Consider the following 288,358-nt stretch of genomic DNA (forward strand, 5'->3'; position numbering starts at 1 on the left):
AGGGAAGAAAATGAGATGCCAGTGCCTCCTTTTCTTCCATTTATATACCAAACTTAGCTATTACATGAGGGTCAGAATCACTGTTCAAAATCTTTCTCAGTTAATGTCACTTTGTAAAGCCGAAATTTCTGATAATTTATTGCATAAAATCATAGTTTATATCATAAACTGAGTGATTCCTAGAGCATCTTTTCCTCGAATGACCTACTTAAGAAATAAGTATCTATATTCAATACAATGTCCATTTTTGAAACATTTCCTACATTTCTAGTCAATTTTAAAAGCCTTATTTAGAAATAATACCAATCCATTTCTAATAGCTAAGTAGAACAATTTTTTAATCTGCAGGGTATCTTAAAAACCAATCAACTTGACATAACCTCCTAATTCCAGGAATGTAAACCATAATTCATCCTTCAATTTTCCTCTTAACATATTCTACTTTACTAAAATGAATTCCCATCCTGCAACTATGAAACAAGAAAACTGTACTTAAAATAATATTAAAAAACGAAATCTCATTATTTAGTATTAGATTAATAGTCTATAATTCTAATCTTAAAAATATCTATAGCTATAACCTCTCCAACTTGTTAATTCCCAAAGAGAGTAATAAAAGATGTGATTAACATCTAAACTTAGAGCAGACTGTCATTTGGAAAAAACTATGTTAACAATAACTGTACCACAGTCAAATAGATCAACCCATCACCCTTTATGGTTCTGACTAAGGTTAATGAGCACAATTTGTCATAAATTTTCTAGTAACTCTGAAAAAGTGAACAAAAAGACTACTTCTTTCATAACACTTTATAAAAGTAGAATAAAGGCTTGAGTTGTCTTCCGTGGAACCTAGCATCGTATTTGGCAATGTAAATAAATGTCATTAAATATTTGTGAAATGAATAAACAACAAATGAAAATAAAACCCACTGCACTACTACCATTCAGCTCCTTATTATGTGGCAGGTAATAAGTATTTCAAATTCTACATACTAAAATGGAATACGCTCAAACTGTTATTTCTACTAAATAAAACACTGAATTATTCACTAAGAAACTCCAACTTAACAGAATTTAAAAGTTGGATTTTCACAAACCAATAACTTGGTTAATGATTTTCTGTAACTGTATGACATTTTTCATTTAACTTTTTTCTTTATGAAATTAGAAAATATACAAAAATTCAAGTTATAAGTTCCTTTGTAATAAACAACACATGTATATTACACTTGGTCATAAGAACATTTATTTCTGTCATGAAGAAGTTACTTTTCAAAAAAGCTCAACATTTGAGAGGATGAAGGTGAAAGAAGGAATGAAATAACTATAAATGTTCTTCCACTTCAAAAACTGTCTGACAACTGAGCCAAAAGACTCTGCATCTATCAGTGACTTCCTCTTCATGTGTCATAGAAAGAGTTCAACATGCTTTACAAAATCCATTACATTTTAAGACCGTTTCCAATATCTTATACCATAAATCAAGAAATCCATTTATTCAAGGTTACTTATGGAGAATTAATCACACAGAAAATTTTAACAACTTCTTTTTCAAAAATTAAAGTACTTTACTGTACTTGGCATTCCTATACATAATGATGTGGACTTAAAGACTGAAAGCATTAAGAGCATATAATTAAAGTTCAAGGACTTAGACATTAAAAAAAATTTTAATACATATAATTCTCTGTGACAAATATTCCAGAAAAATAAATCAGGATATAAACACAATATAATCTCTTCTGGATTTCTCTTCCCCTTAAGTGGCATTATATAACATAGGAAGTTGTTTCAAAATACTTGTATGTACTTGATATCACCTCAAAAACATGTAATCCAAAAATCTGAAAAAGTGAGACCAAGAGAACTATGGCCATAATGCAGAAGGAACAAAAACTCATGAATTTATTCCTAATGATTTCTAAAACCTATCTTCCTAATTTCAAGGGCAAATTTATACAAAAGAGAAAAATAAACAGTCAGCTATACAAACTTTACAGCCTTTATTGATAGGATATAGCTATTATGCCAAAATTCAGCCATCAATATACAACCTCATTTCCCATCTGAAGTTAATGAGAATATATTTTACCTTAAATGGGACATAGAGGCAAATTGCCAAGAATAAAAATATAACCTTAAAGTCTTAATTTCACACTTCAAATATCAAAAGAAAATAGTAATTCCCAAAATCATGAAAACATGAAGTAACAACATAGAAAAAAATGGACATTTAAGTCATTTCATTCTCTTAATATTATATAGTGAAAACAGATGTATTTATAACTTCAGCCTTCAGATAGCATACTTCATAAAGTCATTATTCATTTAAAATAGACAAATGTTTACAAAAAACATTTAACTTAAATTTCATAGTTGCTTATAAAATGGTACTTGAAAGATTGACCTGTATCGGGAAATAAGAGTCTTGTCAAGAAAGATGATAAACTATAAATATAAAATATACCACAGTGTTAAAAATCTCATAGTGGTCTATAGGAAAATCAATAAAGATAACAATCTTTCTGGGGAAAAAATATTTAGCATTACAAATTTAAAATGTAAATTTTATATATGAATTCAATAAGGAATACATTTAAACCTTGTATTGCCACATAATCATCTATTTTGTGGAAAACAATAAAAATGATGTACTTTTTCAATAGGTGTACATCAAAACTAAAAGGCTAATTTTTACTTTTTCCTTTATTGGCAACTTTGGATGCATTTTTAGGTTTTGGTTCCCAAAGGGCATTTTTCACAAATCTTGAAGCTGCACCTCTGTCCAGCTTGCCGGCCTTTTTCTTGTCTGTTATTTCCTTGACTCTGTTCATGTATACTCTGATTCTTTCCTTAAAGATTAAAAAAAAAGAAGAAGAAAAGAAAGCAATAGACTTACTAAGCTGTTCACCACCACTAAGTTTTATTATACTATACCTCAGTTAAATTCAACAGATATGTATTTATTGCCTATTGAGTGGTGATAGTAAGTGCAAGTGAATAGGATAAACATGCTCCATGCTCTCCTGGAGTTCATAGTCTGGGGGGAATAGACACTAAAAAGTCATTTCAGAAGTGTTTTGATGTTTCAAAAGAGGGAGAACTAGACTAAGACATCACTACAGAGATAAACATTGAATTGTTTATGTGTGGTTATATATTTAACTTAGCACTAACCTAAATGCACATAATAACTCTTATGTATCTGAAGTCTATAATCTAAAATAGAGCTCTCATATACTTGCAGCATACAAATTAAACTGGAAATTTTTCTAAACAGGAAATGGATGAAGTAGTACTTAACTATTTTTTTATTTTACTTTCTAGTATCACAATTAAAATAAGCAAAATGAAAATACAAAATCTTTTGTTCAATTTCACAGTTTTTGATCAATAAGCACACAATACTTTCTGATGAAAACTAGTTCTAATCAGACTTTACAAGGTGAAAAACAGAATAGGTTGTGCCATATCACTTCGAATCTTCTGAGACCATTAATCAGAATAAAGGGCTATTCTATACTTTGACTGGAAAATTTAAATAAAGGGGATGAGAGCCATAAAATAGCATAGTAAATGAGTGATCACTGATGAAAAGCAAGTTTCATTAAAATAATCAAAATAGTTACAGAAATTTACACAGAAAAATGCAGACCCCTAGAATTTTTTAATTGTGAACGGCTGACCACTCTGCTCAAAATCCTCTCATGGTTTTCTATTTCTCTCAGAGTAAAAGCCCAAGTCTTCCCAACACAGACCCACTCCAGCCTTGCCAGGAGTTATCTTCCTCAAATATCTACATAGCCACTCCCTCTCTCCCTTCCAGTTGGTTCAAACGTTAATCTCGTTAACAGGCGCTGCCTTTACCATTTAAAATGGAATCCTACTCAAGCACTCCAATCCCCCTTACCCTACGCTATTTTTTTTTTCCCATAAGCTATAACTTTCTAACATACTACATACTACATATATTTATTATGTTAAATGCTTGTCTCCCTCCACTAGATAGACTGGTATCTGCTGCAAGGGCAGTGGTATTTATCAGCTTTATTTACAGAGGAATCATCTTACTTGGATATAATGCCTGGCTTCCAGTAAGCACTCAATTATTTGTTGAATAAATAAACTGACTATTTGCAATGCCCTTCCCCATTCATGATATACATGACAAATAGATATCCTCTCACACGCTGACTCTGTGATCAATTAGTGATGTCTGTCACAAGGTCAGAAAAGGGGAATAGGTTTATGTATGCTTTTTTATGTGCCAACTCTCGTCCAGAATATGAATGTACTCCTCCATAAAATGGGTTCTGATGGAGAAAAAAGATAATAATTTTATCCTTTTCCAATGAAAGAATCAAGTATTAAAATACTACAAATAACTTTGTGTTAAGGAAAAATGAGGAACTTTACAAATGTAAAGTCCATATCAGAAAATTGAAAACAGATGATACATACAGTGCACCCTCCTTAAGATTTTAAAGCCAGTACCACTGGTCAAATCAAGATCTGTGCCTCATATAGTTTTACATTTTTGCTGTAAGTATTTTTCACAATTTCTACATTAAAAATAAATTTGTTTTTCCCCCCAAGAACTTTAAAAGAAGAACGTGTCTTACTCCCTATTTTATAAAATTAAGACAAGAGCTCTGGTTTACTCATTTTTTTTGTAAATAAATGACCAAGTACTCTAGCAAGTTGTAAATAACATACATATCAACACCTGAAGACTTAAAAATAATAATACAGTGTCAAGTGTATTTCACATACTTATCTTGTATTTTATAAACACAAAGAATAAATGTATTAATATTCTTACTCATAAAGCCAAGTCAAGAAGGTAACCATAAGTTTGATTTCTAATTTTTTCTTTCATATTGAATGATTTAATTTTTGAAGTCAGCAAAAACTTCAAGATACTAGACCTTATATACTGTACTTATACATCTAAATGGAATACAAAGACAAACCTAGAAGATTTATTACAGGTTGTAAATATGTCACTAATGCAGAATTACTGGACAGTACACATACAACTGGTGCCAAAAAAGCTTTTAGCTTTGTTGCTGAACTGGATTCTTTACTGCTGAGAAAATGAATTAATGGAAGAATTGAAAAGGTGGGGGGGAAACTTTCCCGTCTTTGCTAGTAAATCAACTAGAATATACTTTTAAGAATTGTGTAAGAGTTTAGAAAAAAGGGGGGGGGGGCAGTTGTAGAGATGAACAGGATTTCAAGAATTTATAGAATAAATAATATGGAAGTTATAAATAATTACTTGAATTGTAACGTTCTCCCATCCAGAGATTTATATAATATATGGAACACAAATTCTCTGACAAAGGCAAAGAAAAGAAAAACTAAAGACATGATGAAATCTGGCTCACTTTCATAATTAGGACTCTAAATAATTTTGTTCTCCACAACTAGTGTGATAAAGTACTATGACTCTGACTTCAGGAATACCACAACAAACAGTCAAATAAAAAGAAATCCACTGCAATCTTACCAATTCCTGCTTTACTGGATGTTCCTTAGGATTAACTCCCTGAGTTGCCAAATAAACTACAAGACAAAGATTTCATGGAACAAAATGGCATATATATTAATTGCGAGCATTAGTTAAAGAAACTCTAGTTACTCACAAAAAAGAAATATCACAAAAAAATGATAAATCTTATTTAACCTCTATGTAATATTAAATTTTATGCGGCTCATGGACATCTGATATTCTGATTTAAAAGAAATAAATATCTGACTATAAAAATTGCCATGAAGTATAACAATATATAAATTGTTAGCATTTAAAAAAGAAATCACCTTTGACATAATAATTTGCTTCATAATTAACTCCAAATTAATATACATACCCCAAAACATTGAATTTAACGTGTAAGCAGAAACTAAATCCACTTTTGCTTGTTCAAGGGGGTCCAACTATTTAATAAAAAAAGAGAGAGAGAAAAGAAGTACATACAATGAACACCATCACATATTTTAAACTTTCACCAAATACAATGTATCAAAGAGATGTTTCTTTCACTTCCTATAATCCAATAACCAAATGATCTTGAAATAATTTGCAAAAAAAAAAAAATTGTTAACCAGAGATTTTTGCCCACAAATTTTCACTTCGAGGTATCATCTTTAGTTAGACAAAGAATATGTATAATCCAAGAAAAATTCTTTTCAATTATTTTAATTTCAGGAGTTATGATCTGGGCTTTGTATGTCAAAAGTAATTTATCAATGTAAACACTGTACATGATGCATTTATGTATAAGAGGCAGGCTAAAATGCTTAGGCAATACCAAAGACAGAAGAAACATAATGAGATTTGTTTTAGACTGTCAAAGTCAATTTACTCTTTTTGTCCTATAGGGTTTCCAGAAACTCTGATAACATCATTGTAATACTTAAAAGGTCAAAGACAGAGTCTGTCAAAAAGAACGTTTTGAGTGCTCCTTTTTTTCTCAAAACCACGTCAAAATAAAAATACAGTTAGGAAGTATTTCCTAAAGTTGAAGTTCTGGTTTGTTTTTTCCCCTTAAAAATACCCAAACACTTGAAATAAAGGGGAAAAGGAGCACATCGCTAATCTATGTCTTCTGTATGTTTTCATAACACAGCACTCTGTTTTCTAAATTACATTTTTAAAATACCTTCTGCAACAACTCATTTCTAGAAACAGACATCATGGTCTTCAGCATCTCATCCACAGCACCAATGGAATTTTCAAATGTTGATAAATACTCATGAATTTCTACTGGGTAGTCTTCATTAATTTCTTCACCTGCCATTATGACCAACTGTAAAAAAATTAAATTCTTAGAATTCATGGGAGACAGATTGCTCTTTAGTTTACAAAAACAAAATCAATACGTCGTATCACGTGTTTAAAAAGTGCTACAAGAGGTAAAACCTGAAGATAAGTAAATAAATCTTCTTAGAATATAATACTAGAGCAACTACCTTCAAACTTCCCCTCCTCAAATTGTTTGAGGTGGGCAAGGGGAGAAGAGAACCCACCCAAGTCCACTAATGCTGTACATATTAGAGCCTCAATGTTTGTCAAGAATAAAAGACATGACCACCAAACATGGATTATCATTAATCAAAGTCCTACATTTAAAAAACCTTCTGTTGAAGTTAAAAACCAAGCAAAGCAATGAAAGTATGATGAGTATATCCTATCTCTATGGTTGCTGAAAAATCACAAGTAAAGCAAAAACATATATTTTAGCCCTTTTAAATTAAAAAAAAAATTTTTTTTAATGTTTATTTTTGAGAGAGAGAGACAGACAGACAGAGAGAGAGTGAACAGCCCAGAGGCAGAGAGAGAGAGGCAGACACAGAATTCAAAGCAGGCTCCAGGCTCTGAGCCGTCAGCACAGAACCTGATACATGGGGCTCAAACCCATGAACCACGAGATCATAACCTGAGCTGAAGTCCTACACTCATCTGGATGCTCAACCGCCGGAGCCACTCAGGCGCACCATAAATTTAGATGTTGATCTAGCAGCATGGTATATTAAACTAAAAAATTAGAAAACCTTGGTCTGAATTATCTTATGACTATCACTAAAATCATTTTGAAGCCTATATATATATTCTTTAAGCCTCTTTAAAATATTAATAACAAATTCAAAGAGTCCATTAATCACATAAAGTCTACAAGCAGAAAAGAGGAAACTTCAGAGGAATAAACTATATGGTTTTCATTTAGGCCAGAGTATACCTTGACAGCCCATTCTTTTAAAAGTCACATTTATATCTTAATATATAATATCTATGTGAGAAAAAACAAAATCCACATCAATGCATTTAATATGATATCTAAGACCAAATTTCGGAAGCAATCCCAAGCCATACATATCATCTTTAGATTTAAAAAAAAGTTTATTAGCTGAAAATACCTCTTTCATATTACAAAGCTAAGTAGAACCACCAAGAATGTGTGAAAGAGCAAAACATAGCAGAATTGAAGTAAAGAGACTTGGGCTTTCTGTCTTGCTTGATTACTAACTTTGTCACCTTAGATAAATCACTGAAAAGTCTCTGGGCCTCAAATACTTCATCCATAAAATAAGACAGTTGGTCTAATGATCTGTAAAGTCCCTTATAGTTCTAAATGTTATGATGCCTATGTCACAACTTTAAAAAGTACTATTGGAATATTTAGTGACAATATATCAATATTTCTATTCAACAAGTATATTCTGCTGAGACATCTGGTTTCACTTAAAAAAAAAGAAGGTGAAATCCATCTGATGATCACTACTTGTGCTGTAAAATTACACTCTAACTACTGTGCAACCAGCAATTAAACAAAGAACTCTGATAAAAGAAAACCCCACAGGAAGGAATTGTGACTTCCTATTTCAAAAAGCTAACTGAAAATTTACATTTGCCTCTGATCCCTCCCCAAAACTCTCCAAAATGCCAGAAGAAATATAAAAATAAGTCCATAGTAATATTGAAAACCAAGAAGGGCATGTATCCATGAGCAGACTTCAACAGTACAAATTTTTGTAAGCTAAAGAGCAAATGGGACCAGAGTGATAGGAAAGCAATCCAAGAAGCCAGAAATCCCCTACAGAGAGAGAGAGAGAGAAGGACAATGTAAGAATAACCCCAAGATGAAGGGCAATAAGAGCTGGGCCATGAGGGCTGAAAACAGCTAAACCAATCTCTAGATCTGTGAAAGGCTCCAGCATCTGCTGCCCAAATACAGGTGTAAGTACAAAGGATATATTGCAAATATAAAGAAGACTTATATTTCTTCTCTTTATGTAGAATTTTAAGCCAATGAATTTGAAAATCTGGCTGAAAAGAATGTGGTGCTGAGGGAAAACAAAATCAGTTACCAAAATTAACCTAAAAGGAAGTACATAAACCAAATAGATTATTAAGAAAATGTTTAAGTCAAAGATCTACCCTTCAAAAAGGCTCCAAGCCTAGAAGATCTAGGTATTTTCTTTTAAACCTTTAAGCAACAGTTACTTCTTACAGTATTTAACTGTTTAAGAACACAAAAAAAGATGAAAAACTTAGATACTATTTCATAACACACACAAAAATAAACTCCAGATGAATTAAAAAGGCAAACGTATAAACATATTAAAAGATTATATAAAATATTTACATAATCCAAATGAAACACAAATGCTATGAAAGGAAATGAATGACAGACTTAACTACATAAAAACTGGAAGAAAAAAAAATCCACATGGTAAAAGTATACTGTAAGCAAAGTTAAAAGGCAAGAAAACGCATGGGAGAAAATATTTGCCAGAATATAAAAAAGGATTAGTTCAATTTTATAAAGAATTCCTACAAATTAAAAAAGTATCACCCATTGGACTGGCAATAATTTTAAAGATTAGCAAAGTTCAATGTTGGCAAGGGTATACAATGAAGGTGGAATATAAACTGGTACAGATTTTTTAAACATACATACCCTTTGACTCAGGAAATCCTCTTAAGAATCTAGCTTAGAGAAATTTCTGTATACATACATACAAATTTATTAAAATGCACTCCTTGAACTCTTCTCTCAATCTCTCCCACTTTCTCTTGCATCAATTTTTCCCTCTGCTCCATCATTATCCATAAGCTTACAACATTTTATTTCTCCATCTTTGACAACAAAAGAAATATCTTGATTTCATATCCCCCTCCAGCAAAAGCCTCATTTTCCGATCCTTGAAAGAAGTGCTTATAGTAACAGTTCCAATTGCTTTTAGAACAAACCCGCAAAAACAGGTGCTTACACTAACAGTCCCAATTCCTCTCCTTCCATTCTTTCTTGATCCGGCCACAATCGGGCCCCCTCCTTCTCATTCAAATTGCTCTCGTCAAAGTCATCCACACAGCCACATTGTTAAATTCAATGGTCAATTCCCAGTTCTCATCACTTGACACTGTTCACTCTCTTCATTTCCTTGGCATCATATTTTCTTGATTTCCCTCCTACCTCATGGCTGCTTTCTTGGTCTCCTTTGCAGCATCCTTCTCATATCCTCAGCCTCTTATCCTTGAAATGCCCACAGGCGTCCTTGGTTCTCTTTTCCTCTCTAATTTACTCACTAGGTGAGCTCAGGGCTTTAAATTGCATTAATATACTGATGACTCCCAGGTCTTTATCTCCAACCCTGACCTCCCCACTGAACTCCAAATCATATTTCCAACTGCTTACTCAATACCTCTGGTTGATGTTAATAGATTCTCAAATGTAATGTGCCCAAAGCCAAATCTTGCCTACTGTAGTGTTTCCAACTCCACCTTCCCAATTGTTCAGACCTAAAATTACAGAGTGGTCCTTGACTCTTCTCTTTCACCCTAGCTTTAAGACATATTTAGAATCCAACCACATGCTACCATTTCTATTGAGACCACCCTGATCCAAATCAATTCAAGCCATCACTGTATCTTGCCCAGATTGTTGCAGTAGCCTCCTAAATGACCTCCTTGTTTCCATTCTGATAGTTTAGTATCAAGAAAGCAGGGTGATCATTCCAAATCTAAGTCAGATTATATAATAACTCTGCTTGGAAATTTCCATTCAAAGGCTCACCACACCTCATTCAATAAGACAAAATCTGGGGCACCTGGGTGGCAGTCAGTTGAGGGTCCAACTCGATTTCAGCTCAGGTCATGATCCCAGGGTCATGAGATTGAGCCCCACGTCGGACTCTGCACTGAGTGTGGAACCTGCTTAAAATTCTCTCTCTCTCCCTCTGCCCCTCTCCCCTGCTCATGTGCAGGCTCTCTCTAAAATAAAAAAGAAACAAAATTTTAAGTAAAAATTTTAAAAAATAACAAAAGACAAACTCCTTACTTACAGTGGCCTAAAAATCCCTCTCTGCTACCTCCTCTGTGACCTCATCTCCTCATTCCACTCAGGCCATAACAGCCTCATTGCTCTTTCAGGTCAGGTATGCCCCTACCTCAGGGCCTTTGTGCTGCTTCTTTCCTCCCTAGAATGCTTCTCTCCCACCAGGAGCTTCAGAGCACAATACTTCACCTTCATCAGATCTCTACTCAAAGGTCACCTGCAGGTAATCCTTTCCTGACTACCTATGTTAACAGGCACACACCCCATTCCCAGCACTCTGTATCTCCTCTGCCTCAGAGTCCTCAGTAGCATCTGACTTGTTTATTCGTTTACTGCCTGGCCACCTCCAAAAGAAGGGAACTACATGAGAGCAGAAATTTTTGTGTTTTTTTCACTAGCACTGCCCGACAGTCAATAAACATTTGTTGAATGAAAAATCTCTAACAAAATACTGGAAATACTAATCTAATATTCATCAATAAGGAAACAGTTAAATGAATTACAGCACATCCATCCAAGAGAATATTAAAAACAAAGAAGTAAATCTTTATGTAGTAACACAAATGAGAAATGGTGAAAAAATTCATAGAACATTGTATACAAAACAATATGTATCTAACATATGCCATTTGTTTCTAAAAACCCGTATATATAAAGATATGTAGAAAAAGGTCTGGAAGTGGGAATGCAAGCTGGTGCAGCCACTCTGGAAAACAGTATGGAGGTTCCTCAAAAAACTAAAAATAGAACTACTCTACGACCCAGCAATTGCACTACTAGGCATTTATCTTGCTGTTTCAAGGGACACATGCACCCCCATGTTTATAGCAGCACTATCAACAATAGCAAAAGTATGGAAAGAGCCCAAATGTCCATCGACGGATGAATGGATAAAGAAGTTGCGGTGTATATATAATGGAGCATTACTCAGCAATCAAAAAGAGTGAAATCTTGCCATTTACAACTACGTGGATGGAACTGGAGGGTATTATGCTAAGCGAAATTAGTCAGAGAAAGACAAAAATCATATGACTTCACTCATATGCGGACTTTAAGAGACAAAACAGATGAACATAAGGGAAGGGAAACAAAAATAATATAAAAACAGGGAGGGGGACAAAACAGAAGAGACTCATAAATATGGAGAACAAACTGAGGGTTACAGGAGGGGTTGTGGGAAGGGGGGATGGGCTAAATGGGTAAGGGGCACTAAGGAATCTACTCCTGAAATCATTGTTGCACTATATGCTAACTAATTTGGATGTAAATTTAAAAAAGGAAAAAAGAAAAGAAAAAAAAAGAAAAAGGTCTGGAAGGAGATATACAAAAAAGAGACATTCTCTCTGAAAAGGGTCAGAGATTAGGGAATAGGATCAAAGCTGACTCATTTTTCTAACTCTTCATTCTTCATTGTTTAAATTTTGTTATTTCAAAAAGCATGTATTAAAATCGTAATAAAAATAATCATTAAATTTAAATAAAGGCATATTTTAACAAAGTGTTTTGGCTCTTAACAAATACTGCAAGTATAAAAAACACAAAAAGGCCTTTATTTAAATGTGAATGTTTTCATCCAATTTTTCTATTAGTGAATAACTTCCCTCCCTAGAATCATGATGGGGATTTTTCCTGCAATTATTCCTGGTCCCTAAGCCCCAATAAACAAGTAGTTATTTATTGTTAAAATGGGTGAGGGTGAACACTGAAAGCAAGGCAGTAAGAATAATTACCCTCATTAAATATGAACTGAACCACTTGCTTTTTTCCTAACTAAAAAATAAAGGCAAGGCCAACTACAAAATAATGGTTCTTCTATGATCAGAAATTCCCTCCAATTCATGATTTCTTCTAACATTTTACACAGACAGTTCCTGAATATTTGTTCTTTCCACAGGAAAAGTTACAAGGAGAGAACTGCAGAAACTTCCCTCTGTTACTCAGATCCCAGGATGACGCCATGCATGTATGGTATTAGCAGCAATAGCAAACATTTGAAAATCACTGCCTATGAGCCAGACACTTCTAAGTATACTCACTTACTTCAGATTCAATAACTTGCCCAAAGTTGTACATGGTAAAATGCCCAAAGAAGAGAAAGAAGAAAACAACTCACCCTCCTCTGCTCCTTACTCCTTCCCAAGTTCTAAAGGTATTTCTCACCCTTCCACCTCACCTCCTCCTTCTAAAGTACCAACGGCAAAGGTGGAAGTGGAAGAGGACATGAGAAAATTTGCCTCTTTCCATCTCTAAGGTCTGGTTGGGACTAAAGCACAGAGAGAGGGGGGAACCCTCCCCTAGTAACTCCTATAGGATGTTACTGTCACTTCTTCCTCTCAGTGATAAGGGAAACCACAGTACAGGCAGGAGAAAAGAGGGGTGTACAGCATCACACATAGAACAGAAGCCATCCCCCTATCTGCTACCCTTGATTCTCTTACTTCCGGGAGGTCAGTCCAGCCAGGAACATAGGAATCACCCCTTACCCCTTCCTCAGGCCCCAGATCCCATCAGTTTGGCCTCCTTAATGTCCTTACACCACAAGCTTTCCTCCACTTTCACTGGCTAGATCATTTCAAGAGCCTTTGAGTAATCTCCCTACTGTCAATATTTTCCACTCTCAATTTTGAGATGTTACAAAATATGATTTTTCTATAGATACTCTGATCATTGTACACCCCTACTTAAAATCCTGCAAAAGTTCCCGATCCCCTCAGTATGGATGCCAGGCCTATTATTACATGGCCCTTGCTTGTCTAACCTCATCTTTCATCACCCTCCTCTTCCAATCCTATAGCTGCAGCCACAATGGCAGTTTTCCAGATGTGCCATGCTCATTCACTCTAACCTTTCACCTGTATGGTTCTCTGTACATTAACCGTTCTTCGCACTTAACTTTGTTCAAACCTTGCTTATTTTTGGAGGTAAGATCAGGTTTTACTTCAGCCAGTGAAGATTTCTCTGAGTGCCACCCTCCCATTCTCTCTGGAGAAACACAACTACAAGCTGTCATGTCACCTAAAACACTATTTGGTGATGCCTGTTGATGTACTTGACTTCCCTTTGACTACAAGCTCCTTGAAGGGGCTGTGTCATATTGCTGTTGTATCACCAGTGGCTGACACACAGAATGACTATGTCACGATCTGCCCAGGACAATCCCAGTTTATACCTGTTGTTTCAGTCTGCCATCTGCCCAGCTCTCCATTTCTCTTCCACAAGTGCCAGTTTGAACAATAAGTCATATGGTCACCCTAAAAAAAGTAGGTTCTCTGACCCTTACCACCACTCCTCACCCCATTTTCTTAGAGAACAGGAATCAGGGGAGTTGCTCCTGGTATCAGCCAGAGCTCACCCAGAGCAGTAGAACCAATAGGAGATATATATAAAGAGATTTATTGCAAGTAACAGGTTTGTGCAACTGTGGGAGCTGGCTAACTAATTCCAAACTCTGCAGGGCAGGCCATCAAGGAAGGGCATACTGGAACTCCTGGCTACGAGAGGAAGCTGCTGTCCACAGGTGGAACTTCTGTTTTGTCAGGGAATCCTTAGCTCTGCTCCTAAAGCCTTTTAACTGATTGAATCAAACCCACTCAGCTTATCTAGAATATTCTAACTTAAAGTCAACTGATTTGTGGATTTTAATCACATCTACAAATACCTTTACAGCAACATCTAGGTTGGTATTGGACTGAATATCTGGGGGCTGCAGTCTCACTAAGCTGTCACATCAAAAAGACCATCACACTCCTTCCAGCCTCCAGAACTATAGCAGAAAAGGTACATTCTTAGCATTACAAGCTGTTGTTCTGAGAGAATTTCCCCACAAGTCTTGTTATTCCTGACTGTAGATTCCCAAGTAATAAAACTAGACTTCAAATTCCAGCTAACAAATGTGAAGGAATGACAAATTACAAAAAAATATATCACCATTTTGCAACCCCTAATGAAATTATAGATACAGGCAACAATCACTGACAGATAAAGGGGTGAGGGGCAAGTTTACAATGGAGAGGTGAGACTGTCACTAATTTCTTTTTTAACGTTTATTTATTTTTGAGACAGAGAGAAACAGAGTGCAAGCAGGGGAGAGGCAGAGAGAGAAGAGAGGGAGACATAGAATCTGAAGCAGGCTCCAGGCTCTGATCTGTCAGTACAGAGCCCAACGCAGGGCTCAAACTCACAAACCGTGAGATCGTGACCTGACCCGAAGTTGGACGCCTAACCAACTGAGCCACCCACAGGCCCCGAGACTGTCACTACTTAAACCCAGGGATCAATCTTCACATCACATCACAAACAAATTATGAATCTCCTGATGTTAAGCAATGTGATGTACACAGCACCATCTCTGTAGCATGACCAACATCCCCAAACAAAGTTGAATCTGAACCTAATTGAGCCCTTAAAGCTAACTTCCATTTTACAGGAAATACAGAGGGTAGAGAAACAAGTTAACAACATCACAAGAAAGCAAACAGACAAATCTAGAATAAGAAATACTCTACTGGACAATTGACCTGGTTTCTGTAACAAATAAATGGGATGAAGAAAAACTAAGAAAAGGGAGAGGAGGTAGAGGAAGAAGAGATTAAAGAGATCTGGGAGAGCTAACAACCAAATGGAATATGTAGACCTTGTTTGGATCTTGATTCAAATCATGTGTAAAAAGATTATTTTTGAGACAAAGAAATCTGAACATGGATCAGGTGTTAGATGACACTAACAGATCATTGATAATTTTGCTGTGAAATTAGAAATCAGCTATGAGGTGAATTCAGCCTGGGTGGCTCAGTCGGTTAAGCCTCCGACTCTTGATTTCAGCTCAGGTCATGATCTCACAGTTTGTAGGATCGAGCCCTGCACTGGGCTCTTCACTTGCGGCACAGAGCCTGCTTGGGATTCTCTCCCCCTCTCTCTTTTTTCCTCTCTCTCAAAATAAACAAATACACAAAAAAAGAACTCAGCTATGCAAATGGCATTATAGTTATATTAGACAATATCCTTATTTAAGGGTGCATACTTAAGTACATAGGGGTAAAATTACAAGACATCTTGAATTTGCATTTTAAAAAAAGCTAGCCTTCATGAGTTAATTATACTTTGAGAGTCAAGATAAGAACCTATGTACATTATTTCTATAGTGAAATTAGATAGCTAACTCACAAATTAACATTTAGAATATAACTCAGTTCATAAATTTAAAAACACCTAAATAGAAAGTACGGTCTAGAATACTTAAGCAGCTCTACTATATCTCATTTCAATTCCAAATATAATTGGGGGTAATGGGAAGCTAGGTCACTGGGTGTGCTCACCAGATCTGTGATAGTTGTTGAACAAAGCTTATAAAAACAAAACATACCCTGTGGCCTCAAATGAGGTGTTTATTACTGACATTTCCAACAAAGGCTGACATTCCAGAGTGTCTAATTATTTCAATAATGTCATAAATTTCCTTCTAAAAAAAATCCTGATGCTGTATACTTTATCTGCCTCTAAAAATGAATGCATGCAAAAATGAATAAACAAACCATCAAATCAAGTCTAAAGTCATATATAAAACTAGGGAAAATATGTGCAACAAAGACAGATAAAAAGGAACCTCTACAAATCAACTTAACAACAAAAAGAATACTTGTAATCCAAATGAAAAATGAACAAAGAAAATCAGCAGTTCACATATAAAGGAATCCAGATGACCAATAAACATAAAGAAAGCTACTTAATCTTATAATTAAAGAAACATAAATCGCTAAAACAAAATGCCACTTTTCATCTGTCAAACAAGCAAAAATTAAGAAGATTGATAATATCTAATATGGGCAAAGGTGAGGAGAAACAGCCTCTCATTCACTATTAACTGGAGTGTAAATTGAGCATGGGGGGTGGCAGGAATTTGGCAATGTGCTTCAAAATTGTGTATGTACAAATTCTTTGACCCAGCAGTTTTACTTCCCAAAGAGTACATTTTCCCAAAGATAATGTTCAAGGACATCTACTGCAACACTCTAAAATACTGAAACTTTAAAGCAGGGAACAATCTACATGCCCATTAACAAGAACTGGTTAAATAAATTATGATCTATTCATTCAATAAAATACTCTGATGCCATGAAAAAAGTATAAAGTAGAGCTCGGATTCCTAAGATATATTAAGTCAACAAAAACTGAACAGCACATATAATACACTCATTTGTTTTTAAGAAAAAAGATACATGAGTATGGAGGCATACTTGTATATCCATGTAAATTTCTTAAAAAAGAAGCTGTTAACTGTGGCTACTCCTGGGAAACCAAAAAGCAGGAAGGTAGGGAGCACATTTTATGTTATACTCTCAGAATTATTATTTTTAAACAATAATATACATAACATATTATAATAATTATCTATATTTACATATAAGTTTTTCAATTCTTTGAAATTTACTTCATCCAGAAATATACCAGATAAAAATGTCATTTCCCCAACTTAGCAGCTAAAATCAAACCTACATTCTTTAGCTCTATTATATTCAAAGAACCATATGAATAGATTCCCTTCTGTACACATAAATTTTCTAGCCACCATGAGGCCATTTTCTCCCTCTTCTCACATTACAAAAACCTTTCTGGATGTGTGCTATCCCTAGAACTCCTAGAATTGCGAGGACTCCCAGCCACCATGATTTTTTTCCTGCTTAACTCCGCTCCCTCACCCCTCATATCCACTAGGTACAGTCTCACAGCATCCTTCTTTCTCCTTATCATTGTTGTAATTTCATATTTCTGCAATTATTTGATTAATGTCCATCATCCACACTAGACTGTAAGCTTCATACAGGGCAAGTCTTTACTCAGAATCAATCCTTAGTGCCTGGCATGTAGTAAATGTTCAGTGAATATTATTCATTTACATGGCATCGTAGATTCCGTGCTAAGATAAGGATAAATAAAGGAATTGTCAGTCAACTGACAGAAGACCTGGTTGGCGTTTTGTGAATTTCTTTAGCAGCGTTCAGTAGGCCTAGAGCAAGAACAATTACCAAGAATGCAGGAATTGGCTAATGGACACAAAGGAAAGGACTTGCAAAAGTATCTTTTTTTTTTTTTTTCAACGTTTATTTATTTTTGGGACAGAGAGAGACAGAGCATGAACGGGGGAGGGACAGAGAGAGAGGGAGACACAGAATCGGAAACAGGCTCCAGGCTCTGAGCCATCAGCCCAGAGCCTGACGCGGGGCTCGAACTCACAGACCGTGAGATCGTGACCTGGCTGAAGTCGGACGCTTAACCGACTGCGCCACCCAGGCGCCCCGCAAAAGTATCTTTAAAACAGCAGCCTGGGAGGTATGGCCTTGAAGGGAAAGAAGTAAAGCCTTTCCCTCTGCTCTGAATACCTGTCCTTAACCTCCATCCCCTGTATTCTCAGCCCAGTGAAACATTAATTCTTTAAACCAACATCAAATGCCCTCTCCTCTATAAAGGAGTAATTTTGTCTCCTTCTTCTTTACTCTCATGGTTCTCCAGACTTAGTTATCATATATCCATCAATTGTACACATTTTCATGTATCTTGATAAATTCAAAGATCAAGATTCAAATGACCCATCCATTCATTACATTTGACAAAAATGAACACACTACTCGGCCCTGAATCCCACAACACTAGATTCTCAAAACTGTCCCTGCTCCTCAGTAGCTATTCATTTTGTCTCCTTTGCTAGTTCTTCATCTCCCCAAATCTAAAAAGGCTAAAATGCCTAAGGACTCAGGTCTTGTACTACGTTCTTTTCTGTTTATAGTCACTCCTTTGGTGATTATCTCCAGTCTCCCAATTTTAAATACCATCTGTTCGCTGACAACTCCCAAATGTTCTTTTCTAGCAATGATCTACTCCCACTGAACTCCAGACTTGGTAGACTCAACATCTCAACTTGGATGACTAATAGACATCTCAAACATAGTATGTCATAACTGAACTCCTAATCTTCCCCCACAAGCCTGCTCCTCCCATAGTTTTTCACTTCTTAGTTAATGGCTATTCCACCCTTCTAGTTGTTCAAGCCCCATACCCTGACAATTATCTTACTCTTACAACCCACATTTAATCCATAAACAAATCTGTTAGCTTCACCTACAAAATACATTCAAAATTGAACTGCTACTCACCATATTCATTTCTTTCCACCCTATGAGATTATGAAGCTGCTATAATCTCACGTGAATTATTACAAGACTTTCCTAATTAGTCTCCTGGCTTTTGCCTATGCCACTCTTCAACAATTTGTTCTTAACACAGCAGCCAGAGTGATCCTGTTAAAAACCTAAATCAGATCATGTCAGTCCTCTGCTCAAAGCATTCCACTGGTTATGTATCCTCTGTGCTATTCCTTCAGGGTGGGATTCATGTTGCATGACATTTGCATCTGCATGTGACTAACAATGTCTTGACACATATTAGGTACTTCGTAACTATCTGTTAACTGTCTAAAACCAATGAAAGTAAACTGGAGACAAATTTTGGAAAATCTTAATATCAGATTAGAATTTATACTTAAAGATATTAGGAAGTCACCACATGAATCCAAAAGAAAAATGTACCATAATGTACATTCTAGGACTATTTCCATTCCTATGCTAAGCAGAGTGACATACAATTATGAACTAAGCCAGAAAACAATCCAATTTATAATTTTTTTGGAACTAGAGGACATCTGCAGATGTCACACCAGAATTCTATTACCATAATGACCTTTTTGCACTGCATTTTCTTAGAAAATAACGGTGAGGGGCGCCTGGGTGGCTCAGTCGGTTGGGCGTCCGACTTCGGCTCAGGTCATGATCTCACGGTTTGTGAGTTCGAGCCTCGCGTCGGGCTCTGTGCTGACAGCTCAGAGCCTGGAGCCTGCTTCCGATTCTGTGTCTCCCTCTCTCTCTGCCCCTCCCCTGCTCATGCTCTGTCTCTCTCTGTCTCAGAAATAAATAAAAACACTTAAAAAATTTAAAAAAAAAAAAAAAAAAGAAAATAACGGTGAAACATATATAGAACAATCCGTCAATAATATCACTCCTTTGGCAGACAACCCATGTTAGTACCACCTATAATTTTCCTTCAAACTTACAGTAAAATCCCTGAGAAAAGATTAACTTTTTCTTTTTAAAGGTGTTAACCTCTAAAAAACAAATTTAGGGGCGCTTGAGTGGCTCAGTTGGTTAAGCGTCAGACTCTTGATTTCAGCTCAGGTGATGATCTCGTGCATGGTTCCTGAGTTTGAGCCACGCATCAGGCTCTGCACTGACAGTGCACGGAGCCTGCTTGTTACTCAGTCTCCCTCTCTCTCTCTACCCCTCCCCAGCTTGCTCTCTATCTCTCTCTCAAAATAAGTAACTTAAAAAAAACTTATCCCAAAGCCCGATAACAGAAAAAGATAGAAATTACAAAAGGTTGCTCAAGATTGAGACGAATAATTACATCAGATTGTAATGAATTTACTTCGATTATTTAATGTTAATGTTTAACTCAAAATATTTTCAAATTTATAGATATGAAGCAGCAAAACTACCTTCCAAAACCACGGAATTTGCTTCTTACAATATTACCATCTCTAAAAGAGTAACAGTATATAAGGCTATTGTGAAAGTTAAATGAATAATATTGGTAAAGCTATTAGAACAGTGCATGGTTCAGTTACCACTAGTAGCTAGTAGTAGTAGTTATTATTTTACTAAAGTGAAAATGATCAAATACCCTAATCCAATGTGGACTATTCAAAGCCAAACTTGAAGTTGACTGTTTGGAAACAGTAGCTGAGATAACACATATAAAGAACCATCTAAAAACTAAAAGCAGTTATGAAAAACTGTATCACCTCTGTACTGTGATACATACAACATAGCTATTGGAGGGAGCTATAACATCCTATAGCATTTTGGAAAACCACTGTTCACACTGTCATTATTTTATCTTTCAACAAAACAACGAGTTCTGGCATTTCCACCAATCACAAACAGTTCTCTCAATTTCAATAGTTGTCGGATTTTTTTTCGGATCCAACATTTTTGGAACCAACGTCAACATACAATTACTTCTCGCTTCAGTATATTATCAGACAGTCCAAAGAGGTTAATAAGCGGGACACATACATCTTTATCAAGCAAAAACTGAACTGCGGTCAACACACAGGAAGACATCAAAGATAATTTTAAGCAGAAGTTTGAATCGCACCTAACCTTCTTCCTGAGGCATAAAGGAAAACTTTCTTGAGTACCCACTCTGGATTTCACCTTTAAATCGAGATTAGCCTACCGACTCAGGTGGGCTAATACTGCAGCGGCAGGCAGTTGGTGATCATATATGTGAATGAAAAATGTGGATAACACAGTAAAGTTACTCCTCTACACTTCCCACTTTGGCCTTCCTCCCTAAACCAGATTTGACGGCAGCTGAAAATTGTTAAGTTATTTAATTTCTCCTTCGCCTTCCAATATTTGATAGGAGGAGCTGAGAAGAAAAAAGTAAAGGCCAGATCAAGAGGGAGAAGTAAGTGTCCAAGGTTAGCCAAAGCCAGCAAGCAGCCGCAGGGCAAGCCCAAGTGGAGGGCCTGAAGCAATGCTGCCCCCAACGCTCGGGTGTGAGGGAACGCATTCACGAAGGCTACGCAGCTCGACCCGCTCCTCACAGTCAGCCAGGGGAAGAAAGGGGGACTCCCAGAAGAAGCGAACTTTTGCAGAAACACGAGACAAACTCAAACCCCAGCTTCGAATAATACCTCGCTGGCCTTCTACTCCGGTCTCCGGGAAAAGCAGTCGGGCAGTGGTGACGTCAATGAGGCGCCGGCTCTATCCCGGGCGCCAGCGGCGCTCTTTGATAACCTCACGCTGCTCGCCCCGCCCCGCTGGCTCCTTTTCCCTAGCCTAAACTCTCAAGCGCCTCAGGCCAAAGCTGTGGAAGGAGTTGCGGCGGGAAGCGGTTACTTTTTACTAGGTTTGTATTCGGCCGACACCCGCCGTAATACAAGTTGAGCGTATTGAACCAGAAAACGATGTTAGTTGCTAAAGCTTTGGTCAGGTTTTTATTTTTGTTTAAGCTGGTTCCGGGACCCTGGTTCTTACTACACTCCCTTCGCCCACCTCAAAATTAACCTTCTAGAGCGGACTCCCAAATTACCTGTGGCGAAAGCACAGGTTCTTTATTTTTACAATTCATCGCTAAAAATGTCTTCGTAAAATACAGCAAAAAATGAATTTCTTGAAAAATGGGGAAAAGGCAAAATACGAGTGCAGATTTTTCATTATTAGTTTCAATAAACAAAACTATATTTTAATAAATACAGCCAGTATATGAGAGGAAAAACTGTTAATCGAAAATGTAGTAGTAGTCCTTCTTACCGCGGTTTCACTTTCCTTGGTTTCAGTTACCTGAGGTTAACCTCAGCCTGGAAGCAGATCATCCTCCTTCTGAAGAATTATTGGAAGGTCAATAGTAGCCTTACACCATATTACAATGCCTGCATCATTCATGTCACTTTATCTCATCACCTGGGCATTTTGCCATCTCACACCATCACGGGAAGGGTGAGTATAAGGTATTTTGAGAGACCACATTCACATGGCTTTTATTACAGTATATTGTTATAATTGTTCTATTTTATTACTAGTGTTGTTAATCTCTTAGTGTGCCTAATTTACAAATTAAACTTTATCACAAGTATGTGTGTACAGGAAAAAATAGTATATATAGGGTTCAGTACTGTCTGCAGTTTCAGGCATGGAGCTGTTGGGTGGGGTGGTGCTGCTGGGTCTTGGACCATATTCTCTAAGGATGAGGTCGGGACTACTGTAAGTGATTATTAACAGCATCATTTTTATATTCCTAACTTTTTAGATATAGATAGATATAGACATAGATATATGAAGTCATTATGTTGTATGCCTTAAACTGATATAGTTTTATAAGTCAACTATATCTCAATAAAACTGGCAGGAGTAGGGGAATGGGGAGGAGAAGAAAAAAAAAGTTATCCAAAATCCCCCGTCACAGGAGGGGGGGGGGGGGGAATGCCTCCGGATAGCATTTGAAAACCACTGCCTTATGCTACCTCACAGTTTCTTTTATTCCATTTCACATCAAGAGGCTGAATTCACCTCAGTACTAGTGAATACTCCAGCTCTTGGCTGCAAGAAAAGAGACTCGATATATAACAATATAGCTGGCCTTGGAACTGGAAGATAAAGGCACTGACAACATTCCCAGAGTAGATCAATTCCCATTTTATTACTTCACAGTAGAAATAATGGCAGGGTATGCAAAAGTAGCTGGGACAAACTAGCTATGTGACCCTAGGCAAGTTACTAGCCTCTGATCCTTAATATTCTCATCCGGGAAAATAGAGTCTAATAATAACTATGTGTCAAGTGAGACACCAAAAGTGCTTTCCACAGTGCTCAGCACAGAGTAAGCATTTAATAAACATTAATTATTAGTAACAGTAATTATCACTATACAATATTATCTCTAAAAAAGAAGGAAGTGAGAAAATTCCAGTGTTGATCAAAAAAGAAAATTCTGATGTTAAATTTAGGGAGTTTCTTAAATCTTAGTATTCAAACTATGTATCACAAAATCAGGCTCCCAATTAATATCAGAGTAAAATATTATAATTTTTTTCTAACTTCAGAATGATAACATACGAAGATCACTGTTACAGCCAGCATAATAATAATCTCAGGTGGGATTCATCAGTAGATGCTAAAACTATTAGGTGAAAGTTTGATTTAGAGGTGGACATTTACACCACCTTAAAACACTTCATCACAGACTATTTTTGAATTACGAAAGTAAAAATGGTAATCTTACAATAGCAAAATCTGTTAGATATAGAACCAGTTGTTCTATTTTAGTACCACTAATGAGACAAACTGACATCACATGCCTCCTTTCATGATGCACTAAGAAATACTGCACCATCATTTAATGTATTATTCCTGCCAAAAGGGCATTATTTGAATCTGATCCTCAGAAAATATTAAACACACCCAAAGTGAGGGACATTCTTTAAAAAAATTCTATTTCAGAAGTGTTAATGTCATGAAAGGAAAAAAAGAGAAACTGTCCTAGATTGAGAAACTAGAGAGACACCGCAGCAGAAGGCAATGCATGATCCTGGATTGAATCCCAAATCAGTGAAGAAGAAAAACTCTATAAAGAATATCACTGGGGCCGTTGGTGAAATTGAATATAGATTTTATATTGAATATAAAATTAAATATATGTATTAAATATATGTTAAATGTTTTGTGTTTGAAAATTGCACTATGATTATGTTAGAGAATGTTCTTGCTCCCAAGAGATGCATGCTAAAATATTTAGATTAGGGGTAAAGGGCCATGTTGTCTTCAATTTACTCTCAAATGATTTCGAAAAATACTAATAGTAACAATAATAGAAATTATATTGAAGAGAGATATCAAATGTGCAGAGTGGTTTATAATTGGTGAATCTAGGTGAATGGTATGAGAGAGTGTATTATATTATTCTTACAAGTTGCTAAATGTAAAATACAAAGAAAGAAAGGAAGAAATGAAAGAAAGATATAAAGTATATCTTTAAGTATAAAGGAAGAAAAGAAAGAAAGAAAGAAGAAAAAAGGGGGAAAAGAAAGGGAGGGAGGAAGGACAGGAGGAAGGAAGATGGATGGGAGACCAGAGAGGAAGAGCCTTCTCTGAAATGTAGCAGCTTTGCTCTGTGGGTGGGTTGTTTACAAAATTCCCATCTTGTTTGTGAGTTTTAAGGACCTGGGATGAAAAAATTACCACAGGTTATGGTCTATGTTCTGCGAAATATTACTTTGCAGAATATTGCCTGTTGCTACCCCAATGCCCTCCCTCAATTTTGAAAAGTAAACTGCAGATTATACTAATGTTAACAATTACAGTAGTAAGCTTTGTTTCTATCTTTGTTTCATATATCATGAATTAAAAAATAACTGAACTTGTCCACACCAGCATTTGGAAGCATATTCTCATTCATTAATCTCATTTTTTAATCATTGAGCCAAAAGTAGCCAAATCACTCTCTCCCTTCTTCTCAGGCTGGATAGTGAGAATAAATAAGCAGGTGAGGCTGCTCTACCACTGAGCCTCCCCACACTCCACTCGTCTTCCAGCCTTGCAGGAGAGGGACTGATGGAGAGTAAGCTTTGCTCAGACAGGTAAGTACTAAAGGATGGAAATCCCTGCATGTATGTCCGGCTCCACTTGGGGCCCTGACTTGCTAGCTCAGAAGACAATCTGCAATCTAACTCCACCTGATTTGACTCCTGCTATAAGAAACAGAAATATTCCAGACAATAAGAATTTAGGAGCAAATTAGGCTTAGCGCAGGGGAGGTCATTAGTATTTCATGACACCCTGGAAGAATACCCAGATGTTAAGAATACTCTATCTTAAAGCCAAGGGTAAGAGATTCTAGGGAATAAGCAATTGATGCTATTGCCATCTCTACTGTTTATCTAAATAACCTAAATAAATAAACCACTTCCTCTTCTTTCTGTTTGTGCTTTTTCCTTCCTTTCCTTTTTTTTTTTTTTTTTTTTTTTTTTGTTGTTGTTGTTGTTGTTTGGTTTTATTTTCTGGGTGTCAAAGAATATTTGATTCATTTGAAACATCTGGTGGAATGGGAAAATTTAAGCTAGGTTGTCAGCTCATAAGTCATTCTAAATACACAAAAAAGTTATATTTCTTCCCTTATTGTCCTAGTCCCTTCACACTGCTATAACAAAATGCCACAGACTGGGTGCCTTATAAACAATAGACAGCTACTTCCCACGATTATGGAGTCTGAAAGTCTGAGATCAGGGTGCCAGTAAGGTTGGGTGAAGGCTGTCTTCCAGTTTTAGGCTGTCAACTTCTTGTGTCCTCACTTAGGGAAGGTAGAAGGGAGTTCTTTCAGACCTTGTTAAAAAGGGCATTAATCCCATCATAAGGACTCCTCCTTCGTGACCTAATCACCCCACCAAGGGCCCAGCTTCTAGTATCATCACCTTGGGCATTAGGATTTCAGCATATGATTTTGGGGCAGACACAAGCATTCAGACCATAACACTCATCTTCACTTCACAGTGCTTTATGTTCCTAAGTTATTTACATCAAAAAATGGAATAGGGGCACCTGGGTGGCTCAGTCGGTTAAGTATCCGACTTTGGCTCAGGTCATAATCTCACAGTTCGTGAGTTTGAGCCCCACATCGGGCTCTGTGCTGACAACTCGGAACCTGGAGCCTACTTCAGATTCTGTGTCTCCCTCTCTCTCTGCCCCTGTCCTGCTCATGCTCGCTCTCTCTCTCTCTCTCTCTCTCTCTCTCAAAAAATGAATAAACATTAAAAACTTCTTTAAAAAATGGAATAAAGACAGGATTTTAAAACCTTCCTAGAATTAGCCAATTGAACAAATAACTGATAATACAGTGCTTATTTAAGAAATTGATTCCTGTCGTACTCCTTAAAAATACCCTGAAACCTTGCCACATAATAACATCCTCCAAAAAAAAAAAAAAAAAATCAATGTTCATAGGCATAATGAAAATAAATACATTTATTACTCAGAATGAATCAATTCTATGAATTGCATGTAGCTTTGTGGCTCCTGCCATTCCCACATGAAGAATAGTGATCAAGGAATGACAATCAAGGATGTAAAGGGAAAGGGCATTTTTAGATGATCCACGACTCAGAAATCAGTCCTCATCAATGGTGTGGGCATGTGTGATTCAGTTAAGCACTCTGTACCTAGTCTATAAAATCTGCAAAATCATAATTTCCAAACTACTAATTGCCTTTCCTAAATTTTATGACAGAAATTAGGTGCTATAGTTTGCAATATAAGGCTTTGAAAATGTTTCTATATGTATTCCTTACAAGGCCAGGCCCTACCTCATTTTCAACATTGTAAGATGGGCCTCTGTTATGAGAAGGCAAAACTGTTGAAAGAAACAGGTCAATGCATTTTCAGCCCTCTGTGTCTGTGCCGTTTTCCAGGTGACTTTGCTATTCCTCCCATCAGGATTTAGAGTTTATTTTCCCACCCCATGATTATGAGTTTGGCCATTTGCTTTTTTGGGCCAATGGAATACTAATGGATATGATGCAAGAGGAAGCTTGAAAATCTGGGCTTGCTTTGTTATGCTTCTGCCATCACAATGAGAAAGATAGGCCCAGCTAGCCCATTGTCCTAGGAGGAAGGTGAGAGTCACATGGAGCCAAACCCAGTCATCTCATTAAGCCCAGCCAAACTAGCTGTCTTACAGCTCATGCCCAGACACACAAGTGAGCCCAGTCAGGATCAGAAGTAGGCCAATTTAGCTGAATTCAAACACCAGAGCAATAAATATATAGAGTTGTATGCCCCAATCACACAATTTTGGCACTAGCTAATGGCCACAGTTCTTAAAAATATGTGAAAGGGAAGAGGAGTAAGTTTGGCTTCTTGGAAAGTGTTAATTCTCCTAGACATTAAGAGTTATTTATTAAACCAAAAAATGTAAAGGCAAAAAAAAAAAACTGTAAAGGTAACTTACCCCCAATATATAAACTACATATTCGGTGGGGCTTATTTCATAATATTATAAAAGTAATAGTGGTCAAATATAATACTGCTGAAATAGATGAAAACTTTATTTTTTTATCATAATGCTGCATGTCTGTTTGAAGGTATACATCTGTGTGTCATGAGGAAGGCAGAGAGTAATTACCATCTGACAATGCATTACTGTCCAGGTATTCATGTGAGCATTCTGTAATGCATCAAAACTATTTTTGTTTCATTAATTTATTAATTAATTTTTAGCTCAAATAATGAATATGTACATTGTACACAGTTCTAACTATAAAGACAGCAAACTTACTTATTCCTTTTTTCCACAGATCCTAATAACCTATTTTGCATACTTTAAAGAAGCCCCTGTAGCCAACTATGGTAGCCATCTAAACATAGTAGGATGATTAAATCAGTTAAAGTAACATAGTTAAAATAAAATTTGGTAGTAAATTGTGTAAGAAATGTCTTGATTTGTACTACAGTTTGAAAATTGGAAGAAAAAATATTATTAAAAACTTACTTTATTATATATTAGCAAAATTCTGCTTATAACTGCAACACACTAATTCTTAGAATGAAGAAGGACAGATTCAAATATTGGTTGGGATTTTTGTTTAAAATATTTCCAACAAAATTATGAGATGCTAAATACAATGTGGTATCCTGAATTGGATCCTGGAACAGACAAAAAATTGGAAAAATTGGTGAAATCTGAAAAGCTGGAGTTTAGTTAAAAGTAATGTGTAAGTGTCAATTTCTTAGTTTTGACGAATGTATCCTGGTAAGTTAAGAACTGACATTAGGGGAAACTGGTAAGAGGTAGAGACAAGACCTCTGTATTATAGTTGCAACTGTTCTATAAATCTAACATATTCCAAAATTAAAAATGTACTTCAAAATTGTTGGATGTCATGACATAACCACAAAGAGATTCATTTGTGCAGAAATATGTGAAGACTGTACCAATTTTCCCAAGGGCCTCTCTTAGTCCCTTGAGACAAATCTTTCTCTTTTAAAGCACCTATCCTATCATAATCCTTGTAGATTTTCTCCTCTTTAATGATAACTAGTCTAACTCTGCCAGTCCTCATTTGTCCATGACTTTCCATTTTTTCCATCACTTTGCTCAACTAAAATATAGCATCCTTTGCAATATTTGTGATTGCACTTTGTAGTCAACCTGCTTTTCCCACACTGGGCATTTGGAAGGTGAGAGTAAGTGGGGAGAGAGAGATGTTTGAGGGAAGACTAATTTTACAAGTTTGTTTGTTTATTTATTTTAAATAAAATACTCAACCTCATAACTGTAGGAATACAGATAATTAATGTTGGGAAGGCAGGGAACCCTGTATCTTCACTTTTCCGACACTGTAAGTACATTAAAAAATTAAGGAAACAAAATAGCCAATGAGAATTGGCAAACAATGAAAAAAGGAAAAGTTCCCAACAGAGAAATAAACAAGGAATACAAACTGTATTTAGAGATTTTCTTCCATGGAGCATGATGTCATGACCGTGAGAAGCATGTGACCTTAATGACTAAATCCCTCTCTCCCACAGTCTGTGGCTTCACAGGAGGCAGGAATTTACATAGGCAAAAAGAAGTCACAACACAGGCCCATACCCAATTATAACGTGGTTCCCCAAACATGCTTATGTTAATTTTTTTCAGATTGTCACAAAAGATTAGACCATTAAAAATGCTAATTCTCACAGAATTTGAGTCCAGGAAAATTTGCCTTTGGACCCCAACTTGAGACACATTGCTTTAAGAGTTTAGCAGGGGGGGTGCCTGGCTGGCTTAGTCCCTAGAGCATGCAACTCTTGATCTCAGGGTCATGAGTTCAAGCCCCATATTGGGCATAAAGCTTAGTTAAAAAAAAAAAAAAAAAAACTTAGTAGACAAAACTCAGTGTGGTATAATGGTACAAAGCACAACTATAAAGTTAGAATTCCAGGTGGTAACCTTAGCACAGAACTTCTGGCTGTGTGAACTTCTACAAGTTACTTTTCCTCTCTGTGCTTTAGTTCCCTCACCTGTAAAAGGAGATGATAATTGTAACATCGTCATAATTGGTTTGCAGGATTAGATGAGATAATCTATAAAAAGAAGGTAAAATTGCACCTGGCACTTGGTTCTTCCTACTCTGCCTTAGTGCTATATACACAACCAGTCTTATGCTAAAGAGGAGGAAGCTGATTAAATTAAGTATTACAGAGCCTTTAAGATCCACTTACTTTGTTATTCTTTAAAGGTTTTACAGAGCTTCTGGTAACACTATTTTTGCTTTTCTTCACACAGTGGGCAGCTCCCTTCCTATCCACACTATCCCTTTAGTTCCCAAGAGGAAGCTATGTTATATGCAGATAAAAGTACCAATTCATTACTGGCTCAATTCAATCATAATCATATTGTCAACTTTACAAGATGTTAATTACGGAATAAGAGACAATTGGTTGTGTTTTACGAGGCTGTGCTGACATGCCTAGTATGCCCAAGTGAGTGAGCCAGGAGGTTGAAATGCAAGTGCTTTGGGCCGCTCCTCACTGTGCATTAATGGCTCAATTAAACACACCTTAAGGGAGCATTTCTTATTCCATTGTGGATGTTTAGTAATTTGTTTTGTTTGGAGATTTTGCCCTGAGCCAGTCCTCTGAGGCTGAAGGAATTCTAAAGCTGTATTTCCAAACATGTTCCAATGTTACCTGGAAAATCTTTCACTGCAGTCTGTGGCCTTGATTCTTCTCAAGACCACTGAGGAGCAGGGTCATTTTTAAAGCACCTCCACAACCACCCTTATAACTGATTTGGACCAAACAAACACACTTGAAGAAATGCTAGAGTGTCTTATTTCTTCACAAAGGATCCCATCTCTACTATTTCAGTCAACATTTATGTGAACATTTTCCCACTTTTCTTTGCTCTCTAGAGCATCATTGGTTCAGATCTCATGGCTGAAGTTCACACAGAGATTCACTATAGTCTTTTTTTTTTTTAATATAAAGCAACAGAAAAATATAGTTCCAGGTCAATGTTTCCAATATCGGCTCCTTTTTAAAATTAATAGCTACATAATCAAATCAAAATGTCATTTTTAAGGAGAAAAAAATAGTGTGAAGTTCTTGTGATCTTAAATTGTGTTCACTACTTAATAAGTATTTGGACTTGAAACTTTTCCTTACCTGTCATGTGTAATTGTTGCTCTGTCTTAACCCTGGCATCACACTCTGTTCCGGATTCCTCACCCTTCTTCAAGGAACAGGAGGGGACATTCACAGTAGAAAAGACTTCTTGACTTTGCCCTATATTCTCCACCCCTCTAGAAGGGGACAGTGTTGAAGTGTCAGTACTAAAAGCAAAACATAAAATAGATGTTTGAAACAGCAAAAATAAGATGTTTAAGAAGCATAATTAGAAGCAATGACTCCACAGTACTTCTAGTTCCCTGTCTCAAAGTCATTAGTCCTTAAAGCTTGATAACTACACAAAGAACCCACCAGATACGGCAAAGAACCAGAATCTCACATATTAACTCACATCAAGCCCTCACAGAACCTTTAAGAGCCTTATTCTTGGCATCTCATTTATTGAGCACCGACTATAAGCAGAATCTTCTGCTACAATACCCTCTGTGGTGAGAAGCATGGAAATACTTTGCAAATGTCCTCTTTCCTTCTCTGATATTCACAAAACAAGATGATAAATCCATCTTGGTACCACTCTTGGAACTTGTCTCCAAGGGACCCTCAGGAATATGTTCTGTTTTTCTCAGTGGTTCTTCAGAGTTCCCATCTCTTCAAGCTTTAGTGTCTAAGTCCTACAAGTGGTTGCTTGAAAGACCTGATCATTTCATTTCTACCTAAGAACTAAAAATATCTTCACCGGTTATAAACCCAAACCTGTTGAGTCAATGGCTAGATTAAGTAGCCCCATCAATAGAATATCGTGCTTCATTTCAATATACTTTCTAAAAAGCTGTTATCTTTTCACTTGGAAGTCTATCATAAAAAATATATATAATAATCTTGAAAAGAAAGAAAATTAACTGGACAATTGACCAGGATATATTATAAAAATAGGTAGAGTAACATTTGTTTAGAGAAAAAGTATTCTGTATTTAGAAAAGAGAACAAACACCCCATTTGTCTCATTTGATTTTCTTTCAAGGTCTAGCTAAAATTCTCTAAAGAACATAGTTGTTTTGTTTTTTCTGCAACAGAACAATAGGTAGCCCACAAAGTTAATATTCATGTATACAGTTTATTATAAAGGAAGCTTTAAACATTGCCATCACCATTTTGTGGATTGAAAAACCTAGCCACATACAATTTAGATCCTATGACCTGTCCTTAGTCAAAATGCATAATACTAAAGCGACTTCTTCCCGAGGGCAAAATGCATTCCACTCAGTGCTCTGTACTGCTCTTTCTGGTAGATTTTCTGGAACGCACACATCTAGGCAGCTCAGAGTCCCAAATCCTAGACAATTAAATGTATCCTTTACTTAAATAGTAGACAAATGCACATGAACTTCTGTTTACCACTGGACCACAAATTAAAAATAAAAGAAAAAGGAGAAAAAGGAAGAAAACATTTGGCTATGTCTAGCTTTGGCAGTTCAATTAATATTGGAATTATTCTTAATCTACCCATATACCACTTAGTCCCTTAGGTCCTTTTTCTCTTCTTTCTTTCTGTTCTTTTTTCAAGAAATAAACTCAAAATAGCTCATCACAATAGCAATGACTACGTGGTTGGGAAGAAGGAGCCCAAGTTTGATGTTGCTTTGTTTTTAACAGAATGGAAAAAAAAATCCTAAACCCAAACCTTGTAATTCAACCCAACTTGTTGCTACCCTCTGATTAAAGCATTTTGTAAAATAACAGATAGGAAGCTGAGATGTGCATTGAGATAAAGATGGTTAACATAGATCAAAAGGAATTATACATATGTCAGTTAGATTAAGTGACAGGATGTGGGGAAGTGGTAGGTCCCATATCCAGTTACTTTATGCACGAGTACATTTGCTGAATACAGGTACTCTAATAGGCTAGCCACACATAGACGGAAACCAGGGAGATTAATAGTAAGCAATCTATAATGGTTAGAGTGTTTGTTCTGGTATGGATCCAAGACCACATTTCTCCTAATTAGTAATATTACTGTAATTTTTTATAACTGTCTATCTTGCCCTGCTCAGAATAGTAAATTATCTTTGAATCTTTCATCTGACATTTCTGAGGGGGTCAGCCTTATGTTGTGAGTACTCTATATACTGCATACATAAACTTAGTAATTATAGATATTTCCCCAACCAATTAGAAGGAAAAATATTTAAAATATTCTCCTCCGGCCCTTAAAAAATTCTATCTAGGGCATTCTAGGAGACAAAAGGGACAAGTAATATAAAATAATGTCAAAATCAATGGAGCCCAGAAAAGAATACTTAGTTGATTTTGAGGTGAAGTGGGATTGGGGAGAAGAGAGGATAAGAAGCAGGAATAGTTTACTTGCTAAGTAAAATGGAAAAGTCATACAAGGATTATTTTTCTGGAAGGGTGAGTTACAACAGATGAGTATTGCTTAAGACCACAGTTAATGCCACATATTTCTTTGGGATGCCATTCATATATTACTATTCATAATGAAGGTGATCTTGGCTAATCAAGGCCAGGATATAAATCAGAGAAATTAAAAACCCATGTTAGGGAAATTCTATGGGGTTTAATAAATGAATTGCTTCCTTACTGAATGTAGTCACTAAGATCTAAAATTCTAGACCTGGAAAGGCCTTCTTGTTTAACTTTATGAGACCTTACTAACCCCAGTTTAGTTACAAACAAATCAAATCACCCGTTAGCTAAAACAATTGCATACCCTTAATAATCCAACAGGCCAGGACTAGGATGAGGGGAGTGAGGCACTTGCCTCAGGCACAAACTTAAAAGGGGCCAGGTGAAGGAGTTGCCAAAGCCTCAGTAGTCAAGATAAATAATATTTCAACTTTGTATACCCAAATCCCTTCCCTGTTGAATCCTATCTTTATTTAAAATTTTGTTATATTGTTCATCATAGATTTTTTTTTGCATTGACTTTGTTTTTTTTTAAATATTATTTATCTTGATAACTGATATTTTTTGGGACATAAATTTTGTACCCTAAGGCAACTACTTAACTCACCTCACACTAGTCCTGGACCCGTAAACCCATTCCACTATTTATATAATTTCAGACTCAGAAATTTCTTTCTTACGTCTAACTGAGGGTTTCTCAAACTTGGCACTGTTGGACATTTTGGGGCTAGATAATTCTTTGTTATAGGGACTGTCCTGTGAATTATAGGATGTTTAGCAGCATCCCTGGCTTCAACCCACTAGATGCCAGTAACGCCTCCCTTCCCTTTCCACCAAAAATGTCTCCAAATTAATCCTGGTTCAAAACCATTAATCATCCCAAAGTCTCTCATGCTAAAAACCACCCCATATCTTCCTGTTATGTCCTCAGTAAAGATAGAAAGCAGCTTTTCATCATCCTGTAAATAACCCCATGAGATTCTTTGCTTTGTAGAGTGTGTGTTTACTTTATAATCTGATTAGAGTGATGATAATCATGTTAGTATGTCTAGACTTACCAAGGTCAAACCTCTGGCCTCTGTAAGGTTTATTTGTGTCTAGTGTCTGACATCTCAGTGGGCCACTTGGCAATCTGAAGCAGTAGCTTCTTCCAGAAGTTCCAAGATGTCTTGTAATTATAACCCCTTTGTCAAACTGCAAACTCAGCTCCCTCATTGAATTAGGACAGAGAGATTAGTTACACCCAACCACATTTCATTCTCTTCAAAGTGAATTTCATTTTGGAATTTATCAATAATCTTTATGTAAGCTATCATATCTTCTTCCATATCAGAAACTAAGATTCTAAAGAGTCAGATTATATTAAATAATTCAGCAATTCAACTTCCTCTGTGATCTTAGTTCCATAAGTACTACAGTTTGGGGAAGCCATTTTGCATGTAATGAGCAGGAAAGATATTTAGTATTTTTTCTTATTATTATTCAAAGGCTAAATTCATTACAAATGTTTTAGAATTAGACCTGGAAATCAGAGTTAGATCTGGACATCAAATTTACTTGGAAGGTAAAAATCCATTTCTGGATTCTAGTAGAGTAGCAACATACTGAAAATTCCCCATGCAATTCATCCATGCAAACTGCAATATGAATCATAAATAGGTAGTCAGATAGATGAGCTAGAAATCATTCTTCCCAATGATACACAATCTGCCACCTTCATCCTCTACTCAGTTGAACTTTCATAAAATTCTGGGCACATGTGGGATTTTTTTTTCCAGGTAGGAATATAGGAACCTATATGCAAGATAATGGGTTTGGATATTATACCAGCCAAGTGTCTTGGCTACAAGCAACAGAAACTAACTCTGGCTGATTTAGTGGGGGAAAAAAGGGGAAAAAAGATTATATATATTTGTTACTGAGTTATTAAATAATTCAAGGACATTCCAAAAAGATTTGAACCAGGCTAGAAAAGGAGACCAAACAAGGGAGCTAGGCAGCAAGTGGATCCCAGCCAAGAGCACACCACTTAACCAATGTGGTGAGGAATCCACCACCACCGCCCCTACCACTGAACAACAAACAGATGCTGCAGGTCACCCAGTAGCCACAGACACTGGATTTGGATGGCACTCCTCCTGCTACCACCATTTCGATGCCTCTGGATCAAAGTCACCAGCTCCCAGTTCAAAGTCACCAGCAGGTGCATCTGTGTTGTCAAGCCTGGGTCAAGTGCCTGCATCCTAGCTGCAAAGGAGGCTGGGACAATGTCTGAACTTTTCAGCTTTTAAAGTGGCAGGCAGGCAGCCAAGAAAATAACAGCTATCCATTATAGATATGATATAGGGTGGTAACTAATAGTAACAGATGAAATCTTGGGCTCTGGAGTCGGATTATCTGAATCTGAATTTACGCTCTATTACTAGCTACGTGACCTTGGGCAAATTACTTAAATCCTTAATCATTTCTATTTCCTCACCTTTACGACAGACCCTTGTGAGGCTTAAATAAAACCATCCATGTAAAATTGCCTAGCATGGTATATGTTACATAGTACTTCTATATATTTATATTCATGTGTGTGTATGTATGCCAGTATGCAACACTGATAACAAAGATAGAGCTTTCTCTACCTCTATTTACTTCCTCCTTTTATAAACATCTACCAAATACTAAGACAATATTTAAAATATCTCAGACTTTTCATTTAGTTTAATGCAGGACAAGGTAACTAAACTTAACTTTGATTTCCCCTACCCCTCCACTTAAAGCATACATGATCTAGCAGAGCAAAATGAATGAAAAAATCATCATAATCCAACATATGCTAGAGAGCATAAAAATGGAAATTCAACGGACAAGATTAGTTTTGTCTGGGGAGCTAGGAAAGTCATTATAGAAGGAACTTGACAGGGAACATGAAGAACAGATAATGAACTTCTTTAGACAGTAGAGGGAGGACTTCTGCCAGGCAGTGAGAATACTCTCAGCACAGCTGTGTAAGTGCATGGTCTGCCTGGGAAAGGGGAAGAGTTGGTAAGGACAAGAGCAAGGGATTGGATTGATGGGAAGGTAGAAAAAATGATGTACTGAGAAAGACAGACTAGGGCCATATTGTTAAAACCATACCAGACCTGACCAAAGGCCCTGGCAATGTGTCACATCTTTGAGATCAGTATCTTAGGTGATTCTTTATTCCTGGTAACATTTTTAGTTCATTATGTAGAACTAAATCAACTAAGGCTGACTTAAGCAAAACAATGGAATAGGCAGAGTTTGTCCCAGACTTTCCTTTTGTTGAGTCTCCCTTTCCCTCTTAACCTCTATCCCAGGTCCTCAGGGCCATTTGGAAAGTCTCTGCCTGTACATCACAACCTATGTAATGCTGCCAGAGGCTTTAAGCCTTTACTAGTGCTCCCAGCTCCATGCCTTGTCATTCTTCTTCCTTCTCCACACTTGTCAGAGCCCGGGTTTGTTTAATTGACAAGACTGAGAATGTGCTAAACAGATAAGCCAGTTTCAACTGCAGTTCTGGTCCACAGCTCTTCCTCATAACACATTGCCCTAATAGTTGCAGTGGGCCCCCAGAAACAATAGGAGCAGTTCTCCACCTTCAGTTTCTGTTAGCTGCTAGATCCACATTTTACCAACCTCTCCATCTCCCACCCCCAGCTACAGTTAGAGCATGTGCTCTAATAAGGACAGAAGCTCTTTTATAGCCCACAAAATTTGTAGGAAAGCTCAAACAGGATTGTTCTAGAAAGTCTGATATGAGTGATTGCTTCCTCATTTCTTTTCAGGAAATAGAAGCAGCTCTGGGCTGAGGACTCAATCTGCTCTTCCTTTCTGGATGTAGAGTTTGGGCTCAACTTCTCCAAGACCATTAACCCAGTAATCTGAGCTCAGTGGCTCCAGCATCCACATGACTGGAAACAGAAGGGTTTCGCCTCTTGCTGTTGGAGGGGTTTAACACACTGTGGAGCTTAGTGGATTTCTTTCAGGTTTTATTTCAGCTGCCAAGAGCCCAGGGACTCAAGCATTTTAAAAAGCTCAAGGAATGTCAGAGAATTGAGAAGGGACCCAGGGAATTGGTGTTTGCTGAGCTATTGCTGGTGTGCCTGGGATGGAGACCAAGGAGGCCTAGAGATGTGGCCCATCCTGAAGATCTGGCTGAGAGGGCTTTGTGCTGCAGGTCTAGCCTCTTTAGTAATCTTCTCTGGTAAGACACAAGAGATGGATAAAAATGAGCAATTATACTTGAGACAGATCCGTTCCTTCAGTGGCAATATATTTTCCTCACATGCTTTTCTCTTCACAGCAAGCAAATGCATGTGGAGCCAGTGACTATGAAGTCGGTCATATTAAATTTACTCAGTTTTCTTCAAGTCTTCAAGCGTGAAGCGTTGCAAACCTTCATATGTACACTAGGGAAAGAAAGGAAGAAAAAAAAGAATTCCACCGCAAGGCCTAAGGAAAAGGCTGTGGAAAGAAAACAGCAAGATAAAGCAACACAATTTCAAATCTTAATCTCCTGAAATGGTGCCTTTAAAGCCGCACTTTCCACATTTCTGAGTGGAGCCCGTCAAAACTCCGTGTCAAATCATGTTATAACCTTGCTTCTTATCTGTTTGTGATAGCTTTCAAGGGCCAGTAATTCCCCCATATGTGGCAGAAAAGTTGATAGTAGAGATTTGCGCACTTGACTAAGCTTCCTGCATTGCTTTTTGTGCAGTGCTGGTGAAGGACAGAGATTTGTTCTCCCTTTCAGAACTAAACATGCAACTGCCAACGACACAGTCAAGAAGCAAACCAGAATCACTCACTTGGTCAGGTAATCTACAGAACGATGACTTAATATTATATATACTCTCTTCTTTTGTCCAGTAAAACACATAGATAGGTAGAATGCCCCTGCCTTTTTTCAAGTAAAAATTAACAGACAAGACCCCATTATTGAGGGAGTGCTTTTTGGCACCCTCTCCCCAGATGCCCTCCTTTGGCACACCTGTCCCATCACCAGGCCTGTAGTTCTGGGTGCCAGCTGGCTCCTGGGGTGAAGACAGTGTCAGGGGCTCAGGAAAGGAAATCATAACACCGGTGGAGACCATAATGTCTATGGAAAGATTGTGTCATCTGCCTTGGGAAGGGTGGGAGACAACTCACTTTATTTCCTTCTCTATCCACCTAGTGGCACTGACTTCCTGAGGCTTAAACAGGAAGAAGCAGGTGTGACTAGATCTGAGAGATCATGACCTGAGCCAAAGTAGGATGTTCAACCAACTGAGCCACCCAGGCGCCCCTAGTTTTCTTTTTTTGTTTTTTGTTGTTGTTGTTGTTGTTGTTGTTGTTTTTAATAAAGAACAGCTTTCTTTATTTAGATAGACAACATTCTGAAACAAAACCAAAATTAGTTCCTCTTGGCAAACTAATAACTTTCTTGTATTAGGCATGATATCTATTGTTCCCTTTTTTCCTTGACTGTCCAGAGACTCAAAGCTGTATTTTGTGTTTCCCTTTGATTTTTTAAGTTGTTGTTTTTGTTTTTTTAATAAGCTCTATGCCCAACTTGGTGCTTGAACTCATGACCTTGAGATCAAGAGTCATATGCTCTACCGACTGAGCCAGCTAGGCACCTCCCTTTGATTTTTTGACACAGTGATCTCCCACTCCTTCCCATCCCTTTCCTCTCCTAACACACATACACACACACTTACCTGGTAATCTATAAAGATGTAGCATAGATAACATGTGTGTAATACTGATTAAATGTTTCAGAATTCTTAAATTCTTAAGTATTAATATGTGCCAAGGTCCTATTTTTTATTTTCTTCTGTTTTATGTATTTTCATCTAAAACCTACTGGATGTCTGAACTCAATAGAAAGAACCATTATATAGAATTTATATATAAATTATATTTATAGAACCATATATAGAATTTATATATAAATTCTAAATTCTGTGAATTCTAAAGGTATCCTAATTCTAAAACATGTTATTATTCTCATTTTAAGGACCTAAACTATTTCCCCTTTAAAGTTTTTTGGTTTTGTTTATGGTTTTGTTTTTCTTTCTTTTTTTCCCCCCCACTCACTACCATCTCTGTCTGCAAGCCAAGATTATGAAAAGAGATAATATACTTTAGGAAGGGGCCATAGATTCAAAATTAATCTCTACCAAAGTTAATTCCTGCATAAATTAAGCTGAATATGTTTTCCAACACCATAAATTAAACGTAATAGGTATAAATAAAACATGAACTCAGGTTTCCTCATTTATAACTTCAGATCTATGACACTTCAGCATGGAAAAGGGCAAAGTTGGTTTTGTTTTTCTCTTTTTTTTTAGAGCTGTTGGGTTAGCCATCTCAAAGATTGTAGTAGATATTGTAAAATCGAATAGAGTTCCTCTCTATGGCTGAAAAAAAAAAACCTATGCAAAACATGATGACCCTCTTCCTGGGACCAGCAAACCAGTAGAATTGCCAGGGAAGATTTGAGAATGGAGTGGAGAGGAACCCACAGCTCTGGGGATTAGGAGATTTGTTCTGCATGAAGCACATGGCCAGCTGTTGGCTTCAGGTTATTCTATGGCTACAATTCAGTTCTTGGAGAATCCATGAGGAGGGATGAAAATAAGATGTCAGGAGATCTAGTTGAGAACTAACATGTAGTGGGCATTGGGGTGCACCTCATCACCTTTACTTGGCCAGTATACCCACTCATCAGCAGTGTGAATGTCCCCTGATAATAGCCTTGCCTGGGAAATTATGCCCCATCCACCCTCCCACCAAGGCTAGGGCAGCCCACAGCCAATGAGAGCACAAGGGGCCAGCCTCCTCCTCCCTGTTCTGTCTTGAGGCTTATACTCCAGCACTACGTTGTCCAAATGCAGTAGATATTAGCAGTATGTAGCTCTTTAAATTAAATTAAATTAAGAATTAAGTTTGACAGTTATGCTAGCCACATTTCAAATGCTCGATGGCTATATGTAGCTAGTGGTAACTATACTGAGCAGTGCCAATTACATAGAACATTCCCAACATAGCAGTAACTTTTATTGGACAGCATGGCTCCAGAGACTACCCACCATGGATCAGGCCAAGATTAGATTTCACCTAGACAATGCTCATGCTCAGATCACTCCCCTTCCTTATCCTGCTTCCTTGTCTTCCTGCCTCTAATTATCTATCTACCTACCTACCTACCTACCTACCTGTCTATCTAAAGAGCACTGCCTTAGTAAATCATGTGTACCCAAGTCCCTGTGTCAAGCTCTGCTTCTAAGGAATTCTATCCAAGACACCATTTATATTGATTTCAGCTTTAGGCTCACTGTAAACCAGCTAAACATTTATATATGGAAGGCTTAGATTTCCTTATCTTAAAAGATATGCCTGTATGCTTGTTTTCTAAATAAGGACTCATAGTGTCAGTGGGCCAGGTTTTCATAAAAGGAAAAGGGCTCTGGGAATGAAATGAAGTAGTCTTAAATCCCTCAAGATTGTGACTGAGGACTGAGTCTCTGCAGGTGGCATGCAATGCTCAGATTGGGGGTGGAGGCTCCCTGAGGAGTTCTGATAGATTTGAACACTAAGTGCCATTGTTGTGAAAGCAGAATACCTGATTGAAGGTAGAAGACAAGCCATGGTCTCAATGTCAACTTTTACATCCTTAACAGGAACTAAATGTTAAATAGAGAATATTAATTGATCCCCTCCCTGTTATTTACCAGAGCTTGCTCTATGTCACCTGTCATGCACCATTGCCTCCACTTAAGTCTTCCCTTTGAGTCTGCAAAGGGGTGGTTTCCTCTTCCTGACTATTTCAGCACTGCTCTGTCCAGTAGAAATACAACGCAAGCCACACATGTAATTTAAATTTTTCTGGTAGTCACATTTTTTTTAAAAAAAGAAACACAGGGTTCCGGGGTGGCTCAGTCGGTTAAGCATCCGACTTTGGCTCAGGTAATGATCTCTGGGTTTGTGGGCTCGAGCTCCACTTCTGGCTCTGTGCTGACAACTTGCAGCCTGAAGCCTGCTTCGGATTCTGTGTCTCACTCGCTCTGTCTGCCCCTCCTCGACTCGTGCTCTGTGTGTGTCTCTCTCTCAAAAACAAACATTAAAAATTAAAAAAAAAAAAAAAGAAACAGGTGAATTTAATTTTAACAAAAGCTTTTACTTAGCCCCAATATATCCAAAATATTATCATTCCAACATTTAATCAGTATAAAAACTTATTAATGAGGGGTGCCTGGGTGGCTCAGTCAGTTAAGCGTCTGATTGTGGATTTCAGCTCAGGTTATGATCTCGTGGTTCATGAGATCGAGCCCCTCATCAGGCTCTGTGCTGACAGCACAAAGAGTCCTTGGGAATCTCTCTCTTCTTCTCTGTCTCCTCCCTTGCACTCATGTGCGCTCTCGCTCTCTCTCTCTCTCTCTCTCTCTCTCTCAAAATAAATAAACTTTTAAAAAAACTTATTAATGAGACATATTACATTCTTTTTTTTCATATTAAGCCCTCAAGATCCAGTGTGCAGTTTGCACTTATACTACATCTCATTTTGGATTGGCTTTTTTCAATTGCCTTTAGACTTTGTGCATATATTATCTATATAAAATTAAAGTATTACTTTAAAAAAAGAAACTTTAATGTTTATTTGAGAGAGAGAGACAGAGTGCAAATGGGGGAAAGGCAGAGAAAGGGAGACACAGAATCCGAAGCAGACTCCAGGCTCTGAGCTGTCAGCACAGAGCTTGACACAGGGCTCCAGCCCACAAGCTGTGAGATCATGACCTGAGCCAAAGTCAGACACTTAACCGACTGAGTCACCCAGGCGCCCCTTTAAATTACTACTTTTTAAATGAGATTTTTTTTTTTAACGTTTATTTACTTTTGAGACAGAGAGACAGAGCATGAATAGGGGAGGAGCAGAGAGAGAGGGAGACACAGAACCTGAAACAGGCTCCAGGCTCTGAGCTGTCAGCACAGAGCCCGACGCGGGGCTCGAACTCACGGACCGTGAGATCATGACCTGAGCCGAAGTTGGACGCTCAACCGACCAAGCCACCCAGGCGCCCCTAAATGAGATTAGGAACAAAATTATTTAGGGGCGCCTGGGTGGCTCAGTCGGTTAAGTGTCTGACTCTTGATTTCAGCTCAGGTCATGATCCCAGGGTTGTGGGATCAAGCCACACATCAGGCTCCATGTCGGGCTCTTCACTGGGTGTGGAGCCTGCTTGAGATTCTCCCTCTCCCTGTCTCAAGCTCTCTCTGTTTCACTCTCTCTCTCAAAAATAAATAAAAATTAAAAAAAAAAAAAGAACAAAATAGTTTAGAACAAAAGCTTCCAAACAATTGAACACAGTTGTCGGCCTTGCAGGTCAGTTGTAATGACCAAATAAGATTATTCACGTTGATGCCCTGTACAGTCTGACACTTAGTAGGTATGAAATAAATCATATATAGGCTTGAAGTAAAATGTTAAAACTTACAGCTACCCTCATTAAGGTTTAAGAGACCCAATTTAATAACTAATTGGTTTAAAATCTAATTGGTTTAAGATTTTCCAACTGCAATGGTACTTTTCTTTGGAAGGAGCATGATGGTGGGGTTGGGGGTAGGGAAAGAGAACTAGTGGGAAGAGAGGGCTGGGCTGGAACTCTTTTGTCACCAACCTAGCATCCAGCCTGGGGATTTTTTTCAGAAAACTATATCTGTCAATAAAGGCTAGGTTTGTCAGTGGGAAGAAGGAAGAAGTAGGTAGAGCAAGTGAGGTTAAACAAGCAAGAAGAGCAGTATATAACTACCAATTATCTGGACAAAGAAATGTCCTAGTCACCAGCCCAGGAGAAATGTAATCTGGATAGGACATTAATGCAATCTCCTCCTATGGAAAGAGTAATTGAGAGGCTCTTAATTCTGTTTGCAACACGGTGAACAACACTTACCTCGTTGAAAGTATCCTCCCCGATCCATGTTACAATGGCCCTAGGTGTGGAGCAGCCTCACTCCTGTAGAGTGTGGTTCTTTCCGCCTGTAGACAGGACCATAGGGGCATGGAAATAAATACATTTTTCAAAAGATGTGGTCTGAGACCACACAAAAGGCAATATATTCAGAAATTGGTAGTGATAAGATAAACTTGTAAACAGATGTTCCCTTTTCAAAAAATAGGCTCAGTTGTGTTTTCGAGTGAAATATTTCTAAATTTAAAGCAATGAGTCCAATTTTTAATTTGAAAAAGATACAATAAATAGTCCATTTTCCACCTGTTTCTCAGACCTTTTGAACAGCCTTTGGACTTCCTGGAATGTATGTATTATATTTTGTTCAGATTAACAGTTTGATCCTTTGCTTTAATTGAAAGGTTATTTCACCTAAAACCACATCAGCTTATTATTTGAAAAGGTAAGTAACATGCTGTCTAAAAGTAAGCTTATCCTGGGCTGCCTGAATGGCTCAGTTGGTTAAGCATCCAATTCTTGATCTCAGCTCAGGTCTTGATCTCAGGGTTGTGAGTTCAAGCCCCAAGTTGAAGCCTACTTTAAAAAAAAAAAAAAGGTAAGTTTATCCTGTAATTCCTGACTGGACAGATATCCTATAGAGCTACATGGTTCAAAATGCAGACTCCTGGGCCCCATCCCAGACCTACTAGAAGGGACTTTCTGGGAGGATAGAAATTTGCATGAGTGGCTGAGCCTGTCTTCCAGATGATTCTTATATATGCCAAAGTTTGAGAAAAGGACCATAACAGAGAGGCCATGAAGGCTATTGCACAGCTGCCAACTAAGATTCTGTGGGTCAACTGCAGTCCCTCACCTTTGATGGGCCTCAACTGAGTGGGCCAAGAACACCAACTCTGAAGTCAGATATGCTGGCTTGAATCTTGGCTCTACTGCTTTATAGCTGGGTCACCTCAGACAAGCTACTTAAACCCTTAACCTTTGTTTCCTCTTCTACAAAATAGGGTTAATGATTGACTTAACTTCTAGGTTGTAAGGCTTCAGGGAGGCAGAGTATAGTTAATTTTACATGTCAATTTGACTGGGCCATAGGATGCATATACAGATATTTGGTTAAACATTATTTCTAGGCATGTCTGCGAGGGTATTTCTGGATGAGATTAATATTTGAATAAGTGGGCTGAGTAGAGGAGATTGCCTTCCCCATTATGGGTAGGCATCAAGCCTGTTGAGGGTCTGACTAGACCAAAATATAGAGGAAGTGCAGATTTGCTCTCTGTGCTTGAACTGGTACATCCATCTTCTCCTGTCCAGTGACACTGATGCTCATGGTTCTCAAGCCTTCATGTTAGGACTGGAACTATACCACGGGCTTTTATGGGCCTCCAGCATGCCAACTGCAGATCACAGGACTTCTCATTCTCCATAATCATGTGAGCCATTCCCTCATAATAAATCTCTTCCTATATATCTCTATTACTTCCTGTTAATTTTTTTTTCTCTAGAGAACCCTGACGAATACAGACTTCAGCACATCTTTTAGGGGGATGCACACCAACCCATTGCATGAAACAGTGGCAGTAGCCAAAGAAGACAAAAGTCTGAGAAAGAATTGGGAGCCGGCAGGCATGGACAGAAGACCTACATTAGGCATCACGCCATGGATTGTATTTACTGAGTTAGGGGATTGGAGGAGAGTGAAGGCAGCTAGATATGAGCTTCTCTTTCCATCTTTGTTTCCAGCCAAGGAAACCAGCTGCAATTCCAGAGAACACAAAGGGAAGCACTCCAACAAAACAGGTTGCAAAATGCCTAGTTCCTGAGCCAGATGCAAGCAGCCTGTGCTACACGAGAGCTAAAAAAAGAAGAAAGTGGAGGGAAAGGGTGAGTTTGTACTTATTTTTCTCCATTCCCTAAGGCACAATGAAACAGAACTTTCAGCTCAAGACTTTTGCTGCCAGGATTCTAGCAGGGTTTGTCAGACTGCCCTGATCAACTGTGCCTTCATTATTCCTCAGGGATCCCACTTCTGGAAGCATTTTCCACAGCCCATTCAGACCCTATCCGCATCCAAATCTCCCTAAAGGGATGCCTTTTTGTTTTATTTAGTCAGAGTTGAATGTCCTGGTTGCAACCCTAAGGATGCATCACTTATACATTAGTCATTCAGAGTTTTATAAAGAGCCAAACAGAACCATCCAAACACATTCTGAAGCAAAAGCCACATCTGCTGGGCCTTAACACAAAGAATATTCTGTCTCTTCATGCTTAGGATTCCCTTCTTGGCATCCATATGTGTGCTTTTAAATGCTCTGTCAGACAAGCTCTAGATGCTGCCCATGCTCATATTTGTATGTGGGAGTAGGGAGGAGAGGGTAAGGATTTGGGCATGAAAAAGGAGATGTACTGGGGAAGTAGAGGTGAAGCTGACTGGATTGCACACTGGCAGAGCTCAATTGCACACAGTGACCAAAATAAGAGTAATCACAATAACTGCTCCTTACATTTACTGAGCACTTAGTAAGTGCTCTACAAGCATTATCTTATACAAACCTCATAACAACTCTGGATGATAAGAACTATCATTGTCCTTATTTTAAGGGTGAGAATCCTGGGATTTAAGGGGTTAAGGGATTTACCTAAAGTCACACAACCAGTTAAGTAGTAGCACCAGGCCTGAAACCCAGGCAATCTGGCTTTGAGCCAGACCCTCACTATTTTTTTTATTTTGTTGCATAATAATTGATGCATAAAGTGTATAAATAAGGCATGTATGTTACAAAGCATAATAATAACATAAGCCACCATGCAACTTTAAAGCTCCATCACTACCAATATCTTTGAAGTGACTTACTTGCTCCTATTCATTCCATCTCCAGCCTAACTCCCTGAAGAAATCACCATTTTGTGTTTATCACCCTCTAGGCATGTAAAACAGCCTTTACCACATAGGTAGATATCCTTAAAATTATAGTTTTAGTGTGGATTTTGAGCTTTTAAAAAGTAGAATCATATTATACATAATCTCTCATGACTTACGTTTTTTAAAATTCAACATTATGTTTCTAGGGGCCCCTGGTGGCTCAGTCAGTTGAGTGTCTGACTTCGGCTCAGGTCATGATCTCACAGTTCATGGGTTTGAGCCCCGCGTCAGGCTCTGTGCTGGAGCCTGGAGCCTGCTTCAGATTCTGTGTCTCCTTTTCTCTCTGCCCCTCCTCTGCTTACACTCTGTCTCTCAAAAATAAATAAATGTAAAAAAAATTTTTTTAATTCAACATGTTTCTAAAATTCATCCCTATTGTGTCAGTTGACTGTGTTGTCATCGTTTTCACTGCTGGACTCCATTTGTGAAAATAGACCACAGTTTATTTGTACATTCTCCATTGAAGGGCATTTGGATTGTCTCCAGTTTCTGCTGTTGCAGACAATGCTATTATGAACATTTTTGAACTTGTCATCAAGTCCATATGTGCAAGAATTTCTCTAGGGTGTTGCAGGGTCAAAGTAATTTCCAAAGTGTTTGCACCAGTCTACACTCTTCAGCCATTTGTAGGAGTCCTTGTTCCACATTCTCACCAACACTAGGTATTGTCAGGCTTCTTCGTGTTTGCTAAGATAGTGGGTGGGTAGTATCTCATTTGATTTCAACTTGTATTTGTATATCATTATATTATTATATTTGTATTATATTATTAATCATATCCAGATAATGTTTGTTCACATTTACCTCAGTTTAGCCTTCATGTTTACCAGGTATTTTTGCTTATCATTCCTGCTTATATTTCTGGCCTTCCTACTGAGATAATTTTTCTTCTTCCTGAATGATATCCTTTAGAAATTCATTTAGTTAAGAACCATTCATTGTAAATTCTCTCATTCTTTGTACTCTGAAGATACATTTATTTAGCTCTTGTTTTTAAAAAAAATACCTTTCCTGAACTACAGTCTCATTTTGACAGTATGTTAATGAGCTGGAAGATATTCTATTGGTCTCTTTTCCTTTGTTGTTACTGAGAAGTCGACTGTCACCCCACTTGCCTTTCCTTTATAGGTGATCCTTTTTCTCCAGCTGTTTTTAAGATCTTTGGCATTTTGTGGAATCATACAAAAATGTGTGTAGGTGTAGATTTTTTTTTTATTCTGCCTGCTATGTGTTGGTCTTCCTGTAACTGTGGATTCATGGCTTTCATCATATTTTATCACCTCAAACATTGTCTCTCCTCTCTTGCCCTTTCTATCTTCCATACTGTTTAACTTACATGTCATCCTTCTCATCTCCCCATGTCTCTGCACAGTTTTACAGATAATTTCCTCAGCTCTTTTCTATAGCTTATCAATTCTTTTTTCAGCCATTTATAATCTTCTGTTTAACCCATCCATTTGTTATTCATAACAAGATTATAATCTTTCATTTCTGAAATGGATTCCATTTCTGATTTCTAGGTCATTGTTGATAGTCTCTTCCACACACATTTTTAACATGAAAATTTTTTATCTTTAAATTATATTTGAACTTTCTTTTAAGTGTTTCCAGAGGCACCTAGCTGCCTCAGTTGGTTGAGCATCCAACTCTTGATTTCAGCTCAGGTCATGATCTCAGGGTCATGGGATTGGGCCCCATGTTGAGCTCCATGGTGAGTGTGGAGCCTGCTTAGGATTTTCTCTCTCTCTCTCTGTCTCTCTCTCTCTCTCTCTCTCCCTCCCTCCCTCCCTCCCTCCCTCCTTGCCTCCCTCTCCTCCCCCCTCTCCTCCCCCCTCTCCTCCCCCCTCCCTTTGCCTCTCTCACTCTCAAATAAAAATAAAAATTAAAAATAAAGTGTTTACAGTATCTGATCATTACAACATCTGAACTCTTGAAGGAGCACTATATTTGGTTTTTGTTTCTTCTGACTCTTTTTATTAGTTTTCTATAACTGCTATAACAAATGATCACAAAACTAGTGATTTAAAACAGTGCAAGTTCATTCTCTGACATTTCTGGAAGCCAGAAGTCCAAAATTACTTGGTTAAAGCCAAGGTATTGAAAGGGCTGCTTTTTTCCGGATGCTCTAGGGCAGAATCGATTTCCTTCTCTTTTCTAGCTTCTGGAGGCTGCCCTCATTCCCTGGCTTGGGACCCCTGCCTTGCATCACTCTTGCTTCCATCATGACATGTCCTACTTCTGTAGTCAAATCTCCTTCTTCTTTCCTCTTTTAAGGATACTTGTGATTGCATCTAAGGTCTACTTGGATAATCCAGGATAATTGCCCCATCTCAATCTTAATCTTACTTTCCAGCTGCAAAGTCCCCTTTTTCATGGTAATGTTCACAGGATCCAGGGATTGGGTCTGGGATATTTTGGGGGCCCAGTTTTCAGCCTACTATATATTCATTATGTCAAAGACTGCTAGTGGTCAGTAAGTATCCATTCTTCCATTCCTTCCTAGGAATGAAAATACTAATTTTTAGCCATGCTTATTGCCAGCCAGTTTAAACTCCCTAGTTTTTGTTTTGACATCCAGATGTGACCTTTGGGATTAGAATTTTGCCAATAAGTTCTAAGTGGAAGTGCTATGTACAACTTCCAAAATATGTTTTTAAAGAGAATAGTTATGCTTTTCTTGTCCTTCCTTCCATAATGGTCTGGAATGTGGATAGCTGGAGCTCCAGCAGCCACCTGGGATCACAAGAATAATGATCATAACCAAGATCTCAGAGGGTTCACGAACCATAAGAAAACAGGTCCCTGATGAATTTGTGATAAACCTTCCCTGAATACCTACTTCTTGGTTTGTTTAATATGAAAACAAATAAACACATGTTTCAGCCACCATTATTTGGGGTTTTTTGCCATGTGATGTTACATTTAGTTCTAAGTGATATAATCATTATGTCTTGTTTGGTAATTTTTTATTGTGATTTTTTTTTTAGTTTTACATAATCTGTGAGAATCCTGTAAACCTGAATTAATGACACCTTGTCCAAAATGGATTTGCATTTACTTATTCCTAGAGTCATGTGTACCACCAATAGGAGACAGCTTTAACCTTCTTAATGAGGGAATGGGCTCCAGCAGCAGGGTGACTTTAGCTTCCAGTCCCTGCATTTGTGACTGGCATTGGCATTTATCTTCCAAATTTACAGTTTTCTTTCCTTTCTCGATCCTGGTTTTAGCTTACTATGCATGTTTGTATGTTCTTCTTTTGCTTATTATCATTGGAAAGTTCCCTTTGTTTCTGGTGAGAGGTCAGTGTATTAAAAAGCATGTCATCCCCTGGATGCAGCACCATTGCAGTACATCAGGATATCTTGTTCACCATCTTGCCAGGAACCACCCCAGTTTCATCATTAAAGCGTGCCACAGAGACTTTACATCTGATTGGCCTACCCAACATTTTGGTGAAAATTTGGTACAAGCAGAACTCTTCTGAAAACCAGATTGGTAACACTTTCTCTGACCATGGACTCCACTCATTTATTTGTTATCAGGGGTTCAGCTCACAGTCATTAACTCTGATTCTCTCTTTTAGAGTTTCTAGCAGCTCTTTCTTTCTTTCTTTCTTTCTTTCTTTCTTTCTTTCTTTCTTTCTTTCTTAATGTTTATTTATTTTTGAGAGAGAGGGAGAGACAGAGTGTGAGCTGGGGAAGGAGCAGAGAGAGGGAGACTGAATCCGAAGCAGACTCCAGGCTCTGAGCTGTCAGCACAGAGCCTAACGTGGGGCTCAAACTCATGAACTGTGAGATCATGATCTGGGCTGAAGTCAGATGCTTAACCAACAGCCACCCAGGCGCCCTAGTGGCAGCTCTTTCAAATAACACAGGCTCCTTCCTCTGTCCACAAAGATTTTGATACACCTTCAGAAATATATATAATAAAACTCTACTAGGGGCACCTGGGTGGCTCAGTTGGTTGAGCGTCCAACTCTTGATTTTTGCTCAGGCCATGATCTCACGGTTTGTGGGATCAAGCCCCATGTCGGAACTCTTCTTGGGATTTATTCTCATTCTCTCTCTGTCTCTCTCCCTCCCTCCCTTGCCCACTCTATCTCAAAAAATAACTAAATACACATTTAAAAACTCTACTAATGAGATAATATTGCACTTATTATAATATGTGTAGTATTCTGCAACTTGCTTTTTAATGTAGTAATACCTCATATCCATCTCAGTACTTCTAGTCATCTTATTCTTTTTTCATAGCTCCATAATATCCCATAGTGTATATTATAGTTTCTTGGACAATTTGTTGATGGATATTTAGTTTGTTTCCAGTTTTTTTTAGTGTTTATTTATTTTGAGAGAGAGAGAGAGAGAAAGAGTGGAGGAGGGACAGAGAGAAAGAGAGAATCCCAAGCAATCTCCACGGTGCCAGTGCAGAGTCCAATATGGGACTTGATCTCATGAACCATGAGATCATGACCTGAGCTGAGGTCAAGAGTCAGACACTTAACCGACTGAGCCACTGAGGCACCCCCTGTTTCTAATTTTTTGATATTATAAATAGTGCTGTGCTATAATAAGCACATATATACATTTTTGTGTATTTACATATGTGAGAGTAAATATATATAAAGGACTTCTAAAAATAAAATTTTTAGGGTCATCTGTATGGCTCAGTCAGTTGAGTGTCCAACTCTTGATTTCAGCTCAGGTCATGATCCCAGGGTCATGATATCAAGCCCCACAACAGGCTCTGCACTGAGCATGGAGTCTGCGTAAGATTTTCTCTTTCTCTCTCTCTCTCTTTCTCTCTTTCTCCCTCTTGCACTCTCTCTCTCTAAAAAATGCATTGAAAATAGTTTTTTTTTAGTTTAAAGAATATGAATATTTAACATTTTTGTAGATGTTGCCAATCTGTCTCCCCCAAAAGCCATTCTAATGGTGTTTTGTAACAAACTACTAATGCAAAATTGATGTCCATTTTCCCTAATTCCTGAGTAGGGATTCCCTAATTTATTTCAGAATGGTGGTATGCCTACCTAAAGGCTACACTTCATACCCTTACTTTCAGTGAAGTATGACCACATGACTATCTCTGGCCCCTGAGCTGTGAGTGGCAGTGTTACTAGAATATCGTGCAATATTGCTTACTGGAAGTTATGCCACTTTCTGCCCTTCTGCCTTTATGCCTTCTTCCAACATATGTAGTGGGTTTTTTTTAATGTTTATTTATTTATTTTGAGAGAGAGCATGCATGTGGACGAATAGGGGAGGGGCAGAAAGTGAGGGAGAGAGAGAGAGTCTCAAGCAGGCTCCACACTGTCAGCACAGAGCCTGACATGGGGCTCTATCCCACAAACCATGAGATCATGACCTGAGCGGAAATCAAGAGTAGGATGCTCAACCAACTGGGCCACCCCAGTGTCCTTGCAGTGGTTTTATGGCTAGCATTCCATAGAGAAGAACATTAGAAATGATGTATGTACTAGGGATTGGAGAAAAGAAAGAAGGGAGGCTGAATAATGTGGTTTCACCACACAACCTTAGACTGCCAGCATCTTGACTGCCATTATATAAGAGAATAAACCACTATATTCAAGAGTCTTTGTCACATGCAGTTAGGAATGCAGTTCCTAACCAACAGTGTCCCATTCAATCATTTAACCAATAAGCCAGTCTTTGTTATGGGCCTAGTCATGTGCTATGGATTATCACCACAGTAAGCTTGCCTGTGCCCAAATTGGACTGTCCTCAGAGGGGTTAGTGTGGCCAGGTATGTGATCTTTTATATCGATTCCCATCTCTTCTTCCCCAAATGGTAATCTCAGTCCACAGAAATAACAGAGCAAACTTTAAATTCCCATCTTTGGCTCAGATCACCTAAGAAAATCAGTCTAGAAACACACACACACACACGTACGTGCACACACACATGCGTGTGTGCACGTGCGCGCACACACACACACACACACACACACACACACACAGCAGTGCATACAAAAAACCAAATGGCTTTTCACAGCACCCATAAAACTTCCTTACTTCAGTCTCAGGAATTTTTCAGAATAACCCTTTGGCCCTCTTTAAGAGAAGGTCCATCTGATGAAAATGTAATAGCTCTATGGAATAAAAAATTGAAGAATTAATAATTCAGAGCTACTATTAAATCAATGTGCTTCCTGTTGATTTGTCAATGTGGACTTTTCCAATTAGACAATTTCATTACAGTGATGAATACAAAAGGCACAATTTAGAGACTACTGTTCTAATTTATGGTCCGGTTAGCTTAACAATCCGTATTTGCTATTGAATAAATGTGATGGCTGTAGCCTTCTAAAGATTAATGGGACTTTATTGGCAACTGAGTCTGCTCCTGTCCCTGGTGAGGATCAAGCAGGAGTGACTTCTTCACATATCCCCAAAGGATCCTTCCTGACCATTGTAATGGCCCATCACCTCCCTCCCCAGGGTCCTCTCCCATCCCATATCAAGAACACCCACCCTGCAGATGACAGGTGTTACGGACAGTGCCTGAGTCCCAAACCAAGTCCCACTTTCACTGGTAAAGACAGCAAATAAAATTCCTTCTTCATCTACATGAGGTCCTGTAGAATTTGTCAAATGGAAAGCAAGTGCGTCAAAGGTTCACAGTCAATGCAATCAAACCCAGGGGATCTCTGTTGTGAGTAATGTATTAGTACCTGACTTATTTAGCCTGCTGCAGAAGAAGGGACACCAGATACAGAGCAGAAGAACTGAGGGAAGTCCTGGATCTACTACATTCTAGCAGTGTCACCTGAAGCAATTTGCTCAACTGCTCTGAGCCTTGGTTTCCTCATCGGTAGAATGGGGATAATAGCCTCTACTTTCTGGAGTGGGAATAATTACATAATAAAAGAGTATAATTCTTCTGACACATATCAGATCCTCAGGAAAGTATCTGTTCAGTTTACTGACAGGACAGGACCTGTGCGTCAAGGAAGAGGTAGGTCTCCCTCCTTGACAACATTTTATTAATTATTTTCCTCTTTATCTGACTGGGAGCACATGCTTTTTTGGACCATGAATGATCTGTGAGCAGCATTTTTGCTTCCCCTCTGAATTTGTTGTGGGACACCTCTCTTAGCTTGCAAGTACTTTGATGGCAAAGATGGTGTCACCTGCCTTGAAGCGAATGACAAACCAGGCAGACAATTTTGCTTCCTTCCTTATTTTTAAGGCCCCCAAAGCATGGGTGAGCAAAGTCCAAATTATCCCTGTTGACTTTTTCTCCCCTCACATACACACTCAAGCTCCTCCTGGTCAGCTCCTCTGAATTGTCAGAGGATACTTCAGTCCTAGAAGGTGGATAGAATGACCAACTCCTCCTGGTCTACCTGGCACTTTTCTGGGTTTTTAACTAAAAGCCCAGCAACATCCCAGGACAGGTGGTCATGCTTAGAGGGGAGGAGCCCTGGCATGTGGATTGGAATAATCTTTCTAAGAGGCCTTTACCTGTTGTATGCAGAGCAGACCTCATGGCTGCCACTGGGTGCTTGACTCACTGGGTTTGCACTGCCTTGCATCTTGCTTCAGAGTTTGCTTCTCCTTGGAGACTAGCACCAGGGTCACTGGAGTGCTCCTGCCTCGGGCCTCACTGGGCCTGGTAAATAACAGCCCAGCCTGAGGGACCAGGCCCTCTTGGGTGTCCTTTCCCCATGGCAGGCAGGCACATGGGAGCTATACTAATTAACAGGTCCCATTTTTCTCCTTGCTTACTCAGGCTGCTCCTGATAGAGCTATGAGGGCAGGAGGCCCAGGGGGCCCAGAAATGTAGCTAGGTCTTCCCCAATGGTTACTAATGAGAATGTCCATGGGCTGAGAATTGCAGCTATTACTGGAATGACTCTTATGCAAGTTATTTATCGGTTGGTGATGTCTGCTCTTGTATCCAACATCAAACAATTATGTATGCTTGTTCCCCACCCAGGGATCTTGAGGTCTTTGTTTCTATATGCTTTTCAGGGTTCTGCCCACCCTCATCCTGGTTACTCTGTTTCCCTTACTCATGCTCTCGTGTCTTCTGTGCTGGTTTCCTCATAGGTCTGATCTTTTAGATTTGCAGGAGGCTGTCTCAGTTGCTGGTTTTGCAAGTACAGGCCTCAAGCTAGACCTGCAGCATGTGAAAAGCAGGGCTGGGGCCAAGCCTCCCCAAGCATGCTGTTTTGGCTTGCCCAGTTGCCATTCCCCTGCATCTTGTAGTGATAGTAGCCTCACTTTGGTATAGGAACCACCCGATCTTCTCCACATTGTCTGGACTTTGTGGGCTTGGGCCTAAATAATGGGAGCAATTGTTGTCCTTGACCATCACAAGTTAGCTTAGGGAAGCCCTGGGACCAGCAAGGCCAATGAACCTTGATCCCAAGATCTCTACTGGATCTGGTAGGGGAACATGCCTTCTGCCCACAGGGGCTGCTCAGTTGAGCTGATATACACTCGGTCTCTTCAGCTACCACGTAGGGAGAGCCTGCTTGAAAATGCAGTCAATCCAGACCAATAACAGGTGCAATGGGTATCCACTGTGTCTGCCTTTACGGCATGCACACCCCTATTCTTAAAACAGCACTTTGATTTCCCTCTGGGGGACCACCACTCCACCATTTCATGGATTGTTATTTGGACAGTCAATCAAGGAGTCTGTTCTCCTTTGGTCAAGGCATGAGCACATGACCTCACCAGCCAATGAGACTGTGTCCTGAGAATTTGAACAGTACAAGGAGGGAATACAGATGGAGGTGACTCTGAGACATAGAGAAAATAGGAGTGTCATCTGCCAGATCCCCAGAGCTGCCTTGCTTTCTTTCCTGTCCACAGCCTGATTTTTCAGCTCTTCCTTCAGTTCCATGAGCTACCTGAGGTAGCTTTATAATATCCCAACCTGGCTAGGCTGAACTACACTTACCAGAATTCCCTTTCCTGTATGTTTTCATGTCACGTGGGCCAGGAGAGGGATTCTGGGAATCCCTTTATAAAAAGAAGAAAAGAAGTTAATAGTGAGGACTAGGTATCCATGCATACAAGAGAAAATCCCAAGTTATGAACTTAAACACAAAACAAGTGCATTTGTCCATCATGTGGAAGAAGTCGAAGTAAACAGCCTCAGGCAGGTGTGATGGTACCATCTGTCCCCAGGCTCCTCATGCTCTGTATTCTGCTGTCCCTGGAGTGTAAGCCCATGCTCACCGTAGTGGCCACAACTAGCTAAAAGAGAGGCTGGCAAGCATAATCTTTATTGTGTGCTACAATAGAAATGGGTTCCTGTTATTGAGGGAGGAGGAAAGAGTAGGCAGGGGAGGCCACTGCTGCCTGCGTAATGGGAGAAAACAGGGCTGTGCCGAGGGTGGAAAGGAAGCCAGCGCCCAGTCTATGCTAGAACACATTTTCCTTCCCGCCCCCCTCCCAATCCTGCACTCAATCAATGCTCCCTCCATCTCTCCTGCTCTCATGAAAATCCCTGCTAAAGGCTCCATTCACTGTGATAACACTATTTCACAGGACTTTTATCCTTAATGTAGCAAAACAGATGGGGGGGAAAATGCATCAAACAACTTACACCAATATATGAAAAAGAAGAGGTTAAGAGTCTGGGTTCTAGGGGATCGATAAACCATGTTTCTACTCCTGGATCTCCTGTGTCCTAGCTGTGGGATTTTGAGCAAGTCTCTTAATCTCCTGAATCCTATTTTTCAATTGCAAATTTCAACAATAGTACTGAACTTAAAGTTTTGTGGTGAGGATTGAAGGAGAAACACTTAGTATAGTGCCTGGCATATAGTAAATGCTCAGTAAACATTAGCTGCTATTATTGTCACTATTATTATCTGTATGTACATCATCTTAGTCAAGTCTCTTTAAAGACACGCTAATGGTTTTCTCCCTGGGTTCATTCTTCACTGTTTTCTTCAGCTTCAGTAACTTGAACGGTGAGAGAGAGAATGAGGCTTATGACACTTCTAAGAAGCTTTACTGGGCAGACTTGGAAAATCCATGGCATGCCCCAGAGGCCCTTAGTGGATGAGGAGAGACTGGGGCCACCAGGACTCTTCAGCTGAGAACTTTGGCTCTGTCTTCTTTGGAATCTTTAGCTTATGATCTCCCAGGAGTTCAGGGACCCCTGGGTGGGTGGTAACAGTTGCCCCTAATCCATTGTTCATCTAGTGTGAGGACCAGGTCAGCACTCATAGGGTTCCAGATGTGCTTGCTGCAAGCTCAGGCTCCCTCTGAGTGTGAATGTGGTTTCTCACCAGATAAGGGATGTGCTCAGCCCAGATCAAACACTTATCTCCAGGGTGCTGAGAGCCAAACTCTGCTTCTGTTCCTCGCTGGTATTTATTTGCTTACCCTTATCACCTCGGAAGGTGGTGTTGTTTGTGCACCTGATCTCAGTTTCTGGCTTGGTAGACTGAAAGGTGCCCTGGTTCTCGGCGGGGGTGGAGGGTGGGGGGTGGGGGGGGGTGGATGGAGCATGGAACAGCCTCCAGGTGGTGCAGGATGAAGAGCACTGGATGAGGGGGTCAGGAGATGCAGCTCCTGAGTCTGTATACAAACGGAGGGATGGGGCTCAGCAGACTCAAAGGCCTCTTCCAGAGCTGACTTTCTGTTTTGCTACAAAAACCCCAGTGGGAGCATTCTTAGGGGGAAGGAAGAAAAGTTGAAGACTTAAAATGAGCAGGAAATGTGAGTGTCTTCAGCCTCTTGTGTGAGGGAGAATTGTGAATCTCTTTTGACCACACTTTACTTTGTGCTGCCTGTTTTAGCTGTGTGGTCACAGTGCCAAAAGTGGACAGATGCAGGGCTCCTGCTCATTGAGTTGTTCGTGCAGAAATAGCTTGTAAAATCAGTGACTATACCCCATGCAAATATGGAACAAGGAAGGGGGGGATTCTAGAATATTTGCAGGAAGATAGCCGATGGTATAAAGAGGTCTTTACTTGGAGAAATACTTAGTATTACAATTAGAACTTACAGAATGAATGGGTGATAGGAGGTGGGGCATAGATTATTGACTTTACAAGATAATGTCCCACTTTATAAAAAGCTAAATGTTTCCTTTTGGAAGTCAGCTCTCATGGTGCACTAAAAGGTTGAATCTATAATAAATCTATACAAGTTTTGGCTAATAAATCCATTGTGTACAAGCTTAGCCATGCTGTAAAGTGTTTTTCTCCTCGTGAATACACTCTCATTTTTAGAAGAAATTTCTATAAGATAATGTCTTTCTTGTGGTCCAGTTTGACTTGTGTGCCTGCTGTGAATTGAACAATGAAGGTTTTCCAGTTGCATCTGAAGGGCAAAATCTATTTTCTTCTGTGATCCCCAATGCCCACACTTTCCCACAAGGGGGCAGCACACCACAGGGTCTTTAGGTGTAACAAAGGCCTGGGATTCAGAAAGCACAGCCCTAGGAGAGAGTGACTCCTTCCCAGAGGGAAGACAATTCACTAAAAGCTGTTAAGAGGCAGATCTTATAGTACCTCGGCATAATTGAAAGCCCTGAGTATCTGCCAGAAACCTTTTGGTTGTTCTTACATAGAAAAAGGATGAAATCATTTTGTGTGAGGGACAGTTCTTCAGTATTAACAAATTATTTTTTCTGTATCTACACAAAATTTATCCACCTAAGTTACCAACAAAAGCAATTTTAGGCAGAGACCTATACACTGAATCATAAATACATTGTTTTCCCTTCAAGTTTCGTTTGTGAGTTTATGGAAATGCATGAGGTCAAGTGTTCCACTCATGTTGTATTCCAAGTCTTTGCACTGCCCAGTGGACAGAAGCAGTGCTTAGAATTTGACACAATTTGTTATTAAGTAAACACAAATTTTCCAGGAAAGAAATTTAGGATAGAAGATCAGTTTCAGTTTTAGGGAGAACTTCCCTTTCATATTTTTGTACAGGGCTAGGCTTCCATTAAATGTATGTAAAGGATAATAAAAGATTTAACAAGTCAGGAAAACAAGTAATTCCACTGTGTCATGTCTATACTAGCTGAGAAGAAGATGCAGATGCAATTCCCAAAAGTGTATATTGGTTGCCAAGATCTAGATCCAGCCTGAGGAAGTATGAATTGATCACTCCCTGGTTTTCACCTCATGGGAGAACTTAGGGATGTGTTATGCTAGACTATTATTCTGTGACACTGGCCAAATCCATTAGGTCTCCTAATATTCATTCCCCTGTCTTTCTCAGAACTTCTGGATGTGAGTTGAGTATACCATTGCACAGAATAAGTCTGTTTCTCAACCTTTCTATGGCAGGTGTGGCCATGCGACCAACCATGGCCAAAGAAATGAAAGCAGAAGTGATATTCCTTAAGTGACAGGGTAGCCTTTCTCTTCTTACTTTCTTGATGGTTGGAATGTGGATGTGATGGTTGGAGCTGGAACAGCCCCAGTGATGATGGATGATGAGGTAAAAGATACATAAGGAAGATGGTAGAAAAACAAGATAGGGTCAGGTCTCTCGTTATGAAGCCACCATAGCAGCCTAGACTGCCAACCTAGATGTTTGGAAGAGAGAAATAAAAATAATTTGATTTTTAAATAAAAATAATTTGGGGGTTTTGCCATAATTTCATAATTTTTTTATCACCAATCTATACGTATTGAATGTTGTGTGAAGGGCACTGCTGGATGATCTGGCTTTAAGTTGACTTAAGGACAGAGTTGGATCAGGACCACCAGAAACAAAGTTCAGTTGTTAAAAAAATCCTTCCTGAAAATTGCTTCAGTGCTACTACATAAATAAATGCAGCTGTATTTGGTCACAGCCATAGCTGTTTCTGACATCTGTGTTTTCCCTGGCAGCAGAGGTTGTGTTTATCCTGAATCTCCCTTTATGACTTAAAACACAGCCAGAATCTATTCCTGCATTCAAACTTGATGGTTGATGGAAAATATACAAAACCTATGGACATTAATGGCCATGGCCTTGTGAGGCCAATGTGCATCTGCTTTCTCTGTGTTGTTCTGATTAGGAACCACCCACTTTTCTGGTTCAAGGTTAAGGACAGGCAGATCTTCTTCCCTCTAGATCCCGATACAGTGACACAGATTTGCAGGATCTGGATAAAAGAGAGTTTTTGTGCAGCTACTTGTCCACCCTAGCCCTGTGGGACAGACGAAGGGGCGATTCTACTGGCCAAAGAACTGCCCCCCACTCCAGGCAGCGTAGAGGGGTGTGGGTGGAGTGGGGTGGGGGCACCGTCCTAGCAGCCCTGAGTCCTCAGCTGTCTGGATGTGGGACAGGACTTCCATGAGCAGATCCCAGCAGGTCTAAGAACAGCATGGGCTCAGTGCGCCCAGGCTCTCTCAGGAGGCAACACCAGGCCCCCTGGCTTATAGGGACTGCTGGGCATGGCCCAGCTCTGAGGGAGAGCTCTGTGCAGCTCTGTGCAGCTCTGGCAGCCTAATCCCACCCAGATTAATGAGGTGGGGCTACACAAGACAACAAGGGTGGACCTGCAGGGATGAGGTCTCCCTGGGCAAAAAAAAAAACCACCAGTCCTTTTTAAGGAACATAGCTAAAAGCCAACTGCCCACTTATTTTCCAAATTAGCCATAGCGACTGAATGCAGATTGAGATATTATACTCAGGTTGCATAAACCAGCCTTGTATCCAAAGCCTATTTGCTGCTTCACCTACTTTAGGGGACAATCTGGTGACCAAAGGAAAACATGTCTTTACAAAGTAGCACTTGCCTAGAAGGGCCTAGACCCCATGATCAGAATTATTCCAGGGATCCCTTACCAAAATATTTTGATAGTTTACCACCACCCCTAGCAAAGTGCCACATGTTTATGCTAAAGAAGAATGGAAACAAGTACACTAAAATGTACACAATATCTAAGTTGGGTTTTTAGGTTGTACTGAGGCCTGGATGAATTATTTCTAAATGCTGTGAATGTCTGCTTCTAATCTGGCCCTCACAGGAAGCAATGCAGCACATGAGGTAAGTTGACAGAAGGTACACCTACTGGCAAACCTAAGCATTGTGGTAGCTAAGAGGCTCACTTCTCATGGTATACAAATGAAGTGCCATTTTGTTTTTGCATGTTTGGTTTATATGGATGGTCTCATGCAGGAGACCCCCATCATTGTGTGGGATACCAAAAACTAGACCCAAGGACTGAGGAGGTCCACACTGAGGTAATGCCTGGTCCAGGAGACTAGCTGGACTCCACAGGGGATCACCAACAGTTGGTAGTAGCTTCTAATTGTGTAATAAAGCTTGTGAGGCTCAGAGAAAATGAGTACCATTATTAATGATGGCTGCAATAAATTAGGGGCAAGGAGGGGTGCAAGCAGTTGAGTGGGATAGAGGACTTGCATTCCAACTAACAAATTTCATCAATTTTAACAAGCCCATCACTCCTCTCCCTCCTTTTTTACATCTTTGAAATTGAGATGCATCTTGTATCACCAAGCCAGATTGTATTTTCCAAAAATGGACACAATATTTTAAGTCTCACAGACTCGTCCAGAACCTAGCCAAGCCCCATCAAGAAGTAGAATTTATATCTTCTCTCCTTGAACAGGGGGTGTGTGGGGGGGGGGACTTTGTGACTGCCTCAACTAATATCATGTGGCAAAAGTGACACTAAATGAATTATGAAGCTAAGCTATTTAAAAATGATATTGCTTCTACCTGGCCTCCTCTTTTCAGATGCTCATCCTTAGAACCCAGCCACCATTGCTCTGAAGAAGCACATGCCATGTGGAGAGGCCCCTGGTTCTCAGGCCTGGCTGAGGTCCCAGCTGACAACTTGCAGGCCATATGAAGGCTACATTGGAAACAGTTCCTCCAGCCCTAAGTCTGGCTGCCTGACTGAGGCTGCATGGAGCACAGATAGTAAGTTTCCCAGTGATTTGTTACACAGCAATAGATAACTGAACGATCCTGCTAGATCCTGGTAAGCTGGCAGCAATCATGACGACAGTTGTCACAGCTGGCATGTGTACACCAAATTTGTAGAGTAAGTGACAATTAATTAAAGACCATGTTTTAAAGAAATCCTGCCTCACCAACATTTTTTGTGGTACAAAGGACAATACCGTAAGGGAAACATGGAAAGGTGATGTAGAAGGCTCAGACTCTGAATAGGCAGAAATCTGAGGCATACCATACCAAATTTATTTTGTATATATTTTCCTTTATAAGGATGATCTAAGTTTAAAAGACCATTCAAGGAATATTAAAGAAATGCTAAGTGATAAGAAGTGTGCATTGGTTTCACTGGCAGCGTTTTCCTTTCTCTGTGGCAGATCATCTTACAATCAATGACATCTTAGATTTAATGATAGAAGTACTTACTATCCTTGACTTAAACCTCTCTAATTATACCATCAAACACAAGTTTTCTGAGAAAGAATTTCACAAATTTTTTATTTTTCCTTGAAAATTGAAAAAACAAAACCAAAACCCAGCAGGTATAGGCTTTTTTAAAGTTCAGTTGAATTCTTTTCATGTTTATTTATTTTTGAGAGAGACAGAGCATGCACAGGGGAAAGGCAGAGAGAAAGAGAGAGAGGGACACAGAATCTGAAGCAGGCTCTAGGATCCGATCTGTCAGCACAGAGCCTGATGTGGGGCTGGAACCCACAAACCGTGACATCATGACTGAGCCAAAGTCAGACGCTCAAATGACTGAACCACTCAGGCACCCCTAAAGTTCAATTTAATTTTTACTTCCATAATTCTGTCCACAGCATAAAACATCTTGTTGGTTTTTTTAAGAGGTTAATTTTCTGAATTTAATATTCTGAACTAGCAACTTTCCAAGAACCCATGAGATCACAGGAAGCTTACATATTACAAATGCTTCAGGTGGCTCTGACTCTTGAGTAGAAGAGTGAGGGAGGGCAGGCTTAATGAAAGAGTGATAAAGTGAATACCTCTGAGCTTTATCAAAAGATCTAGTGAACACTAAGGAAACAAAGTGAATTAAGAGATACTTATTAAGCATTTATACAGCAAAGAAGTGTTGGTGTCAGCTTTATTACTACTGTTAAATTATCAGAATCAGAGCTTCCATAGATTTCAAAAAACAAATTTATTCATAAAATATATAAAAAGATGTGACAAAAAATAAGGCTAGAAAACCCCACAATCTTATACATCTCAACATCACTTACCACTCAACAAGCAAAAGTCTAATTTTACTCTTATTTCTGAAGTAAAAAGAGGTCATTGTAAATAATATTTCATTTTATGAGTTATACGGCTAAAAACCGTTACCCAAATCTAGTCTGACCATGACATTTTGGTATTTTATAAAGTACTATTCTTTCCAGAAACTTACTGACACTGAAATCTCTCAAAGTATATTTATGAAGGTTAATTCACAGTAGTTTTACCAAAACAAACAATTTTAAACTAGGTGTTATGGTAAAGTATTATAACTCTGGTGATGAAGAACAAATTAAAAATATGTTTGAATATAGACAAGTATCAACTTTTTCTTAGAAACAGAGGGGAGATGAACAGAGCTGGCCCTGGAGACAGCGGTGCCCCATGCGCTAACAAACCGCAAACCGGTGTCCAGTCAGGTTGCTGGAACACACCTCTCGGCATTTCCCACCCAGAGACGGGCTAGTCTGGATGTTTGCATCTGGGGCTTGTTTTCTCAGTCAAATCCAACTTTGTTCAGTGACGGTCAGAGGATTCCAGGGCACATTCTAAATACTATGAGTGTTCTTCTGGAAGGTTTCAAGTCCAAAGTCTTTAGATCAAATTTTATGGAGTTTTGTAACAATCAGTACTCTTACCATTTGATCAAATGAACTACAGACGCAGAGACCCCTTTTATCTGGACTCCAGTCCAAACTGGAAATGGGCTGGGTAGACAAGGTGACATTCTGCAGAAGGCTGACGGAGCCGGCAACTCCCATCTCTACTCCCTCAGAATCTTTCTTTGACCGCTGAATAGGGTATTCGCTGAGAACAAGATCAGAGTGGTAAGGAGAGAAATCTTAACATTCTCCACATTGTGTTCATATACATATAATCCATGACTCTATTTTTACTTCTCAGTTGATTACTGGAACAAATAATCTTTCTAATGTTGAGTTTTATACAAAGATACACTATTTCAACCTCAACAGCTTTAAAGGGGATTGGTTCTACTAAAAAAAAATTTTTTTTTTTCTGAGAGAGGAGACAGTGCTTGCTCTCAAGTAGGCTCCATGCTCAGCATGGAGCCCAATGAGGGGCTCACTCCCACGACCATGAGATCATGACCTGAGCCAAAATCAAGTGTCGGACACTCAGCCGACTAAGCCACCCAGGCACCCCTCTCCTAAAAACTTTTAAATATCACCTCTGTTCAGCATGAGTCTGTATTTTCTTTTCATAATAAAAGTCTTAGATTGATCTAGCATTCTTTATGAAATTCACTTGTGTTCCTCACAATCTTTTATTGCAGTTCTTCTCTAGATTCGGCTTGCAGGACACCGTAGGCAGAAAAGGTGCAAAAGCAAAGGCTGTGAGTAACACTTGCAGAACCTCACCTACATACTTCCAGAATGAAGAACAGACACTGTTTCTAACCCTCGAGCCCCATGACACAGACCCAATGCACACCTTCTGTGTACCGTTTCCATGGGAATGTGCTGCTCAGGTATTTTAGACCCTAGAATATCATTGCTTCAAGGAAAAAAAAAAAGCAATTCTAAGAATATTTGTTTTCTTTCAGCTGAAATTATCAATTTATAAAATAAGTAGAGCTGAAGGTTAACAACTGTAAAGACTAGTTGGTCTGGATTTGAGAGGGTAAAAAGAAACATCCCTCCCTACAGCAGAGATGAGCTCCTAGTGAAATACAGGGACAATCTGCCTCTGAAGGCCTTTAAAGCCTGTTAGGTATCGACTGTGATACTACCTTCATTTCTTAAGTGCTAATAAAGGCTAAGAGTTTCAAAGGTATAAAGCAACTCAAAAGCAGAGAAGAAATAGAAGTGATAGGCAGATAACCTACTATTCTTTCTTCTTCTTGGACCATACAACTTCTTTTGATTAAGAGGAATAAGATATTCAGATGATGAAAAAATTACAGAATTTTTTTTCAGGTCTCTTAGCTTATTTAGTATTTAAAACATAACATAAATACATATTTAGTATTTAAAACAACATAAAGATTTTTTAAACCCTCTATATTGTCTATTAAAGTTTTAAGAATGTATGTTTGTGTGTTTTGAATATACACACACACACACACAAATCAGCATGTTGGGGTTCATTCATTCAAAAAACAATTTCTGAATTAACTAGGTGAGTTCCTCTAGGAACTCTCTGGTGCTCAATAAATATTTGTAATTTAAGTGCATTACTACCAAAGGAGACTGGCAAATGGAAATAGAGCTAAGTATCATTTTACTTAAACCAAATCTCTTTTGCTGGTGTAATACTTGACAGCAAAGCTCCAAACCAATTTGAAGATTAGACTAGATACCTGTTATGGTAAGGATTAAAGTTCATACTGAGATAAGCTTCAAGTTTCTATTTTTTTTAATGTTTATTTATTAATTGAGTGGAGGGACAGAGAGAGAGAGAGAGAGAGAGAGAAAATCCCAAGCAGGCTCCACACTGTCAGTGCAGAGCCCGACACAGGGCTCAATCCTACGAACCGTGAGGTCATGACCTGAGCTAAAATCAAGAGTTGGATGCTTAACCGACTGAGCCACCCAGGCACCCTGAGATTAGACTGTATACAAGACTCCACTTTACACTATCGTCAAAAATTCTAGCTGCAAACGTGTTTGCACATCACACAGAACTACAACTCCGTATGTGGATTACAGAGAAAACTGGAACTAGTTCTTCAAGGAAGCAGCCTATATAGTTTGGTCACAGGCAGAATAGTGATGTGCTGCTGCACGATCCAATCGGCAGAGACTAATGGGGAGGATGGCCTGGTTTGGGAGAATTGGGTAAGGACAATGGGCAAGGTACAAGGAGAAGACGAGTTATCAAATGGTCTATCTACTGGGCATTCTCCCACAACTCGTAAAGCTTTTCCTCTGCTTGTTACTCACAGGACCTGTACAGTCTTGATCTCAAGCATTTTTTTGGCCAGATCCCTAAATACTTGAACACTTTCCAACTGTGGCCTTGTTTCTCAGCTCCCCTGCTGCCTTCTAAAAGAAGCTAATAAATAAGAGAAGTATTTTGTAGGTGTGAAAGTCCTAGCCATACTGAAGATGGTGGTTTTCTTCTTATATCATGAATCAAACTTTATTTTGGAAATATCTTTCATTTATGGGCTTGTGTTAGTGGTTTTTTTCCCCCTTGAGTGATGGAGAAAGAAATACCATTAAGTCTTGGTTTTCATCAGGACCTATAAATGAGCAGCTGACCTAGTATGTGCCATGTTAGGGCACCAGGGACTCAGAGCACAGCCAAGGCTGTAACTCACACTGCCTCCGGCACAAGAAAGCAAACTCCGTGATGGGGCTTTTCCTGGAGACTCATCCGTCGCCTCAGTGCTGTTTGGATTCTTTCACAACAACGGTATCTGAACTTGGTCAAGTGAGTGATCAGGATCTACAATTAAGAATTCCAACCCATTTCTTATTCTCTAGAGGTAGTGTTCTAATGACCAGACAGTAAGTAATACTTCACAAAAGCGTTTGGTCAAATTTTCCACATCCAAAGCAAAACAAAAACAAAAACCGACAACAATAAAACCTGGCCAAAGCCATGATTTTAAGCTATGAAAAGAACTATTCCTAAGTTACCCCCATAGATGGAAGACACAACCAAAATGACAAATATACTTAGTGTGCCAAAAGAAGGTTAATACTTACTAAGTGTAAAATAATGACATTAATTTGAAAAAGCAGACAAAATAACACCCTTTAATTTAAAATCATTATCGAAATAAACTAAGTCAAAGGAGGAAGAAGGACAACCAAGTTCAATCTAATCCTACTTTCCGCCCACCAGTAACTTAACAAGGAGCCATGAGCATCAGCAGAGACTTACTACTTCCAGAGGTGAAGGCTGCCGGCGCCTCCAGCAGTCAGAAAGAGCTCTCTGTTCTGTGGCAGGTGTCGGACTTGCCACACAGTTGATTTATGGGCCTAAACAGGATGAGAGGCACATAACTAGTTTTTATGTTTGTTTATATGATAAAGATTGTCCGAGAAGAGAAATACTGTAAAAAAGAATTTTTACCACTATAATTTCAACAACCATTATAGAAGTAATTCAAGTATTTCTGGCACATCTCTTCATAAGGGCTACAGAGATTTATAGAGTTCATCATAAGTAATAAAAGCATCATTTTTCTTTGTGGCTTTACGAAACAAAGTTCTACTGGATCAAAAAAAAAAGATGTTATCAGATTAAAAGTCCATTTAGGTATATAGTACCATATACATAGATTTTATACATGTAAATATCCCTAGCTCACTCTGAGGGAGAAGAAAAACTCAAAGTACAAAAACATACTTCATCCTAAGGGAAAAAAAGGATAGACTGATTTAAAAACAAACTAACAACAACAACAACAACAAAAAAAAAAAACCAGCCTTTATTTTTTAGAGCAGTTTCAGGTTTCCAGAAAACTGAGTGGGAACTTCAGAGAATTCCCATATACAGAATGAATTTTAACTTAAAGTTCCAAGAGGCTTATCTTTAATTTGTACCATTTGACTTATCTAGTCTTCAAAATAAGGACCACAGGGACTTATAGATGGGGTTTAAGGTTATAATAAGCCAGGATCTTTATTCAGTCATATTAAACTAAAAGACAAAAATGGCAACTGGAAGGTTAACAGCTTGTTAGCACCTCAACAACAGCTAGTAAATCAGTGTTAATGGTGTAATATTCACTGCCAGGAATTTGAAAGACAGACAGAGAGAAAGGAAGGGAGGGTGAGGGGCAGACCTAGGGAGAGGGAGAGACAAGGGGGTAGAGTGGAAGAGAGAAAGAGGGAGGGAGGGAGGAAAGATTTCTGCTTTGCAGGAGCAGTGAGACCAACTAACTTGATCTAAGTCATTCTTAGACACTATATTTTAGGGAGTGATTAGTGATTAGGCATTTGACTTAATAGTCATGTAAGGGGATTACCATTAGCAGATTAAAAACACATATCTCAAAATACACCCTTTAAGTGTGTGACAGTCCTCAAGTGAGTGGGTCCAGGCTGTTAAAACCTATTTTGTTTCATAGTTTAAACTTCACTTTTTCTTCTGGAAATTGATAAAAACACAAAAAGAGGGGCCATGACCTCTTAAAATACAGTGGCCTCATTTGTTTGACAGATTTAGCAATTACTTGATTAAATAATTATAACAAAAACTTTGAAGATGACACTTTATAATGGGCAGATGAGAACCATGTTACAATTGTATAAGGGACAATTTAATAAAGTGCTTTATGTTGTTGATACTTAATATATTCTGAAATAACAAAGGCAAAACAATACTGCAACTTATAGCTACCTTAAGAATTTAGTTCATCAGGCAGCAACAGTAATTTATATGCAATAATAATAATAATTAGCAGCAATAACAACAAAAAAAAGACAAAATGGGAAGGTTTGAGAAGTACTACTGAATCCACAATGGAGGGAGAGGGAACAAGAGAGTCAATTTTTATTTCTTGAGCAACTTACATATTTTAATCTTATGGAAACTACAAATCTGTAACCGATCTTTACTTTTACATTCGAGGAAGGTCAGAGTCACATTCCCAATCCATCTCTGGCAAATGACAGGGTGTTGCAGCAGGAATTTATGCAATCCCCTTACTCCAGTCATCACCATCTTTTTTTTTTCTTTTTTTTAACCAGTATTTTTCCTGTGCTCAGCCTTCTCTTCATCTATTTTTGATGTGATAATACCATGTTTCCTTCTAAGCTACCTCAAATACTCTTTGGGACAAGGTAAAGTATGTATGTATGTGTGGATGACTGACTGAATAATTTTTTTGAACCTACTATGTACAAGGGTTAATGCTTGAAATAATTTCACTTAATGTAGCAAACCAGAATATGAAATAAGATGTGATGAAATGACATAAATGTATATATGTTGATATGTTCTGAAAAGTATATAATTAGATATTAATACAAATACTATATATTTATTAGAAAACACTACGCTAGGTTTTGTTGATCCAGTTCTCAACATCAGCTAGTTTTCTTTTGATTGCTCCTAAACTACAAAATAAGATTCTTAGCCAACTGAAGCCTTTATTATAGTCAAGAAATCTAAAACTGATAAACTTTGGGGAAGTACTCTGCACAGAAAAACCTGTCAAGTTCCCACAAGAATATATTAAAAATAGCTCCCTTCATATAAAGACCTGGAAAGAACCTTGATGACTAATTCTATTTATTAGTCTAAAACAAGCTATGAACATTCCTCTTCATAGAAAGACATTTCCCCCATATTTACCTTTTCTGAAACAGAGGCAAAACCTTTGGTTGGATGCTGTGTTCTCATATCAAAAACATGAAACTTTCCTTCCAGTGATGTAGCTACCAATTTATTCATACTTATGTCTTTTCTGTCAAACTCCAAGCTACATACCTGTAATAGAAAATATTTATTATTGATGGTCTAATGATTATTATTCAGGAGGTTCTTTTAAACTAAGTAAAACAACTTTAAAATTATCAGCTCATGTGAAAGGATTTAAATAATCATTTTATCTTTTGAGAACCAATACATCAAATACCTTTAAATGAAAAAATTTCTTTTTGGTTTATAGGATCAACAAAACCATCCTGAGTTCCCCTGTCTGGTAGATTATTTTGTAAAGCCATATAATTTTTTACTGTTATTACATAATTATTATTTTTTTAATGTTTATTTATTTTTGAGAGAGAGAGAGACACACACACACACAACATGAGTGGGGGAGAGGCAGAGAGAGAGGGAGACACAGAATCTGAAGCAAACTCCAGGCTCTGAGCTGTCAGCACAGAGCCCAACATGGGGCTCGAACTCACAGGCTGCGAGATCATGACCTGAGCTGAAGTTGGACACTTTACTGCCTGAGCCACCCAGGTGCCCCTGTTGTTACATAATTATTTTATACAGTCCAGTCAAAGCTGATTTTAGAAAACAGGAAGGAACCACATTCTTCACTAAAGGTGTACAACTCAGGACCCAAAAATCTGAAAGAACTTGTGGAGGCTGTTACTATTCTAATATTAGCAGGAAAAAAGGCCTCTAGCCTAGTTCATTTTAATATCACACTGCGCATAGCCCACAGGGGTCCACAAATAGGACACAAGAGCTGGTGACTCACCAGGAGTTGTCATACCACATCTGAGTGTGTGTTCACTTTCTGAAGAAAGGATCCATGATTTTCATTAAATTCTCAAAGGGCTCCACAGCTCAAAAAGGTTAAAAACCATTGGCAGAGGGGCTGTACTGAGATGAGTTATTAGAGGTGCTATCCTTTTGAAGTAGTTTGGAGGTGGACAAAAACATGCTCAGACAAACTATAAGAACCCAAAGGTACATTACCCCATTTTTTATGTTTGTCTCCCACCGCAATGACATATTTCTGAGATCAAACAGTTTGATATCCCCATTGTCATAGCCAGCACAAACAACACGCTCCTCTTGATTATAAGCATTGCCTGGAAATCAAGACACAACATTGCATATCTTTATAAACACTAATTTGAAGGCTGCTAAAATAATGTTATAGAACCTTATACCTTATACATATACCTTATACAAAATCACACTAGGCAGAATCTCATTTTGCCAAACCTGATAGGACATCAAGATTATTAAGTTGGCTATCTAATTTTGCTTTTTTTTTTTTTTTAAAAAAAAAGCTCATTTGCTGAGATTCTATATTGAAGGGGTGAGTGAAAATGTTTATTGGAGTCTAAGTTGAAAGCAAATGGTCTTTCTCTATTATATCTGCAGACTAACAGGTCAATTACAGTTCAAACATAGCAGGGGTTGGTAGAATAAATACAGCTATGCTTCTATTGCTTTCTTGGTAGTAACTATATTTGAATGCAAATAGAAACTACTTTAAAACCATTTAGGTTGCAAAATGGTGTCTGGTGTTATCTTTGCAAGGAAATCTGAAATACATTGTAATACACTGTTAAACATTTGTATGGATGGTGGCCCCTGAAGTAAATTTATAATCTGTAGTTTAATTCATCCTGCTTGGATCCAGGATGTTTTCTGGAGTACCTCTGGCACTCATCTCTCCCCAGTTCACACACCAATGTGATTTTCCTAAAGCTTCAATCACATCTCATCCTTGCAAAAACCTTCAGAGGTTTGCCACTACCTCCACACCATCTCAACACTTCTCAACACTGTGGCCCTGAGCCACATTTAAGGCTACTTCTACCACTATTTCATTTAACATACTTACTTTGGCACTTTTCAGGCTATTCCTTATGCTTGACACTTCCTCCCAATTTCAGTGGTTGATATCCTATGTATACTTGGTCTGAGGTCAAAATGCTCTTCCTCCACAGCCATTTCTCACTTGAAGATTCCTTCTATATTCATCCATACCTCTTGTGACCTTTTCTCACTCTTACCCGGTACTATAATTAGTGTAGATATTACACCCTCTTTACTGAACTATAAGCTTCTGGAGGGTAGTATATGAATCTCTCTCACTTTGCATGCCCACAGTACAGTACTATGACATTCATAAAATGGTCAAATCAATGGATTGTTTTTCAAACTTAATGTCCCCGATTTTAAATTGTACTTATGTCCCTTAGGTCAAAGATGAAAGGCTTTAATGGCCCACAGATAATTACTTTTTAATTATCACATCAAATTTTAGATGATGATTCTAAATACAAATCCTGAAATTTCTCCCCAAAGCATACATGTGTTAAGTTTACATATTCTTGCTCATTATATACAAACACATAGTAATTCCCATATGATAACTTAGTTTTTAATTTGGAAATCTAAAACTTTCCTCTGATTAAATAATAGTGCGATTTTAAAATAATATATAGAACTTAAACAGTTCACATATACTGTTAAATCCCACTATTAATGTGTTATCTATATAGTATTATACAATGAAAAAGGAGAAAGAATTTCAAATTTCAAACAAAGTATGACCCATATCCTGTAGTAGCAAAAATTATTTTCATTTTCGCTCCCAGTAAGAGATACTAAGGAATGTATCAATTAGTCCTACAAAATCAATATTCACTTTAAGTATAGTAACAGAGGAACACTGTTATCAAATTATTAACAAATAATTCTGTAATGGCATAACTATGTTCTAGAAAATAAACATCCTCTGTGAAGAGTATAATGTAAGATTTTTTTAGGTCACCACTTGTGTTTCAGACTCTGCTTAGTTCCACTAATGGCACTTGACTCTAAACTAGGTCCACATTGTCTCGTTAGACCCAAGTATGTAATAGTAGCAAATATTTTTGAGCACTTAATAATTTAAGCACAATTCTGAGCACTGTACATGTACTACTTCATTGAATCCTCATAAAACTATTTGGTAAATTCTATTACTAGTTTCACTTCATAAATGAAGAAACTAAGGAACAGAGAAGATTGCTAAATTGCCCACCTCACTCAGACAAGAAATAAAAAAGTGAGGATTCAAACCTAGGCGCCAGTGGCTGACATTAACCACCATCTCTATTTGCCTCAGTAAACTATCAGAATAATCCAAAAAACAGACTGTAAAGAGACTATCTTGAACCACTGTGCTTTTTACCATCTGATACATCAAATGCAAGAATTCTTCAAGAATTTACCAAATGCCACAGTCCAACAGTCTCTCTTGTTTTCTCCTTGTACAGGTTCCATATTGGCAACAGGATCATCTTTTTGCCTTGGGTCCCACACCTTCACAGTTCCTGTTGTGAATACAAGTGAGTTGGCAAAATTCAACAGTGATTGAGGACATTTCTGCATTCTCTTCCTATGACTTTCTACGTACATGGCAGTATTACAGATACTAAAAAACCTGAAAATTTTTCACATATTTCTGACTTCTAAATGGGCAAGTTGTATTTAATATCAGAGATATAACCCATATGTTACTGTCTGACTTTATTTCCAAGTTAATAGATACACAGAAGAGCCAACAACTATTCCGAAGTTATCAATAAGGTCTGACCGACAAGGCAAACACAAATATTATGTAATTCAGATCAGGTCTTATTTTCTTTGAACCTAAAACTAACGTACTATTTACTTAGACTAATATCAGTGTCATCTTAATTTTTATTTTTTTCCATACTACCCATATAATCATTGGCATTTTTCTTATACAGATGAATAAACTCTGATTTTTACATTTATGATTTCTTATATGGAGTTTTAGAACACTATCTCACATACAATTAAACTTAATTTCCCTGTGGCAATAGAGATGAGGGAAATATTAAATAAAATTAACACATATTTCTTCTCAATTGAATTTCAACCCCCTCATTTTACTGAAAATTGCAGGACTACTAACTAAACTCATCACTGCCTAGGAGAAATACAAATGCATTTAATAAAATGGCTGAAAGGCAAGTAAGTACTTGAGAGAGAACAGGAAAAAGGCAAAAAATCTTTAAAAGGGATAATAAACTCAGGAAAAGGGGAGATATCCCACTAGATTTGTCTCTAAGGATAAAATAAAGTCAGTCATTAAAAAGGCTACTTTAAGGAGAAAAAAATTTCTCACAAATGTGACAAGAGATTATTATATTACTGTAGAGGGTTCATACAAATTGGTAAGATTCATATGAAATTTGCAATAGTTAAATGAGCAAAGAACATGAACAGACAATTCACAAAGCAAAACTAACTAGTAAACAAATATAGGAAGAAGTTAACACAAGTGGGAATGCAGGACCATTTTTACTTCTGAAATTAAGGAGGGGCACCTGGATGGCTCAGTCGGTTGGGCGTCCAACTTCGGCCCAGGTCATGATCTCACCGTTCATGAGTTCCAGCCCCACATTGGGCTCTGTGCTGAGTGCTCAGAGCCTGGAGCCTGCTTCAGATTCTGTGTCTCCCTCTCTCTCTGCCCCTCCCCCACTTGTGCTCTGTCTCTTTCTCAAAAATAAACATTAAATAATTTTTTTTTAATCTAAAATTAGGGGGGAAAAAAGAAAATCAATGCTGGTAGACAGACTCGAAATCTACCTCATCGACTGTAGCTGAGAATGTACATGAATACTTTGGCAAGTCTGACAATAAATTTAAAAAACCATAAAACACGTTTATTCTAAAAAAGTTAGATACATGATGATACTCATTCCTTCATTATTTTGAAGTCACTCTCCCAAAACAATAAACAAAAATTTAAAGCAAAGTGAGTGCTTATTAACAAAGACATGGTTAAGGATACTGTGATATATACATAGAATGAAATATTACAGTCATTAAATGGTAATTATGGAGACAGCAACATTTGCATATGACAAAACATAAAAAAGATAAAAATCATATCTAAACAACTACACAAAATTGTATGTAAGACTGGAAAGGAAAACAAATCTAATGGTTATGTTACTGTGGTAGATTGAATGCTACTTTTCCTTATATATTCCATATTGCTTTTATGATTAAAAAGAATAATTGATTTTAATTTTTTTAACATTTTATTTATTTTTGAGAGAGAGCGAGTTGGGGAGGGGCAGAGAGAGAGGGAGACACAGAATCCTAAGCAGGGTCCAGGTTATGAGCTGTCAGCACAGAGCCTGATGCAGGACTCATACCTTCGAACTGTGAGATCATGACCTGAGCCAAAGTCAGATGCTTAACCGACTGAGCCACCCAGGCACCCCGGATAATTGATTTCTAAAACCCAGACACTGTTGAGTAACTATTAGAAAAATACATCTCTTTTCTTTTAAAGTAATTTCCTCATGGTCTCGAGCAGCCAAACCACTAAGGCACCGAATTTCTTACGTACCCATCGTGAAGCAACAAAAATTCTGAGTCCATTACAGTCATTCAGAACAGCTCTGAACACCAACAGACCTGTCCCTTGCTAGTCACCACAGGGCAGAAAAGCGGAGTTGGTGCCCTTGGATCATTCTACGATGCTCAGTAGAAGGATCACGGAATTTCGATGTTCAACTAACTGTCAATATGACAATTTTCACAAGTACCAACTCTGCTTTTTAAAAAAAGAAAATGAAAAGTTGCTGCCCACCTTATATTGTTTTTGAGCTGCCTCAAAAACCTGTAAAGAAATTTTAAATCTTTCAAGGTTCATAGGAAACTATGGTTGTTAGTAGCTGAACTTGCTCAAAACTAAAATAGCAAGTGCTATGCCTCTATCTCAAAATAACTTCAAAAGTCTGAAGCAACTAAGGGATATGCAATTAAACTTGCCCATTAAAAAACACTTAGATTTAGGAAGTCAAGGCCTCTGAAGAGGATTTCCATATAGAGAGGACATATTGTTGCACAGAGACTTATCTAAAGAAAAAAAAAAATTTAAATACACAGAATAACTTACCATCTCGGCTGCCAGTCACGATTTCAGGTGCACCTTCCCCAATTCCCAGTCCGCCTACACCATCTATGGTATTTATAATTTCTTTATGGCCCTTTACAGAATATACTGGGATCTCTGGAGCTTCCAAATTCCTAGGCAACAGAACACAGCTTCTTAGTTACTCCACATGTCCTAAACATTTAGTCCACTAATGAAATTTAAGAATGCATACCATATTTAGATTTTTGTTTTAAAATAAGGGTTTTGCTGACATATCGGACAAAGGGCTAGTATCCAAAATCTATAAAGAGCTCACCAAACTCCATACCCAAAAAACAAATAACCCAGTGAAGAAATGAGCAGAAAACATGAATAGACACTTCTCTAAAGAAGACATCCGGATTGCCAACAGGCACGTGAAAAGATGCTCAACGTCACTCCTCATCAGGGAAATACAAATCAAAACCACACTCAGATATCACCTCATGCCAGTCAGAGTGGCCAAAATGAACAAATCAGGAGACTATAGATGCCGGAGAGGATGTGGAGAAACGGGAACCCTCTTGCACTGTTGGTGGGAATGCAAATTGGTGCAGCCACCCTGGAAAACAGTGTGGAGGTTCCTCAGAAAATTAAAAATAGACCTACCCTATGACCCAGCAATAGCACTGCTAGGAATTTACCCAAGGGATACAGGAGTACTGATGCATAGGGGCACTTGTACCCCAATGTTTATAGCAGCACTCTCAACAATAGCCAAATTATGGAAAGAGCCTAAATGTCCATCAACTGATGAATGGATAAAGAAATTGTGGTTTATATACACAATGGAATACTACGTGGCAATGAGAAAAAATGAAATATGGCCTTTTGTAGCAACATGGATGGAACTGGAGAGTGTGATGCTAAGTGAAATAAGCCATACAGAGAAAGACAGATACCATATGGTTTCACTCTTATGTGGATCCTGAGAAACATAACAGAAACCCATGGGGGAGGGGAAGGAAAAAAAAAAAAAATAAAGAGGTTAGAGTGGGAGAGAGCCAAAGCATTAGAGACTGTTAAAAACTGAGAACAAACTGAGGGTTGATGGGGGGGGGGAGGGAGGGCAGGGTGGGAGGGAGGACAGGGTGGGTGATGGGTATTGAGGAGGGCACCTTTTGGGATGAGCACTGGGTGTTGTATGGAAACCAATTTGACAGTAAATTTCATATATTAAAAAAAAATAAATAAATAAAAAAAATAAATAAATAAATAAATAAATAAAAATAAAAAAAAAAATAAAAAAAAAAAAATAAAAAAAAAAAAAAAAAGAAATTGTGGTTTATATACACAATGGAGTACTACGTGGCAATGAGAAAGAATGAAATATGGCCCTTTGTAGCAACATGGATGGAACTGGAGAGTGTTATGCTAAGTGAAATAAGCCATACAGACAAAGACAAATACCATATGTTTTCACTCTTAGGTGGATCCTGAGAAACTTAACAGAAACCCATGGGGGAGGGGAAGGAAAAAAAAACAAAAAAAAGGAGGTTAGAGTGGGAGAGAGCCAAAGCATAAGAGACTCTTAAAAACTGAGAACAAACTGAGGGTTGAATGGGGGGTGGGAGGGAGGGGAGGGTGGGTGATGGGTATTGAGGAGGGCATCTCCTCCTTTTGGGATGAGCACTGGGTATTGTATGGAAACCAATTTGACAATAAACTTCATTTATTGAAAAAATAAAAAATAAAAAAAAATAAATAAATAAACTTTAAAAAAAAATAAGGGTTTTGCTATGAGGGTAATTTATACATTTACTTCCAATATTTTCTCTCCACTTTAGCTTCTTTTGAGCCCTTAATGAGCACTGCCATCATTCAACTTGGAACTCAAAGTCCTGAGCACACTCAGTGATTCTCAGAGATGATCTATCTAGGACCTCTGCACATGACTTACCAGGTGAGCTTACTAATAAATACAGATTCCTGGGCTCCTCCACAGATATAATGGATAAACAGCCCCAAATCTGCTGACTCTTTGGTCCACTGAAGTCTGATAATCACTACTTTAAACATAGAGTAAATTCAAAGTGATTTAGAATGTTTCCAAAGTAGGCCTTGGTAGTCTGATCTTGAGATCTTTTGGAAGGATAAAATATGAGTAGTGTTTACTTTGTATATGTTTCTTCCTTTATAATGTATTATTTTCTCACTAAATTCCTTACTATTTTCATCTAGTTACATATTTTTCAGTGTACCATCATGCTGGGCACAGCAAATCTACAGTCAAACTGGCTGAAGCTTGTCTAAATCCACGTTAGTTAAGAGAAAGGAATGCAGGAATGCACCCACTACTGTGGGTGTCTGAGTCTACCCAAGATGGCAGGGTGATGAATGGCTCAAGTAAGTTATGTTAATACACCCCTTCTCCTGCCTCCCTCTTTTCTCCTGGAGCTTCTATCCACATTTCTCTTTAACAAGTCAGTTTTTGATAACTTATACTTAAAAAAAAATGAAGCCAGCTATTCATGAAATGTAATCCCAACTTTTACTAGGCCAAGATTTATTAGTAAAATCTCCCTAATTAAAATTTCAGATAGCTCAACCTAGGAGACCATGTTTATTTTTGTAGCATCATTGTGAAAGAATAAGGACCAAACAGGACTGAGATTCCACTTCAAAGAATTGCTTTACTGTTTGACTTTAAAATACTGCTTTTTACAACACAAAATTATAAGACTTAACAATGAAAATAAGTCAGTAATACCTGTGACTATGCTAGGAAACTCTATTAGGGAGACAGTCAATAGTTATATTTGTTGCTTAGTCTTATGCTGAAATATTTTTAAAAAGAACATTCAGACTGGTTTCTCCCAAGTTCTCTGAAAGTATATGTAAGAACTGATGCATTCTAATAAATGCTAACTTAATTATTAAGCAGTTAAAACAAGGGGAATTAAAATAGCTTCATTCTATTTTATGATTCATGTCAGTAATTTAATAAGAAAGCAACAGATTCTAAGTGAAAATCAAGAAAGGTCACCTTAGAAAACATGAAGTAGAGAAGATAGTTTCTTTCTAGAACATTACTATATACTTTAAACAGTAAAAATAAGACATATTCTTGAAAATTGAGGAATTTCAGTTCATGCAATCTAATTTAAGTAGGAAATAACTCAAGGTAGAACATGAAAATTATAAGCATTTGGCATAATTATGGTCTTGTTCATTTGCAACAGGTTTACATTGATTTGCTCAATCGATGTGTTCCTAAAAAGTTGTGCTTAGATGTGCAGAATTTTTTTAATGAATTGGGAATTCTACATTAAAAAATTCAAACAAAGAAAAACTCAGTGTATCATTCTATAATGCCAAATGTCTCACTGAAATATAAACAGTATCTTAAGTTTTCCATGTTTTACATGTGTGGGGAATAGCCCTTTATGTACAAATACAGGGGATTAAATGCTAGCACCAAACAGCATGTGTGGAAATAAATATTGGTAACATTATTCAAACTAGCTAAAGAAAAACAGTATTTTTAAATGGATTTTGAATATGAAATCTAGAAATATATATTAAAGGACAATCCTTACATTTTTATAAATAGTTAAAATTGAACAAGGAACATTTTAAAATAAGAATCCTCCCTTTCAGAGGAAGAGTAACAAGACTATCAAGGAAACTGCCTATCTTGCGTCTTAATATTGACTAAATAATCTTACCATATATGAAGGTTTCCAGCAAAATCTCCAGTAGCTAAATATCTCTGCTGTAAAGATGTTGCACCAAATGTTCCACACTTAATGGGTTTGGCCTTTTCAATCTTGACAGAGGGAAGGAAAGAGGATACATTATTTATGTAAGCAGCTATTTATAATTCATGATATTTATGGCTCTACTATGGGCCTTAAATAAGGCACATAATATAAAAAGCAATGAAAAAATTTTCTGATCAAAATTATGCTTTTCCTTTCATCACTTTTCTGTAGTTTAAAAGTGTGTAACTGTCAAAAAGAATGAGTTTTAATTTTGCCTTTGCTCTCATCTCACTAATGAGACATTCAAATGCTGACAAGTGCACCGTCTCCATTGGTTTGCAAATATGAACATTTCAACATTTCATGTGGTATTCTTCTCTAAGATCCTCAGTAGGAATAAGAACTTAATGAAGATGTTATTCTTTTCAGATGGCCACAGGAACAAAAATGTTCATGTGTCTCTTATAGTTTTCCCTGCAGAACCCTATAAACTGAGAGTGTTTATGTCACTATTCTCTCTGGGACCTTGTCAATGCACGGAGATTTGTAGATGTGTGAGTGCCAAAGGCACTGCTATTGCTATGGATTAGCCAATATTTTGAAGTTTCTTTAAAAAGCTCTGTTCCAAGTATTGCATATAATCCCATTAGTAAAACAACCACATACCAATGCACTAATTAAGGTACATGGCTTAAGGAAATCAAGTCTAGACCATATTATCAAAAGGATCCTAAGAAATGATATCATACAGGGGTGCCGAAGGTTGGCTCAGTCAGTAAAGGGGCCAACTCTTGATTTCGGCTCAGGTCATGCTCTCACTGTTGGTGGGATCAAACCCCATGTCCGGTTCTACGCTGACAACAAGGAGCCTGCTTGGGATCCTTTCTCTCTCTCTCAAAAATAAATAAACATTAAAAAAAAAAAAAAAGAAATGATATCATACAATACCCTCCTGTCATAGGCAAAGAGCTTGAAGCACACGACTTTACACTTTTGCCCAACTTACGCATTCCAACATTTTTATTGAGTTCCTATTAAATAAAGTCAATGAACTGAACAGACTAGGATACAAACATGAATGCGATTGGCCATGCCCTCAAGAAGGAGTTTACAACCAAAATATCAGTTCCTATTTGACTCCTCCCACATATACATGCTACTCTTACCTACTCCCACACCTGTGTGGGTCATCCACTAATCTCCTTTTACTCTGTCACCCCCACCCACCCTAACCCCACCTGCCCTGATTCTGCTGAAGTCAAGCTGCTGCCTTGGCCCCTGTGAACTCTGGGCAATACGGAATCTGATGAGGCTTGATGCCTTCCCCACTCCATACTCTAGCCCTATAATATCACCTCCATTTACTTGGCCTCAACGGGGTAAACCTATTGTCTTAGTCTGTTATAAACTTTAAGATTTTTATTCTTTTTTTTTTCTTTTTTTTTTTTTTTTAGAGAGAGAGAGAGAGAGCATGTGAGCGGAGAGAGGGGGCAGAGGGAGAGAGGGGGAGAGGGAGAGAGATCCCAAGCAGGCTCCATGCTGGGTATGGACTGGAGCCCAACGCAAGGCTTGATCCCACAATGGGATCATGACCTGAACCGAAATCAAGAGTCTGATGCTCAACCGACTGAGCCACCCAAGAACCCCAGATTTTTATTCTTTTTTTTTTTTAAGTATTTATTTTGGAGAGAGCACAAGCAGGTGAGGGGCAGAGAGAGGGGGACAGAGGGTCAGAAGCAGACTCCTTGCTGACAGACTGACAGCAACGAGCCAGATATGGGGCTCAAACTCACGAACTGCGAGATCATGACCTGAGCCAAAGTCAGAGGCTCAACAGACTGAGCCACCTAGGCGCCCCTATTCTTAATGTGTACAAGAGTAATACATGTTCCCTACAAAAATTCAAACAAAACAAAAAACTGAAGGTAAAAAAGTGAGTCTCCCTTTGATGCTCCCCAGTAGTAATCCCCATCATTCTAGATCTTTTTCTACATGTTTACACTAAATTAAACACATAGGTTTAATTTAATATAAGAAGGCCCTTATATTTTCCTTTGACTTTTTTTTTTTTTTTTTTTTTTGACATAACAGTATTCTGCATACACTTTTTTCCCTCCAGAGTTCTCCAGTTTCTAGGGGATTTCTTCTTGAAACTTTTCAGTTCCTGGGCCAATCTCATCCCTCCTAGTAGGTTTGGCCTGTTTCATAGAATTAAAAAAATAATTTCCCTGCCACTTTAAATGTTTGGCTAGGCACTTCCATAGAGCAGTTTTCAAAGAAAAAGAAAATAAAATCCACTTAATACAAACTAAACTGAACTTTTCTCTCATGATTCAAAAGATATTATTATATGGTACAGGGCTTTGGAAACTCCCAGCTTGTTAAGCTTTCACACTGTTTGGGATCTGGAGAAATGAGCAGTTACTATGTAGGCAGGTCTACAAGAAAGCATTCACAGCCTCCGTGGAAACTGCCCAGTAAACAAAAGCAGTCATCTGTAATAACATGGTTGTAAAAGACCATATTGATGAGGAACACAAAATTACAGAATAATTTTTTTTAATGCATTTGTGGTCCCAGATAGTTACTCAGAAACCTGATATTCACTTATTTCAATTATTTTTTCCAATTTTACTTAAAAAAAAGCTATAATGCAGCAACACGAAGAATCAAAAATTTGGCAACTTAACAAAGCAGTTTCCAACTCCAGATCACTCTTGTGCTCCCCACCTTCCACTTCCCCCAAATAAAAGTAACCGAAATATCAGTAGTGGCACAGCACTTAATCACTGTTAGGACACAATTTCTATGGTTAAAGTAATTCAGAGTTCCAACTTATGCCAACTGATGAAATAGACACCCACTCCTTCCTCCACTTGTCTTACACTGGGCCTGGATGCCCCAAGCAAGAAGTCACTGGTAATGGCTCCCCCGGTCTGAGGCAGAGGGTGAAGATGGGCCTCTTGGGTAAGCAGCTGGTAGGCCTCATGGACAAGAATATGGCTCCAGGGACTCATGGGTTAGGAGCTGTGGGGAGGTTGCATCATGTATTGAGAGAACTCTCCAGGAAAATTCTTCTCAGGGACCTGGGAAGACTTGTCTCCCATTTTCTCCTCTTTTACCACCTAAAGCACTCTGCTTTTCACAATTTCACTATCACTTGGAGCCTTTGATAGGGTTTCTCTTCTTCCTAAGCCACAGAAGAGTTATACCATAAAAGCTAACCTCTACTTTTCAGTCCCTACAGTGAGCACATGGTTCTTCGAAGATTTTACTGCTGGTAATAAAAAACTAGGAAGCAAAAAATGTCCTCCCTGTGGTATTTCTTCATCTCACTTTCACCTTTTAAGCCTTTGGAACAAAGATTCTCAGACCATGCTCCTAGAACACACTAATCTTCCAACACCAACATAAATTTACACACACAGATAGAACCTTTAAAAAGCTAATAGACAGGGGCACCTGGATGGCTCAGTTAAGCGTTGGACTTTGGCTCAGGTCATGATGTCATGGTTTGTGGGTTCAAGCCCCACACTGGGCTCTGGGTAGACAGCACAGAGCCTGGAGCCTGCTTCAATTCTGTGTCTCCCTCTTTCTCTGCCCCTCCCCCACTCATGCTCTGTCTCTCTCTCAAAAATAAACGTTAAAAATTAAAAAAAAAAAAAGCTAATGGATATGATTTTCTCAAACTTAAGTTTTCTTCAATATTTTGTTTACCTTGTCTGTTAGAAAATATTAGCAAATGAACGCCAATAAGAAAACCTGGAAATGAAGATTAAAAAGTTTATGTATGGTTGCCTCTTGTGATATAAAGATCACAATATGTATAATATAGTCTGATTTTTCCATTGGAAAACCCCTTCTTTGTACAGAATTGGAACAAACTACTCGAGTATTTCATGGAGTTCCAAAAACAGCACCACAATGTCCAGACACTCTGGCACCTGAACACATCTGAGAATCTCTACCTTAAAAGGAAAGAAACCAAACTGAGAGCCACTCTATTACAATAGATCCTATACTAGATATTTCCACATTTGTCATTGCACAAATTCTAAAAGTCAGTCTTTTTTTTTTTTTTAAACTGTTGTTATTTATTTCTGAGAGAGAGAGAGAGAGAGAGAGAGACCGAGCACAAGCCAGGGAGAGGCAGAAAGAGAGAGGGAGACACAGAAGCAGAAGCAGGCTCCAGGCCCTGAGCTGTCAGCCCAGAGCCCGATGCGGGGCTCAAACTCACGAACTGCAAGATCATGACCTGAGCCAAAGTCAGAAGCCCAACCAATGGAGCTACCCATGTGCCCCTGCAAGTCAGTCTTTATTGAAATATAATGGAATGAAATAAACTGCATCTACATTTAGAGGCAAAGACTCACAGGAGTGGTACCAAGGCCTGTGGTAGACAAATGTACTAAGCTCTTTGAAATCTTGCCTTGATTCCTCTGACCTCATTTCCTGCTTCTCTCCTTTCTACTACACTCCAGCCACATCTGCAACTTCCTTTTTGCTTCTCAGACACAACAAAGTCATTTCTACCTCAGGACATTTGCATTTACTATTTCCACTGTCTGAACTGCTCTTCCCTCACATCATGTCTGTCTTCTCCAAATTCAGATTTCAGATTAAATGTCACCTCCTCTGAGAGGCTTTCCCTGCACCTCCAATCTGAAGTGGAACCCCCAAATCACTATCACCCACCCTGTTTAATCTTCTTTATTGCACTTACCAATAAAATTATTTTATTTATTCAATGATCTCTGTCCTTTCTAGAATGAGTACCATGAAAATGGGGCCCTGTAGCATCTGTTAAACACCTTAAGGTGCTCAACATTTGTTGAATAAAAATATAAATTAACATCTATTAGCCTCTCATTCCTAGTGCTGGAGAAAAACCATTGGGAGTCCACGATCCCATTTCTCCCACCGTGTTTTCACATGACACACCATAGTTTTTGGTGTCATTTATACTCAATAATGAAAACAGCATCCATATATTGAGCACATCTATCAGATACTGTTCTAGATGTTCTTCTAGTCTAGGCCATCACTTTTCTTCCTCACACAACTGCAAGCTAAGTGTTTGCAACACCCCTTTCCAGATGAGGAAACAGGTTTACAGGACTAAGACTTGCTCAAGGTCCATACAGCGAAGAAGATTCCAAGTTCTTTATACTAATTGTGGCTGCCCCCAGACCTACATGTAAATCAATTAAGTTTATTATGTAGCCCCGATTCCATAAACCAGAGAGTCATTAGAAGTACCAAAAATGTTCCAACCTTGAAAAGGACTGGTGAGTAAATGGTATTGTCACAAACTGAACCTACTTTCAGATTTGTGTCCTCTCACTCCTACCTTCATTCATATCTTTGCAAGATATATAGTTATCTATGCCTCCCTCATGTTTTTTCTCCTTATACTAAAGAAATACAGATTTATAGATACTAGCAGTCTGTTGTGCAAGAATAAAATTCAACTCAAAATATAAAAACATTTTAAAAAAAACCTCAAATGTATAAACATCTTATTATTTGCATGGTAGTGAGGACTGCAGTTGGCCAAGAAGGACTGAGCTCTACTGGCAAATGGACTTATAGAAGCAAGGGTGTTTTCTCTAAGATATTCACAGACATCATAATAGCTAAATTAAGAAGGGGCAATGGAGTGAAGCTAATTTCTTATAGTTCATAAAAAGGTTCCTTCCCTGCTTCTGTTAAATATTTTACCTTTGGGAAACAAGGGTTTAAAAAAAATCCACTGGTTACTTAAATTTTCCTTGCTAGGGAAAAACAAAAAACAAAAAACAAAAAAACCACAGCTAAAAAGATTTATTTTGCAAAATTTATTCCAAAAAGAAAATTGGTTTATATTAATAACTTTTGCTGTAGGACCCTGAAAATGACCATGACTTAGCTGTTGGTTCTCTTTGCTACAATAAGTTAACATGATTAAGGAAGCCCATGATGGATAAGTCCCATGAGAGCTATTTTTGTTCCATCTGTGGGTGGGTCTAGTACAGCTTGTCAGTATTTCCTCCTCCACATCCTAGCACTACTTTAATTAACATTAAAAGAGTTAGTGAACCACATGGTAACAAGCAGTGAACTCAGTGGCACAGGGGCTAAAAAAGCAGAACTTTATTAACTTACTAAATTTTATTTTAACTAAAATAATTTTAACTAAATTTTATTAACTTACTAAATTTTAAAGTATAAACATCCACAACTATGATTCCAGTTTTCAGGGCCACCCCAGTCCTCTGTGACAATTAGAGGAAAGTTGTCCTTTGTAGGCTGAGGAAGTCTCACATTCATAAAGTTTGATGAGAAAGAGACAGATTTCAGTTTCCACTTGAACCCTGCAACCCCTTGTGTGGTGCAGCAAACTGCTCAACTATACATGAAGGCCCTCATTCCCTAGCTATCCTTAGTAACAAGATAAGGCAAACATTAACAAAGACCAGTTTGCTTCCTTCACATTTTTACCTTGGATACATGGGCTTTGGAACACATAACTTGAGGTGGTTCCACATTGAAGAATCAAGTATTTCAGAAATTCATCTAGCCCCATCGTAGTCAACACTGGTACTTGTTAGAATCACCTGGTTGAAGTTTAAAAAATACTGATATCTAGGCCTCACTCTACTCTAAATGAAGAGTCCCACTCCATCAGAATTTCTTAAGGTGGGACCAAGGCATGAATGTTTTAAACACACACACACACACACACACACACACACACACACACACACACACACACAATCTATGACAACAACAACAGAACATACTCAGCTGATCCTGATGCAAAGTAAGAGTTGAGACCCACTGAGCCTATATTTAACCTGTATTCTTTTCCACTGCACCATAACAGCCAAACACAATCTAAGTTCTTAAGTGTGTTTTTGCATTTGTTTTATCCTTTCTCTAGACAAGAGGCTTTTTAGAAGAAGGGACTCATTCTTCAAGTACCTTTGGTCCTTCTTTAGCATGGTATCCTGAAATAGGTTGTCAACAGAGACAAAGGGCATTATTTCACTCTGTGGAACAAGTGTGTTCCTAAGGGTATACAAATTATACCTTATTTTAAAAAATCACCGTCTGTAAATGTTCTCTGGTTAAATTTGATGGCATTTGGTATTTGTTCCTAATACTTCACTTGCTTTTGTCTGCTATTCCAATGTTTCCATTTGTTCAAACCCTGACCCCAGTTGATTAATGATCAATAAACTGATATTTAAATTTTCCAAGTTACATCCTTTTACAAACTATACATTCACTCATCCTTTTAACAAGTAATTTATTGAGTGGTTGAACTTTACAAACCACAGTGATGAAAAGACACTGTCCTTACTCTCCAGGAGTTTACAATCTAATTAGAGATTAGACAGAATTACATTATTTCTGGAGCAGATAAGAACCAGCATAATGCAATGTAAAGAGTTTACTTTGTGTGGGGAACAGGAAGGGATTTCCTAAATCAAATAATCTGAACTGGACCCTAAAATAGCAACAGGTGCCTGGGGGCTAAGTGGCGAACAACATAAGCAAGGCAAGGTAGAAAAGGATAAGTCACGTGTAGGAACTCTGAGTACCTGGCTAGAAAAGACAAACTGAGGCGCCTGGGTGGGCTCAAGTGTCTGACTCTTGATTTCAGCTCAGGTCATGATCTCACAATCTGTGAGCTCTTTGCTAACAGTGCCAAACCTACCTGGGATTTTCTCTCTTCCCTGCTCTCTCTCAAAATAAATAAACTAAAAAAGAAGAGACAAACTGAACAAGAAAACCGGCACTCATTGAAATTTAAAGTGAGATGGGATCTTATATACCTTCTAATCCAAGCTTGCCTATCCAAATTGTATTCATTCTTTACCACAGTTTTGTTTTGTTTTGTTTTAATGTTTTGTTTTATTTTTGAGAGAGAGAGCATGGAGGAGCAGAGAGGGGGACAGAGGATCCCAGGCGGGCTCTGTGCTGACAGCAGCTAGCCCAACTCAGGAACCCTGAGATCATAACCTGAGCCAAAGTCCGACTCTCACTGCAGTGGGACACCCAGGCGCCCCAACCTTTATCTACCAGTTTAAAGCCAATCTTCTCCATGCAGATTCTCTCCATAGTTTTTAATCCCTGGAGCTCTCAACCTTCCCTGTAGTCTATTACAACCCTAATACTTGATTATGACTGATCACCTGAGATCAATGCATTTTTAAAACTGTAAACAAGTACAAGAATATTAGTTACCATCATTATTCTCGAATTCTTTCACTAATGATCTTCACAAAACTTGTAAACTTGCTCTTGCCACATCCAGTTAAGAGTCCTTCAGAGATGTCCCATTTAAAAAAGCGTAAATCCTTTAAACAATTTAAAGACCTTGCAAAGTTTGGTCCCTGCTTACCACTCCCATCGCTGAGGTTCCGCATACCCTGTTTCCTCTGGAAACATTCTCTATTCCTAGTTTGGCCTAGTTAGCATCTACTCTCCCAATCTGTTTTTACTCTCATAGAACCGTGTTCCTTTATGTTAGAGAATTCATCTGTTTGTATTTATGCATCGTCTGTTTGATCATTCAACTGATTCTCTCTCCCACTAGAAAATAAACTCCGTGAAACCAGGGTCATTGTCATTCACATGCCGGGGAATATCAGACAATCAATTGATACTCGCTGAAGAATAAGTGGTTCGGCTGTCTCCTCCAATTACAATGCAGGCATCACGGTACCAGCTTTGTCTCTGCTTATAAGAAAAAGCATTTTACTAACAGGGCCTATTAGAAAGACTCCACAAACAACTGCGCACTGCCTAGAAGGGCCTCGAATTTAGATACGAAATCTTAATGTCACTTCCCAGGGACCCCGCTCTGGACTGCGAGGGTGGCTGCAGGAAGGGGCCAGCAGGGCGCGGATGAACTGGCCAGCCGAGAATTCAGGACTCGAACCAAAGCATTTTACGTCGAAGTATTCCTCAATCTGCGATCACCTTCGTTGGTTCCGCGCAGCTCGAGCTGTGCTTTTGGGGGACGCTGGACGGAGGCTTGGGCAAAAAGAAATGCAGACTCCCCCCAACCCCAGATATGCACTCGACCCCTCACCAACGGTAGTCCCAGATCCTGGAACCGGGCAGTCCCGCTTGGCACCCACCTCCCGAAGCAGCTTTAGGTCCCCGTGCTGGATCTCATACAGTTGAATGACGCCGGTGCCCCGTGCGAAGTTGCCCATGGTCACAAATTTGGCGCTGCAGGGCACCCACTTACAGTCAAACACCGTGTAGTTGAGGCCCTTCTGAATATGGGAGATGATCTGAGGCTTCTCGAAGGCCGACATGGTCCAGCCAACTTCCCCCAGCCCAACCAGTACACCCAGACCCTGACAAAACACAAACCGGGAAACCAGACTCCAAACATTAACGCTTTTCGCCCTCCCGCTTGCCGTAGTAGCCCCCAAAACGAAGGCGAGTTGGATTTAGTTGTCTCGGATAATGCCCGATGCGCCACTGAAGTCAAGCAAGATTTTTCTTCACTGACAGCACAAATTTGCTTATTGTCTTTACCTACTGCCTTTCGCACATACACATATTGGAGATTGCACATGCGTCGGCTGGGAATGGCGGAGCCAGAGGGCACGACAGGAATCAGGCATATTTTAGGATATTCCCCCTTCCGGTCCAAAAAGCGCACAAAATCCCGCTCCAGGGCCCCTACGTGGGACTTCTTAGGAAAGTGGGCGGAGCCCTGGGGCTGGTTGGCGGACGCCGGACCCTGCGAGGTGCGCCTGCGCATTGCAGCGGTGCTCGCGTTCTGGCCGGAAGCACATGTTGGGGCTGGAGATTCCTGGGGATGGAAACTCAGATGGAGGCCCAGAGCGCGGGGGCTGAGGACGGCTTCACCCAAGTCACCCGCAAGGGTGGCCGGCGGGCGAAGAAACGGCAGGCTGAGCAGCTGTCCGCGGCGGGGGAGGGCGGGGACGCGGCCCGCATGGACACAGAGGAGGCCCGGCCCGCGAAGAGGCCCGTTTTCCCGCCCCTCGCTGGGGATGGATTCCTGGTACTAGCGGGGACCGTGGGTGAGGAATGAGGCCGGGGCCAAAGTTGGGCCAAGCCGGTGGCCTCTGGGTGGTGTTAAAACTGCTGGGGCTCTTCCGTAGTGGGGTTCTTAGAGAAACGACTCTCCTGAACGAAGTTTAATTCGTTCAATTAAATCTTTTTGGGGAAGAGCTGTCATTTTGCAATGCCCATCTCCATCCTTCGAGACATCTCCCGAGTTGTGTATTCTTTTATTGTAGAGTGGGAAAGAAGAAACAAGGAAAATTCCGGTCCCAGCTAACAGATACACGCCATTAAAAGAAAACTGGATGAAGATATTTACTCCTGTTGTAGAACATTTGGGACTTCAGATACGCTTTAACTTGAAATCGAGGAATGTAGAGATCAGGGTAAGGAGAATGTCAACCACTTCCAAATATATTAGGGCTTCTCTCTCCTACAGGGATGAAAAGGAGTGAATAGGCTTTCCTTAGTGGGAGTTGTTTTGTTAAACGGTCGTCATGCAGTTTTCTAAAATAGTACGGTGAGCTGGAACTTCTTGAATGTCTTTGAAGTTTGCATTCAACATGTATATTAGTTGAATTCATAAGGTGGGCCTAAGGTCAGACCAAAATACTGGCCATGCCTGTACATGTATTTTATGATGTGTTCTGTGTTGAAATGAGAGAAGGTGGAGTAAAGAGGTTGTCATAAACAGAAGTATGTAAATAAGGAACAAAAGTACATACTTGTACACACACATATATTCATTTCATGGTGTCAGTTTGAAAGTTAATATTGACTTTGGTCTTCTTTTCCTGGGTGCCAGTTTCGTATTAGAATCAATAACCAAAATTAATTCTATCTTCTGTTTTGAGGGTTCTTATACCGTCATCAGGACTGGTATAGACTCATGTTGAGCTAGAATAATGCAGTAAAGCAGATGCACAGCTCTGAAGAGTTGATAAAGTTTAAAATCTAGAACTTGGCGGTAGAACTCCTCTTTGTTCTCATTGTCACTTTCATGCAGGTTTTTGTAGCTTTGTGTGAGAACACCTTGTTTCCTTAAGGGTTTCCCTTGCTTCGTTGCTTTAGATCTCCTTTCACCACCCCTTCCTGTGTGCCAGTGCCCCGGACCACACTGCTTTTACTATGATATCCTAGTGTCTTCAAAATCTCTGAAGGGCAAAAGCTGTGTTTTGACCTAACCTGCCTTTTAAGTAGGAATTAAGTCCTAACTCATCTCACCATCTCTTTGAACATATTTATGTCCATACTATCGGGGCTTTGCTCTCTGAAGAAGGCCCTCTCCTCTGTACTCTTTTTTTTTTCCTGCCTCAATCCCAGTCATCTTTCAGAATCCAGCTCAAGAGCTTTCTCCTTTAGGATTGGCCTGTGTTGCAGTCGTCTCCTCAGAGCCTACACTCTTGCTGTGCTTGGCTGTCACATGTCCCAGCAGCATTAGTTTGGATTCCACTCACACTTGTTGGTCCTGCCGGAGGCCATAAACGTAGTGGTGCTTTAGCACGCACCACATCATATTAACCTTTAGGACAGCCCTGTGAAGTACTTAACAAATCCCCATCATTTAGATATGAGGAAACTGAGGGTCAAAGGAGTATGTTAGTTGGGGCCCCTGGGTGGCTTAGTTGGTTAAAGCATCTGACTTCAGCCCAGGTCATCATCTCAGGGCTCGTGGGTTTGACCCCTGTTAGTTCTGTGCTAACAGTACAGAGCCCGCTTTGGATCCTCTGTCTCCCTCTCTCTCTGTCCCTCCCCTACTCACACACTCTCTCTCTCAAAAATAAACAAACATTTAAAAAAAAGAGAGTATGTTAGTCAAAGTTCATTCACTAATAAGTGAATCTTGATTGGGGGGGGGCCTTCAGGACCTCCCACTCTGACCTTTTTATTTTACAAATGAGAAAACTTAAGACCTGCAGCAAGAAGGGGACTTGCCCAAGGTCACATACAGGATTGGAACTGGGGTCTGATTTTAAATGTGCCATTACACAACCTTGTAGAGTTTTAAATTTGTCAAATATGTGGTCTCAACTAAATTGTGAGTCTGTGTGGGAGAATAGAAGTGACAATTTTGGAATCAGACCTGTATTGGAATTCTACCTTTTTCACATTTTAGTACTTTAGTTTTCTCAAATGTAAAGGTTTTTATATTAATACTCAAGGTTGACATGAAGGTTAGAGCTGCTGTATGTAAAGCACCTTTGCAATGCATGTCATTTTCAGTGGTAGGAATTTTATGAATAGCAGCTATTTCTGCAATTATCCAGTAAAGCCTTTGAGGAAAAGATCCATGCTTAAATCATTTTTGGTAGTTAGTAGTGGAGTTAGTGCTTTGAGAAACATCAGTATATAATGACAGTTGAAGTCAGGAGATTAGATCAGAACTCCCAGGAAGACTGCATGCATTGAGGAAGAAGAGGACCAGCCTGGGCATTGACGGGATAGACCAGGGTCAGAGGTCCCTCAGCGTGTGGGCGTCTGGGCTGTGCCAGAGGGAATCTTGCAGTTTACCCCAGAGTGAGATCGCTCATGGAGTGTAGTCATTTGGCAGGATGGAACTACCCCAGCGGTAAAGCTGGGAGCATTTTGTTTTGCAAGTTATTATTTTTTAATTTAAATTTTAGTTAACATATAGAGTAATATTGGTTTCAGGAGTAGAATTCTGTGATTTGTCACTTTCATACAATACCTAGTACTCATCATAACAAGTACCCTCCTTAATGCCCATCACCTATCTATCCCATCTCCCACCCACCTCCCTCCATCAACCCTCAGGCAACTTGTTCTCTATTATTTATTAAGAGTTTCTTGTGGTTTGTTTCCTTCTCTTCTCTCCTCCCCTTCCCATATGTTCATCTGTTTTGTTTCTTAAATTCTACATATGAATGAAATCATGGTATTTTGCCTTTCCCTGATTGACTTTTCTCACTTAACATAATAGATTCTAGCTCCGTCTGCATTGTTGCAAATAGCAAGATTTCATTATTTCTGATGGCTGAGTAATGTTCCATCCCATTTTTTTTATTTATTTATTTTGAGAGAGGGAGCACGCGTGTGAGTGGGACAGGGGCAAAGACAGAGAAAATCCCAAGTAGGCTCCACGCTGTTAGCACAGAACCCCACATGGGGCTAGATTTCATGAACTGTGAGATCATGACTGGAGCTAAAATCAAGAGTCAGACGTTTTAACCTACTGAGCCACCCAGGCACCCCTCTTCCATTGTGTGTGTGTGTGTGTGTGTGTGTGTGTGTGTGTGTGTGTGTGTGTGTGTATACACACACACACACACACACACACATACCACATCTTCTTTATCCACTTATCAGTCGATGAACCTTTGGGCTCTCTCCGTAGTTTGGCTATTATTGATATTGCTGCTGTAAACATTGGGGTGCATGTACACCTTCAAATATGTATTTTTGTATCCTTTGAGTAAATACCTAGTAGTACACTTGCTGGATCATAAGGTAGTTCTATTTTTAGGATTTTTTTTTTTTTAATGTTTATTTTTGAGAGAGAGAGAGAGTGTGTGTGTGTGTGTGTGTGTGTGTGTGTGTGTGTGTGTGGGTGGGGGAGGGGCAGAGAGAGAGGGAGACACAGAATCTGAAGCAGGCTCCAGGCTGTCAGCACAGAGCCCGACGCAGGGCTCGAACTCATGAACTGTGAGATCATGACCTAAGCTGAAGTCGGATGCTTAACCGACTGAGCCACCCAGGTGCCCCTATTTTTAGTTTTTTGAGGAATCTCCATACTGTTCTCCAGAGTGGCTGTACCAGTTTGATTCCCACCAGGAGTGCTAGAGGGTTCCCCTTTCTCTGTATCCTCACCAACACCTGTTGTTTCTTATTGTTAATATTAGTCATTCTGACAGGTGTGAGGTTGTATCTCATCATGGTTTTGATTTGTATTTCCCTGGTGATGGGCAATGTTGAGCATCTTTTCATGTATCTTGTCAGCCACGTGGATGTCTTCTTTGAAAAAGTGTCTATTCATGTCTTCTGCCCATTTCTTAACTGGGTTGTTTGTTTCTTGGATGTTAAGTTTGATAAGTTCTTTATAGATTTTGGGTAAATTAAATGTAGTGCTGATCTATCACCAAAAACTGGGTCGTAGAGAATATATTGGGGAAGGGTGGTGGTAAAGGAAATTTTAATAATGGGGAAGGTCAGTCCTCGTGTTTTGTTGGAATATTATCTCCAATCTTAATTTGTACCTTTTTTTTTTTAACAGACTTGTAAAGAAACCAAGGATGTTAGTGCTCTGACAAAAGCAGCTGATTTTGTGAAAGCCTTTATTCTTGGGTTTCAGGTAGAGGTGAGTGATTTCATGACATCTGAAATAGGGGCTTAAACATAATATGAATGTTTCAATGGATTTGGGCTTTTTCGAAAAAAAATTTGGGGGTTTTCTAGGTCTACAGTTGGTGAATTTTAACTTAATAGTCATTCTCAGGTATCTAAATGAAGGGCTCCACAGCATTTATTTTTATGTTGTAGGATGCAGTTGCCCTCATTAGGTTGGATGACCTCTTCCTAGAGTCCTTTGAAATTACAGATGGTGAGTGTATGATGGTCTTTTCCTATTATTATTGTACTTTTGTATTGCTGATTTTGTATCGTATGTGTCTCTTAGCTTTCTAATAGCATCATTTGACCTGTATTACTAGCAGGTTTTAAAAATACACAATATATGTTTTGTGTCTTTTAGTAGGGAAATTTAGTTAGTGATTAAACTTCATTATGGAGTGGGTGGTCTACTGGAATGGCTTGCCCCCTGAGGTCTCGCTCCTTTCATTTAGTGAAGCCCCTAAAGGGAGACCACCTGTCAAGAGCAATAGGAAGAATCGCTGGCAAAGGAGGAAAAACCAAATTCACCATAGAGAATGTGACACGGACGCGGATAGTTTTGGCTGATGTGTAAGTATCTGATCTTGAGAAAATTATTGTCATAATTTATATTTGATCTTTTGCTGGTTTCAAGAAGCTATAAAGATTGTATTTTATCCATTATGTTGCCACTGAATCTTTGTCAGTATATGGTTCTGAATGAAATACATAGTTACTTTGAAAGCAGATTAAGTAGGTTGAGAAGATCTTAGAAATTTTAGCTTTTTTCTCAGCAATAAAGGAAATGTTTAGAATTACTATTAAAAGAAGTTACGTGACGCATGAAGATTTCAGTAGAATCTTAGGGGACTCTTTAATCAGTAGGAGAGGGCAAAGAGTAGGTGTTTTAAATGCCCTTGTGACTTTCTTTTTAAAGAATTATATGTAGATAGTTTGTAAATAATTTAGAATTACATGGAAAGGTCCTCCCTAAAAGGACGGAGAGTGTTGCACATTGGATGAAAAACTAGAGAGCAGCTATCTGAACAGAAAGAAGATGAGACAGGCTTAAAGTAAGGGTGCAGGAAGTCAAGCTGGGATTAGCCCTGTCGGGGGTTGATGCTGCTGCAGTGCTGGGTCGGGGTTACTGGCAGATGGCTCGCAGATTATATAATGCCATGAAGTTGGGGAACGAAGCAGTTGACTGAGAGGAGGAGGGATCTGCCTGCTGCTAAACCCAGAAATAATTTTAATTTAAAATCATACTGTCTTTGCTCTAAACTCAGGGCTCACTGTAATTTAGAATCTAAATTTTAGACTCTGTTTTACACTCGAGGGTTAATGGTAATACCACGTTGGTGGCCCTCTTACTGGAAGACAGGTGTATTGTAATTTTGATCTTTGTGACGTGAACCTGCAGTTGGGAGTATGGAGCCATGAGGAAAGCTTTTTTTGAACTAGGAATTTTAAAATGTTTTGAAATGTATACCACATTTGAAAGTATCCTATGTAGCCCTAAAAACTTTGTTAATTTAGAAATCTAAAAATGTAACTGATTTGGTAATCAAATTATGGGTACTGTGTTGTGTTAAATTTTAAGCATATTTGTGTCACCTTAAAATGCACTATTGAACTAGCTTTTTTAACAGCTTTATTGCAGTATGATTTACATCCCCCCAAAATTACCTCTATTAGTATGATGTTCAGTGAGTTTTGGGGCAGATCTGTAGTCCTATGATCCCACCTCATCCCAGGCAATCACTAATCTACTTTCTTTCTTTTTTTTTTTTTTTTTTTTATGTTTGTTTGTGAGAGAGAGTGCGCATGCCAGGTTAGAGCTGGGGAGGGGTACCGATGGGGGCGGCGGGGAGGTGCTTACGGAGGATCCGAAGCTGGCTCAACAGAGCCTGATGAGAGCCCAATGCAGGGCTTGAACTCACAAACTGTGAGATCATGACCTGAGTCAAAATTTGATGCTTAACCAACTGAGCCACCTAGGAGTCCCTGATCTACTTTCTGTTGTAGTTTTGCCTTTTCTAGAAATTTCTATGAATGGACATACACAGTATGTGGTCTTTGTTGTATAGTGTCTTATAATTAGCATGCTGTTTTGAGTCTCTCCATTTTGTTGGGTGTGTCAGTAATTCCTTTTTATTGCCAAGTACTAATTATATGGATGTGTTGCATTTTGTTTATCCATTCACAGTTGGGCTGTTTTCAGTTTGGGGTTATTATGAATAGTGTTGCTATTATTGAATAACTTTTTGTTTTTGTATTTTTGTTACAAACCGAATTGCATACTACCTGAAATCAAAGAAATGCACTATCTTGAGTTTTCAATATAAATAGACTAATTGGAAATCCACACGTTCAACAACTTATATTAATTATGATATAACCGTAAGGTGGACTAACATGCACCTATGTTGTTTTTGATGAGTTGTCGATAATCTTGTAAAATACAGTATAACGTGAGCATGATAAACTAAAAACTATTCCAAATATATTCAGTATATCAGATGGCAGATAATGTTGCCTATATGTCCTGAGACCTGCATTCCATTCAGATCTTGCCTCGTTACTTTGGGAGCACAACTACTCACACTTCAAGTATTCTTGCTTTCTCTATTTCCTCATCTTTCTGCTCTATTGTAAAGAATTTTTATTTTTATCAAACATACACATCTATGAGCAAGCCCCAAATTTCTACCACCTACTTCCATTTCCCCTTCCTCAGAGGAACCAGTTTCAAATCTTTTAGCCAATTTTAAACTATTTATGCCCGTATTTTCAAATATCTTGTTTATATACCAGCTTGATTTTTTTTTTCCAGATTCACTGTTGACTTTCTACCATGAAAGATGAAAATTTAGGTTTCTTTCATCCCTCTCCCCACCTCCACCCCCTGTACTCAAGCCTTCTCACATCCAGTTTGCTTCTCCCTATGTCCCCCATAAACTGGGGGTGCTGTAAGACTGGTGTTCAGTATTCCCTGAGTACAGAATCTCTGCTCAGTGTATCATCAGCCGAACCAGGTGATATACTGTGATTCCTCTGTCCTTTACAATTCTGTTTTCACTTGAAAAAATAATTCCTTACCTGTGTGCTTTCTTAATATTCAGTAAAATTCAGTTAAAAAGCTGTCTGCTGTTGTATCTCCCCTTGGTGTATCTGGATTTAGCAAACGTTTGAGAAATCCCTCCTGGATCCTTCTTTTTCAGAAACACTGGTACCCTCTCTGCCTGGCACCCAGCTGGCATCCTGGGTTCTCCTTTCAGCTTTGCCCCTTTGCTATTTGAATCCCTTGGTGTTGGATTCTTTTTGAGTACTTGTGGGGTTTTTTTTCTTCTTTGATACTTGTATATATTGCAAAATGATCACAGTAAGTCTATTAACATCTGTTCATCAACACAGTTACAAATTTGTTTTTTCTTGTGTGATAATTTCTAAGATTTACTCTCAGCAGCTTTGCTTATAGCACAGTATTATTGACTATCGCTGACATGCTCTACATTACATTCTGGGACTTATTTTATAACTGGAATTTATATGCTGTTTTGTGCTGTTTGACCCTCTTCACTCATTTCACCCACCCCCGAGTACTCTTTACTTTGGTGCTGTAGATAGTCCAGAAGCAAGCTTATTAGCATAGGAAGAACATTTTTTGAGATCTTGTTTTGAAGATGTCCTGGCTGCTGGCCAACTATACAGTTTGTTCAGAACTCTGGAGACATTGCTACATCCTGGCTTTCAGTGTTGCTGTTGAGAAGTCCAAAGACATTTTGATATCTGATTATTTTAGCTTCCTATCTGGGAGTTGTACTATCTTCTTAATCCATTGTGTTCCGAAATTTCATAGTGATATGTGTTAGTGTGGGTCTGTTTTTATTCATCGTACTGGACCCTTTCAAATTAGAAACTCATTTGCTATAATGAAATTTTAGAAATTTCTTTTTCTTGAATCGTTTTGGCTTTCCTTTTTTTTCCCACACCCTATCTGGAATTCCTTTCTGTAACTCTGTCTTCTAATCCTTATGTTTAGTTTTCTTAACATCCTGCTGTTGATTCATGGGTACATGAAATGGCTTTTCTGATCTTGCTGACTTGATTTTGTTTTGTTTTTGCGGTTTTCACTTTTTTCTCCCCACAGCCTCTGTTTCTGTAATGCTTTCTTCACCTTGCTGGTTGTAACTTCTACTTTTTGTATTAGATGGTCTTCTCGGATTCTGGTGATCCTCCGTGTTTGCCGTATGTGTGAGGCAGTAAAGAGCAGACTGGAAGCCCTGAGCTCACAGGGGCCTGAGGGGGTAATGCTGGTTGACTGTAGGCTTCACTCAGGGTTACTGCCAGGCTGTTTTCTTTGAGGAAGCCCTAATGTCTCTTTTAGTCTTTTATTGGGCAGGGCAGGTTCCCCAGAGAAGCATTCTCCAGGCTCTTTCCTGCCAGACTTTGAAGCCTGGTTATGGAAGACAGCTGGAGGTCTCAACAATCTGTGTGCAAATATTTGCTTTGACATGCCCCTGTTTTTAACATGGTACTCCTACTTCAACTGTACCTGGTACCCCTGGTCCAGACATCATGTCTTTTACCTTTTCCAGGGAACAACCCCCACCCCCATAATTTTGCCCGTTACAGTGGGTGGTTGCCTGATTCCACGGAGTAGGGAAGAAAATCGGAGGATCATCTTGAACAGACTTTCACTTTTACCCCAATTTCAGAAATGCCTGAGTCTGTCTGGGCAAGAGGGTTCCTCTTGGTGTTCCCACTGCCAATTTTGGTGTCAGTTTACTGCTATTTTTTGAAAGATGGGCTCAAAAAGACAAAACTATGTTGTCCATCTTGTTTGAGTCAGTCAGCCAGGAATACCCATTAGAAGGGTCTGAATGACCCTATGAATAAAGAAACTTAGATAACCTTTATTTTTTTTATTTTTATTTTTTTTTAAACGTTTTATTTATTTTTGAGACAGAGAGAGACAGAGCATGAACGGGGCAGGGGCAGAGAGAGAGGGAGACACAGAATCAGAAGCAGGCTCCAGGCTCCGAGCCATCAGCCCAGAGCCTGACGCGGGCTCGAACCCACAGACCGCGAGATCGTGACCTGAGCTGAAGTCGGACGCTTAACTGACTGAGCCAGCCAGGCGCCCCTAAACTTAGATAACCTTTAGAAAGCTTTACAGTTGAAACCCAAATATTTTGATTAAGTACAGCGTTACTTGCATTTGTGGGTACTTAATAATCCCACCTCTGCCAGTGTGTAATCTTGGACAGGGTTTTTGTTTTTTTTTTTTAATTCTTGTAAATTTTCCACATTTGTAAAATGGGAGTAAATTACCTAATAAAGCTCCTGTAAGGATTAAATGTGAACACATAGGGGCACCTGGGTGGCTCAGTCCGTTAAGCATCCAGCTTCGGCTTGCGTTATGATCTCACGGTTCATGGGTTCAAGCCCCACATTGGGCTCTGTGCTGACAGCTCAGGCCTGGAGCCTGTCTTTGGATTCTGTGTCTCCCCCTCTCTCTCTGTATTCCTCCCCTGGTGTCTCTCTCCCCCCCTCTCTCTCAAAAATTAAAAAAAATTTAAATGAATGGGAACACATAAAGGCATACACAGCACATAGAAGGCACTCACTTGTTAGTAACCATCATTAACTAAGAATCTTAAATTCTTGGTTTCTTAAAGTTTTTTTTCCTGATTTTTATTGGGATATAATTTACATACCATAATATTCCCCTTCAGAGTGGTTTTTAGTGCATTTAGAGTTGTGCAGCCACCACCACCTTCTTTAGAGATCTGTATCTGTCATGATTTCCCGAAGTTTCTGGATTAGGGGCTTCATTAAGGAAATGCTTTTTGTTGCTAACTTGTCTCACATTCTCTCTTGCAGGAAAGTTCACATCCTTGGCTCTTTCCAAAACATCAAGATGGCAAGAACTGCCATTTGCAACCTTATCCTGGGTAACAGCAATTTATTCCTTGGGTGTATTCTCTGGAAAGAAAAGAATAGGGAATTTAGAACTCAAACCACATTTGCAAATCAGTGTAGGTGAAGGGTAATGTTAAAGATAGCAAGTAGAAATGGGGGTTGGCAAATGTGGACCTAAAGAAAAAAGGAGTATTTTTGCTTGGATTCTGTTTGCTAGAGAAGACAAAGGGTTTGTTGGATTATATTGCTTAAATCTTTGCTGCTTTCCCCTGAGGTGCAGTGAAAAGCCCTTCCAGAATAGTAGGCAACATGTTTTAGGTTTCAACAAAAAAAAAGCTGCTGGTCACCATCAGTCAATTTAATTGACACACTTAGTCCTATTTTCAAGCTGTGCAGCAAAGTCCGTTAGCTTCTGTTAAGAGTTACAGGATTGTAGTAGCTTGCTCTAGATGGGATTTTCCATCAGTGCCCAGATCTGATTGACCAGCTTCTTTTTGAAACAGGTTGGTGCCTTTGACTCAGGATTTAAAATGTTTTTGGAGGATATCTGGGTATGGTTTACAGTTCTTTTGTTGGTTTAAGAGCAATCCACTGGAAAATGTTCTTTTTAGAGTTGTAGACTGCTTTCCATGTAGCTTCTGTATGTGGGTATATTTGTAGAGATAACGTTTATTTTCCTCTGCAGGAAATCCTCCATCAAAGGTTTATGGCAATATCCGAGCCGTGGCTAGCAGAGCAGCAGATCGGTTCTGATTTCAAATCAAGAGACTTTTTATCTTGTCTTTGGACTCTAGAGAAAAAGCCTTCTCCTCCACATGTGGTCACAAGAAACCATGTGAAGAGTATTCCAGTCACTCTAAGCCTTCATCACTTCTGTTCTCACAGCCAGAAGCATAAACAGAAAGGAAAGGTTTGGTAATACAGCAACTTTGAGGATAATTTCCATATCTGAATTTGGCACACTATACTTACACATTAACTATAATTTATTACTTCATTTTCAATAAAAGATTTGCATTGTTTATGATTCTTCTAGGAGGGAAACTTCTGGTTTAAACAGTACTGTATGAACTTATCAACTTATTTATAAATTTATAACTTTTTATAAATTTATAAACATTTCTTGTCTATGGAGTGTAATTAAAAAAATCGCACAAAACTGCTCTGAATCATGACCCTTAATACTGGGTAGTATGTGGGTTTTTTAGAATCATAGAAGCAGCAGTTCAAAGATAACTGCAGTGAACAAAGGCAGGCTAGCTAGCCTTTGTACTTATTTTGTAGTTTATAAAATTAAAAACATCACAAAGTTGATGGTGAAGAAAGAACTTTATTTTTCAAATAAACACTTAAAGTAGCCAGACCAGTGTTTGGGCATATTTCTTCGAGGTAGGAAAGGTGAAAAATGGTAAAAGAACGTTTTTACCAAGACTATGATGTTCTGCAAATGCAAGAGGTTGTTTTAACTAATGCCTGCCTGTTTAAATAATCCTTCATTAAGTATTTAATGAGCTAACGCTAAGAGGTAGATGGAATTCTAGACAAGTGAGGCTGTCAGTGAACAATGAACAGAAATAGAAATGAATGCCCTTGTGGAGTTTTCGTTTTATTTCGGTAACCAGGGAAGACAGATGTACAAAATACCCAAGTAAGTTCTGTCATCAGAGGGGAAATGCAACGGAAGAGGGGGAAAAAAAAGGGGGGGGGGGGTAAAGGAGACACGGGTGTAATATGTTTACGTGGGATGGCCAGGAACATCGTTGGGAGCCAGGACATATTTGAACAGACTTGGAGGCATTAGCTGTGCAGGATCTGGCAGGGGAGACCATACAAAGGCCCACAGCAGAAGTAAGCCCAAAGATCCAGGAACCACAGGAGGCGAAGACAGCTGGAAGCAGAAGAAGGGTAAGTAGTAAAGGCATAATGAGGAAAGGCTTTGTAGGTCCTTGTAATGACTTGTGTTTTTAACCAGTGATAAAGCAGATTTATCTTACGGCCTATAGTCAAATACCAAACATCAATTTACCATTTTTTTTTTTAAATCAAAAGAAAAAAAAAGACTACCTAATGGACAAAACACTACCTAATGGCTGTGGGAGCCCAACAAAGATGACTGTGAGTACACTCAAGCAAGTTTCAAATATTTTATTTTCTTATTCATACAGTATGAAGTTTTCTAAAGATCCCACAACATGACGTTTCATGCAGAAGAAAAAACTAAACATTCAACATAAACCCCTCCCCCACCCCCACTAAAAAAGAAAAAGAAAAAGAAAAAAAAAAAAAAACCCTCATTCCCCAGTAAGGAAATAATGTTTGCACTATTTTTCTGTAACGCCAGCCAAGATATGCACAAGCAAGAGAAATAGAAAGCATTTGCTAAAATATTTGTAACAAATACTTATGTACAAAAAATTCACAAAAGACTAGTTCCCCCTTGAAGCAGAGCACATGGCAGTTGACACTGGAACAGATCAAACCACTGGCTGGGATTATAAGCCACGTACTGATCCAGAGGAAGAAAGTTACATGTAGTGGAGATTCTCAGTTTGAACATTAACATTTCCAAAGTTTGGCAACATTATCTTTTAAAATTATGCAAATTATGTAAACAAGAGGTACATTTTAAATTGATCTACATGCAAAACTCCATGTCATGCAAAGACACCAAGCACCGGGATTTTTCTCTCACAGACAGAGCCCATGATGTGCAGCACTCAGTTGAAGGAACAGCGATGGCAGGCAGGCGTGCCCAATTTAAGATTCATTTACTTTGATTCAACCTGCCCTTTTCCACTCATGATTATGAAACTGGTTTTCTAGAAAAACTACATAGGGGAAGACTACTTTCCTAGAAAGCTAACCAAAATGTTCTCTTCCAGCCAATAGTACCTTTGCAGAAAAGGGAAGGGATAATATCAAGTGGTGGAACATGATACACTACTTTTATATCACACATTTCTTCAGTTATCATCCATTACAAATATGGGCAAATCAAGAAAGAAAACCACCATGCACTCTCTATGCCTTGTGGTAAAGAAACAGGAGAGGTATAAATTTTGATACAATTTTGCTCTTCTGTGGCATACAGAGATTAAAAAGACTTCTTCCATTTAAATCACCAATCTGGGTGTTTAGATATGTACATGCACATTAAATATCACCAATTTTTCAGATTAACTGTTAAGTCTTCTGAAACGGAAAAGAAATTTACGGTTCAAACAGAAGTTTAATGACAAACTGTTTACCCATGTAATGAAACAAATGAATGGATATCCTAAGTAGTCCATGATTACTTCAGGTATTCTTCATTGAGTAATGTCTTAAAATAAATCGTGATTGCCTCAGATAGCTTCCGGCCTTTCCACAACTGGTAACTTACATTTAACTCAGGGACATTTAAGAAAGGAAAATGGCTCCTCGTTCAGAAGTAACCACGAAGCAGCCGTGAGCTTGGTGCGGTTCCTGCCGGAACACAAGGAGGAGCTCTTGGCGGCAGCACTGCTCTGTACTTTCTCCTCAGGCAGAGATGCAGCAGAGCTGCATTGAGACCTAGTCCCTGGAAATCTATTCATAGGTATAAAGAAAATTACAGACTGCTCTGTTACAAAAATGTAATTAAGGTAAGTAATAGGACGTTAACAAATGCTTTGTCAATCTCTCAAAGGAGAAAGCACAGGAAAAGGAAAATAGCTGGCCTAACACCCGGCTCAAATTGTACAACTTTCTATCTATATATAAAACTGTGTGAAATAAAAGTAAGGATGTTTTATGTTCTGCTTGGCACTTTTGTACTCTATCATTTTGCTTCTGAATCAAGTATATTAAATTAAAGCCAACCTACACATATAGAAAGCTACATATATCTATATATAAATATTTACATATGTATATATAGATACTTTCTTGTTATAAAAGATGAAGAAAAATAAATTAAAAAGCCAACCCCTTCCCTTTCTTCACCACATTGATATGCTCTTTTCATGTTGCTGTCCTTCAGACTTTAAAGTGCTACACTGAGTTATTGAGAGAATAAGAGTTCAATAACACTTAGTTGGCTTCATGAGGCTCGTGTTGGAAAATGTGGCTTCACAGAGAAAAATACTTCCATTTAAATACACAGAGAGCATTGCTGGACGTCTTGAGCAGATCTTCAGAGATGGAGAAGAAAGCAAAAGTGTTGGGTGGTACTCTTTAGAAAAAGAGTCACACATCTACCACCATCTTTTTGTGGATATCTAGGCCACCTACAACCTGCAACAGATAGGAACAAATCAAGCTTAACCACGTTTGAAAATTCCTTGTTACTAGTCTAACCACCTTAACCAAATTACAATTTAAGGGGCTCCTGGGTGGCTTAGTCAGTTGAGGGTCCGACTTCGGCTCAGGTCATGATCTCACAGCTCATGAGTTCGAGCCCCACATCAGGCTCTGGTGCTGACAGCTCAGAGCCTGGAGCCTGCTTCGGATTCTGCCTCCCTCTCTCTCCGCCCCTCCCCCACTCATACTCTCTCTCAAAAATAAACATTAAAAAAAAAAAACCCTACAATTTAAAAAACAATACTACTTTAATCATTTTCAGAAGCTGGCTTTTGAGGTTTGGGTTTTTTTAAACCTGTATTGCCTCTAGGTAAGGGCTTTCTCTCAGGATAATAGGCATTTTCTTATGTTCTAAGACAATGGTTGGCAAAGTTAAAGGGCCAGATAAGAAGTAATACAGGCTTTGTAGGCCACATATAATTTCTCTTGGCATTTTCCTCTCCCACATTTTTTTTTTTTTTTTTTTTAATAAATGTAAAAAACTGTTCTAAGCTCAAAGACCTACAAAACAGGCCACGGGAAGGATTTGACCCATTTTGGTTTGCTAATCCCTACTAAGGTAGTTTAATATTAAATAATAACCAGATGTTAGCATAAAAATTATCCTCAAAACCCAACTTGTCAGTCCATTCTAGAAGCATTATAAAAATACCAAATAAAAACTTCTGCACATTTTCTCATGGGCTTCATTCAATACATGTAGAATTGTTAACAGAAATCTCAGTGAATAAATGACATGGTAATCTAAAAGTGTAATTACCTGTATTATTATTAAATATAACCTACATAAGGAAAGTACGTAAGTCATAAATGTTCATAGCTTGAATTTTCCCAGTGTAAACACCCAAGTAGCTAAGCACCCAGATCATTTTCAGCAGTCTTCTGCGGCCCCCTTCCAGCACTAGCCATCTCCTTCCTCCTGCCCTACCCGCCCCCCCACACACACCCACCCACCCACTACTGTGACTTTAACAACATGGATTAGTTTGGTTTGTTTTTGTACATTTTAAAATGAAATTTCTTTCATGTCTGGCTTGTTTCACCCAACAGGTTTTTGAGATTAATCCATGTTGTTGTGTATAACTGCATCTGTATTATTTTTAAATTTAACCTAAAGTTTTTATTTCAAAAATAAAGCTTGAATAGCCAATTAGTTCTACAACTTCTGCTATGAAAACAGCAGTTTGCTACCCTGCCTTCGTTCTCTATTTTCTTTTACACAGAGATAATCATTTAGGATTTTCAGGTAGTGTTCAGTATTTCCCTACAGGTCTGCAAATAACATTCCTGCATTGCCTTCTCTTGGATACTCACCATCACGCGCCCCACCCCCCCAACACACACACAATCTATTCCCCATGTTTTCCAGACTCAGATTACTTCACCCTCTCCAATCTCCCACTACAGTGGAGGAGTCTGAACAGAGTAGGGAGATCTAGTGTTCTGAATGCTTTTTAAACAGACTTCAAGCAACTGTTTTTAGTCCTGCCTTTATCCCCATTTTCACTTAATTTTTTTTTACATTTATTTATTTTTGAGAGACAGCACAGGTGGGGGAGGGGCAGAGAAAGAATGAGACACAGAATCAGGCTCCAGGCTCTAAACTGTCAGCACAGCCCGATGCAGGGCTCAAACTCACAACCCATGAGATCATGACCTGAGCCGAAGTCAGAGGCCCAACCAACTGAGCCACCCCTCCACTTATCTTATGCTACCAATTTCTGAGCCTTTCAGGGATTCTGCATTATATACCAAGTTGCCGCTCAGCTTTACAAGCTGATAGCTCAGAATTCATTTTTTCTCCTATTAAGTCAGTTTACAGAGTTTTAAGTTGTCTACTTACTATCCTCCCTACTATTCTCTTTGTCCTGTGGGTTCAAAACCTTTACTTTTTAATCCGTTTAATTTCATTGGAGTTTGGAGAGGAAAGCAAAAATAAATAATCGGACTCTTGAACAACAGGGGTTGGAGGTATCAACCCTGCTATGCAGTAAAAAAGTCACATATAACTTTTGGCTCTCCCCAAATTTAACTAATAGCCTACTGTTAACCAGAAGCCTCATGAATAACAATTAACACTATTTTGTGTATGCATTACATACTACATTCTTACAATAAAGCTAGAAAAAAAAGAAAACATTAACACAAAAAAAACGTGCAGTACTTCACTGAAAAAAAATAGCATATAAGGACATGTGCAGTTCAAACCCATGTTTTTCAAGGGTCAGCTGTACAAGCATTCAGCTCAGCCTGCCAACTTTAACACTGTCATCAATTGTTTCTATTTTCTTTGTATAAGTATTCTGAAATTTTTAAAGGAGGGAGACAAGCATGTGATCTTTTAAAGTAACTTCCCATCTCTTTACTGCTATAGCTTGAGAAATCAGAATAAAAAGGACTCAATGAAGCCAAAGTTATGGACTTGATCAATGTTCAGAGAAGTTGGGTTGAAAACACAAAAGTTTTTCTCCATCCCCAAAATACACTCCTCAAAAATACGAAAGCAATTTATCAAATACTGGAAATAAACTCAAAGCACAGCTTATGTCTTCAGTGTAAACAGCATCATACGCATTTTAATTTTCTTCCAATGACAAACAATTTATGTGTAATTTCAACTTACATTTTTATATTTACTAAATGGAATCTTCATCTATATACATCTCACATCACTGTAGGCAAGAGTTTTCCATTTTTGCTTTGTTCCCTCAATGCTCAGGATTTTTTTTTTTTTTTAATGTTTATTTATTTTGAAAGAGTGCAGGTGTGAACAGAGGAGGGGCAGAGAGAGAGGGAGAAAGAATCCCAAGCAGGCTCTGCGCTGCTGGAGCCACGCAGAACCCAGCACAGGGCTCCATCTCCTGAACTGTGAGATCATGACATGAGCTGAAATCAGGAGTCAGATGCTCAACTGACTGAGCCACCCAGGCACCCCTGAATTTCATTTCTTTCCTTCTTTTGAAAACTGGCTATCTATGCTGACATGACCAGCCTGGTCCCACGGCACAATCTGACCACATTCCACACAAGTCTTTCCGTGATCTTTGGTAAAGAAGAAACAGAGGAGTAACATAAACCCTCCCAGCAGTACTACCAGGCAACAAAGTCTCCAATCTCAAGCCTAACCCTCTTCCAAAAAGACCCAGTCTGTTCTTTCAATTTTAGAGCATCACCCTACTTTTTGAAACAGCATGCACACAGTATTCCCTTGAGATCAAGGAAGCTACTTAAAGGATAATGTGAACTTCTACTTCAATGCCACAGTAACAACTTTAGTCCTTACATGACACACAAGCAGTCATTAGTTTTTTCTTGTATGGTCTAAATAAAAAATGAAAAGGGAGGAAGGAAATCTTGCCACAGTAGCATCCAATCGTAACTGAAAAACTTTAAAACTTTTTTCTTTGTTCTCTTCGCCTCTCCTCTGGATTCTCTGGTCTTTCTAGCTTGCAGTTAAAACTCCTTATTATATGTATCAAAAGGCTAGTATCTTTGCTTTGGCAAAGTAGAGAAAGAAGCTGAGCGGCTAGCATGTTCCTGTTTGGAAGCACTGAGTGGTGGCAAATCCATCAGTAGCTTGGGAGAGGGGACAGGGGAGGAATCACCATTTACACTGCCTAGCTGATGAGTCTAACATGCATAGGCACTCCACTTCTGTTGTCCTCATGAAGCCAAACTTCTGGATTCCTAGCTGAAACCGCATCAACACCTACCCTCCACAAGTGTTTTCAAACATATTTATTTTTAAATGAACCTTAAGAATATGCCCTGTTTGTAATGTGGGGGACTACTAACAATAAGTAAAAGTTACTAGTATGAGTAAAATGGTACTAGCATTAGGGTGTGTTACCAGATAATCACTGGGAACAGGAATTCTTGAGAATAATAATGGTTAGTTATTAACAGTTACCATAAGGAATATTTCAAAACTTTGAATATGGGCAATTAGGTAAAATCAAATACTGTATATAAATTTCTAGGGCAAATAAGTATAAGGAACTCTCTATTAAGTAGTTTTATAAATGCTTTTAAAACCTAACTTTTGAAGAACCAGCTCTTTTGTACTCACAGCACAGAATTCTTCAAAGGATATTCTTCCATCTCCATCCTTATCTGCATTTATTATGGTTTTGTCTACAATTTGCTGTAACTGTGTATCTTTCAGATTGTTCCCCACCATCATCTTCAGCACCTGGAAGAGTTCCCCGTTGGAAATATAGCCATCTTTATCCATGTCATAGATACGGAAAGCAACTAAAAAAAGAGTAAGGAAAATCAATGGCAGTTGTAAGGCAATCACAAGTAAATACCTTCAATGAAGAAGAAAACAGTGAGTTGTCAAACATCTAGTCTAGAATTATAACTATGAAGATGGCTCCTTCTCACATTTGATCTTGCCTCTAGGGGCAGTTACACAGCTGGTTAAAAGTATGGGCTCTTGGGGCGCCTGGGTGGCTCAGTCGGTTAAGCGTCCGACTTCGGCTCAGGTCATGATCTCACGGTCTGTAAGTTTGAGCCCCGTGTCGGGCTCTGTGCTGACAGCTCAGAGCCTGGAGCCTGTTTCAGATTCTGTGTCTCCCTCTCTCTCTGACCCTCCCCCATTCATGCTCTGTCTCTCTCTGTCTCTAAAATAAATAAACATTAAAAAATTAAAAATAAAGAAAAAAAAGTATGGGCTCTGGAGTCAAGAGTGCTTGGGCCAATTAGCATACCTAAAGGAAAGTTATTTAACCTTGCTAAGCTTCAGTTTCTGTACATAAAATTGGGACTAATAACAGTTCCAACTTCCCAGGTTCTTTATAGAATACTTTATAACTGGCATATAATGCATGTAAAAAATTGCTTAGAACAGTGTCTGAAACATGGCAAAAGTTCAATTGCTATTACTGTTATTCTCATTTATATTAAGAGTTCATTTACAAAAGATGTTTGCATATATCCTGTGCCTCAGAGAACTATTACTGAATAAAATGTCTAAGAGCTGAATAACTTACAAAGGTCCAGATGTTCACTGTGATAGAGGGTGCCTACATAAACCAAAAGAGTGGACTTCTGGCTAAATATGTATATAAACTAAGTTCACCTAATGACATTAGAACATTTCTTCCCACTTTCATCAACAAATCTCTTATCCAAGACAAGCAGTTTATATAGCTGTTTTCACTAGAAGGAAATTGTTTTCTTTCTATCCAACTAAAAAGCAACAATGACATCATTAGAATATACTAGTTGCAAAGAGCCTAAAAGGATTTTCTCCAGAATATACAATTTCTGTTACATATACTAAGAATCTAGAAAAAGTCATCTTTTAGAATATTTTTAAAAAAGGAGTTTATAATGTAGTATGGGGTAGTAGTGGTATAAGAGGAAGAATAAATTCAGTTAAGAAAAATACTTACACCTCAACTTCTGTTCCTTATCTCCTTTGACACTGAACTGAGAGACTCCCTCAATGAATTCTGAATAAGAACAGAAAGTGTTTACAAATCAGAAGTTTCATTTTTTTAATATAGGAAAATACATAATACCCCTCCACACACAAAAACTTAACATATCCATAAAAGAATATTTTTTTTTGCTGCAAAAGAAAATATTACAAAGCAGTGTTTTAAACTGAAAGTGCTGAATTTGAAATTTCAACAAACAAGGTTCTATGTATTTTTTTAAATATCCAAACTTTCAGTTCTCTAAGGTCAAATCAATTTGAGCATTTTTTTTTTAATTTTTTTTTTTTAATGTTTTATTTAGTTTTGACTGAGAGAGAGAGACAGAGCATGAGCAGGGGAGGGGCAGAGAGAGAGGGAGACACAGAATCCGAAGCAGGCTCCAGGCTCTGAGCTGTCAGCACAGAGCCTGATGCAGGGCTCGAACTCACAGACCGCAAGATCATGACCTGAGCTGAAGTCGGACACTCAACTGAGCCACCCAGGTGCCCCTGAGCAATATTTCTTAAGTAACACACAGCTTACCACTAAAAAACAATTCTTTAAGCTATTTAACTCTTTCTTTTTGGAATGTAACTATAAAAGAGGGGTTTTTTAAAAGATCACAGTGGCACCTGGCTGGCTCAGTAGGCAGAGCATGTGACTCCTGGTCTCAAGGTTGTAAGCTGGAGCCCCATACTGGGTGCAGAGATGACTTAAAAACAAAATCCTGGGGCGCCTGGGTGTCTCAGTTTGCTTGAGTGTCCAACTGCAGCTCAGGTCGAGGTCTCACAGTTCAGGAGTTTGAGCCCCACATCAGGCTCTCTATGTGTCAGCTGCAGAGCCCACTTAGGATCCTCTGTCCGCCTCTCTCTGCACCTTCCCTGCTTGCTCTCTTTCTCTCAAAAATAAACATTTAAACATAAAATAAAAATATTTAAAAAACACAAAATCTTACAAGTATTAAAAAAAAGATTATACATTGTTTTGTTTCTTCCATTTATTTAAGTAATTTTCTCTGCCCAGTGTGGGGCTTGAACTCACGATCTCACGATCGAAGTCTCATGCTCTTGAGCCAGCAAGCACCCCCCGACTGTTTTGCCAGAACAAAAATAATTTTGAATTTCTGGCCCCAAAATTCAGACTCATTTAAATAAAGTGTTGGAAGCCTCGTGAAAATGATCATTTTTCTTCACTGCCTGTTTAACATTAAATCTATGGGGCGCCTGGGTGGCGCAGTCGGTTAAGCGTCCGACTTCAGCCAGGTCACGATCTCACCGTCCGTGAGTTCGAGCCCCGCGTCAGGCTCTGGGCTGATGGCTCGGAGCCTGGAGCCTGTTTCCGATTCTGTGTCTCCCTCTCTCTCTGCCCCTCCCCCGTTCATGCTCTGTCTCTCTCTGTCCCAAAAATAAATAAAAAACGTTGAAAAAAAATTAAAAAAAAAAAAATAAATCTATCATAAAATCTGTTTTAGATCCTCCTTCACTTAAAACTCAGTTCCTGGAACTAAAATAACAAAGTCTGTTGATGACAAAGTATAGAATCAAATATAAAATTATGTACCATGGTAATATTAGCAAAATCACTATTGTTTTATGTAAAATTCTAGATTAAAATAATCCTGTGTAAAATGCTCATCTCCTTATTACTAGTTTATTTTTTATTGCTTAGTGTAAGTCTCATTCTTTAAATAAAGTTTCTAAAAATGCAGTTCTAACATTATGTTTCCCAAAATAAGATTAATTTTCCAAAAACAAAGGAAATAAATTTGATCATATATGAACCAAGCGGTAAAAGATCTTTTACTTATTAGTTCATTAAGGTTCATATACCACACGTTTCAAGAATTTAACATTATTATTATAAGATCACCAATAAACACATTTTTAAAAAACTAAATTTTCAGACATTTTCATACACAGAACTGTAAGACTAGTTATAGATTACCTAACTTGTTAAATTAAAAAACTTTCTTACCTTTAAAGTCTACTTCTCCATTCCCATCTGTGTCAAATATATCTATTACTCGCTGTACTAAAGGATTCTGTTGTAACTCAGGCAGAGACATGAACTCTTCCACACTCAAAGAACCAGAATTGTCCAAATCGAGCTTCTTAAATCTCTTTCCTAGCCTTTTAATTTCATCAGCATCAACTAAAAACAAACCAAAAGAGGTGGCAAGATTTACAAAATGATTTTATGAGAATTATATGGGAAAAAAATCCAGCACTTAATCAAAGTTTGAGTTTAATTAAAAGTTACATATTCTATTGGTTAATTGCCTATAACAGAAAAGTACATAGTATTTTTATTTGGTTACCTTTTTGTTTGCCTGCCCCTGCCATAACATACAAACTGTATACGCACCAAGATATTATAGGATTGCAATGCTAAGCTGATCATGGAGTCAGGTGATTCCTACTAGGCAGGCTAAATCAATCTCTGTTCTGTACCAAAGCATCTTTCACTTATTTTTTTCAAGTTTGATTTCTTTCTAATAGTTCATGGTTTGAACTATTCATGGTTCAAAATTAAAGCCTCCCTCCTATCCCACCCTGTAGATATCCAATTCCCCTCCTTAGAGGCAATGTTGCCAGTTTCTTGAGTATTCTTCCAGAGATACTCCTAGCAAGTATGAGCAAATAAAATACCGCTTTTATGTTTTTTAACCAAAAGAACCACAGCTAACAAAATTCACTTAAGAAATGTTTGCATTAGTTTGTAATTACTCTGTAAAAATTCAGTATCCAGTCTCTAATATGCATATGCATTCTTGAAAGATTTTTTCTTCTAAATTACATTACTGTCTTCATTCCTTTAAGAAATCAAATTCATACAAATAATTTTAATCTTGGTAACAGAAATAATACAAATATATTAAAAGAAAATTAAGTCAAATGTTATGCTGCCCATGGGTATACATGTATTATGGCCCACAGTATTAGAGACCGAGACTGCAAGCTTCTTGAAAGTTCAAATATATGGCATTCTCACTATAAGAACTTAAAAGTTAAAGATTTTTTAAATATAAAATTATGTTAAAGTGAAATAAAAACTGTATCTGCACTACAAAGTACAGACGATACAACTAACTACCAGATGCTGCTCTAATATGAAGTAGTTCATATGCAGCTGGTAAAGGAAGTCATAAGAGCTGGTTTGTGAGTTAACAGAGCACAGAAATGTCACTGGTTCATAGGGATTTTTCCTAGTTCGTTCTGAAGGGAAAAAGTGGACAAGTTTTCTCAAAGAACAAGTCTTAATAAAATAAAATCTTAAGAAAAAAGGTGAAAACAAATGCCTTCCTTTACAGAAAACAGCAAGTTTAGTAGATTCAGGAACTTCAAAAGTCTTTCCAACACTGTTCTATGGTGAAAAGGGTACAAATGAACCAGCTGCAAAGATAATTCCTCATCTCTCCACCTCTCCCACCACCAAGCCTCAAAAAGCATTTAACAAAGGGACTGTACCATGACTCATTATTTAATTTTTACAAAATTAGTTTCTGCTAAAGCAGCTGCCCTCAAGGACCTGGAGGAAGGTCCAAAATAGGAAGCTCGAGTCCTAGTTTAAGGCTAATAAATGAATAGCTATGGTGCTTAATACAAACGCCAGAGGTTATTTATGCTAAAGTTTTCAAGACCGTGATCGTTTTCTAAGTACTCTGCTACAAAGCTGCATACTTGAGTCTACCCAAACCATACTTTCCCAACATGTGATTCTGCAGCATTTGAGGTTTTCAATACATACATTTTACTGTAACAGAAATGCCTTTATGTTAATGATTCAACTGAACATTGCTTCAAATAGCAAAACACACATATATACCTACAATAATCCAATCAAAACTGAAATACGCACCTCATAAACACATCAACTACAAATAACCTTTTTTTGTCCCTTTTATTCTTTAATGAACAGATGATAAAAGCAACTGTTCAAATAAACCTTATTTTCTTATTTTCCATGATGAAACTGGATATCCTCACTCCTGGGAGGAAAATTTAATAAACCTTAAGTCCCTTAAATGCTTTTCATTTATTTACCTGTCTTCCCCACCTCAGACCAGAGTCCATGACCTTTCACTGGTGTTCTGTACACTGCATATAAAAGGTGCTCAATAAATGTTTTAAATGAGTTTTAATTCTAAGTGTTTCAGATTTAAAACTTACTCATCAAAATGCCATCAGAATTTAGAGTAAAACTCAACTTAACCTACTGGACACCAATCAGCGGATCTTTCAGAACAGTTTCTCCAAGTTCATAGTTTTTGCTGAAAGCTACTCTCCCTCTCCATACCAAGGATGAGTTAACTTTCTCCAGTAATCTTAATTTTGCCTTACAACCACAAACCAGAAAAGGTGATGAGGAAACTGAACATAATGGATGACTAAAATACACTGTAAGTGGAAAAGGAAAGACAATGTGTCTCCAAACAGCATCTCATTTAGAGTAACTCTAGAGTGTACCATTAATTGGAAAGAGCAAAGGCAGAAATGTAGTGCCATAATACTTATAGAAACTGTTAGATTCCATTTACTAATGCTATGATATAAACATGATAACAGTTTTATAAAGTCACATTCTGAAACTGAAAGCAAGGTGAAGGACTATCTTCAATTACCTGGAAAACCCCACTAATCCAGAAGCATTCCAGTCTTGACAGATGAACAAGGAATATTAATAAAGATGAATCATAAATCAAATATATTTCTTTACACTGCCAACAGTAATCTTTCTAAAAATCACATTCAGCCAAATTGCTAGCTCTCATGCTTAAAAATGTGTAGTGGCTTTCTAACACGCTCAGGATACAAAGTCTAAAGCCCTTGACAATATTTAGCCTCAATTTAAATTTCCATCCTTCTCTTCCCCATCTTTACTTTAGCTACAATGCTCTTGGCACAATTCTTCTATAGCATAAAGTTCATGCCTCCATTTCCTTATATACCCTCTGCTGGAATGTCCTTCCCTGAACTCTCTGATCATGAGACTCGTACCAATTTCTGATTTAAAAAGGGGAGAGACTGGGGTGCCTGGGTGGCTCAGTTGGTTAAACGTCTGACTCTTGGTCTCAGCTCAGGTCACGATCTCGTGGTTCGTGAGTTCAAGCCCCGCACCAGGCTATGCACTGACAACATGGAGCTTGCTTGGGATTCTCTCCTTCTCTCTCTGTCCCTCCCCCACTTGCTTGCTCTCTCAAAAATAAACATTAAAAAAAAAATCTTTAAAAAATGGGGGGAATTAACTGTATATCCTGTAGTTATGAGTATCACTAACTCATTCTCTGGCACAAGCCCTTAAAACATTTTTTTTTTTAATTTTTTTTTTTAACGTTTATTTATTTTTGAGACAGAGAGAGACAGAGCATGAATGGGGGGAGGGGCAGAGAGAGAGGGAGACACAGAATCGGAAGCACGCTCCAGGCTCTGAGCCATCAGCCCAGAGCCCGACGCGGGGCTCGAACTCACGGACCGCGAGATCGTGACCTGAGTTGAAGTCAGACACAACGGACTGAGCCACCCAGGTGCCCCTTAAAACAATATTTTAAAAGACATTTTCTGTCTTTTGCTTTAAATAGCTTGTGAAATATTACAAAATAGTTGATACCTATTCTGGATGAGTAGTTACAACTTTCCTTAAAGGCAAAGCAATGTGCCAGTGACAAATGGCTTTTTAAAAAGCCCCAGAAATAAAACATGGAGGGAATGACCTCTATCTAATCTTCTGTTCACCACCATTTGCACATACCCCACGCAGCCAAAACTCACCTTGGGATTTACTTTAGGAAGACAGTGTAATTTGAAAGTAGGCAATATCTATTCTCCAACCACCCATTTATTTCCTCCTTTCTGTCCCTTCCTTCCTGCCTATTACAATAATAAGTAAGACACAGACTAGATTACTCAGTACTCTGAGGCTAGCTGAACAACTGGAGGAATCTATACTAAATAATTCCAGTATTTTTAAATGGTTAACATGGAAGGCAATGCCATAAATATCTTTTAAAGCCAAAATCTAAGAAAGCTAGCTTTCAACAACAAATGGTAAATAAAAATAGTTATTTTAGGTATGGAACAAAGTGATGAATTTGGTCATTACTGTCACCAGAGAAGCAGTTATTCAGCACTTCCACTTGCCAGCGTTGTAGACCAGATGTGTTGCAGGATTAAATGTGTGCTAAAGCATGAAACAGAATCTCGATTCTTGAAGTATCAGCATACACCAATCTCCTACAAATTAGGCACAGATCTCTGAAGTAGATTAAACCCATCTTGGTAGTACCATTAAACGTTTCAGATCTGCACTTGGTACAAGTCAAATACTAAAGAACAAATTCCAACTTTTGGTAGCAACTTTGATCAAAGATTTTTCCTACTCCCTTAAAACAGATGGACAAGGGGGGGAAAAAACAAACCTCACCCTCTTGACTCATCTTGTGACTCAGAGATACTCTCTTTCATATGTTTTGCCAAGTTAAAACTCGTTATTTTTCTACTTTTTGTAAGGACGCCTTTGGAAGGACTATCACTTTTAGTAGTTGAAAAAGCCTACATAGTCAATTTATTACAAAGCACTAAAATAAAGAATCTTATAAAGTAATTGTATCATTCTCTAATATTTAAGGAAGACATTAAAAGCTGGATTTTTTTGTCTGAGTTTATGAAATATAAAGTTATTAATAAGGAATTGATGGATTGCTTACACAGAAAACACCAAATTAAACTGTTGAGACCTTATTGAAGATCAATGCACCCTGACTATACTCAGGAATAAAGGTGAAATCTAGATGGTTACTCATTTTAACAAGTGATTTCAAGAATCTCATTAACACAAAATAATAATTAAGAATCTGCTTTTAGAGAGCTCATTTTGCTACAGTAAATTTTATTTTTTGCATTAAGATATTTTTTAAGTTTTTAATTCCAGTATAGTTAACATAGTGGTATATTAGTTCCAGGTGTACAATACAGTGATTCAACAATTCCATACATCACCCAGGGCTCATCACAGACAAGTGCCCTCCTTAATCTCCATCACCTATTTCACCCATCAACCCACCTACATTCTCTCTGCTTCTCTACAGTGAAGAATCTGTTTCTTGGTCTTTTTTTCCCCTTGCTCATTTGTTTCTTAAATTCCACATATAAGTGAAATCAGATGTCTTTCTCTCACTTAGTTCTTTTAGCATTATACTCTCTAGCTCCATCTATGTTGTGCAAATGGCAAGGTTTCATTTTTTTTTAGCCAAACAGTATTCCTCTGTATATACATACCATCTCTTCTTTATCCACTCATCTATCAATGGACACTTAGGGCTCCTTCCATAATTTAGCTATTGTAAATAATACTGCTATAAACAGGGGTGCATGTATCCCTTTGAATTAGTGTTTTGTATTCTGGGGGTTGATACCCAATAATGCAATTACTGTAGGGCAGTTCTATTTTTAACCTTTTGAGGAAACAACAAACTTTTCCTACAGTGCCTGCACGAGTTTGCATCCCCGCCCAATAGTACAAAAGGGTTCCTTCCTATTCCTCCACATCCTCATGAATACTTGTTGTTTCTTGTGTTTTTTTTATTTTAGCCATTCTGGAAGGTGTGAGGTGATAGCTCATTGTACTTTATATTTCCTTGATGATTAGTGATGTTGAGCATCTTCTCATGTATCTGTTGGCCATCTGGACGTCGTTTGGAGAAATGTCTGTTCATATCTTCTGCCCATTTTTAATTGGATTATTTGTTTTTTGGGGGGTGTTGAGCTGTATCAGTTCTTTGCATATTTTGGATACCAGACCTTTATCAGATATGTCCTTTGCAAATATCTTCTCCAATTCAGTAGGCTGCTTTTTAGGTTGTGTTGTTTCCTTCGCTATGTCCAGGATTTTTATTTTGATGTAGTGGCAATAATTTCTTTTTGCTTTCATTTCCCTTGCCTTGGGAGACACATCTACAAAAATATACCATGATCAATGTCAGAAAAATTACTGCCTGTGTGCTCTCTTCTAGGATGTCTACAATTTCAGGTCTCACATTCAGGTCTTTAATCCATTTTGAATTTATTTTGTGTATGGTATAAGAAAGTGGTCTAGTTTCATTCTTTTGCATGTTGCTGTCCAGTTTCCCAATACCATTTACTGAAGAGAGCTGCAGTAAGTTTTAATAAAAACTGTCAACTGGACATATTAATACTAGAATAATACTAAGAGACAGAAGGTTGCATATTCATTCATCACTCTCTCAGATGAAGAAAAACAACCATCTCCCTTCCTATTTTTTTCTCATTTAGAAAAAAAGGAATGGGGCACCTGAGTGGCTCATTCGGTTAGGCATCCAACTTCAGCTCCAGGTCATGATCTCACAGTTCTTGAGTTTTTGCCTCACGTCAGGCTCTGTGCAGACAGCTCAGAGCCTGACGCCTGCTTCGGATTCTGTGTCTCCCTCTCTCTCTGCCCTCCCCTGCTTATACTCTGTCTTATCTGTGTGTGTGGGGGGGTGTCTCTCAAAAAAACAAAAAAAAAAACATTAAAACAAAATTTTTTTAAAGAAAAAGAAAAAAGGAATAAAAGAGATTCCAAAATAGTATAGAAGACACCCAGGTCTCCAACTGTTAAAGCAATATTATTATTACTACATACACACCAAGCTACTACTCCACTGTTAGGGTTAAAAGAAAAACAACTTTGAAGTCTAAGCTCTTTTACATGATTCTGAGATTTCTCAAAATTAAAACAAAAATAAGCAGAATGGTAGAAAAATAAACTTTCTGCAAACTTTAGCCAATTCCCAGTAATTGTGTAGTACTCAACAGCAACAAGACTAATCCTTCTTGAGGAAATTCTTTTAAATAGTCAATTTATAGATAATTTACTATCTGTTAGTCTATTAATCTAATAACAAAAACAAAATAAATCAAGTTTTTTCAAATTCTTCTAGCAGTAACAATAATTTGAAAGAAACTAAATGTAGGATCCTGTTTAGAATCCTGGAAAAGAACTTTTCAGATGTCACCAGTTTTTTTACTAAAATATGCAGTTTAACAGTTTGTACCAATGTTAATTTCTTGGTTTTGGTAACTGTACTATGGTTTAGTGAGACATTAACATTAGAGGAAGCTAGCTGAGGGGTATTTGGGAACTCTTATTTTTGCGACTTTTTAATTTCTCCTTAGTCTCCTCTAATTTATGAGAGCTCTTAATTCTTCCCTTGTCTTTCATGACCTTGAAACTTTTAATCCAGTATTTTGTAAAATGTCCCTCACCTTAAGCTTGCTGATATTTTCTTACGATTAGGATACATTTTGGCATTTGGGGCAAAAATACCATAGAAATGATGATGTGTCCTTATCAGCACACATTGTTATCAAAGGGTTCACAATGTCAATGTCTTTTTGCTAGTGATGTTAACTTTAATCAATTGGCCAGGGCGGTGTCTGTCAGATTTCTCCACTATAAATCTACTATCTTTCCCTTTGTATTAAAAAATTTCAGGGGAGGGGCACCTATGTGGCTCAATCAGTTAAGCATCCATGATCTCATGGTTTGGGAGTTCGAGCCCTGTGTTGGGCTCTGTGCTGTGCCTGCTTCAGATTGTGTCTCCCTCTCTCTCTGCCCCTCCCCCACTCACACTCTCTCAAAAATAAATATTTAAAAAATGTATCAGGGGAAGGGGAAACAATACTTTGAGACTATACAAATATCCCGTTTTTCCTAAAACTCTAACCTAATTTTAGCATACACAGGCGACTCGACTCTGGTGTGCAAGATTTAATCACTATGGTATTTGCTTAATGATTTTCTTTTCCCCTTTCCTTGTACATTAAAACGTTCGTATTTAAGAAACAATTAAAAACTGCCCCTTCCCCATTTCTTTCTTTATTCAATTATTCACATCAGCATAGATTCACAGATACTTATTTTATTCTACAGGTTAAAATTCAATAATGTCACTATTCATCAAATTTTTCCAGCTTTGTTTAGGTACCACCTCAGGTTGGCTCCTGTGTGACCTTTCAACAATCCCCATTTTGAAGCATCTCAACTTCTGGCACCATAAAATATTCCAGACTCTGGAATTCCAGCCTCTTCTGACTATACAGGATATTTTCAAGAGGAATTTTCTCTTTTGTATGGCAGAATATTTAGAACTATATTATAGAATGAAAACTATTAGGAAAGATTACTCTAGTAAGCAATCTCAGAATCTCTATCTTAGAAATATTCTGGAAAGAGCCATCAGACAGGACAAAATAACCTATGGAAAAACATGTACTAAATAATTCTTATAAAGTCTACCACAAGAATAAAGCATTATAGTGTTATCAATAGAAGATACTGGGTGGTTTCTCAACTTAAAGTTTAATTTCAAAGTTCTATTAAGTCTTTTGTAAGATTTATCTCCTACAAAGGTAATGAGTGGATTTTCATGTTACCCCCAATTAGACGCAAAACCCACCAGAGGGCGCGATAGAGACAGTCACAGAGAAGCAGTTGCAAAAAAGCCCCCAATTCTGTACCAACCTTTTAGTGTAGCAGTTTAATATTTATATTCTGCAAGGCATAGTCTGACAACAGAACAAAGCAAACAAAGAAAGAACCTTAACAATATTATAAGAAAACTGGAAAAGTATTTTATGAAATATTAACACAAAGTCACACAAATTTTTCTTACAAATGAAAAACCTGCGTATACTTAAAAAGGTCTAGATTTTAGGGATATATCATAATTTTCTAATGTAAGAGGCAAGGTGCATTTTTGGTGTTTCTGGATTATAATTTTCATGTAATTTAAAAATGAAATTGTTAAATAAAAAGCTAGACAGCAGCACCAACAAAATAATTATCAAGTTGTAAAACGCCAATAAATTTTAAGCCAACTTTAACATTCCAAAAACACATTATTAAATACATAGTTCTACAGGTTTTGACAAATGTATACACTTAGGTAAGCATCACTACAATCAAGATAAAAGCACATTTCCATCATCCCCAAGTGTTCCCGAGCCCTTCTGCAGTCAATCACGTCCCCTACCACCAATAGCAGGTAACCACTGTTCTGCTTTCTGTCACTAATTAGGTCTAGAATTTCATATAAATGGGATCATATAGGTGTACTCTTCTATTTATCTTCTTATTCTCATCTAATTTTTCACATTAATTCAAGCTGCTACATGGCAGTAGCTTGTTCCTTTTTATTGCAGAGTAGTAGAGTCCACTGTATGGATATACACAATTTTTAAATGTATGCATCTGTTACTAGACATACCTGTTGTTTCCTGTTTGGAATTATTAGAAATAAAGCTACTGAGAATATTCATAAAGTCTTTTTGTAAACAAATATTTTCCTAGACTTGCAGGGTCACTGGCTAAGCTGTATGCTGAACTTTCAGAAACTGTCAAAAGGTCTTCCAGAATGGTGTACCATTTTACACACTCACCATCAATCTACGAGAACGCCAGGAGCTCCACATCCTTGGCAACACGTGGTACTGTCAGTCTTTTTAAGTTTAGCCATCCTAGCGGGTGGTAGCAATATATGATTATAGTTTTAATCTGCATTTCTCAGACATAATGATCTTGAGCATCTTTCTCATGTGATTATTGTCAATTCATATATATCTTCGTTTGAAAAGTAACTGTTCAAATATTTTACCTTTTAAAAAATGGGTTGTCTGGGGGGCGACGTGGTGGCTCAGTTGCTTAAGCATCTGACTTCAGGCCAGGTCATGATCTCACCAATCATATGGGATCAAGCCCCTCATGGGCCTCTCTGCTGTCAGCACAGAGCCCACTTCGGATCCTCTGTCTTCCTCTCTCTCTGCCCCTCCCCTATTCATGCTCTCTCAAAAATTAAGAACAAAAACAAAAACTGGGTTGTCTGAAAAAGTTGTGAAATTCTCTCTGTATACTGACACAAGTCCTCTGTCACCATGTAGGTAGTTCAAGTATTTTCTCTCAGTCTGTAAGCTACCTTTTCACAGTATCTTTTAAAGAGCAAAAATGTTCAATTTTGATGAAATCCATTTTTTCTTTTATGATTCATGTTTTATGTGTACTAAATCTTTGAGTAAACCCGGCGTGAAGATTTTCTCCTACATATTCTTCTAAAAGTTCCACAGTTTTACAGCTTTTATGTTTAAATCTATAACCCATGTAATTTTTTATATATGGGATTAGAGGCAAATTTTTATTTTATACAAAAATATATTTTGTTGAAAAGTCTCCCTTACAATGGTATCTTTGACGCATTTGTAAAAAATCAACTACACAAATCAACATTGTACAACTTAAATTGACATGTTATATATGTCAACTATATTTCAATTAAAAATTTAAAAAATCAAATAATATATTTTGCCAGTGAAGCTACATATATATATTTGTATTTATTTTTTTTTTAATTTTTTTTTTTTAACGTTTATTTATTTTTGAGACAGAGAGAGACAGAGCATGAACAGGGGAGGAGCAGAAAGAGAGGGAGACACAGAATCTAAAACAGGCTCCAGGCTTTGAGCTGTCAGCACAGAGCCCGACGCGGGGCTCAAACTCACAGACCGTGAGATCATGACCTGAGCCGAAGTCGGACGCTTAACGGACCAAGTCACCCAGGCACCCCTATATATTTGTATTTATATGGATCTATGCCCTCTACTGTTCCACAGGCTGGTCTATCTTATGCCAATACCAGTCTAATGTTTTATAGTAAATATTTAAATCAGGGAGCACTGTCCTCATACTTTGTCTCCTTTTTCAAAACTGTTCTGGCTTTTCTAAGACCCATACATTTCCATGTGGAATTATCAATTAGTTTGGTAATTTTTACAAAAAGCCTGCTGAGAGTTCAATAGGGGTTGACTTGAATCTATAGATCAATCAGAGTAGAACAGATGCCTCAACAGAATCAAGTCTTTCATTTTATGATGTGGTCATCTCTCTCCATTTATTTAGGTCTTTTTAATGATTTCTCTTAGTAACATTTCATAGTTAGGTGTACAAATCTTACATATATTTGGTTAAACTTATAACATGAATATCTCATGTTTTTATTCTTTATAAATGGTATTTTTGTCAATTTCACTTTTTTCAATTATTCATTGTGATTATATAAAACTTCCACTGATATTTGCCTTCTGTTCTTATACAATATTGCTAAATTCACTTACTTCTAGTAACTCACAATTTACTATATATACAATGACATCATCTAAGAGTAAAGACAATTTTTTACTACTTCCTTTCTAACCTGAATATATTCTTTTTTCTGGACTTAATGTATTGACTAGGACTTCTAGTACAATTTTCCTTAAGTGTTTTATATGTATTTATTTTGAGAGAGAGAGGCAGAGAGAAGAGAAAGATAATTCCAGGTAGGCTCCACACTGTCAGTGCAGAGCCTGATGTGGGGCTCGAACCCAAGATCATAAGATCATGACCTGAGCAGATGTTGAGTAGGATGCTTAACCAACGGAGACACCCAGGAGCCCCAGGAACTTCTAGTACAACTTTGACTACACTTCTTCAGAGTGAAAAACTGCTTTTTTTCCCCAATCTTAGGTGGAAAGCATTCAGTCTTTCATCATTAAGTATGATGTTAATTATAGGTTGTTTGTTTTTGTTTTTGTTTTTTTACAGGTGCTCTATCAGAGTTTAGTTCCCTTCTATTCCTAATTTGCCAAGTATATTTACCACTGAACTCTGTCAAAGATTTTGCTCCATCTATTGCTAAGATCATGTTTCTCTTACTCTGCCCACATAGTGAATTATACTGTTTTTTAGTTAAAATCACACTGAGGATAAATTCCACTTGGTCATGTTTTATTGTCCTTTTTACAATACTGCTGGATGAGATTTACAAATATTTAAAGATTGTTACATGTACATTCATGGTGCATGTTGGTCTACAGTTTTCTATGATATTTTTGGTATTGCTAATGGTGTAATAATGCTAGCTTCTATTTTCTGAAGGAATCTGGATTATAACTTTTTTTTCATTAAATGTTAGAATTTGCCAGTAAAACCATCTGGCTTGGAGTTTCTTTGTGGGAAGATTTTTATTTTAGAGAGACAGAGCATGCTCAAGCGGGGGGGGGGGGGGGGGATAGAGAGGGGGGGAGGGAGGAGAGGGGGAGAGGGGGAGAGGAGGAGAGGGGGGAGAGGGGGAGAGGGGGAGGGAGAGGGAGATATCCTAAGCAGGCTCCATGCTCAGCACAGAGCCCAATGGAGGGCTTGACTCCCACCACCCTGGGGCCATGACCTGAGCTGCAATCAAGAGTTGGATGCTCAATCGACTGAGCCACCCAGGTGCCCCTCTTTGTGGGAAGGTTTTTAAATAAGAATTCAGGGGCGCCTGGGTGGTGCAGTCGGTTAAGCGTCCGACTTCAGCCAGGTCACGATCTCGCAGTCCGTTGAGTTCGAGCCCCTCGTCAGGCTCTGGGCTGATGGCTCGGAGCCTGGAGCCTGTTTCCGATTCTGTGTCTCACTCTCTCTCTGCCCCTCCCCCGTTCATGCTCTGTCTCTCTCTGTCCCAAAAATCAATAAAAAACGTTGAAAAAAAAAATTTAAATAAGAATTCAATTTCATTAATAGATATAATTCTATCAAGATTTTTTTACTGTTGTGTCAGTTTTAAGTATTTGTTTTAGATTAAATTTTTCCATTTAACCTAAGGTGTAGAACTTTATTGGCATAAAATTCTTCATAATATTCCCTTGTTACCCTTTTAACATCTGTAGGATCTGTAATGATTTCAGTTCTTCTGTTACTGATACTGGTAATTGTGTTTTCTTCTAAAACGTTCCTTCTAAATGTGAATACTGTTATGTTCCACAGACTTCCTCCTACCTTATATAAAAGATATGACCCAAAATGATCCACCACACCAGAACTCACTCAGGCAAATGAATGTTATCCAAAAATGTCAAAATAAGCTGCACAGTTAAAATAATCTTAAAAATTTTTTTTAAATTGTTTTCAGAGCTAACAGCTTCAGAAAAAAATTTGTCATAGAAAAGCCATGTAATGTAAATTGTTGGAAGAAACCTTGGAGATGAAAACTCAAGATGAGGAAACAGACTCTGAGAGTTATTTAAGTTGCCAAATGCTATAAAGCTTGATCGCAAAACTGAGTGACAGCATTTCTTGAAATACTTTCTAATCTAATTTCTTTTCCTATGTTAGTTCCATTTGAATAGTTAGTACAGAAGATTAAGCTAAGAGATACTAAACACTGCTGTTCCTCAACATGCATTTTCAGGCAAGTGTGGAGAAAAGAGAACAATAAGAATGTTCTCACCTCAAAGAAATAAAAATCAAACCACAGATTTCTGGGATGTTCTCCAGGTTATACATTACTGGTTTTCCTACTGAAGGTGTTTGTATTGCTGTTGTTTTTCTCTTTTTGGTTTATCTACACTGTGGTTCTAATAAAAATAGATAATTAGCCTACTGAAAAAGCATATAGTTAAAACACCATAAAAACACATCTTCAAGTTTTCTCATTGTTATTAATAACCAAGTCATACTTTTTTTTTTTTTTTTTTTTTTTAGTTTATTTAGAGAGAAAGAAAAGGTGTGAGTGGGAGAGAGGCAGAGAGAGAGGGGGACAGAGGATTCAAAACAGGTTCTGGGCTATCGGCACAGAGCCCAACGTGGGGCTTGAACTCAGGAGCCGTGAGATCGTGACCGGAGCCAAAGTCAGAAGCGTACCCGACTGAGCCACCCAGGCACCCCACATACTTTTTTTTTTTTTTTAACCTATGTGTACACTGTGTAAGCTAGTGTAAGCCTGAAAAGACACAGCTCTTAAAGATTTCCTATGTTTTCTAAGTCAAATTCAATCCCAACCCATTCATTACACATCACATTCTCCAGGTTTTCCTGGAGAGGGGACAGGGGCCAGAATCAGAGAAAGACAAAATCTCAAGCAGGCTCCACACTTAGCATGGAGCCCAACACAGGGCTCAATCCCACAATCCTAGGATCATGTTCCTGTGTTATGTTGTGTTTAAACACTTAGTTGCACTTTTTTAAAGCTTTGTACCACTCCCCAACCCCAACTCGCCCCAAAATATGGGATTTTTTTTTTTTACAAAAGAATGCATATTTAAGACTTCTTTTACTTAGCACCAATTATTCAAGATTTTATGACTGCTCCAGAGCTTAACGTGGTTTATCATCAATAATGTCACACGACATACCCAATCTCTATTTTTCTTATAATGATTTGCCTTTTACCTTAAGAAATTCCAAAAAGAAAAAAAGAAAAGAAATTCCAGCACACAATTTATATTCTTTTCTTTCTTCTTGAAGACTCTTCACAGACAATTCTGGTTTCTTGCTCTAATTTGTACCAACTGCTTTCTAGGCCCATAGGCATAGTTATTATCCTGTGATTTTCACTGGTGTCTTAGAGATTTGGTTTTGCGGATCTCATCTGCTTTAACTTCTACTTCATTTCTCTGACTACATATTCAAAAACTTATAGAAGGTAAATTTCCCAAAAATCCCTAAATTTCTGAAAATGTCTTTAATTTGATCTCACACCTGAACAATCATTTAGCTGGTATCAAACTCTAGGTTTAGGAACTCAGAACTTTGAATAAATTGCTCCACTGCTTTCTAATATCTAAGAAATCCAATGCCAAAACACTCCTATTCCTTTTAGGCAATTTTTCCCCTAACTAGCAGCTTTTAGAATTTTCTTTTCACTCCTGGAATTTTAAAATGTAAACTTCTCAAAAGAAGTTGAGACTAAATGTTGATCTTATTTCATCTAAACTTCTTGGTAATCAGAATGCTCTTTCAATCAGAAGATTTTATTTTTCAGGTGAGGGAAATTTTCTCCTACTTTTCAATCATTAGTTTTGCTTCTATTTTTATCTACTACATCTCTTGAAATTTCCTTTAGGCAGTTGCTATTACTGTCTGTATATGTGCCACAAAGCTTTCTTTTTTGGTATATTTTTCCTTATTCTTTGCTCTAACATTCTGAAGGAGATCCAAGAATTTATCATACTTCTGCTAACTGGATGGCTAGGCCTTTTCACCAGCTAAAGTAACTGACTTCTCCTTATCACCTATGAAATTATTCAAATTTGTGGTAGGCTACGTCATGAACTTCACTGTTAAAACTACAAATTTGTAAGTACTGCCATACCAACATGGGATAGTCTAGCACCTCACTTTTTCTTAAGACTACTTCTAAAATTTTTGTGTTTATTGGAGAGAGAGAGAGAGAGAGAGACAGAATCTGAAGCAGGCTCCAGGCTCCAAGCTGTCAGCACAGAGCCCAACATGGGGCTCAAACTCACCAAACCATGAGATCATGACCTGAGCCAAATGCAGACACTTAACGGACTGAGCTACCGAGGTGCCCCAAGACTACTATTAAAAACCCTCAAATATTTAGAACCTAGAAGACAATCCAGGTATTTGTAAAAAAAAAAAAAAAAAAAAAAAGAGACATATAACAGCAAGTCACGGTAACAACTCAAAACCCAGATGTTCAAGTCACACACTATAAAAGACTTCAAAATCTTTTTTTTTTTTTTTAATGTCTATTTATCTATTTAGAAAAAGTGCACATGAGCAGGGGAGGGGCAGAGAGAGGAGGAGAATCCCAAGCAGGCTCCACACTCAGCACAGAGCCTGAAGCGGAGCTCAATCTCACAACCCTGGGATCATGACCTGAGCTGAAAACAAGAGTCTGATGCTTAACTGCTTAACCAAGTGAGCCACCCATGGCCCCTAGAAAACTTTTTTCCCCTGCCTTCATGGCTCAGCTCTAAGGCTTTACTGAAAGAAAGTAGAATATAAGCAATTCTCAGCAGACTGGGTAAAATAGAGTTCAGGATCACTATATAATTAAGCAAATGGTAAATCATAGCTGGTAGACTAAGAAATATGAACTATGTGGGGCGCCTAGGTGGCTCAGTCGGTTAAGCGTCTGACTTCGGCTCAGGTCATGCTCTCATGGTTTGGGAGTTCGAGCCCCAGTGTCGGGCTCTGTGCTGATGACTTGGACCCTGGAGCCTGCTTCAGATTCTGTGTCTCCCTCTCTCTCTGCCCCTCCCACATTCACACCCTCTCTCAAAAATAAACAAACACTTAAAAAAAAAAAAAGAAACATGGACTATGTGATATGAATTTATGAATATTTTAATCAAAGTAACAAATACAGAAGTCAATTTCAAAGTTAATGACAAAAAGGTTTAAAATAAATAGCTTTAGGGCCCCTGGGTGGATCAGGCGGTTAAGTGTCCAACTTCGACTCAGGTCATGATCTCACAGTTCCTGACTCCGAGCTCCACGTGGGGCTCTGTGCTAACAGCTTGGAGCCTGGAACCTGCTTCACATTCTGCATCTCCCTCTCTCTCTGCCCTTCCCCCACTCACAGTCTCTCTCAAAAATAACATTTAAGGGGCGCCTGGGTGGCGCAGTCGGTTAAGCGTCCGACTTCAGCCAGGTCACGATCTCGCGGTCCGTGAGTTCGAGCCCCGCGTCAGGCTCCGGGCTGATGGCTCGGAGCCTGGAGCCTGTTTCCGATTCTGTGTCTCCCTCTCTCTCTGCCCCTCCCCCGTTCATGCTCTGTCTCTCTCTGTCCCAAAAATAAATAAAAAACGTTGAAAAAAAAAAAAATTAAAAAAAAAAAATAAATAACATTTAAAAAATTTTAAGTAATACTGAATGGCATTTTAGGAATAAAATGTTTTACTATTTTCACCTGTGCACATTCAAACTGAATTTAATATCAATAAATATTAAAAAGGTTTCCTCCAAAGATTTGAGATGATGAATAAAGGTTTGATAGTCAACCAGAGATCACTCTTTAGAACACATATTATTTAAAAACTACATGGATGGAACTGGAGGGTATTATGCTAAGTGAAATTAGTCAGAAAGACAAAAATCATATGACTTCACTCATATGAGGACTTTAAGAGACAAAACAGACGAACATAAGGGAAAGGAAACAAAAATAACATAAAAACAGGGAAGGGGACAAAACAGAAGAGACTCATAAATATGGAGAACAAACTGAGGGTTGCTGGAGGGGTTGTGGGAGGAGGGATGGGCTAAATGCGTAAGGGGCATTAAGGAATCTACTCTTGAAATCATTGTTTCGCTATATGCTAATTTGGATGTAAATTAAAAAAAAACTGAATGGAATTAAGCTAGTTCAAATAAGAAAGGAAAAAAAGAATGCAGAAAAAGAGGAAATTAAATTTAGAGGAGCTTTTTCTTGAAAAAGTTTTGTTTTCATAACAAAGAAAAACTAGATCAAAGAATATGAACATGTAAATTTCCCTGAGACCATCTGATTGAGAGCAGAAATTAACAGCACAAAGTAAGGTCAATTATCTCCACACTTTCAAGTCACCTGTAAATACTCAAAACAGAAACAAAACTGCCTGACTACGAGACTGTTTACTCAAAATGAGAGCAGTGTCCTATAGGCTAATGATGTCTTATAGTTCTTTATGCAAAAGACATGCCTTCAGTGTCTGCCAAGCTCTTCTTGGGTCACCTTCTAATGAAAGAAAACTGAGACATCTTTTTAGATGGAAGATTTCTTAGTCTTTCATCTACATTCAGTTTACAAAATAAGCCCTATGTTTACCAATTTTATCAAAAACATTCAGAATTATACTGGTTTTATCAGCAGTAAAAATTAGCTGAATCTGATTTTCCACTCATACCTCCAACTATTCCCCCATTTTAGTCCTCTGCTTAAACTATCTAAAGTAGTATCTTGCACTGAGTCACTTTTCCAAGTTACCATGCCAAGTTACAACTAAGGTCCCAACTTTGAACAAATCACCCAATAGAGTATACATTTCCTGGTCCAGACAAGTTAGCCAAAGTCACAATGGCTTAGAATAATTTAACTCAATAAAAAGTAAACGCTGAATTGTGAGACAATAAAAGAATACTTATCTACATATTAGACAATCCAGTTTTGTCTGAAATCATTCATGTAAACACAAACATAACATTAATCATGTAATATTTACTATATGGAAGACTACATTAGTATTGTGATTAAAAATATAACTGTGGTATGCCTGGGTGGCTGGTTCGGTTAAGCGTCTGACTTTGGACCAGATCATAATTTTATGGTTTGGGAGTTAGAGCCCTGACAATCTCTACTGTCAGCACAGAGCCTACTTTTTGGATCCTTTGTCTGTCTGTCTGTCTGTCTGTCTCTCTCTCTCCCTCCCTCTGCCCCTCCCCGACTCATGCACACCCACACACTCTCTAAAATAAACATTAAAAAAAAATATGACTCTGGAGCATGACTACTTGAGATCAACTCATAGTTTTGTTACTTTTCCTATTGTTGTGAGGCCTTAAGTCTGTTAGTGAAGGTCTCTCTGCCTGTTTTCTCATTTATATAGCAGGGAAAGTAAACCTCTTTCATGAGGCTATTGTAAAGATTAAAAAGGTTAATATATGTGAAGTGCTTAGAATAATGCCTGGCACATGTTAAATGCCATATAAATATTTGTTGTGATTATTTACGAAAATAAATGGGGTGACTGGTAACCACTGGGTTTTCCTAAAGGTACAGCCTTTAAAATTATCCAAGTAGTTGTCTATGTAGTCCAGCTCTGAGTTCTAACTAGCTTTTTCAGTCAACAGATACTTATTCAGCATCTGCTCTATGCCAGGTATTGCACTTATGCTTTTACTGTCAATGCTTCAATTCCTTTATTGGTGAAAATGAGCTTAAAAATACCCTCTTATTATTAAAGCTTGCAGTGCTGCATATGCCATACTTAGCTATAAATTAATTATTGCTCCTTGATATTACTTTTAGTTTCTTCCTCCTCCCTTTTTCCATTCATTAAAAAATAAAACAAAACAAAAAACTTCTGGGGGCACCTGTGTGGCTCAGTTGATTGAGCGCCCGACTTCGGCTCAGGTCATGATCTCAAGGTTCATGAGTTCAAGCCCCACACTGGGCTCTTTGCTGTCAGCACAGAGCCCGCTTCTGATCCTCTGCCCACCCCACCCCCCAGCTTGCACTCTCTCTAATTTAAAAAAAACAAAAAACAAAAAACAAAACCTTTTAATAATGGAAAATTTCAAACACATACAAAGGTGAGAGACTAGTTTAATGAATTCCATATACCTATCATCCAACTGTTCAACCATTAACACATGAGAAATCTTATTTATACACCCACTTCAATTATCTTAGAGCAAATCCCAGACATATCATTTCCTTGTAACTTCAGTATTATCTTTAAAAGACATTGTTTTTAAAAACATCACAATAACACTACTTGAAAAAATATTAATAAATAATTAACTCCTTGATATTAAACAATCATGCTCCAATTTCCCCAAACAGCACAAATGATTTTACAGGTGTTTTTAATCCATCTGGTTTGGCAAATAGTCAATGTGTCAATAAAATGAAATTGACTTTAAGAGTAACAGTTTCATTAGAGTAGTAAAAGATAAAAGCCAGATTGCAGCAGGCCCAGAAATTAGCAAAAATAAGGAAATAGATACTATGTGAGTATAACTTGGTGACTCAAAGTTCTTTCCTTGGTCTTGACAAGAGCATTAACATCCAGAATACTACTGTTCTAATTAGTGATATTGGCAAACACTTTATAGTGCTTAGTAAGTTGTAGGCATTGCTGAAAGCAGTTTGCATGTATTAACTGAATCACAACAATTCTATACAACAGGTACTATTACCATTTTACAGATGAGGAAACCAAAGTACTGAAAAGTTAAATAACTTAAGTGCTCAAGGTCACAAAGCTAGTAAAAGGTAGAGTTGGAATTTGAACTTAGGTATACAGTACTTATTACACAAACTGTGGCAAGACTTCTTTTTTTGTAATATAAGTGTTTTTGTTAGCTTTTGATCTGACCTACTAAATTTTTTAACCTCTGTTAAACTTAGAAATATTTAGTATATCTTCATCTCTGGGGTATTTTGAGATTCAGAAATTATGCTCATTATGAACATTTAATCCATAGTGACAGATTAAGTGACCTAACGACTGGAAGAGTGAAATTTTAGTCTTTGATCTATGCTGTGTTGCTTATTGGCTGGGTCATTTTCTATAGTGTAAAGAGGCACTATTCTTACATTTAACCAAATTATGCAACTGCATTTTGTCAGATGTTTCACTGTTGCCTTCTTTTACTCTAAAATCTAATACTACATGTCATTAAAAGTAAATTAAAGTTGAAAAAAAAGAAATAAGGAAATGGAGATAACTGTACACTATATGCTCTTTTTTTGAGAAGCTCAAATAGGAGAAAAAGTGAAGAAAAACTAGGAGGTACATGAAGGATCAGAATCAAAGCATAGTTGATTATATGTGTAAACTGAAGAGCTAAAACTTAAGATATATAGGAAAAGACAGAGAAACAAAATAAGGTCCTAGAGATGAGAGTGGATGAGGTTAAAAGCACAAGGAAGGAGGCTGACCTTGAATGAGGGGGTATAATCCAAACTGACACTGACAGAAGGAGTCAGTTAAGCATGACTGGCACTGAGAAAATTGGCAGGCAGAGGTAGAAGATGGAGGGGCATGAGGAGGCTAACACTTAAAATGTTTTCAGTTTTCTTAAGACTCAGGAGACAAGGCATTGATTAAAAGCAGAGTACTGGAAAGGATTATGCAAGGGATTTGGATAGAATGTTGAAGACCTGGCTGAAATTTAAGGAGACTGAAAAAGACAAACAGGACCAGACAGGTAAAGAATTAATCAGCATTCGAATCTTAAATAGCTTTCAAAACCAATTTCATCACCCCATCCACAAAGCTCTTAACTTCTGTAACCAAAAGTAATTTTCCCTCCTTAGAATTTTTATTTTTCATAATGGTTTACTTGTACTGTAATAATTTTACCCAATAGCCAGACTGTAAGTACTTTGTGGGTGCTTACTTTATCTGTATATCACAAGGCTGAAGACAGTTCCTTACAGAATATAATTTACCATCTTCTTACTTTTAATTTTTTAAATGTTTATTCATTTTTGAGAGAGACACATAGAACATGAGTGGGGGAGGAGTGGAGAGAGAGAGACACAGAATTCGAAGCAGGTTCCAAGGCTCTGAGCTGTCAGCACAGAGCCCGATGTGGGGCTCAAGCCCACGAACTGTGAAATCATGGCCTGAACTGAAGTTGGATGCTCAACTGACTGACCCACCCAGGCGCCCTGAATCTTCTTACCTTTTTTAAGGTAAATACTAAAGGAACAAAACAGACAGTAACTACCTGAAGAGCTGAGACCACTCCAGCCTGAGACAATTACATAAGAACCCATCAAGAACACAGAATTAAGGTGAGTCTTGAAGAGGTGAGAAGGCAAGACATTATTTAACCTGAACAGGGACGTATAAATAGTGAAGTGCCTCAAGAATTAGTTTTAACAGAGGCACCTGGGTAGTTCAGTCAGTGAAAATCCGACTCCTGATTTTGGCTCAGGTCATGATCTCATGTTCATGAGTTCGAGCCTTGAGTCTAGCTCCCCACTGACAGTACAGATCCTGCATGAGAGTCTCTCTCTCCCCCTCTGCCCCTCCCGGGCTCATGCACACTCTCTCTCTCAAGAATAAATAAATTAAAAAAAAAAAGAGTTTTAACATTCTTATCTATAGTGGTAGTTATTCACAGATAACACTAACCTCTTCCAATAATATAAAGAAGTTTTTCAGGGGTGCCTAGGTGTCTCAGTCGGTTGGGAGTCCGACTTTGGCTCAGGTCATGACCTCACGATTCCTGAGTTCAAGCCCTGCATCAGGCTCTGCGCTGACAACTCAGAGCTTGGAGCCTGCTTCCAATTCTGTGTCTCTGTCTCTCTCTCAAAAATAAACAAATGTTAAAAAAAAATTTTTTAGGGGCTCCTGAGTAGCTCAGTCAGTTGAGTGTCCAACTTTGGCTCAGGTCATGATCTCACTGTTTGTTTTGAGTTTGAGCCTCGCACTGGGCCCTGGGCTGACAGTCAGAGCCTGGAGCCTGCTTCAGATTCTGTGTCTCCCTCTCTCTCTGCTCCTCCCCCACTTGTGCTCTGTCTCTGTCTCTCTCTCAAAAATAAACATAAAAAAAAACTTAAAGAAGTTTTTAAAATGACAAAAAAAATTTACTACAATATGTGGATGGGAGAAAAGTGGTTTCAATGTAGACAAGTTCATTTTGGGGAAATCATCCAAATCATGTATAAAATATTATAAAAGCACATTTTCTTCTAGTGAACCAAATAGGGAACAGAGAAAAAAAGCTATAAACTGGGTAGAAGAACCCAGATAGATTCATAGCTGGTTACACAATCACTGACAACTACAGATCTTCAGTGACAAGGCTCAACAGTTTCATCAAAGCATAGATGAAGTAGTAAGAAAGAAGACTTACTACTAAGTTCTGAAGATAAAACTGAAAGGGGCAGCTTTAACAGTGTATGCATTATTTGTTAACAGTGTATGCTCAGGTTGTGATCTTGCAGCTCATGGGACCAAACCCTGTGTTGGGCTGTGTACTGACAAGCTCAATGCCTGCATGGGATTCTCTCTCCCTCTGTCTGCCTCTCCCCTGCTCACACGCTCTCTCTCAAAATAAATAAATAAGAATTTAAAAACAAATTATAGAAGTTACAAAATGTAAGATGAAATGATAAATAATTTCAGCTTATTATAACTGCTACAAAGAAAATAAATGGGGTACTATTCATGACAGAGAATCTAAGCAGAGAGAGAAAAAACATCTCCAAAGGGGTGACATTTATGCTGACAGTTGAATGACAACAACGTCAAATAAAGAGTTGATAAAACAGCATTCTACCCAGAGCGCATAAGCAAGCAAAGGTGTTGAAGAGAATGAAATTAACACAGGTTTTGGGAAAAGAAAGGAGACTAATGAAACAAAGGGCAACTGGGAAAGTGACACACAAACCAAGCGACACTTCATTGCAAGACAATGTCTCCAAATGGGGAAGGACCAGTTACATCTAATAGAAATGGCAAGGAAGGTTCAGAACTGTTTGGGTATCCTGGGACCTCGTGATGCCATCTGAACTTACCAATGGTCCCTATTCCAATTCTAAAGATCTCTCCCTTTCCCAATCATTGCTCTTCCATACAAGAGACTTTATGATTTTTATATAAGCTCCCTAGTGCTCTGATCCTTAAATCAAGAATTTCAAAAACTGTCATTTTCTTTCTTTACATTCTCCAGTACACTCAGAAAGAACCAGACCACCCCACACTTCTTATACTCTTCACTCCTCTGAGAAACATCTTTGGCAATAGCTATTTGGTCTATCGAAGTTTTGCCTTCAACACACTTTATTTTATATAACCAAAGGATAAGTCAATTAACTGTTTACCTGCAACTTTGTTAATCTGAAAACCTTCTGTTGGGTTACGCCACTGAGATCTGAGGGCTAATTTGTAACTACAGCACAATATAGATAATAAAGAGCAGCTCTATTAAAAAAACAAAACAAAAACAGTTCCCTGCTCTGATAACTTTAAAAGACAAAGTCAAATTCATTACTCATTTTAAATAGTTAAGGGCTAACTTTACTATGTAGCTATACAGAGGTGTATGATATATACATATATAAAGAGAGATGTGTAAATAAAAGAAATTCTTGATAACAAGAATATGTGACTTACAGTGTGAGCACATTTCCAAAGGATAACTTGCCTCATTTCCCTGGAGAAAGAAATAAATAATAATTAGTCACAAAATTGGTACAAATGTCTTTAAAAGGTTTAAATATTCTGAGTCACAAAACATAGGGAAATAAGCCAAAAACCAATGTATCTAGGTCTATAAATTACTGTTTTTGATAAGAAAAAAATCATAAAATAGGATATAAAGAGCTCTCAAATCACAACAGGCCTGAGTTGGGTCTCTGACATTATGACTTATACAAACACTTGACTAAAATTTACTTTAAATATTTTTAATGCCCTAAACATATGGATTGTATAATTTTAAAACACAGGAGACTGTCAATGTTCTGTCTTGCTGAGTAAATTCATTTTGGGACAAAAATCAAAATAGTTTCTCCTGCCACATATATTTAAATGAAGAGTTTCCGGAGACTGTAAAGCTGTTAAAAAGAAAAAAAAGAAAAAAAAAACTATTAGCATTTATACCTACTATCTTCTATATGCCACGCAACTAAAATAAAACAAATATTAATAGGAAGATGGGTCCAATGTAAGGCAGCCAATTCAAATTTTTCTTTTGAAAAGTCTTATCTCATGGGTAAATTCCAAGTTGATAAATTTATCTGAACTCCTAACTTATAAAATATATAAAACCAACCATCTATTTACTATCCAGGATTCCATGTGAATTTATTTAAGGAAAAAAGAGCTCTAGAAAAACTACAGACCCAGTCAAAAGCCCACATTTAACAATTCTTAATGAACTGACCCTAGGGAGGTCAAAGTACCTGGTGGATGATCACATCATTTGATCAGTGATGAAACCAGTTCTAAATCTGAAACAGTAAAAACTTCTAGTAAAACAGACTCACGTGAGATAAAAACAATGAAAATCCTTTTAAAGTCTACAGAATTTAAATTAATGTAAACTGAATTTTTAAAGTTCAGTTATAAAATCAGAGTACTACACATCCTATATTCCGTTTACCTAATCTTGACCCTATCTAGCAACATGTGCAATAGGATAATATATGAATATACTTACAATAGCCTGTGAAGTTATTGAATACAGTCTGAAAAGAACATTCTAGTCTGGCTCACTAGTTTTTAAACTCCTAAAAAGTTATCTTACACTATGTAAATTTGAAGTCGAAGAAAGGTTATCCCGTAAATTAGCTAGCATCTTCAATTCTTATCATGCATGCTACCAATCATTAGTTTTTTCCTTGAAAATTATAGCAGATAACTGCAATTTTCCAGAACTGGTTAATTTAAGGTTACTTTAAATATCAAATATATATTGAGGCGCCTGGGTGGCTCAGTAGGTTAAGTGTCCAACTTCAGCTCAGGTCATGATCTCACAGTTCGTGGGTTCAAGACCCATATCAGGCTCTGTACTGACAGCTCAGAGCCTGGAGCCTGCTTCAGATTCTCTGTCTCTGTCTCTCCCCCACTTGAGCACGTGGTCTCTCCCCCTCTTTAAAAAATAAACATTAGGGGCGCCTGGGTGGCTCAGTCGGTTAAGCGGCCGACTTCAGCTCAGGTCATGATCTCATGGTCCGTGAGTTCGAGCCCCGCGTCAGGCTCTGTGCTGACAGCTCAGAGCCTGGAGCCTGTTTCAGATTCTGTGTCTCCCTCTCTCTGACCCTCCCCTGTTCATGCTCTGTCTCTCCCTGTCTCAAAAATAAATAAAACGTTAAAAAAATAAAAAATAAACATTAAAAATATTTTAATATTGAAAAGCCTTAGTGGAGCCCGGCGGTAGACCTCGGAGGCTTCTCTGCACAGCAGTAGGATCAGCATCTTCCTGGGATCACCAAGCCCCAGAAGCTGGGTTTCTTTAAACCAGGGCTGCTGTTTTCTGTTTCTCCCTGGGCTGCAAAAAGCTAGAAGATTTTTATCTAGCTCAAACAAGGCTGCTGGTATTCCTTTTTCCCGTGAGGCTGTTTTTGGCTGCAATTGCATGAAATCCCAATGGTGTAGACCAGTGGTGATGGATCTAGGAGTTCACCAACTGAGACATTTTTCAATTTCTTTCTTGTCATCCTTGCTGGAGACTGAAAACACTTCTGTGAGACTTGACAATAGCTCCTCGGATGCAAGTGTGGTAGCTATTGACAACAAAATCGAGCAAGCTATGGATCTGGTGAAAAGCCATCTGATGTATGTGGTTAGAGAGGAAGTGGAAACCCTTAAAGAGCAAATCAAAGAACTAATAGAGAAAAATTCCCTGGAGCAGGAAAACAATCTGCTGAAGACACTGGCCAGTCCTGAGCAGCTTGCCCAGTTTCAGGCCCAGCTTCAGACTGGCTCCCGCCCTGTGACCACACAGCCCCCAGCCCAGCCAGCGTTCCAGGGCTCAGGACCAACCGCATAGCCTCCCATGCCCCTGAAGAACTGGCCGCTGCTGTCTGAACTGAACAGACCAGAGAAGATGTACAAGGGGGAATCCATCCACCTCTACAATCACCCATTTCATTGCTCACTGCACAAGAGAAGTGAAGCTGACCTATGCCATTGTGTCTGTTTTCCAGTATTAAACACTCATGTGCTTTTGGCTTGAAGAAATTTCTTAGTTGGGTGAATTAAAGGTTAATCAGATAATTAGCATGGATATACTGGGACCTCATGCAGCTTGGCAGATATGTGAGAAGTGGTTCCATTCATGCTGAGGAGCTGTGTGCCTTTCCATCATCCCTTCCCTGCTCCCCATCCCTGCTCCCAAGAGTTCTCTACTGCTTGCATGTAGTATACTCCATGGGGTTAGAAGCAGTGGGGCTCCAGTGGACTTTCCTCTCTCCTCTTCCCCATGAGGAACTTGAAAGGGAGGTCAGAGTAAAGACTGACACATAGTCTTACCTAAGATGAGGGGAAACATAGTTCATCATACAAATTGACAACTGTCACCAAAAATCCATAAAACGATAGTACTGTGCCTCTTTCTAAAACAGTAGATGACACAAAATTCTTTGAGATGGTGACAGGTAGCTGGGACCCCAGGCTATCTTACCATGAAGGTTGTTTTGCTTATTGTATATTTGTGTATGTAGTGGAACTATTTTGTACAATAGAGGGCTGTAACTACTATTTATGTTGTACAGATTGAAATCCAGATGTCTGAAGAGGTGTGGATTGTCTTTTATACAGAGATGTACGGAAAAAATGCTACATGAAGAAAACTACACCTGAAGAAATTTTAAGAATCTGGCATCGTCAGTCACTTTGTGTAATCTGAACTCTTCTAGTTGCTGAATATCTTGAAGTAAATTCCTGTTCGCTGAAGTCTTTTGATTGAGCTGGTTGAATACTTTGAAAAATGATCCATTCTAGCTAATGAAATGGATCTCCCAGTAGGGGTTTCTGCATATTACCTGTATAGTAGTTATTAGTTAATACGCATTTGTTTCTGTGCATGTTCTCTACACAGTTGTAAGGTGTCACTGTATTTAAGAGCTGCACTTGTCAACTTTCAATAAAGCATATAAAATGTTGATAAAAATATTTTAATATCAAATATATATTAAAGATAGAAGAAAATGATAAACAGCGGCATCTGGGTGGCTCAGTCAGTTAAGCCTCTGACTTCAGCTCAGGTCATGATCTCATGGTTTGTGAGTTCAAGCCCCGCATCAGGCTCTGCGTGGAAAGCTCAGAGTCTGGAATCTACTTCAGATTCTGTGTCTCCCTCTGCCCTACCCAGTTCATACTCTGTCTCTCTTTCGCTCTCAAAAATAAACATTAAGAAAATATTTAAGAAGAAATAGCAAACACTAATAAAACCTGACCATTAGTAATGAACAGAGATAGAGTTTTGCTTATTCTGCCCCTTACTTGATTTTAAGACTCTAATGATTCCTATCTTTTACTGCCTCACATACGTATTTCATACCTAAAATTTTATATATGCTTTAAAAAAAATCTCACTCTACCTTAAAGTATGTTTCTTGAAACATTCTCAAAAGAGTATAATGACACTTTGAATTGTCATTGAGTTGTGTGTGTGTGTTTTATGATAATGATTAATGTTATAATTGTCTTAGAAGTGAGGGCATGGGGCACCTGGCTGGCTCAGTCAGAGGAGCATGCAACTCTTGATCTAGGGGTTAAGAGTTCGAGCCCCACATTTGGTACAAGGATTACTTAAATAAATAAAACTTAGAAAAAAAAAAGTGAGGGCAAAAGAGTTATATGGTAGTTTCAAGGACGACTCTGAAACCCAGTCCTTATTTCTCCCACCCACTAACCTTCACAGCGTTATCACTTCTTTATAAATAATACCATCAATCCTCTATCCACATTATTCCCAGCTAGCCAACATCCACAAGACCCAAGGACCAGCCCAGCTAGAGCCCTTCAGTGCTTTTCCACCAATACTGAATGCCTCATCTATCTCCTAAACTTAAAATCTATATATCCAAAAGGTTACTTCAACCTCAACCTGAACAGTCTTGTGCCTGGTAAAAAAAAAAAAAAATCTTTCAAGTATCAAGGAAAATGCTTTCCCCAGATAACCAAAAACTGAAAGAATTAAGCTCCAATGCATGTGCAGTACAAGAAACGTCCTAAGAATATTCTTCAGGCATAAGAAAAATTGTACTAAATGGAAATCTGATTCTAGACCAGGAAATGAAGATCACCAAAAAGATAAATTTGTGGGGCGCCTGAGTGGCTCAGTCAGTTAAATGTCTGACTTCCGCTCGGGTCATGATCTCACAGTCTGTGGGTTCAAGCCTCACATGGGGCTCTGTGCTGACAGCTCAGAGCCCGGAGCCTGCTTAGGATTCTGTGTCTCCCTCTCTCTCTCTCTGCCCCTCCCCTGCTCGCACTCTCTCTCAATAATACATAAACTTTAAAAAAAAAAAAAAAAAAAGGTATATTTGTATGTAAATATAAAAGACTTTTTTCTCATTTTTAAATATCTTTAAAATATAATTAACTTACTTAACACAAACATAGCAACAATGTATTGTGGGGTATATAACAAATACATAGAAGTAGAATGTGTGACAACAGCAGCACAAATATGAGAGAGGAATGATGTATGTTGTCAAAATCTTGCACTATGAGGGAAACATTACAATGTTATTTGAAAGTAGAGCATAATGTTAAAGATGTATATTATAGGGGCGCCCTAAGTGGCTCAGTTGGTTGGGCTGACCGTCTGACTCTTGATTTCAGCTCAGGTCATGATCTCACAGTTCATGAGTTTGAGCCTGTGTAAGGCTCTGCACTGACAGCATGGAGCCTGCGTGGGCTTCTCGCTCTCCCTGTCTCATTGCCCCTGCCTCTCCTCTGCTCTCTCAAAATAAATAAACATTAAAAAAAAAAAAATGTGTATTAAAAACCCTACAGCAACTGTTTTAATTAAAAAAAAAATTTTTTAATGTTTATTTTTGAGAGAGAGAGAGAGAGAGAGAGACAGAGTGTGAGTGGGCAAGGGGCAGAGAGAGCAGGAGACACAGAATCCGAAGCAGGCTCCAGGCTCTGAGCTATCAACACAGAGCCCACACGGGGCTTAAACTCGTGAACCGCGAGATCATGACCTGTGCCGAAGTCAAATGCCAAACCGAATGAGTCACCCAGGAGCCCAGCAACTGTTTTTTAATAAAAAGATAAATACAACAGTATCATAAAGAATACTCAATCCAAAGGGAGGCAGATAAATAGGATAAAAGAAACAAAAATCAAGTGTGGAAAAAACAAAGTACAATAGCAGAGTGGCAGATTTAAATCCAAACATTTTGAGAATGATACTATGTTAAGGGTAAACATTGTAGTAATTACAATTAAAGACACAACTGTACGCTATCTATAAGAAGCCTACCTTAAAAACAAGTTAGAGGTAGGTTAAAACTAAAAAGACAGAAAGATATACCACAAAAGTATTAATCGAAAGAAGCATACAGTGGCTAGTAACAATGGAAAACGCAGAATTCAGAACAAGTAATACATTATCAGGGGTAAAGAGGGCTATATAATGTTAAAAGAGTGGATTCATTAGGAAAATGTAACAATACTAAGTATATTGTGATTTATAATAAAAAATGTATTTAGTTTTGTTTCTAGCATAGAGATTCTAAAACCCTCAGAACTTCTTAAGTGAGAACTATAAAGATGTCTTATGTTAAGGAGGGGACTGTGAGAGAGCACCTAAAGATAGGGACTGTCTGGTTGCCAGGAGAACCAATTATATGATTAGAAGGCTGTAATTTTAGCCCCACTACCCTCTGACCTTTGGGGGGGGGGGGCTACAGGATGAATTAATCACCAAAGATCAATGATTTAATCAACTGTAGTTAACTAAGCCATCATAAAAACCTAAAAGGACAGGGTTCAGAGAACTTGCAAGTTGGTGAACACGAAAAGATGCAGGGAGAGTGGAGCACCTGGAGAGGGCACACCCTTTCCTATGTATCTTGCCTCATGTGTCCCTTCCATTTGGCCATTCCTAAGTTATATCCTTATAATAAACTGTGATTTAGTAAATAAAGTGTTTCCCTGAGTCCTATGAGTCACTCTAGCAAATTAATCAAACCCAAAACAGGGGTCATTTTATCCTTTCAACTATACCAGGTTGGTCAGAACTTCAGGAGACAATCTAGATCTGTTAACTGGCATGTGAAGGAGAGAGACAGAGGCAGTCTTGCAGGACTGAGCCCTTCACCTGTAGAATCAAATGCTATGTCTAGGTAGACAGTGTCAGAATTGAATTGTAGGACATCTAACTAATGTCCAGAAATTGTGCGGATGTGTGGGGAACCCCCGAGCCTCCCATACTGTAATTAGGTCTACACACACACACACACACACAGTTAACACAGCTTCAAAATAAATGAAAGCAAGTACTAATTAAAGAATGGAAAGGAAAACAGTCAATCATTTTGGAGATTTTAATATTTCTCTCACAGTAACTGAAAGAAAACAAATAGAACAAAAAAATAAAGTTATAGAGGATTTGAACACATACGATCAACATGTCCTAAACCAGCAGAATATTCTTTTCTAATGAACATGGAACATTCACAAAGCCATTATTCTGAGCCTCAAAAAGTCTCAATAAATTGAAAGGCCTAAAATCATACAGAATATATTCTTCCATTATGATATAATTGAACTAGAAAGGTATTTGGGAATAATCAAATATTTGGAAACAAAGCACAATTCTAATAACCCAGGAGTCACAGAGGAAATGACAAAGAGAAATCAGAAAATGCTTTGAATAGAATGAAAACAGAACCCATTAGAACTTGTAAGATATAGGTTAAGCAGTGTTTTGAGGAAAATGTGTTACAAGAGAAAGTCCAAAACATAATGATCTGTTCCCAAAGTAAAAGGCTAGAAAAAGAAGTTAAACCTAAAGAAAGAAAAAAAATGAGAAATTAATAAAATAGAAATGGGCAAAGAAAAATCGATAGACAAAAACTTTTTTGGAAAAGGTCAATAAGTAATCCCTCAGGCAAATCAATACAAATCCTACAGACATTAAAAGAAAAATAAAGGAATTTTCTAAACAATGTTATAAAAAAAAATGTTATAACTAAGATAAATGGACAAGTTTCTTGAAGGCCCATATGATAAAACTGGCTCAAGAGAAAAAAGAAATGCTGAACAGCTCTACAGCTCTTAAAATACACTGAATTTGAGTTTAAAAGTTTCTTACAAAGAAAACTACAGACCCGACTGCTTCACTGCTCAGTTCAATCATATATTCCAAGTACAAAAACATGCCAACCCTACACAAATTCTTTCAAAAAGCAGAAGGAAGGAATAGTTCTTAAACTCATTTAATGAGGCTAGTATTACCTTCGTACCAAAATCAGAGAATAACATTACATTATAAAAAAGAAAACTATACTCCCATACTTCTTCACAACAGTGGATACAAAAAATCCTTAACAATATCTGAGTAAATCCAGAAAAAAAAATTTTTAATATTATTAATTTTTGAGAGAGAGAGAGAGACAGAGACAGAGACAGAACATGAGCGGGGGAAGGGCAAAGACAGAGGGAGACACAGAATCTGAAGCAGGCTCCAGGCTCTGAGCTGTCACCACAGAGCCTGACACAGGGGTCAAGCCCACGAACCATGAGATCATGACCTGAGCAGAAGTCAGAGGCTTAACTGAATGAGCCACTCAGGCGCCCCCAGAAAAAATTTTAAAGAGAATAAAATTCATGACCAACTGAGGAAAACCCCAGCAATGCAAGCTTGGTTTAACATTCAAAATCAATGTGATTCACTACACTAACAGACTAAAAAATAAAAAACACATATGATCATCAACATATATAAACAAAAGCATGTGACACATTTCAACACCCGTAAGAACCACAATCCAGCAAAGATCTTCTTCGATTTATTAAGCCTATCTACAAAAAGCCTAAGCTAACATACTTAATATGGTGAACAGTCGACTAAATGCCTTCTCCCTAAGATCAGGAACAAGATAAAGGTATCTGCACCAGTGCAATAAGGCAAGAGAGAAGAAATAAAAGGCATACAGATTAGAAAGAGAAAAGTAAACTGCTTTTACTTGCAGATAACATGACTGTGTATGTACACAAATAATAAACTACAAAAGACTGTCAGAACCAATAAATGAGTGAGACAAAGCCACACAATACAAGGTGTATACAAAAATCAAATGCATTTCCATACAGACCTAAGTAGCCAAACAATCTGAAAAAGAACAACATTGAAGGAGTTACACTATCTGACTTAAAGAATTATTATAAAGCTGGAATCGTCAATAGAATATTGGTGTAAGACTAGATAAAAAGATAAATGGAACAGAATAAAATGGAGAACACACACACACATACACACACACACACAAAGGTTAAGTTTTTGGCAAAAGTGTCCAGGTAATTCAGTGGGAAGAAATCCTTTGCAACAAATGATGCTAAAACAAATGGGTATCAATATTTTAAAAAGGAAAAAAAAGAGTAGATTTTTATTTTATTTTATTCTCTTCTACTCTATTTTACTTTAGAGAGAGAGGGCGAGCGGGGGAAGGACAGAGGGAGTGGAGTGGAAGAGAGAGAATCTTAAGCAGGCTCCATGCCCAGCACACAGCCAACATGGGGTGCTCGATCTCATGACTGTGAAATCATGACCTGAGCAGAAATCAAGAATAAAATGCTTAACTGTGCAGGTGCCCGAGTAGACATTTTATAACAAAAGATACAGACACAGCAAATATGCACATCAAAATGTTTCATATTAGACATCAGAGAAATGCAAAATTAAAACTACAATTACATACAATACTTGCAACTAGTATATATGTGCCTAAAATTTAAAAACTTGACATATAAAATGTTGCTGAAAATGTAGAACAAATGGTTATGTGCTATGCAGAATTCTAAGATGGCCCTCTGAAATTCCCAGCTCTAGGTATACAAACATCTTTTCTCGGTTATTCAAATACTAATCTAGGTATTGGCTCACAGGGATTTTGTATATGTAATTAAGATTCCAAATTAGTTGACCATACGATAAGACTATTCAGGTGGGTCTGTTCTAATCATAAGAGCCTTTTAAAAGCAAAAAGGGGAGAGGCGCCTGGGTGGCTCAGTCGGTTGAGCGTCCGACTTCAGCTCAGCTCATGATCTCACAGCTCGTGAGTTCGAGCCCCGTGTCAGGCTCTGGGCTGACAGCTCGGAGCCTGGAGTCTGCTTCGGATTCTGTGTCTCCCTCTCTCTCTGCCCCTAACCCACTCGCATTCTGTCTCTGTCTCTCTCAAAAATAAACATTGAAAAAAAAGTTTTTTTAAATAAAATAAAAGCAAAAAGGGGAAGTCAGAGATTCAAACCATGAGAATTCAAGACTAGGGAGTGAACCCCATGCCACTGAACGCAGGCAGCTTGTAAGGGCTAAGAGTAGCCTCTAGCGGACAGTAAACCAAAGAGCAGAGAGCTCAATCCTACAAGAGCAAGAAACTGAATTCTACCAACAACATAAATGACCTCAGAAACAGAATCTTCCCCAGAACCTCCAGACAAGAACTCACTCTGGCTGACACCTGGATTTCAGCCTTGTGATTCCCTGAAGAGAGACCCCATGTTAAACTAGCATTAGGGTTAAGTGCTGTTTTAAGCCACTAAATTTACGGTAATTTGTAACACAGCAATAGAATCAACACCCAGACGTATACAGTATATGTAGCTAAAAGTAAAAATGTTGACATGACAAGTGTTGGTGAAGATAGAGAACTGAAATTTTTATGCAGAATAACACATTTTGGAAAACAATTTGATGGATTCTTTAATAATTTTTTAAGTGTATTTTTGAGAGAGAGAGAGAGAGAGAGAGAGAGCAAGCGGGAGAGGGGCAGAAAGAGAGAGGGAGAGAGAGAATCCCAAATAGGGATTCTCTGTCAGCAGGGAGCCTGATGTGCGGCTCAAACTCACAAACTGTAAGATTATGACCTGAGTGGAAACCAAGAGTCGGATGCTTAGCCGACTGAGCCACCCAGGTGCCCCTGACGGATTCTTAATAGTAAGTTTAACATAACATTCAGAAATAAAAACATGTCCACATAAAGATGTGTATACATATATCCACAGAAGCTCTGTTGTTAACAGTCCAAACAAGAAACAATCTAAATGTCCATCAACCATCAAATGGATAAACTGGTGTATCCAGACAATGGAGTACTACTGGGTAGTGAACAGGAAAAGACTACTGATACACACAACAAAATAAATCAATTTCAAAATCAGTAAGCTAAGTGAAAGAAGCCAGATACAAAACGTTACATACTGCATGATTCCATTTATAAGTAATAGAAAAGGCAAACTATAGTTACCAAAAGATCAGGGGTTGCTAGGATTTAAGAGGGTATCAGGTAACATTTTAGAGTAACAAGAAATGTTCTACATCTTGATTGTGGAAGTGCTTACAAAACTATACATCTGTCAAGACATATTAACTGTATGCCTGAAATTGGTTAATTTTACTATATGTAAGTTATACCTCAATAAAACTGATCTCAAGTATAATGGAATTGCTTTATAACTCATAGATTCAAGTCTCTAGTTAAGAAATATAAACATCTCAGGGTGCCTGGGTGGCTCAGTTGGTTAAGCATCTGACTCTTGGTTTTAGCTCAGGTCATGATGTCACGGTTCCTGAGTTTAGCCCCACATCAGGCTCCTATACCCTGGCAGTGCAGGGCCTGGTTGAGATTCTCTCTCCTTCTCTCTCTGCCCCTCCTCCACTCACTCTCTTTCCCTCTCAAAATAACTTAAAAAAAAAAAAAAAAAAATATATATATATATATATATATATATCATCACTTTCTCTTAAAATAGTAATAGTTTCCTCTCATATAATTCAAGAACTATATGGATTTTTGTTTATATAACATACTCATTTCAAGGCAGCAAATTAATATTTTTTAGATTAGTTTTCAATGAGAAACCAGAAGCTTATAGTAATTTTAATTCTAATACAGTCTAATTATAGTCCTTCTAATTCTTTCATCCTTTACTTAGTCCCCTTCTTAGATCTTAAACTCCATGAAGGCAGCAATTGTTTTCATTATCCTTTGATATCCCTTGCCAAATTTAACATTGTCCTAAATTTCTGCAAGGAAGTATTTTATAGGTGCATGTAAAAATCCAGATAGCCTTTAGGAACCTGGTTTAAGTGGCATGTTAAGCATCAACATATTAAAGAACATGTTTGGGGCACCTGGGTGGCTCAATCAGTTAAGCATCCAACTCTTGATTGTGGTTCAGGTCATTATCTCATGGTTCATGGGATCAAGCCCTGAGCCACACATCGGACTCTGTGCTGACAGCATGAAGCCTGCTTGGGATTTTCTCTCTCTCTGCCCCTCCCCTGCTCTCACACTCTCTCTCTCTCAAATAAACACAAAAAACAAACAAAACGAACGAACATAGTTAAAGGGTATATTATTCAATAAATTCTTAAACGCCCAGTTATTAAAGAACTTTAGATTTTTGCTTCCCTTGATACTCACCCTCATAAGTATCTACTAAGCACTTGATGTCCAATAAGCAGGCAGTACTCTAATACTTAAGTAATATTTATAGTTCCCAAGAAGAGCCTATAACCAAATAAGACAATGTCGTCACCTCTTAAAGTCTACTAAAGATAAATGTCTACATATTCTGACAGCAGCCCTTTGAAAATAGTCTAAAATTTACAGTATGCATTCATAAAATTTATTTTTATTCTCTTACATCTAAACACTTCAAGATCAAAGTAACTCTAAACAAAATGAAATAAGAGATCCAAAAATACTTTCATTTCTTTGCCAGAAATATTCCTATTCCTGATTTAATGTGTATCAAAATTGATAACTACAATATGGTAAATTTGAAAAAATACTAAATAAGAAAAAGTGAGAGTCCAAAAGTCTTCATCTGCTGAAAGACAAAGTTTGCCAACTTCCCACAGTTAATATAATTATTATAAAGAAACCAGTTTCTAAAGTAAAATCACTAACCATCTTAATACTTGTTTGAGGACAGATTATTTCTTACTCTCAGAAGTATACAACAAGGGGTTCAAACTGTGGATAGATCAATTTGGGTGAAAGGAAGTGAAAAGATCATAGACTTCCAGGGACCAATCTTTTGTCTCTATCAGGCTGAGTTCACAAGTACCCCTTTCTCTAGACCTGACTTTTCCATTCAGGAAATAGGGAAGTTTGGGGGCACCTTGGTGGCTCAGTTGGTTAAGTGTTTGACTTTAGATCTTGGTTCAGGTCATGATAGTTTCGTGAGTTCGAGCCTCGCATCAGCTCTGAGCTGACAGCGCAGAACCTGTTTGGGAATCAATCTCTCTCTCTCTCTCTCTCTCTCTCTCTCTGTCCCTCCCCCACCTCTGCGTGTGCACACACTCACTCTCTAAAACTTAAAAGATAAAAATAAAGTTATTTTAAAAAGTTCAACTAGATGACTTCAAGGGATCCTCCTAGGTATATTGTTTTTTGACTACTAATGAAGATGCTAGACATACTTAAATATGGAAGAGAGAAGGAGAGGGAGGGAGATAGGGAGAGAGAAGGCAGACATGGAATGTCAAGAAACACCTTGAAGCATCCTGCTGGTCCAGAAGACAAAAGTTTCCCAGAGTATGCTTAACTTTATATTATGTTCTTTTGTAAGCCAGTACAACAGACAGTATAAGAAAAGGCAATAAATCTCAAAAACAGCAGATGCTGTTAGCAATACAAATCAAACATGACCTTAGTTATAGCAACAAATCTGGCAACAGGGATTTTGTAGATACTCTATAAAAATTAGTTATGATGCTATCGTATGACAGAAATGTTCGTTAATACAGTATACCACTGTTAAAGTGACCAGTTTTCCAACAGAAGTTAGTAACATCTGACCTTGTCAAATTATTTTAGAAGAAAAACAAAACCCTAAAATTTTCTAGCCTGATAAATACTCCAAAATTTTACTCTATAACTTCACCTAGTAAATGATTGAAGGTACATAATGTTAACTATTTTAAAGATCCTACTGCATATTGGGGCCTGAAATAGTGATACCTATTATTTTATTTTGCAGTTTAAAATTTACCTAATATCTAACCTAACCAATCCTATTTTTCTCTTCTAAAATTAACCATGATTTCTGTATGTTTACCTTATATCCTACAAACTTGTTGAATTCATTAGTTCTAGTTTGTTTGTAGATTTCCCAGGATTTCCTATGTAGACAATCATGTCATCTGCAAATAGGGAGATTTTCCTCCTTTCCAATCCGTATACCTTTATTTTTTTCTTCCCTTATTCCAGGTAGAGCTTTCATCACTACGTTGAAAGAGTGGTGAGAGCAGATATTTGCCTTGTTACTGATCTCATGGGAAAAGCATTCAGTCTTTGCCATTAACTATAATGTTACCTATAGGTTTGATTTTTTTTTTTTTAATCTTATTTATTTTTGAGAGAGAGACAGAGTACGAGAAGGGGACAGGCAGAGAGAGAGGGAGACACAGAATCTGAAGAAGGCTCCAGGCTCTGAGCTGTCAGCACAGAGCCCAACACGGGGCTTGAACCCACAAACCGCAAGATCATGACCTGAGCTGAAGTCAGCTGCTTAACTGACTGACCCACCCGGGTGCCCCCCTCCTATAGGTTTTTATAGATATTCCATAACCAACTGAGTTAGTTCCCCCATGTATGTATTTTTACTTTTTTTAAAGAAACCATGAATGGGTCCTGAATTTTATTAAATGCCTTTTCCATCAAATTATGTGATCATGTGAGTTTTCTTTAGTTGTTCATACAGATTATTTATACTGAGTTTCAAATAGTGAACCAGCTGTGCATCCCTGCAGTGAGCTCATACTTGGTTATAGTATACAATTTTCTTTCCATTCTGCTTAACTAACTCTATTTGCTTACATTCTGTTAAAATTTTTACATATACATTAATACGGGAAAGTTGATAGTGTTTGTACTTTTGGGGGCAGGTATCAAGGTAATGGGGGCTACTCAAATCATCTATTTCATATTGGGTGAACGGTAGTGGTTTGTATTTTTAAAGGAACGGTCCATTACATTACATCAAAGTTGTCAAATTTATATGTGAGTTGTTCATAGTATATCCATATGATCTTTGCCAGGTCTGAAGGGTCTATGGTGATACCCTCCACTTCATATCTGATACTGAGAATTTGTTTCCTCTTTTGTTCCTCCCCATCTTGTAGAGGTTTATCAATTTATTGATCTTTCTGAAGACCCAACTCTTGATTTCATTCATTTTCTCTGTTTTTGTCTTCAATTTCACTGATTTCTGCTTTTATCTTTATTTCCCCCTTCTTTGCTTTGGGTAGATTTTGCTCTTTTTTATCTTTTTTCAGGTTCTTGAGATGGGAGTTCAAGATTACTGAGCCTTTTTTTTTTCTGAAATGTGCATTTAGCGCTGTTAAGTTTCCTTCTTTCTCAGCACTGCTTTAGCTACATCCCACAAATTTGTTCAATGGATTTTATTCTTACCGTGTTTTGTTTTTCATTACAGTTATTCTTCAGTGCATGACACATAGAAAATACTTAATATTTTTGAATTACCACTGAAATATGCTTTTGTTGTAAATCTTTATTAGGTACATCCATTTTTGTTATTTCTTTGGGAAGATGTATTAAGTTCCAAACAACTGTCATATGAACTTTAAACACAGTCCGCTCACCAATTAATCATCTTTATGCCAACCCAAAATTTTTACAGGAGTGTATATCCAAAAAGTTAAGAATGATATCTTCCAGTGTTTAATACACTGTAAGCAATTAATAAAAGGAAGGATTTAAGAATAAGATTTCATTCCCAAAGGTGTAAGATACTTCTCAAGTAGCAACAGACACAACAAAAGCTTTATTAAAGCAGAGACCTCTCTGAAAGTCTAGGTTTGCAAAAACCCTGCTGGCTCTTTTCATCTGGTTTTACTTATAACAATAACATTATTTCCATCAAATTAAAACAATTCCTTATATAAAGTCCTAATATCTCAGACTAAGTTCAGATGCACTAACTTAAATTTTTAAATAACTACCTTGGTTCTGGGGCTCCTGCTGGGTGGCTCAGTCAGTTAGTCGTTTGGTTTTGGCCCCAGGTCATGATCTCATGGTTCATGGATTTGAGCCCTACACTGGGCTCTGTGCTGACAGCAGGGAGCCTGCATGCGAGTCTCTCTCTCCCTCTCTCTCTGCCCCTCCCTGTTGTTCTCTCTCTCTCTCCCCCACCCCTCTCAAAATAAACTTAAAAGAAAAAACTACCTTAGTTCAAACAAAACATGCAAAACAATAAATGTTACTTTGTCAACTTCTCATGGGCTTTTTTTAAAGGCAAAAGCTGACAGATCTAGAAAGTAATCTTTACAAGTTAGCTTTGTAAATATAAATATGGATGGAAAAAAGAAAAGTTTACTGAATACAAAAAAAATGAAATAACATTTATGTGCTGGGCACTCTTTCAGAGACTTTACATACATTTATCTCATTTATCCTCCAAACAATCTTCTTGGTAAATAGGGATGTCAAGGTTAAGCAACTTGCACAAGGTCACAAAACTGGTAGTGACAAAGACCAAATTTGAACTCACACTAACATAATTCCCATAGTATTCTCACCAATATATGATAAAGCTATATCCTCTCTATATTATATAAGAGAAGCTGTAAGTTACTGAAACCGTTTTCCTCTCATCTTGGAAAACTTAGGTTCAAGTGGCTAGTCACTGCCAACTTACACTGACAAAGCAATTTAAAATGTGTTGTTCGTATATCTAACATAGTCTCAATCACAAAAACGAGACAATAATAGGGTGTGAGATAGGTGGAGACAGTTGAGGAGAATAGTATAGCAATGGAAAATATAAAACACTATATTACACAGAAACCATCCAACAACTTGGAACAATAATTTGGTATTATATTTTAATTTAAAAACATACATAATCCTAAAACAAAATAGAAAACTCTGTATGCATAGCATTTTCAGTAATTATAATTAAGAAAATAATCTCAGAACAGAGGAAATATAACCCCAGTAGTAGCACAGTTCTGGATGATGGTAAGAGACCAACTACCCTAACTAGTGTGAAAGTAAGCAGTTCAAAGTATAAGTTAGTAAAACGAAAGGTCAAGGAAGACTAAAGCAAGATGTGCATAAACAATTAAGGAATGAGGGATCCTAGAGGGAAAATGTGACATAGATACTAAATTGTGAATGAAAAACTGGAGTATCCAGGAAGATGTTAGATGACAGCAATGAAAAGAGATAAAGGTGGGGCGCCTGGGTGGCTTGGTCGGTTTGAGCGTCCGACTTCGGCTCAGGTCACGATCTCGCGGTCGGTGAGTTCGAGCCCCGCGTCCGGCTCTGTGCTGACAGCTCAGAGCCTGGAGCCTGTTTCAGATTCTGTGTCTCCCTCTCTCTCTGCCCCTCCCCTGTTCATGCTCTGTCTCTCTCTGTCTCAAAAATAAATAAATGTTAAAAAAAAAAAAAATTAAAAAAAAAAAATAAGAAAAGAGATAAAGGAAAACACAGTCAGATAGAAGGAAATGACTCTGCGTGAGAATTAAGAAGTAATAATCTATTAGGGGGTTGCCAAATTATGGCCCCAAGCATATCAGGCCTACCACCTCTAGGGGTTTGGTTTGGTTTTTTCAGTGATTATCTTTTTTTTTTTTTTAAATTGAAGCATCACTGACATATACTAGTTTCAGGTGTACAACATGATTTGGTATTTGTATATATTGTGAAATGATCACCATAGTAAGTCTAGTTAACATCAATCACCATAGACAGTCACAAAATTTTTTTTCTTGTGATGAGAACTTTTTTTTTTAATGTTTATCTGAGAGAGAGAGAGAGAGAGAGAGAGAGAGCGAGCGCACATGCACACACACAAGCAGAGGAGGGACAGAGAAAAAGGGAGAGTCCCAAGCAGGCTCCAGGCTGTCAGCACAGAGCCCGACATGGGACTCAATCCCACAAACTGTGTGTGAGATCATGACCTGAGCGGAAATCAAGAGTCAGACACTTAACCGACTGAGCAATCCCGGCACCCCTCCTGTGATGAGAACTTTTAAGATGTACTCTTGTAACAACTTTCAAATATGCAGTACGGTATTATTAACTATAGTTGCCATGCTGTAGATCTCATGACTTACTTTATAACTAAAGTTTGTATATTTTGGCCACCTTCACCTATTTCATCCACCATCTCTTGCCTCTGGCAACTACCAATCTATTCTCTGTATCCATGAATTCAGTTTTTGGTTTTGTTTTTAAGATTCCACAGGTGAGGGGTGCCTGGGTGGCTCAGTCGGTTAAGTGTCTGACTTTGGCTCAGGTCATGATCTCATGGCTCATGAGTTCAAGCCCCATGTCAGGCTCTATGCTGCAGACAGCTCAGAGCCTGCAGCCTGTTTCAGATTCAGTGTCTCCCTTCTCTCTCTGCCCTCCCCCACTAACACTCTCTCTCTCTCAAAAATAAATAAACATTAAAAAAATTAAAAAAAAAAAAAAAAGATTCCACAGGTGAGATCATACAGTAATTTTCTTTATCTTATTTCACTTAGCATATTGCCCCCAATCCACATTGTTGCAGATGGATTCCTTTATGACAGTGATATTCCACCCTACACACACACACACACACACACACACACACACACACACACACACACACATAGTTTCTTATCCATTCATCCATCCATCCATTAATAGACGCTTAGGTTGCTTTATGTCTTGGCTACCGTAAATGTTACAATGAACATGAGTGTACATACATCTTCCAGAGTTAGTGTTTTCATTTCCTTCAGATAAGTGCCCAGAAGTGGAATTGCTGGCTCATACAGTTCTATTTTTAATTTTTTGAGGAACCTCCATGCTGTTTTCTATAGTGGCTGCACCAACTTAACAACAATAGTGCACAAGTGTTCTCTTTCCTCCACATCCTTGTCAAAACTTATTATTTGGCTTTTTAGTAACAGCCATTCTAACAGGTGTGAAGTAATATCCCACTGTGGTTTTAATTTGCATTTCCCTGATGATTAGTGATGCTAAGCATCTTTTCATGTACCTGTTTTCCACCTGCATGTCTTCTTTGGAAAAATGTCTATAGAGATCCTCTGCCTATTTTTTAAATTGGACTGTCATTTTGCTATGAAGTTGTAGGGTTCTTTATATATTGTGGATAATATCCCTTTATCAGATATATGATTTATTAATATTTTTCCCAGTCAGTAGGTTTCCTTTTCATTTTGTTGACAGTTTCCTTTGCCGTGCATGAGCTTTTTAGGGTGACAGTCCCACTTGTTCACTTTGGCTTTCGTTGCCTTTGCTTTTGCTGTCAAATCCAAAAAATCATCACCAAGACAGATGTCCAGGAGCTCACTAAGTTCTCTTCCAGTTTTATGGTTTTACATTTAAGTCTTTAATCCACTTTGAATTGATTTTTGTATATGGTGTAAGATAGTGGTCCAGTTTCACTCTTTTGCATGTGCCTGTCCAGTTTTCTAAACATCATTTATTGAAGAGACCAGACCATCCTCTTCTCAATGTGTAGTCTTTGTTCCTTTGTCATAAATTAATTGACCATATATATGTGTAGGTTATTTCTGGGATCTATATTCTGTTCCACTGATCTAGGTGTTTGTTTTTATGCCAATACCATTCTGTTTTGATTACCATAGCTTTTATGGGTTTGGTTTTTTAACATAATAGCTTTAGGGACCCCTTGGTGGGTCAGTCGGTGAAGTGTCCAACTCTTGATTTCAGCTCAGGTCATGATCCCAGCGTCGTGGGATCAAGCCCCGTGTTGGGCTCTGCGCTAAGCATGGGGTCTGCTTAAGATTCTCTCTCCCTCCCTCTGCCCCTCTCCCCTACTCGCACACTCTAAAATAAATAGCTTTATACTGAAATATAATTCACATTCCATACAATTCACCCACCTGAAGTGGATGGTTTTTCATAGAGTTGTGCAGCCATTACCACAATCAAATTCCTCACACTAAAAAGAATGCCCATATCCACTGACAGTCACTCCCCATCTCCCTGACTCATCCTACTAATCTACCTTCTGTTTTTACATACTCTCCCATTCTGAATACCACATATAAATGCAACCATACAGTATGTATTCCATAACTGGCTTCTTTTACTTAGAATAGTTTCAAGGTTCATTCATGTAATACAGCAAGAATCAATACTTCATTTTTACTGCCAATAATATTATATGGGTATACCACAATTTATGTAATCTGTGTACATGTGGCTTGTTTCCATTTTTTTTTTTTTTTTTGGCCATTATGAATAATACTGTATAAACATTCATATGCAAGTTTTTTCTTTCATTTCTTGTGGATACTTGGGTATGGAATTACTAGGTTATATAACAACTCTATGTTTAATATGTTATAGAAATGTTTTATAAAGCAGCTACAACACTTACATCCCCACCAGCAATGTTATGAGGATTTTGATTTCTCCATATCCTCACCAACACTTATCTGGTCTTTCTGATTATAGCCATGCTTAGTGGGTATGAAGTGGTAGCTCTTTTTGGTTTTGATTTGCATTTCTCTAGTGATATTGAGCATCTTCTCATGTGCTTATTGGACATGTGTTTATCTTCTCTGGAGAAATGTCTGCTCAAATCCTTTGCTCACTTTTTAGCTGGGTTTTTTATTATTGAATTGTAAGACTTCTTTATATATTCTAGACAGAAGTCTCTTATCAGTCAGTCTATGAATTGTAAAAATTTATCCCATTCCGTGGGTTGTCTTTTCATTTCCTTGATGTTCTTTGAAGCATAAAAGTTAACTTTTATGATGTTCAATTTATTTTTCTTTTGATGTTTGCACTTTTAGAAAGAATTCGCCACCTGTGTTTTTATACTAAGGTTTTTTTTCCAACACAGCCATGCTCATTTGTTGTGTATTATCTATAGCTGCTTCAAGCTACAATGGCAGTTTAGTAGTTGCAAAAGACTGTATGGCGCCCACAAAGCCTAAAATATTTACTGTCTGGTCTTTTACTGAAAGTTTTCCAACTTGTTCCTTCACTTGAGGCGGCTGCTGCACAAGGCAAGTGATATCCTTGGTAAGGAAGCAGAATTTTGATTAGGGTAACCTAGGTACAAAAAATATTTTTGTGAAGAGGCTGACAACACAGGGTTATAGCCACGTATTGGTGAGGGAAGAAATACAGTATTAACATCAGAAACCAGATATAATTTCACTGCCTACAATCCCATCAGTAATCAGTGACTTCTGTTCAGAGCACCAAATAAAATACTGAGCTTGTTTTTATTACATAAGGCCTAGTGATGGAAGGTAAGCTAGGGACAATTTATAAGATCTGCCTTGAAGGAAGGTGGTCAAAAGGCACAAAGGTCTTTTTTTGATATGTAAGAAACCTGGAAAATACAATGGAACTTAAGAAAAAATCTGTAATGAGACTTGGAACCTAATAAAAAGAGACACTTGAGAAAGTGCTCCCTGCTTTTTTTTCCTTCAGGCATATGCTGGTATATGAAATTGTGGCGGTCCTCTTTGGACAAGTGGACCTTTAATGTGAACTTGACCTATGTCCCTGATGAAACTGGATGAACTGCTGAACCACTCTGTTAACTCTGATTCTGGGCTTCTCATTTTGTGAATTAGTACATTCCTTATTATTTGGGACACATTTAGTTGGGTGGGTATTCTATTACTTATACCCAACACTCTGATACATTTTCTACTTTGTTAATGAGTACTTACTGGACAGAGGCTGCACAGAATCAGAATGAAGTGATTATGAAACCCAGATCTGCTAAAAATACTACAGACTAGTTTTTAGTAGTTTGATTTTTCTTTTACACTTTTTTGATGTTTATTTGTGAGAGAGAGAGAGAGAGAGAGAAAGAGACAGAGTATAGGTGGAGAAGGGGCAGAGAGAGGGAGACACAAAATCTGAAGCAGCCTCCAGGCTCTGAGCTGTGGGGCTCAAGCTCACGAACCACAAGATCATGACCTGAGCGGAAGTCAGACACTTAACCAACTGAGCCACCCTTTAGTAGTTTGATTTTTTAAACTTTAAACAGTATTTTGCACTTTATCAAGCACCTTAATAATTATCTTACTCAGTACCCACAAGAACTCTTAATCAGTCAGTCTGGTGGCCACTTTACAAATAGAGAGAGAGAGAGAGAGAGAGAGAGAGAGTGTGTGTGTGTGTGTGTGTGTGTGTGTGTGTGTGTAAATTCAGCATACTCCATTAGAGGTCTTCTAATTTATATCTCAACAGTGTTCCACCACACCATATTATGTTCCATAACATCAAATAAAATTCACTGAAAGCAACATAACAACAAAATGACGACAATCTTCTTTCAGTACTTAATTGTCTGACATTATACAACTTTATTCTAGGAGTAATATGACCAGAATAAAATGTCCAAATAGCTGCTACATGTCAAATTCAAACTGGACAAGCAGAGTGACCAGAAGAAATCTAGCACCTTATAATAGCTCTACTGAAACCTGTGTGTGTGTGCATATACATACACATACACACACGATTGTATTGTATTATCATTTTTTCCTCCACGTGCCTAACTCAATCTATGCTATGGAATCTTTAGAGCTATGTATTTTTTCCTTCATTTTTGTCCCTAACGCTATGTTTGATATATGCAGTGGGCAAACACAGAAGTTCGCTAAATTAAGAAAGCAAAGATCTAGAACGGGAGTCTCAGTTTATCAGCTGTTCTAGAATACACTTAGTACAAAAATGTTATGGTAAATCAACTTAAGTAAACAAAAACACTATAAATTGAATCTCCTTTATTTATGGAAAAGTCTACTTACCATTTAACAAATAAAATAACATACTCACATCCAACTGATAATTTACTCAGATACACAAAAACTCTTGAAGCATAAAAGAAGTCCTGTAACTTTCAGAATCAGTAGTATCCTTCAGTAGCTTCCCCACCGTGCTAATGCACTTAAGCATAGGACTTTCAAATACCTCCACAGACCTAGACAATAAATATAACTAACACAGCTGCACCTCTGCTGGCTTCCCAAGCCAGCAAGCAAAGTGTCTATTTACCTATCCACCACTTACACTTATATTCTATGAGAGATACTACAATGGGAACAGGCTTTACAAAGATGAATAAAAATGCATCCCCTGCTTTAGAGGAGGCCACAGTTTAGGGGAGGCATTAAACACAATGAAATATGGCATATACTATTATGAAAGTGACTTACAAATGGCCACTAATTGCCTGAGGGAGTTGGTAAAGTTTTCACCCAATGCCATTGGAACAGGATCTTGATATTTGCCAGAGAAAGGAGAAGCACAGTGCAGATGAAAGAAAAAATATATACAAAGGCACCAATAAGTTAAAAAAAAAAAAAAAAAAAAAAAAAGATGAGACACTTGAGAATCAAGTAACCTGACTCGGTTATAGCGTAAAGATGGCTAGAAACAATGATCAGAACATGAGTGGCATTCAAAGGAATTTAAAATTTTAATAGAAGAAGAGGTAGCATTGACTTTCAAATAAGGCAGTGACACTGGATTTCCTTTTCAGAAGAAAAACTCTGGTGGCAACTCTGGAAGACAGAATGAAGAAGGAAGAAACTGTAGGCAAAAACATCAAAGCATTATGGTGGCTATGGAAATAGTCCACATGAACTATAAATGAAATTCCAACAATGCCAGGGGCAATGGGGATAAAGAAGGTGATTCAAGAGGCATTTGGGGGATTCTAAATGGGAAGACAGGTTTGTTATAACATGATACTGATGCTCCTGAAAAAACTTCATGCTCTTAAAACTACGATTAAAAATAACATGGCTTGGGGCACCTGGGTGACTCAGTCAGTTAAGCGTCTGCCTTGGCTCAGGTCATGATATCACAGTTTGTGGGTTCAAGCCCTGCATCAGGCTCTGTGCTGACAGCTCGGAGCCTAGAGCCTGCTTCAGATTCTGTGTCTCCCTCTCTCTCTGCCCCTCCTCTGCTCATGTTCTCTCTCTCTCTCTCTCTCTCTCTCTCTCTCTCAAAAATGAATAAACATTAACACAAAAACAAAAACAAAAAAACATAGCCTGGGGCACCTGGCTGGTTCAGTCATTAGAGCATGTGACTCGATCTCAGAGTCATGAGTTCAAGCCCCATGCTCGGCAAAAAGCTTACTTAAAATAAACAAACAAATAAACAAAATGGCTTAAGGAAAACAGAGTTGGAAGCAGACACTCAAAACCTATGCAATTAGAGTACCAACAAAATCAACAAAAATCCTAATTAAGCATAAAGATGTGCTAACTAATAAGTATGGGACTTTAAAAAAAATTTTTTTAATTACATTTATTTATTTTTGAGAGACAGAGTGAGACAGCACACAAGGTAGGGGCAGAGAGAGGAGACCCAGAATCCAAAGCAGGCTCCAGGCTCCGAGCTGTCAGCACAGAGCCCGACGCAGGGCATGAACACACGAACCGTGAGATCATGACCTGAGTCGAAGTTGGACGTTTAACTGACTGAGCCACCCAGGCACCCCAGTATGGGACTTTTAAGAGGTACAGATGAGCCTGGGTGGCTCAGTCAGTTAAACATCTGACTTCAGCTCAAGTCATGATCTCACGGTTTGTGGGTTCGAGGCCCCATCGGGCTCTGTGCTGACAGTTCACAGTCTGGATCCTGCTTCAGATTCTGTGTCTCCTCTCTCTCTGCCCCTCCCCCACTTGTGCTCTGTCTCTCTCAAAAAAAAAGGAAAAAGCATTAAATTTTTTTAAAATAAAGGTACAGATGAAAGTAACAGAAAAAAGTGTTACAAAGGGGTATCTGAAACTAAGTTATAGAAACAAAAGAAAAATGCACAAACATCTGGAGGAACTGTGCAATAAATTCTTCCAACGTAGATAAATGGCCAAACTGAGTCATGAGGAAGAATGTGGGCTGTATGGATAGTATACATTATTCTTTGGTAGCTCACTACTTTTAGCTTTGTTAGTGTGTTTTGGATTCAGCTGTCACTGCTTGATGGCACAAAGTATTAACATGCTGGGAACATTATAAATACGTTTTCCTCTTTATCCGTAATAGTATGTGAACTCAACAGGAATGCCTCAAGTAAGTAACTGAGTAAGTAACAGCCTCCCACCCCCACAGGTCAGGCCACATGTTTCTATGTTCTACTACTCTTAGCACAGGCTGCAACTGAGAACTGCTTAAGACTTTAGTAGTAAAGGGGAGAAGAAGGTATGCCAGGTTTCCAGATAGGAGTGAATGAATTGATAATTGTTTCCAATAAGAAAAATTGGGGAATAATGGAAGCATGAATAGGAAGACAATAATGAATGTAGTTTTAGTTATGATGAGTTGAGGTGACTTACACACACCTTTATTTAGAGTGAATATCCTATAAGCAGTTAGATCCTCAGACTGAACAGAAAAGAATGACGCCGGCTGAAGATATGAATCATCGGTATGTAAGAGATGATGAAACTTTGAAAATAAACAAAGAATTTATGCATTCACTCAATTCACCCGTTCAACAAATATTTATTAAATTCTTATAATATGGAGGAATCTATGCTGGCAGCTGGCATAATATAGGAACGTGGTATGACCTGCCATGGGGGTGGGAGGCTCAGTCACTTACTTGAGGGACTTTTGTGGCACTCCAAACATAGCCGATGCAAAAAGCTCTGACAGTAGTAATAAACAGACAGCAGAATAAACCTAGCATACAATACTCAATAAAACGTAACAAGACCAAGTTGTTGGAGCATAGAGCAAAAGCAGGAACATGGTGAAATAAGCAAAGTAAGCAATAGGTAGAACCTATCGAGTCTCTGAGCTATGTTAAGGCTGTGTTAATCCTATGATATATAGGATTTTAAATGGGAAAGTGATACAATCAATACTTAGAGGGCCTTGGACCAAACCCAGATGAAAAGCTAGCAACAAAGATTAAAAATGGTCAGAGACGCAGAACAGCAACTAGCAGAACATGTCACGGAAGCCAAAAAAGGAAAGAACTCCCAAGAGTTTCCAACAAGTTCCAATGTTACAAAGAAGCCAAGTACAAAGAAAGAAGAACCAAATACATTTAATGAGTACCAACTGGATTTCCAGACATTTATTATTGTCACAATTTGAGGTGTTCTTAATTCCCAATTTACACTACTAAATAAGGTCGAGAGTTTATGGTGTTTGTTCAAGGTCACATAGCTAATGAATGGCAGAACCAGAATCCAAATTCAAATCTAACTCCAAATCTCATGCTGGTAATTAGATTACTGCCAACATAATAACTTTCAGTGAAATGCAGATACGTAATCATTCTAGACCAGTGTTATCTAATAAAAATTTCTGCTCTACAATGACATAAACATTTTATATCTGCACAAATGTAGTAACCACTAGCCACAAGTAGCCACTAAGTATTTTTAATGTAGCTATTGTGACTAAAGAACTAAATTTATAATTTTATTTTATCTTAATTCATTTTAATTAAAATTTTAATAGTCCCATGTGGCTAGTAATTTGGACATCACAGATCTAGACTGTAGTGTACTGAAAAACAAGAAAATGAGCAAATAGTCAAGAAGTATGATGACAGAGTGACAGCCAAACAGAAAAGCAGAGCGTAAATATATCTGTTCATAAATTTCATTATTTAGTTGAAAAAGATTATGAGTTAGTTTATAATTCATAAAATTGTATTTGTTAGGAAAACAGTTGTTAACACAAATAGATTTAAAATCACAGATTTCCCTTACTACCTACTCGCACTTTTCTTTCCTGACATTAACAATTTCTATTAAAGACTGCCTTACAAGTAAGTAATACCCCAGAATGCTGGCTTACTGCACACCTATAATAGGAGATTGGTTGTGGCATCAGACTCAGGTAGATAGGACAAAAAAAATCAGCCCTAAAACTAGACAGATTAAGGATAAATAAAAGTGCTAACAGACAGCTCCATTAAAGCCAATGGTAGGTTGCTATGCTTCACTACCTTGTACCTAGGTTTTAAAATGCATACCTAATTCTCACACACAAAAATACTCTGTATTATTTACAAAGGACAAAAGACACCTGGTTAGAGTACAGATAAATTTAATTATGCTACAAAAACAATTCAAAGTATCATCTCACAGAAATGTTTTTTGGGATAGCAATAGATTATCAACACAGCCCTCCTTATGATACACCTAATAAAGGGCTTTAACTGACAAAACTCTGAGGAAGGAACTTGTAAGAACCTACGGGTCGCTGCATTTTCAATGCTAAATTTTAAAAGATTTCTGGGGCGCCCGGGTGGCTCAGTAGGTTAAGCGTCCGACTTTGGCTCAGGTCATGATCTCGTGGTCCGTGAGTTCGAGCCCCGCATCGGGCTCTGTGCTGACTGCTCAGAGCCTGGCGCCTGTTTCCGATTCTGTGTCTTCCTCTCTCTCTGACCCTCCCCCGTTCATGCTCTGTCTCTCTCTGTCTCAAAAATAAATAAACGTTAAAAAAAATAATAAATTTTAAAAAATAAATAAAAGATTTCTTATAGAAATCTTCAAGTGTTAAAAACATTTTTATAGTACAGGATTATCAAAACCAAAGACAAACCCAAAAACATACAGTAATCACATCTCGAAATTTACTCCTGTGCCAGATCTACACATTAACTGTCAACTCATAATCACAAAAAGGGTATGGGAGTTCAAGGAGAAAATTCAGAGAACAGAGTAGATGTGGGCTGCTGAAGAGAAGGTTTATTTGGAAGTATAAAAGTGAGGAAGTAATTTTAATCTGGCAAGCGTGAAATAAAATACATGCTTTATAGGCTACATTTTGGAGGTCATTTTCTTGTTTTAATTAAAAAAAAATATTATCCTGGGGCACCTTGGTGCCACAGTTGGTTAAGCATCCAATTCTTGGTTTCAGCTCAGGTCATGGTCTCACGGTTTGTGAGTTCAAGCCCCACGTCAGGCTCTGTGCTGATGGCACAGAGTCTGCCTGGGATTCTCTGGCTCTGGCTCTCTCTGCCCCTCCCCTGCTCACTCTCTCTCAAAAATAAACTTGAAAAAAAAAAAGAAAGAAAGAAATTGTTACCCATTTAGTTAATGCTTAACAAGGAGATAAGTAGAAAAAATAAGTACAAAAAAATGTTCTGTAAAATATTTTCTCGCGGGGCCTGGCTAGCTCAGTCAGAACATATGCTCTTGATCTCAGGGTTGTGAGTTCAATTCACACTGTGTGTAGAGATTACTTTCAACCTCAATCATTACAAAATCGCTGATTAAAAAACTACCCTGAATTGCTTTTGAATCAGTGCTTAACTGAAATACAGTTAAAAACCTTGGAATGACATTGTAAGGAGTAACTAGACCATGGTATCGTTCAAATCTCTTTAATTATGAAATAGTAATAAATCCATACACTGCCGTGGGTTGAAAAAAATACCAAAAAGCTCCATTTTGGAAAAGTATACAAGAAACTTAACAGTGATCAATACAAGCAAAAGAGGTGCCCAGAAAAGGCTCACTTGCCATTTATACCTTTCGGTATAATTTGAATTTATTTTTTATTTATTTTTTATTTTTTTTAATTTTTTTTTTTTAACGTTTATTTATTTTTGGGACAGAGAGAGACAGAGCATGAACGGGGGAGGGGCAGAGAGAGAGGGAGACACAGAATCGGAAGCAGGCTCCAGGCTCCGAGCCATCAGCCCAGAGCCTGACGCGGGGCTCGAACCCACGGACCGCGAGATCGTGACCTGAGCCGAAGTCGGACACTCAACCGACTGAGCCACCCAGGCACCCCTTAATTTGAATTTTTAAGCAAATGTATTAATAGTGTCCTTAGAACTTTAAAAAAAAATAAGAATATCAATCTACAACTAGATATAGCCCTTATATAAAATCTGAACTCAGAAAAATGGTTCCTTTTAGACCTATGTAATTTCATCAGAAGTTATTAAAACAAAGGCTGACAGGTGCGCCCAGGTAGCTCAGTCGGTTGAGCTTCTGACTCTTGATTTTTGGCTCAGGTCATGATCTCACAGTTCGTGAGATAGAGTCCCATGATAGGCTCCATGCTGTCATTGCAGACGGGGCCTCCTTGGGATTCTCTCTCCCTCTCTCTCTGTCCCTCCCCTGCTCGTGCACTGACACACTCCTCTCTCTCTCTCCGAAAATAAATAAACTTAAAAAAAAAAAAGACAGACAAAGTACTAACCTCTTTTCTTGTTAATACTCCAATTTCCTAGATCCATTCCCTACGTCACCGACTCACTGGTGCTCTCTCCTGGGTCCACTTACTATTTAACAACATTTACTTAATACCCTATTAACTGCATATCAAATCTCCCCAAATAAGTATTATAATCCTTTTCCATACTCCTCACCCTCAATCTCACCCCATTTGCCTAGCCTTAATCTCAACTTCAGATGATCTTGCCTCAAACTATCTCAAATTACTGAGATGATTTAGGTCACACCACATGAACTCCATTATTAAAACAAATCTGTTGCCATGGCCTACTTTACTCACTCTGATTTTTTTCCCCTCTTTTGATGTCCCTCCTTTCCCTTTAACCCTCCCCTCTTCTTTCTGCCACTTCTAGGACTCATTCCATTAATCATCCTTTCTTAGAGCTCCCTCACCTGGCTTCTCTTCTAATTCTAAAGAATACCAACATCTGCTATCCTAAATAGAATACATCCCAACTGTAAACCACTGAAATTAACTTTTCTTTGTCCTTTTTTTCATAAATGTCTCAAAAAAGGAACACTCATTGCCTCCATGGTCTCATCAGCACTTACTCCTTTATGCCACTTACTCATTTACATATTCCTTCTAACACTACTTAATATCTGGTATATACCAAGTATCTGTAACCTTAAAGACAAGGTCTCTGCATTCTTAGAGTTTACATTTCCTTACAATCTTATTTTCATCACCTAGAATTTAACTGAAGTTACTTAAGAGTTATGACCTCTATTAACAGCTTTCAATTTTATCTCCTCTCTTGTATTAACAGGTGAAAAAAAAAGATCTCTTATGCCGGGACACCTGGGTGGCTGGCTCAGTTGGTTAAGCATTAAACTTTGGCTCATTTGGCTCAGGTCATGCTATCACGGTTCGGTTCCTATGTTCGAGCCACGTATCGGGCTCTGTGCTGATGACAGCGCAGAGCATGGAGCCTGTTTGGATTCTCTGTCTCCCTCCCTCTCTACTCCTCCCCAGCTCATGCTCTCTCTCTCTCTCAAAAATAAACATTAAAAAAAAATCTCTTATTGCCTAAAGAGAACCATATTTCCTATCTTCTTGGGGAACCTCAAACTATTAATAATTCCATCTTTTCCCTTTAAATCTTCAAACACACTCCATCTTTCCAGGCTATTCCTTTTACCCCCAAATAAATTCTTTCTCAAACCTCAACTTTGCAGCTTTTATCTTCTCTCCTTCTACTGGAAGCTTCAAGGAACAATCTACACTCAGTGTCTAGCTACCTATTTATTCCTCACTCACTGCATCCTGGTTTTCCTTGCTACCAGGACAAAATGCTGTTTTCTTGTACTATTGCCAGGATCACTGTAACTATCCTGATGCCTCTAAAAGACACTTATAAGTTCTCTTTCCCAATATTTGCAAAATCTAGGCACTGCTGACTCCTTCAAATCTGACATCACTCTTAACTAATTTTCCAACTGTCTGGCAATTTATTCTCAGATAACCTTCACAGATTCCTCATCCTCTATCTACCTCCTCTTAAATGCAGTGTGCTTTAGGGTTTGCCTTCTTCTCATTTTATGTTTTCTCTATAATTTCATCCAGTTTCATGGCTTCATTTACTACCTAATACACATGCATACACAATGCTCAAATCTTTAACCCCAGCCCAGATTTCTCTTCTGAGTTCCAGATATAGAGAGCCAATTACCTGCTGGCCATTTCCAACTAGATGATCCAGGACTACTTTAAATTCAACAGGTCCAAAACAGAAATTTCGTATATACCAAGTATTTGTAATCTTAAAGACAAGGCCTCTGCATTCTTAGAGTTTACATTTCCTTACAATCTTATTTTCATCCCCCAGATTTTAACTGAAGTTACTTAGAGATTATGACCTCTATTAACAGTTTTATTAACACTCCCTTATATCTCCTTTTCCTATACCTCCTAGGCAGAGAATGTGCATTTCTAACAAGATCCCAGATGATGTTGATGCAGCTAGTTCAAGATCCACATACTAAGAATCACTGTTCTAACATATGTTACCTCTTCCTACCTTTAGAATACCAAGCTTCTTCTATCCTAGACCATGATATCTATGTGGCAGGCAGTGTTAATGTTTCACAGCACTGTATCCTAACGAACTTAGAATCTTGCAACATAGCATTCCAAGCATTGATTACCAAATGAGGAGAGAACACTAGAGATAAAACAAGTCATACCAACAAACTGGAAGTTTCCTGAGGACAGGGACAGCATTTTTCATATACCCCTAGAATATGAAGAACTGAATCTTACCCTAGTAGGTGTTCAATAAATATTTGCTGAACGGATACCACTATCATCTATCCAGTCACCCAAGCCAGAAGCCACACAGGGTTCATCCCTTTCCTTACCCACAATCCAACAGTCACCAAGTCCTATCTTCTGCTCCTAAAATGTCTCATACTTGGTCTCTCCTCTCCATTTGCACTGCTCCTACATTCTTTTTGAGTCCTTACTTCTCACATGAATTACTGTAATAATTTCTTAATTGGTCCCCGTACCTATATTCTTTTATTCTACTTTATTATCCACATGGCTACCAGACTAATCTCTCTAAAAAAGTAAATGAGACAATGTCATTCTTAAAAATAATAGCTTCCCACTGGCTTTAGGGAAAAAAATGTTAACTCCATATGATATGCAAGCCCCTCCATGGTCTTGCCTCAATCTACCTGACCACCCTCTTTCTCCTTTCCACCCTAATCCTCTACCCTCCAACCAGGCTAAACAGGCTTGCATATCTTATGGCTTTAAACATAATACTCTAAGCAGACCACCTCTCCCACTGGCTAAATACGCATCCTTTGACTCTGCTCAGACACCATCTCTCCCAGGAAGCTTCCTCTGAGGGACATTCATCTCATTGCCTCATCCTCATCCCAGTTTAGATTAAGCCTCTCCCCTGCCATGTATTTTTACTTAAAGATTTTAAAGTAATCTCTACACCCAGTGTGGGGCTCAAACTACAACCTGGAGATCAAGAGTCACATGCTCCACTGACTGACGCAGCTGGGTACCCCTACCCTGCTATGTACTCTTAAGCACCCCCAACTTTAGTTTGTTAATAGCACGTCACCATGCATAATTGTCTTGTTTATTCCACTTGATTAAGTTCCTTGGAAATTACAATTATGTCTTATGTTTGTACAGCCAGTATGAGGTATGTCAACAGATACTCAACTAAAATTTAAATAAAAACATTCCTTGGGGCGCCTGGGTGGCGCAGTCGGTTAAGCGTCCGACTTCAGCCAGGTCACGATCTCGCGGTCCGTGAGTTCGAGCCCCGCGTCAGGCTCTGGGCTGATGGCTCGGAGCCTGGAGCCTGTTTCCGATTCTGTGTCTCCCTCTCTCTCTGCCCCTCCCCTGTTCATGCTCTGTCTCTCTCTGTCCCAAAAATAAATAAATAAATAAATAAATAAATAAATAAATAAAAAAGCTGAAAAAAATAAAAACATTCCTTGCTATTTTCTAAATAGTTGCTCTGAAAAGTTAGCATATTTCAGAATTACCTAAAAAGCTATAAAATCTAGACTGCTTGGCCCCATCCCTAGAGTTTTGAATTCAGCTGCTCCAGACTAGGGCCTGACAAATTCCCAGATGATGCTACTGGCCCAAGAACCACATTTTGAATACTAGTGTTCCAAATATATGTTTTCTCTTCCTTTCTCCAGGATTTAAAGAGTCTTTTCCTTGATGCCTCCAACTCTGCCTACTGCAATCTTAATAACCTTTTTAATCCCAGCTCAATTGTCACCTGATTCATAAAACTTTCCCTATCCCAGAAGAAACTGATCTTGCTCTTTCCTCAATTTCTATCAGACTTTGTATTATTCATATAACTAGAGCTAACTTTTCACACCTACTAGCATTGTCTACTGTTATAGATGAAAATGACAGTAGGAAACCTGCCTTAATCATTTTAACATCCTCAACAACCAAGCACAGTAACCAATGAACATGAGACAAAATCTACAAGTATTCGTGATATGAATGAATCCTGTTGCTTGCCCAGACTCTGGGCCCATGGTCAGTCTGACTCACTTAATCCTCCTTGCCCAAGCTGACTTCCTTATACTGCCTTGTACTTTTGCTTGCCTTACTACCTATGACAGATGCTTCAACCTTCCCACACTTGTCTGTCCCTCGCATTGCTTTGCCAACTGACCCTTAGCTTCTTTACCTTGCAATCTACACCTTTTCAATTTTCTCATCCACTGTGGAACATAATGAGCAGAGAAATTTTCTCCTCATGACTGATGTCAGTTTTAATTCTGCTGACCATAAGACAGGTTGCTTGCTTTGCTGTTGAAGTAGCCTTTGTCACAGATTTAGAGTATGTCGTGTGCAACTCTAAGTGCAGGCATCGTAGACAGCAATAAATGTTTTAAGTTCTATTTATACATTGTAGAGATGATTTTAATAAGTTTAAAAACACAACAATAGGGGCACCTAGGTGGCTCAGTCGTTTGAGCGTCTGACTATTGATAATCGAGTCAGGTTGTGATCTCGTGGTAGTAAGATCAAGCCCCTAGTGGGGCTCCATGCTGAGAGTGGTCCTGCTTGGGATTCTCTCTCTCCCCCTCTACCCTGCTCTTTCTCTCTCTCTCAAGTAAATTAACATTTTTAAAAAACACAGAGATATAAAAAGGTCATTTACAAGATTTAAGGTTTCCCAAGAAACAAAATTTAAAAGAAAAGCCAATTACTTATGCACTATATTCATATATGCATCCAAAATAAAATCCTATTTTTAAATTATCCTAAGTACATGGTAAGAAAAACTATTTCTGATACATGAAAAGTTAACTGAGTTTCTAAAAATGCCCTTAAAAATTTACTCCTCCAAAAACTTTTCAATCCCACAGACCTAAACACTCTATTTTATCATTTAATTCTTTTTACATTCCTCTGCATGCCATTAACACTGAAGTACTCTATTTAAATACACATGCCCACCTATAGAAAAAATGGTGAAGTTATCTATTTATGTATTTCTATAAACAAATATTTATTTTACCATAGACAACTGACCAGTAAGGGAAAAAATCCTAGAAGCACAGTACTCAAGTGTGTGTGTGTTGTGTATATAAAATCTTCATCCCGCCTGGATGCTCAACAGTTTAAAATTCAAAAAGAGGTGAAGGGAGGGAAAGACTGAACTCTTAGGCAAAGAAGAAATAAAGTATATTTAATGTAGCAACTAAAATAAATACCTGTCAGAAAAGATTGTTGATAGGTTCAATCCAATCTTTTTACCTTCCCCTTACTTGAATTAATCAGTGATATTCGTAAGTTAATTCCTAAATTAAAACCCACTGACAAAACTGTAAACAGGTTCATGATACTCAGTAAGAGTTATAATAAAGTTTTCCAAAGGGAGTAAAAATTTTCAGAACGTTATACTCCATTAACTAGAACAGTGAACCAGATCACTCCAAAGCCCAATTTATTTGAGCTAATTAATATCCTATATAGCAGAATTCAGCTATAGGTATCGTCTCGACACTTTCAAACCAGTGCTACTACATTCAACAGACCAAAATAATCCTAAAGTTGGGAGGCCTCTGTCACAACAAATTAACTAGGTCTTGAAATGGAATTGACAGAATGGCAGACTAAAAGAACCAAGAGTAAATCAGAAAATAAATACTAAAGAGGAAACTAGAAAGAGAGAAATAATCACCTATAAGAAAACATCATAAAATAAATCTTAACATTTTTAAAGATAAGAAAACACTGAGTACCAGGAAAGTAAATTTAAGAACAAAAAAAGGGGGAGAGGAGGTTCCTGAGGGGACACACTACAGAAAACAAGCGAGCAAGCAAGCAAACTACTTGGAAAACAGAGCATTCTGATATATAATACACAAGCAACAAAAAGTTGGATCGTTACTCCTCACAATGAAATGCAGGTAAAAACATTCACTGCAATGGCCAAAGATCTTCAAGATCCTGACCGTCAAGTAAAATATATGTATAAGGAAGTGGTATTAAAGCACTAAAGTGCAAGTCCTAACTCCAAAAAAACTATGGCAATGAAAAGACTGCTCTGTGAAGGGCCTTGATCTAAGCTGCTTTCTGTAGTAGTCTGGAAAAACCTAAGTTTTGTAACTTTGACGGCCAAAGTTGTCTCTGAGCAGCCTCCCAAGTTGACAGGAAAATTTTCCTCTATATATCAAAATCACTAATCATTTATTAAGTCTGTTCTTAATCTGGATTTTAAGTACACTGAAAAGTGCACTTAATCTTTTGCCCTGTATTTTCAATAAAAGCTGACTTACTTGAATTTTCTAGTTTCACTCTGTCCCCTCACAATCACACCAAATTGATTTTAAGTTGCAATCAACTGAATTTCTCTCTTCACTAATCCACCACTCTATTTTCAAATACTTGATTTCTACATACGGGGTGAAATACAATACAAGAAATTACCCAACGTCAAACAATCGGTCTAAAAATCTTCTGACAACTGTTTGAAGACTTTTAGAAAAAGTGTAACCACCAAATTCCATGTTTGAATATCTTACATGGAAAAGCACTGCGAACTTTACTACGTATACAGTTCGTGATTGCAAAGAGGAAACTACAGCGGCTACCCGGAGCAAGAGAACCGGTAAGGTAACAGGCTAAAAGGGCGTCGTTGATTTCTTGGCCACGGTGACAGAGGCGGGAGACACACCCCTAGCGTCGGTTTGAAACACTACAGCAATGAATTCTACCTAGGGATTAATGTGAGGGTAAGGAAAGACAAATTTAAATCGCCATGATTCAAAAACAACCACCACAAGAGAGAGAGACTTACGACGGTAACAAAGAAAACGAAAAACCCTTGACAGTAAGGAAGCTTTAAAAACAAGTATCTCAATTTATCAAAGACCGAGTAGGACTACGTTTTCATGAATATACACCTTGGACCTTTCCGGTTCGCTAGTGCAAAGAAGAGCAGCAGCGAAAGGAGCCCCATAAGGCTGCAAACAGCAGCAAAATACTAACAGAAAAGGGGAGAAGTGGCAGGATTCCTGCCAAGGCTCACTGTTTGAAAATGGAGTGGGATAAAGAACAGCTCTGGAGAGAAAGTGGGTCTTATATAAAAAGCCATTTACCACATATTATTTCCCCAGGATTCTGGAATATGCCAGAACTTGAAGGAGCGAGTCGGGGGCGGGGGGGGGGGGGGGGGGTGAAAGGGGGTCTCCACGTGGAGGAGGGTCCTGAGGGAAGTAACGCGGGGCGACGAAGGGCCAGGACGAGGCCCATGGGCCGGGAGGAGGGGGTCGAGGCCCGGACGGACTCCAGGCGACCGCGGGGGGTAGGGGTGGAGGGGCGCCCCGCAGAGGCTGGGGGGGTGGCCCTGTCAAGCAGCCGGCCCACCGCCCCCCGCCGGCCGCCAACGCACCCGGGCCGCTGAGGGCTCTCTCGGACCCGCCGCGGCACCAGCCTGCCTGGGTCTCTCGAATTTTCCACCGGGGGAAGCCGGCCGGGGGCGTCGGGGCTCGCCCCCGCCCCCGTCCCTGAAAGCGGCGAGCGGAGGAGAGATGGTGCATAGGGGAAGCAAAGGTCTCACCATTTTGCTGGGCAGTCGGCGGCTGGCGCGGGGGGAGAAGGTGTCCGCGTTCAGAAGGGCTCCCGCAGGAAGCGGCGGCGGCCCAGCTGGGCTGGGGCGGCTGCGGCCCTCGGGACGCCCGAGGGGAGGGGAGGCGGCGCCGCGGGGCCCGCGCCGGCCGGGTGACTGGGCACGCGGGAGCGGGCGGGGAAGAAAAGAAATTAAGGTCGAGATTCAGAGACGGAGAGAGCGGGGAGGAGAGATGGCGAAAAAGGGGAGACACAGAGAAGCAGAGAGGAGGGGAAGAAGGGGGAGAGGGGGGCCAGGCGGCTCGAGGGCTGCAACCTAAACTCGCGCGGGAGCCGTGACGGACTCACTGCAGTGGCTCGCGCTGACCCGCAACCTCAAGGCACGAAAAAGGGGGAGGGCGGAGAGGGAGGGGAAAGCGGAGCGCAGCGGGGCGGAGGGCGGGGGCGCGCGCGGAGCCGGCGGCGGGGGCGGGGCTTCCGCGAGCGGCGCACATCCGGGAACCCGCGAGCCGGCTCGGCGGTGGCCGCCGGGGTGCTCTGGCGAGCTCTGGTTGGGGAGCGCGGAGCGTGCGACCACGTACTCCCCTCCGCCTGCCGCTCTTTGCGTGCGGTGCGGGGGGAGGACGGGGGCGCGGACGTCGGTGACGTCGCGTGGCGGAGCCCTTCCTGTCATGTGGCTGGAGGCGGGCAGGTGGGGGGGAGGCTGGGTCGGGAGGAGGAGGAAATGCAAGGGTACAGCGAGAGGGAGGAAATGCAAGGGGTGCGCGAGCTCCGGGAGAAGGCGTACTTGGATCCAGGAGTAGGATCCTCGTGGGGGAGGAGGAGCAGATGAGCGGCCTTAAGGTGTCAGAGCCACCCAGACACTGCACCAAAAAAAAAAAAAAAAAAAAAACCCGAAAGAAAGAAAAAAAGAATCCAAACCCTAGAGGGAATCGGTTTACTCAGGAAGACTTTATTTATCAGTGTACCGGTTTGGACCCACTACAAAATTGCTCGGCCCATCTAGAGTGTTGTCACCCCGGTGCAGCACCCGCAGGCCCACACCCCAGTATGAGCTGGCAGGGTCAGGAGCCAGGTTGGAAAGACAGGGAACAAGAGCCAAAGCTGACTACAGCTTGAGGCTTGGGGAGCCGTAAGACAGCCGAGTAGAAGGACTGCTTCCTACTCCCGCGAAGACTTCCTCACCCAGCTCTGTAGTTTCCTTAAACCCTCCAAGCTGCCGTTTGACGGGGTGCCCAGTGTTTGTTTTTGAAACACGTTCGCAGATAGATCGCCCACTTATCCCTTTTGTAGGACTATATCGACTTTGGTGAATATTACCATTCCCAGAAAATTCAGACTTTAATGGAAAATGGAGTATTGAAGAGCATAAGGAGGAAAGTAATGTGGGGCGGGGGGAAGCCGATAGGAGAGTTGTGATAAGGATAGTGAGGAATACATTTTGCAACTATTTTAACCATTTATTCCTTTTCAAATTCTTGATAATCTTGTGCTTTATGTGTGTGAAAGAGAGGGAGAGAATGTTTTCTGAGTGGTCAGAAACATCTTACAAATCCTTTGAGTAGGTTAATAAAAAGCCATAGTGTTTTTAAGAGCAGTCTGTTGAAGTTCCTCACATGAGTGTTATTCTTTGGTAATTATTTTTCCATGATAAGCCTGCATCTTTTCTAAGAGGCTTGGTGGCATGCCCTAGGTCTGTGTCTCTTTCTTTCCTAGAGATAATTTCTGTGTCCGGATGAATAAAGAAAAGTAAGACTGGTAACAAGTCTCATACAGTGAATGTATCAAGGAAAGGCCAAGAAATGACACTACTTCTGCTACTTAAGTTTCTTATATATGTTTCTTATATAGTGTTTAGATACTAATATGTTCTAAAACAGGGAAAAGCCCCTAAGCTAAAATGTATATCATTTATGTTTTTAGGTATATTATTTTAGTTTATCATAAAATTAAGACATACTCAGTTTTTAATTTTTTTAAATTATTTTTTAAATGTTTATTTATCTTTGAGAGAGAGACAGAGTGCAAGCAGGGGAGGAGCACAGAGAGAGGGAGACAGAATTCGAAGCAAGCTCCAGGCTCCGAGCTGTCAGCACAGAGCCAGATGTGGGGCTCGAACCCACCAGATGTGAGATCATGACCTGAGCCAAAGTTGAATGCCCAACCAACTGAGCCACCCAGGCACCCCACATGCACATTTTTTTTTAAGTACCATATAAAAAAATTCCTCCTCCTCAAGTCTGTTAGAGACAATCACTATAACTGCGTTTATTTGTGTGTATGTCCTTTGGACATAGTCAATGAAAATCAAATTACAATTTTGACTGAGGATTAAATACTAAGAAGGCATTTGACTTATATTGGAGGCAGTAGATTTAGAGTAACCCGTAATTTTGTGAAGATATGAACCAATTTAGACTACAGTCATTCAACAAGTGTGTATTGTGAAACTAAATCAGAAATTGAAAGCTAGGCACTGTGAAAGATAGGTCAGCCTCTGTTACTGACCATAGCAAGAGACACAAGGGCCATGTCTACTTGCTCTTTCTCATCCTACAAATCTCCCAGATTCACCACTTACATTCTCTCGGCTTTGTGTATACTGCACAAAATATAGGCATGTAGCAGGCTGCATTTCTGACACTGAAATTAATTAGTCCATTCTGAATTCATGGAGCTAGGTAAACCTAAAATGTGCCTTTAACACACAAGTTTTTACCCTAAGGTAAAAAAATGAAAGTATGATAGTCATTCTCCTTGTCTCTTTCTATTAAGTTTTGGTGTAAAGCTTAATATGGGAGGGTGGGAAAGGGAGAACGGGGAGGTACCAAATGGTCCCCTTACTTGATTTTAGATAACTAGATAAGTAAAATACAAAGGACATATTTAACAAGTGGATATTTTTCCTGGAAAACTTAGCAACCAAAAGATGATTGTTGGGGAGTACTATGTCAGGTAAGTTGGAGGGAGACACAAGACAGAGATCTAATTACAAAAACAGTAACAGCTTTGCATGAGGTAATTAGATGTACTAATGGCAGAGGAAAGGAAGGGGTAAATACGAAAGACGTGAAGCAAGAATGCACAGACTATGCAATTTAGTGGATGTAGGCAACAAGGAGAGGAAGAAATAAAAGATGACCATTTTACTTTGGATGACAGAAAATAATGTCATTATTAAGAGAAACAGAGAAATCAGAAGTTTAGTTGCTGAGTGGAGAGGGATGAGTTTGGATTTAAGAATGCTAAGTTTGAGTTGCTGATGAGAGATCCCAGTGGAAGCATCAGGTAGGAGCTGGAAGAGCAGGTTAGAAGGGAGTAGAGATGTGGGAATCAACCTAAAAACAGGTTGAAAGTGAAATCTTCAAATTTTCTCCTAGAGATAGAGGAAAGAAAGGACCCACAGATAGTAATAAGCTGCTAAGCAGAGAGCAAATTAAAGGGAAAGGAAGTTTTAAGAAAGAGTAATGTTTACAGTCCTATTTGACCATAGGCAGCCTCAGGTGTCAGTGCCTCCACAAGTATCTTTTAAGAAGTTAGAAATGTCACAGGAAATTGTATGTGTAGACTTTCCAGATCATTGTGATATCCAGAAATATGCCTTATTCTTAAAGGACTGACCACTGTCCTTCATTCATATATAAGATTTAAGGGTAGCAGGAGAAACAAATTACCATTCCTGTAGTTAAGATATTCCAGTGCAATATTACCCCAATGCATCCACACTTTTATTCATGATTGTACTGACTAATGTCAACTAGATACTGTGTTTAATTTTATACTTAGATATAGGAAGAAAATCCCAATTAAAAAGGAGAGTTAAAACGACTCGAAAGTAATGTCTGTTCCTTTTTAGTACACATTTATTGTTAATGCAGGTTTAGAGGAAATGTCTACCACTCCTCCTAGATAAAACATGTATGCCCCAGTTCAAGAATCCCAGATTTAAGAATATTTTGTACCTTTTGCCAGCTACTTCCACACCATAAAATTAATTACCTGTCAGTGGGAACTGAGGTTGCATGGGGAATATATTGTTTCCTTTTTTTGTACCGAAGAAAGAGCAGGATGCCAGCTCACCCCTTGCTCAAGGGTGTGGTTGAGGAAAAGTTCCTCACCACCTGAGATGGCAGGCAAGTGGCTGGTTCCCTTCTTGCTAAGCAGCAGAGGTATGAGCCAAGGATTCTAAATTCCATCTTGGAAACTCATTTCTCCGTGGAAACCCATTTTACAAAGAGTTTTGTAAACAATGGACTTTCTGCAAAAGCCTATTTAAATTATAATGTAGCTGAAACTCTGTGTATTTGCTATTAAAAACATAATGGTAGAAAAACAATGCTCATAATACATAGCTTCATGAATTAATGAGTTTGGGGAAAATGTATATCAATTACTGGATGGAATTTAAAAATTTTTAAGCATAAAACACTTTAAATTATGGATTATGTGCAACTTTTCTAATTCTCATAAGAATTAACAACATTGAATTTGTTCAAAATAAAACTCTATCATTTAATTTTCAGATGAAACACAAATCAGAAATATTTTTAAATTTGGAAAAGTTTCCCAAAATTATGTGATTAATTGGTTATGTAAGTTATTTTTATATTATATACTGGGCCAAAAAGAAAAGGGGATAAAAGTCTTTCCGAAATGTGTTCCTAAACTTCCTGAATCCACATCTAAATCTCTGTGTTAGAGGAATATCCCACAGTACTTTTAGAGGCTGTCTGTTAACACTCTTCATATAATGAGCAATTCTTTTTCTGTGCTGATCATTTTTCCATATGATAAGTATGTTAGAATTGGGTTGTTATCTGCATAAAGATGAATGTTGAAACCATGAGATAGAGGACAGAAATCAGAGAACATAGAAACAATAGAGCAGTACCAAGGCAGAACCAAAGGTAGCATCTACATTTAAGTAGTGGAGGGAGAAGGAAGTGACAGAGAAGATAATGGACTCGGCTAAGGGCAGGAGACGCAGCAAGGATGCCCAGGAAGCTGAAGAAGAGGAGTTCAAGATGAAAAGGATGGTCCAGCAGCATGTCAAATAGGACTAAGACAGACAGAAAAGTTCAGGCCGTTGGTATACACCTGGACATATCTGTTGAGATATGGTATATAACCCTTAGCCTGAGAACCACATTTAATGCTATTCTTCCAGGAAATGTAAGAGTAACCAAAAAGGCATATTGTGAAGAAAAATACTCGTGGAAGGAAATATATCCAATACAGTGTTGTAAACTGTGAATATTCAGTAAATGAGCCATACCTACATATTCAAGACTGTCACTAAAATTAATCAATATGCTTTTTAAAATAATTTGGTCTTCTGAAAAAAGTTTATAAACATGTAGAAGATATGCAAAATTTAGAATACTGTAAATAGAACTCATTGGTTCTACATAATTGGCAAATTGTGCTAAAATTTTCAAGGCCACAGCTGGAAATTGCAATGTAGATATATTTTATGAATTTTGTTAGAACGAGGAAGGTGATTGTATTTCTAAGAAATAGAAGAAAATATTTTACTTAAAAATTGTATATTTTAGACTAAGGATGAAATGTTTGGTAAATGAGTTTTCCTCAGCAAATTCTACATGTTCTACCATTTAAAACTGGTTTTTGGATGGGGTGCCTGGGTGGCTCAGTTGGTTAAGCATTTGACTTCAGCTCAGGTCACAATCTCGAGGTCCATGAGTTTGAGACCCGTGTCGGGCTCTGGGCTGATGGCTCAGAGCCTGGAGCCTGCTTCCGATTCTGTGTCTCCCTCTCTCTCTGACCCTCCCCTGTTCATGCTCTGTCTCCCTCTGTCTCAAAAATAAATAAACTTTAAAAAATAAATAAATAAATAAATAAATAAATAAATAAATAAATAAATAAATAAATAAAACTGGTTTTTGGAGACCCAAAACAAAGAGATCCTGGTGCTCATAGGGTGTGTGTTTAAGAATAAGGACTTATGGGGGCGTCTGGGTGGCTCAGTCAGTTAAGCGTCCGACTTCGGCTCAGGTCATGATCTCACGGTCCGTGAGTTCGAGCCCCTCATCGGGCTCTGTGCTGACAGCTCAGAGCCTGGAGCCTGTTTCGGATTCTGTGTCTCCCTCTCTCTCTGCCCCTCCCCTGTTCATGCTCTGTCTCTCTCTGTCTCAAAAATAAATAAACATTAAAAAAAAAAAAGAATAAGGACTTATGAGGTTGAGATCAGAAGAGGAGTCTCAGAAGATTCAAATCAACTAGTGGTTGAGATCTGCATGTTTTTGTGACAGTAAACAAGCTTTGGACAGGCAGGGGCTGCAGGATGTTTAGATAGTGGTGGGTGGAAGAATGAAGGACTATAAACACTGATTTTAAGAAGTTTGAACCCCAGAGAGCCCTCTAGTACTTGGTGGAGAAGCAGTGAGAGATCTGAGCTTGGCTAGTTAGCAGGTCATAAAGAATCATAGGTATGGCTGGCTGGAACAATGTGGGAATGAGTATGAATAGTTTATAGAGACATAATTTTAAGCACTTTGAAACCCATACCATATTTTTAATTCTTCACAGTCGACTGAAAATCATTTTGTGTGTCTAAGAAAAGAGGACATTAAGTACTGGAGCTGGAAGTAGAACTCAGGTCTGTGTGACTCCAAAGCTCAAGCTTTTCACCACTATGGTACACCTCTATCTGTGTGCGCATGCACAAACACACATGCATTGCCCTTATGTATTTAATTTTCTCTTTAAAATAAAAATAGGATGTTGACGCTGTTGGGTAACTGTTTCCCTTACCAACTGTGGTATTCGTGTAACACTTTAGGCTTTGGAGAGCTCTGGTAACAATGGTTCCTGGTATATAACCCTTAGCCTGAGAACCACATTTAAATAAAAACCATTCCCTCTGTAAAGAACAGTCCCAGAAGGCCATACTAAATCTACCAATGACTCGTGCCAGTCGTCTGTCAGATAGCAAGTCCAGAAGTAGCAATGAGAGAAAAGGCATTGGTCCAATTTTTCTAACTTTGTAAAAACAGTCAAATCATAGAGACATTTGGGGGCATCCATGACAACAGACTCACCAACTTTTTCTTACCTGGAATGTTTTGGGCTGGTGTGTAGAAATAACAGAAAGATAATCTCTACTGTTTCCTCAACTAGTGTTTCTACTCATTAAATAACAAAAAGTAGCAGTAAACTTTAAAAAAAACTACAACTTTGTTTATACAGTAAATAAATGTGTTTCCAAGATACACAGGAAGCAGGTATGTGGAGTAAGAAAGCTAATTTTTAAACTACCTTTTCAAAATACCAATTATGGGGGCACCTGGTTGGCTCAGTCGGTTGAGCCTCCGACTTCAGCTCAGGTCATGATCTCACAGTTTGTGAGTTCGAGCCCCGCATTGGGCTCTATGCTGTCAGCGTGGAGCCCACTTTGGATCCTCTTTCTCCCTATCTCTCTCTGCCCCTCCCTCCCCTCTCAGCCTCTCCCCCACCCATACTGTCTCTCCCTCTCTCAAAAATAAATAAACTATTAAAAAAATAATAAAATACCAACTATGTTCTATTATGGAGAAAGATGTAGTCTTCCATAACACTGTTTTATTATTCTATTTCATAGTTGAAGTTTGTGATTATATAAAGTAAGTCAAATAGTTGTTTTTACTAACATGGAGGCTGGCAAATCACATCCAGGTCCTTATGTTTTGTCCAATGTTTTGCTCTGTATTTTCTCAGTCCTTTCGTGGGAGCAAACTAGTCTTTCCCTTCAATTCCTCTACCATATGAACAGAGCAATCACCACAAATTTTGGGAGTCCTGTCCATAGTACGGTATAAATATTGTTAAAATGAACTTGAATTAGAAATGGCTTTTTAAAAAAGAATACAAATAGAAAATGTGCCCCTCAAGATCACAATCCCTGAGGCGCCTGGGTGGCTCAGTGAGTTAGGTGTCTGATTCTTGACTTTCTTTGGCTTGGATCATGATCTCACGGTTCACAAGTTCGAGCCCTGCATGGGCTCTGTGCTGACAGCATGGAGCCTGCCTAAGATTCTCCCTCTTTAGCTACCCCTCCCCTGCTCATACTCTCTGTCTCTCTCAAAATAAATAAATAAATAAAAACTTAAAAATACATATATCTAATTAAAAATAAAAAAGATCACAATCCCTGTCTGGGATGCATTTTCTCGTCTCTACCATAAGGGATTTAGAATAGATGAAGGCTAAGCACGATCCCTTTCAGCTCAGTAGATCTATGCTTCTATTGTTTCTAACAGACCTTATGAAACTTGCCAGAGCAAAACTAGGCAAGCTCTAATGATAGTCTCTGGGAAGAACAGAGGCTCCTCTTAATTTCTTGGGTTCAGCAACTACCTCACTTCAGAATCTCTTTTTAGTCTGCTGGCTACAGAACTGGGGCCTGCCACTTTCAACCTGGATCACCTAGATCAAGGTCAGAGAGAATAGGGCTATCTTATCCAAAATATACATGTGAAAATCAATTTCAAAAATAAAGCTAGGGAATACACTAATGTAAAAAAGTTCGCAGGACAACATGTTTTTTTAAAGGGGAAGGGCAAACATCATTTAAAGAGATCATCAAATATTCCTTAGTCACAATACTTAACACTCCTGGGACTAAGACCAAATCGCCAGACATTATGCAAAGATGCTGTTTGCAATTTCAAAAGATCCTTATTTCTGCCCTGTTGCAGCTAATAAAATACTTTCAGGGGCTTTTTATGAAAGAAGGAAGTCCACAAGTAGGTTAGATTCTGATGTTCCAAGAGATTCTTTGGCAAAGAAATAATTTACACTGCCCAGACTCATAGAAGAATAACTGATAAGTGGAAAAGAAAATGGTCTAAAAAATACTTAGGAAAAAAGGTCTTCTAAAATAGCAAGCACAGGGGCACCTGGGTGGCTCAGTCGGTTAAGCGGCCAACTTCGGCTCAGGTCACGATCTCGCACTCCGTGAGTTAGAGCCCCACGTCAGGCTCTGTGCTGACAGCTCAGAGCCTAGAGCCTGTTTCAGATTCTGTGTCTCCCTCTCTCTGACCCTCAACCGTTCATGCTCTGTCTCTCTCTGTCTCAAAAATAAATAAACGTTAAAAAAAATAATAAATAAATAAATAAATAAATAAAATAGCAAGCACAAAAGAAGAATTAGTTAAAATTTCATAATCATCGAAAGTATATAAAGGCTCTGTTATTTGTCCTCACTTAAGATCACATTTCTATTTTTTAAAAACTCCAGGGGCGCCTCGGTGGCTCAGTCAGTTGAGCGTCCAACTTCAGCTCAGGTCATGATCTCACCGTTCGTGAGTTTGAGCCCCGCATTGGGCTCTGTGCTGACAGCTCAGAGCCCGGAGCCTGCTTTGGATTCTGTGTCTCCCTCTCTCTCTGACCCTCCTCCGTTCATGCTCTGTCTCTCTCTGTCTCAAAAATAAATAAACGTTAAAAAAAATTTTTTTTAAACTCCAAAAACTTAGTTTATTCATTTTTATTTTACCTGCATCAAGTGATTATGTAATGAAAATATTTCCTGAAGATTCCATCAGCAACACAGAATGCCAGTAAGTGCATGGTACAACACTCCACAGTATAAATTGTAGTTAATCTAAACTATGGAAAATAAATCAAATCTACCACATAACATCCTATCTGGAATCTAACTTCTCTGTGGTGGAATTAGGTGTGTTTTAATTCCAGTTAACTGATTAAGTCTAATCACCAAAATAGAAAGCTTCTAATTTGCTAGCAGGCAATATTTTAACTGGGACAACAATGAAAGATAGAACTGGAATTAAAGCACAGACTCAAATGTTAATTCACCCACATTCTGCCTTCTAGCCTGTTCTCCTCCTGAACTCCCCCCAACGCCCAACCATGGATCTTTTGCATGCAGAGCTCTCTTTGAAGCTATGAGTTTCATGCGTGGGAAATCAGGAGAATCAAAGCTGCTTTACACAGAAGCATATGTTTAGGATTCCAGGGGATGCTGAAAAATACTACAGATTAGTAGTCTCCCTGCGGGGAGCTCATCTGAGTATGAGACCCTCACATTTTGCATTTCTTATGCCTAGGGTGTTTAAATCGCTGGCCTCAATCCTATAGCACCAGGGTTTGTTTTCACATTTAGTTCCCTTGAATTTTTTTTTTAACCTACTTTGACAAAAAAAGAGGGAGCAAAATAGGAAAAGAAGGCAGGGGCGGGGAAGAATAAATCATTATGCAGCTCTCAACCTCCACAGGGAAACAGCAGTACAAACCCACAGATCCAGAATTGTCAAGAAATGGGGATGTTTGTTTACAAGTCACAGAATCAGTTATGTAACTAGAAGGTAAGGAAATCAAGTGATCATTTGAAGGGGAGCAAAGACTGATACTTTTTGAATTAATCAAGAGACTTGTCTCAGAAATAGATTCATAGAAACTTTCTACGTATTTTTAGTTGCTTTATGAATTTAGTTTTTGAATTTCATTGTACCAGAAGTACAGTGTTTCTATGTAGATAATGACCATTCATTTTCATCATTAATTGTAGCTATCTGGAAACACTTTCTTACCATGGCAATTTTTAAAGTATCACCAAGTCTTTACAAGGGAAATTGGAATAGCTTTATATCTGCTGATCTATCTGTATGATTTAGTAGGAAAATATATGACAATAGATCAGTTCTAATTTCTCTCTACTCCTCACCCCATAACTTTTTTTTTATTGGTTAGTTGTTTTATGTAAGTATGTATGTATGCATGTATGTATGTATGTATGTATTTATCTATCTTAATTTCTGGGACCATATAATGTTTATAAAATTAAGACCTTTATTTTTTTATTTCTTTTATTTTTTTAATGTTTATTTATTTTTGAGAGAGAGAGAGACTGAGTGTGATCAGGGGAGGGGCAGAGAGAGGAGACGCAGAATCTAAAGCAGGCTCCAGCCTCTGAGCTGTCAGCACAGAGCCTGACATGGGGCTCGAACCCATGAACCATGAGATCATGACCTGAGTCAGATGCTCAACCGACTGAGCCACCCAGGCACCCCAAAATGAAGACCTTTAAAAATATTTCCATGTAAATAAAATTTGGGGGGAAATCTAAAACATTGTAGAAATTTCAACTCTAAAGAAAAAAAATTTAGAAAATCAAATTATTTAAATAGGTGATTATATTGGGCCCTAATACAATTCAGAAATAAATTACTCTCAACAAAGCTCTTAAGAAAGTTTTTCTGATCTTTTTAATACCTGCATTTATATTTAATATTTTCTAAAAATACATTTTTCCTGAAAACTTACGGCCAGATTTCAGTGCCAAAAAAGAACATAATTAATCAACTTCTGACAGCAAATTAAATTGAAACTACTGAGGTTTCAGTCAATATGTTTATGGAACATTGTTTTCTTTCTCATCTAGCTAACTTGTTCTTCAAATCGGGTCAGTTTAGTGTTACGTGTTACTCCCTTAGGAAAATCCTTGGGGAACTGTAGGAGAAGAATTATGTTTTTCACCAGGCAGACAAAAGCTGAATTCAGTCCCTTGGGGGAAGCTTTCTTAGGGTGTTTTCTCCTAATGGTGCCAGAGCCCCACGACCAGGAAGGAGATGCACAGCTGAGATATGGTACCCAGAGTGCCACTCAGCTCTTACACCTGTCATAACACACACAGAGAATAGGGACTAAGTCCAAGTCAGTCTTTCAAGGTGTATGTATTGTGTGTGTGTGTGTGTTTGAGTCTTGGCATACTTTCAACTTAGGCAGAAGGGTAGTGGCCTATATCCTTCTACCTAAGTTAAAAGTAGTGCTGAACTGACTCACCGTCTCGAGATAAGTGAGTGCAACCAAGTACAATAGAAGACCTATGCTCATTGGTGATGTTTCCATAAATAGGTGCTCCTAGCCCAGGAGCATCACAGAGCCTCCATAGTCGGGAATTTGGTATTTACCAGCTTAGAACAATGATGTGAGTTTGAAAAGGTCTCTCCATCTGTTTACATGTCAGTGAATGTTAAACAGAGAAATTGGAGTCAAAATGAAAGGACAAAGATGGAAATCAACTTAGGACTGACTCCTCTTAATTGCTATTCAAGTGTTTAGGTATCTCTGGCCCTGAAGGCCGTATCATTCCAATAATAAGCAACAAAGATGATCTATGCAATTGTGTGGAGGTAAATTGTATGAACAAAATTTTATACATATTCATACTTGTATGGGTTATTAATCACTGTTTAAGGACAGTGATAATGCACAGAGGTGGTTACACTTTTTAAAATCACCTTTATCTTGTCTTGCCTGCTGTCCAAAAGCAAAAGAAAAATATGTAATTATCATTTAAAATGATAATCACGGGGCTCCTGGGTGGCTTAGTTGGTTAAGTCCTACTTCGGCTCAGGTTATGATCTCGTGGTTTGTGAGGTGGAGCCTTGCGTTGGGTTCTCTACTGTATCCCGCTCTCTCTGCCCCTCCCCCACTCACGCTGTCCCTCTCTCTCTCAAAAATAAATAAACGTTTAAAAAGTAAAATAAAATGATAATCACAATTATAATAATACTTTATAAAAATATCTTAATTTAAATAATGAGCTTAACCTTTCAGAGCACTCTGAAGTACATGAGGTAATTTATACATTATTAGAGCTCATTATTACTTGTATAGATTTCTCTGAGATGTGAAATGGCACCATGTCTTGTAAGATGAAGATGGAATGGACTTTAGACATTTATTCAGGCAGTACATTTCATTTCTGTACGTATATTATACTTTAACACAAAGTTTAAAGGCTCTGAAAATAAAACATGCATTTTAATTTGCTATAAGTAATTGTGGAAACTGAGCGAACTAAGTCAATTTTCAAAAAAGGATATATGCACCTATTGTTTCTTCAATAAAAATTCATAAAAGCATCTTTTTAAAATGATTATAAACTACCTATCCTTCAAAAACCACTTCAAAAATAACTGATGATTTGGGCTTTCTGGCATGGGACTGAGTTCCATTAGGATGTCTTAGTTTAATTTTTAAGTTCAGAGAAAGGAAAGGAACAAAGAGAAGAAATGCCTATTTGCACAGGGCAGGGCACCTTTTGGTATCATTTCTTGAAAATGGTTGTTTGAGGTAGTGGAAAGAGAATAGGCTATATAGTCCAACGATGTGGGTTTAAATCCCTGCTCTGTTACTTAAGCTCACCAAGCCTTCATTTCCTTATGTATAAAATGAGAGTGCTGCTTTGCAGAAAAAGTGCTCAATACTATTTCTGCAGGAAGAGGACATCAATCAAATGACTTCTTGGGTTTCTTTTAAGTGCTAGAATTAAATAATTATAAAATAGATTAATCGATTCCCCTTGAATAACAAGTAGTTGAAAACACACCCAAAGATGGCAGAATAAGCTATTAAAATGGCTTTTTAAAAACCTCCTTCCTTGGGCTTTTATCAACTCTAAGTGAAAGCTACTCTATTCATAGCCTAAAGCAAAGCAATATTTTCACCTCAGGAAAATAATTGCTCCTAGGAAAGCCAAAATGTTCCTATGCTTAATCCTACTGTTTGACATATAAAGATTTGTTGCTCTTTTTTTTTTTTTTTGCCTGAATTGAAAAACCAAGGACTGTTTTAAAAACTTTAAGCAATGATCAAGTGCCATATAAATTTTCAGTTATGAATTACCTGAGGACCTTAATGTACCATATTATAAATATTAATTAATTCTTACCAACACCTCTGCAGTCAAAGCATTATTATTCTTCCTCTCCTTTTTCCAGGCAGGAAGATGAAGTGTCCATGAGACAAAGCAATTCACCCTGGGGATGTGTGGAAGAAGTTGCCAAGCCAAGAAGGGAACCAAGGAGGTTGGAATTGGAGCCCTTTGTGCTTACAACTTAAGGAGAGACTCATTCCAGGGCACCTAGCTGGCTCAGTTGGTGGAGCATGCAACTCTTGATCTCGGGGGGGTGTCAGTTTGAGCCCTGGGTTGGGTGTACAGATTATTTAAAAAAAAAAAGAAAGAAAGAAAGAAAAAAAGAAAGAAAAGAAAAAAGTCTTAAAAAAAATCTTCTTTATTCATGCATGCATGCATTTATTCTACTCATTCATGCATAAAAATATTTCTACTTCTCTTTAGATTGATATATTTGGTGGCGGGTGTGGGGGGGTGTTGTGTGTCCTACGGAGACCCTCAAAAATGTTACCTCTTTGTTTCCAGGAATTGCAACCACAAATTGTTTATAATGCTAAGATCTCAATCTTTTAGATCTAAACTTACCTAGTAAGCTTCAAATTGTTCCTATAAGTGGATTAAAAATGGAATTTAGGGGCGCCTGGGTGGCTCAGTCAGTTAAGTGGCTGACTTCGGCTCAGGTCATGATCTCACAGTCTGTGAGTTCCAGCCCCGCGTCGGGCTCTGTGCTGACAACTCAGAGCCTGGAGCCTGTTTCAGATTCTGTGTCTCCCTCTCTCTGACCCTCCCCCATTCATGCTCTGTCTCAAAAATAAATAAACGTTAAAAAAAATATTAAAAAAAAAGATATTTAAAAAAAATGGAATTTAATAACAATGAAGACCAAAAGTAAAAATGAAAAGATCTTCCTCTTCAGCAGATAGGTTATTCACTTGTTTGTCCTGGTTTTTACTTTCACATTTTTATCTCAACGATTGTAACTTGTAAAATAATCCAGAAATTATTTTGTGATCTCTTTTTCTGTCTCTATCCTTTAATGTATAGAAGGCACTCAGTGGGGGCGCCTGGGTGGCTCAGTTGGTTAAGCGGCCGACTTCGGCTCAGGTCATGATCTCGCGGTCCGTGAGTTCAAGCCCCGCGTCGGGCTCTGTGCTGACAGCTCAGAGCCTGGAGCCTGTTTCAGATTCTGTGTCTCCCTCTCTCTGACCCTCCCCTGTTCATGCTCTGTCTCTCCCTGTCTCAAAAATAAATAAAACGTTAAAAAAAAATTTAAAAAAAATGTATAGAAGGCACTCAATAAAGCCTTATTGGCTGAAACACAATACCCCTTCTAATTAGAGATTGTCCAGTAACTAGTATAGAATTTTGTCTAATGGGTAACACAATGTATAAACAACTTTACTCACTCAAGCATTCAGTTAATATAGCACATTTACTCCTTTAACCAAGTAATTTGTGATTAGCAGATTTCCAGGAAGGAGCCAGAATTAGTTGTGATGACTTCAACTGAGCTAGCTTTGGTAAATAAACACCTAGTGCTATTTCTTCTTCAAAAGCTTAAAATTTGACAACAGGAGCATGATTTATGATTTTAAAAAAACAGAAAGATTGAATGTGTCAAGAGCCAGCATAACATACATTTGTCCAAATCTTATATTCCAAAAAAATCACTTATCCTAGCCTAGCCAAGAATAAATTCTAGAGGCTGCTTGACTATCAGAATTGGGTAGTATGAAAAATGGAATTCACCATCACTGAGTAGGTTTTTTTTTCCATAATAAACTGCAGTATTGGTTTATATAGCATGCATATAACTCTTTTCTGTCATACTTTTGGAGCTGTGATGTTTAAAATAACACCTTGAAATGGTTGACTATAATGTAGAAAAATAGAATTGAATTTGGTCTTATGAGATTGGTCTCAACTTCGAGGTACTTCAGTGTACTTTTGAAAATGAGCCTTGCAAATGTTTTCCACTAGAATATTTATGGATATAGTAATTTAGTTAGTCATTCCCCAGAGTAGATTATGACATGCCAGCAGCAGTGTCGGGTTGCAACTACAGAAAGACATTTTTCAAAAAACATTAAAAAAAAAACTAAAGAAAAAAAAACAACTACTTTTGTTTTGTTTTGTTTTTTGTGAAAGATTGGTACTAAGTGTAAAAAGTCCGCACGTTGGGGAAACTGTCTTTATGATTTTTTCTGATAGACTGCTTCCTTTCCTGTTTCTGGGTTAAAATAAGTAACTCCTGAGATTTTAATTTTAGTTTCTCAAACAAGACGAAACCAGTTGAACTGCTTTATGTTACCTCCTGAGCCGGGAATTGAGGCCAACAGTCATGAAGAAATAACCACAAGTTGACTTCTGGTCTTTTGTAGGTTAATACCAGCAAAGAAGAGAATGAGTTGTTTATATCCTTAAAATAATGTCAGAGGAAAAGAAAGAGTCTTCATCTTACTATTAATCATATTATTTCCCACTCTTTTTCTGGCGAAGAATTTATAAATGTCAGCTAAGCCCTCATTGGCAGAAATTATTGAGTTTAAGTGCATGCTAAAGCCACTGCTGCTATTGATAGCTGTATATCCAACAAGATTAAAGCTGTTAACATGTATTTTAACAATCCTGGCGGACGGGTGTTCTTACAACCGGCACATTTTAGTGTTTCTAAATCATCAGTTACATGAAATAGAGCAAAGAATCTAAGGAAGAAAAAATTAGGCAAGATTGTTTCATTGAGCTCTTTTCCCTCTGGGGCCTATTAAGTACTATACAAACAAGGCTGCCTCTTATTTGGCTTATTTGACGTTGCTATACACCCTCTCAGGCAAGTGGAGCCAGCCCTCTAGAACTGTCCGTCTCATCTCGAACAGTTCATTATTCATATTTTAGTTGCTCTTTTTTTCAATGCCTGTTTTTCAGTCCGTGATGGCACAGTATCCGATACTGATAAGATCAACTGAAGGTAGACCGGGATGCAAGCATTTCAAATAGGACATTAACGCAGTACTGAGTATTATCTCATTTGTTGGCACAAGTTGCATGACATCTGGGCAGAAAAAGAAAACTGTTCAGAAATGTCTCCTCTCTTCCCTCGCCCGGTCACAATGGCTTGCCAGGCCAACAATTACACAGAGAAGAACCCATTTTCAAAACCCACGTCCTTTAGGTGACATATGCAGAAGCCACATGTGTTGGCATTTCATCACTTGGAGTCTTATTCAGGTGTCACCGTTTGTCCAAACATAGAGGAGGCTGGAGCCAAAGAGCAAAACCGTGTTTACTTTGGCCTCACGAAATTCAAGCTTGGGAAAATCTTAGGGGTACAGCGTCTTCTTCACATTCACACTTAACACCCATTACTGTTAATAAGGGATAACCACATCTGTCAGAAAGAAAACATGCCCTGTAGCATTGAACTTGGACCTTGGGGATGAAAACATCTCCCCAGCTAATAGCTGATGGGAATTGTACAGTCTCAGATTTGCTCCCTGCTGACCTGACATCATTGAATTTGGAGAGGCAGAGCCAGGTTCACCCAGGGGTAGCAGAGAAGAAAACTGTTTTGAAAAAAAAAAAAAAAGGTGATTATAATTCAGGCTTTTAAATTAAGTCACAGAAGTCCCTACCTAATTATACCATAAAAACAATCTCTAGCTCCAAGTTCCTAGGAAAGAGAGTGTTGCGGTGGATTTATTTTTGTTTACTACTTTCAAACAACTATGCTTGATCTGTTTTTTCTTAAAATAATATAATTAGACCCATCTAAAAAACTAGATGAAATATTTCAATTTGGAGACCAATTTTCAAGGATTCATGGTAAAGGGAAACAGATGGCAAAAATTATCTCTGCCCGCAGAAAATCACAAACCTTGGGTTATATCCCATGAGACTTCTTGACCCCAAATGTGAACAAGAGGCCAGCCAGTCACTGAAGCATCAAAGTATTAAGAAACCATTGTGGGTAGACCATCATGGGAAGTGCTGAGGGAAGACAAAAAGTAACTGAAAAACATAGCTCTTGCCATCAAAAATGTGAATGCAAGATGTTATCACATGGATATATATCACATAGATGATTCACATTTACCTTCTTGCCTTGAACTTTTCTCTCCCCTTTGCAAAAGATAATGAACTAAGAGGTAAAGGAGTGGGGAAAGTTGAGGTCCTTGGTAACTTACTAAATGGTGGTGTAAACAGATCTCTGAACAATCAGGACCCTTAACCATCTCCAGAAAAGGACAGGGATTAAGAGGACAAGCTTTGAAAACAGATAAATCTGAGCCTGCCACTTGAACTTTCCAAGTCTCTGTTTTCATATCTGTAAAATGGGAGCAATAATGCTACCTTACAGCGTGGTTAGGGAAATCAAGATAAAGTACGTGAAGGATTTAGCACAGGGTTTGGCAAATAATAAGAGTCTGAATAAACAGTAGTCTTTATTATTATTAATAATGGACAGTAGCTAATATCCATTTGATATCTAATGCCAGTGGTATGGAATGTTCCTGACTCCCCCCCCCCCCCCCGCCACCCTGGTATTTATCAGTGGCTCAACTGGCTATGCAGGGAGTGTCGAGCACAACCCTGTAACCTTGGTCACTTTCTTCTTGGGTTTGATCCAAAAGCTGACTCAGCATACTGCCCCTGCTGGAGGGGTCAGGTAGGGGGTGGGAGTAAGAAGGTTGAAGAATCACAGGCAGGTCTAGTGAGGATTATGAACAGGAGCACGCCTTAGCCAAGCCAGAGCCATAGCAGACGCCTCTTGATTTTGCAGCCCTTGGGACTAAGTAGTTTTGTGTGTGCCGGGCTGGTCTAATTGGCATTTTGAAGGGAGCACACAAGTGTTTTCACTGCATTCTGCTAGGCTGTGGTAAGTCCAGGATTGGAAGTCCCAGGTACTTGTTTTGAGGATGAAATACTGTTTTAGAACAAAGGACAATTCAGACCACTCCATGCATGACATGAGAGGAGATAAGCCCTGCTTATCCCCCGTAACTGAAATCACAATTACTGCATTATCATGGGACATGGAAAGAGAATAAGTGATAACATTTCTGTCTCCTGCTCACATCAGCTGAATCGGTGGAAGACATGACTCTCCAAAAGAATTAAGTGTACGTGGATGAAAAGAAAGGCCTAATTCTTGGAATTAGGAAACCTCGGGTTGAGGGTGACATCACAGGGAAGAGTTAAATTATTTTTAGGCATCTGATTAAAATTTGGCTTGGGAATATTATTGTAGAGTGGAGATCTTGAGATAAATCTGAATACATGTGAACTAAACTGGGTACAACTTACATTGATGCAGAAAGAACATTTTTGAACTTGAAAATATTTCGATACAAACTGAATAGAAAATCCTTTATTTTATATACAAAGGGGGAATAAAAGGGATGTCTGGGGCCCTTGAGCCCCAAGCTCTGAGAATATATGCTAATAATAATGGGTGAAGTAATTCGTTTCACTCTTTACTGTTAAGAAGTTAGACCACATGCAGGTGTCCTGGAGGGGCAGAGCAAACTTAAAGGCTGTCCAATCTGTCCTGCCACCAGTACCACCTAGTGGCAACCAAGAAGATGTGTAAGCATTTTTTAACAAACGGCTTTAAAAAGTCACAAAAGCATACGTCTCTAAAACTCACTGTTAAAAACAACTCGAAAATGCACCGGAATTCAGAGCAAATTGTCAAGATTCCCTCTCCCAGGCCTACTCCTCTTCCTGATTAATAGTAACCCGCCTTTTCCATACACGTCTTCAAATCCCAACCCCTGTCTGTCTCTCTCATTCTTTTTGTCTGTTTCCCTGACTCTCTATTTGTCTCCCTGTGCTTAGTTTTAAAAAATGTAAGTGGAATCATGCTACCTATTATGGGGTGATTTTTTTTTTTTCACTTAACAAGTGTACCTAGTCCCTAGCGCAACAGAAACGATCACTAGTGGGTCCAGACACTACGGTTTGCTCACAAGCATAATTGTCAGATGGGCTTTCAAATTGCTGAGCTGGAAGAATTATATGGGTATTAAAAATGCCTTCTGCTGGAGCGGTTCTTGGCTCAGACTAGCCATTATTACTTGCCCTACCCCATTCCTTCCCAGGGCTATAGTCCCTCTACTTCCCCATGCTGTGGTCTAAACCAGCAGTGCCTCCACACAGCCTCCTCTCCCTCATTCTCATAGTCTGTTAACCCCACCTCGGAGACCACTCTGTCCACATGGGCCATTGTCTGGGTCTACCCCCTCTCACTCCTCATCTCTGCAGATGCTTTGGTATTCCTCTCCCTGCCTCTGAACTGCCAACAGGGAGATCACTCTGTAACACACATTTCATTCTGTCATTTTACACTTAAAAAATTCCTCCAGCTCTATTTTCTACAGAGCAAAGCCTAAACCATTTGCATGTATGCAAGGCTCCTCGCAGTCTGGCCCCAACCTGAGCCTTTTTTCCTCCTCCACTATTCCCTACACTCCACCCACACAGAATCCCTTGTTCCAGAGTGGATTACCAGCCTTCATATGCAAATATCCTGCCATTCCTTCTCTGTGCTTCAAATGTGCTTTTTCTCCTGTCTCCCTTCCTGATTAGATTTTACTAATTTGTCAAGATACGTCTCTGATATCACCTATGAAACTGCCTTCAACTCCTGCAGGGTCCTCCTATCCTTTTATGTATTTTATATCCCCTTCAGTACAGCATTTACCACATTTTATTGTAATTATCTGGTGATGAGCACTTTGAATACTTATTGTAGTACCCTCACCATTTCCTGGCCTGCAGAGCAGTTGGTAGCACAAACGTCTGTTGAATGAGTGAATGAACATTAAAGAGAAGAACTATAGAGAATAGACCTTACGGCTTCTAAACTTTACTGTGATAAGGGTCGTCTAAGGTGCTTATTAAAATGCAGATACTTTGGATTTACTCTCAGAGCGTCTACCTAATTTGACAGGTCTGCAAAAGGTAGAATTCAGGAATCTACATTTTAACAAGCACCCCAGATAATTCCAATGGCCTGTGGGAAGAAGCCCTCCCCTAGAATGCAAAGCAAATAATCTGGGGGAAAAAAAAGCAAGGAACATTTGTTCCTCGAGATGGCATACACTGAAGAATGTGCTTATGCCCATAAGCGATCCTTTGAGGCGACTGTTCTCCTGAGGTGGTTGGCACTTCTGAGAATAAATAGATAGCAGCCTGAGTTTGAGGAAACCAGAATGAAGTGAATTCTGTGAATACTCTAAAGAAGCATCAACCTTTATGTACAAGGGCTGGACTGTTTCTTTTTCAGAACAATTGTCAGGTTTTGTTATGTTTGTTTTGTTAGAATAGTCACTATTTAGCCAGACCCAACCTGTTTTCATTAATGCGTTGCATTTGTATTAAGCTTCTCTTTGGATGTTCTCCAAGCATTTTAGCAGCTTTAAGCCTGTCTTCCCTCATTCCCTGAGGGAGGAACAAGCACAAGTTCATGCCAACTCTTAGAGGCATTGCTCAAGAACAGCTCCTGGGGCACCAGACGTAAGCAAAGAGGGAGAGAGTGGGATAATTCCAGCCCCTACCCTCTGCTCTCTCTCACTTTCCCCACCCACCCCGCCAAATGCTTACTGGTGTCTTCACCAGGTGGCTCCCACCCCTGCCTTCAAGTCTGTTCAGAAATCTCCCACACTGGATAGATAAGCTGCAAAAAGATTCACAGGACAGTGCAGGGCTGCCAAGGAACACATTGACCAAAGTGAAGACTTGACACAACTAAATGACAGGATCTTGTAGAGACAGTGGTAAAGATGGGTTAAGTTCAGAACTTTTAGGCAGCAGATGCCCACTGGTGCAGAGCACGAGTTCTCCCAAAGGTCCAGGGGCTCCTACTTAGTCAGCCACCGTCCAAGTCCATGGATCTGCCTGGATTTGCCCTGACTCCTCATTCTTGTGACTTTTCTTCTGGTGAACCCCCTCTCAGCTCTACAGACTTGGATTTCCTCAGATCCAATGAGGCTAACCCAATTGAATTAACGTAGTTTCTGATTTAGGTACTTCCCTGACTCCATATTTGCTGGGTTCTGCCTTCTAGATCATGGTCTTCTTACCATGCCCACCCTTCGGCTTCATGACACCAGATTGGACAAAAATACCACTACAAAAGCAAGGTAAGATATGTATATATTCAAAGCAGACCATCAGGGGAAGACACTGAACTCTTAGATGGTTTCTGGAAAACATTTGGTTCTTGTCAGTTTCCCAGAAGGATCTATATACCTGAAGGAAAGAGGAGAGAACCATACTGGCAGCTACTCCTTGGGAAGTCTGTTCGGTGGTCTGTCCCTGTGGAATTTGTCTCTCTCTGATGCTTTAGGGAGATGCCTGACCTTGAAAACTTGATTTCTTGACTCATGGGCTACTTTGCATTAGTATGTTCATGCTTTTTTTTTTTTTTTTTAAGTAAACATATAGTAAAATTAACTGTGTGTGTGTGTGTGTGTGTGTGTGTGTGTGTGTGTGTGTGTGTGTGTACAGTTCTATGAATAGAGTTTTAACATATATATACACTCATCTAACCACCAACACTGTCAGGATACAGAACAGTTTCAACACCCCAGGCAACTCCTGCATGCTGTCCCTTTGTATCCATGCTTTACTTTAAGGCTTAGTCTCATAAAAATCACTGGGAAAAGGTTAAGCTGTATAAAAAGTTAAGGAAGTCTGTGTTCAATACTTGAAGGAACTTGTCATTCAGGATTAGATTACATCTACAGGGTGAGGATAGATTCCTATAATCCCAAGTGCTAAGTGGGTTCTTAGGTTATCTTCCCAGGCAATCTAGCTGAGCTATTCCCTTTTACACAGGCAAGCAAGAGCTACCTAGTTCAGGAAAAACATCCCTACCCTGAATGGAAACCTGATGATTTTAAGTTTGGGGAACCTAGGTGGCTCAGTTGGTTAAGCGTCTGACTCTTGATTTCAGCTCAGGTCATGGTCTCAAGATTTGTCAGGTACAGGGGCGCCTGAGTGGCTCAGTTGGTTAAGCCATCTGACTTTAGCTCAGGTCACGATCCAACAGTTCGTGAGTCCGAGCCCCACATTGGGCTTTGTGCTAACAGCTCAGAGCCTGGATCCTGCTTCAGATTCTGTGTCTCCCTCTGTCTGCCCCTCCCCTGCTTGCACTTTGTGTCTTGCATTGTCTCAAAAATAAGTAAAATTAAAAAAAAAAAAAAAAAGATTTGTCAGGTAGAGCCCCACACCAGGCTCTGTGCTGACAGCATGGAACCTGCTTGGAATTTGCTTGGAATTCTCTCTCTCCTCTCTTTCTGCCCTTTCCCCTGCTTGTGCACACACACTCTCTCAAAAACAAATGAACATTAAAAAATAAATAAAGTTACATCCATCCCACTGATTACTTTGGGTATAACTTATGTGAATGCAAAATCATTAGGCTGTAGCCATCAAAATTCTAAAAATAGACTCTGAGTGTGGCCTCTTCATTAAATTTCAAGGTGCAATCACCTACACTTGGGGAAATAAGTGCCCAGTGTACATGTGTGCGTGCACATACACACACACATGTGCATCTATTCCACAAAAAAATACAAGCCTAAAGAATAAACTGAGAAAATCAACATTCTGACTGGGTTTTGAGCTAAAGAAATGGAAAAAGAAGTATTTTTGAATTTTTTTTTTTTGGTTAATCAGAGAAAGTGACTGATAAAGGAAAAGGATAAACAGCTGTTTCAGCTTTGAAAAATTCACCGTGCTCCTATGTTTAATGGGCTTGTTGAATTTTTGGAATATTCAAAAAATATTTTTCTCAAATAATTTGAGAAAGAGTGCTACCAACACCAAGTGTCACCTCATGGGCGATGTCCTTTCTATGAGTGACTTTGTGAGTGGGAGAGAAACAGCTTCTGGGGCTATCAGAGAACAGGGGTTTGCAGATTTCTAGAGAAGGTTACATGTGTTGGAATCATTGGGTTTTCAACTCCGCCTCTTCCGCTCACACTAGCTATGTGACCTTGGGCCAGCTGCCTAACTTCTCTGAGCTTAATATCCCTATTTTAAAAATGGAAATCATGTATAGTTTATAGGGTAGTTTAGAGGGTTTAATGAGATAGTATATATAAAATGTCTGCCCCACAACAAGCACTTAATGAATGTGCTTTTTGCCTTTCCTTTCCCCCATTTAATCCATCCTATTGCCTCCAGACAGAGCTTCACCTAAACTAGCTTACAGTTTATCTTATTTTTTAAGTCCATGAGAGGAAAAAAAGATGGTTTAATTAATCTCCTAATTCATTCCATGACTTTAAATTTTCCCTGGCAGGAAATGATGTCTTAGAACTAGTTTAAAACAATTACTTTTCCTTTTGGAGTAGTTCCACTTTAGAATCCTCAGTAGAAAAGGAGAGTTAGCTGGTCAGGGCTCCTCAGCTATAGATCAGGAAAGTCTAAGTTATACTGTCATAATAAACAACACCTAATCTTAGTAGTATTTTATGATAGCTTCTCATTAACAACAACAACAAAAAAGATAGATTGATTCAGCATAGGAGGATGGATGGATGGATGGATGGATGGATAGGTGGGTGGGTGAATGGATGGATAAGTGATAAAGCAAATATATCAATATGTCAATTGTGAAATCCAGGTGATGGGTATGTGGATGTTTGTTGTACAGTTCTTTCCACTTTTCTGTAGATTTCAACATTTTCACATTAAAAGGTTGGGGACAAAAGTTCATTTCTTACTTATGCTACAGGTTCAGTAAAGTCTGCCTAGGGTTCTACTCCATGTTTTCTCATGATGGATCATCCTGAAAGTGGCTGTTTGCCATGGCAAAGGGAAAGAGAGCTCTGTCAGGTATTGCATAGATAGTTGGATATTTCAGGCTGGAAGCACAGAGTCACTTCTGCTCACGACTACTTATTGGCCTGAGCTACTCTCACATGGCTCTGGCCAGGCCATAGAAATGCAATCCTATCATGTGCTTAGACAGGGGAAGGCTGGAAACATTTGGTGGGCAGCACAAACGATTACCCTGACATAAATAAACTCCTTAAAAGAGCTACACATCTTAGTACCAACATCATTAACAATACTAACATGAAAAGTTATATTCACTTAAATCAACATCAGTAAGAAAATGCAGAAGCTTCTTTCTTTATCATCTGCTTTCCTTCTTCTAGAGAGAGCAGAACTAACCCCTGAAGGGTTAATACATTCCAAACTTCTCACTGGTTGGTTTTTCAGCCAGCCAGTCAGCCAGCTAGCCAGCTAGCTCTTTCTAGAATCTCATCACCTTTTTCTTGAGTCAGATCATTTTCACTGAGTCAGTAAGAATATGTGGAAGCCATCCAGAGAACTTAAGAAAAGCAGAAGTTAGATGGAGGCTGATGACACTTTTCAGAAATGGGGTAAAAAAAAAAAAAAAAGTAAAATATTTCAGTAAACAAGATTTCAACATTATTCTTGACTGTCAACATTTTAGAGAAGTCAGGAACGACTTCATCACTGGGGTGACATTTAAACTGGCACTTGAAGGCATTGCTAGGTAGAAAATGGAGCAGGGCATTCCAAGTAGAGGGAACAACCTGTACAGTGGGAAGGAAACTGTTCTGACTTGGTATATCTGAAGGAGAATCAGAAATTCACTGTGGCTAGAATCTACGGTGCCTGGGTGGGACCAAAAATATTGCCTGAGCTTTCACTCGTTAGCAAATGGGAGTGGAATACCATACTTGTACAGGAAAAATTGTAATATCTTACTTAGCTAGTGCTCTAATAGTAGTTGGTTATGACTTTAAAGAGAAAAGGTCATCTTGGGGTGTCTGGGTGGCTCAGTCTGTTGGGTGTCCAACTCGATTTCAGCTCAGGTCATGTTCTCATGGTTCATGAGTTTGAACACCTCATGGGGCTCTGCGCAGACAGCTCAAAGCCTGCTTGGGATTGTCTCTCTCCCTCTGTCTCTGCCCCTCCCCCACCTCAAAATAAAAAATAATTAAAAAAAAAAAGAGAGAAAAGGTCATCTTTAAGAAATTTGCTGTGTAGAGTGCTATATATTTCTATACCAAGTACTGAGTTTCGAGAGATTGAGTACTTCTATTTATTGGCAGTAATTTTTAAGTCTCATATATATTATGAGATATATATCATATATATTTAAGATAGCTGCAGTTATTTTCTTTGCAAAAACAACTGATCTACCTGACTGCAAATAAATTTAGGCAAAGCCATCAAGATAAAAAAACAAACACTGTAGGAGCGTGGGCACATAATGAAGTCATTTTAAATGAAATGTGTCAGGCGGAAGGAGATGGGGAGAAGAGAAAGAAGGTGCTTTGCATGTGATATATTATTTAATCTGAACACACTTTGTGATGGGGATATTATTGTCACTGTTTCATAAGTGAGGAAACCAGGGATCAAAGAAAGGAGTTCCTTATAAAATCAGCTGATTAAACTGAAGCCTTAAGTTTCAGCAGCTGAGACTTATTTTTCCTCTGGAAAATGGAGATACAGGCGCTGCCTACCTGAAATGAAATAACAGAGAGAACTTGAGACAGCATTCTTGACCTTTACCATATTTTAAGTTCTCTGACTCTGTCCTGATGTTTCCATGTTGTTCAAAACTGGGTCTTCCTAAAAGAAACTTTATGAAGCCTGGTTGTGGAGAAACTCTTTTTCCAGCATATCTTAAAATATACTATTTCAAGGTATTTACTTTTAAATCATTAAAATATTGTCTCTATATGTTTTTCTTTCTCTTTCTTTCTTTCTTTCTTTCTTTCTTTCTTTCTTTCTTTCTTTCTTTCTTTTTCTTTCTTTTTTTTTGTATAAAAATAGACTATAAACTTTGACTATCACTCCATATTCATGTAAGGAATATCCTAGAAGAAGTTATAGTCCCTTAAATACCTTCAGTTTTTTATTTCTTGACATTTTTAAAATACTTTTGTTTGGAAATGTATTTTTCCCTGTCTTTTAAACAAAATGAACCAAACAATGCTATGTGTGTGCCAATGATACTCTAATAGCGATGTAATGGGACAGATGATAGCTATACTTGTGATGAACATAGCATAATGTATAAATTTGTCAAATCACCAGGTTGTACATATGAAATTAATGAAACATTGTGTGTCAACTACACTCAAAAAATAATAAATTAAAAAAATAATATTATGTGTCAGGCACAATTCTAAAGATTTTACATAATTTAACTTCTTTAATCCTTACAACCCCTCCATAAGGGACTTTATTATCTCCATTTTCTAAGTGAGAAAACTGAAGCAGAGAGATATTAAGTGACTTGCCTAAGGTCATACTGTTGTTAAGAGGATGAGCCAGGATTTGATTTGAGGCTTCTAAGTTACAGAATCTGATCTTTTTTTTTTTCTTTTTCTGAGAGAGATTGAGAGAGAGAGAGAGAAAGAGAAAGAGAAAGAGAAAGAGAAAGAGAAAGCAGAAGTGGGGAGAAGGGCAGAGAGAGAGAGAGAAACTTAAGCAGGCTTCATATTCAGTGCAGAGCTGAACTTGGGGCTCGATCCCATGACCCTAGGATCGTGACCTGAACTGAAATCAAGAGCTGGAGGCTCAACTGACTGAGCCATCCAGGTGCCCACAGAATCTGAACTCTTAAACACTGAGTCATGATGCTACATTTCTGAAGATAATGGATCATCTTCCTAAATAAATCAGGGCAATGACTGTGTATTTCAATTTTTATTTGATGTCCACAGAAACTACTGTGGTCTAGCACAGGTTGTATCCCTGTAGTATAGGGATGTCCTTATCTATTACACTTTTTGATGTACTTTACCTGCTTTCTTTGTCCTCTGTGAAAAAACAGTTATCTTCAATGTATCTACTCCTACAAATTGCCCTCTTTCTTCCAATTATTCTGCTTCCAACTTCCTAAAATCCAGAAACCAGATCACCTGATATATTAGAACTGTCTCTGAAGTAGGAGTTGTGAGGTCTTGAGGGAAGACCCAAGCCTTTAGTGAATGGACTTTGTGACATCTGTGACAGGGATCTTTATTTTTTGGCATGTTTTCTGTTATCCACTGTGATCCAGATAGTTTGGATGGCTGGGTAAGTGACTTCTCGATAAGTGAGGTGTCACAAAATATAAATTCAAGGCATTTCTACTCTTCCACCTGTTCAAAAGTGTGTTAGTCATCATCATAATTAGAAGGATGGCCTAGTTCCTCAAGCTTTTGGGTAGCCATCTGATGCTTAGAAGTAGAGGGACATGGCTACAACTTGTATAAAAATAGCCCTTCCAGATGGCTGAGGGGCAAAGTTACAACTCAGCAGCTTGATATAGCTGAGCACTCAAATTTTGGAGTAGGAGGAGAGCTATGCGAGAACTAGCCAGAGAGACTGGGCTGGACTCCAATCATAAGTAGAACAGTATATGCCAGGAAAGATCACTTAACATGGCAGATTAGCTGTTAAGATTTCCTGTTTACTTCTTCTCCATCTCCTCCCCACCTCTCTTGATTCAACCTTACCTCTTAGCCCTAAGGAAAACACACACACACACACACACACACACACACACACACACACACACTTTTTGGAGGGTGACAAAACATAAGAGACTCTTAAATACAGAGAACAAACTGAGGGTTGCTGGAGGGGTTTTGGGTGGGAGGATGGGCTAAATGGGCAAGGAGCATTAAGGAGGACACTTGTTAAGTGAACACTGGGTGTTATATGTAGGGGATGAATCACTGGATTCTATTCCTGAAATCATTATTGTACTATATGCTAACTAACTTGGATGTAAATTAAAAAATACTAAATAAATGAAAATTAAATTAAAAAAAAGGGAGAGTGTAAAGTTGAGATACTTAAAGGGCTTTAGAATTTTTTTTAAAATTTGTTTATTTTGAGAGAGATAGAGACAGCGTGAGTAGGGGGAGGGGCAGAGAGAGAATCCCAAGCAGGCTCCACTCTGCCGGCACAGAGCCCTGATATGGGGCCCCAGCCCATGAAGCCCTGAGATCATGACCAGAGTGGAAACCGAGAGTCAGAGGTTTAACCGACTGTGCCCCCCAGGTGCCCCAAGGGCTTTAGAATTCTACTAGCCTAACTCCTTGTTTTAGACACGAGCAGAGACATACAAAGGTGGTGACCACTTAGGCTCAACCAGCATGTTTGCGGGACTCAGATCCTCCAGCTTCTTGTCTGGGGCTCACCTTCTCACTCTTCCGTGGGAGGGTGTGTGCAGGTACACCAGGTCATATTGCCCCAGCCCTGCGTCATTCTAAACTCAAAAATTAAAGCCTCTGGTTGAAAAAAAAAAAAATTACAGAAGCTGTGATATTGCTTCCCCTCCTCAAAACCAATACTAAAGCCCTGACAGAGGAGCCACTAGCTTGAAACCTCATTTCACAAATGAAAGTATTTCCTAATCGAATGCTTCAAAAGACTAGAAGATATCATTTTCACGTTTTCCCACCACCTGTAAGTCTGCATTTCTATTGGATATTCTGGAAGAAAACTTAAGCCTCTCTCTGTAGTAAATCCATTACTTATCTCAATGTCTGTTCAAATAATTGAACGTTGGTTTTTAAAATACAGAGGTTAGGAATGGATTAATGCTTATATTTAGCAGTTGTAATAGACACTATTATTTTTGACAAATGAATTGAGAAACACACTGCTCTCTTTCAACATCGCTCATGATTAGCCTAAACCCAAGGCATTGCTGTGCCCTGCTGGCGGTACAGCCTCATTACAGGTACGTGACTTAGAGGGGCAAAGGGTTTGGGGCCAGCCTTGCCGATGTGGTTCTACGACAAACGGCTTACACTTCCATTAACCTAGCATATTCCTACAAAGGCTTTGCAGGTAGCAAAAACAGCAAAGCCACAGCTAACTTTTCCCAACACGGTAGGATCTGTTCTTCCCAAGTGAACATGACAACACTGTTGCAGAGTAGTATGTTACTTTTCCAGAAAAAGTTTCTTTCCTTCTCAGGGAATTTACCCTCAAACTGCATGGAGTAAGGGCTTTGTGTCACCTAACTTGCAGTACCCTGGGAGCAAGCAAGGATGTCTCTACCCAGGTGTACGTGCTCTGTTACAGTAGTGAGTCCTCAGGCTGCTCAGCTACATAGCCAGCTGATGAGACTGGTCGTTGTGGAAGGAGGAGCGGAGAGAAGACAGGGCAAACATTTTCTTTTTTATAAATGTTTATTTATTTTTGGGAGAGGGAGTGAGCAAGCGGGGGAGGGCCAAAGAGAGAGGGAGTTTGAGAAGCCGCAGTGGGCTCCACACTGACAGCAGAGAGCCTGGCGCTGGGCTCAAACTCATGAACCATGAGACCATGACCTGAGCCAAAGTCAGACACTTTACCAACTGAGCCACCCAGGCGCCCCAGGATAAGCTTTTCCGATTGCTCACCAAGTGCCAGAGTCTCTGCTAACTTTGTTAGAGCTGGCCGGAGTGTTGACTGTCAAAGCTGATCTATGATTAAGTGTGCTAATTCTACTCCAGGTATATCCTCCTTATCCTGCAATTTAGCTGGAGAGCTGAATAGGGCTAACCTGAAGCAGTGATCCACCTGCTAGACAGATAGTAACCAAATTAAGAAGGCAAGTCAAGGCATGATTTTTAATACCTTTATTAAGAAATATCAAAAGTTCATTACAGTTGCATACACAGTTTTACAAAGTTCAAGTGAAGGGGAACGTAGGGATGCCATCATATGCATGTTTGAGTACTAGGGTAGCTTGCCAAAAGGGTAACCCTACAACTTCTGTCACCTTAACAGTGGACCCCAACGATGCCTTTTCCCATTTCTGTTAGGCCATAACATAATACCTTAAGTTACTTGAAAGAGTTTTAATGTGTTATAAATACTTCTTAAATATTTGTCCTTTTATTTGTCATTATTGTTCCCTGAAAAAGCTGAGCTGTTTATAGGAAGCACAGCATCTGAGTCCAACTCACTGCTGTTTGTATTACATTTTCACCAAGCCTGCTTAGAGAGCCACATAACATTGCAAGTTACATGTTACCATATTACACTTGGGAGAGAACCCACAACACACTGTTATTTTTTTATTTAGCATTTTACAAAAAAAGGGGAAATCACTCAACTTGGAAACAAAACACCACATTCAATGGAATCATTAAGAAGGGGATATGTCTGCAATTCCACTGAGCTCCTCACAAGCGGTCAACGGCATGACCGGGAACAACTGGATGCAGGAACACCAACACAGAATACAGAAAGGGATCTTCTTGGGGATGGTACATCACTCACAATCTTTTACGTCAGGAGCATTGCATCAGAAGGGAATTACACTTTCAAAATAGTCGGGGCTAGTAGGTCATCAGCACCCGATGGGTAACAGCAACGCTGTGGTGTGCCTTGGTGAAGGCTTGTGCTGGGTTATCTAAACGTAGGGTTTTGAAGAGATTGTCCAGCAACATCAGAAAGAGCCATCTTCAGAGGAAGGACTCCTTGTTCACCCACATGAGGCTACGTGTCTCATTGGGCTTGCATTCGTATTCAATGACAGAGAAGGGGCTTCCCCATTGGCAGTGATCTCGCTTGTGGTAATTGTAGAACTTGACTTGCCACACTGTCTCGAAGGTCCCAATGTCAGTGAACTGAGGGAAGAGAAACACGCCCCATAAAAACCTCATTCTGCCATAAGCAACAGGTAAGAGCTAATGGTAGTGAGAGAGATCCTGCATAATCAATAGTAATCAGTCAGGATTCTTTTGGTCTGCAAAGCTTAGGCCTTTATTTATTGTAATGCACTGTTTTCCTTTATTATGTGAGATATTTTCCTGAAAAGCTGTAAACCACTTCCCATTGTACCAGTGGCATTTGCTGTCACACTGTCTTTAATAAAAATAACTCCCCAAATTTATCTGTTTTCCAAATTTAATTATTGGAAATCACTCTTTGAATCTCAAAATTTCAGAGCTTGTTACAAAGGGGGATGAGGAAGAGAAGAGAGGGAATAGTCATTAATGATTATATTTTGGTTTCTATTTCAAAAGACAGTTGTATGAAATAACATATGAACTATATCACTAAACATAAGACACAATTGCCCTTCCATCATTAATTTAAATTCCAGGGGAGGGGCGCCTGGGTGGCTCAGTCGGTTAAGCCGCCGACTTTGGCTCAGGTCATGATCTCGCGGTCCGTGAGTTCAAGCCCCACATCGGGCTCTGTGCTGACAGCTCAGAGCCTGGAGCCTGTTTCGGATTCTGTGTCTCCCTCTCTCTGACCCTCCCCTGTTCATGCTCTGTCTTTCTCTGTCTCAAAAATAAATAAATGTTAAAAAAAAGATAAAAAAAAAAGTAAATTCCAGGGGAAAATATTTTCTTAGCATTTGATTAAGACCCTTCTTTAACTTTTGCAAATACTATTGAGTTTTATAAGTCAGGAATCCAGGCCTATGTCTCAGGCTTTGATTACACATTATCAAAAGCCATATTTAAGTACCTACTATGTGCCTTACACATATAAAAATGTGTATAAGGTGTGATTCTTGCCCGCAAGAAGTTTGCATTTTACTTCCAGAAGGTAGGCCCTGCGGGTCACTGCACAGATTTTCCCTGAGCCATAAGCATACAATTCCCATGTGGCTAAGAAGAGGGCATAGAATAGCCTAGAGGCCACTGGGCAGGTGCTCAAGTGGCCTGCAGGGTAGCCTGACCCTGCTACTGCCTCCTGGAGCTATTTAGGGGATCTGGCATTACACAGCATGATGCCTGACGTTATTTTCTCCTCTGACCCTCTCCTGTCATGGGAAGGGAGAGGGACTGACTTGGCAGAATTCTTAGACTTGTCAGGAGCCAGAAGACGTGGAGGGTGGCAGGGCAGTGAGCAACAGGAGCCTTATGCTTGAGGCTGCTACAGGAGGAGGATGATCAGGTGCTTCCCAGATGGCTTTCCAAGATGCTCTCAAAATTATATCCTGCACCATTGCCTCATCCTGCTAATTTGATTCCAAAACAAGGTTTGGCTTTCCTTTGAGAAATCTGCCTGACTTGAAACAATGGGTGATATACCTAGAGTCCCCAACTCTTTCCCCAGGTAAGAAAAGAACCTTTTTCTAGTGGATCATGGCTTAACAGTCTAGAGACCTGTATAAGTATATGGTAGCTTTATTCACCATAGCCCCAGATTGGAATCAACCCAATGTTTCATTACTCACTTGGTGATAAACAAGTTCTGGTATATCTATAAAATGGCATTTTACTCAACAATAAAAAGAAACAATGATTCAGGCAGCAACAACGATGGATCTCAAAGATGTGCTGAGCAAAAGAATTCAGATCCCAAAGAACACATATACTGTATGATTCCATTCCATCTCCCTCCCTCCCTCCCTCCCTCCCTCTCCCCCCCCCCCACACCTGTCTGTCTGTCTGCCTGTCTATCTCTCCAATCTATAGTGATGGAATACAACCTATGCTGACAGGAAGCAGGAAGCATCTGGGGTTACTTAGAACCTGCGGGGGGGGGGGGGGGTGGCGCCTGGGTGGCTCAGTTGGTTAAGTGGCTGACTTTGGCTCAGGTCATGATCTCGTGGTCTGTGAGTTTGAGCCCTGCGTCGGGCTCTGTGCTGATAGCTCAGAGCCTGGAGCCTGCTTCAGATTCTGTGTCTCCCTCTCTCTCTGCCCCTCCCCCATTCACACTCTATCTCTGCCTTTCAAAAATGAACAATGTTAAAAAAAAAAAATTAGAAAAGAACCTGCAGTAGGAGGAAGGAATTAATGATCGATGAAAATCTATAAGAGGGATCTTTTTTGGGGAAAATGTTTTACACCTTGACTGGGGTGGTGGTTATACAAGTATATGTATATTTGTCAAAGCTCATTGATCAGTATGCTTAAAATGAGTGCATTCATTACATGGAAACTACACCTCAAAGTTGGTTAAAAAAAAAAGAAATATGGATTTTTAGTGAGCTACAAGGAAACAGATATCCTAAACACTGCCAGTGGGAATTGAATTGTACGGGCTTTAGAAAGGGTTAAAGAGTGAATATACTTGGGTTGAGCAATTCTACTTCTAATTTATCTTAAGAACATCACAGTGATGGGCACCTGGGCGGCTTGGTTGGTTAGGTGATGGGCTCTTGCTCTCAGCTCAGGTCATGATCTCACAGTTCTGGGGATCCAGCATCCAGCCCCTCATTGGGTTCCATGATGACAGCATGGAGCTTGCTTGAGATTCTCTCTCTCTCCTGCTCTCTTACTCCCTCCCACTCCCTCCCCCACCTCGCTGCATACTCACGCTCTCTAAACAAACAAACAAACAAATAACACAGTCTTTATAGTAGTGAAAACCTGAACATTCAATGCCTATCTTTAAGACAGTTTTATGGTATATCTATGTAGTGGAATACTATATAGAAATTCTAAATGCAAAAATTTATTATTTTTAATGTACATTTATTTTTGTAAGAGGGAGAAAGAGCAGGGGAAGGGCAAAGAGAGTAGGAGACAAAGGATCTGAAGTGGGCTCTGTGCTGACAGTAGAGAGCCTGATGAGGGGCTTGAACTCATAAACCATGAGATCATGACCTGAGCTTAAGTTGGCTGCTTAACTGACTGAGCCACCCAGTTTCCCACTAAATGTAGATATTTAATAAACTTTTTCTATTATTCTCCATTGTTACCTGAACTAAGCAGAGTACCAACAAGAACATCTGGTATTAATTCAATTAAAATATACATATTCATGTTAGAATCACTGATGGAATGGATTTTATTTATCCTGTATACTTATTTGTATTTTCAAAATTCAATGATTTAGTTTTTATAATCAGAAAGGAAAAGTAAGCTAAACTGTATTTACAACAGATATTACCAAATAGTTAACATCCTGAATATAAAAGATTATATGATTAATTAGTAAGCTATTATGAATATTTGGATAAAGCTGGAACACATTCATTAAAAAGAAAAAAATAGCTGACATCTGAAAAATCTTCTAATGTAGTATTAGGGGCCCCTGGGTGGCTCAGTCCATTGAACATCCAACTCCTGATTTCAGCTCAGGTCATGATCCCAGAGCTGTGGGATTAAGCCCTGTGTCAGGCTCTACATTGAGTGTGCAGCCTGCTTGAGATTCTTTCCCTCCCTCCCTCCCTCTCTCTTTCTCTCTCTCCCCCCCAATCTCAGCTCCTCTCCCCTAGTCATGTGCATGCTCTCTCTCTACAATAAAATAAAAAATTAAAAATATATGTGAACTTTTACAGAGATATTATTCACCTATCAACTTGGTAAAAATTTCTGAATACCAGAAGCAATTTAAGCATCCAACTTTAGGGTAATATAATAGAAATGGTGGCATATCCATATGATGGATTTATATAACCATTTCACAGGAATTTGGGGTTTTTAATGATGAGAGAAAATGCTTAGAACAGTATCAACAAGCAAAAGATGGATAAAGACAGTATATATACAGTATGAGCTCCAGTATGTAAAATAAGACATAAAAAATTAGAGAAATATTAACAATAAAGTTTCTAAGAAATTGAGTGTTTTTCCATCTTTTCTACTTGAATTTTCTGCAATAAATATGTTACTTTTATAATCAGAACATTTTGTTTTTATTTTATTTTTAATGTTTATTTTTGAGAGAGAGAGAGAGAGACAGAGAGTGAGCAGGGGAGGAACACAGAAAGAGAGGGAGACACAGAATTTGAAGCAGGTTCCAGGCTCTGAGCTGTCAGCACAGAGCCCCACATGGGGCTTGAACCCACAAACCGTGAGATCATGACCTGAGCTAACGTCAGACACTTAACCAATTGAGCCACCCAGAAACCCCTATAATCAGAATATTTTAAAGGGTGAAATGGATTAATCATCCCTAAAAAATTAACATATATATATATCCCCCTAACCCTAGCAGTTTTATAAATTCTATCAAGGATACATATATAGTAATGAAAAGATCACAGCTTTGTTGACAGTAGGGTCGTTATGGGAAGAATAAATTGAAATCTCATTTTATAAATGACCAAGATTTTTAAAGAGGGATTATTATTATTACTTGATCAGCACAGGGCACTGCACATTTTAAGTACAATTGAATGACATTAAGCTATAAAAATATTTTACACATACCAGCTAATCTTTTGAGGAAAGCAGCTTGAGACCATGCTAGGTAAGTGGGAGAAACAACACCGAGGCCTTTCTTGAAATAGATATAAATAAATAAAAGTTGGTTGCAAAAACAAAGATGATTATGACTACAGGGAAGAAAAACCTTAAGGTGTGACACTGTATCTGAATAACCTAAAAATTAAGAAAGTCTCAAGGTAACACAGGAGACCACTGTAGAAATCTGCTGACAGCAACAGTCAGAGCTAAAAGATATGGAATGTTTAGGTGCTTCTAATTCATTTTTTTCCCTCTTTTTAAAAAAGGTTTATTTTTATTTTGAGAGAGAGAAAAAGAGAGTGCATGTGAGGAAGTATGGGTGGGGGGCAGAGAGAATCCCAAGCAGGCTCCATGCTGTCAGAGCAGAGCCTGATGTAGCCTGATGTATCTTAAAGGCTTCATCTCAGCTCTTCAGTAGCTGAACGAAATACTAAATGTGTACTTGAACGTCAATGAAAACAGAAACCAGAAAACTGAATTATAAAGTACCTTCCTCTTTAATAGCTGCATATGCTTGGGATTTGTAATAGTTTTATTGGCTACTATCATAATTTGGTGAGTCCATACATTATAGCTACTTTCTCCAGTGCTGATACTGGTAAACTGTTTCTCTAAGTCATACATCTCCAAGTCTTTTAGTTTACTTGATTTGGGGGAAATCATTCTTTTTTTTAAAGTTTGAGAGAGAAAGAAGAGTATGAGCAGGGAAGAAGGGCAGAGGGAGAGAGGGAGAGAGGGAGAGAGGGAGAGAGGGAGAGAGGGAGAGAGGGAGAGAGAGAAAGAGAGAGAATCTCAAACAGGCTCCACACCCACACTCAGCACCAGCTCAGAGCCCAACATGGGACTAGATCCCATGACCCTAGGATCATGACCTGGGCTGAAATCAAGAGTCAGATGCTCAACAGACTGAGCCATCCAGGCACCCTGTTTTTTTCTTTCATTAGTACTGGATCCAAGGTCATATTGTAGTTAATTGCTGCTACCTATGCATATATTTTCCCATGCCTTACTTGTCCTAACTTCCCATTAGCCTTCTTCCTGGTCTTTCTTCTGGAGTTCTATTTCCAGGATGCCTCAACACCTAGCTGAGAATTTCTTCTCCTCTGATATAGGAGCAGATGGGGTCTCAAAAGCTGATATTCTTCTTAAAGAACAGAAGCAACTACACAGGCTCTCTACTCCCTCCCAACCCATCTGTGCCTTCCAAGGAAAACTTACCCAGTCAGGCTCCCTGGGTGATGTGATTTACACAGGTATGATTCTGTGCATTTGTATAGCACTTCTTATTTTATATAATACCTTACATATGTCATTCTACTCTGGTCTTTTGACTAGTTTTAGCATTTCCATTTTACAGATGAAAGAACTAAGATTCAGAGAGGTTAAGTGACTGCCCTAGGTCTAGACTATGCAGTTAACTAATGATAGGAGAAAGTCAAGAACTTAGGTTTACCTAATTCCTATCTAGTAGCTATTATCACTAAACCAAACTGCTTATATAAGCAAATGAGATAAGAGTTAAGGGAACAATTTTTCTTTTTTCTCCTTAAGAACATGAATGGATTGTTATTTGTAGAACGCTTTAGGACACTACTAGGCACTGAATGTGTGTATCCGCCCCCCGCCCCTCAACCGCAAATTCATATGTTGAAGCCTAAATCCCCAATGTGATGGTATTTGGAGGTGGGGCCTTTCAGAAGAAATTAGTTCATGAGGGTGGAGCCCTTGTGAATGGAATTAGTGCCCTTATAAAAATAGACAAAAAACGGATGATGTCTCTATGCTTGTTCATGTGAGGATACAGCAAGAAAGCAACTGTTTAAGCCAACAAGAGGGCTCTCATCAGACACCAAATTTGCTAGTGCCTTGGTCTTGGAACTCAGCCTCCAGAACTGTGAGAAATAAATATTTGTTGTTTAAGCCACCCAGTCTACTGTATCCTGAAAGTGACACTTTACTATAGACCTGGACATGTTATTTGCCATTTGTCTGTACGAGTTGAAAGCCTTGGTATATTTTTATTTTACAACTGATATGGAAGAGAAGCATCCAGTTCCATGGATAGGAGACTCAATCTGTCATCTTCAGTAACAAATAAGGAGTCTGAAAAGTTTGTTTTAAATAATATCGATGGTCCTACAACCAGTTGGCCTAGAATCATTAGAGTACTTCTCACCACGCCACCCACTTCCATTAGAGACATATGAAATTCACCAAAAATAAGGTCACTCAGAAATCCATTGACTTGAGAGCACAGAGCAACATTATATTGGTAGAAGCATGATGTTACTTCATTGGTAAACAAATTCAGTATAATAAGCATCTGTGACTTTTAGTGTGGAGTGATCTATCAGTTCCTACTGGATTCCAAGCCTCTCTACTCCTGTACCTTTTGAAGTTTTATTAGTAAATACACGTTTTCCATTTCTCTTAGTTGAACAGATAGGACTAAAACTTCTGTGAATTATACAGTATGTTTAACTTTATAGGAAACTGTCAAACTTTTCCTGATTGCACCACTTTACATTCCTACCAGCAATATGAGAATTTCAGTTGCTCTACATCCTATCCAACAGTTGGCATTGCCAGTCCTCTTAATTTTAGTCAGTCCAGTGGTAGAGAAGATAATAAAAAGTAGAAATCAATGAAACAGAAAAGAGAAAATGATAAAGACTATAAGACTCTAGAGAAAAAAAGTGCAAAGAAAAAGTATGAAACCAAAAATCTGGCTTTTGGAAGAGGTCTTAAAAATTGATAAACCCTGGGGTGCCTCAGTGGCTCAGCTGGTTAAGCATCTGACTTGGGCTCACGTCATGATCTCATGGTTTGTGAGTTTGAGCCCCACGTCGTGCTCTGTGCAGACAGCTCAGAACCTGGAGCCTGCTTCAGATTCTGTGTCTTCCTCTCTCCCTGCTCCTCTCCCACTCATGCTCTTTCTCTCTTGCTCTTTCTCAAAAATAAACATTAAAAAATAAAAAAAAAAATTGATAAACCGTAGGGGCATCTGGCTGGCTTGGTCAGTGGAGAACGTGACTCTTAATCTCAGGGTCGTGAGTACAAGCCCCACACTGGGTTTGGGGCCTACTTTAAATAAATAAACAAATAAAATTTAAAAATTGATAAACCCCTAGAAAAACAGAGCAAGAAAAAGAAAACAAGTTACCAATATCAGGAATGGAAGAGATATTATCACTATAGATCCTAAAAACTTTAAATTAGGAACAACTTTATACCAATACAGTTAATGAAATGGACAAAATCCTTGAAAGCTACAGGCTATTTGTAGACCTCCATCTACTGAAGAAATTGTATCCAAAGTTAAAAATCTTCCCAGAAAGAAAATTTCAGGCCCAAATGGCTTCACTGATAAATTCAGGCATTTAAGGGAAAAATAACAATTCTACATAAATTCTTTTAGACAAGAGAGGAAGGAACACTTCTCAATTCATTTTATTGTTTATTCATTTATTTATTTATTAAAGATCTTTTAATTAAAAAATTTTTAATGTTTATTTTTTTTTAAGAAAAAAATTTTTTTTAACGTTTATTTATTTTTGAGACAGAGAGAGACGGAGCATGAATGGGGGAGGGTCAGAGAGAGGGAGACACAGAATCTGAAACAGGCTCCAGGCTCTGAGCTGTCAGCACAGAGCCTGACGCGGGACTTGAACTCATGGACCACGAGATCATGACCTGAGCTGAAGTTGGCCGCTTAACCGACTAAGCCACCCAGGCGCCCCTTAATGTTTATTTTTGAGAGAGAAAGAGAGACAGAGATAGAGCATAGGTGGGGGAGGGGCAGAGAGAGCAAAGGAGACACAGAATCTGAAACAGGCTCCAGGCTCCAGGCTGTTATCACAGAACCTGATGCGGGGCTTGAACTAACGAACCATGAGATCATGACCTGAGCCGAAGCAGATGCTTAACCAACTGAGCCACCCAGGTACCCCTTAAAGACTTTATTTTTTAGTAATCTCTATACCCCATGTTGGGCTCGAACTTACAACCCAGAGATTAAGAGTTGCATGCTCTTCTGACTGTGTCAGCTATCTGCCCCTTAATTCATTTTATGAAGCCAGTTTTACCCTAACACAAATGACAAAGATACTACAAGGTAAATTACAGACAAAAATTCTCATGGACTTATGCATAAAATTTGCTTTTAACTTTTATTTGCTTGAAATATTAATAAATCAAATCTAGAAATAGGATCTTACAACAGTACCAAGAGAGGTTTATCCTTGGAACTCAAGGATGGTTCACTAATTTAAAATCCCTGTAATTCACCGTATTAACAAAAATAAAGAAGAAAAGACATATTATCATATCCATAGATGGATAATTCAACATTTGGTAATTCAACATCCATTCATGATAAAAACTCTCAGCAAACTGGGGCTAGAAAGAAAGTTCTTTAATCTGACTACGGGGCATTGATAAAAAATCTATAGTTAATATCACCCTTAAAGGTAAGAGAATGAGTTCTTTCCCTGTAAGATTGGAAATAAGGCAAAAACATCAGCTCTTACTACTTCTGTTTAGCACTGTGTTGAAGGTCCTAGCCAGTACCTTAAGGCAAGAGGGGAAAAAAAAAAGGGAAAGTAAAACTGTTTCTATTTATAGATGAACAACTCTGCAGAAAATACTAAGCAATCCAATAAAAAGCTACTAAAATTAATAAGTGAATTTAGCAAGTTTGTAGGATACAATATCAATTTATAAAAATTACTATATTTCATTAAGAAATATGCTCGCACTGAACTGGTATTATTTTTTAATATTTCACCAACTTTGTAGGTGAAAATTGGCATTGCACTATTTGTAGGGTTTTGTTTTTTGTTTTTGTTTTTAACAATAGTGAAATCAAGCCATTTAAAAATATATATATTGGTCATTTGTATTTCCTCTTCTGTGAATTGCTTTTTTTTTTTTTTTTTTTTTGCTTATTTTTCCATTTGCCACATCCCATGGTTATCTTTTTCTCACTGGTTTCCAAAAATTCTTTGTATATTAAGTTACAGATCTTGCCAAATGACTCCACAGAGCTGACATGAGGAACAACTTTTCTATTTGGGAAGACATGTGTAAGGCTACCTACCTCTGTGCACATAGCCTCCTAACAAGCTCCTATAAGTCCCTGCCCTTTTTGTTCCTTCAAACTCCCACCAGCCTCCCACTGAAGAGGGCCAACAAAAGGGGAATGGGATGATTTGTGCCAACAGAATCTCCACCTGGACTCTCTCCTTGGAGGGAATGAGTGGGGCATCAGTCACATTAAGGTACAAATCAGTGCTGGTGTTTGAAGTGCAGGTTGAGAGCTTTAAGAGTTGCGTATCACTTTATTCACTCCCAGTGCTGGGGCCTCTGGAATTATCTGAATACACAGATCACTGCCATCAGCCTAAGTCAGATATCATTTGACTACTTCCTGCCTTCAGCTTCAGTGGGTAGTAAAGGGCTGTGAAAAGTCACTAATGGCAGCAAGCAAGGTCTGTGTGGGCAGTGGCTGAAAATCAAGGCAACATAGCTTAGGATACTATGCATGTCACAAATAAGTTTTTCATCAATTGCTATTTGCCTTTTAATTTAAATGGTCTTTTAATGATGGGGTGCCGGGTGGCTCAGTCAGTTAAGCATCCGACTTCGGCTCAGGTCATGATCTCACAGCTTGTGAGTTTGAGCCCCGTGTCAGGCTCTGTGCTGGAGCCTGCTTTAGATTCTGTGTCTCCCTCTCTCTCTGCCTCTCCCCAGTTCACGCTCTGTCTCTCTCTCTCCCTCAAAAATAAATAAATGTTAAAAAATTTTTAAAATGTTTTAATGAAAATTTAACTTTATGATGTTTGACAGAAACTTTACATTGCATTTAATCAAAACTTTCAATTTTTAGCTTTGGATATCTTCCATTTCTTTCAGGTTTAAGTTAATTCTTTTCATGCCAATTTTTTAAACAGTTGACTTTTTACAGTTAACCCCTTGATCCATCTGAAATATATTTTGAGGTATGGTATCAGGAAAGAATAACAGTGATTCCCTGCCCCCCCCCCCGCCAAATAGCCAATAATCCCAGCATTATTTATCCAAAGATTAAAAAAAAAATACTTTGAAGTAACTTTACACTTCTAAGAAGTTTCTCTCGTATACCCTTAATTCAGTTTCCCTTGCTGGATTTACCTACTTGATTAATTGGATTTACTTGGACATTTCAAGACTTCCTTATTGTCTGTGAAAGTGTGGTTGTGTCTGTAATTTACAATACTTAAGCTTGAAACACTGATGACAAAAGTCATAAAATAGTGTTAAGGGCTATGTGAGGCTTTCTTTTTTTTTTTTTTCTTAATTTCTTTTTTTTTTTTAATTTATTTTTTAATATATGAAATTTATTGTCAAATTGGTTTCCATACAACACCCAGTGTTCATCCCAAAAGGTGCCCTCCTCAATACCCATCACCCACCCTCCCCTCCCTCCCACCCCCCATCAACCCTCAGTTTGTTCTCAGTTTTTAACAGTCTCTTATGCTTTGGCTCTCTCCCACTCTAACCTCTTTTTTTTTTTTTCCTTCCCCTCCCCCATGGGTTTCTGTTACGTTTCTCAGGATCCACATAAGAGTGAAACCATATGGTATCTGTCTTTCTCTGTATGGCTTATTTCACTTAGCATCACACTCTCCAGTTCCATCCACGTTGCTACAAAAGGCCATATTTCATTCTTTCTCATTGCCACGTAGTACTCCACTGTGTATATAAACCACAATTTCTTTATCCATTCATCAGTTGATGGACATTTAGGCTCTTTCCATAATTTGGCTATTGTTGAGAGTGCTGCTATAAACATTGGGGTACAAGTGCCCCTATGCATCAGTACTCCTGTATCCCTTGGATAAATTCCTAGCAGTGCTATTGCTGGGTCATAGGGTAGGTCTATTTTTAATTTTCTGAGGAACCTCCACACTGCTTTCCAGAGCGGCTGCACCAATTTGCATTCCCACCAACAGTGCAAGAGGGTTCCCGTTTCTCCACATCCTCTCCAGCATCTATAGTCTTCTGATTTCTTCATTTTGGCCACTCTGACTGGCGTGAGGTGATATCTGAGTGTGGTTTTGATTTGTATATGTGAGGCTTTCATTACTAGAATGAAATTTGAATTTGACATTAAGTCTGCTGACTTGATCAGGAAATCTTCTATAACTTCAATTTTTTCCTTAGAATCAGCCTATTACAGATACCATACAAGTACATGGACAATGCTCATGACCAGTGTGGTCATTGTTGGAACAATCAACTATCAAGCACTTGCTTCTTCTAGATGTGGGCATTATAGGTAAGAACCTGGGCTTTACTACTGGGACTCAAAAAATGCTAATACAATCTTAAATCCTTTGTAAGATGATCTATAGTATAAACATATAAATCAAGTTTGAATGAGCAGAAAGTTAAATAACAAAATCTAAAATTATGGAAAGATCAAAATAAACTGTCAACTCTGGAAAAATAACTTTCTCAGTTTTAAATAGAAGAAATCATAAAGGAAAAGGAGAGATTTAAATGTAATTATGTTTCTACACAATGGAAAATTAAAGTAAGCAAAGCAATAGTGAGAGAAATACGACAGATATTACAGATATAAAAAAATTTCATGAGAACTCCACTTTTTTATTTTACTTTATTTCATTTTATTAAAAGTTTTTTTTAATGTTCACTTATTTTTGAGAGAGAGACAGAGCATGAGTGGGGAAGGGGCAGAAAGGGAGAGATACAGAATCTGAAGTAGTCTCCAGGCTCTGAGGGGTCAGAACAGAGCCCGACGTGGGGCTCGAACTCACAGACTACAAGATCATGACCTGATCTGAAGCTGGGTGCTTAACCAACTGAGCCACCCAGGCGCCCCTTACTTTATTTCATTTGAGAGAGAGAGAGAGAGCGAGAGTGCTAGCAAGCATGTGAGCAGGGTAGAGGGGCAGATGGAGGTTAGAGAGGGGAAAGAGGGGAGAGAGAGAGAGAATATCTTAAGTAGACTCCACATTCAGTTTAGAGCACGATGAGGGGCTCTATCCCATGACCCTGAGATCATGCCCTGAGCTGAAATCAAGAGTCAGATGCTCAACCGAGCCACCCAGGCATGCCCTAGGACTCTGATTTTTAAAAAATAATCTTTGATAGAAATATTGACAAAACATGAAAGAACCAATTTACACAAAAAGAAAATTAAATGTTGAAATGTTCATTCTTGTAAATTATAGTAAAAAGTGTAAAGTAGAAAATGTATTATTTTTTAAACTAATTCCCCATTATGTCATGATTATAGCAGACTTCTATATTGCTGGTAACATTGTAAAGTGAGTACATACAACACTTAAAAACAAAAAACAAAAAAAGAAAACAAATGGCCATATGTGGGAACAGCCATAAGGATTTCTTTTGGCCAAATAATATTACTCCTATTGAGGTAGTTATATGCACAGAATTATTCATCATAGCACTTTTTATGATGAGAACAATTGACATACCTAATCTCTGGGGAACAGTCTAATCATTATGACATAGCATTATAGAGTCTTATGATGCCATTAAAATTATAACAATGAATATGTATAGAATGTTGCATGATTATATAATAAAAATGACTGCAACTCTAAACTATATATATGTGAAAGGTAATCTGAAAATCAACAGAGTCAAAATGTAGGGATTACTGTTGATTTAAAATTTTTCTCGGGGTGCCTGGGTGGCTTGGTTGGTTACATGTCCAACTTCAGCTCAGATCATGATCTCGAGGTTTGTGGGTTTGAACCCCGCATTGGGCTCTGTGCTGACAGCTCAGAGCCTGGAGCCTGCTTCGGATTCTATGTCTTCCTCTCTCTCTCTGCCCCTCCCTTGCTCATGCTCTGTCTCTCTCTAAAATAAATAAACACTAAAAAAAAAAAAAATTTTTTTTAAGTTTTTGTTCAAATTTCTGAAACTTGATATGTTATTTCATTTTTAAAGTTTATTTATTTTGAGAGAAACAGAGACAGCATGAGTGGGGGAGGGGCAGAGAGCAGGAGAGACAGAGAACCCCTAAGCAGGGTCCATACTATCAGCGTGGAGCCCCACAAAGGGCTCAAACTCATGAAAGCGTTAAGATCATGACCTGAGCTGACACCAAGAGTTGGACATTCAACTGACTGAGCCACCCAGGTGCCCCTTTTCACATTTAAGTTTTAATCTTTTTCATGTTAAAAAAATATGTAAATCCCTTGAGATGCTAGGATATATTCCCAGCCCCTCCTCTCTGTATCTGTGTCCAATCAAAAAGGAATCCTACTAGGGACTTGCTGGCCTTCAGACCTATTCAGTGTGTTCCTAAATAACTGTATTTGGGAATCTGACTTCCTTCATCACCTGACTAGGTCTATTTGTAACCCTTATACCATTTTAAAACTGAAAGTGGCTTTGGAGATGAGGTAGTGAAATCCACCTATGCTGCCCCAGCTCTATCTTGAGCGGTCTCTGCTTCCCTCTCTGCTCCACCCACACTGGGTTTCTCTCCTTCCTTACAACACGTTATACTCTCCCCCAGCTCTTGACCTCTGTAGCTCCTCTTTCCTCAAGTGTTCCCTCCTCCCTCAACTCTTATTTATTGTTTGTTTATTTTTCAATAAAGCCATCCCCAAAATCTTGGATTAGGATAAGGCCCTTGGTATATGCTCCAAAGGCACTACTACTTTTTCCAATATATTTTGTATTTATTGTAATTATTTATTTATTGATAATCATGTATAAAGTATGTTTTCCTGCTCTAGATTAGAAGCCCCATGAAGACAGGGATATCTATTTTGTTCATTAATCCTCTCCAGTGCCTGATAGGTAAGAAATCCTCACATTTGCTGATGAATCAAGCAAATAAAAAAATTAATAAAATAAAAATCTAAAAATCCTAAGTAAAATATTAGCATATTGAATTTAGTGATATTTTAAAAAAAATACATAACATTTAAGTATGGTTTATTTTAGGAAGTAAAGGGTAGTTTATTATTGGAAAGTTTATTATATAATTCTTACATTAATGTATCAAAGTAGATCAATTATCTCCATAGACAGGAAAAGGAATTAGATAAAATTCAACACATCTCCCAACTAAAAAAAAATACCTCTTAGTGAACTAGAAAAAGGATGCTTCAACATGATAAATATTTAAAACTAACATTGTACCTAATAGTAAAACCCTGAAGACAAGGATACCTCTTACCACCATTAGCATGCAACACTATTCTAAAAACATTAGCCAGTGCAGTAAGGCTAGAAACAAGATTCAGAAAATGACAGTTATATGTAGATTATGACTGCCTATCTGAAAAACCTAAGATTAAATGAAAAATTTTAGTAAGCAAATTTAGTAAGGTGGCCAGTTACAAAATACATGAACACATATTATAAAAGCAATACATTTAAAACAATGCAGTATTAGCCTAAGAATAGACAGATCAATGGAACAGATTAGAAAGTGTGGGAAGAGATTTAATATTTTTGCCATATAAGAAATTACTAAGAAACTGACCATTGAAGAAGCACGGGTTATTTAATTAATTGCATTGGGATATTATAGACAAATAGATTCCAACATGAAACCATGAATTAAAATAATATTTTATAATTTCATAGTATTTCCTTTTATTTCTTAAGGGAAGATAGTGACTGTTTTCTTTTCCATGGTTTCCATTTGCCCTGACACCCCCATGCAGGTCTTACCGGCATTGTGATCTGGATGGGTTGCCGTTCTCCACTCTTGGTTGGGGCCACACCTTCTGTGTCATATGTGCCTGTGTAAACAATTCGGTCACCATCAGGCTCTTTAGACTTCAGCTCCAATGGGACAAGCACACCACCAATGGAAATGTTCCTGCAATGGACAGAGGTTAACTATATATGGTAGGAATTAGCTTAGGTACCCCATCCTGGTCTGGACCACACCCTAGGCAGGAATCCTACCGGGTTTGGCTAAAGGAGACATTCTGGTGTTGTAGAAAGTTCTGAAAAGTCAGGAGTCTTGAGTTCTCCAACTAACCAGTCACGTGACCCTAGACCAACTACTTAAACTCTCTGGACTCACCTCAGTATTCTCATCCAGAACACTTGTACAAGGCTGAGTCAGACTCCATCAGTCCTCCTCTATAGTTTGTCATTTGTGGGGCTATGAAAAACTTACCTATACCCAGCCCCATTCCCAACCCTGGAACTTAGAATTCAACTGGTTGGGTGTGGTCTGGGCACTGGTAAATTTATCTTAAGGTTCTCTAGGTGATTCTAACATGCAGGTAGGGTTGAGAAACACTGAACTAGTTATTTCATGATTTTTTTCTGTTCCAACAATCAGAGGTCCCATGATTTGGGCTACTCAAAGCCAGCCACAGAATCAGGAATTCTCACTGACATCATTCCTTTGTGTTAAGGTAGTGATTCTCAAGGTATGTTCCTAGACCAGCAGTGTCAGCATCGCCTGCCTAAAACAAAATTTTAAGCTCTACCCTTAGACATAGCAAACTGGAAACTAGGGTGGGGCTCAGCCATCTGTGTTTTAATAAACATTTTAGATGATTCTGACACTCAAGTTTAAGAACTACTAGGTTAGGGCAGTAAAAAAAAAAAAAAAGACTTGATAAAATTAAAGTATAAATAGAAAAAATAGTTGTCATTAACACATTCATTTTAGATTAGTTAAAAAAAAAATAGAGAACCACCTTGAAGAAAACGTGTTATAGAACAGATAACTTGGGAGAAGAGGTTGCCAGGAAAGATGGGAAAGGAAGCCTGGATCATATGGGGATGCACAGAACTCTGGGAAATGAAAGTAACCAGTGCATGTAGCTGTGGGGACAGTGACAAGTAGATGGGCCAGAGCACCAGAAACAAACCAGTTTTGTTCTAGGTCCCTGAATTAGGGCCTGATACCTAGAACGCCAATACAAGTTTATTGAATTTAATGACTACAGATGACACTTCAGCTATACAAGGTATCTGGTGGATTCAAAACCCTTCCCCGCCCTGCAAGCTCAGCACATGGTAGATACAGTGTAAGCTGGTTTATTTCCCCTTTCCATATTAAACTTCACACCATGCTTTAAGTGGAAGCTGAGAGGTAACGGACTCCATCCCTAGATACTTCCCCATAAGCTACTGCACCATTCTATACTGAAGAAGTCTACTGGGTGAACCAAACTGTGGTAGCAGGGGAGAGATAATCCCTGCCACAAATAAACCAAGAAACATCCTTTTGTGGCAGGGAGGTTGCTAATCCCAGGCACCATCACCAGGATGAACAAACAAATCAGGAGAAAATGAAAAACACCTGGCAAGGAAAACCGGGAAACTAGGCCCAAGCAGAGGAGGCTGAGCTCGGATTTATGGCTGCTACTCCAGCCCCAAGGTCTCCAGTCACATAAGGGCTGATGGTGGAGTAGGGTGCATCCCTTAGGGAACCCCAATAATCATCCCATCCCCGCCTTTACACCTCATTCCTCAGCCCTTCTCGCTCCTTAGCTTCGCGGTTGGCTGAATCCGGCGAGTCGACAGGGCTGGGATTGCGGTAGGTGAACCACCCGGGATGCCTCGGGGTCCGCGCCGAGGGCTGGGCAGAAGGGATGAAAAATTTGCAAGAAAACAAACCCTCGGCCCAACCCTGGCTTCCTGACGCTGTTTTAAACATCCCTCCCCGCAATGGGTGGAAGGAAGCGTGAATAGGGAAAGTCAAGCATAAAACAGAGGAGGGGACCAAAAAGAGCAGGGAACTGACCTCTTTCCCCCACCCTTGGGCCCGCTGGGCGCGACGCGAGGCCAGAGGGACTGGGGAGAGGCTCAGGCTGTCCCGGGGGCCTCAGTCCTCCGCGCGGACCCCTAGCGGGGCCGGGCAGCCGCGGTGCGCGCGCTTACTCACTCGACCTGCAGCGTGGTGGGCTTAATCTTCACCTCCACCTTGTAGGAGGAGCCGGTGAGCAGCTTGATGGTGCGGTTCTGGCCGAAGCGCTGCCCGTCCACCTTGAAGAAGACCGGGCCGTCGTTGGGCTGGATGCGCAGCGCGATGGAGAGGCGCACGAGACCCGGCAGGTCCCCCATGGCTGGGTGCGGGACCGGCGCGGAGGCTCCGGGGGGCGGAGGACCGCGCGGGCTGCGACCGAGCGGCTGGAGCGTGGGGGGCGGAGAGGAAGCACGGGGCGGGAGAGGGTGGTGGCGGAGGGGAGGCTGCAGCTAAGAGCCCGCGCCGTCGCGGCCGTTCGCCCTGGGTTTTGAGAAGCAGCTCCTGAGGCCGTGGCCTCCCGCCCCACTCGGCGAGGAAGAGCGCCCGGGAGATAGCTCCGAGGCCCCGAGCTGCCCCATCCCCCGCTCCGGTGCTGCGCCCTCCGCGCACTGATGGGTTCGCTCCAGCCGGCAGGCCCGGGGCAGATCCGCGCAGCTGGGGGCGAGAGAGTTAATCCTGTTTACGCACCACAATCCCCTTCAGCTGGGGAAGAGGACATTTAGGCTCCTCCTAGAGCCACGCGGAGCGGGCGGAGAAGAGGATTGGGGAGGAGGAGGTACTGGGGCGCTGGGGTTGAGCGACACTACACCAAGGACCGTAATCTGGATACGACTTCGGTCGACTGAGAGCTGTGGACACCATTGCTGGCGAATCGGGGCCCCAGCCAGGCAGGAGGAGGCTGAGAGGCGAAAAGGAGACGGGAAGCGGGGCAGGAAACCGCTAGCCAGTGATTTAGATGTCAGGAAATATGAGTCCTTCCAAAGCTTGGGGGAAATGGCCGAGGGAAGGCGCAATTCCATCTAATGTGACCTGCAAACTAAACTGGATTAGAAATGTGCGCAAGAAAAAAAAAAAAAAAAAAAAAACAACCAATACATATTCAGGGAACTCCACCTTCTTGTAGATGTGTATTTCTATTATGTATATCTTTTTCTCAAGGATGACACGGTGTAATGAGTCGCGTATATTTACATAAATCTTGAAAAATGAGCTAATAACCCTTGTGACAATGGCCAAGAGGGGGAATTGGTCACAAGATTATTGGCAGGGCACCCCTTGCGACAAGGCAGAATTTAGATTTCCTATTGAGCGAGATTGGAGCGTCTCCATGGGAGAAGTCGGTTGACAGCTCATGATTTGGGAAGCAAGAGGAGACCAAGGGTATTAGGGCTGTACTGGAAATGGCTTCGCAAAACGGGAGGAAGCACCTGCTTCAGCACCACCTGGGTGGATAGTACCAGAGCCACTGAGCACACCTGGGGAATGGAGAAGTTGGTTGGTGAGGACGAATGGGAAGGGAGAGGTCTGTGCGGTAGTTTTTGTTCAACCAGGTTAGTATTGCTTTTCTTTAGAAATAACATCATCTCAGAAGTGATTTGTTTCCTACATTAAAGCTACATCAGCTTTAACTCTCATTTCGCAGTTGTTTGCCGTATTCCCTACACTACTCTTGAATAATATTAAATTCTGTCAGGCTGCAGAGTTTTGTGTGATTGTTCACTTCTCTACATTGATAAGTTTGTTGACCACACCAAAGTTGTTGACATTAAATAAAATCCCTTTAAAAACTTGATACATATGTTCCTTACATAAAATGTACTTTGGTTCCCCAATAAGATTTGGGGGCAGGAGCTCTTCTTCAGATCACCCAATAATGTCTACCATAGTGTCTTCTGCAAGAATTAAATATTTTCTAGTTTAACCAAGTTGTTCAGACTTCACTAGAAGGGAGGGAATGAAGCTGGAGGGATTGACTTGAAAATGTTCCTTGGCAGCAGAGGCAGTTTATGTAGTAGTTAAGCCCAGAAACCCTACAGTCAGACTTGTTAAAATCCTCACTCTATCACCTTGCCAGCTGTGTGACCTTGGGCAAATTTCATAACCTCTTGGAAACGGTTTTCTCATTTGCAAAAGGGGTAGAGGAAGAAAACGTTATCTCTCTGATAGGGTTGTTGTGATAACCAAATGAGATGATGCACATTCCAGTGCCTGACTCTAATATTAGCAATTAATATTAAGTGGAAATACAAATGGTCAATAAACATATGTCAGGATGCTTAGTCATTTCTAGTAGAAAAGCCAGGGGAATGCAAACTAGGTCAGTAATATCAAACTTTTTTGTTTGTCTATCAGTTTAAAGACTTAAAATTCAGTGATAGTAAGGAGGTAGGGAAATCAGCACTGTCATAACCTGGTGGAAGAATATAACTGCTACAACCTTTTATTGGAAGTAATTTAATGAATTTATTAAAAGTTAAACTGTAAATGGGGCTCCTGCCTGGCTCAGGTAGAACATGCAACTTTTGATCTTGGGGTTGTGAGTTTGAGCTCCACGTTGGGTGTAGAGATTACTTAAAAAATAAATAAAAAATCTAAAAGATTTTGTTAAAGTTAAACCATGTATGTATGTATGTATGTATGTATGTATGTACGTACGTACGTACATTGCTGGGTCAGCAATCCTACTTTTAAAAACCAATTCTTCAGAAAAAATAAAATCATCATTACATTGGATATATGTAGTTTGGCTGTTAATTGCATCATTGATTGTAAAAATCAAAACAAAGCATAAACTGAATGTCAACCAATAAATAAATTATTATATACCCATGCTATATAATTTGTGCCACTGTTAATATAATAAATTATATGTTGTATTAGCAAACACATATGCTAAAACTGTTATTGATAAAAGTGGGGTCAGTACACGATGGCAAACTGTGGCAGGCCAAGGGCAAACACTTTTGTTTTGTTCTTTGCTGTAACCTAGAATGCATAGAACAGTGCCTGGCACATAGTAGGGGCTCCGTAAATATTTGTTGCATTGAATTTCTGTCCTTGTTTTAAACATGTTCTTATGTAAATTCTCCCATATCTTGAAAAGTAGTTAGGCCCATATGATTTATCTGAAGTAATGTAAACTGAAAAAAAAAAATCTAATTGCAAGTAATATCTATAGGATGATAGTATTACAAAACACTAAAAAAAATTGAAACCATATAAATGTGTATCTGTTTTTATTAGTCCTTTAAAAAAGAGTTAGAAGGTACACAACAAGCGTAATGTTGGTTACTCTGGTGGATAGGGACTGGAAAGAGGGTGATACTCTTTTGGAATTATTTTAAAGTCATTTTGGAAATTTTAGTTTTCCTCTACTTTTTGTTCAGCAATGCCACAGTCTCAAGTCAACTTCCACCTGGGTGTTGAAAAGAGTATTGGATGTGGAGTAAGATGACTCCAGTTTGAATGATGGCTCAGCCACTAATTAGTGGCTTTATGCAAAGCGCTTAAGATCTTTGCATTTCAATTGTCATTATGTGTAAAATGGGAATTAAAATATGTCCTTCCCAACACAATGAGAATTAAATGAGAAAATGGAAAACATCTGAAAAAAATAAATTACTTTTCAAATATGAGGTGTTACAGATGCTGGGCAAAATGCATTAGGAATAACATTTTCAGAATGATAAAATGCAACTTCTTAAAATGGAATTAGTACATGTAAAAGTAACTGGAAATTTTCTTATTTTTAACACAAAGGTGCAAAGAGTATGAGAATAGAGTCTAATGGATCTGTGTTTGTATCCCAGCTCTGCTGATTATGTGCTAGTAACCTTGAACAAGCCAAGCTACTTAACCTCTCAGAACCCTAGGTTTTTCATTTGTTCAATGATAATGGTAACATATATGATGCTCATAGAACCCAATGAGGTTATATAAAACAAGCAAGAGTATCAGATACATATAGATACTTAATAAATTGTAGCTATTTTTATTTGAAAAAAATATTTTTTTCATGTTTATTTTGAGAGAGAGAAAGACAGAGAGACAGAGCACAAGCAGGGAAGGGGCAGAGAGAGAGGGAGACACAGAATCTGAAGCAGGCTCCAGGCTCTCAGCACAGAGCCCGTCGCAGGGCTCGAACTCACAAATCGCAAGATCATGACCTGAGCCTAAGTCAGATGCTTAACCAACTGAGCCATCCAGGCACCCCCCCCCCCCCCCAAATATTTTTAAGGTCTCTGGTGTTACTATCTCAAATTGATGACTTTAAACATTGTCTATCAACAGGGCAACCATTATTATATTCTTTTGGAAATTGGTAAATTTAGCCTGAGTGAATGGTGGGCTTGACAGAGGAACCAGGCTAGCAACTTTCCATGTTCACTGTTTCAGTCTCTGTGTTAAATTCATAATAGGCTTCAAAAAGCAATCAGCATTATGACATAAGACATAGCTCTGTGTGTGTGTGTGTGTGTGTGTGTGTGTGTATACATATACATATACATATACATATACATATACATAAAATCCAATCCCAGCATGCTTAGCTACTTTCTTTTTCATTCAATCTATGTTCAGTTTTTAACACCTGCAGGAGCTCTTTCTTCCTTCCTTTTTTTTAAAAAACATTAGTATCAGTAATTTATGATGTGCCAGACTCCTCTCTCCTGCTCAGACTGACTTAGTGGCAAAGATTTTAACTAGTTTACTGTCTATTTTATTAAGACTCCCTCTCTGAGTTTCATTTCCTAGACTTGAAGGCACAGCCATTCTCCCAGACCATTTCTGAAGAATGCAGGTCCTACTTTATGCCCAAAGGATTTTGTAGCCATGGTGATGAGCAACAGGCCTACTGTTTGTCTGCTAGACTCTTGGGGGAATCTGGTTACCTTCTCATGCAGTTAGTGTGCAGACTCTGGCTCAGTGATGGTGATCCTAATATCAGTTCTTGCTTGCATTTGTTCTGGATCAATTTAGCATAAGAATTGACATCCAAATAAAACTTTTGTTAATTCCTGCCATGGGTGTAATCTGAAGAACAGTACTCACTTTTTGTTCACAAAATAAATATCCAATTAAAATTAGATTTCATAGAGATACGAACCTTTTAAAAACAATTGTGATTAAAATATGCATAATATAGGGGCACCTGGGTGGCTCAGTTGGTTGGGTGTCTGACTTCGGCTCAGGTCATGATCTCACTGCTCTTGGGTTCGAGCCCAGTGTCCAGCTCTGTGCTGACAGCTCGGAGCCTGGAGCCTGGAGCCTGGAGCCTGGAGCCTGCTTAGGATTCTGTGTCTCCCCCTCTCTCTGCCCCTCCCATGCTCGTGCTCTGTCTCTCTCTGTCTCTCAATAATGAATAAATGTTAAAAAAGTTTAAAACATATGCATAATATAAAATTGACCATTTTAACCAGTTTTAAGAGTGTACACTTCTGTGGCATTAAGTACATTCATCATTGTGGAACCGTCACCAACATTCATCTCCAGAATGGTTTCATTGTCCCCAACTCAAACTCTGCCTGGGTGAGACACTAAGTTCCCATTCTCCCCTCCCCGCCAAACTCCTGGAATGCTATTTCACTGCATCTCTGCATTCCTTGTTCTGTCTTTGTATTCAGACCCCTGATCAAATGTTAGCTCACTAGAGAGGTCTAAATTTAGCCCCCATGCCATCCCCCTATTTTATTTTATTTTCAGAACATTTAGCATCTCGAGTTATAAAATATACATTTACTTGTCCACTTGTACATTGTTTCCTCCACCAGCATATAAAAACCTTTAGGGCAAAGATTCTATCCTGTTTACAACCTTCTTCCCAGTACCTAGAACTGAACCTAGCAAATAATAGGTGCTTAATATTTGTTGAATGAATCAATGAATGACAGTTTTTCAGAATTATTTGTAATTAACCCATCCACCAAGGCCTAAGTCAAGTCTTGCCTTCTTCCTAAAGCTGTTACTGACTAGCCCAGCCCTCACCAATACTCACTGCTCTTCAAGTCCCAGAGCAATCACAATATAGTCAACTGACAGCTAATTGGAATATTGGGGGCAATGGCAGACTGCAAGAGGAGAAAATGGACATGGATAACCCAAGTTTGTAGTGACTGGTAGTGTGCATTCTGTTTCATGTCGGGGGTGGGGGGGTGGTTTCAGGCATCTGAGCATGCAGGCATGTGAATGCATGAGGGAAAGAGAGGTAGATTCAGGAAGTGGGAAATATCCCACTTCTAATTTTCCTTACTTAATTCTATGAAAATAAAATTAGTCAAAATCTAGTGCAAAATGAATATGATATTTAGAGTACGCCTAATATTTTAGAGCAATAGTTTTTCTTTATAGGTTCCTTTCTAAAGGTGAAAGTTTTTGACCAAAAATTGGTCCAGTATTCTTCTTTATTCTCAAATAATACAATGAAGCCCATGAAATCTGAGTTTATCATCGAGCAAACTGTCTTTTTAGACATCTACACATTCTTCCCATAGGCTGAAGTATTGATCACAATTTTATTTTTACTCTCTGCTTCCCTCCTCTACCGTTCTCCATCCTCACACTGAACAACCTCATGTAGCTGTCATTTCTCAGTGTTTACAAATGAGGTTCCATGTATTATATTCAAGCCATTGGTCATTTCTATTTTCTTCAATATGTCCTCTGAAAAATTCATGGCATTGTATTAATATGGTTACCCAAGAAAAAGACAGTAAAGCTATCTTTTGTTCTTAGGCTGCAAAATTTTTCGTTCGATGCAGAACAAACCAGAGCAGGACATTCACTGGGTCTCCTGTGATAGGTTCAGATTATTGTCACATTTTCTCTTCCCATAGGAGCACTTTAAAAAAGTGACCCCTTCCTGTTTTCACTCTGTTAAATGCAAGTGATAAGGATAGGGACAGTTTAATTTTTCCCCCTCTTCCCATTTTTCCATTTGTTCAAATATTTTGAAATTTTCTTCAATGTTAGGATGCTGACATTTTGACTACTAAGGTTATGTGAAGAATACTTAAACTTTTGGATGTTCAACAAGAGAGTAGAGCTTGGATTTCCACAGAAAAATGGCAGAATGTCTGGCTGTGGCAAAATATTATACATTGTATCTGTTTGGTGAGGGTATTAGTGGTTAGCATATGATAATAAATTATAGATTTTTTTTAACATGCAAGTGTGGCAATTGTAATAATTTTTTTCACAAATGGAATATTGGGTTTTAAATGCTCTTTAGCTAAAACCCACTCAATATACCACCAGATAATTGATTCCTATAATAATTATATTTATGTATTGTCTTACATAGGTCTCTAATTAATTTTACATGTCTTATGATACAGTCAGACCATAATTTCCTATTCTTTTATTTACACCATGACACATAGCACAGTTGAATTAGGATTAATTTGCAAGTGATTACAAGTAAAGGAACTCAATTCTAACCAGCTTAGGTAAAGTCTGTCTGGGTATTTTATGAAAAGAAAAGGATAGTACAGAGGAGAGGAAGTATTAGCTGGACCTCAGGAATAACTAGAAATAGAAACTTTAAAACAAATGGTTGGAGGGGCGCCTGGGTGGCTTGGTCAGTTAAGCGTCTGACTTCAGCTCAGGTCATGATCTCACGGTCCGTGAGTTCAAGCCCCGCGTCGGGCTCTGTGCTGATAGCTCAGAGCCTGGAGCCTGTTTCAGATTCTGTGTCTCCCTCTCTCTCTGCTCCTCACCTGTTCATGCTCTGTCTCTCTCTGTCTCAAAAATAAATAAACGTTAAAAAAAAACAAAAAACAAAAAACAAATGGTTGGAGAGAAGAATCATTTCCCAAAAGAAGGGGGTGCCTTTTCCCAAAGAAAGACCAGTGAAGGTGCTGGTCAAGCAAAAGAAAAAATAAAAACAAAAATAAATGATGGAGGAGGAATCTGAGCTGAGATGGTCCAAGTCTGGTGCCTGAAGTCCGAGCACAGTGCCTGGCAAGCCCATCACCACTGATAACCCTTGTCAACCCATGGCATTAGACCCCGTCTAATTTTGTTGAAGACGTAGCTATGGAGTTCAAAGACCAGATGGGAATTTTAATGATCTTTTGCAGTTTATTCTACCTTTATTCTACCTTTAGAGTTCTCTGATTAATGAAGAAACAAATTGAGTAAGGGAAGTTAGAACAACAGGATATTTCCCTCTTCTTGCACCCTGTCTTATCCTCATGTACTCACAGGCCCACATGCTCAGGTGCCTGAAACCACCTCACACTGAAACGGAATGCACAGTACCAGTCACTTTCTAAAGGTATAGAAGGTGTTTGCATACATTAAGAAATTGTCATACCCTGAAATCACAAAATACAATGAGATGAATTCTTGGTAATGATGACTGGTCTGGCTCCAAGCTTGTGTCAGGATCATGTGACTGGCTTGGCAGAGGGAGTATTATTATATTTTTTGCTTTTCCTGCCTTATGTTTTACAAAGCGTCATCTTGAATAATCACAGGGCCATTAATACTGATGGATGAGAGTGGAATAGATTGTGCATGATAAGGAGAATCAGGTGACTGAAAAACAGCACAACTCTCAAAGACAGAACTGTCACTTAGAGTGCAATATACTGTCAAAAGAAACTGGAAAGTGTGAGTAGGGAGAGATGAGGAATCACATAAGTAGGTCAGGAAGCAGCAACTTAACTTTTATTATTTTTTTCTTGAGACGGAAAAATACTATTAAACTACTAGATTCGGAAAGTCCAACCAGTGTTTTATGGAAAATACTGTGCAGGGAATTTTCCCCCTCTTGTTTTACTAGTTCCATATGTGACACACAGACATTCCAAAGGCTAGAGTTAAGTCTCAATTTCAGGGAGTGTCTGAGTACAGCGGGGTTCATGGACTGGGCGCCCAGACAAGGGATTGGGTTTTGAGTCAGAGCGGAGGGGTCTTGAGAGCAGCACTACATGAATGGTTAGTGTCAGGAACCCAACAGATCTCTGTCAAACACAGGCACCGCTTTACTTATCTAGGGAGACATAAAAAAATCACCCCAAAACTTAGCAGCTGGAAACAGTACACATATATCACCTTATAGTTTCTGGGGGATCGAGTGCCCAGGAGGGTTTTGCTGGGTGATTTTGGTGCAGAGTCTCTCATGAGGTTTCATTTAAGCTGTTAGGTGAGGTTGCAAGCTGTGTTTCTAAATTAACTCACATGGGTGTGATGGGGAGGCCTCTGTTTCTCTCTGACCATTGGCTGGAGGGTTCAATTTCTTGCAGTGTGGGCCTCGCCCACAACATGGCAGATTCTGAGAGCGAGAGAGAGTAAGAGTGAGAAAGAAAGCAGAAATCATAGTCTTTATAACTTCATCTTGGAGGTGACATACCATTACTTATATCATATGCTATTGCCACATGGAAGGGACACACAAGGGCTGACTGCCAGGAAGTGGATATCACTGGAGGCCAACTTGGAGCTAGGCACCACAGGTACAAAAGCATTTATTAAGACTGTTCTGCCTAGGAAGTGTTAAATCTGAAATCTTTCCAATAATGAAGCCCAAAAGTATGTACGTGTTTTTGTTTGAGCAAATAGCATTTAAAAAATGATTTATTTATTTTGAGAGAGAGAGAGTGCAAGTGGGAAAGGGGCAGAGAGAGGGAGAGACAGAATCCCAAGCAGGCTCTGTGATATCAGTGCAGAGCCCAACACGGGGCTCAAACTCATGAACCAAACTGTGAGATCATGACCTGAGCTGAAATAAAGAGTTGGATGCTTAACCGACAGAGACACCCAGGTGCCCGTGAACAAATTGCGTTTTTAAGGGGTGTGATCACTATGCTACAAACATGTAAAACATGGATCAGCAAATAGCCCTTGGGTCAAATTTGACTCTGCCTATTTTTGTATAGACTGTGAACTAAGAATGGTTTTACATTTTTACGTGATTGGGAAAAAAAAGAAAAAGAATAATTGTATTTAATGATGTGAAAATTACATGAATTCAAATTTTAAATATATATTCCTATATATAGAGAGAGAGAGAGAAAGAGAGAGAGAGAGGGAGGGAGGGAGGGAGAGAACTACTAGAACCTTTCATTTGATATAGAAAAGTATAATATTGTAGGCAATGTTTCCCAAATGTATTCTGACTGCCACAACCCTTTCCTCAAAACTAATATTAATATCACTGAGTGCACTAGTGTTCCATAAATGGGTGTTCCCATAAGTATTGAGAAATACTGCGTTAGATATACACCTGGAGACATCGCCTGTTAGGTCTCATGTGTTGAGGGTATAGAACAGATTCACACCATCTACCTTTAATTTTTATTTTATTTTTTATTTTCTTATTTTTAAATGTTATTTATTTGTTTTGAGAAAGAGTGAGAGCGAGAGAGCCTGAGTGAGGTAGAGGGGCATAGGGAGAGAGAGAGAAAATCTTAAGCATGCCTAGTGTGGAGTCTGATGCAGGGCTTGATCTCGCAACTGTGACCTGGTGACCTGAGCTGAAATCGAGTTGCATGCTTAACTGACTGAGCCACCCAGACACCCCCTCTACAATTACTTTTTAAAATAAGCAGAATCAACTTTAGTTTTGCTCTAATTGTGTGTAATGTACTTAGGAGGTTGATGCTCAGTGTGGACTCCCTCTTCTCTCTCCTCCAGATGGCTCAGCCACCTTTGGTGGGACAAGAGGCAGAAAGGACATGGAGGCAGCAGGCAGCCACACTCCTTAGCAGCTGATGCCTGCTCAGGAAATCCACTAGGAGAATGAGAATCAGTCCCTGGTTTCTTTCTCACAGCAGCGGCATTAGGTGTGGGGCAACATAAATTCATTAACACTTGGCTGTGACCACACAGGAAAGAGAGAAAACAAGCGGCACAGTGCTTTGAAAGACTTCCTTCTATCCACCCTGATTTTATGTTGACAGAGCCACCCTGAACTCATTTGCACTGGCTATCTGGCTCTGCTCCAGTCCACGCAATCTTAGTGGGATTGCTGAATACAGTGCTCCACGCTGGCCAACACTCAGTTTAAAAAAAAAAAGCAGTTTGGAGATGAGTCAGCCAATGGCCATGTCCTAAGGAGACTGTCTGTGATTTCTGTTGCTGGGGGCTGAGAGCCACCAACGTTACTGTAATTCTGAGGCCTGGACGTTTGTTCTACTTGAATTATGGGAGTTCTCTAGTATCCTTCTAACAAATAGATTTTTACTGTTTAAGTAAGTGATTGGGGAATTTGCCACCCCAAATAGGCCACTTTGGCATAATGATTAATTTGAACTGAAGGCAGCTGACAAGAGCCGATACATGGAAAGCTCTCTGTCCTCTCCCTATTTGCCTAAAAAGCAGGACATAAATTTGTAAATATGTAACCCCTTCCTGTCTCTATCAGGAAGGTCAAGAGTTAATTACTGGGACTACTCTAGAAACTTACCAACCAACAGATGGGACCCAAGGAATCTACAAATCTCAACAAACCTTGCTGAAAATTGTTGTTCTTTTCTAAGGTGCTATACACACCTAAGTTCTAATCACATCTTTAAGTTACTAGCCACTGGGTACTCCATGTGGTAGTGTGATGTATCTGTTTGTTTTCTCTTGTTAATGTATCTTTTGTCATTCTATTTGGCAGGGCTCCAGACAAGGAATGTAGGATCAGTAGAAGAAAAAGAAAAATTTCCTCCCCCACAGAAGTCAAGAGTCAGTTTTCCTATCTCTTAAGGAAATAACAATAGAATTGGGGTGGGGGTGGGGGTGGGAAAGGTATAATCAGAGAACGTATACTAAGGTTTTAATAGTAACAGAGTTTCCCCCCATATTTCTTGACTATATTTCCTACAGTGAATAATGAATACGTATTACTTTTATGATATGAAGTCAAAGGGTAATCAAGTTATTTTTGCAAACACAATCAGAGACAGAATGGGACCTGGGATGCACTGGTTACCACAACTAAGCCCTTAGTTTAGATCTGATTTTTTCTGGAAGATAAGGGAAAAAGTTGAGACAGGAAGCATATGGGTTATTTAGTCTGATAAAAAGAAGCAAACATATTTTTCTAAAGAGACAAGGTTTTTCCTGGCACTGAATATAAGGAGAAATTTTTTTATATGTGTGGGTTCTTATTTAAGGTACACTGAGTAATTTAGTATCTTGAAATGTGGTTTTGCAAAAGACAGACTGTTCTTCAAGTAGATTTTTTTATACTAGTATGTGCTATAAACTAAGAGATAGACATCAAATCTTAACAGTGAAGACATTTCTGCAACAGCCAAAATAATAAGATCCAGGTAAGTTTAATTGTCCAGATACTACCTGATGTAGGTGACAGACCCTAGCTCTCACTCTTACCAACCTCAGAGTCAAATTAGAATTGCATTACTTCATCCAAAGTAGATCCAAATCACATTACTTTTAACAATGGATATGTTTGTGGTTAATTTATGATTCACATTCTTCACCAAACAGTGGAAAACTTAATAAAAACTCATTCAGTAGAGTTTGTTACTTTTCTACAGTTACCTTTCTCTTCTCCAAATCACTGCAATTCCTCTGTGAGGTCCAGATACAGCATTTGTCCTCAGCTGAAGAAAATTCCAGCTCTTGCTTAACTTATTCAATAAAACAAAAGCCTGGTTTGGTTAATGGAATAACTGCTATATTATTATTCTCAGATAAGACCCTTAAAGCCTTACCAGCTTACCAAAAAATGACATCTGAAGGACTTCTGCTTTTGATCTGATGTTGGACCAGATAGTCTTGAGAGAGTCCTCCTCTTAACAAAACAACTTGAACTTGCATAAAACAACTGTTATTACATTGCTTTTATCACAGTGAATAGGGAACTTTCCGAAGGAAAAAACCAACATGAATCCAATCCAATGGATCTCAGTGTCCCTGAGAAGGCAGAGTTGAGCAGGAACAAATGAAATTGCACTATCAGCCCTGCAATCCAGAAACTAAGTTCTTATGCCAGTGGCAAGTTGGTGGGAGGAGGGGAGGAGAATGAGTTTGGGGCTCCTCATCCTCTGAATAGAGATTAAAAGTAGTTGTAGATTTGCAGCAGTCCCTGATTCCTCCCAGAAGTGAATAAAAATCATATCTGGAGGAAACATGCTGAACTTAGACCACACATGCTTCAATAGATGAATATAAACCAAACATCAGCATATAATCAAAGATCACCAAAACCACACAGAAAAAAGAGAAGGATGAGGGGCACCTGGGGAAGCTCAGTCGGTTAAGCACCTGACTTTGGCTCAGATCACATGATCTCATGGTTGGAGAGTTTGAGCCCCGCTTCAGGCTCTGTGATGACAGCTCAGAGCCTGGAGCCTGCTTCGGATTCTGTGTCTCCCTCTCTCTCTGCTCCTCCCCCACTCATGCTCTGTCTGTCTGTCTGTCTTTCAAAAGTAAATAAACATTGGGGCGCTTGGATGGCTCAGTTGGTTAAGCGTCATGATCTCACGGTTCGTGGGTTCAAGCCCTGCATCAGGCTCTGTGCTGACAGCCCAGAGCCTGGAGCCTGCTTCGGATTCTGTGTCTTCCTCAGTCACAGTCTGTCTCTCTCTCTCTCTCAAAAATAAATAATCATGAAAATAAATAAATAAACATTTAAAAAATTTATTAAAAAAAGAAAAAAGAGAAGAATGAGATTTCGCACAAACTTAGACCACCAAGAACTTTAGGTATTACAATAACAGACAGGAAATATGAAATAGCTATGGATAAAATATTTAAAAACACAAAAGATGAATTCACAAAGTTGATCTAGTTCAAAATAGACTATAAAATATACTCAGGTAGCTATGAAAAAGAATTTCAAACCTGAAGGGACCAGGTAACAGGCAATCTATTTCCAAAAAATGCCATAGATTTTGGGAAATAATTAAATATTTATCAGCAATAAAGTGGGTAAGTTTTGGACAAAAGAATATCACACCTCAATGAAAATGAACAAATTAGAGCTATATGCAATAACAGAAATGCATCTCTCAATGCCAAACAAACAAACAAACAAAAACCAAGACCCTCAAGAGTACAAATGGGATTCCATATAGTTCCAAAAGAGGCATAATTAAGCTAGAGTAATCAAAACAATTTGGCATTGGCATAAAGGCAGATATATAGACCAATGGAATAGAATAGAAAGCCCAGAAATAAAACCTTGCATATATGGTCAAATGATTTTCAACAAGGTGCCAAAACCTTTCAGTAGGGGAAAGGACAGCCTTTTCAACAAACGATGCTGAGAAAAGTGGTTAGCCATATGGAAAAGAATGAAGTTGGACCCTTACCCTATACCATAAAAGCAAACAAACAAGCAAACATCAACAAAAAACCTGAAAATGGATCAAAGACCTAAATGTAACAGTTAAAATTATAAAACTCTTGGAAGAAAACACACAGAGGGAAATCTTTATTACACTGAATTTGGGAATTATTTTTTGGTTATTATGTCAAAAACACAGACAATAAAAGTAAAAATAGATAAATTGGACTACCTCAAAATTAAAAACTCTGCATGAAAGGACACAATCAACAGAATAACAAGGCAATCTATAAAAAGGGAGAAAATGAGAATCATGTTTCTGATAGGGGGTTGATATTCAGAATATATAAAGAACTTTTACAACTCATTAACAACAACAACAAAAAATCCCAAATAACTCTATTAAAAAATGGGCAAAGGATTTGAATAGAAATTTCTCCAAAGAAGGTATACAAATGTCCAACAAGCATATGAAAAGATGCTGAGCATCATGAATCATTAAGGAAATGTACATCAAACCCACAATGAGTTATCACCTAACATCTGTTAGGATGACTGCTACCAAAAAAACCCCCAAGGAGCGCCTGGGAGGCTTAGTCAGTTAAGCGTCCGACTTCGGCTCAGGTCATGATCTTGTGGTTCTTGAGTTCGAGCCCCACATCAGGCTCTGTACTGATAGCTCAGAGCCTGGAGCCTGCTTCAGATTCCGTGTCTCCCTCTCTCTCTGCTCTTCCCCTGCTCGCTCACTCTCTCCCTCAAAAAGAAATAAACATTAGAAAAAATAAATTAAAAAAACACACAAAAATACCCCCCCTTCCCCAAACAGAAAAACAGAAAATAGCAAGTGTTGAAGAGGATGTGGAGAAATTAGAACACTTGTGCACTGTTTATGGGAATGTACAATGGTGCAGCTGCTATGGAAAATGGTATGGTGTTTCCACAAAAAATTAAAAATAGAATTACTGTATGATTCGGCAATACCACTTCTGGATATATACCCAAAAGAACCGAAAGAAGGATCTTGAAGAAATGATTGTACTTTCATGTTCACAGCAGCAATATCCACAATAGCCAAAAGGTGGAGGCCACCCAGGTGTCCACAACAGGTGAATGGACAAACAAAATGTGGTCTATACATATAGTGGAATATTATTTGACCTTAAAGAGGAAGGAAATTCTGACACATGCTACAACATGGATGAAATTTGAAGACATGTGACGTGAGACAAGCCAGCTACAAAAAGACGAAATAAAATATTGTATGATTTCACTTAGATAATGTATCTAAAGTTAGTCAAACTCATACAAACAGAAAGCTTCACTATCAGGGACTGTGGGAAGGGGGAGATGGGAGTTACGTAATGAGTATAAAGTTCCAGGTTTGCATGATGAAAAGTTCTGGAGATCTGTTGCACAACAATGTGAATGTACTTAAACATTGTAGAAATGCACACTTCAAAATGCTTATGATGGTGGAGCGTCTGGGTGGCTCTGTCGGTTAAGCGTCTGACTTTGGTTCAGGTTGTGATCTCATAGTCGTTGAGTGCCCGCCTTGCATCAGCTCTCTGCTGTTAGTGCAGAGCCAGTTTTGGAACCTCCGTCCCCCCTCTCTCTCTGCCCCTCCCCCCATTTGTGCTCTGTCTCTCTCGTGTTATGCAAATGTTACCACAATTTAAACATTTACAAAATAAGCAAAATTGCTATACTGTTTAGAAATACACTTCTTTGTGTACATTTATATATGCACATGAATTATAAAGGAAAATCATGATTACCATGCAGTCAAATAGTTGTAATCTCTGGGGGGAGGGAGAAATATATAAAGGGGAAGGGAACATGGGGGTGTGTAGGCTGTTGGGAATATTCTATTTCTTGACTTGGGTGATGGTTACACATATATTTACTTCATAATTTTTCTTTAAACTGCTAATATGGGGGCGCCTGTGTGGCTCAGTTGGTTAAACGTCTGACTCTTGATTTCAGCTCAGTTTGTGATCTCATGGTTTGTGAGATCAATCCCAGTGTTGAACTCTGTGCTGACAGCATGGAGCTTGCTTGGGATTCTCTTTCTCTCCCTCTCTCTCTCTCTCAAAATAAATAAACAAATTAAAAAGAACCTGCTTGTATGTTTTATGCATATATACATTTTTATCTTTTTAAAAACTGTTTTCTTTAAACTCTTGGGAGAGCCTAAGTGGCTGGTCGCTTAAGCCTCCAACTTCAGCTCAAGTCATGATCTCAGAGTTGGGAAGTTTGAGCCCCATGTCAGGCTCTGTGCAGACAGCTCAGAGCCTGCAGCTTGCTTCAGATTCTGTGTCTCCCTCTTTCTCTGCTCTCTGTCTCTCTCTCAAAAATAAATAAACATTAAAACAATTTTAACTGTATATACATATATGTGTATATATGTATATATATATGTATTAAGTTTTCACTGCTACTGTAAAAATTACAACCAAATTAGGAGCTTAAAACAACACAAATTAATTATCTTACAGTTTGGAGGTCAAAAGACCTAAAATAATGACTTGACAGGGCTGTGTTCTTTTTCTAATAGCTTCAGGGGAAAATCTCTTTCCCTGCCTTTTTACCTTCCAGAGATGACCTTCAATCTTTGGTCATGGCTTCAACTTCTGTCTTCAAAGCCAGCAGCATAGCATCTTCCAATCTCTCTCTGCTTTTGTCATAATACTGTCTTTTTCTGATTCTGACCCTTTTGTCTCTCTTTTATAAGAAACCTTGTAATTACATTGGGCCCAACTGGATAATCCCTAGTAATCTCCCCATCTCAAGATCCTGAAGTTAATCATGTTTAAAGTCTCTTTTGTTGTGTAAGGTAATATAGGCACAAATTCCAGGAATTAGGATGTGAGCATCTTTGGGGGGGGGGGCATTGTTCAGCCTTGAAATGTTTGTTGATGTCCTTTCTGGCCTTTTTAAAAATCAGGTTGTTAGGGGCACCTGGGTGGCTCAGTGGGTTAAGTGTCCGACTTCAGATTAGGTCATGATCTCACAGTTCATGAGTTCAAGCCCTGCATCGGGCTCTGTGCTGACAGCTCAGAGCCTGGAGCCTGCTTCACCTTCTGTGTCTCCCTCTCTCTCTGCCCCTCCCCCATTCACGCTCTGTCTCTGTCTCTCAAAAAGGAATAAACATTTAAAAAAATTTTTTTAAAATTGGGTTGTTAATTTTTTTAACATTAAGTTTTGAGAGTTCTTCATATATTCTAGATACAGTACAGAAATTTGATCTGCAAATATTTTCTCCTGGTCTGAGTCTTGTCTTTTTGTTTTCTTAGAGGTGTTTTTTTAAAGGAGAAAAGTAGTTAATTTAATTTAATTTTTATTTATGTAATGTTTAAAAAATTTTTTAATTTTAATTTTAATTTAATTTTGAGAGAGAGAGAGAGAGAGAGAGAGAGAGAGTGAGAGAGCGCACCAGTCAAGGAGGGGCAGAGAGAGAATCCTAAGCAGGCTCTGTGCTGTCAATGCAGAGCCTGATGTGGGGCTCAATCCCATGAACCGTGAGATCATGACCTGAGCTGAAACCAAGAGTTGGATGCTCAACCAACTGAGCCACCCAGGGGTCCTGAAAAGTTGTTAAGTTTAAAGAATTCCAATTCATTGATTTGTTTTTCTTAGGCATCATGAATTTACTGTTATGTCTAAGAAATCTTTGCCTAACTTAAGGCCACACCAATTTTTTCCTATTTTTCTTCTGCAAGTTTTCTAGTTTTACATTTTGCATTTAGGGATTTTACACATTTTGAGTTAATGCTTGTATGAGGTGTGAGGTGCGTGTCTTTTTTAGGACTTTCAGTCTCGAGTGAATAACGCAAAGACTAAAATATAGTTAGAATTCATTGGTGGAAGTGGTGGTTCATGGTGCGTGTTGTGTAGCAGCAGCAACAGCCTCATGGCTGTATTCCTATCAGAGTCCCCTTGATTTCCGTCTTCACCTATGACAAGGTAACCATGCTGTAGATAAAAATGGTATTTGTGTTCAACAAAACACAAACGATGTCCCCAAATAACACCACCGACAAATAAAAACACCTTCCTTAAAAAAGAGTTTGAGATGGTAAATACCCTTTTATCTACCACATTGAAAAATGTTCCAGGGTGCCTGCATGGCTCAGTCGGTTAAGCATCTGCCTTCAGCTCAGGTCATGATCTCACGGTTCGTGAGTTCAAGCCCCACATCAGGCTCTGCACTGACAGCATGGAGTCTGCTTGGGATTCTCTCTCCCCCCCCTCTCTCTCTGCCCCTACTCTGCTTGTATGCTCTCTTTCTCAAAATAAATAAATAAACTTAAAAAAAGAATATTAAAAAAAGAAAAATGTTCAAGTAGAGGCTTTATTATAGGCCCTGAACAAGAATAAGACTGATTTACATTGTACTGTTTATTTGAGAAGTTATGTGAAGAAACCTGAACTGAATAGTATAATTTTTATTTATCCCAATAATTATAATAATTATATTATTTATTAATTATAATAAATAATTTATCACTTACCCCAATGATATTAGGTTGACATACAGATTGATGTTCTAGAATATTGCTTGTTTGGCCCCTCCCTTAATGCAGGTCTCTGTTTATTTGTCTCCTCTCAGGTTTCCATAAAGGAAAGAGATTTCCCCCCATTATTATAGGCTAGCACTGTGTTCTTAATTTGGTTGAAATTTGGGAGAGGAGAGGGACGGAACATGAATTCTCAAAACACCCTGGACCTTTAAATACTTAAACATTATTTCTATGTTTCCCTTTGCCTTTATGATATTGTTTATTCTGTTTATTTTATAACTGATGACAGACAGGTGTACATGGATAATTTCTGAATGAGCATTCACAAATGGCTAAATGCTACAGGATCAGAGATGGGAGAACATGGGCCTTGGCATTAGATAGATTTGGGTTTCAATCCAAGCTTTGGCACTTACTGAACTTTAGAGATTTCCCTAGTCTCTCTGAACCTCAGTTTTCCCTTCTGCAAAATGGAAATAATGATACCTTCCCCAGATGCACAGACTCTGTGTTTTATAAACATAGCTCTATAGAGGAGGCCATAGAGGACGTCATTGAGGGTTGAGAGGAGGCAGCATTTACATTCTCCAGAGCATTTACTGAAGAGAGCTCCTGGCTAGGTCCTGAGTGATGAACAGGTTGCTTTCTCTGACTTCTGCTTTTCACCTCCTTTTTTGTCACTGTGACAAAGCATGGGTCCCTCCTGCCTGTCTTCGCTGTTACCATAGCAATCCAGATTCTATTTAACCAGAGTTTGTGGCAGGACAGATTGGTTTTGTGACTTGTGAAATCTCACTCTCTAAAATAGAGCCCAAGCCGTGACAGCAGTAACTACGTGGAGCTGGACAGGGCTTCCGCCCCCTCTCACAGTAGGTGGAGGGCTGTGGTTAGCCTGCTGTAGTGTCAGGTCCTGGTTATTCGGGTTATCAGGGAGGGCCATTACTTGAACGGATAAGATACAGTGGCTGAGAACTGCCATTAGCTTTTCAGTTTCCCTTCCCTGTGGTTTCTCTTTTCACACTGCCTGCTTTCATGTTTGGCCTCTTTCTACCAGCAAACCCCGGCCCTCAGATCATTCATTCTTGTGAAGTTGACACAGAGGTTGTTTAGTGGGCATTAAACATAGAGTTGCTTCTAATTGATTTTAGAAAAGTTTTTATTTTTTAATTAATTAGTTATTTTTAAAGATTTCTTTTAAGTAATATCTACCCCCAACGTGGGACTTGAACTCACAAACCTGAGATCAAGAGTCGCATGCTCCACCAAATGAGCCAGCCAGGCACAACCTCAGAAAAGTTTTTGTTATGGGAAATTTCAAACATAAGAAAGCAGATAGTATTCATCACCCAACTTCAATAATTATCCACTCATGGCCATTGTGTATCTCCATGCAATTTTACCCTCACCTGTATTTTTGAAGCAAATTCCAGAAATGATATCACTTAGTCCACAAATATTTCAGTAGAACCACTGAAAGATAAGGATTATTGTTGTTGCAGGTGTGTGTGTGTGTGTGTGTGTGTGTGTGTGTGTGTAACATGACTACAATATCATTGAAACTGACCTTGGAGATACTCTTTATCACTCTTGGAGAAGTATGAAGGATAAAATTATTGACTTCTACCTCTTCCCATGAAGGTTTAACTGCAACTAGAATTTCCCTCCTGTAATAAACACCTAGAAATTCAAACAGCAAGAACAACTGTTTTCAGATAGTGGACAGCAGGTAGCATAGGGCCATGAAACCCAAGAGAAGGGAAATAAATAAGGCAAGCCCTACGGTTGTCCCAGCTGACTGTCTGAAGCCATTTCCAGGGCATAGAGGAGAACTGAAACAGAGCCTATTAACCTCACTGAACTGAGAGGCAGAGATGAGAAGAGGAGACTAGTAAGAATATTCAGGGCAGATTATTAGTGGGGAGGGATGGAATAGAGAGACTGAGAATGTGCTGGATATCTGCAGAGCAGTCCGCTCGGATCTTTGGCTAACTACTGATCTGTGCACACATGGGGCAAAATTCGACCAGGCCAGGAAAGAACCACCTGAAAGCAGTAGGTTGAATAATTCCCAGCAGTAGGACTAGGAATTGTTTGCACTACCAGTCAGAGTGGAAAGACCTTGCAATATTTGCAGACTTTACCTTGGACTTGGGGGAAACAAGCTGTTAATGGGATAAAGTATATAGAAAACATAGGTAGATGGATATTGTCTAGTATAGACTCCCTGATACAGAGCCCATGCTGTGATAACCAGATAGCAGGAACAGTCTCTTATTACATCACATGATAATTCTGAGTGGTATAAAGATAGGCAATGCTATCCATTTTTTAAGTTTATTTCTTAAAAATTTTTAATAGTTCTTGGGTTATCTGTAAACTTGTCATCTGTTCCAATTTATTACATAGAGGATAGAAAACATGTATTTTTCTTTACATATAATCATATATATATGTATACACATAATTTTTTATATATGTATATGTACGTATTTATATATAATGTATCTTATGTATTTGTTATAACATGTATATATACATTTATTTTAGTTGTAATGAAATAGCAATTTTTACTATTATCTAACCATGATGAGAAAGCTTAATACAAAGTCCTTACAATGCAAGTTAATATTTTTTTTAGCATCTCTTATCTCAAGCATCTCTTTAGCATTTCTTATCTCAAAACGTATTGATTTTCACCAACTTCATAGGGAAGATCAATCCGATTAATTACTTTACACTGTATTATTTTCCAGCTTCTCTATCCTATGGGATCAGTAGGGTTCTACGTTGCTTAACATCCACCTATCTACTATATACCACTTCCAGCTCCTTGGTAATGTCTGCTTTGAAGATATTCCAGTTCAAAATCATTATTGCCTATGATATACAACTTTGATTAATCATTTATACATTTACATATATTATAAAGCAGACCAACAACCATTTTCCAATAAAAATCTTTAAAGAAATCCTGTAACTACCAAACATAGAAGTGGACTCATCTACTGAGGGGCAAATTACTTGTGCCTTTGACCAGACTTAGCCTGTGCCAATGGAAGCAATATTATTTTTTTACACAAATGGTAACATGCAGTGTTACTCTTGCGCATTTTGATCTTGGTCACGTAACAATATTCATCCATCCATTCATTTATCATTTAAATATTATTTACAGGGTTGCTCATATGTACCAGATCCTGTTCTGGATGCTGGGGATGCAGCCCACCTTCTGGAGTGGTTCGGCCACCAGGAGTGGTTCGGCCACTGTTCGGCCACCAGGAGTGGTTCTAGGTTCAAACTAGCAATGCGGCTAGTAGTATTCAGTTGAACTAAGTCTAGCACTAAGTTTTACTCTGTAGATTGAAACAGGTCAGGTAAAACAGCATGTGAAACATATTTGATCTTATCAGTGATCCAGCAGCTCCTTGTGGGTCGTACAGAGTTTCCATGAACGAGGTCAAGCTATGGGTGCTTCATTCTGAAACAGAGAGTGTACTGCCCTAGTCCCCACCTGTCTATATGATTCCAGTCGCGTAGGCCCATGGCTTGCCTGAATGCCCATATACTGCTCTCCCAGTAAACAGGACAGATAACCAACTCATGGTATCCGCATTTACACAAGGAAGTGGTGCTGTGAGAAGGCAGATGGGGATCACCTCCCCAAGCAGGCCTGCAGCTTACCTTTCACTCATACGCACACTCTAGAGGGAGACAGTCGAACCAAATAAGCAGATCAGGACAGTATTGGTGCTGTTATGACCAATACATAAGAAAGAAATGGAAGATGATGAGAGATACTACTTTGTACCTTAGAGAGGGGAGTCCTTGTATATTTGTTATTTCCATACAGGTAAGTATATCCAAGGATCTTTGCTCAGAAGCAGATATTCTGGGTTGAAGATTATGTGCTTTCTATAATTTTGACGACCATTGCCAGATTTTCCTCCGTAGAGTTTGTTCTGCTTTACACTCCCACCAGCCATATGCCTATTTCCCTGCACCTTCATCCACAAAGAGTGATGAAGTGAATGGATGAAGTGAATCGGAGCCATCTGATAGGTAAGGAATATCATCTTGTTCCTTTGCACACTCCTTTATTATGAATGGGTTCACCTGTTTTTTGTAAGTTGAAGAATCATTTGGCCTCATTTTTCTATGAACTGTTGGTTCATATTCTTTACCCATTTTCTGTTTTTCTCATATTTTTTATATGTATTCTTAGTACACTAAAGAAATTAGCCTTTTGTCTGTGATTATATAATCATTTTTTTCAGTTTGACATGGCTTTTTGTTTGTGGTATTTTTCTCATACAAAATTTTTATGTTTATGTAATTTAATCTATCAATCTCTTATGTCATCTTCATTCTAGAATTATAAAAATTATTTTTATTTCATGTTTTCTGATAGAATTTTGATATTTTTTAAAAAACAATTTTAATATTTATTTATTTATTTGAGAGAGATAGAGACAGCGGGGGAGGGGCAGAGAGAGAGGGAGAGAGAGAGAAACCCACGCAGGCTCTGAGCTGCCAGCGCAGAACCCAACACAGGGCTCGAACTCATGAAACTGTGAGATCGTGACCTGAGTCGAAACCAAGAGTCAGATGCTCAACTGACTGAGCCACCCAGACACCCCCTCATATTTTCAATATTTACATTTTTGATCCATCTGAAATTTATTTTAATATATGGTGTGAGATGTAGAATCTAAATTTATCTGGTTTTTTTTCTCCCATGGGCTACTATCCATTACACCACTCTTTACTGAATAAGAACTTGATAATATTTCAGAGCATATATATCTGCTCTTAATTAGCTACCTAGAATATACACACTTTAGGCCTTTGCCAAAGACTATACCCTCAGACTTTTTGCTGCTCAACTTTTATCTTGCGTGCTGGGATGAAAAATGATTTACAGGGAGGATTGTTTAAAGGATATTCATCTGATGGGGAATCTGGGTGACTCAGCTGGTTAAGTGCCCAACTCTTGATTTTAGCTCAGAGCTCAGGACTCAGGTTATGATCCCAGGGTCGTGGTATTGAATCCCTCGTTGGGTTCTGAGCTGATAGTATGGAGCCTACTTGGGATTCTCTCTCTCTCTCTCTCTCTCTCTCTCTCTCTTTCTCCCTCTACCCCTCTCCTGTTTGCTCTTTCTCTCTTGAAAAAAAAAAAAAGGAAAGGATATTCATCTGAGATTATATATATGTATATATGCCTGTGTGTGTGTGTGTGTGTGTGTGTGTGTGTGTGTTTATTTATCCCAGGTTTTATTTCTGGATTAAGATAGATGATTAGAAAGTTTTATATATGATTCCTATTGTTTTAACACCCATCAGAAGAAAAGCCTTTTTCAAATTGAGTGTTTATTTCCTTACCTCAGATTTGTCAAGAGATTTTAAGAAGTTGCTATACAAAATCCAAGATTACATTTATCATAGGGATGTTTTATTTATTTATTTATTGGCATCTATATAAAAGCTTCTTTTTTCTTTTTTTTAAGAATGAAAGATCAGGAAGCTTTGTTTCATCTGTGGAAATGGTAGCTCTCTTTTGGGGTTGATGTGAATTTAATTGATTTCTCATGGCTGTCACACACCACAACCTAGAGGTGGTGGTATGCCAGGTATTGTGAGGAGCTTGCAGGTTCTGGAATGAGACAGACCTAGGACCAAATCCCAGCCCTCTGTCCTCATGAACTGAGCTGACTTGGGCAAGTCATTTCACTTTTCTGTGCTTGCTGCCTCATCTGTGAGACAGGCATGATAATAAGAGCTGCCTCGTTACATTGGGAGGATTAGATGAGTTTAAAATTAAGGATTTGGTATAGTGCCAAGACATAGTAAGCATTCAATAAATGTAAGGTCTTATTATTGTGGATTCATGTTGATCAAGGTGTTAAGAAGAATGCCATTTAAAAAACAATCGACAGCATTTGGAAGATTAACACAATCCTTAGATGCACTGACATCTGTGCCTCTCATAAAGAGGTGAATCATTTCTCTTTTGTTATCGTTCTTAATATCCTAGAAACCAGGGGCTTGGAAATATCCTAGAAGCTCTGGGCTTGAATAAGATCCAACTACCCCAAAAAAACCAAATCTGAGTGAATCCCATTTATCTCATAGAATTGTAGAATCTAAGTGTTGGAATTTAGGTGTTGTCGGATCCAGCTTCCCTTCCCAGAGTCACTTGGTAAATATTTAAATAAACCCAAATTTTATCTTTTTTTTTTCTCTATAAGTGAGACTAAATTATTTTTAAAGAAATGGAAAGTCTGAATAGGATGAAATATATGCATCTTATTTCTAAATTTTAAAGTGTCAAAAAAATTTTCAGAACCAAGTGATGATCAGATATTTCATTTGGTTTAAATTCCACTGGGAGGAGTTTCCTCCACCTTTTACAGAAGGTCGGCCGATAGAGGGCCTATAACGTCACTACGCTGCTGGAGCTCCACCCAGCTCGGGACCGACTGCCTCCCTGCTGGAGCTCCACCCAGCTCGGACCGACTGCCTTCCGCACAGTCAGGCGGTCCTCAGCCACGACTGTCGCTGCTACGGAGAAGACGTTGTGCTGACCTAGAAATAACAGCTCGGAGCTGTTGATGTCAGTAACTTTTAAAATAGCTTATTTAAAAATCTCTTCGGTGACCTCAGCTACACTTAATGCCACTTAGCTCATCTGGAAGTGGTTAGGAAATGTAAGAAGGATGGGTGACAACTGGAACTCCAAGCAGCTGTATCTTCAGAGGCCCATTTTAGGAAAGAACTTGTTTGAACAAGATGAAGATTGAAGATACCCTTGGTATCCAGTGACCGTGATGCAGATATAGAAACTGTGTGTCCAGGGCCCCGCAAGTCTAGGGGGAAACCCAGATCTCATCGTCAGTTGCACATGGTATTTTTCAGCTGTGCATATACCTTCTGTGATGGGAGTTCTGGCCCCCTTCCCTGGTCCCCTGCGTATTTTGAAGATTCTGCAGGAGATGACTCACGTGGACTCACAGATATGGCCTTGTCAGTTACTGTAGGTTTTCCCTGTTGGCCTTCCTTAGATTCTCTCCGACAACCCCGGGGGGCCATTGCACTGAGGGTGGGGGGTGGAGTGGGCATGTCTGGTGCTGTCTGTTGCATCCAGGCTGCGAATGCCTGACATCAAGGATTCTGCTGTCTGCTCTGGGAGCACATCCTCTGTTGCTGAGTCCAGCTGAGGGTGTTGCTGCCAGGAGAAGTGATGATGGGCCAGAACCCCTGAAAAGCTGAGCTGAATCTTCTGGAGCCTTGGGCGTGCTACACCAAAACTGTGGGCACCTTGGCATTCGTTAATGCCATTCATCTGTTAACTGGACACCAAAGCCATACCATACTCTGTACCTATAACTATTGAAATATTTGTGGGCCATTTTGAAACAAGTATGTGTGAAAAATTTGACAGCTTATCCCTCAGCACCTAGATCATCACAGGACTCAACCCATTTTCAGCCCAATAAAAAAGTTCCATGTTTACTATATAAAAACTAGCACATACAATCTCCAACTAGTTTGTCCTGCTTTTTTCCACTTATTCCTATTGAAAGCCATTTATTTTATTCTACACATGCTTCATAAGTCAACCAAGCTTTTATTCTTGCATATTTAGATACCCCCTCAACTTGTCATTATTATGACCCATACTGTTAAGAAAATCCTCATGGCTATTCCACAACCCCCCCCCCCCCTCCTCCACGCCAACTATAATTATTTTCTTAGGAGGGAAAATTCTAATTGTTGAGTCAAAGGGGTTGTATTTTTTAAGGCTTTTGATACACACTATCTAGTTGCCCTCTCAAACGGTGGAACTGATGTATTCTCCTAGCATATTCTTGACAACTCTGGGTAAATCACTAAAAAATAAATGCTTATTGAATTTAAACAAAATTATTGTAGTAATACATACATATGACAACATGTTCAAATGATGTAGAAGTCATTAAAATATAAAGTTAAAGCTCTCTTCATTACTCCTCTTCCCCACTTCATAAAATATTTGGTGCATGCTTCCAGACACTCTTCTGTGCAGGGGCCAGTGGAAGGACACAGTTCTGAGATGAGACTTTGATACCTATCCGCTCGGATGTAATGAAAACAACCCTACTGAAATACAAAATCACTGGTTTTAATGGAAAACATTAATTCACCCTCTTTCATTTCCCTATTTATTTCAGTCTTTTCTGTACCTTTTGAAATGTTCACAAGTTCATATATTTTGATGATCCAAAAAAATCCACAAGTATATTCATAAGTACATTAGAACTGGAATAACCTGTAAGGAATGCCACCCATTTCCTCAAACCATGAGCCATTTGTGGTATTTACTGTAATTTATATGAAATATATGCATACCATGAGGTATTGAGAAAACTGTTAGAAATTTATTGAGAATTCTTCTGTTGCGGTCTAGAGTTGGGAACAAAGGCTCATATGGTAGCTCATTTACCAGATTAAATGGAGTTCTATCTTTCAGATTAGGGGTCAAAAAAACAAAGAACAAAAAATGGCCTGTGGGCTAAATTGACCTTGCCTCCTGTTTTTGTATGACTTGCAGGCTTACAATGTCTTTTTTACACTTTTTTTTAAATTTTTTTAACGTTTATTTATTTTTGAGACAGAGAGAGACAGAGCATGAACAGGGGAGGGGCAGAGAGAGAGGGAGACACAGAATCCAAAGCAGGCTCCAGGCTCTGAGCCGTCAGCGCAGAGCCCCACGCGGGGCTCGAACCCACGGACCGCGAGATCACGACCTGAGCCAAAGTCGGCCGCCCAACCGACTGAGCCACCCAGGCGCCCCCTTTTTTACACTTTTTAATAGTTGAAAAAGATCAGAAGAATAATATTTTGTGACACATGAAAATAATACAAAGCTCAATTAAAAAAATTTTTTTTTGACATTTATTTATTTTTGAGACAGAGAGAGACCATGAAAAGGGGAGGGTCAGAGAAAGAGGGAGGCACAGAATCTGAAACAGGCTCCAGGCTCTGAGCTGTCAGCACAGAGACCGACGCGGGGCTCGAACCCACGGACCGTGAGATCACGACCTGAGCCGAAGTCGGAAGCCCAACCGACTGAGCCACCCAGGTGCCCCACAAAGCTCAATTTAAATGTGCACAAATAAAGTTTTATTGGAATACAACTACACTCGTTCATTTACATATTGTCAGTAGTGGCTTTTGTGCTACAACAGCAAAGTTGAGTAATTGTGACAGAGATTGTATGACTCTCAGAACTGGAAACATTTACTCTCTGGCCTTTTACAGAAAAAGTGGACCATGCCCGGATTTAGATTTTCAAATGAAAGATAGATTTAATTTCGCTACTAAGCAGGAAAATCTGTTTATTAATTTAAAGATGCATGATCTCCTGATAAGTTTTAGAGAGGAATTAGAGAATTTGAGGTGCAGACCACAAATGAAATCTTGGAGACTGAGTGGGCATTTTTTAAGAAGGGTCAATGGTCCTCTCTGGGATAAGCAAATATAGGAAGTGTATGATCCTTGGGATATGTAGTTAGTCTGTCTCGTAGCATGTATTTAAAATTTGGGAGGTACTAGCTCATTGCTCTCCACAGAGACTTTTGCTAATTTCTATTTTCACTAACAGTATATGGGAGTGCCCTCATGTTCTCACCAATATGAAAATGGTTTTAAGTCTGAGGGCAACATATGGCACATTGTAATTGTTTTAAGTTGCATTTCTTTTATTACAACTGAGGTGGGCACTTTTTCCTTCATTAGTAATTTTCAGTTATTTTGTAAAATGCTTTTCCATATCTTTTGATCATTTTTTCTCTTGGATTTTCTTCTTATTTTTAAATGTTTATTTATTTTTGAAAGAGAGAGAGAGGTTGAGAGAGGCAGAGAGAGAGGGGGACAGAGGACATGAAGCAGACCCTGAGCTGACAGCAGTGAGCCTGATGCAGGGCCCGAACTCACGAACCATGAGATCATGACCTGAGCCAAAGTCAGATGCTCAACCAACTGAGTCACCCAGGCGCCCCTCGATTTCCTTCTTCTATTAGATTTATAAGAGTTTGCCCTATGTTATGAATAGTAACTTTTTGTATTTTATACTTATTCCAAATATTTTTTCAGGTTGTCATTTATACTTTAACCTTAAAAAAAACTAATAATAGCTAGTATTTAGTAAGCACTTAGTATGTACCAGACACTCATCTAAGAGCTGTACATAGTTTACTTCATTTACTTCTCATAACAAGTTTATGAAGTGGGGACTATTATTACCCTAGTACTATAAACAAGGAAACTGAGTTACAAAGAAGCCAAGTAACTTGCCCAATCACGTGGCCAGGAAATAGTGGAGCTAGGATTAGAGCTCAGGCAGCTGGGTCCAGTGCCAGCCATGGTGCATCTGCCATGCCGGGGCACCAGGCTGGCCAGCAAGGCAAGACCTAGTTCAGGGCTGACCCAAATGGGCTATGGACCTGGGGCAACTGAATGAGTAAGGCTACTTAGGACGAGTCTACTTGAAAGGAGTCTGCATATTAGGGCATCATTCATGGTTCCTTAGGTTATCATGAAAAGAATTTTTCAAATTAAATTTTAACGATGTACAAAAATGAGGAATTAAGACACGATGCAAAGACTCTCCCCTCCCCCCAAGCACAAGCGTTAAGGCAGCTGTCCCAGATGTTCTACTGAGGGACACCTCTGATGATGTATCTTTCACCATGTACATCTGTCCCTTAGACCCTGGAGAGATCGGAAAGTCCAACTTAGCAAATAGGGTTAGAGAAGGAGATAGGACAGGGTGAGAAGCTGATAATTAATCTTCCTCTTTCATTCCAGTTTTCAAACTGGCAGTGAGGGAAGACTGTCAACTAAAAAAAGAGTGCTTGGAGTATTTTATATTACACTGGACTAGACTTATATGATCATTAGACTGATTTAGATTTTTTTTTTAAGCTAAGAGTTCTTGGGAAATATGTGGAAACTGACCAAGATTTCATCCAATGGGCTCAGAAAGAATGGATTGTCAGAGTGAGGAGCACTGAGAAAAAGTAGGGGCTTTGTGATTGCACCTGACTGGTGCACCTGACTGGTCCAGCTTCTTCATGAATGCGTTCCCTTTGCAGCATCAACTCTCTCCACATCTGCTGAATTTTCTGTTTACTTGTTGTCCTTAAAAAGAGGGATCTATATATTTCAAAGTTAAAGTTGGGTTAAATTCTGTTCCTGTTCATATTATTTGAACCCAAATAAAGGAAGTAGGGAAAATTTAGATTTAATATTATTTTGTTTAGAGAGACCATTGGAGATATGCAGCTGTCTTTTTTGCTCATTCCAAAGTCAAATTTTCCTGGGATGAAAGGTACTATAAGAATGTTTCCAAGGTGTTGGTCAAATGTGAGAATTAACAGGGGGACAAAACAAGATTTTTAAAAGTAATCTAGACACACATACATGAAAAAGATATCAAAAGAGGTTGTAATTATTTGGTCTGGAAATGGGACCTGACAGGGCAGAAGAGCATTTGCTTTAACTGGTAAGAGAAGGAAGACCTAAACACGTCATTGATTCAGACAGTTCCCTCTGCTGACCACTAGGTGTTGCTAAGCAGGCATCATGACCTATGGTGGGCGGAGGAGAAGCAGGAAACGCAGCATCTAATCCATTCAGGGTACATTCAGAAGATCCAACAAATTTGGGGTGCTCTTGGTGGCAAGACATCTTTACTTCGTCCAGCACCTGGTACATGGCAAGCATTCAACACATATTTCTTGAAAAGAATTATTCAGAATGCAGAGGGTGCTTTTACATAGTGGGCATCCAAATAGTATGACATTTCTGTGTAAGGGTTCTTCAAGACCTCTTGTCATATTGAGACAAAGGGAGAAACATTATAAATTAGAAGTCACTTGATGAATTAAACAAAAGGAGACCAATTTATCCATGGAATCAGACTTGGTAAATCGGTGAACTGTGACCATTGCCTGTACAAATACAGACTTAGCAAAATACTTGTTTAAGTGCAGACATGGCAAACCATGCCTTTATTTGTCTCTGTTTTACTCAGGTGCCATTGATTCTTCCACTCCTACTTCCCCCAATTTTTGAATATTTTCTTACTGATTTTGGTGCAATGAGAAACTGATGGCAAACCATCTATAATTCTACATAATCTGCATCAGCATAAAATTGAAAAATAGAGGAGCAATGACTGTAGGTTAGATACAGAGCTGGAAGGAAGGAGGAGAGCGCATCAGGAGGCTTTGAGAAAACCCCAAGTACAGGTCTTCTTCTTCCTGTTCCTAACTTTCCTGGTTCCTCAGATGCCTTCTGTGGATATCGGTGGGTTTTGCCTGCCTAGGGACCTTTCACTCTTCTTCTGTTAATAGTGCTTCAATTTTACTTTGGGGGATGAGCCCCTGCCCCATTGGGCACTGTGCTGATGGGCTGTCAGTTCACAGGCTCCCCCTTCAGGTAGCAGAGAGGTAAGCAGTAAGCCAAGCTACACCAATCAAAGGCCCCATCTCTGGGAACTTGTAGAGCCTGAAAACTACTGGAATTCTTTTAGTTTCGTGTCTCAAAGAGATGGTTCCTTAGTTCTTGCTTTGTGGAACCCCATAGCTGTCCTGGCTTGTGTTTTTCCAAAGACCTAGTCTTCATTTTTTTCTTCAAGTCTGTGAGCCACCCTATATTCTTCCAGTAAATTAGCTGGAGTTGGTTTCTGTTGACTGCAGCCAAAGAATGGTGACTGGTGGAATGAAGAAAAGGAGCTAGTAAAAAAAATCTATTCCTATGATTACTTCCATAACCTCCATTAAACTTATCATTGAAAAAGATCAGCCCTAAGGTAATGGATACTCCCTGGAAATGAGGAATATAACGTTTATGGACACTTACTATGTTTCAGATACTTTTAAAAACACACATATTATCTTTTTATTTTTAATTAAAAAAAAAAACTTTTAGGTAGTCTCTATACCCAATGTAGGGCTCGAACTCACAACCCTGAGATCAGGACTTGCATCTCTACTAACTAAGCCAGTCTGGTGCCCCACATATTATCTTACTTAATCTTCAGAATGACTCAATTGAATAGATGTTACTATCCCCATTTCATAGATGAGAGCACTGAGGCATAGAGTGATTGAATAGCCTGCCCGTTTTCACATGGTCAAATTAACATTCTTAAAGTTTGTTCTATGGAATACCAGTTTTTCTGAATTATATTAATTTCCTGGGGCTGCTTTAACAAAGTACCAAAAAGGGGGCTTAAAACAACCGAAATTTATTGTCTCACAGTTCGGAAGACTAGAAGTCTGAAATCAAGGTGTTGGTAGGACCATGCTCTCTATGACTACTCCAGGAGAGAGTCCTTGCTTGCCTCTTCCAGCTTCTGGTGTTTTCCAGCAATCCTTGGCATTCCCTGCCTTGTAGATGAATCACTGCCTCTGCTGTCACATGGCTGTCTTCTCTCTGCGTGTCTCACTCTTCTTATAAGAACATTAGTCATATTGGATCAAGGGTCCACCTACTCCAGATTGCTTCATCTCACCTCATTACATCTATGTCCAAATAAGGTCACATTCTAAGGCACTATGGGTTAGGACATCTTTTGGGGCAACACAATTCAACCCATAACATGAATGGTAATACAAATTGTTCAAAAAGGGATTCTGTGGCCAAATAAGCTTGGGAAACACAGGATTGAATATCATTACAGTAGGACTCTCTGCTGTAGTACTTTGGGAGGGTCTTTAATTTATTCATCTGAAGGGGAGTCATAAAGCTGGGACTATCATGGACGATTTCTCATACGTTTGCTTGTGGATTTCCTTTGACATGCCTACTGTGGATTAGTGTTCTGCGCGACACCCAGTTCTCAGACCAGATGGGAGGCAGTAGACCTAGTGAGATCCCTCCCTACTTTTCTGGTTCCACCTCTTAACCTGCTGTGTGACCTTGAGACAACCACTTTCTTCTCTGAGCCCGAGTTTCCTTATATGTAAGAAAAGGACAATAATATCACTTCCCCAGGGGTTTCTTATAAGAACTAAACAAAATGAGGTTTTCTTGTTCATCTACCTCTTCCTTTCACCAATTTTTTTTCTCTTTAGAAGAATGGTTTTGTTTATGGTAACAAAAATTTACCTGGGGTAAATGTTCAACCCAACTGCACTTTTAGTAAGTCTTCGATGTTAGCAAAGAATGGGTTATTTCTCTCTGCAGTTCCTCATTCTGGTCTTCCACCCCAGTGAGAGGAAGAGGATGTGATCATGCGATCGCCAGCAGATGGGAAATTGTGAAAGGGACCTCGCTCTAGAAAAGCAGCCCACAACTGCCTCAGCTCTCAGAAGAGGCTGAGCTTCTAACGACACTTGTCTGAGAGTGGACTCGGCTGTCTGTTTGTCCATCCGGCATGGAGCCAAAGCGGATCAGGGAGGGCTACCTTGTGAAGAGGGTAAGCAGAAGTTCCACGTACAAGGGTATCTCTGAAAATAGCGTTGGGGATGATCGGTGTCCAGCTTTGGACTCTCCATCCCCAGTCACTTTAGGAACGGTTTATGCTGAACCTATTGGGCTGACATAGGAGAGCATCACAGCCTGTAGACCGTTGCAAGGGAAGCCAGCACATGTTCCACGGCGTTCTGTTTCTTAAAGGTGAACTAATCTAGCTCAGGCATCAGCAGTTTGATCTTGTTTGTTCCAGTTTGCAGGATATGGGAGGTGGAGGCCTAAGCAAAACCTAAATAATGACTTAGAGCATTTTTTTTTTTCATGAGCCACATGTGTATATTATGCTAGAAGACTCACCCTCTTCTCCTATGCAGGTTACTCAGAGACCATTCCTTTGTAACTTAAATCCTCCTCCTCCTCCTATTTATTTATTTACTTGTTTTTGGAGGAGAGCACAAAAGAAAAGGATTAAAGAGAAATGATATAATGACACAGTAATTGTTGCTTATTTCTTGGGCCATCTTCTCAGAATTGGTGCATAAAAAACCTTATCTTTTTTCTGAAATTGGGCTCAAATCTCTTCATTCATCATTCTGAATGTACTGCTAAGGTAGCAGGAAGTGATTTTAAAGATTAGGAAATAGGGACAAGTTTAATAAAAAATACTTAGTCTCTCTGGTATGGCATCGAGAAGTTGAATTTTGTTAGCACTGTTTTTCTCCTAATGTTGGGTGTATGTCGTGTCATTGTGTGAATTCACACACAGGGTGGGCTGGTATCCTGTGGGCAACACCTACGTGAACAAATGCTCTCACAATGACCCAAGCAAGCTCAGTGTGTCAGAAGTGAACTGAATTAAGTACATTCTTTCAGAAGCCCAGCTCGTTAATCAAATGAGCACCTAAAGTGACTCTGTTTTAGGTCCTTCGTTGGTTTAACATTTTAGCCTAAAATGTTCTACCTCGGAGGGGGTTAAGCAGCATGCATTGCTGCCTGATTCTGTTTTGATTTAAAGCTAGAAGGGACTTCAGGTCACCTGGCTTCAACACCCCATTTCCAGAAGAGGAGACTGAGACCTGGAAGCCGGGTGACTACCCAAGGTCACATGGCTAAGACAGAGGTTGACACTAGAAACCCACTCTCTGACTTGGGTTTCTGACTCATTGTGCTGAACTCTGTCCAGTACACCAAGATTTTCCTAGAGTAAGTGTAACTTGAAATACGGTTTGTAATGCATTTGTGACAGTGAGAGTTATAAGTGGCTTCTGGAGAATAAAGGAGTCCACAGCTGATAGGCTCTTTAGCTAGCAGAACATCTCTAGCTACTTTGAAACATCCTCGGAAAAGACACACATTGACACACAGAGGTGTATGTGGATTCTTTGCAATAGGTGCCAACATTCTCTTTGAGAACCAGTAATAATGTGGACATTTCTATCCTGGTTGCTGGGGCTAGTATTCAGACAAGAGCAAGTGAATGGAAACATTTTGCAATGAAAATTGCTGTTATTAAGTTTGTATGTTCACATTTTAAACTCCACAAATTACAAAAAATACAGAAGACTAAATTTCTAATAAGCGAGGCTGCTCCACTAGAAAATGGGGATGAAGGAGGTTTGTCAAGCTTACAGACTTATAGTAATAAATAGTTTTTAGTCAGTGAGAGTAATGCTCTCAGATTATTGCCTATAAAAGCCAATCTAGAAAATGTCTCTAGAAAAAAGCATAGTCAAAATTCATATAGATATTTTCACAATTTCCATCTTTCATAATTTTCATGTCTACAATTTATATCTTCCATAATTTTTACATTTTTCTCTGGGACCTTTTGAACAGTATTTGTGGTAAGATTCATTTATTTGTCATTTTAAAGACATGCTTGGTTCAGAAATGTTCTCTTTGTTGGCTGCAGAACTACACCTGAAGCCAGAATTTCCTATAAATGTTTTTAGATGTTAAATTTCTTCCAGTTACCTCACACATTTGGATTAAAAACTATATATGTCAGGAACTTAGCACATAGTAGGTGCTATGTGTATGTGACCATGATTATTAATATCAGTATTGATATACACTTCAGTAAACAAAGGTCCTTTTCTAGATGCTAATGGGGATATGTACTGGTGCCTGGGTTGGTTGCCAAGTTAATAGTGAAGAAAGGACAATGGAAATCTTTCTCTGACAAGGCTGTTAGATGTCTTGACTATGGTTATTGATATCAAAGCACGATAAGCAATAACATATGAAGTCCCTCCATTTACTCCAGTTTAAGATATGTGGGTAGTAACAAAGAATATCTTTTTTCCTATGTCTTGTTTTGTGAAATAACTTTATTGGAGATAAGAAATTCGGGGTGGCAAGATACAACATTAGAAATGGTGGTTCAAGAATTTTGTCAAGTCCGAAATCTTGGGGTCAACAGTCAATGGCAATGACTATGAAATGTTCCTGAGTGGAGCCCAATGCAGGGCTTGAACTCACGACCCTGAGATCAAAACCTGAGCTGAGATCAAAAGTTGGACATTTAACCAACTGAAACACCCAGGCGCACCCCTGCTGTTCTTTTGTGCAAGATAACTGCTCACATTTTACAATTCAGGTTTCCTCCTTTAACTCCTGCCTCAGTTCTTTATCATAGAAATGATAGTTATGTGAAGGAAGGAAAATACATGATTCTGGCACTTTGCAATCTTTTCATTCTAAATAAGACCTAGATTTGCTTGTCTCAGAGTCTTGCCACTTTTGACTTTAAGGAAAAAAAAAAACAGCACGTGGAGCTGACCATATAGCAGCCAGCCACTGTACGAACATGATCTCATTCAATCCCAACCACCCTCTGAGATAGTATCATTATCCCCATTTTACAGATGAAAAAACCAAGGCTCAGAGAGAATAAGTGACTTGCCCACAGTCAAACAGCTGGTAAGAGGAATACCTGGGATTCAAATCCAGGCTTGTGTAACGGCAAAACCCAACATCTCATTGATCCCATGTAACAGTCTGAAGGCAGGCTTACCCAAGCCAGCAAAAGGGAGGTTAGACGAATTTGCCAGAGCTACAGTAGAGCCTGGACAAACTGTACTGTGGGCAAGATTGGGTTTAGTAACCTCAACCTTCCTTTCTCTCTGATTGGGGGTTAATTCCAGCCAATAAACCTAAATGTCATTGGATGTCCTTGAAAACATACTACTGATTTGGATATGTTTATAATCAATCATAGCTTTAAAAAAAGAGAGAGGAGAGATTTCCACACAATGAATAACCTAGACTCCACTAAGTCATGTCCCAAATCAGCCTCATTCCTAGAGGTTAATGGAGCAAACCACGCTGTCGACAGATCGACAATCAACTAGCAGGCACTTCACGCAGCTTGGCAGATCCCAAGAATGGCTTCGGGATGGGGTGGCCTGTAAGGCTGGGCGAAAGTGCAGGAATCAGAGTGGTGGGAAAGAGAAGGACAAGGGTGTTTGGGCAGGAAAGAAAAAGGCTGCAGAAAGCTGTGGTGGAAAGGTGAAAGACTCGGGTGCAAGAGAGAGCAGAAGGGTCAGGAGTCCCAGCCCAGGCATCCTTTTGTACAGCTACCTTGTCTTCTGGACATGCTACTGTGAAATAATTCCCAGCAACTTTCATTTGTTGACTCATCTCCATCATAACAGCTGACACTTGTGCTCACTGTGCAGCAAAGACAGATGTAAGCACCAGATGTACTAATGCATGTAATCTTTATAACAACCCTACAAAGTGGGCACAGCGATTATCCTTTCCTTTCAGATGAGGAAACTGAGGTACAAGAGAGGCAGAGGGCCTTGCCCAAGGTCACGCAGCTATTATGTGGCAGAGCTGTTCTGAAGTCAGCAGTGTGGCCTCAGTGTCATGAAGAGCCATGCCTAACTATGTTTCTTGTAGCCCTCCTGTGCTCATTTTGCAGTGATATTCTTCTCCAAAGCACTGTTGCTGGGATGGGTGGCGCCCAGGATAACTTTATACCAGAATGATTTCACAGTATTCTCTACAAACTGTGAAATCTGTCTATGTGGTTACCATTTTTTGAGCACCTACTACAAGCTAGCCGCTGTGCTAAGCCCTTTAAGTATATTATCTCATTTAATCTTTGCAACATGTCCGTTTTACAGATGAGGAGACTAATGTCTAAGTAACTTGGCTAAAGCCACACATTCTGGGAGAGGCGAGGTTGAGATTTGAACCCAAATCCTTAGGACTCAAGAAATCATTTTGTTGAGCACTCGGTGCCATTTCTATTTTGCTCACCCGATATGTTTTTATTGAGAAATTGTCCAACGTGGAAGGGTTTACTTATATAAAAAATATACTACTGAATAGTTTCCTTGCCTTCAAAGAATTTACATAGGTACAAAATGAAGGTTTATCTGGGATGTTATACAAGTGATTTCATGGATTAGTTTGGAAAACTAGATGATACAATTTATGATGTACCAGAAATGAGGACTTAATTTAATACAACAGCAACTTAAAATAACATGTCCCATGAGTGTGGGAGAATAGACGACACCTACTCACTCACAGTTCTGCTTTAGTTAGATACGCAGTTTTGCTCAAAACGTAATTTCCTTTGAATTCCAGCCACACGTCAACGTATGAAAAGAGAAGTCTGAGTGAAAGGAGAAGTTAAACGAGATGTTTGCACTCTGTGGGAGGTGTTTAGGAAGGGTTCTAAACACCAAATTCAGATTGCCCCAACCCTCAGCGATGAGTTGTGGCAATCTTCAGTGAAGCTACACAAAACAAAGTATGCCCCAGTTTGCGCACTGGTCACACTGAACTGGAGCTGTCGTTCAAGATCACTCTCTTCCCTGGGTAGACTGGGAACAGTTTGACAGCAGAGACTGCCTCCTGGTCAGTTTTATACCCCAACACTCAGGACAGTGTCTGAAACACAGGAGCTGTTTTATCATGATTTGTTGAATGAACATGTCTCAAAAAGAAAGAAATTTCCTGGAAAAAGACATGTGGAAACTGAGAAATCAGGGCTCCATATCATAGTAACTTTTGAAGTATTAGAAAAAATTTTCAATGGAGTATTCATTTTTAGACGGTCATGTTAAATGTTTTTAAGGTGTATTTATTTTTGGCTTGTAGGTAAGACCCAAGGTTTGGTAGGGCATCTGTAAATAGAAGACATAAGGGACAGAAGGGACACAGGGTTTTTTGTTTTTGTTTTTGTTTTTGTTTTTGTTTTTGTTTTGGAATAGATGTGTAGAATCTGAGGGTTGAAAGGAATACTTCAAAAAGTATTTCATTGAACTTTCCCATCTGTGGCTTGCATTCCTTTTACTAAACCACTAACAAGCATGCTGTAGTACTGCTTGTGACGGGAAACTCACTAATTAAAATTTCTCCCTGAAGGTATGCAGCAAACCATTTTTTTCTGAAACCTCCACCTACTGGGCCTCCAAACAGTCTACGATAATGTTCCACACCTTTCAGGACAGTCCTCATCTGCTCTGCCTGTCCCCTTTTGGGCTAAAACCTAGCATTTCCTCCAACAATTCCCCAAGAGAGAAATGCCAACAGGCCCCGATCATCTGCAGCTTTAAGGTTTCCTGAACTCAAGGTCATTCTCCAGGTGCACCTATAAGCACAGAATTACAGGCAATAGGTAGTATTTACTGGGTGTTTACCACGCTCTAGATCTTGCCCTAAAGCAATTTACATGGAGTATTTTATAAAAACACAATAACACTAAGAAATAGATAAGCAGCATTATCGCCATTAGCCAGATGTAGAAAATGAGGTTTAAAAACTTGCTCCAGGTTACATTACTAGAATGTGGCAGAGCCAGGATTTGAGCCTGGGCTATTCAGCTCCAGATCCATTGTCACCTACTGGTTATGCTCCATTTAAAGTTAGAGTATTACTTTCATCACTTTAGATCTTGTGCTTCTATTTATACAGCCTGCAATGACTTGAGTTTTTTTGGCAGCCTACATCAAACTGCTGACTCACAGAGCTCCTTTTTTTTTTTTTCCACATGCCTGTTTCCCCAAAATCTTCCCCAATACATTTTATACATCTTTAAAAAAAGTTACTAATAAAAAGATTATATCTTTTTCAATTTTAATTTGTGTTTCTCTGAATTCTGTTGCAGCAGTACGTTTTTATGTTTATTCACCCCAGGCTTTTCTTCTTTTGAGAAGTGCCTGTTTATATTGTTTGCCCATTTAAAAAAATTGGGAGGGTTTGAATATTTCTTATTGACTATAAAGGGCTTAAAACTATATTAAAAATATTAACCTTTAATTATATTATAATATATTATAAATAGCCATGCATTTATGTTTGCTTTTCAGTTGTTGCAGGGTTTTTTTTTTTTTTTTAATGTACAGAAGTTTAATTTTTTATATGGCCAAATCTCTTGTCTTTTAAGATTTCTTCTTTTGGTGTCATGCATTGTCAGACTCTTGTGCGCTAAACTATACCAGTCCCATGATAATGAGCAGTTGTTCACTGGGAAATTTTACATCTGACTCAGCATCTGAAACCAGCCCATTGTGATATGAAAGTTTAGGTTTTGGCCTACAATGGGAAAAAACACACGTATGCCATATATATGTATGAAATCATAAAACGTATCTATTATACATCTATAAAATCATGATGTAATATGGTTTAGATGTTTTATGATTATTCATATATAACTATGATTGTATAATATACATTATATTATATATTTATGATATATGTGTGTATATATATATATATATATATATTTGAGCTTATATATATGGCTAGCTAAGTAGCCTAAGCATTTTGATTTAGAGTCTAGAACTACAGTTATGCAAGAACCCAAAGGAAGATGGGATCTAGGGAAAATGGAAAGAGCATAAAATTGAGAATTAGGAGACCTGGATTTAGTCCCAATTCTGCATTAACTGGTCAGGTGTAGTAGGCCCGGTCATTTAACTGGGCCTCAACATTCTTACCTGTATGATGAGCGCGTTGGTAGATGACCCTGACTGCCTCTCTGGCCTGGACGTTCCTATGATCACACTTCCAGGTGTGCTATTGAATGAGCACCAAGGTGCCTGGGGACAGAAGGGGTAAATGCAGGCGTGGCTGAGGAGAGATGCTGTCAGTGTAGTCCAGCGAGAAGCTGCAGTAATAGCTGAGAGGAGACAGATCACACACAATTTCATCACCCTCACCTAATTAATTGCTGCCAAGCCTGGAAGAAAGTTTCCACTTTTAAAATGTTCAGATTTCTTTTGTTTCACAGAATATTGGCCTCCTCACTGTGCATAACGAGCCCAAATCCCAGATGACACATTCTCCTCTGAGGAAGTTGACAGAGTCCCTAAGGCTACATTTGAATTAGGAAAGCCCAAATACATTTTGAACAGTTGGCTCTGGAGTACCTTTATTTTAATTCTCTACAGAAGGAATGCAATGCTGGCTGACCTCTCCCAGTTTATCCCAATTCCAAGGCCAAAAGCCCTGAACTACTGGCCGTTATTAGTCTTTGAGAGACCTGAGGTAGGATATAAAGTTTTGTACTTGAAAGGCATTTTCTCCTTAATCTAGCCCAGCTTCTTACTCCTAGCTCTGTGAATATATCTTTGATTACTTTTAGTTATTTTACTTCTTTATTAAATAGACTTCCCATATTTCTCTAAAAGTATATCCCAAATTAAAAACATTAAAAAAAAATTTTTTTTTTGAGAGATACAGAGCGTGAGCATGGGAGGGGCAGAGAGACAGGGAGACAGAATCTGAAGGGGGCTCCAGGCTCTGAGCTGTCAGCACAGAGCCTGACACAGGGGGCTCGAACTCAAGAACTGTGAGATCATGACCTGAGCCCAAGTTGGGCACTTAACCGGCTAAGCCACCCAGGTGCCCCCCAAATTTTAATATATATTAGTGTCATGGGTTGTTCATTTATTTATTAAGTTTTCTCAATTTCTGCAAAATTTTGAACCCACAGAGAAATAGGAAAAATAGTAGGATTACCCATATGTTCTTTACCTAGATTTATCACCTGTTAACGCAGGGTGCTTTTGCTCTCTCTTCCCTGCTTCTGTATCTCTGTATAAATACAGACACATATTTTTATACTGAGATACTTGCGAATAAGTTGCAGACATCATGCTACTTCACACCTAAATACTTCAACATTTATCTTCTAAGAATTAGGACATTCTCCATAGTTTTCCATTATTAGATGCACCATTTTGCACTCCTGCCAGTCATGTATGGGAGTTCCAGTTACTATCCTTTCCAAATCTTGCCCTTCTCAATCTTTTTAATTTTAGATACACTCATGGGTGTGCAGAGGTATCTCATTTGCTTTTCACCTGCATTTCCCTAGTAAAAAATGATTTTGAGCACATTTTCAGAGGCTTTTTGGATATCCTCTTTAATAAAATGCCTCTTTTAGTCCTTTGCCAATTTAAAAAAAACAGGTCATTTGTATTTTTTTACTGATTTATAGGAGGGGCTTTTTATAATGTGAATATGAGTTTCTCTTAAATAGATGTAAAACGGATAGGCATTTGATTGACATTATTTCATGTATCGGCATAGTGTCTGGCATTGCCCATTTTTTAAAAAGAGAAATAATCTAGTGTCAGTATGGACAGTTATTCTGCCTGTGCAGAAGAGAGATAGTGTGTTCTAATTAAAAAAAATTTTTTTTTCAGTAACTAAAACAAAGGAAACACATGAACAAGCAAAATGATAGTCCCCCAAGTATTTATCTTCATTGTATAAATAGTCTTCCTTTTGGGCAACTGGACCTTTATATAGAAGCTGTTAGTATTTTAAGATAAGCAGCAGGATCTGCTGGGAACTGGATGATAATTCTATTTTGTGGTGGTCATGACAAGGTGATACCATGGGTTCAAAGATGAGAGGCAAAGAACCTCTTCCTTTTCCAAAGTCCTCCCAAAATATGGACAAGAAAGAGAGACTTTCTTGATGTAGTCAGAATGGTTAATTTATTGCTACAAGGGTGGTTGGCATTAACCCCAACATTTTAAATAAGGATTTTCCTAAGTCCACACTGACGTGGGTAGTCTCACTGTATTATAGATGATTTTGCAAGTGATTTTCATACAGCTTATCTATGCTCATACACAAGGCTGCTCTCTGAGTTTATTCTTGATGTTCATATTCAGATAAAATCTGATTAGACCAAAGGATGGCAGTAACCACAGCTAGCCAATACCATTTATGGCCTCCATGCCCATAGTCAAAACAGCTATTGGATTATGGTACCTTTCCAGTGAGTCTGGCCTCAGGCATCAGTTACTATTCAGTAACTGATTTGATACTTGAGATAGAATCTATTTGCAGTCCCTAAGTGGAATGAACACAGTGGGCAGAGTTGGGAGCAGAAAATAAGGCTTTCTGTGGCTGAAATGCACAAGAAGGGGGTTAGAGAGCCATACCATATTCCCTTGGTAACGGCCCATGCGAAGCTTAAGGCCTGCCTATGGAGGTATATATATTTTATCTTAAAAATTTTTTTTTTAAAGTTTTCAGTGGAATGGCAGTCCCCTTCTCCCCTGAAGGCTGCTTTCCTACCAGCCTGGTCGTGTGACCAACGTGCATCACCTGAATCCACACTGGCCAAAACTAGGCTATTTACCAAGCTGTGCACCATCTATAGAACCATTTTAGAAGACATTGTGGCACAGCTCTTTTTGTTTCATTACAGGGAAGTGTGTTCAACACCTGGAAACCCATGTGGGTTGTATTGTTAGAAGATGGAATTGAATTCTATAAGAAGAAAAGTGACAACAGCCCCAAAGGAATGATCCCCCTGAAAGGAAGCACACTGACTAGTCCTTGTCAAGACTTTGGCAAAAGGATGGTGAGTCAACATTCCTAGCCATGATGAACACCTTGTAATGCTCTGACATTTGACCCTGTGTGTAGCCTACAATGTGAATGGTGCTCCCTGGGTCTGTTCTTCTTACCAACACCCATACTCAGCCCTAGGCATTTGGGTTTCTGTTGGCCGAGCACTTCCAGAATGGGGTTGACTCAACTACTGTGCTTCTAAAGGAACTCAGACCTTTGAAAGGAATCACTCCTAATGGGATGTGTTTTGATTTTTAGTTTGTGTTTAAGATCACTACGACCAAACAGCAGGACCACTTCTTCCAGGCAGCCTTCCTGGAGGAGAGAGATGCTTGGGTTCGAGACATCAAGAAGGCCATTAAATGCATTGAAGGAGGTCAGAAGTTTGCAAGGAAATCTACCAGGAGGTCCATTCGACTGCCAGAAACCGTTGACTTAGGGTGATTTTCTTTGCTTCACTCTACCCTCGTGCCCCCTTGCTATGGAAATCTCACAACAGATCCTGCTCCAAGGCTTGCTTTGGAGGCTGTATCCACTCCTCCAAGTTGATGCTGGCACTTGGTATACTGAGATGTTTACATGAGTCTGAAGGAGTGATCATAGATTCTCCAAGGCCTAGCAGCTGAGGAGAGGAGCCTAATGCAGTATAAATTCCCTCATTTTGTGCAACCTTGGTAGAAAGAGAGACAGAGAGATAGAGACAGAGAGAGAATGCATACTTGCATTTTTGAAGTAGCTATAATAAGTTAGTCTTGAAATAAAGGTTCAGGATCTCTAGATAGGCAGAAAAAGGCAAGTAAGGTTTCAAGTTCAAGTTCATGCATTTACACAGCCAGCAAGAGCCAGCCAGGGTGAACAACCATCCTGGGCAGAAGTCATTGGTGCCCTGACTTGGTTTAAATGGTCTTTTCTGTTGGCTGGTTTGGACTTGCAGGCGAGAGTTGTTACCTAAAGGTTTTTAGAGGCTCACAGGTAAACTCTGCCTCTGACAGGGGTTGGGAACAGGGTTTCTTCCTTCCTGAATGTTTCACATCTCCTACCACAAGAGCCTCTTTCCCTAGGAGTCTCTTCACTTCTTGCTAGTTTTGCTTTTGTGTTGGACATACGCTGAAATGGGAGCCCTGCCAGGAAGAATTCCATGTTGGTTGCTTAACATGTCCAACAAGGATTCTGTTTACAAAATGGCGAGGGTTTCTGGGAGGGGACTGAAGAAACCCCTTATGCAAGCCCACCACAGGACTTGGCATATCACAGGGATTTAATAAAATTTGCGCTTTGAGCTTGGTGAGAATGAGCACCTTCTCTTACCAATAAAGCTTTTGGTAAAGACCCAAGAGGCAGTGCCTAGTCCAGCTGTAGTTGCTGGGAGGGGTTGAAAAGTGACCATGTTTCCAGCCACAGCTGTCAGTGCTATGTGGGGATGATGTTTGTGCCACAGGATAAACAAAAACGGTCTTCTGTTTTGTTGTCTGCAATTTCTCTGATAAGGCCATCTTTGGTTTATTACTTCAAGGCCAAAAATGAGAATTTGTCATCTCTCATAATTTTTAGAATAAGAGATAAGCTTAGCACAAATTTTCTTTCTTGGAGGCAAATATCTACAACAGATGGTCTCTTGAAGGACACTTAAAGAAGTAAGACATGAGGATTGAGGGCAATTAAAGACCTAGAATGTGTATGAACAATTGGCCCCAGGAACCTCTCCTCTTGGCACCTAACTGGGGCAACTCTATTTCAGGCGCTAGGAGTTATATCACCAAAGAGCTCAAAGAGCTTAATGTCTCTTAATGTAACAGACATTAAATACATTCCCAGCACATTTTGCTGAATCCTGTATAGGCCACAGAGTTATACAAATATGAACCCAGTCCTTTAACTACTTTTGATCCAGTGGAGAGACCAGGCTCAGGGGCCACCTGAGGAGGGGGGAAACTTGTGATCATGGCAGGCCTTTCCAAGGTGGTGACTTCCAGAGAGGACTTGCCATTCTGAAAGGCTCCCCACTCATCCATCTGTTTTCATGTCTGCACAGTGCCTTGTATCTGTCCATGAAAGACACTGAAAAAGGAATAAAAGAGCTGAATCTAGAGAAGGACAAGAAGATTTTTAATCACTGCTTCACAGGTAAAAAGGCATGGCAGGTCTGAAATAGGGCAGCTGGGGAAGGCAATATGTAGTTCTCGCTCAGCCTTATGTGTGGGAGGGTGTATGAAGCATGGTGGGTGAACGGGGTCATAGAACTCAGGCTGGCGAACATGAGAATTGAATGTCCCCAGGGTGGAAGCAGAAGGAAAGGCAGAAAAGAACTATGCTGTTCAAGTTAAAGTTTTGGAAGTTCCAGCTAATCAGTCAAAGGGTCTCTCTACCTCTAACCCAAAATAAATGGCATTATGTTGAAACAGACACAGAGTTGAATAAGTTGATAAACAGGAATCAAGGTATACAATGTAAGATTTAAGTGACAATACTAGAGATGTGTGAGGCCGCACAGGATCCGGCATTAAGTGTCACAAATTTAGGTGGATGACATAGAGGTTAAAAACATATTCTTTGGAGCCAGACTACCTTAGTTAACATCCTAGCTCGGCCACTTACTTGCTATAAAACCTTAGGCCAATAACTTAGCCTCTCTGTGCTTCACATTCCTTGTCTATAAAATGGCGATAATCACAGTGCACCTACTTCATAGGCTCTCTGTAATATGTTTAGAACAGTGCCTGGTATACAGTAAATACCATATGGTGTGAGCTCTCAGGGTGGTTTTTATAATTAAGAAGTCACATGTCTGAACAGACAATTCTGAGTCCAGAAAAGAGAAAGAACTCAGGGGGCTGTTGAGACTCATAGAAGTAGAGGCTTAAATTTTACTCAAAGAGTTGGGTGGCATTTCATTATGTATGGTGAGGACAAAGTTATGAGGCAGAGATATACGGAATATGCATCCAGAAGAAGAAAATGACCAGCTTAGCAGGGCTGATGGTTCATTAGGGGGCTAAATGGGACACGCAGTTGGGATTAGGTTGTCAGAAGCTGAGCATGCCTTATTTATGGTGACAGAAAAGATCAAGAGAGAAAATCTCTGAGAAGATACAACCGATGTAGAATCTGAGGGGATATCCAATCAATAGATACTTCACAAAAACCATTCAGGACAAAGTCAGGAAGTGTGATCTGCAGTAGCAGGGTAGTGTCCCGTAGGAATCAGCCTCAGAGAGTTAAGGTTGTAGCCTGTTAACATTAGAAAAGTCAGGGCTGAAATTTGGAATCAAGATACCAAGCCATGGGCAGTGGTAAGGGAAGCTGACAAGAGGAAGGCAGGGCCCTAACTCTAGCAGGATTGATGTCACTAAGACAGAGCCTCTAGCAAAGGAGACAAGGAAGAGGTTCTGAAATAGGTCTGGGGGCAAGGTCCAGGCCATACCTATTTCCTGTGTATGTTACTGAGTCCCAGAGTACAGGGCTAGAACTTCATAAGTCCTCCCCACTGAAGGTCAGTATTAGTTCTAGAAATTCAGGTAGATCAAGTTTTTCTGTGGGAGTCAGGTGGTCTCAGCGGAGAAACAAGACTATGGCAGAGACTGGGACTCAGGCACTGCTGAAAAGTGATGGAGGACCTTGAATGTTGGACAAAAGGAAGACTGAACTTGTCTTTCAAGCTTCAGCATGCCCGGCTGAGTACATATGGACTCCAGGGTTAGAACACTTGAGTGAAGGGTCATTGCTGGTGTAACTCAGGCCTAAGGTCACTTAAACTCTCCAAGTCTCAATTTTCTCATTGTTAAATGAGGTCTGTAATTACTCCCCTAGCACTTTCATAGGGTCACTATGAGGTTTAACAGCAGAAATGCAGTATTCATTAGTTTATCCTTCTACAAAATAAAAGTGGGTAAAAGTGTCTCATATATGATATTCATGGAAGGCTCACTAACCAATGTTTCAAAGGTAGTATATCCTATTGCTCTTGCTTTGATGACCGGGAACCTATTGCCTGTTACGCTGGCTCCCTGGTTGTCTACATTTATACAGAATATGTCATTTTTCATGTAAAGCTTCAAAGTTGTAGCCTGCTAATAATCTAAATGATGGGTCAATTCCCTTTTATCTTCTTTAAGACAATTTTTTTAAATGTTTATTTTTTTGAGAGAGAGAGAAGGACATAGTACAAGCGGGGGAGAGGCAGAGAGAGAGGGAGACACCGAATCTGAAGCAGGTTCCAGGCTCTGAGCTGTCAGCACAGAGCCTGACGCTGGGCTTGAACTCACCAACTGTGAGAGCATGACCTGAGCCAAAGTCAGATGCTCAATTGACTGAGCCACCCAGGTGCCCCTTCATTGCCAGATTTCTTAGTATGCCATCTAAGCCTTCCCACTCACCCTGTGTCTTCCTCACTCTCTTGTCTTCTTTCACCTTCTTTCCACCAACTTTACCCTCTGCCCCCAAAAGGGGCTGCTTCATGCCTGTGGGCCTCTGTTCCCATGCTGCTGCTTTATCAGCCTGTGCTGGTTCCTCTCAGCCCTGTTTTATGTGCTTGGCAAACATTTTACTCATGTTTTAAGCCCGAGCCCCATGCCACTTCCCTTATGAATCTTTTCCCAACAGTGTAGACCAGCCCCCCGCCCTACCCACCCGCTTCCACACCTTCCTGCAGATTTGACCTAGCAGCTCCACTGAACTGCATTGATCCATAGCAGAATGCTTGTTACAATCCTTAAGTACATCCCATCTCTCCCTTTTAGATTCCCTGAGGGGGAATCCCTAATATCCATCACAGCACTTAGCACCTAGTAGATGCTCAATAAGTGTCAATTCATTAGTGGAGTAAATGAGTGAGTTTGTAAAACCTATTTCTCTGATGTATGGATTGCTCCTTAAGGAGCATGTAGAAGTATTTATCCTGCTGATTTCATTTTTCCTTCTTGGAATAACAGGGAAGATGAGACAAGTGAGACACTTGGGTGCTCTAGAGCTCTTCAGGGGTGACTTTCAGTGGCTTGTTCTTTGGTAACTTGGTAGGGAGTGTTAACCTTCCCTCTAATGGTCCCATCCAGGCAACTGTGTCATTGATTGGCTGGTTTCCAATAAGTCTGTTCGGAATCGCCAGGAAGGCCTCATGATTGCCTCCTCGCTGCTCAATGAAGGGTACCTGCAGCCTGCTGGAGAACTGTCCAAGAATGCAGTGGATGGAACTGCTGAAAACCCTTTCTTGGACAACCCTGATGCCTTCTACTACTTTGTAAGTGAGATATGCTACCCCTTTACTCTTCCTGTGATGAGGGCTGCCCTGCACAGATTCTAGGTTGGTCTTAGTTCATACCCATGTGTGCAAAAGAAAGGGCCCAGCCCTGTAGAGACTTGTTCACCTCTGCAATGCCTGCTATATCCACTTTAAAGAAAAATATTGTTTACTTGAATAGTTTCCTTTAAAGTGACTTTTAAAACTTTATTCTTTTTTTTAATTTGAGAGAAAGAGAGAGAAAGAGAGAGAACACTGAAGGGGAGAGGGGCAGAGGGAGACAGAGACAGAGAGACAGAAAGACAGAGAGAATCTTAAGCAGGCTCCATGCTCAGCACAGAGCCCAACATGGGGCTCAATCTCACGAACTGTGAAATAATGACCTGAGCTGAAATCAAGAGTTGGATGCTCAACTGACTGAGACACCCAGGCACCCAAAACTTTATTCTTATTCTAAGCAATAATTAATTTATAAAAACCTATTAGGTCCTAGTACATTCCAGGCACTCTCCTAGACAGAAGAGATACAGTGGTGAAAAAAAAAATAATGGGCAAAAACTGCGGCCCTCAGGGAGCTTCCTTTTTAGAGGGAGATCTGTAAAATCACAATGTGCTGGTTGTATTTTTCTAAATATATATATATTTTTATTTTTTTAAATGTTTATTTGTTTTTGAGAAGAGAGAGACAGAGTGCAAGAAGGGGGAGGGCAGAAAGAGAGGGAGACACAGAATCCGAAGCAGGCTCCAGGCTCTGAGCTATCAGCACAGAGCCCGACGTGGAGCTCAACCATGAGATCATGACCTGGGCCGAAGTCGGATGCTTAACTGACTGAGTCACCCAGGCACCCCTACAATACGCTACTCTTAACACAAAATGTGTTCATCCACGTCCCCTCCCCCAACCATCTTGTTTACCTCCATGTATGCTTACCACAGATTGGGAAATACTATATTGCACAATATGGACCTAAACTTGGGCCAAATAAGAAAACCAGCGACAGTGGATTTCTAGGGGGATTTTGGCAGTTTTGTTTCAATTCAGGGTCAGGGCATAAAAGGTAGGAAGCTATTTAAGGGAACTATCTTCTTACAAAAATGAAGTGAATATCCCCAAGAGAGTTTCATTTCACTTTGGGGGAAGTTCCACTGTCAGTATTTTCTTCTTTCTAGACCTTTGATCTGGTTGTTTATAGCCATTTAAATGTGAGATTCTAAAAATACCCACCAGAGTGGCTCTTCTTCCTCTCTATGGTTCATTACTTGCTTATAGCTGAGCAAGGCCCAGTTTGCTCTTGACCTTAGAACATGAAGCTGGACACATCATGTTCTCAGTCTTCTCAAAGTGGAAGGGGCTGAGTGGTAAAGGTCACAATGGAGATTGTGTTATGCAGTGTCTTATAAATTAGCTAACTCTACTTTCAAGGATATGGCCATGAGGTGCCAAGAGAAGGAAGGCTTTGAAGGAAGAAATGTGCTGAGCTAGACTTAGAATACAGTTTGCAGAACCCAAGAGGATGAAAGGATATTGACAAAATCACTCTTGAGTGGAGCATCTAGAAACAAGAAACAAGCATCTAGAGACAAGAAACAGGAAGAGGGGGAATGAGCTAACCAAGGACAACCTTTAAAGTTTAGGTCAGGATATGAACCACAGTAGGAAGGAGAAAAGGAAACCACCCCAGTGGCTGGAGGGGAAAGGGAGGGGAGAAGGTACAAGTAGCCATATGCCTAAGACTGGTAAAACAAACTTACTGCTTGGTTTCCCAACAGCCAGACAGCGGGTTCTTCTGTGAAGAGAATTCCAGTGATGACGACGTGATTCTGAAAGAAGAATTCAGAGGGGTCGTTATCAAGCAAGGATGTTTACTGAAACAGGTGAGTGGTCACCACTATTCTCTTCAGTCTTTTCCCCTTTACCAGTTTCTTTTAATTTCTAAATTAACCAAATAGTATTTGGTTCGTTTGGCCAATACTCAACTAGAAAATGAGCCCTGAAGAGTGAAAGACAAAAAGCTAAGTAGATGATCAAAGTGACTTTAGGACAGGAGGACTGAGGCAGGTAGAGTAGAAGATGCACCTTGAAATGGGGAAACTCTTCTTTTTTTTTTTTTAAGTTTATTTGTGTATTTTAAGAGAGAGAGAGGGTGTAAATGGGGGAGGGAGGGAGGGAGGGAGAGAGAGAGAGAGAGAGAGAGAGAGAGAGAGAGAGAGAATCCCAAGTAGGCTCCTCACTGTCAGTGCAGAGCCCACGAACTGTGAGATCATGACCTGAGCTGAAATCAAGAGTCAGACACTTAACGGACTGAGCCAGGTGCCTGGGGAAACTCTTCTTTTATGAATATCAGGGGAAAAAGAGATGTTTCAAAAAAAAATAATAATGACCTTTTCATTAGCTGGAAGAAATCAATTGTCTAAAAGGTGCCATCCAAAAAACAGAGATGTTTCACAGTAAAAGTACTTCCACTCGCCTATCCCTCCTTCTTGCAAAGTGACCAGGAAACAGGAATAGGCCACACTCAGAAGAGGAACATTACATACCATTGAAAGCAAGGAAGTCATATTCTAGACCGTGGGTAGGTCATGGGGAGACCAAATCCAGGACATGCCTGAAGCCAACTCTGCAGGAGCTGCAGCAGACAAATGTCAGATCCAGTCAGGTGGCATGCACTCAGTCCTGGGTGGGGGGGTGTGGGAATCATATGCAGTCACCAGGTCTCCACAGTCACAGGCCACTGTCAGTCTGGGAAGCAATGGCAGGGGTGAACCGGAGAGCTCTAGTTAGTTACCAGGTGCTAAGGCACAGAATGCCAAGAGGTAAGGGAATATAAGGGCTGGGGCTAAGTGAGGAAGCCAGGGACAACACCTGGTAGAGGAAAAAGCAACAGGAAGACATGAGAATATTCAGGGTGAAAAAAATTGATACTAGCATATGGTATCATAGAAACCAAAGCTGCTTCATAAGGCCGAGGTTTTAACTTCCTTGCTGTGCTGTGATCTGTCTTAAAGGCACTGCTTAGTATATAACTGTGGGACTGAGATTTGACTTACGTCATGAGAGGAACTTGAACTGAGGTGAAGAGGGAAGAACCAAAGTTGACCATATACTCACATTTAAAAAGAAGAAATTTGAACTAGTTGAGATTAGGTATAGATATAGATTTTGAGTTTTACTAGGGAAGGGGAGCATTAGTGTGAAACACTTACTTTAACATTAGGTTTTGAGAGAACAGGATCCTAAAAGATAATTCAGCAAGGATTTAAAAAGAATTCACAGACTATTCTAATAACTTTTATGACAGGGTGACCACTGACTAGATCAAAGGGGAAGTATAGGAGCAGGGCCAGCCTTCTATAGAGAAGGCTCTGGCAATTGTCTGTGGCCAGAGTTTGCCTATTGCAAACTTCCTCTAGTTCTGCCAAACATCCTCATATTCCTGGTCAAAAATTTGGCTGAGGGTAATGGTTATCTGAATGTGTGTTGAAGATAATGGGGACTTGAAGTAGACTTACTTCTGTATTTTTCCTCACCTTCCTTTAATTGGCTTTTGATAAGTGCAATTTAGTTTTAGCTGGCCCAACTGGTGTACATTTTAGTCCTCCAGGGATCTGTTAAAATTGCACCCCAGGCCAATTAAACCTGGGTCTCTGGATTTTAAAGCTCTGCAAGTGATTTTGGTGTGTAGCCAAGGCTGAGAACCACAGAGCCAGCCTTTTTCTTCAAAGCTAACTTATCCTGCTATCAAAATACCACTATAATATAGTAATCCCTCTTAGCCTCCTTTTACTATGAAGAAAACAACAATCTATGTGCATTCAGAGATTTTGTTTTTTTTTACAATATTCTTTCCTCTAATTTTTGGCAGGAGTGAGAGGGAAAAGAAACCTCTTCTATTTTGATTGATGGCCCCCTTTAATGTTTCCAATCTCTTAGCTCAGTGGTTTATAACCCTGGTTCATATCACAATCACCTGAAGGAATTAAAAAAATTTCTCCAAGTGTCACAAAGCTAAACCACTCTGTGTCTTCTGCTGGGAGTTAGCAGGGTTAATGTGTGTAGAAGGCTTATCATGAAAAAGGGCACCAGTGTCCCACACCTCACAGGCGGGAAGTAGCTGTGTTCAACTGGAGGCCAGTCCTTCCCTCCCACCCAATTCTTCCCACTTCTCCCATCCCAGAGAAAATAATTCTACTTGGGGGATGTAGTAAATTTGAGGATAAATTATAGTGAATTATATTTAATATAATCCCTTTTTAAATAGTTCCTTCTGTTATGACAATGAACAAAATATCTGGTTTCAAAACTATGTATAGATTTTTTGATAAGGAGGGACAATATAGCATATGTTTTTCTCATATCTTCTGCAGAGCTCAGCATCCTTCTTGGTCTATAATAGATAATAAACATTTGTAGAGAGAATTAAATTGAATATAAGTGGCTGGCAGATCAGCAACAATTCTTAGAAACCCCGGGCATGCACACATTCCTTAAAATCCCCCAGGAAATACTCATTACATGAAGGATGGCCAGAGACCCACTTACTAACATTAAGCTTTTCAGTGAGTCACATTGTGATGTCAATGAGAGCTTAAAGGCAATAGGTAATTGACCAGGGTTGGCTGATTTCACCTCTTCCTATTATCTTCCCCTTCCACTGATTCACAAGAACTTGTTATTCACCCAGTGATTGCATGAGAGATCATGAAATGTGTGTTCACAGGTCAGGTAGAAATGGTGTAAGGCAAAAGCTTTAGCATCTTACTACCTAAGGCAAAGAACAAGAATTCGTAAAAAGAATTTTAGAAATTGATACAGAAGCCATTCTACACATGATATAACAGATAGAAATATTGTCTGTTCTCCCATATGACTCTATAGGATTCCTGGCTCCATCCTTCAAGCAAGTAAAAGCCTCTTTGGAGATGAGCTCCTTGGCCAATATAACTTAGACTCATTCTTGAAAGCTCCCTTTAAACTCCTTAGACTTGGCATCATGAAGGAGACACTGTTTGCTAAAATCATAAATGTTTCATTTTTTTTCTATAGGAGCACAGTAAAAAATATTGGAAAATTTGTATATGTGCTTGTCAATATATGGTGCTTTAGAATTAAATGATATGCTTCATATTGGCAAGACAGAAACTGTATATCATCTAATCTAATATACACTTTTTTTTCTTCTGGAGATATTTAAGTCATTTGAATTTTCTGGAGGAAATAATGAAATTAGGTTTACCATGACATTAAAAAAAATTATTATAAGCTGATTGAAGAAACTGTATAATTCAAGGAAATTACAAGCAGATATATGGCAGCTTCCAGGGTGAGATTTTATGTATCAGGCATAGGGCTGGGCTTTGGAGGAACAAAGGTCAACAAAACATAAATCCTGCCCTACAAACCCACAGTCTGGATGGTGTCATTCTTTGGGAAAGCCCAGTTCCTATGTGTTTTCATCATGTCTGTCACAGTGACTATTCCTTCCCGCTTCCATTGCTGCTACCTGATGTTAGTTCCTAATAATTCTGTGCTTAGATTGTTGCAATAATTTCCTAATGAACTTCTTTTTACCTTAGTATCTTCTCCCTGGCTTATCTTTAACCTAGCCAGCTGGTCCATCCTACATGTGGTCGCCATATTAATCTTCCTAAAATGTGATTGTAATCTTTTCACCTCTGACTCAGAAGCCATCAGCAACAACCCCCACCTTTTAAGTCTCTTTCCACTTTCCCAAACATGCCTCATGAACCCTGCATTCTAGCCAGACTGGTCTTATTCATTAATGTCTGCATATGCCTTGTGTATTCCCATTGCTGCTTTTTTGTTGTCAAGTCTTTCCACCCACCTCTTTCCCATCCATCTGTCTCCTGTGTGCCCTCTGTGGTTAAGCGCAGAGGCTCTCTTTGACATCCCAAACCTACAGTGACATATCCCACATTTAATTCCCTTGAAATCTTTTATCTATACCAATTACTTGATTTGGACATTTGCTGTTTTATATTTCCACGTAGACTGTAAACTATAGCTCTAAAGAGTAGAGCTATGTCTTAACCTCTTTATATCCTCCATGTTACCTAACAACCATGTAGGTACATTGTATAAAATATTGTCTTATAATACTAAACCTGGAAGGCAGTCTTAGAAATAATTAATCCATAATTTCATAACATCCAAACATTCACTGGCCGTAGTGCTATCTCCCTGACAAAGACCTGGGTTGGGACCTCGTTTTCCTGAAGTTGGTATTTCATCTTTTTCTTTTTTCAGTTCAACAAAGCTTACTATGTAGATACTATATGTACAGAGTGATGCTAAGAACTCACCATGCCTCTTTTTATGTTGATCTTGGATAAAGGGGCACAGGAGGAAAAACTGGAAAGTGAGGAAGTTCATTCTGAGAGAAGACCCTGCCTACCTGCACTACTATGACCCTGCTGGGGTGAGATCCTGTGGTCAACAAATCTATTGCACTCAGACCTCCATTGCATCTGCTATCTGGGCTTTCCATTCTCCTTTCTGCTCTGTTTATATCCCCATTTCCTCTTTACCCTCCCACTTCTTTTTCTCCTGCTCTCCTCTACCTCTTCCTCTCCCCTCTTAACTGCAAAGATCTGCAGTCTTAGGCTTTGAGGCCAGCACAAGCTCAGGGATGAAAGAAAATATCACTATATTGTTATTCATTTGTTTTTGTTTGCCCTGATCTGATACTTTCAGAGGGACTCAACCAGTCCAATTCATTGCTCTTGGTTTAATATGAAAAACAGTGATAATTCCTCCTCTGGGCCAATTTGGATGAGAGCACTGTTTAAGTCCAGCCATTTGGGCTGTTGTTTATTCAGAAGAGGGCCTTTTCTTTAATAAAAGGAGTCAACTCTAAAGCGTAAAGACAAACCCATCTGGGTTGGGTCCTCAGACCCTGCTTACAGGGCAGGGCTTACAGACCCTACTTACAGGGCAGGAAGGGGTTTTCTTTAGTCTCCTTCTACTCTTACCCATTTGGGGTGCCCTAATCTACACCAGAGTGAGTCTGTATGGCTTTTGTACCAACAGGATAAGGTATGTTCGTGCATTGTACATTGGAAACATAACATGAGGGCTCCTCTCTTCTCTAGGGGGAAGATCCCTTGGGAGCAATTCACTTGAGAGGCTGTGTAGTGACTTCAGTGGAGAGCAACCCAGATGGTAAGAATGAATTTTTGTTTGAGAGAGGTTATTCAGGCTTCCTTTCCACACCTGGGCATCCTGAGCCAACAACAATCAATAACTGACTTAATCAATCGGGCTAAGCATGAATGAATTTCTGTCTGGAAACCTGGGAGAAAACAAGAGTTATTTTCTCCCAGATGCTGCCCTGTCTCTCTGGGCCTTGGAGAGGAGGAGTGGCTTTGTGGATGACTTGAGCAAATCCTTGAGCAATGCTGAGAAAAACCTTCCCCTTGGAACTGGCTTGGATGGAGAGACTTGTTACCTCCTGATGCCTGTAACTGAGCTATGGCATTCCTTAAAGGGGGACCTTTTACATATCCAGACCAGGAAATCTCCCACAGCAAAAGGAACATTTGTGCAGTGAGACAGTGCAGTGAGTGGAAAGTGCACTTGGCTTGCAGTTATGTCTGTGCTAGTCGGTTAGTGGCATGGTCTAGGGTGAACCACCTAATGAATCTGGGCCTTAGCTCCTCCTCTGGAGTGAGGGGTTGCACCAGTGACCTCTGGGTCCTAGATCACAAGTCTATGATGTGATGAATGGAATAGCCATGCTGGTGTTGACTGACTTCACAGATGCAGAGATGAGGGGTATCACTGGGGAGATGTGGTTTAGACATCCCAACCCTGGTTTTGCCATGTCATTTTGGGTTTATGATGTTATAAAGGCTGATGGGAAAACACTACAGCTGCAAAAGCTTAGATTTTTGACTACTCCTGTATCTGCTCATTGTCTTCTTCTTATGGAATTACGATTTTTGATTTGAGGTGGATGTTTTAAGTCTTGTCGCGCTATTGGCCAGTTAACTGCCTTTCGATCTTTCAACAGACTCTAACTTAGCCCCTGATAAAAACAAGTTCAAGCTTGTATTTTTTACCGGAAGTGGGTCTGGATTTTTGTTTTTATTTTTAATTTTAATATATTAGGGTCAGTCTTTGGCTTATATTATGAGCAGAGGAAAAGTACTCATTAGGCTCTCATAGAGGTACTCATTAATTGGTATGCAACAGTAGGAAATTTAGTTTGCTCATAAACTGTAAAAGAAACTGTAAACTGTCGAGTATTTTACTTATTTCTTAAACACACACTCATACCACACACACTCATACTATGTACCTATCTATATACATACTATATCTATCTAGATATCTATATATAGTATTAGAATACTGTAGAATATTATAGTATATATCCATACTCTATATATGTATGATTATACAATAAAGATATATGATCATACAATGATGATAAGTTTGAAAGCCACATATTTAATTTTCTTAGGATACTAAAAGAATAAAAATTTCATTCCTTGCAAAAGGAGGGTGCCCAGGCAGTGTCTCTGCATGCACTTTGTCGCTCACTTTCTTTTTCACCAGGCAGGAAAAGCGAAGAAGAAAACCTCTTTGAGATCATCACAGCTGATGAAGTTCATTATTTCTTGCAAGCGGCCACTGCCAAGGAGCGCACCGAGTGGATCAAAGCCATCCAGGTGGCCTCTCGGACTGGGAAGTGAGGATGTTTCTGCAGCCCATCATCACTCTCCCAAGGGAACCCCGTGGATAAGCTTGGCCTAGGACCTGTCCACTTCTGGCAACAGACTGATGATAAAGGGCTCAGGGCTGGGAAATTTTTGTCTGCAGTGGTTCTGAATAGAACTAACCACATGCCACGTCCTGTTCACTTGCACCAATCACATTGCTTTCTGAAACCTCTCCATGTCCCACCACGCAGATATAATAAGCTGTGTGTCATGGCTTCCCTGCTTAATCTCTCCAGGCCTGAGCTTAAAAACCAAAAGCCCTGTGATTCTAATACCCATAGAAGTGAAGTGTGTCTAGTTGTCCGGCTAGTGTCCCTGCTAGGCTCAGTCCTGGCCTTCAGAACCTGAGATATTCTGCTCTTTAAAACTGTTCCCAATCTATACTTAAAGGACTAGGCATAAACCTCCTTTGTTCTTGTTCACCACCTTCTCTTGCTCTTGGCCATTAGATTGTGTATCAGAATGAAGGAGGACTTTCTTCTTCCTTCCTCACTCTAACCAGAAACTTCCTGAAAACCAGTGCCACAGTGCTGTCTTTTAGGTTGAAGCCTTCTATACTTACTATAGCCTGGAGAGTTATACCTTCTGAGAAAATGACCCAAGGAAGCCAGGAGTAGCTGAGGGTCTTTTCCATGCCCAGAAGCCACCCAGAGCAGGTATATTCTACTCCCACCCAATGCTGACCTGAGATGGGTGTATTTTTGTCCCTTCCCAGAGCATTTCTCTATCTACCATTGGCTGTAACTGAGGGTGGGGGTGGGGGTGGGCTCCAAATCTTTGAGATTCGCTTTCGTTTGAATGTTTGCAGAAAAAAGTAGCCAGATGGGTTCCCTCCATGGGTTCTCTCCATGGGTGAGGGGTCTGGAGGCTGGCTAGCTAATGTATAGCCTCCAGTTCTAGAGGCTGCAGGGACTGGACCAAAGGCTGGAAGATTGGATGATGGCCTTATACAAAGATAACATTGAGAGGACTTAAGTCTAGACAGAGCTCACTGAGGTGGCCATCAACATTGTGCAGCACCTTTAATTCTCCAGTTAATGATATTGTGGTAATACCTGAGGTTTAGACACAAGCTGTAGCTGCTCCTGCTTGGCCTCCATGGGGCATTGTGAACCCATTACCAACCCGAGTGATCTGATCTAGATTCAAATTGAGTACCTGTTTCAACTTTTGACCCTGTCAACCAATTAGTGATTCTAACCCTAAAGTGAGAAAAACAAAAACAGAAACAAAAACAAAAACAAAAAACCCCCAAACAGGTATATATGTGAAGGTGCATTTTCCAACTTCAGATTTCTAACTTTAAGGCTATAGTGAGAAAAGGAGAGCAGAAAATTCTTTCTGATTTTATCAACTCCTCTCTTTCCCTCCCCCAATTCCACATAATATCCTTGAGGTTATTTCTACTCCTGAATGGTTTTATCAACGGCCTAGAGGTAAAAGGCTATCTTTTCTCCAATTCTTTAGTAAGCTGTCTTTTTAGAACATGCACAGTTTTTCTATATTCAGTGTTAAAAGTATTTATTGATATGGAGTCAACTTTATGTTTTGAAACAAACATGACCATGTTTAACATCTCTTTGGTGTGATGGTTCTGATGTTTTGCTTCCCATGATGACTCTTCTTTTACACAACACACTTTCACTTCCTGAGGATAATACCATCTCTCATCTCTCAAGTTATCTCAATGACTTTAGAACATATTTTATTTTATCTTATTTAATTTAATTAATTAATTAATTTATTTATTTATTTAAAAAAATTTTTAACGTTTATTTATTTTTAAGACAGAGACAGAGCATGAATGGGGGAGGGTCAGAGAGAGAGGGAAACACAGAATCTGAAGCAGGCTCCAGGCTCTGAGCTGTCAGCACAGAGCCTGACGCGGGGCTCGAACTCACGGACCGCGAGATCATGACCTGAGATGAAGTCAGATGCTTAACCGACTGAGCCACTCAGGCACCCCTAGTTATTTATTTTTGAGAGAGAGAGAGAGAGCGCACAGATGAGGAGGGGCAGTGAGAGAGGGAGACACAGAACCTGAAGCAGGCTCTAAGCTCTGAGCTGTCAGTGCAGAGCTTGATGCAGGGCTCCAGCCCACAAACTGTGAGATCATGACCTGAGCCGAAGTCAAACATTCAACTGACTGGGCCACCCAGGTGCACCCAGAACATTTTTTGAAAAACAAATTAAATCTGGGGCACCTGGGTGGCTCAGTCAGTTGAACGTCCGAATTCAGCTCAGGTCTTTATCTCACCATTGGTGGGTTTGAGCGCTGCCTTTTTCTCTGTGCTGACAGCTTGCTCAGGGCCTGGAACCTGCTTCAGATTCTGTGTACCCTTCTCTCTCTGCCCCTCCCCCATTCGTGCTCTGTCTCTCAAAAATAAATAAAATGTAAAAAAATTAAAAAAAATAAAACCAAAGTAAGTCTTTGGTTATTCCAGGAAATAATTCAAATATGGGGAAAATGAAGAATAAGTATCACTAATTTTTAATTTATAAGACCTGATTATAATAGTCAGGCAAGCAAAAGAGTCTCTAAGTGGCCATTAACTATTAAGGAAGTCTATTTTCATTAGGGGAAAAGAAGTTTCCCATTGAAGGGCTGCTCCGTATGGCTGAGTGGGATGTGCACTACTCAACTCCAGAAGACACTATTCACATTGCAGTTTAGGTGACTGTCACTCCTTGGATTTCCATTACACAATCTGCAGATTTGTATCCAGTGGTATGTATAGAATTCAAAGTGTCATTATGGCTTCCTAACATGGGTGATTCTTCCTGGTGAAATGAAAGAGCCACTTGCCAAAGTGATATTTAGAGGATAGGCATAGATTTACATCTGAACCTGTTTGGTTAAGAAATCATGCTCAGGTCCTTTTAGGCATAGTAATAGGAAAATCTTCATGCATCTGAGCCCCAGACTGACAGACATTTCCTTTAGTGATGTGGATGAAGGAATGTACCAACTGTCAATTCCATTTAGAGAACATTTAAAGTTGGAAAGAAAGGCTGCTCAGCATTTACCCAGGATTCCAATTTACAGTGGGAGAAAAATAAACTGTAAAATAATCAATTGTGGAAGAATTAAGAAAGCATATAAAGAGAGGAAATATCTTCTTGCATCATGTGAGTGACAGCAGGTCAGTAAAATAAAGCATTCAATCTGAAAAATCAAACACCCTTTTGGGAAAAAAATAGAAAGAAGCATTGTAAGGTGAGAGTTTTACATGAAGGTAGACAATACAGTACCAATTTAAGATGTTAAGTGTCTTTTGTAGATGCATATGGACACATAAACACATACAGTGACTAAAATTCTACCAGCAGAGGCTAGCTTTCAAAAGCAGAATGAGGAACTTGTTTAGATTAAAATGATGAATAGTTTCCCAGTGTTGGTGGTAGACATTAGAAAAAGCTAAACAGAAAAAAAAAAAAGAAAAGAAAAGAAAAAGAAAAAGCTAAACAGAATATAGACCTCATTTCCTTTGGATTTTGTGTGAAGCTTACTGTGGACAATACCCCCCTGTTGCCATTTTACGTCAGCGTTAGGGTAAAAGAAAACCACAAATGGAATTATTTAAGATTTCAGGTTCCATTTTTGTGTTCTACTCTGAATGAAGAGTTTCAAAACTCTGTAGCGTGGATTAGGGGACATTGCAGAGAAAAGGGTGGGAGAAAGAGAAAGTTAGGAGAAGCTTGTTTTGTAAAAAATAAACTCAGCTTGAAATGATAGCCCCAGTGGTTTGGGCTCAGTTTCAGGACACAGGGAAGATAAAATTTAGACACCACTGGAGGAGAGCAATGAGGATGGGAGCAGTGTTTATGATACCACATTTGCTACTTGACTTAATTTGAGCTGTTAAGTATCAAGGGGAAAATGCACGAGTGTTTATTGGGAGGTTTATGTGATACTGTAGGAAACACAGTGGTCCTGGAGCCTGGGGCTTGTGTTTGAATGTCCAGTCTGTGTCTTACTGCATTTGCAACATAAATATTGGCCTTTTAAGACTGAAGATGAGAATAATGATGTCCTTCTTTCAGGATTGTTCTTGGGACTAAATGGAAAAATAACTGTAAGACACCTGGCATGTGTGAGCACTCAACAAATCTTAATTTCCTTTCTTCTGAGCCCTCTGCCCTTGAAGCTATTCATGATGATCCAGGTTTTATTTACTTAATTTTATTTTGAGAGAGAGAGAGAGAAAGGGAGCATGAGTGAGAGAGGGGCAGAGAGAGAGAGGGAGATAGAGAGAATCCCAAGCAGGCTCTGCACTGTCAGTATGGAGCCTGACACGGGTCTTGAACCATGAACTGTGAGATCATGACCTGAGTCAAAATCAAGAGTCGGAACTTAACCGACTGAACCATCCAGGTGTCCTCGTCATCCAGCTTTTAAGGGCTCTTTAGTAGTGGGTTTCAAATTTTGGTCTCTGTCACAATGGCCGATGGAATTCTCTCGCTGAACATGTGCCTGAGCGTCAGCTTCAGGGATTCTGATTACATATGCAGAGCATATTCTGATTCATGTGCAGAGGGGGCTATATGTTTGAACTTCTACTTTTTTTTTTAAATAAAATATATGGGTAATTTTTGTCAACATTAAAGTTAAAAACTACCAATAAACTATCTGAATCCCCCACTGCCTATTTAGACATTGAAGCACTAACTTAGCATGAAGGTCCTTCACAAATTCGCCCTCACCTATTCCCTAACAGAGTTTTCCTTTGTCTGCCTTTCATTCCAGACATACTTCCCTGTCACTGGTCCTTGGGAAGACCATTGCATGGCTGACCTCCTCTTGTTCACACATTTCCAAGGCCTAGTGTGTTCTGTTCCCTATCTCTTTGGTTCTATAATTCTTATTCTTCCTTAAAGATCCAACATAATGTTTTAGCTAGTCCCTCTCTCTTCGCACTTCCTTCCACTTCCTAGTAGACCTTATGCCTCTGAATTTCTCTCCCATCTATTCGTACCAGGCATTTAGCAATGGTCATGGACGATGTTGGTTGAAGTCATTAACCATCCTTCCTGTTTTAGGGTTTGTGGTCTTTGGGGTCAGAAAAGTGTTTGTGTTTTACAATTTTTTCAGGTCCTCCTAAAACCTAGTTCAGTGCCTGTATTTAAAGGTACTCTATAAACAGCTGGCTAGTGAATGTAATAATTGTTAGTCACAGTCAGGAGCCTCCTTATACACTGACTTGAGCTTAGGAAGATCACTGCAGCTATGACAGCAAATACTTCTGGTCTGCTATCATCCACCATTCTAAGTACTTTGCAAATAGGAACTTGGTTAATGTTCATAACAACCCTAGGAAATTTATACCATATTATTCTCCTTTAAAGTTTATTTATTTATTTTGAGAAAGAGACAGAGACTATGAGTGGGGGAGGAGCAGAGAAAGAAGGGGAGAGAAAATCCCAAACAGGCTCTGAGCTGTCAGTGCAGGGCCCGACGTGGAGCTTGATCTCATGAAGTATGAGATCATGACCTGAGCTGAAATCAAGAGTTGCCACTTAACCAACTGAGCCACCCAGGTGCCCCTATATTATTCCCATTTAATGGAAGAAGAAATTGTGGCACAGACAGGTAAAGTAACTTGTCCAAGGTCACATAGCTAAGAATTGTCAGAGTGGGGGTTCTAGCCCAGTTTGGCTGGCCCCAGAGTTTTAAGCTCAGCCCCCACTTAAAACTTCCTCTTCGTAATAAGAGATGGAATTTAATTAGTGCTAACTATGAGTGTCAGGAACTTTGCTACATAACACACATTTTTTTACTCTTTAAAAAAATGTGTTTGTACACTTTTGTACACCGTTTATACAGCAGTGATGGAAGGCAGTTTCATCCCCATTTTGCAAATAAAGGAAAAAAGTTTGATTAAGTTACCCAAGACCCCTGGGCTAGTGGCCTAATAAGATTCAAATCCAGGTCTGAATTTGAATCTGTCTACTTAAGCATTCTGCTCTGTTACTGAGGATATATTTGTTTCTTACCACTTTTTGGTTATCTATCTAATTTTCACAGGAACACCCTGCTTACTGCACCCACCACCCATGCTCTGTCAGCTGCAGTAACATTTCCTGTCATGCCACAGCCAACCACAAAACTGGGCTCTAGGCTTTTCTTTGTATAAAGGAAAACCTCCATGGTCAGATACAACAATGGAAATATCTCTGCCCTACTGATATATTGGTTTTGAGGTTCATAAAGATTTTATTCTCTAACACGTATATGTATATATATGCCTATGCATATATGACTTTTTTAAATATTTATTTTTGAGAGAGAGAGACAGAGGTAGTAGGGGAAGGGGCAGAGAGAGAGGGGGACAGAAGATCTGAAGCAGGCTCTATGTTGATAGTAGAGAGCCTGATGCAGGGCCCAAACTCATGAACCCTGAGATCATGACCTGAGCCAAAGTTGGATGTGTAACCAGCTGAGCCACCCAGGCACCCCATGGGTGTATGTGATTTTTATACACTTGTGTACTTGTATATGTACTTAAAACTTTTAAAACCTAAGTCTACTGACAGCATTGGGTGCATGCATAGGAAAAAAAGTTGCAAAGGCATGTGGCCAACAGCCAGTTCTTTTGCTGTTTACTCTTCTCCCATCTGGAAGATCTAAAAGAGTTGAAGAGATCTGTTGGATATCAGGGAGATTGTTTCTTTGGGGAAAGCAGTTGTAGTGCAATGGAATTTTCCTTTCTGCTCCATGGGGGTGATGTGGGAAGTACCCTTTATCCCAATCAGACTGTAAAGGGCTTCAAGAAGATTCTGACCTTGACTTGTATCTGATGGAATCTGTGTAGCCCAGAGGCTGGTGGTAGATTATGCCTGGAAACTGATTCACTGCTCTGCTTTGTCCATCCTTGCCATTGTGCCATCCATTCAAGATTGAATCTCAGTGATAGCATTTTTAATTTCATCCTGACTAGATTTTACTTCTTTTGTCTCCACAAAAAGTGATTCTATGCTTTTTTTCAACCCAGCTACTATTCTTATTATCATGGTTCTAAATTCTAGTTCAGAGATCTTGCTTATGTCTGTGTTGATTAAGATCCTGACTGTCATTTCTTCCTGTTCTTTCTTTTGGAGTGAATTCCTTCATTTTGTCATTTTGGAGGAAGAAAAAATTAATAAAATAAAAAATTAAAATTAAATAATTAAAAACAAGACAAAAATCAAATAAAGGAAGCTAGATCCTAGATGTGTTTTCATCTGCTTGCTGAAAGAAGCTTGATAGAGAAGAAAGGGAAAGAAAAGAAAGGAAAAAGGTAAGAAAAAATTTAAAAATTAGAAAAATTTATGTAATAAAATAGAATAGAAAATTTAAAAAAATTAAAAAATAAAGTAAAAATAATTTTTTTTAATTTTTTTTTTTACCGTTTATTTATTTTTGAGACAGAGAGAGACAGAGCATGAACAGGGGAGGGGCAGAGAGAGAGGGAGACACAGAATCCAAAACAGGCTCCAGGCTCTGAGCTGTCAGCACAGAGCCCGATGCGGGGCTCGAACTCACAGACTGCGAGACCATGACCTGAGCCGAAGGCGGATGCTTAACCAACCAAGCCACCCAGGCGCCCCTTAAAAATTTTAATTAAATGAAAATAAAAATTTATTTTTCTCTTTCTGTATCCAAGAAAAAGAAAGAAAAAGACAACAAAAACAATTGAAACAAAAACAGAAGCAAAAAAACTGAAATAATGAATGAACCAGCAAACAGAATGAAACCCGAATGGAGTTACATCTAGTTTCCCCTAGAACTCAAACTATGAAGTCTTCTATAGTCCATCCACTCAGCAGGGGCAAAGACTTGTGCTGATTTTTTAGGGGATGTGCTTGGAGGGTGCAGCTGGGTGGGGCTTGGTGCAGTTCCACTGACCACTAGGTGGCACTGCTTAGCTACTGGCGTGGATCAGTGTGGTGCATGTGGGCGGGGAGAGGTGGAAATGGCTTCACCTAGCTCCCTAGTCTCTGGCACAGGAGCTCAAGTTCTCACTGACCCATGATCAAGCACTCATGGTGTTTCTTTTTACTGTTTAAAATATGGCTATTAGAAAATTTAAAATTGTACACATGGCACACGTTTGTGGCTTGCATTATGTATTTATGGATAATGTGGTTCCAGATAGTAGTTCTTCTATCAGTCTGGATGCTTCCTAAAGTGAAGATGTCAAAAACACGGAGCAGATCCTACAGTCAATTCATAATGGATCTATAATGTGAGCAAGAAATAAATGTTTGCTATTTTAAGCCACTGGGGTTTGGGATTGTTTGTAGTATTAATGTTCTCACTATTCTGATTGGGTCAACATGGAAAAGGAAAGGCAGCAGAAGTGAACCTCCTGAATATTCTATTTTCTGAAACCTCCACGAATATCTATTTTCCTTCTTTAGACTCCTCATCTCCACAACCGACAACCAGAAATATCAGAATCTTTTAAAATTTTCCTTATCCTTTTAGATGGACTCTGGTCTAGGAGTAATTCAGAAGGAGAAAGGCAAATCCGATATCACTGTGTAGATTTTTTTCTTTTCTTTCTTTTTTTTTTAGAGTATTTTTTTAAAAAAATTATTTATTCTGAGAGAGAAAGAGTATGCAAGAGTGGGGCAGGGCCAGAGAGAGTGGGGGAGAGGGGATTTTAAGGAGGATCCACACTGTCAGCACAGAGCCTGATGGGGAGCTCAAACTCATGAACTGTGAGATCATGACCTGAGCCAAAATCAAGAGTCAGACACTTAATCGCCTGAGCCATTCAGGTGCCCTGGATTTTTTTTTTTTTTTTTTTCGTGTCTTGACACACAAGGAAGATAGCTTTCTGATTGTCTTGCCTTTGTAAATGAGGTCAACATAAGGCCAGAAGACTCATGCCCCAGTTTGGTCATTTCCTTCCTGTCACAGTGATCCTTGGATAAACAGCCCACTCTTTCAGTTAAGCCTCCCTTCCTGTTTCTCTTGCTCCCTGGGCCTCTCTATGAAGTATTCACATTAGGGTTTTACAAACATATTCTGATGACAGTGTGAAAGGCATATAGAATTGGACATCGCTAGGAGAACAGTGGCAGTCAAACCTGCTGTCATAATCCAGGGAAGAGATGACAGAATCACACCAGTGAGAGTGAGGCTGGTAAGAGTTCATTTCAATCATCAGTCGAACAAATATTTACAGAAGGTGCATCATATATCAGAAACTGTGCCTGGATAAGAGGTAGCTAAGTTTTACTCTCTGTCCTCAAAGAGCTCTTAAGATGATGATTTCAACATCCAGTGAGTGCTGAATGCTATGATGTGCAGATAAAGAAAGGGAAATGGGCTATTTTGTGAAGCCTTCCTAGATATGGTGATAACTGAATGAAGTCTTGAAGGATGAATAGGATTTGCCAGGGAAAAAGGGTAGGAGAAAGATTTGAAAGATACTTAGGGGGAAGAATCAAGAAGAAGAAAGAATCTCAGACGATTTCCCATTTATGACTTAGCACCTGGAAGATGGTCACTTCATTGATGAGTGTAAGGAATAAAAGAAGAACAGCCTAGTAATGGGAAAAAAGGATGCATTTAGATTAAAAAAAATAATGAGTTTAGAGTTCTAGTTAGGAATCTAGGAATTACTGCCCATTAGTGGTTAGAGATCTATAGTACTGGAGCAAAGAAGAAAGGTCAAAACTTTTAGATTTCAGAGTCAAGAGCTTGTCTGTGGGTATTTGAAATTCTAATAATGGGTGAAAATGCCCAGGGAGAACAAGAGTCTATGTATTCATTAACTCATACATTCAGTATTTACTGAGAGTCCACTGTGTGGTAAGTGAAGAAATGTGAGATCAACTTAGATAGATATGTACTTTTAAAAAATGTAGGAGTGTAGACTCTTCTTTCAAGAAACTTTTTATTGTTTAGGGAAAGTGATCAATAGCTGATAACTAGATAGGATAGGAAACCAAGAGAACACTTTTAAAGGATGAGAAAGACTTTCTGGAATTGAAAATGTAGTTGAATTTTACCTACATTTGGAAAAAAGCTTTTTGTTAATGAGCTAAAAGTTTATTGTACACATATCTATTAATATTATTAAAGTTTGCAGAGGTTTAATCATATTTATTAATGTAACCGTTCACTTCTCTCATTATCTGATTGTTCTGCAATGCAAATAATGAATCTAGAAGACTCATGCTTCAAAAGAAATTGATTAAACAAATTTTAATCGACTATCTCCTGAGGTGTTATGCAGGCACAGAAAAGTCAAGACCTGATCATGCCCTCTGGGACTTACTGTTTATAAAGATTAATGCCTGTGGACTGCATAGATGATCACTGTGATGAGATTGTACTTCCATTTGTAGAAAATCTCTTAAAAAATAAGAAAGTGGAAACATTGAGGAAAGTCTAGAAAATTGAATTAAGGCTCTGTTTGTGTCAAATGAACAACTAAAGAATTTGAGCTTTCTCTTTTTCCTTGTAGGCAATGGGATCCATTTATTAAAGGGGGCCTGCACAGAGGGATCTTGTAGGACAGTGACTCAAAGGACAGGGGAATCAGTTGGGGACTATTGTAGTTTGCCTTTATGGGAGGTAATAGTAGGTAGGTAGTAGAGATAAGGATGAACACAACTATTTCAAAGGAAGAATCCACAGATCGTACCAACTGAATAAGATGGTGAGCATTAAGAGGTACTCAGGAAGGACTTTAGTGTCTTGATCCTCTGAGGAGAGTAGTTCCTTAACAGAAAAAAGAAGGTCATAGAGTGAGGTGGGTTTGGGATATGAGTTTGAAGATAAGGAGAGAGGGGAGAGGCAAAGATCTGCTTAGACTCATGAGCAAAGAAGTAAGAGCTAAGGAGATATTCCTGTACCTTCTCCAAGGAGAATATGTAGAATTGAGAAATCGACACAGTTTTGTTGTTTTGAAGGGGCACATACAGCCCAGTTTTTATAGCAGTGCTATCAACAATAGCCAAAGTATGGAAAGAGCCCAATGTCCATTGATGGATGAATGGATAAAGAAGATGTGGTATATATAGGAGGAGCCAAGATGGCAGAACAGCATGGAAGTTTTTTGTGTGTCTCGCTTCCATGAAATACAGCCAGACCAACACTAAACCATTCTACACACCTAGAAAACTGATTGGAGGATTAACACAACAATCTGCACAACCTGAACCAGAGAATTCAGCAGGTACGTGGCACAGAGGGGTGAATTTTGGGGAGTGAGAAGCCGCGGAGGGTAGGGAACCGCTTTTGTGGGTGGAGAGAGGACGGAGACTGGGGAAGGGGGGAGAATACGGGAAAAGCACCCTTCCCCAAAAGCAGCTGGAGAGAAAGTGGAAAATTGGAAACAGCCGCAGGGACTAAACTAAAAAGGGAGATAGGAGAACGGAGAGGGTTTAAATTCCATTAAGCCTGTAAATAAGGGGAGCACAGTGTCTGCAATTCCGCAGCTCGATACCTGGCGGTGCTCTGGTGGGAAGGGCAAATCCTCAGGAACAGAGTGGGGTCCGGGAGGTTCTCGGGCCACATAGGGAAAAGCGGTTCCACTGCTGGAAGGACATTTGGTAGAGACTGTTAAAGCCACCTGGTCCCAGCAGAGCGCAGAAAATGGCCACATTTGCTGGTGCTGGAACAAGGTTGTTAAGGGTGAAGCCTGTTGCCAGATGTGTGATGTGATTTGCCATAATCCCTGAAGCACTGCTACTACACTATCTCAAGAACTTTTTCTGGGGTGGGCTGGCACCTGGCCACAGTCTCGGGGCACCGGGAGCAGCAGGGTCCAACAAGCGTTCCTGGGTGCAGCCGACATTTGGCCATTGCTCGGTGAGACCCTCCCACAGAGGGGTGGAACGGGTCAAAGCTGCAGTCCTTCAGAAGTAAGGGGCTGGGGGGCCGGGGAAAACAGCCGCCTCTGACACAAAACTCGGGAGAGAGGTACTGCCTGGGGCCTGGTCACGGAGAGTGAAAAAGCGGGGAGCGGACGAAAGCTGAAGACAGAGGACCGGTGCACGATTGCTGACCTGGGAGAACAGACTGGGTAGCTGGGTGGTGCCATTTTCACGCTCCTGCGCACATGCATACGTAGGTGCACCTACGAGCACCGCAACAATCCACCCCAGTAGGCTAGCAGCGCCATCTAGTGGAGAGCGGAGCTGTTACACTGAGCCCTGCCCAAATGGGCCAACATCGCTCTGCAAGAACACAAGTCTCACCACCAGCTTAGTTTATGGACTATAAAGCACTACATAGACTGACTTCTAGAGGAAAACAAAGTAATTTCAGTCCTACTTCAATCTGTTAGTAGGTTCATCTATTCAATTTTCTTTCTTTCTTTTTTTCTTTTTCTCTTTTACACTTCTTTTCTTTTTCTTGAATACAGAAGGAGAAAAAATTCATTTTTATTTTCAGTTTTTATTAAAAATATTTTTCTTTAATTTTTTCTACTATATTTTTTACTTTTGTGTAAATTTAAAAAATTCTAATTTACTTACATCATTTCATTTTAGTCTACTTCAGTATATTCATTTTTTCAAATTTTCAAATGATTTCCTTTTTTTTTTCTTCTTTTCCTTTTTTTCTCTAATGTATCAAGCCTCTTCCAACACCCAGACCAAAACACACCTAGGATCTGGCATCATTTATTCGCTTTTGTGT

At 39.0% G+C, this 288,358-nt stretch overlaps 7 protein-coding genes and 5 long non-coding RNA genes across 20 annotated transcripts; 6 read left to right on the top strand and 6 right to left on the bottom strand.

The window, feature by feature from the left end:
- Positions 1-1,226: 1,226 nt before the first annotated feature.
- On the bottom strand, positions 1,227-21,685 carry C1D (C1D nuclear receptor corepressor). 2 transcript variants are annotated; one of them, XM_053890754.1, is made up of 6 exons: positions 21,592-21,649; positions 10,618-10,780; positions 6,669-6,815; positions 5,877-5,943; positions 5,516-5,571; positions 1,227-2,855 (listed from the first exon to the last, which is right to left on the bottom strand). In XM_053890754.1, the coding sequence occupies exons 3-6, from the start codon at positions 6,804-6,806 to the stop codon at positions 2,691-2,693; spliced, it is 426 nt and encodes a 141-aa protein (XP_053746729.1). In that variant the 5' UTR covers positions 6,807-6,815; positions 10,618-10,780; positions 21,592-21,649; the 3' UTR covers positions 1,227-2,690. The 2 variants fall into 2 exon arrangements, with proteins under 2 accessions (XP_053746729.1, XP_019295984.2); XM_019440439.2 differs by lacking the exon at positions 10,618-10,780 and having other exon boundaries at positions 21,592-21,685.
- Positions 21,686-21,708: 23 nt separating this feature from the next.
- Positions 21,709-70,627, top strand: LOC109262065 (uncharacterized). 6 transcript variants are annotated; one of them, XR_002077619.2, is made up of 6 exons: positions 21,709-21,806; positions 22,237-22,396; positions 36,790-37,820; positions 44,457-44,835; positions 60,578-60,763; positions 69,715-70,627. It is a non-coding gene; the product is annotated as an uncharacterized LOC109262065 (long non-coding RNA). The 6 variants fall into 6 exon arrangements; XR_002077617.2 differs by lacking the exon at positions 69,715-70,627 and having other exon boundaries at positions 60,578-60,925; XR_002077621.2 differs by lacking the exon at positions 69,715-70,627 and having other exon boundaries at positions 44,695-44,835; positions 60,578-60,925.
- Positions 30,611-43,521, bottom strand: LOC128773532 (uncharacterized). The gene is made up of 2 exons (XR_008417878.1): positions 42,937-43,521; positions 30,611-30,765 (listed from the first exon to the last, which is right to left on the bottom strand). It is a non-coding gene; the product is annotated as an uncharacterized LOC128773532 (long non-coding RNA).
- Positions 61,946-87,516, bottom strand: DNAAF10 (dynein axonemal assembly factor 10). The gene is made up of 8 exons (XM_019440276.2): positions 87,217-87,516; positions 78,050-78,150; positions 74,364-74,494; positions 71,653-71,754; positions 69,395-69,510; positions 68,315-68,449; positions 65,894-65,991; positions 61,946-62,848 (listed from the first exon to the last, which is right to left on the bottom strand). The coding sequence occupies exons 1-8, from the start codon at positions 87,397-87,399 to the stop codon at positions 62,641-62,643; spliced, it is 1,074 nt and encodes a 357-aa protein (XP_019295821.1). The 5' UTR covers positions 87,400-87,516; the 3' UTR covers positions 61,946-62,640.
- Positions 70,655-79,054, top strand: LOC109262078 (uncharacterized). The gene is made up of 2 exons (XR_002077627.2): positions 70,655-71,769; positions 76,169-79,054. It is a non-coding gene; the product is annotated as an uncharacterized LOC109262078 (long non-coding RNA).
- A 325-nt stretch (positions 87,517-87,841) lies between the features above and the next one.
- On the top strand, positions 87,842-99,393 carry PNO1 (partner of NOB1 homolog). The gene is made up of 7 exons (XM_019440348.2): positions 87,842-88,118; positions 88,357-88,506; positions 92,352-92,435; positions 92,618-92,678; positions 92,920-93,037; positions 98,333-98,403; positions 99,057-99,393. Exons 1-7 carry the CDS (start codon positions 87,912-87,914, stop codon positions 99,122-99,124), a joined length of 759 nt encoding a protein of 252 aa, XP_019295893.1. The 5' UTR covers positions 87,842-87,911; the 3' UTR covers positions 99,125-99,393.
- Positions 99,394-100,501: 1,108 nt separating this feature from the next.
- Positions 100,502-170,500, bottom strand: PPP3R1 (protein phosphatase 3 regulatory subunit B, alpha). 2 transcript variants are annotated; one of them, XM_019440421.2, is made up of 6 exons: positions 170,094-170,500; positions 133,761-133,800; positions 110,092-110,268; positions 108,091-108,150; positions 106,761-106,945; positions 100,502-102,625 (listed from the first exon to the last, which is right to left on the bottom strand). In XM_019440421.2, exons 1-6 carry the CDS (start codon positions 170,094-170,096, stop codon positions 102,578-102,580), a joined length of 513 nt encoding a protein of 170 aa, XP_019295966.1. In that variant the 5' UTR covers positions 170,097-170,500; the 3' UTR covers positions 100,502-102,577. The 2 variants fall into 2 exon arrangements, with proteins under 2 accessions (XP_019295966.1, XP_019295973.1); XM_019440428.2 differs by lacking the exons at positions 133,761-133,800; positions 170,094-170,500 and adding an exon at positions 110,435-110,474.
- Positions 135,517-136,316, top strand: LOC109262063 (TSC22 domain family protein 1-like). Its single transcript, XM_019440458.2, has one exon. The coding sequence runs from the start codon at positions 135,727-135,729 to the stop codon at positions 136,138-136,140; it is 414 nt and encodes a 137-aa protein (XP_019296003.2). The 5' UTR covers positions 135,517-135,726; the 3' UTR covers positions 136,141-136,316.
- Positions 170,501-176,656: 6,156 nt separating the features above from the next.
- Positions 176,657-184,044, top strand: LOC128773533 (uncharacterized). Of its 2 annotated transcripts, none has more exons than XR_008417880.1 (2): positions 176,657-176,759; positions 183,847-184,044. It is a non-coding gene; the product is annotated as an uncharacterized LOC128773533 (long non-coding RNA). The 2 variants fall into 2 exon arrangements; XR_008417879.1 differs by lacking the exon at positions 176,657-176,759 and adding an exon at positions 180,336-180,426.
- A 16,324-nt stretch (positions 184,045-200,368) lies between these two features.
- On the bottom strand, positions 200,369-219,406 carry CNRIP1 (cannabinoid receptor interacting protein 1). Its single transcript, XM_019440497.2, has 3 exons — positions 218,814-219,406; positions 216,632-216,782; positions 200,369-201,379 (listed from the first exon to the last, which is right to left on the bottom strand). The coding sequence occupies exons 1-3, from the start codon at positions 218,990-218,992 to the stop codon at positions 201,215-201,217; spliced, it is 495 nt and encodes a 164-aa protein (XP_019296042.1). The 5' UTR covers positions 218,993-219,406; the 3' UTR covers positions 200,369-201,214.
- A 27,181-nt stretch (positions 219,407-246,587) lies between these two features.
- LOC109262098 (uncharacterized) lies at positions 246,588-271,385 on the bottom strand. Its single transcript, XR_002077637.2, has 3 exons — positions 268,729-271,385; positions 258,866-259,047; positions 246,588-250,197 (listed from the first exon to the last, which is right to left on the bottom strand). It is a non-coding gene; the product is annotated as an uncharacterized LOC109262098 (long non-coding RNA).
- On the top strand, positions 251,735-277,297 carry PLEK (pleckstrin). The gene is made up of 9 exons (XM_019440505.2): positions 251,735-251,907; positions 261,598-261,753; positions 262,002-262,183; positions 263,776-263,867; positions 266,792-266,976; positions 268,747-268,851; positions 273,330-273,413; positions 274,087-274,156; positions 275,555-277,297. The coding sequence occupies exons 1-9, from the start codon at positions 251,866-251,868 to the stop codon at positions 275,689-275,691; spliced, it is 1,053 nt and encodes a 350-aa protein (XP_019296050.1). The 5' UTR covers positions 251,735-251,865; the 3' UTR covers positions 275,692-277,297.
- Positions 277,298-288,358: the final 11,061 nt, after the last annotated feature.

The sequence above is a fragment of the Panthera pardus genome, unplaced genomic scaffold (genome assembly GCF_024362965.1).
Source record: "Panthera pardus isolate Hobbes unplaced genomic scaffold, ASM2436296v1 HiC_scaffold_25, whole genome shotgun sequence".
In the NCBI taxonomy this organism is placed as follows: domain Eukaryota; kingdom Metazoa; phylum Chordata; class Mammalia; order Carnivora; family Felidae; genus Panthera; species Panthera pardus.

Coding starts and splice junctions, on each gene's coding strand:
- C1D (XM_019440439.2), bottom strand. CDS start 6,806: ATGGCAGGTGAAGAAATTAATGAAGACTACCCAGTAGAAATTCATGAG. Junction 5,944..6,668: donor GAAATGAGTTGTTGCAGAAG/GTATTTTAAAAA, acceptor TTTATTAAATAG/TTGGACCCCCTTGAACAAGC. Junction 5,572..5,876: donor GTTAAATTCAATGTTTTGGG/GTATGTATATTA, acceptor TTTGTCTTGTAG/TTTATTTGGCAACTCAGGGA.
- DNAAF10 (XM_019440276.2), bottom strand. CDS start 87,399: ATGTCGGCCTTCGAGAAGCCTCAGATCATCTCCCATATTCAGAAGGGC. Junction 71,755..74,363: donor CGTGACTGGCAGCCGAGATG/GTAAGTTATTCT, acceptor TATTCACAACAG/GAACTGTGAAGGTGTGGGAC. Junction 65,992..68,314: donor TTGCCTCTGTTTCAGAAAAG/GTAAATATGGGG, acceptor CATCCTGTTTAG/GCCCATAAATCAACTGTGTG.
- PNO1 (XM_019440348.2), top strand. CDS start 87,912: ATGGAAACTCAGATGGAGGCCCAGAGCGCGGGGGCTGAGGACGGCTTC. Junction 88,119..88,356: donor TCGCTGGGGATGGATTCCTG/GTACTAGCGGGG, acceptor CTTTTATTGTAG/AGTGGGAAAGAAGAAACAAG. Junction 98,404..99,056: donor CATTTGCAACCTTATCCTGG/GTAACAGCAATT, acceptor TTTCCTCTGCAG/GAAATCCTCCATCAAAGGTT.
- LOC109262063 (XM_019440458.2), top strand. CDS start 135,727: ATGAAATCCCAATGGTGTAGACCAGTGGTGATGGATCTAGGAGTTCAC.
- PPP3R1 (XM_019440421.2), bottom strand. Junction 106,946..108,090: donor TAAGGAACAGAAGTTGAGGT/GTAAGTATTTTT, acceptor CTCTTTTTTTAG/TTGCTTTCCGTATCTATGAC. Junction 102,626..106,760: donor CCTTTGAAGAATTCTGTGCT/GTGAGTACAAAA, acceptor TATCTGTTGCAG/GTTGTAGGTGGCCTAGATAT.
- CNRIP1 (XM_019440497.2), bottom strand. CDS start 218,992: ATGGGGGACCTGCCGGGTCTCGTGCGCCTCTCCATCGCGCTGCGCATC. Junction 216,783..218,813: donor CCCACCACGCTGCAGGTCGA/GTGAGTAAGCGC, acceptor TGTCCATTGCAG/GAACATTTCCATTGGTGGTG. Junction 201,380..216,631: donor CCATCCAGATCACAATGCCG/GTAAGACCTGCA, acceptor CTCTTCCCTCAG/TTCACTGACATTGGGACCTT.
- PLEK (XM_019440505.2), top strand. CDS start 251,866: ATGGAGCCAAAGCGGATCAGGGAGGGCTACCTTGTGAAGAGG. Junction 262,184..263,775: donor CCAGAAACCGTTGACTTAGG/GTGATTTTCTTT, acceptor ATGTCTGCACAG/TGCCTTGTATCTGTCCATGA. Junction 268,852..273,329: donor AAGGATGTTTACTGAAACAG/GTGAGTGGTCAC, acceptor TCTTGGATAAAG/GGGCACAGGAGGAAAAACTG.